Source organism: Oncorhynchus gorbuscha, linkage group LG15, assembly GCF_021184085.1.
Source record: "Oncorhynchus gorbuscha isolate QuinsamMale2020 ecotype Even-year linkage group LG15, OgorEven_v1.0, whole genome shotgun sequence".
In the NCBI taxonomy this organism is placed as follows: domain Eukaryota; kingdom Metazoa; phylum Chordata; class Actinopteri; order Salmoniformes; family Salmonidae; genus Oncorhynchus; species Oncorhynchus gorbuscha.
The window spans coordinates 43,602,578-43,846,370 of NC_060187.1; the positions used below are offsets into that span (position 1 = coordinate 43,602,578).

At 43.1% G+C, this 243,793-nt stretch overlaps 5 protein-coding genes and 1 long non-coding RNA gene across 11 annotated transcripts in view; 4 read left to right on the forward strand and 2 right to left on the reverse strand.

Annotated features, from left to right (window-relative positions):
• The window catches only part of LOC123997420 (arrestin domain-containing protein 2-like), a 4,156-nt gene extending 16 nt beyond the window's left edge, over positions 1-4,140 (forward strand). Inside the window, exons 1-7 of the mRNA XM_046301616.1 lie at positions 1-481; positions 1,129-1,198; positions 1,352-1,602; positions 1,714-1,970; positions 2,147-2,309; positions 2,437-2,591; positions 2,697-4,140. The exon at positions 1-481 is cut by the window's left edge and continues 16 nt beyond it. Of these exons, the coding sequence (XP_046157572.1) occupies positions 208-481; positions 1,129-1,198; positions 1,352-1,602; positions 1,714-1,970; positions 2,147-2,309; positions 2,437-2,591; positions 2,697-2,750 (1,224 nt within the window). The 5' untranslated portion in view covers positions 1-207 and the 3' untranslated portion in view covers positions 2,751-4,140. The remainder of the gene's footprint in view (positions 482-1,128; positions 1,199-1,351; positions 1,603-1,713; positions 1,971-2,146; positions 2,310-2,436; positions 2,592-2,696) is intronic.
• A 76,747-nt stretch (positions 4,141-80,887) lies between these two features.
• Positions 80,888-81,494, reverse strand: LOC123996418. Its single transcript, XR_006831984.1, has 3 exons — positions 81,316-81,494; positions 81,150-81,236; positions 80,888-80,942 (listed from the first exon to the last, which is right to left on the reverse strand). It is a non-coding gene; the product is annotated as an uncharacterized LOC123996418 (long non-coding RNA).
• A 5,507-nt stretch (positions 81,495-87,001) lies between these two features.
• sid1 (secreted immunoglobulin domain 1) lies at positions 87,002-87,924 on the reverse strand. The gene is made up of 2 exons (XM_046299802.1): positions 87,746-87,924; positions 87,002-87,435 (listed from the first exon to the last, which is right to left on the reverse strand). The coding sequence occupies exons 1-2, from the start codon at positions 87,792-87,794 to the stop codon at positions 87,086-87,088; spliced, it is 399 nt and encodes a 132-aa protein (XP_046155758.1). The 5' UTR covers positions 87,795-87,924; the 3' UTR covers positions 87,002-87,085.
• A 25,632-nt stretch (positions 87,925-113,556) lies between these two features.
• Positions 113,557-118,904, forward strand: si:ch211-1a19.3. The gene is made up of 5 exons (XM_046301365.1): positions 113,557-114,034; positions 114,974-115,070; positions 117,446-117,599; positions 117,763-117,884; positions 118,091-118,904. Coding segments are annotated over exons 1-5 (699 nt in total). The 5' UTR covers positions 113,557-113,710; the 3' UTR covers positions 118,093-118,904.
• Positions 118,905-119,748: 844 nt separating this feature from the next.
• Positions 119,749-131,802, forward strand: LOC123997205 (PWWP domain-containing DNA repair factor 3B-like). 6 transcript variants are annotated; one of them, XM_046301359.1, is made up of 16 exons: positions 119,749-120,218; positions 121,021-121,100; positions 121,292-121,362; positions 121,464-121,534; positions 122,377-122,585; positions 123,134-123,215; positions 125,086-125,223; positions 125,349-125,419; positions 125,553-125,632; positions 125,944-126,004; positions 128,742-128,817; positions 128,987-129,037; positions 129,380-129,630; positions 129,727-129,927; positions 130,164-130,252; positions 130,352-131,802. In XM_046301359.1, exons 2-16 carry the CDS (start codon positions 121,044-121,046, stop codon positions 130,422-130,424), a joined length of 1,581 nt encoding a protein of 526 aa, XP_046157315.1. In that variant the 5' UTR covers positions 119,749-120,218; positions 121,021-121,043; the 3' UTR covers positions 130,425-131,802. The 6 variants fall into 6 exon arrangements, with proteins under 6 accessions (XP_046157315.1, XP_046157317.1, XP_046157316.1 ...); XM_046301361.1 differs by lacking the exon at positions 119,749-120,218 and adding an exon at positions 120,280-120,298; XM_046301360.1 differs by lacking the exon at positions 119,749-120,218 and adding an exon at positions 120,315-120,333.
• Positions 131,803-131,934: 132 nt separating this feature from the next.
• On the forward strand, positions 131,935-233,973 carry wdr18 (WD repeat domain 18). Its single transcript, XM_046301364.1, has 10 exons — positions 131,935-132,308; positions 133,482-133,592; positions 135,303-135,436; positions 153,721-153,862; positions 176,260-176,403; positions 182,121-182,185; positions 183,253-183,377; positions 215,713-215,879; positions 224,819-224,887; positions 231,666-233,973. The coding sequence occupies exons 1-10, from the start codon at positions 132,099-132,101 to the stop codon at positions 231,792-231,794; spliced, it is 1,296 nt and encodes a 431-aa protein (XP_046157320.1). The 5' UTR covers positions 131,935-132,098; the 3' UTR covers positions 231,795-233,973.
• The last annotated feature ends 9,820 nt before the right edge of the window (positions 233,974-243,793 follow it).

The following is a 243,793-nucleotide window of genomic DNA, read 5'->3' on the forward strand; positions in this document are numbered from 1 at the left end:
TATGCATGGCACCTTATGTAATATATTCGGAGATCCCGCCCCCTTTCACATCGTGCAAAAAGGAGCTGTGGCCGTCTCTGCTGCATCAGTTTTGTGTAGCGACAAGCAAGAGAGACAACTCAAACGCTCTACGCTTTTTGACAACTTGAACAAGAAAGCAAGAACTTTTTAGCAAAAGTAATCCCTTTGGAATTAACACGCCTCAAGATGATTTTCGGCAAATTGAAAAAGTTTGACATCGTCTTTGACTCTCCAGAAATCGACTCTCCTCCAGTTTTCAGCAGTGGGGACGTGGTGTCTGGAAAAGTTGTTTTGGACCTTGCAGGGGAATGTAAAGTGGAGTCGTTGAAGTTGCACGCCGAAGGTTTTGCTAAAGTGTATTGGACCGAGTCTCGTTCGGCTGGGTCTAGTACTGCTTATACTCAAAACTACAGCGACGAAGTGGAATATCTCAACCGAAGAGAAGTGCTTTTGCAAGCAGGTTAGTCATTCACTCTTTCTTGGTGAATGTAAGCAATCGTGCTCCATGTTATGCTACTCTCCGGACAAACCATCTCGAGCAAATTTCAATCAAGATAAAAGTATTTTATTGTACACAACTGCGTTTTGTGGGGGGTTTCTCTCATGATGTTGTATTTTGTTATTTATTAACATTAAATTATTCTGTCATTTAAAAAATAAACAAGTCCAAGTGTTGTCAATGCAAGTTAGATTCACTCTAAAACGAATAACTCTAAAAGGGGACTCAGTGCTTCCATAAATAATATAAAATAACAAAATAACCCACAAATCAAGGGCCTGCAAATACCCGTTCAAGAGCACCAGGTTTGACAAAAATCTGTTTTCATGACAGTGAGAAGGAACCACCCTTTGCAAGTAGTATAGAGAGAGACGTGATATGTACCACCTAACGTTTTTAATATCGGATAAATATGGCGCTCTTGTTTGATGAGAAAAGAGTAACTTCAGTTGCAGTTCATTGTAATGAGAAATTGAACTCCGTGACTTATCCAATATTTATTTTAGGTAGTACATGGCATTGGAAAGTAAAAGGCCCTCTTTCAGTAATCAATGAATGTATCAGAAGTTGTCACAACATTAATGCTTGTTTTATTAATTTATTTTCAGATAATGCCGAGCTCATCCTCCTCCCTGCTGGAAGACATGAATTTCCATTTAGTTTCCAGTTGCCTGACGAGTAAGTATCCCTTTCTGGAATGAATGGTTTCGGTTCAGTATTGGCATACTGTTGATTACATGTTGATTGCATTTGATTTGGGCCTATGATAAACATCACATCTTATTAAAGAACAACGAAGGTCTAATCAATTGATGTGTTTTAACCCAACAGGACACTGGTTACATCTTTCGAAGGCAAGCATGGCAGCGTCCGCTACTGGGTGAAGGTGAAGCTGCATAGGCCCTGGGCTACAGTGAGGAAGATCAAGAAGGAGTTCACAGTCATTGAGCCCATTGACATCAACACACCGGCCTTATTGGCCCCCCAAGCTGGCAGCAAAGACAAGATGGCACGGGTTTGGTACCACAACTTTGGACAGGTGTCAATAACTGCCAAGATTGACCGTAAAGGTTACACACCAGGTAAGAACCAACCATATCCTTTAACCCTAGTGACCTGAACTTAACAAATAGTTATAACTATTTTTAACTGAACCAAATATAATGTCACAGCCTCTATTCTCCAACTTCCAGGTGAGGTGATTCCGGTCTTTGCTGAGTTTGACAATGCCACCTCACGCTCTGTGGTGCCCAAGGCCTACATCACACAGACGCAGACGTTCCTCGCCCGGGGCACCATGAAGCAGAAACAGGCTGTGGTGGCCACGCTTAATGGCGACGTGGTGGGGGCCCAGCGCAGGGAGACCTGGCATGGCCGCGCCATCAAGATCCCACCAGTCGGGCCCTCCATCCTGCAGTGCCGCATCATCAAAGTGGAATACATGCTCAGGGTGAGTTCACTCCCTAGACAGTATGGAAAGCACTTCATTCACATTTATTAGGTGTTCCTTGTTGTGTGTATGTCTTATTGATAATGAAAAGCTAATTAGAGGTTAATGGTTTTACCCCTACTGAAGAGTCCATGTTACTGTAGTTCTAAAAGCTTTCTCCCCGCTCCACCACTTAGGTATGTGTGGATGTTCCTGGGACCTCTAAGTTGTGCCTAGAGCTGCCGCTGGTGATGGGCACCATCCCCCTGCATCCCTTCGGCAGCCGCACCTCTAGCGTCAGCAGCCAGTACAGTGTCAACCTGGAATGGCTCCGCATGGCCATCCCTGAGCAGCCTGAGCGTAAGTGTGTCTCATTGTAAACAAGACATAACATGTTCCCCAAAGCTAAATGCCAAACCCCCTGAAAATCTCCAACCTTAGGCAAAATGGTTTACTCATCTGTCCCCTCTTTCCCTCCCCCATACAGCTCCTCCTGACTACAGCTCTGTGGTGACTGATGAGGAGGCTGAGCAGAACACTGTGGCCCACTGTCCTGAGGAGGACCTCAGTGGGATCATGGAGCACCCACTTAGGGCCTTTGTCCAGGAGTTCCGCTTCCGACCCCCTCCGGTGTACTGCGAGGTGAGCTAGCACCACTTGGAATACTCGTGATTTAACTGAACTCTCTACACGTCATGACCCAATGTGCCTTATTGAAACGTATACCCTTGTGTTTTGCGCCTGCAGGTCGACCCAAACCCTCAACCCCTCAACATGAGACGTCGCTGCATGACGTGTTGAACCAACCACTTGAGCGTCACGCGATGACCTGACTTAATTACGCGAAGTGATTTGTCTTCTCCTGGATTACTATCCGAAACTGGCTACCCAGTCCCAAGATGTGGCTTCTGTTGTTGGTAGGGACTAAGAGTACCGCTGAGAAGGTGGTAGAGGAGATGGAGACGACAGGACCTGGTTGTGGAGGAAGCCCTTTTAAAAAAGAAGGTTATGTTGAGCAAGGAAAGGAAATAACTTGTCCCATGGTTCCTGTCCTCCAAAGTGATTTTGGCTCTGGATGAGGAAACAGAGCACCTCCTGCCAATCAATGATTCCCACACAATAAATGTTTTGTGTTTTTTACTGAATTTGGGGAAATATTGGGGGAGAATCACTTGATTTTTGTTAGGGGGAGAGTTGGAGTTGCAGATGATATCTATGCCTTAAAGAATGCTATGTGATATGAAGAAGTAATCAGCTGGTTTAATGTTGAGGCATCTGTAATACCCAACTCCCCTTTGCCTTGTAACATATAGCCTAGATGTCGACCTGCGTTATGTATTATGACTCAATCGTGATGTTCCCATGACTATTTCTACTAGTCAAGTAAATGAGATTCAAGTAAGCACTTTTCTGAGAAGTCATGGTTTGGTGAAGAGGAGTTGAGTCAGCAGGTTTAGATATTAAGCCGATGTACACAGGTAATGCTATGCAAAAGGGAAAGCCTGCAGTATCTGCAAATGAACTGAAATGATTGCCTGAGCGATTCTGATGCAGCAGCTATCCTCTATATGGCGCTGTTCAACATATTCTGAATGTTAATATAACAGTACTGGATGAAGAAACTAAGTGAATTTCTTTGTATGTGGATGAATTCAAGAGGAATTGGGGTTGCGTACAAGCCAGTTCTTTAGCACAAACCTATGCATAGTTTCTTCTCAAATACAGACGAGTACTGATTTATGACCGTTCACAAGAATGATAAGAGGAAGAAACGTGTGAGTCTGTTTCGAAGCTGCTTCAGGCTCAAACGATTATTTTTAGAAGCAGCTAAAGAGGAAATGTCTGAGCTGTGTGGTTTGTGCGTTTGTCTCAACCCAGATGCCTGTGCCTTGATGTTTCTGAACAGTTTATACATGTCTGCAGGACATTTGTTCAGTGTTACATTAAGCCTTACGTTGAGGATGTCACTTTGAAGTGTACTAAAGAACATTCCAAGAAATTACTGAGGACTTTTACCTCATTTCCAAATAATGGAGAGAATGGTGGCTTCAGGTCAGCAATGCAGCTTTGGTGTCATGCTCAGTGCAGCACACACCTTAAACGGAATGTATTTTATACAAATGCCATTGTTGATTCACAGAACTTGCCAAAGTTTTTGTAATTCTCGTTTCTAATAAAAACACTGACAGATTTTTGTGTTTTCTGTCAATTAATTCATTTCTTAATTTACCTCATTCTATTTCCCAGAAAGTTTAGTTGGTGAGATTTGACTAGAGGTTCAATACAACTTGTTCTCCTTGAATAGATGATTGAGTGCCATCTCAAAGAAGAGAATATTAAAGCTTCCTTTTCAACAGCTACTCGTTGACATGCTAAGAAACATGACTGGGCAGGGGAATTCTGGTGAAAAGTAATTCAGTCACGTTTAACTTTTTTTTAACATCCACACATTTGAACCATAATATGAATTAAATTTCTTTGACCAAACTTAGGTTAATGTAACCTGAAACCTCATTATTTTTTATATTTTTTCCCCCTGCTACATTCTGTCTTTTTTTGGAACATCATGTCCAGCAGTTTTAATGTGAGCTGAGGCAACACTGCGGTCATGGTTCATCTGAAGAACACTTCTCTTACTCAGAGGCAGCAGGCCATGAAAACAATAATTGTGAAGTGGTAGTGGGTGTATATTTTTACATTGTACAGTTACATAATTTTGCTATTCCGGCTATTCCTGCAGCGTTTGGCAGATGTTGGGGTCTTACAATTGTTTAATACATACAAGAACAGGATGAAAGGATAGCAGTGGCCTGCTAGAGTTTCTGACTTGATTTCTTGTCATTTTTTGTCTTATCAAAACTCCATCTGTGACTGGTTTATGTAACCAAACCCAAATATGTGACCCAGTAGGCCTGCAATCTGCAGTGAAAGAGGAAACAGAATACTAAGATGGTGTTAGTAATTACACAGGCCATCAAGGATAACAAATTCATTAAAAAAAGTTTCAAAACCTGACCAAAATAGATGTTTCCATCTCTCACCAAACCTATTGGGACAGGCCTTGGCTGGTGCTGGTGGTGAGTTGGTGGCTTGGCACGCAAGGCAAAACATTTGATATATGTTGTCTTGACAAAGTGCAATAGGCGGTTATGGCACAAACAGTTGAAGTCGGAAGTTTACATACACTTAGTTTGGAGTCATTAAAACTCGTTTCCAACCACTCCACACATTTCTTATCAACAAACTATAGTTGTGGCAAGTCGATTAGGACATCTACTTTGTACATGACACAAGTAATTTTTTCCAACAATTGTTTACAGACAGATTATTTCACTTATAATTCACTGTATCACAATTACAGTGGGTCAGAAGTTTACATACACTAAGTTGACTGTGCCTTTAAACAGCTTGGATAATTCCAGAAAATTATGTCATGGCTTTAAAAGCTTCTGATAGGCTAATTGACATCATTTGAGTCAATTGGAGGTGTACATGTGGATGTATTTCAAGGCCTACCTTCAAACTCAGTGCCTCTTTGCTTGACATCATGGGAAAATCAAAAGAAATCAGCCCAGACCTCAGATTTTTTTTTGTAGACCTCCAGTCTGGTTCATCCTTGGGAGCAATTTCCAAACGCCAGAAGGTACCACGTTCATCTGTACAAACAACAGTACGCAAGTATAAACATCATGAGACCGCGTAGCCGTCATACCGCTCAGGAAGGAGACGCTTTCTGTCTCCTAGAGATGAACGTACTCTGGTGCGAAAAGTGCAAATCAATCTTAGAACAACAGCCAAGGACCTTGTGAAGATGCTGGATGAAACGGGTACAAAAGTATCTATATCTACAGTAAAACGAGTCCTATATCGACATAACCTGAAAGGCCGCTCAGCATGGAAGAAGCCACTGCTTCAAAACCGCCATAAAAAAGCCAGACTATGGTTTACAACTGCACATGGGGACGAAGATTGTACTTTTTGGAGAAATGTCCTCTGGTGTGATGAAACAAAAGATAAATGTTTGGCCATAATGACCACTGTTATGTTTGGAAGAAAAAAGGGGATGCTTGCAAGCCGAAGAACACTATCCCAACCATGAAGCACGGGGGTGGCAGCATCATGTTGTGAGGGTGCTTTGCTGCAGGAGGGACAGGTGTACTTCAAAAGGACAATTATGTAGATATATTGAAGTATCTCATGACATCAATCAGGAAGTTAAAGCTTGGTCGCAAATGGGTCTTCCAAATGGGCAGTGACCCCAAGCATACTTCCAAAGTTGTGGCAAAATGGCTTAAGGACAACAAAGTCATCACAAAGCCCTGACCTCAATCTTATAGAAAATGTGTGGGTAGAATGGAAAAAGCGTGTGTGAGCACGGAGGCCTACAAAACCTGACTCAGTTACACCAGCTCTGTCTGTAGGAATGGACCAAAATTCACCAAACTTATTGTGGGAAGCTTGTGGAAGGCTACCTGAAAGGTTTGACCCAAGTTAAACAATTTAAATCCAATGCTACCAAATACTAATTGAGTGTATGTGAACTTCTGAACTACTGGGAATGTGATGAAAGAAATAAAAGCTGAAATAAATCATTCTCTCTACTATTATTCAGACATTTCACATTCTTAAACTGAAGTGGTGATCCTAACTGACCTACGCATCTCCGGCGCGGCCCATGCTTGGATTGCGTCCTACCTGACAGGTCGCTCCTACCAGGTGGCGTGGCGAGAATCTGTCTCCTCACCACGCGCTCTCACCACTGGTGTCCCCCAGGGCTCTGTTCTAGGCCCTCTCCTATTCTCGCTATACACCAAGTCACTTGGCTCTGTCATAACCTCACATGGTCTCTCCTATCATTGCTATGCAGACGACACACAATTAATCTTCTCCTTTCCCCCTTCTGATGACCAGGTGGCGAATCGCATCTCTGCATGTCTGGCAGACATATCAGTGTGGATGACGGATCACCACCTCAAGCTGAACTTCGGCAAGACGGAGCTGCTCTTCCTCCCGGGGAAGGACTGCCCGTTCCATGATCTCGCCATCACGGTTGACAACTCCATTGTGTCCTCCTCCCAGAGCGCTAAGAACCTTGGCGTGATCCTGGACAACACCCTGTCGTTCTCAACTAACATCAAGGCGGTGGCCCGTTCCTGTAGGTTCATGCTCTACAACATCCGCAGAGTACGACCCTTCCTCACACAGGAAGCGGCGCAGGTCCTAATCCAGGCACTTGTCATCTCCCGTCTGGATTACTGCAACTCGCTGTTGGCTGGGCTCCCTGCCTGTGCCATTAAACCCTACAACTCATCCAGAATGCCGCAGCCCGTCTAGTGTTCAACCTTCCCAAGTTCTCTCACGTCACCCCGCTCCTCCGCTCTCTCCACTGGCTTCCAGTTGAAGCTCGCATCCGCTACAAGACCATGGTGCTTGCCTACGGAGCTGTGAGGGGAACGGCACCTCAGTACCTCCAGGCTCTGATCAGGCCCTACACCCAAACAAGGGCACTGCGTTCATCCACCTCTGGCCTGCTCGCCTCCCTACCACTGAGGAAGTACAGTTCCCGCTCAGCCCAGTCAAAACTGTTCGCTGCTCTGGCTCCCCAATGGTGGAACAAACTCCCTCACGACGCCAGGACAGCGGAGTCAATCACCACCTTCCGGAGACACCTGAAACCCCACCTCTTTAAGGAATACCTAGGATAGGATAAAGTAATCCTTCTCACCCCCCCCCCCCCTTAAAATATTTAGATGCACTATTGTAAAGTGGTTGTTCCACTGGATGTCATAAGGTGAATGCACCAATTTGTAAGTCGCTCTGGATAAGAGCGTCTGCTAAATGACTTAAATGTAATGTAAATGTCTAAGACAGGGCATCTTTATGAGGATTAAATGTCAGGAATTGTGAAAAACTGAGTTTAAATGTACGTGGCTAAGGTGTATGTAAACGTCCGACTTCAACTGTATCATCAACACACAGGGCATTGACTCCTCTTACTTGGTGTCTGTCTGCCCAGTGTGTCAAGAGAAGAGAAGGGGGATTCTCCCATTGGAATGATGCTGTGGTCTGCTGTTTGACAAATTCCTCATGGAGCAATTAGGAATAGAGCCTGGGATTCGGGAACATCGGCAGCACACTGGACTGCCTTGTGTGTCTTCATGTCAGCTCATCCTCACATAATGGGATCTGCAATGAGTGTTTAGCAGAACGAAGAGGAAGAGGGGAATGTACAGCAGTAGTCTTTCATTTCCCATTAAAGGAACATGGGGCATGGGGCTTACTGTAAAGACAGACTTTTCTTCTCGTCACTGTCCTGGGGTTTTCTATTGTGTCTGTCCGAGTGTGTTTCCCTCAACTGTTGCTAGTCATGTGTGGCAGCCTGACAGCATTCTGTGTGAGTGTGTGTGTATTGCTTTAATTATCATGTGGATTTCATGTATTAACTGCCAGGGATATTGTAAACAACCAGCCAACAAGCCCAATGTCTTGGCTGATTATGCACAGCAGACACAGACAGACAAACAAACTCAACCTCATGATCATGGTTTTGGTCCAAATAAACACCTTTCAGGCATCCAATGTAGCATTGTGTTGGTACACTGTAGCGTCAAAATGAAGTAACAAAGTGTTATTACTTTCCCTTCCCTCTGTCTTTATCTGCTCTACACGAGAGACAGGAAGCCAACAGGGCCAATCAGGAAACGTAGCAGAGTGGCACGTACACATGAGAGGAGATGTCACTAGGCCAGGTTGTCAAGGTTGCTGGGAGGAAGTTGCTTTCCCTGCTTTGTATATTTAACCTATCATATTCCACGTTGGCTGGTATCCAGGCGATTACAACAACATCTCAGAATTGTAGACTGCCAGGTTGCAAAACATTTGTCTCTGGAAGTTCGACAGTGGCATTGGAAGACATAGCATCGCCATTGTTGTTTTCGTTGTACCTCGTTGGGAATGTCAGGCAATTTGGGTGCAGATAGAAATGTCCACGGTCGCGAAATGTTTTGTCTCGAGCAAGAGAGCTTTACATTCCTTTCCAATGCAGAGTATCTGTATCTGCTTTGTGTGTCTGTGTGTTTGTGTGCATCTCAACATTTGCGTTGTATGCAAGAGAGCAATATGTAGCCTACTGAATACAAAGAAGTATGAATGAATGACTTTCATATTTAAAGGGCACTGGGGCAGTTCAGCAGACATGCAAATCCTGTATTTTGTAGCAAATTATGTTCTCAATTGTAAACACACACAGGATGACATACAGTGCATTTGGAAAATATTCAGACCATTTCACTTTTTCCATATTTTGTCATGTTACAGCCTTATTCTAAAATGGATAAAATATTTTATTTTAGACATTTTTGCAAATGTACTAAAAATTTAAAAGATATCTTATTTACATGAGTATTCAGACCCTTTGATATGAGCCTCGAAATTGAGCTGAGGTGCATCCTTTTTTCATTGATCATCCTCAAGATTTTTCTACAACTTGATTGGAATCCACCTGTGGTAAATTCAATTGATTGGACATGATTTGGAAAAACACACACCTGTCTATATAAGGTCTCACAGTTGACAGTGCATGTCAGAGCAAAAACCAAGCCTCAAGGTTGAAGGAATTGTACATAGAGCTCAAAGACAGAAGGTTCATACTCAAGGAGCCTCAAGGCTGGCAAATGTGCTTCAACAAAGTACTGAGCAAAGGGTCTGAATACTTGTGTAAATGTGATATTTCAGTTGACATTTTTTTAATACATTTGCTAAAAAACTAAAAATGTAATACATTTTAGAATAAGGCTGTAACATAACAAAATGTGGAAAAAGTCAAGGGGTCTGAATACTTTCCGAATGCACCGTACATAGCAGACTAGCTGTCTTCATTAGACTTACATAAGGCAGTGATGGAGACTTATTCAGTATTGTAACAAAGAGAAAAGACTGTTGAAAGACTTTTAATTGGACTATAGACTCAAAATAGGGAACTGACAATATCAAAATATCAAGCTTTTCATTTTCTGAATGTCCTTAATATACAGTGCATTCAGAAAGTATTCAGACCCCTTGACATTTTCCAGATTTTGTTATGTTACAGCCGTATTCTAAAATGTATAAAATATTTTTTCCCCCCTCATTAATCTACACACAATACCACATAATGACAAAGTGGCAACAGGTTTTCAATTGTTTTTGTACATTTATTATTAATAAACAACTGAAATACCTTATTTACATTAGTATTCAGACCCTTTACTATGAGACACAAAATTGAGCTCAGGTGTATCCTTTTTTCATTGATCATCCTCGAGATTTTTCTACAACAAGATTTGGAAAGGCACACAAATCAAATCAATCACATTTTATTGCTCACATACACTTGTTCAGCAGATGATATTGTGGGTGGAGCAACTTGCTTGTGGTTCTAGCTCCAACAGTGCAGTAATATCTTACAAGAAATATCTTGTAACAGTTTCACAACAATACACACAAATCTAAGTAAAGGAATGGTATTAAGAATATATAAATATTTGGACGAGCAATGTCAGAGCGGCATAGACTAAGATACAGAGAATAGAATAGAATACAATGTATACATATGAGATGAGGAATACAACATATTTAAATATTATTAAAGTGATTTGTTTTCCATTAATAAAGTGGGCAATGACTTCAAGTATATAGGCCAGTGGCCTCTAATGTTCTAGTGATGGCTATTTAAGTCTAATGACCTTGAGATAAAAGCTGTTTTCAGTTTCTCTGTCCCAGCTTTGATGCACCTGTACTGACCCCGCCTTCTGGATGATAGCGTGGTGAACAGGCAGTGGCTCTGGTGATTGTTGTCCTTGATGATCTTTTTGGCCTTCCTGTGATATTGGGTGCTGTAGGTGTCCTGGAGGGCAGGTAGTTTGCCCCCAGTGATGCGTTGGGCAGACCACCCTCTGGAGAGCCCTGCGGTTGCGGGGGGTGCAGTTGCAGTACCAGGTGGCGATACAGCCCGACAGGATGCTCTCAATTGTGCATCTGTAAACATTTCTGAGGGTTTTAGGTGCCAAGCCAACTTTCTTCAGCGCCCTGAGGTTGATGAAGCGCCGTTGCACCTTGTTTGCCACACTGTCTGCGTGGCTGGACCATTTCAGTTTGTCATTGATCTGTACGCCGAGGAACTTGAAGCTTTCCATCTTCTCCACTGCGGTCCCGTAAATTTGGATACGGGGGTGCTCCCTCTGCTGTTTCCTGAAGTCCAGGATCAGCTCCTTTGTTTTGTTGTGTAATGGCGTTCGTCTGTTGAATGAAGAGAGTCGGACCGAAGCGCAGCGTGTAGGTTACTCATGACTTTAATGAAAGATATGACGGTACATGAAATAACTGAAATACGAAAACAACAAACGAAACGTGAAACTAATTACAGCCTATCTGGTGAATACTACACAAAGACAGGAACAAACACCCACAAAATACAAAGCGAACTCAGGCTACCTAAATACGGTTCCCAATCCGAGACAATGAGAAACACCTGACTCCAATTGAGAACCGCCTCAGGCAGCCAAGCCTAACTAGACACACCCCTAATCATACACAATCCCAATGCTAATAAAACCCCAAAACGAAACACAACATATAAACCCATGTCACACCCTGGCCTACCCAAACATATAACAAAAACACAAAATACAATGAACAAGGCGTGACAGAATCCCCCCCCCCCCCAAGGTGCGGACTCCTGGACGCACCTCAAGAGCATCGGGAGGGTCCGGGTGGGCGTCTGTCCATGGTGGCGGTTCTGGCTCGGGACGTGGACCCCACTCCATAAATGTCCTATTTCCTCCCCTTCGCGTCCTGGGATAATCCACCTTCTCCGCCGAACATGGCCTAATAGTCCTCACCCAGATCCCCACATAACTGAGGAGTAGCTCGTGACAGAGGGGCATCTCAGGACAGAGGCGCATCTCAGGACAGAGGGGCATCTCAGGACAGAAGCAGCCCGGGACTGAGGGGAAGCCCGGTACTGAGGGGAAGCCCAGTACTGAGAGGAAGCCCAGTACTGAGAGGAAGCCCAGTACTGAGAGGAAGCCCAGTACTGAGAGGAAGCCCAGTACTGAGATGAAGCCCAGTACTGAGAGGAAGCCCAGTACTGAGAGGAAGCTCAGGCAGGTAGTAGGCTCCGGTAAATCCTGGCTGGCTGGCGGAACTGAAAGAGTCAGGTTGTCTGGCCGACCTAGAAGATCTTGGCAGACTGGGAGCACTGGGCAGACTGGGAGCACTGGCGGCGCTGGGCTGACTGGCGGCACTAGCGGCGCTGGGCAGACTGGGAGCACTGGCGGCGCTGGGCAGACTGGGAGCACTGGCGGAGCTGGGCAGACTGGGAGCACTGGCGGAGCTGGGCAGACTGGGAGCACTGGCGACGCTGGGCAGACTGGGAGCACTGGCGACGCTGGGCAGACTGGGAGCACTGGCGGCGCTGGGCAGACTGGCGGCACTGGCGGCGCTGGGCAGACGGGAGACTCCGGCAGCGCAGGAGAGGAGAAAGGCTCTGGCTGCGCTGAACAGGCGAGGCGCACTGGAGGCCTGGTGTGTGGTGCTGGAACTGGTGGTACTGGATCGAGGACACGCACAGGAAGCCTGGTGCGGGGAGCTGCTACCAGAGGACTGGTGTGTAGAGGTGGTTCTGGATAGACCGGACCGTGCAGGTGCACTGGAGCTCTTGAGCACCGAGCCTGCCCAAGCTTACCTGGCTCGATGCCCACTCTAGCCCGGCCAATAGGAAGGGCTGGTATGTGCCGCACCTGGCTCTGCACCCGCACTGGAAACACCGTGCGCTCCATAGCATAACACGGTGCCTGCCCGGTCTCTCTAGCCCAATGGTGAGCACAGGGAGTTTGCGCAGGTCTCCTACCTGGCATAACTATTCTCCCTTCTCGCGCCCCCCAATAATTTTTTTGGGCTGCTTTTCCGGCTTCCAACCGCGTCGCCGTGCTGCCTCCTCATACCTGCGCCTCTCCGCTTTATACGCATCTATTTCTTCCTTGGGACGGCGATGTTCTCCCGGCTGCACCCAGGGTCCTTTACCGTCTAATTCCTCCTCCCATGTCCAATTCTCCAAGTGGTGCAGCCTCTCCCACTGCAACTGCTCTTCACAATTAACAGGGAGAGTTGGCTAAATAAATAAATATTTGGGGGTTACTTTCGGTTTTCGCTCTGCGTCGCCGTGTTTTCCTTTTCGACTCCATTCGTCTATAGCCCTCTTCGCATTGCTGCAGGGAATCCCAGGCGGGCTCCTGCACTCGCTCTGGGTCGGCCGCCCACCTGTCGAAACGTGAAACTAATTACAGCCTATCTGGTGAATACTACACAAAGACAGGAACAAACACCCACAAAATACAAAGCGAACTCAGGCTACCTAAATACGGTTCCCAATCCGAGACAACGAGAAACACCTGACTTCAATTGAGAACCGCCTCAGGCAGCCAAGCCTAACTAGACACACCCCTAATCATACACAATCCCAATGCTAATAAAACCCCAAAACGAAACACAACATATAAACCCATGTCACACCCTGGCCTACCCAAACATATAACAAAAACACAAAATACAATGACCAAGGTGTGACATGTTGACATTGAGTGAGAGGCTATTTTTATGGCACCACACTCCCATGGCCCTCATTTCCCCCCTTGTAGGCTGTCTCGTCATTGTTGGTAATTACGCCAACTGCCGTTGTGTCGTCTGCAAACTTGATGATTGAGTTGGAGGCGTGTGTGGCCATGCAATCATGGGTGAACAGGGAGTACAGAATGGGGCTGTGCACACACCCTTGTGGGGCCCCAGTGTTGAGGATGGAGGTGTTTTGTCCTACCTTCACCACCTGGGGCAACCCGTCAGGAAGTCCAGGACCCAGTTGCACAAGGCAGGGTTCAGACGCAGGGCCTCAAGATTAATGATGAGCTTGGAAGGTGCTATGGTGTTGAACGCTGAGCTATAGTCAATGTACAGCATTCTTACATAGGTATTCCTCTTGCCCAGATGGGCAGTGTGCGGTGCAATGGCAATTACATCGTCTGTGGATCTATTGGGGCGGCAAGCAAATTGAAGTGGGTCTAGGGTGTCAGGTAAGGTAGAGGTGATATGACCCTTGACTAATCTCTCAAAGCACTTCATGATGACAGAAGTGAATGCTGTGCGGAGATAGTTATTTAGTTCAGTTACCTTTTATTTTTTTGGGTACAGGAACAATGGTGGCCATCTTGAAGCATGTGGGGACAGCTGACTGGGATAGGGAAAGATTGAATATGTCCGAAAACACTGGTCTGTGCATGCTCTGAGGACGCGGCTAGGGATGCAGTCTGGGCCGGCAGCCTTGTGAGGGTTGACCCACCTATCTATTTAAGGTCTCACAGTTGTCAAAGCAAAAACCAAGACTTGAGGTCAAAAGAATTGAGCTCCGTAAGAGCTCCAAGACAGAATTGTGTCGAGGCACATTTCTGCTACATTGAAGGTCCCCAATAACACAGTGGCCTCCATCATTCTGAAATGGAAGACGTTTGGAACCACCAAGAACAGCCCGGACAAACTGAGCAATCGGGGGAGAAGGGCCATGGTCAGGGAGGTAACCAAGAACCCGATGGCCACTCTGACAGAGCTTCAGCGTTCCTCTGTGGAGATGGGATAACCTTTCAGAAGGACAACCATCTCTGCAACACTCCACCAATCAGGCCTTTATGGTAGAGTGGACAGACGGAAGCCACTCAGTAAAAGTTACATGACAGCTTTCTTGGAGCATCATGCTGTGGGGATGTTTATCAGCAGCAGGGACTGTGAGACTAGTCAGAATTTAGGGAAAGATGAACGGAGCAGAAAACAGAGAGATCCTTAATGAAAACCTGACCCAGAGCGCTCAGGACCTCAGACTGGGGCGAAGTTTCACCTTTTAACAGGACAGCGACCCAAAGCACACAGCCAAGACAATGCAAGAGTGGCTTCGGAATGTCCTTGTGTGGCCAGGCCAGAGCCCGAACTTGATCTCGATTGAACATCTCTGGAGAGACCTGAAAATAGCTGTACAGGGACACTCCCCATCCTATCTGACAGCGCTTGAGAGGATCTGCAGAGAAGAATGGGAGAAAGTCCCCAAATGCAGGTGTGCCAAGCTTGTAGCATCATACCCAAGAAGACTTGAGGCTGTAATCACTGTAAAGGGTCTGAATACTAACGTAAATGTGATCTTTCAGTAAATGTTTTATTGTCATTATTGTCATCAGCAAAAAATATTTGTCATCATTTCATACATTTTTGGCGCGGGCCCCCCACCAGCGGCGCTTCTTCCCAGTCTACCCCAGTGTCCTGAGAACCTCGCTTAACTACTCCGGAGCATTCCACTGGAGATTCTGGAAACAGCCGGGCGTTTCTCTCCCAGTGCTCCCTCATCTTCGAGCCACAGCCTTTTTTGTTCCCCTCGGACCACTCGTAGATAGCGTATTTGATAGGAGGGCACTTGCCTGGGCTACGCCGTTTTCCTCAGTCTGGAGGAGTTTGTGGCAGAGGTACGTGAAATGTTCGATTCTCCGTTATCCGGGAGAGAGGCTGCTCGTAAGCTGTTCAAACTACGTCAAGACTCCCATAGTGTGGCAGACTATGCAATGTATTTTATTTTAGTTGGCGACTGAGAGTGCCTGGAACCCGTCAGCCCTGTCTGACACGTTCTGTCACGGATAATCGGAGGTGATTAAAGGCGAGCTCGCAGCCCGGGAGTTGCCCATGGACCTCAACTCCCTCACAGCCTTGACCATTCGGATCAATGTAGGAGGGACAGGGACAGGGAAGTCACTTGTCCTTGATTTCCACCTTGCCTCTGAGGAATCCCGGAAGTCCCATGATTCTACATTTCTGAGTGAATCCGATGTCACACGAGTTCTCTCGGAAATCACAGAGGGCTGTCAACTCGTCTCCTCCGGAGCCCATGCAACTGGGTAGGGCTAGATTGTCTCCTGCTGAGTGCAGACTAAAGACCAAGAGCTGTCTGTTTTGTGGAGCTATGGGACATTTCTTATCTACCTGCACATTAAAAAACCAGGCTCAACAGTAAGTATGAGTACACTGGTGAGCCGTACAAAGAGTTTCAATTGTAACCCCCTCTACGCTACCCTGTTGTGGGGAGTCCAAATCCAGCAGTGACTCTGGGGCCGACGAGAGCTTTATGGACAGTACCCTGGTGTCGGAACTGGGTGTCTCCACTCAACTGCTTTCCATCCCGATGGACGTCAGAGCGCTGGATGGGCGCTCTTTTGGTAGAGTCACCCACAATGCGGTTCCTATACATCTGTGAGTGTCAGGCATCAGTCTATGGAGTTTCTGCTCCTGGAGTCTCCTTATGTACCCATGGTTTTGGGGGTTTCATGGCTCCAGAGGCACAATCCCCTAATCGACTTGGCTACGGGTTCCATCCTTGGTTGGAGTCAGTTTTTCCATGCACATTGTCTGAAGTAAGCACAGCCTGCCCTGTGACGTCTGCTGGCTTGGGTAAAGCCTTGGATCTATTCGCAGAGTACCAGGACTTACGGGAGGTTTTCAACTCTGCCCACGCCACGTCTCTTCCTCTGCATCAGCCCTATGACTGTGCTATCGACCTTCTCCAGGGCATCGCACCACTTCGGGGGCGACTTTATTCCCTGTCGGATCTGGAGACCAAAGCGATGGAAGGGTATTTTGAGGACTTTCTCGCTGCATGGATTATGCATCCATCTTCCTCCCCTGCCGGCGCAGAGTTCTTCCCTGCCTCCGTGTATCTACTACCGGGGTCTTATTGACATTATGTTTATAAACCGTTACCCGCTACCACTCATCTCCTCAGCTTTTGAGCCTCTCCAGGGAGCGGTCATCTTCTCCAAGTTGGACCTTCGGAACGCTTACCATCTGGTTCGGATACGGGAAGGTGACAGGTGGAAGTCAGCCTTTAACACTGCTAGCGGGTGCTATGAGTACCTGGTGATGCCGTTCGGACTGACCATGCTCCTACAGTGTTCCAGGCCCTGGTCAATGATGTGCTACGTGACATGTTGAACCGATTTGTGTTTGACTACCTGGACGACATCCTCATCTATTCCCGGTCAGCTCAAGAGCACGTCCTCCATGTCCGACAGGTCTTCCAGTGTCTCCTGGAGAACCAGCTTTTTGTGAAGGTGGAGAAACGGTGGAGATACGTCATTGCTACTGGGATCTTCAGATGAACCCTGACAAGGTGAGAGCAATGGTGGGTTGGCTTCAACCCACATCCAGACTGCAGCTACAACGCTTCCTGGGGTTGCTCATTTCTACCATTGTTTTGACTACAGGAACCTTGCTTCCCCACTCTCTGCACTCACCTCTCCCAAGGTTCCATTCATATGGTCTCCAGCAGCTGACTGGGCATTCTCAGACCTCAAGCAGCAAATCACTACATTCATATCTTAATCCATCCGTCCGTTCCCGTCAGTTCATGGTGGAGGTCGATGCCTCAGACGTCAGAGTGGGGGCTGTCCTGTCCCAGCATTCCGCCCAGGACCAGAAGTTGCATCCCTGCGCCTTCCTTTCCCATCATCTTAACCTCCATTGAGAGGAACTATGATGTGGGAAATCAATAATTACTCACTGTTAAGATGGTGTTGGAGGAGTGGTGGCATTGGTTAGAAGGGACGGAACATTCATTCTTGGTGTGGATGGACCATAAGAACCTGAAATATCTCAGCATTGCAAAGCACCGCAACTCCAGGCCGGCGAGATGAGCCCTGTAATTCACTCATCTCATTCATTCATCTCCTACGCACGCTCATGTCTGTACAGCCCCACTACTACACCATCGGACCCCAAGACCAACCGGATGTTAGTCCTGGACTCTGCCCGTGCTCCGGTTCTGGAATGGGCACATTCCTTGAGGCTCACCTGTCCTCCTGACCTCTGCTTTTGTCCGACAACATTTTTGGCAACCCACCATGGTTCCTGATGTCTCTGCGTTTGTTGCCGCCTGCACTGTGTGTGCACAGAACAAGACTCCGCGGCAAGCTCCGCCTGTTCTCCTTCAACCACTCCCTGTTTCTCATCGCCCCTGGTCCCATATATCCTTGGACTTCGTCACGGGTATCCACACCACTACCCTTACGGAAAAGCCACCCATTTTACCCCCCTTCCTAAGTTGCCCTCAGCTAAGGAGACGGTCCAGCTCATGGTGCAGCACATCTTCCAGATCCATGGACTTCTGGTTGACATGGTCTCAGATCGCGGTCCTCAGTTCTTATCCCGGTTCTGGAAGGCGATCTGCACCCTCCTTGAGTCGTGGCCCAGCCATTCTCTGGTTTTCATCCCTAGTTTAACGGCCAGTCGGAGGGAGCCAATCAGGACCTGGAGATGACTCTTCGTTGCCTCGTCTCCACCAATCCCACCACCTGGAGCCAGCAACTAGTGTGGATGGAATATGCCCGCAACACCTTTTCCTGTTCTGCTACGAGTCTCTCGCCTTTTTAGTGTTTCCTGTGATATCAGCCCCCGCTATTCTCGGAGCAAGAGGAAGAGGTCAGCATTCATTCTGCCCATATGTTTGTCTGTCGCTGCCACCATACCTGGAAGAGAGCCCGGGTCGCTCTTCTCAAGATTACTTCCAGGTATAGACGACAGGAGGACCACCACCGGACCCCTGCTCCCCGCTACCGTCTTGGGCAGAGGGTATGGCATTCCACTCGGGATCTGGCCCTACAGGTGGAGCCCTGCAAACTTTCCCCCCCGTTTTCTTGGCCCCATTCCCCATCTCTAAGGTTCTTAGCCCCTCTGCTGTCCGCCTTCTGTTGCCGCGCACCCTCCACATACATCCCACTTTCCATGTATCTAGAACTAAACCCCTGTCTCACGGCCCTTTGTCTCCCATTTCCTGACTCTGATTTGGATTACGACTCTTTGCCTGCTTTGACTTAACTTTTGCCTGCCCCTTGTACTATAATAAACTCTGAGACTTGTACTATCCGCCTCCTGTGTCTGCATCTGGGTATTAGCCTGAGACGTGATACTTCCATTCTATATTAGGTGTAGTCTATACAAATATAAACAGACTATGCAACATTGAACATGTTTGTCACGTTCTGACCTTAGTTCTTTTGTTATGACTTTGTTTTAGTATGGTCAGGGCGTGAGTTGGGTGGGTTGTCTATGTTCGTTTTTCTATGTTGTGTTTTGAGTTTGGCCTGGTATGGTTCTCAATCAGAGGCAGGTGTCATTAGTTGTCTCTGATTGAGAATCATACTTAGGTAGCCTTTTTCCACCTGTGTTTCGTTGGTGTTTATTTTCTGTTATGTGTTTTATTTCACCATTCAGGACTGTTCGTTTGTCGTTTTATTGTTTTTGTTTCAGTGTTCACAATTTGTATTAAAAATCAAGATGAACACTTACCACGCTGCGCTTTGGTCCTCTCATTCATACGATGACCGTTACAATGTTGTTATAAAGATGCATATGAAATATTGTTGAAACAATTGTTTTTCGGGACAAACTCTTAAAATTGATGATCAAGGAAAACAAAACCTGTATGCAAATATTCTAAGTTGTTAATCACTTCAGTTTTGTTCAATATGGTGGAAATGCTACATTTCCCAGAATGCATTAGTTTAAGCCTAAAGTTGAGGCTTTCAAAAAGAAGCCAAACAAATGAAATGATTGGAGGAAATATAATTGGCTATTCTAAGCACTAAGGTTAAAAGAGTACATGAACATAGTTTCCAGAGAAAAGTGATACATTCTTTAGTATCTGGTATCTGGATTCAATGAAACTCTAATTTTCTATGAATGAGTGGAATAGGAGTCAATTCCAAAATTCTGAATTGTGCCCAACCCTGCCAGACACATGTTTTAAGTAGCTCCCTGATAGCACACCGTATGACCCCCCGGTGTCACTCGGGTTTTGTTCAGCAAAGGCGGCGTGATGTCCAGGGACGAGATGCGTGGAATGTGTGTGTTTTGTTGACTCCGCCGGGTGCCCCCAAAGGGCTTCATGGATATCAATGTAACTTCAGAGGAGGGCGAGTCCAAAGCAGTTCATTATAGCGGCAGTGCTGTGGTGTTCTGTGCACAACTCTTTGAACTGAATATTCTCTGGGGGTACAGAAAAACATTCAGGACCACCTTTAGGACCATTGCCAATATTTGCTCTCTTCCCTTGGCGTATATTGAGAGGGTCATCTCTCCCCCAACAGAGCGTTTGCTCATATTAGGCTTGTTGTTTATTGCCCTTGCTGTCTGTCTTCCATTGTTTTCTGTGACTACAGTTCTCTTTGTTCACAGCTCTACATGACACTGAAAGGTCCACAAACAGCCTCCAAACAGAATGATGATGTCAGATGATGAATTCTAATTTGTAACAGAAGCTGAAGAATATAGGTGCAGGTCATCTGCACCAAATTTCACCATTTTAGCCTACTATATAATATTACATACTACATAATGTATCAGCTATTGTAAGATGATTTTGCAATGCTTCTTTCAATAATGAAATATATCAGTCAATATAAATGTGTCAATGCTTCAAAGTATTTTAGCCATATACTGTATTTCAAAGGCAGATTCAATTGTGTTTTCCTCCAAGTTTATTTTCCGCCGCACACGAGGTCTAGAGGGGAACTGCAAAGCTCAATACATAATGTGACGAACACATGAAAGGAGTGCAGAGAGGAATGTATTTTCTTCGGATGAAAGTAAGATTAGCACATAGTTTTCTCACGCTGGAAAATGAAAACAATGGCGGGTAAGCTGATGAGACAAGTTCGTTTTGACTTAAATGTATTGCTCAATGGACATGCTTCCAGGGAAAAGGAACACCATGTTCCATGAAAACAAGCCAGATGAAACCCAGTCCACAACGTCAACACACACTCGTGATTCTTATCCTATTGTGTGCTGTACAATAGCATATGCTGTAATGTTATGCCGTTGAAATGTAAGTGAAGGGAATAATAATGAGATTCACAGGCAATTCAAAAGTAGCCCTGCGGCTTTCAATACATCCTTTGACATTTGTTCTCAGTTGCTGCATGTTCACATTGGTCCACCATGAATAGAATAATACCTCATGACATCCAATCAAGCAAATGCACATCATTGATATCTGTGGCGTCAAAGCAAGCTGGCTTCCACCCAAGCAAATATAGGCCTGACGAATGATCAGTGGAGAATATCCATTCAAGCAAATATATTGAATGATCAGAGCTACTATAATACACAGTTTTGTGTCAGTGAATAAACATACTAATGACATGAACAGCTTAATTGTTCTCTTACTATTGTGTCGGACTGGAACCATATATAATCTGATCCCTCTGGCTGGCTGTGACTGCTCTCCTGTGCAACAGGAGCCTTGTTTAATGCCCGGCCTCTGAATAAGCGATTCCACCATCTCTGGGCATTGGGAGGTGTAGCTTTCACCAGGGAAGCGTCTCAGGATTCCAACAGATGTTAGACCTGCACACTCAACCAGTTATATCAGTGGAGGCTACTTTAGGCCATTTATGTAAACTGATGTTAATTTACTATTTAATCATCAAAACATCAAAAGCTTCTTGGCATTCAAATTGGTTTAATTTGACTATGAACCCAGGTTTTAAGGCTTATCTAGACTATGTCTTGCTTTTTTGTGGGGTGTGGTGTTATATCTCTCTGAGTTCTATTACTATGTGGTATTATTAGGCCACAGTGGAGATTTTAGCTTGTAAATCTTGTTGGGGCAAACCCTCCCAATCTTTTTAATGCATGCCAGCAAAGCCACTACGCAACACTAAACAATACATAAATTGCATTATAACGGTGACAAACTGTGCACGCAAACAGTTGGGGTCTACAATAAGCTGTCCTAACAGCAGAGCTTTCTTTTCAGCACCATGGAGTGAATCCTGACCACCGCTACACCTGGCTATCAGCGGAGCCTTGTCTGGCAGCGAAACAATCAGCCTCATTTACTGCCTTATTAAAAAACAAAGCTGATATGGCTGACTTGCTTAAACAAATGTGTTTTTTACTGACAATTGAGACGAACAAACTTGTCACACCCTGATCTGTTTCACCTGTCTTTGTGATTGTTTCCACCCACCTCCAGGTGTCACCTGTTTTCCTCATTAGTCCCTGAGTACTTATTCCTGTGTTCCCTACTTGACAAAACAAGCCGAACTGGCAACAGACAAGTCAACTAGCGTGTTATTCCGTGCGCCTGTTTTTTAATTTTCTTCCTCCCCCTTTTCTCTGTTTTTGCCAGTCCTCCCAGTTTTGACCCTTGCCTGCCATGACTCTGAACCCGCCTGCCTGACCATACTGCCTGCCCTGACATCGAGCCTGCCTGACCATACTGCCTGCCCTGACATCGAGCCTGCCTGACCATACTGCCTGCCCTGACATCGAGCCTTCCTGACCATACTGCCTGCCCTGACATTGAGCCTGCCTGCCACTCTGTATATCCTGGACTTTGACCTTGTTATGATCTTTTGCCTGTCCATGACCATTCTCTTGCTTGCCCCTTGGATTATAATAAATATCAGAGACTCAAACTATCTGCCTCCCGTGTCTGCATCTGGGTCTCGCCCTGTGCTCTTATAGTACGAATTGGCCATGACAGACCCAGCAGACTTAGACCAGCTTCGCCACGCTGTCTCCCTGCAGGGAGCCAACATTAGGAGGCATGAGGAGCTACTACTGGACCTTTTGGAAGGACTTCGTTCCCTGACAGAACGTCACGACCAAAGGCTATTATGGAGCAAATCAGTGAGTTAGCTCATAGGCAGCCTGCCGCCCCAACCACCCAGTAACCTTTTTACTATTAGTGGTGGGTTTGTCCAGCCTACCCTGGCTCCCCGAGAACCCCGCTTACCACCTCCGGAGCAATATTCTAGGGATCCTGGAACCTGCCGGTGTTTTCTTTCTCAGTGCTCCCTCATTTTTGAGCTACAGCCATCTTCGTTCCCTTCAGACCGGTTGAAGATAGTGTATATTATTACACTATTGTTGGTAAGGGCGCTCTCCTGGTCTATGGCAGTTTGGGAGCAACAATCCGCCATTTGTCGTCATTTGGAAGATTTCATGGCAGAAGTGAGGATGGTGTTCGATTCTCTGGTATCCGGGAGAGGTGGCCAAAAATGACTTGTTTTCAAATCAAATCAAATCAAAGTTTATTTGTCACGTGCGCCAAATACAACAGGTGTAGACCTTACAGTGAATGCTTACTTACAGGCTTCGTTCCGTCAGGGAACGAAGCCCTTCCACGTCAAGACTCCTGTAGTATGGCAGACTACGCAGTAGATTTTCACACGTTGGCCACCGAGAGTGCCTGGAATCCAGAGTCCCTAATCGATACCTTCCTTCACAGACTTTCAGAGGAAATTAAAGACGAGCTAGCAGCTCAGGAGTTACCACAGGACCTCGATTCCCTTATCGCTCTTACTATTAGGATTGATGGGCATCTGCGGGAACGCAGGAGTGAGAGGAGGTTTGGTCTTGGGCACGCTCGTTCATCTGCTGCTGCTCGTTCATCTCCAAAGGAATCCGGAAAGTCGCCGAAGGCTGTATTTCCGAGAAGACCTGAAGCCACCCAAGTTCCCTCGAATCATCGATGATGGGTGAGTCAGATACACCGGAACCAATGCAACTGGGCGGAGCTAGATTATCGCCTAGGGAACGTTCACTTAGGCTAAGCTCCAACTGGTGTTTGTATTGTGGTGTTGCAGGGCTTTTCATAGCCAACTGCCATAGTGAAGAGACCTCAATCATTAGAAGGTACAAGTACACTGGTGAGCCAGACTGGGAATCCTCTAATTCCCACTACCCATACTCCTTTTGGCTCCAGAAGCACAACCCTGATATTGACTGGACGACGGGTTCAATCCTGGGTTGGAGCCCTTTCTGCCATTCACACTGCCTAAAGGCGGCTCAGTCTTCCCCGGAACGTCTGCCTCGGATCTCTCTGCCGTTCCTGCAGAGTATCATGACCTTCTGAAGGTTTTCAGCAAGGCTCGTGCTGCCTCCCTTCCTCCACATCATCCTTACAATTGTGCTATTGACCTCCTCCCGGGCACCACACCGCCTCGAAGCCGGCTATATTCTCTGTCTGGCCCTGAGACCAAGGTCATGGAGGAGTACATTTAGGACTCTCTGGCTACTGGAAGCATTCGCCCTTCTGCCTCACCTGCTGGGCCAGGGTTGTCCTTTGTGGGGAAGAAGGACAAGACCCTGCGTCCATGTATTGATTACCGGGGCCTCAATGACATCACGATCAAGAACCGGTACTCGCTACCACTCCTCTCCTTGGCTTTCGAACCTCTCCAGGGGGCTACCATCTTTTCAAAATGGGACCCCCGGAATGCCTACCACCTTGTTCGGATACGCGAAGGAGACACAGCCAGTGGACACTATGAGTACCTGGTCATGCCATTTGGACTCACCATTGCTCCCGCTTTCTTCCAGGCCCTGGTCATCGATGTGATCCGGGACATGTTGAATCGTTTTGTTTTTGTCTACCTCGACGACATCGTTCTCCATGTTTGACAAGTCCTTCAGCACCTCCTGGAGAATCAGTTATTCAGTACAGAGAACTTATCAAAAAACATATCCATGTACCCACACATATAATACTGCTCACACACATACATGCATGTCCCTCACCATATAAAGAGGCTTGTCCTGATGCACACATCATTTCAAACCTGGACAAAAGGAACACCTACAGTATGTGAGACTGCTATTCATTAACTACAGCTCAGCGTTCAACACCATAGTGCCCTAAAAGCTCATCACTTAGCTAAGGACACCGGGACTAAACACCTCCCTCTGCAACTGGACCCTGGACGTCCTGATGGGCCGCCCCCAGGTGGTAAGGGTAGGTAACAACACATCCACCACGCTGATCCTCAACACTGGAGCCCCTCAGGAGTGCACGCTCAGTCCCCTCCCATACTCCCTGTTCACTCATGACTACATGGCCAGGCATGACTCCAACATCATCAAGCTTGCCGATGACACAACAGTGGTAGGCCTGATCACCGACAATGATGAGACAGCCTATAGGGAGAAGGTCAGAGTGCTGACCGTGTGGTTCAAGGACAACAACATCTCCCTCAATGTGATCAAGACCAATTAGTTGATTGTGGACTACAGGAGAAGGAGGACTGAGCACACCCCTATTCTCATCGACAGGGCTGTAGTGGAGCAGGTTGAGAGCTTCAAGTTCTTTGGCGTCCACATCACCAACAAACTAACATGGTCCAAACACACCAAGACAGTTGTGACTTTGATAAGGTCCCACATTTGACAGTGCATGTCAGAGTAAAACCAAGCCTTTAGGTTGAAGGAATTGTCCGTAGAGCTCCAAGACAGGATTGTGTCGAGGCACATATCTGGGGAAGGGTACCAAAAAATGCCTGCAGCAGTGAAGGTCCCCAAGAACACAGTGGTCTCTATCATTCTTAAATGGAAGTAGTTTGTAACCATGAAGACTCATCCTAGAGCTGGCAGCCCGGCCAAATTGAGCAATCAGAGGAGAATGGCCTTGGTCACTCTAACAGAGCTCTAGAGCTCCTCTGTTGAGATGGGAGAAACTTCCAGAAGGACAACCATCTCTGCAGTACTACACCAATCAGGCATTTATGGTAGAGTGGCCAGACGGAAGCCACTCCTCAGTAAAAGGTACATGACAGCCCACTTAGAGTTTGCCAAAAGGTACCTAAAGACTCCCAGACCATGAGAAACAAGATTCTCTGGTCTGATGAAACCAAGATTGAACTCTTTTGCCTGAATGCCAAGCGTCATGTCTGGAGGAAACCTGGCACCATCCCTACGGTGAAGCATGGTGATGGCAGCATAATGCTGTGGGGATGTTATTCATTGGCAGGGACTGGGAGACTAGTCAGGATTGAGGCAAAGAAGAACGAACGTGATCAAACATCTCTGGAGAGACCTGAAAATAGCTGTGCAGGGACGCTCCCCATCCAATCTGACAGAGCTTGAGAGGATCTGCAGAGAAGAATGGGAGAAACTCCCCAAATACATGTGTGCCAAGCTTGAAGCGTCATAACTAATAAGTCTCAATGCTGTAATTGCTGCCAAAGGTGCTTCAACAAAGTACTGAGTAAAGGTTCTGAATACTTATTTATGTAAATGTGATGTTTATATTTTTGTGATATTTCTAAAAAAACAGTTTTTGCTTTGTCATTATGGGTACTGTGAGGAAAAAAATATGAGGAAAACATCTATTTAATTCATTTTGTAATAAGGCTGTAATGTAACAAAATGTAGAAAAAGTAAAGGGGTCTGAATACTTTCCGAAGGCACTGTATGTAAAGACAAGATAAATCACGAATAGTCTGATGGGTGACAATTATAGCCTATAACTTGTGAATTATATAATACCACTTGTGAATGATGCCCAGCATAAGAAACAGCCTTTTTTTAAAAATCAGAGTCGCGCACCTCATGTAGCCTAGCCCATAGGCCTATATATTTTGATAAGGTTTGTATCACAACTAAAGTGGCCAAATAACTTCTTAAAATTAAGCACATTAATCCGCTTTCCAATGGGTTTAGAGCCTAACTGGCATACATAAGCATTGCCTGAGTTTCAAGTTTGGGGAAGATAATTCCCCCTATAAAAATGCACCTTTGTAATAAAAGCATTACATGCATAATCGCATTTGCGGTCACTTTTGATAATGGTGTTCTCCCGTTAATGGAACATTAGCGCTTATGGCCTACTGCCATGTGCACATTGCTACGCTTATAATGTGAAGAAATAGCCTAATAGTTTATCAACAATTTAAGCTAAATGTTCTGATCTGTTGCGTCAGCCACGTTGCGTAAAAAAGTTTTATCGATGCCGGTGGTTGTATTAATTTGGGATTGCATCCCACAGCTGTCCCAGACTATGTATGGAGTATTTATTTCTCGCACAGAATAGAATAGGTCGACTTTTGTGCTATATGGGATAGTAGACTGACATAGGCTAGTGCTTTTGCTAATTCTTTAGGCCTCACCTTGTTGGCTGACGAAAAGTAAATGTAGACAGTTCCTCCAATATCTTCAATATGCACCTCAGAATTGGATAAGGATGAGCGCAGTTGCTTCCCTTAATACGTCTGTCTTCACTTGTAGCCTGTGAGAAAGACCCAGAGAAGGTGATGGGGAGCCATGTGAGTGAGAGTTGCTTAGGAGCGCACAGCATTCAGGGAGAAAGACACAACGCAGCACTCAGGGCCAAGGGCACTATGACCACTGGCCACAAAAAGCATGGATTTTTTTAGGGCGCATTACGGCCACAAAGGGGATGTCGCTGTGAAATTCAAGGAATTATTAAGTGCTTTTCAAATTGTGAATGAGAGACTAATGAAGCATGTACAGCCTGCGCAAAAAAACAAAACAAAGCAGAGCTCATGCCTTTCTAGCAACTTTTTTCAAATCATCATTGGAATAGTTTCAAGCATCCTTACAGTGTATTAAAAATCTAAACATATAGCCCAACATTTGTAGAACATCTAAAGTTACATTAATAACTCTAAATTAAGCATATAGGAGTACTAAACTGCTCAACACAGAATGGCCGCATGTTTTCACTCCCTCAGAAAATATTTATATTTTATTCAGCTTTGTTCAATTGTATTCTTCATACTATAAAATAATAATGCCATGGAATTCTAAGCAAATCTGCTAAATGAACTAGTGTTGTTTAAAAGTATATTAGAAAGTTCTTGGTAGCTACCTAGCTTCTTATGTTGGATCCCACGACACAGTTGGCATCAGTTGCTGGGACTGCTTGCATCTTTCCAGTAATCTTGCCAACCAAGGACGGGTCTGATGAGCTATTTGGCGTCGGAGCTAGCCTAGCTGCTAGCTAGCTGGATATCAAGCTAGCGAGGGTTCTTGAACACAGCCCGCGACGCAGTTAGCCATTGTGGCTGGGACCACTGATTGGCCCGGGTTTGTGGCTGTCCAGATCCCTGCTGTTTTTTGTTTTCAATTTTCCTTGTGACGTGACCTGCCCTATCTGAAACTGCAAGGAGTAACAGCCTAACATACGTTGCTAGCTACCATGACAAAGACCAAAGCCGGCAGGAGTACCATTGAGGACAGTGCCAGTGGTGTCTCTATCACAAATGAAGGATATTTTAAACGAGCAAAAACAGACTTATAAGCAGCTGTTACAACAACAAGAAAATAGTTTAAGTGTTTTGTCCAAATACTTGTGGATTCTACTAATAAAATAATGGACGACCTGACCCGAGAGGTTCAGGACCTGAAGAACAATTTGCAGTTCCCCCACGAGTTGATGACAGCAATCTGTAAGTCATTGAGAGAGGACATCAGTTTTCTGTGTGAATCAATGATAATAATGACAGATAAATCTTGAGGGACAATCCAAATTGAAACAACATGGTTGTGGACGGAATTGTAGAATCTCCACATGACACCTGGATGGAGTCTGAGGGCAAAGTGAGGGAAAAGTTATTTGAGAAATTGAAGATGGACCACAGGAAGATTGAGGTGGATCGCGCCCACAGGACTGGAAAACCCACCACCGGCCCAGGAGACAGGTCCAGGCCGATAGAGGTTCAAGGACAAGGTAGCTGTTCTGGAAAGAACCAAGAACTTGAGAGGAACGTATATCTTCCTCAACGAGGACTATCCTGAAGCTGTGCGTCAGAAGAGGAAAGAACTGATCCCAGCCATGAAAGCTGCCAGAGTTCGTGGGGACATTACGTACATCCGCTACGACAGGCTCATTGTCCACCCTCCCTCTCAGAAGCCTGGAAGGGATGAGAGAGCCAAGGCTATGGGTTTGTTGCCTCAACCCCGCAGCACACACACACACACCAATTGATTAATAGACTGCTGAATGTATTTTTTTTTCACTTGCTTTGTCTGCTCTTTTCAATACTATGTCTATCTCTGATAAGCTATCCAGGAAAGGGCTGAAAATAGCCCATATTAATATATGTAGCCTTAGAAATAAGGTTAATGAAATCATTAACTTGCTCATATATAAGCCATATCTGAGAGTCACTTAGATAATTTGTTTGATGATACACCAGTAGCAATACAAGGATATAACATTTATAGAAGAGACAGAAATGCTTATGGGGGAGGAGTTGTTGTACACTGCTCAAAAAAATAAAGGGAACACTAAAATAACATCCTAGATCTGAATGAATGAAATATTCTTATTAAATACTTTTTTATTTACATAGTTGAATGTGTTGACAACAAATCACACAAAAATGATCAATGGAAATAAAATTGATCAACCCATGGAGGTCTGGATTTGGAGTCACACTCAAAATTAAAGTGGAAAACCACACTACAGGCTGATCCAACTTTGATGTAATGTCCTTAAAACAAGTCAAAATGAGGCTCAGTAGTGTGTGTGGCCTCCACGTGCCTGTATGACCTCCCTACAACATCTGGGCATGCTCCTGATGAGGTGGCGGATGATCTCCTGAGGAATCTCCTCCCAGACCTGGACTAAAGCATCCGCCAACTCCTGGACAGTCTGTGGTGCAACATGGCGTTGGTGGATGGAGCGAGACATGATGTCCCAGATGTGCTCAATTGGATTCAGGTCTGGGGAACGGGTGGGCCAGTCCATAGCATCAATGCCTTCCTCTTGCAGGAACTGCCGACACACTCCAGCCACATGAGGTCTAGCATGGTCTTGCATTAGGAGGAACCCAGGGCCAACTGCACCAGCATATGGTCTTACAAGGGTCTGAGGATCTCATCTCGGTACCTAATGGCAGTCAGGCTACCTCTGGCGAGCACATGGAGGGCTGTGTCCCCCAAAGAAATGCCACCCCACACCATGACTGACCCACCGCCAAACCGGTCATGCTGGAGGATGTTGCAGGCAGCAGAACGTTCTCTACGGCGTCTCCAGACTGTCACGTCTGTCACATGTGCTCAGTGTGAACCTGCTTTCATCTGTGAAGAGCACAGGGCGCCAGTGGCGAATTTGCCAATCTTGGTGTTCTCTGGCAAATGCCAAACATCCTGCACGGTGTTGGGCTGTAAGCACAACCCCCACCTTTGGACGTCGGGCCCTCATACCACCCTCATGGAGTCTGTTTCTGACCGTTTGAGCAGACACATGCACATTTGTGGCCTGCTGGAGGTCATTTTGCAGGGCTCTGGCAGTGCTCCTCCTGCTCCTCTTTGTACAAAGGCGGAGGTAGCAGTCCTGCTGCTGGGTTGTTGCCCTCCTACGGCCTCCTCCATGTCTCCTGATGTACTGGCCTGTCTCCTGGTAGCGCCTCCATGCTCTGGACACTACACTGACAGACACAGCAAACCTTCTTGCCACAGCTTGCATTGATGTGCCATCCTGGATGAGCTGCACTACCTGAGCCACTTGAGTGGGTTGTAGACTCCGTCTCATGCTACCACTAGAGTGAAAGCACCGCCAGCATTCAAAAGTGACCAAAACATCAGCCAGGAAGCATAGGAACTGAGAAGTGGTCTGCGGTTATCACCTGCAGAACCACTCCTTTATTGGGGGTGTCTGGCTAATTGCCTATAATTTCCACCTGTTGTCTATTCAATTTGCACAACAGCATGTGAAATTTATTGTCAATCAGTGTTGCTTCCTAAGTGGACAGTTTGATTTCACAGAAGTGTGATTGACTTGGAGTTACATTGTGTTGTTTAAGTGTTCCCTTTATTTTTTTGAGCAGTGTATATATTCAGAGCCATATCCCTTTAATGCTTTGAGAAGATCTTATGTCAAGTGTTATTGAAGTGCTGTGGTTGCAGGTTCACTTGGTACATGTAAAGCCTTTTCTTTTGGGGTGTTGCTATAGGCCACCAAGTGCTAACAGTCAGTATCTAAATAATGTGTGAAATGCTTGATAGTGTATGTGACGTAAACAGAGAGGTCTACTTTTTTGGGAACCTGAATATTGACTGGTTTCATCAAGCTGTCCGCTCAAGAGGAGGTTTCTTACTGTAACCAGTGCCTGAAATCTGGTTCAGGTTATTAATCAACCTACCAGGGTGTTTACAAACACTACAGGAACAAGATCATCCACATGTATCGATCACATTTTTACTAATACTGTAGAACTTTGTTCTAAAGCTGTATCCGTACCCATTGGATGCAGTGATCACAATATAGTGGCTATATCCAGCTGGGCCTAAAATAGTGTATAAGACATCATAAAAAATATTTTGCTGTGACTCTTATGTGGATGATGTTACAAATATTTGTTGGTCTGATGTGATTAATGAGGAGCATCCAGACGCTGCACTTGATGAATTTACGAAATTGCTTCTTCCAATTATTGATAAACATGCACCTGTTAAGAAACTGACTGTTAGAAATGTTAAGGCTCCATGGATAGATGAGGAATTGAAATACTATATATCTGAAAGACATGGGGCAAACGGAGTGGCTAATAAGTCTGGCTGTACATCTAACTGGCTGACTTACTGCAAATTGAGAAATGATGTGACTAAACTCAACAAAAAGAAGAATAAACTTTATTATGAAGGCAAGATCAATGATATAAAGAATGATGGAAAAAAATTTGAGGACTTCAAATGAAATTATAGGCAGAAAGACATTCAACTCCATCTTTCAGCGAATCATATGCGTTATTCATCACAAAACCATTTGATGTTGCCAATGCTTTTCATTGGCAAAGTGGTCAAACTTAGGCAGGAAATGCCTACAACAAATAGTGAGCAATTATATTCATGCATAAAAAAACAAATAATGAAAGAAAAGCAGTGCAAGTTTTGTAAAGTTAGTGTGGGAGAGGTGGAAAAATGATTGTCAACGATCAATAATGACAAACCTCCTGGCATTGACATCTTAGATGGAAAGCTACTCCTATTTGTCATATTTTTAATCTGAGCCTAGAGGAAAATCTTTGTCCTCAGGACTTTTAGAATGCTTGTGGAGAAGGACACTCAACATGTACTGCATTGACACAAATTACTGATGATTGGTTGAAAGAAATTGATAATAAAAAGATTGTGGGAGCTAAACTGTTAGATTTTAGTTCAGCCTTTGATGCTATTGACCATAACCTGTTGTTGAAAAAACTTAAGTGCTATGACTTTTCAACCTCTTCCATATCGTGGATTCAGAGCTATCTATCTAATATAACTCAAAGGGTTTTCTTTAATGGAAGCGTCTCTAATGTCAAACATGTACATTTGGGATTAACAAGAAGTGTATCTTTAAAATGGTGTGATTTTTTTTTTAATTCGGCGCCCTGCACTTTGGCTGTTGTCATATCGATCCCGTTAACGGGATCTCAGCCTAAAAAGGTTTACAAAGATGGGGAGAGGTCGAGCCATAATAAAGAGATGCTCGGGACCTCCAGGGTGGCGCAGTGGCTAAGGGTGCTGTACTGCAGCGCCAGTGTGCCACCAGAGACTCTGGGTTTGCGCCCAGGCTCTGTCGTAACCGGCCACGACCGGGAGGTCCATGGGGCGATGCACAATTGGCCTAGCGTCGTCCGGGTAAGGGAGGGCTTGGCAGGTAGGGATATCCTTGTCTCATCGCGCACCAGCGACTCCTGTGGCGGGCGCTAACCAAGGTTGCCAGGTGCACGGTGTTTCCTCCGACACATTGGTGTGGCTGGCTTTCGGGTTGGATGCACGCTGTGTTAAGAAGCAGTGTGGCTTGGTTGGGTTTTTAATCGGAGGACGCATGACCTTCGTCTCTCCTGAGCCCGTACGGGAGTTGTAGCGTTGAGACAAGATAATAGCTACTAACAATTGGATACCACGAAATTGGGAAGAAAAAGGTGAAAAATTCAAAAAATAAATAATATCAAAAAATAAAGAGATGCTCTGATTTTTTGACACCATCCTCCAAAAAGCAAGTTCTGCATGCTCCAGTTTTGTCGAATCTTGATTATTGTCCAGTCATGTGGTCCAGTGCTGCAAGGAAAGACCTAGTTAAGCTGCAGCTGGCCCAGAACAGAGCAGCACGTTTTGCTCTTAATTGTAATCAGAGGGCTGAAACAGATACTATACATGCCAGTCTCTCTTGGCTAAGAGTTGAGGAGAGACTGACTGCATCACTTCTTTTTATAAGAAACATTAATGTGTTGAAAATCCCAAATGGTTTGCATAGTCAACTTACACACAGCTCTGACACGCACACTTATTCCCACCAGACATGCCACCAGGGGTCTTTTCATAGTCCCCAAATCCAGAACAAATTCAAGAAAACGTACAGTATAATATATAGAGCCCTTATTGCATGGAACTTCCTTCCATCTTATTTTGCTCAAATAAACAGCAAACCTGGTTTCAAAAAACAGATTAAGCAACACCTCGAGGCACAACGCCTCTCCCCTATTTGATTTAGATAGTTTGTGTGTATGCATTGATATGTAGGCTACGTGTGCATTTTAAAAAATGTATGTAGTTCTGTTCTTGTCTAATGATGTTCTGTATTATGCCATTCTGTATTATGTTTCATGTTTTGTGTGGACCACAGGAAGAGGAGCTGCTGCTTTTGCAACAGCTAATGAGGATCCTAATAAAATGCAAAATACCCACAGCCATTTTGCTTAGCCTGATCAGGACCTAACCTAAGAACAACTCAGAGTATGCTATTCTGTTCTTCTGAAATAGACTACATTTTCTTCATAGCATGCTTCTTTAAACCTGTCAAAAATAAATCATTAATTTATTTTAAAGGTGTAGGCTATATTACATGGATTTATTATACTTTTGAAAATATAGATGTTCCAAGGGTCTGCATCAGTGGCTTGAAGATATATGTGGAAGCCTGGAGATTAAAGGTCAATTACCTTGAGACCGACAGTTATTTGCTTGACAATCACCGGCTGACAAAATGTAGTGACCGCCACAACCCTTAGTAGTACAAAGAGATTTGATTTGTCTACAATGATCAAACCCATTTTTGGCAATAAGACTGTTGCAAGTGTTTTCTGCAATTTACTGTGAAATGTTATGTCTAATTCCTATTTCAAGAAATAGATTGCAAATGCTATTTAAAATACAACAAGAAATATCATGTGAGTATTACTTTGAATAGTCCACATGAATCAAATCATGTTCTTCATTATTTGCTCAACGAACAAGCTTTGTGTACTTCACTTTAAAAAAAATCTTTGCTTAATTCTCTCCGGTGGAACGACCAATGTTTTCACAGAAATGTTCATACCATGCCAAATAACAATAAATGCACTCTAAAAATTAGTGGTTCAACAACGGTTCTTCTAAGAGGGTTCTAGGCACTGAAAATTGCCCCCAAAAGGTTCTTCCAAGAATCCCGTAGTAGGTGGGTTTCATCGTGGAACCTCCTTAATTAGTGGGGGTTCTTGTAGCCTAACTGAAATATTTTTATTGGAATTTGAAAGGACAGCAAGGAGCCGGCACTTAACTGAAAAATGTAAAGATCTCCTCAATTTAAGGTAAGGTTGTGTGATCTAAATTGATATTGATTTATGATGATACCATCGATCTTTTCATATTTGTGGTAATCTTTCTAAATCAGGAAATGGACACAGTTCAATGGATATTAATCGACAAAGAGGTAAGAATATGTATTGTATGCTACGAGAACATGTTGAATCCACAGACTTCACCCCGTACACCTCTGATGAATAGAATATAACAGGAAACCTGTCTGATCACCATGCACTGCAAAATCATTCTGTCTATGGATACGGAGAACATCAACACATTAACATCAACACGCCAGAGGATATACCCATTGGACTAGGGGCTCTGCTGGGAGTTCCCCTCATTTTTTAAATTGTTTTATTCTGATTTGCAATTTAAATAACAATAAACACTGACAACTAAAATATTGTGTTATTGTTGTTACTGTTATGCATATTATTAATAATAATAATATGGGGGGGGTGTAGATAAAAAATGAACCGTATTAAAAAGGTTATTTGAGTATCCATTAAAAGGGGTTCTTCAAAGACGTTACATGTATAGGGGTTCCCCCACAGTTTCAATTTGAAGAACCCCTAAAGGATACTCCAGGAACCTTTTCTTTTTGGAGTGTGTTCCAAAAATGTACAAATATCAAAAGGAGTGCTTAAATCAATCAATGTGAAAGAGCAGTGCCTATATCAAGCAACCATTTGTTTCCTTTGAAGTTGGTCTTCTCTCCTATAGGAATGCAAACAGCTCTTTAAATCCATAAGAGCAGTCTCATCATTTACAGGATGTTGATTGATATTATGGTTTTTGTACATTGTCTAATTAGGGTGAGCAATTATCAACTACTTCATTTAACTCTTCAGATAACTTTGCAGCTGTTCTATTTATGCAACATTGCAGACTTGTTTTTCCCCCATCCATCCTGTAACTGAAAGGCAGAGAAGGTGGGAAAGGTCTACTTTTGTTCATCATAGTTCAACTGTCACATGAGTGCAATGCTAAAGGACACAGGAAAACACTGTGTGTGTGTGTGTGTGTGTGTGTGTGTGTGTGTGTGTGTGTGTGTGTGTGTGTGTGTGTGTGTGTGTGTGTGTGTGTGTGTGTGTGTGTGTGTGTGTGTGTGTGTGTGTGTGTGTGTGTGCTCACACACATATGTTGGGGTTGGGGTCAAGAGGAAGTTGTCAGTCCTCCCTTTCCTGACTGATTGCCAGTGTGGACAATTGTTAAGTTCTTCATAACTGTTGCTGAGGGTGAACAAGCAGGCTAAGTGACAGGGAAAATGTCCTTAACTCCAGGAACTCCACCCTGTTAATATCCCTTGGACTCTGGCGAACACTGAACTTTCACCCAGTGACAGAGTATTCCCTCAGTGGGCCATAAAGTTCATCATAATGTCAAGAGTTTGCCATTTACCATTGACCTGAATACCTCTAGGCCAGGATTCAATTCATAGCGCAGTGTGCTAGACAGGCATTTAAAGGCATTTTGCCCGACATTCGTAGAAATTGCATAACTCGGATCTAACACAGATCTGATTTAATCCCACCCCTAACCACTAATATAATCAATATGCCAAATCGGGATTTTTCATCTACAACTATCAAAATATCACCTACATAACATATAATATTCACAATAGAGCACACAAATATATGGTAGTTTATGATGGGAGTTATGGAGGAATGTGAAAATGTCTGTTATTTTAAAGCAACAGCAAACCTAGCTCCAATGTAAATAGACTTTTTCACAACTTTAAATTCTGTCATTCATTTTCAGGTTTTCACTTCTCCTCTGTGGAATGAAGTGTGCTTCACTTTTAATGTGTGATGTGGTTCAATTATCAGCAAAGGGCACTGGGTTTATCAGATGTGTGCTGGTGTTAGCTCCGCTATTTGAAGACTTTGTTAGCAGTCTATGCCATGGATTGAGGAGTGGTTGTATTCAGATTGCAGTCTGAGTGGAGTGATGTTATGATGTTCCTTACCCAAAAGCTTCCCATCCCGAAAAAAAGCGCTTCAAAGCCATGTTGTTCAGTCGCCAGTGTCCTCGTAAACACCCATCTAATAAGATGAAAGTTTTCAATGTTCAGGGTCCTCATAGTCTAACTAGTTGAACATTTACAATATTCTCAATAAACCTTTGACATCTTCAGAAACAGAGAGTTATTTCAGTACATTCCAATTGAAGGAACAATCAATCAGGGATGGGATGCATTATTGTAAATGGGCATGGATCCATATCAATTAATCATCACTGATTGTATCTGGTGCATTCAAGGTGAAAGGTCACCTGAGAAAGTGAACCACTCCCCAGTTTGCCTCCCCCAAAACCTTTTGGTGAATTTTTGTGAACAGCAGCTGTGTGAAGTGAGATGTGAGGAAAAGTGAGGTCCACGTAAACAGTAATTTCCAGTCATCAAAGTAATAAAATACTTAAAATTTCCACTTAAAGGGATAAGGCTAGCAAAGTTAATGGATAGTAGAATGTAGGTCTCCTGGGAAACACTGCAAATGCATTTTTGTTGTCTATTTCTGAAAGGCCCCAAACTAGGTCAGATATGATCACCTTCTTTACCCGCTTTGAGGATAATACAGTGCCACCGTCATGGCTTGCTAACAAAGACTGCACCCCCCACCCCTTCTCCGGTGGCTGATGTGAGTAAAACATTCAAACTTGTTAACCCTCGCAAGGCTGCTGGCCCAGGTGGCATCCCTAGCTGCGACCTCAGGGCATTCGCAGACGAGCTGGCTGGTGTGTTTACGGACATATTCAATCGCTCCCTATCCCAGTCTGTTGTCTCCACATGCTTCAAGATGGCCACCAATTTTCCCGTACCCAAGAAGGCAAAGATAACGGAACTAAGTGACTACTGCCATGATGCATTCACTTCTGTAATCATGAAGTGCTTTGAGAGGCTAGTCAAGGATCATATCACCTCCACCTTACCGGCCACCCTTGACCTACTTCAGTTTGCATAACGCCCCAACAGGTCCACAAATGATGCAATCGCCATCACACTGCATACTGCCCTATCCATTCTGGACAAAAATAATACCCACAGTTGAAGTTGGAAGTTTACATACACCTTAGCCAATTACATTTAAACTCAGTTTTTCACATTTCCTGACATTTAATCCTAGTAAACATCCCCTGTTTTACGTCAGTTAGGATCACCACTTTATTTCAAGAATGTGAAATGTCAGAATAATAGTAGAGATAATTATTTATTTCAGCTTTTACTTCTTTCATCACATTTCCAGTGAGTCAGAAGTTTACATACACTCAATAAGTATTTGGTAGCATCGCCTTCAAATTGTTTAACTTGGGTCAAACGCTTCGAGTAGCCTTCCACAAGCTTCCCACAATAATTTGTGTGAATTTTGGCCTATTCCTCCTGATAGAGCTGTGTAACTGAGTCAGGTTTGTAGGCCTCCTTGCTCGCACACGCTTGTTCTGTTCTGCCCACAAATATTCTATAGGACTGAGGTCAGGGCTTTGTGATGGCCACTCCAATATCATGACTTTGTTGTCCTTAAGCCATTTTGCCACAACTTTGGAAGTATGCTTGGGGTCACTGCCCATTTGGAAGACCCATTTGTGACCAAGCTTTAACTTCCTGACTGATGTCTTGAGATGTTGCTTCAATATATCCACGTAATTTTCCTCTTCATGATGCCATCTATTTTGTGAAGTGCACCAGTCCCTCCTGCAGCAAATCACCAACACAACATGATGCTGCCATCCCCGTGCTTCATGGTTGGGATGGTGTTCTTTGGCTTGCATGCGTGCCTCTTTTTCATCCAAACATAACGATGGTCATTATGGCCAAACATTTCTATTTTTGTTTCATCAGACCAGAGGACATTTCTCCAAAAGGTACAATCTTTGTCCCCATGTGCAGTTGCAAAACTTCCTGAGAGCAGACTTTCAGGTTATGTCGATATAGGACTTGTTTTATTGTGGATATAGATACCTTTGTACCTGTTTCCTCCAGCATCTTCACAAGGTCCTTTGCTGTTGTTCTTGGACTGATTTGCACTTTTCACAGCAAAGTATGTTCATCTGTAGGAGACAGAATGCGTCTCCTTCCTGAGCGGTATGAAGGCTGCGTGGTCCCATGGTGTTTATACTTGCGTACTATTGTTTGTACAGATGAACGTGGTACCTTCAGACGTTTGGAAATTGCTCGCAAGGATGAACCAGACTTGTCGAGGTCTAAAAAAATATGGCTGGTTTATTTTGATTTTCTCATGATGTCAAGCAAAGAGGCACTGAGTTTGAAGGTAGGCCTTGAAATGCATCCACAGGTACACCCCCAATTGACTTAAATGATGTCAATTAGCCTATCAGAATATTCTAAAGCCATGACATAATTTTCTGGAATTTTCCAAGCTGTTGAAAGGCACAGTATTGTAACTTAGTGTATGTAAACTTCTGAACCACTGGAATTGTGATACAGTGAATTATAAGTGAAATAATCTGTCTGTAAACAATTGTTGGAAAAAAGTGCTTGTGTCACGCACAAAGTAGATGTCCTAACCGACTTGCAAAAACTATAGTTTGTTAACAAGAAATGTGTGGAGTGGTTTAAAAATTAGTTTTAATGACTCTAACCTAAGTTTATGTAGACTTCCGACTTCAACTGTATGTCAGAATGCTGTTCATTGACTACAGCTCAGCATTCAACACCATAGTCCCCTCCAAGCTCATCATCAAGCTGGAGGCTCTGGGTCACAAACCACCCCTGTGCAACTGGGTCCTGGACTTTCTGACGGGCCACCCCCAGGTGGTGAAGGTAGGAAACAACATCTCCACTTCGCTGACCCTCAACACTGGGGCCCCACAAGGGTTTGTGCTTGGCCCCCTCCTGTACTCCCTGTTCACCCATAACTGCGTGGCCATGCACAACTCAATCATCAAGTTTGCAGACGACACAACAGTAGTGGGCTTGATCACCAACAACGATGAGGCGGCCTACAGGGAGGAGGTGAGGGCACTAGGAGAGTGGTGTCAGGAAAACAACCTGTCACTCAACGTCAACAAAACAAAGATAATGATCGTGGACTTCAGGAAACAGCAGAGGGAGCACTCCCCTATCCACATCGAAGGGACAGCAGTGGAGAAGGTGGGCAGTTTTATGTTCCTGGGTGTACACATCACAGACAAATTGAAATGGTTCTCCCACACAGACAGTGTGGTGAAGAAGGCGCAACAGAGCATCCTGTCGGGCTGTATCACAGCCTGGTACGACAACTGCACCGCCTTCCATGACACCTACAGCACCCAATGTCACAGGATGGCCAAAAATATTAATCAAGGTCAACAACCACCCGTGCCACTGCCTGTTCACCCTGCTATCATCCTGATGGCGAGGTCAGTACAGGTGCATCAAAGCTGGGACAGAGAGATTGAAAAACAGCTTAGATCTCAAGGCCTGCTAAACAGCAATAACTAACTGAGAGAGGCTGCTGCCTACACTGAGACCCAATCACTGGACACTTTAATAAATGGATCACTAGTCACTTTAAACAATGGCACTTTAAATAAGGCCACTTTAATAATGTTTACATATCTTACATTACTCATATCACATATATATACTGTATTTTATACCATCTATTGCATCTTGCCTATGCCGCTCGGCCATCGCTCATCAATATACTTATATGTCCATATTCTCATTCACCACTTTAGATTTGTCTGTATTATGTAGTTGTTGGGGAATTGTTAGATTACTTGTTAGATATTACTGCACTGTCTGAACAAGAAACACAAGCATTTCGCTACACTCAAATTAACATCTGCTAACCATGTGAATGTGACCAATAAAATTTGATTTGATTTGATGTCAGTCAAGCAGTGAACCGTTTCACACCATGAAGCAGCAACAGTGTGTCTCATCATCCACTGTGCCTTTTAAATTCTTGTGGTTTTCAGTTTTAAAGGCCCATGATGTGACAACAACATGCTGTACTTCAGCCTGAGATAAGGTGTTGGTAAAGCAGCAACATTCTTACTCTGCTCTGATTGGCTGGTGCAGGCTTTGTTCTCTCCTGAGCTGCGCCTGACAACAGCTGAGCCAATGGGAGCGGGCCTCGGGCGGGGCTTCTCTGGTGTTCTGACACAGAGCGCTGTTTCCTGTAAAACCACAGACCCAAGGCATGTTGCTCCCAGTCACGTTGAGTGTTCTCAGCACATGTAGCTGCCCGCTCTCACGCTCCGTGAGAGCCAGAGAAAGGTTTTGGTTTTGTTTCCCATTTGTTGTTGTCAGTAAACCTAAAACCAATTGATAGCGGCTAATAATGTGTTTGGCCTCTTTCTTTGTCAGGCCTTGCACTCTCTCTCCACCTATTCTTCTAAGCCCAAAGTTGGTTCAGGGTAAATGTCTGGCTATTGTTCCTAGCTGAACCTTGCTCCGACAGTTGTTGTCCTGCACGAGAGGAGTCAAGACGATATGTAAACAAACAGTCAAATATACATGTGCCTAAACACATCAACAGAGACCTATGATGAACACACACACAAGCATCTTTTCGTTATGTTCATTGTAAGTCTGGAGTCCTGGGACAGTTAGGGATCAGTGAACTGTGTGTGTTTGTGAGTGAGTGCATGTGTTGTTCCCGTTGGACCTAGTTATGAATATGTGAGCTTTTATTTTGATATGCCAGACAGAGGTATGACACTTTGACTGAGTGGACTGGGTCAATCAGGTCACGAGGGGTACTATTTCTGAATACATACTCTAGTGTGTATAGTATTGTATAATTTTTTTACCATGATTAATTTGGTATATTAATTTCAAGATCAATGCAAATTTGTAACAGAGCTGATATGAGACAATTGGTTAATAAAGAGCTGTACAACCACAAGGCTACATTTTCTTGGGTTCCTTGTAGAGAAGGTATGTTTTGCTGCTCTGCGGATTTTAGAAATGGGTAAATATGGCTGTTTTTCAATTATAAGTGGTAAAATATGTTATTGTAAATAAAAATATACATTGAGTCTGAATTCATAAAAAAAATATTAAAATCTGTTCACAAACTCAATGGAATGCTCACTGTAATCTTGAGCACCAGCTGTACGCTTTCAGTGTTGTTTTTATCATTTGCTAGCTTTCCTTAGCATGTTAACTAGCATTTTAGCTATGCTGTTATTTCCTTTGTAAAACATGTATTCATTGTGTTCTTACTGGTCAGGTACTGAGGGTTATTTTGCCTTACTTTCCAACAGGCGCAGATGAGACATTGAACTGAAATTGAAATGCTGAACTATTTCTAATGTATTTATTATATATTTTTTCATATTGTATTAGCTAACTATGGTGTTTGGTCATTTGTGGTACAACATGCTTTCTATGTGAGTGTACACAGGTATTTAACGCCCTTTCCTTCTGCTCCCATTAGAGACGGCCTGTTGTTTTCTATTTTTGAAGCCTAAACTGAGTAAACCAAACTTTAAGAACACCTTCCTAATATTGAGTAGCACCCCCTTTTGCCCTCAGAATATACTCGATTCGTTGGGGTATGGACTGACTCTACAAGTTGTCGAAGCCGTTCCACAGGGATGCTGGCCCATGTTGACTCTGGTTTCCACAGTTGTGTCAAGTTGGCTGGATGTCCTTTGGGTGGTGGACCATTTTTGATAGGAAAACTGTTGTGAGTGGTAAAAACCTAGCAGCGTTGCAGTTCTTGACATAAACCTGTCATCTACTACCATACCCTGTTCAAAGGCACTTAAATATTTTGTCTTGTCCTCTGAATGGCACACATACACAACCCATGTCTCAATTGTCTAAAGCAGTGGTTCCCAAACTTTTATAGTCCCGTACCCCTTCAAACATTCAACCTCCAGCTGCGTACCCCCTCTAACACCAGGCTCAGTGCACTCTCAAATGTTGTTTTTTGCCATCATTGTAAGCCTGCCACACACACACACTATACAATACATTTATTAAACATAGCGTTTTTGTTACTTCGTGGGAAGTAAGAGAGTAACGGTTAATGTGATTGGATGTTAATTATTTGACTAGGCTGCCTGTATTTGACATTGTGTTGTTATTTCACTGAACACTAGGTGATTTTATTTTATTTTTGGCAGTGATATGAGGCTACTCAGGCGAGAAAAAAACCTTACCCAAATGTGTAGCCCCGTTGTAAAATATAAATGTAGTGTTTGAAAATGTGAAGAAAAAAATATATATATTTTTTACATTTTTATTTGGCGTAGCCCCAACGGCAATAAGGGATCATATCTTTCACCTTGATTTACCTGGTCAGTCTCTGTCATGGAAAGACCAGATTTTCTTAACGTTTTGTATACTCATTGTATATGCAGGCATCTGAGCGAGTGAAACCCATCTATCTGATGCTGTCTGGTCAAAAAGAGTATGATATTGTTGCCGCCCATATCTTTGAATGCAAGGGAAACCAGCGAGCATTTGCCCTCATTAGATAAAAGATTAATAGCCAATCAGCGTTGAGCTAAACTGAGTGATCTCAACTGTGAATGGTTCTGCTGCACCAACAAAAAAAGTGTCAAAGGAAGCCTGTTTGGATTTGGCTTCTCACCAATCACATCATCTAAAAGCCTAATGTCATTGACAGAAAAAAACTTGAATTGTTGCATCTCATTGTGTTGTTGTCCTCTGGTTGCTAGCTATTTAAAATGGTCCCTTTCCTAAATTAGTCTTGGGTGGAGATAGATATTTGGACTTGTGGAATTCCTTAATTCTCCATACTGGCAAATGATTTTAACGCCGATTCCGATCCAACCATAAATTCATACATTGTGCCTCTGAACTGAGAGGATGGAAGTTCAATATGTAGCTAGATGTAGTAGACCAGGGCTGCCCAAACCACTTCCTGTAGATCTACTGTCCTGTAAGTTTTCAGTCCAACCCTAATTTAGCATATCAGATTCAGATAGTTAAGGTCTTGTTGAGCAGCTAATAAGTAGAATCAGGTGTGTTAAATTAGGGTTGGACTGAAAACCCACAGGACGGTAGATCTCCAGGAAGAGGGTTGGGCAGCCCTGTAGTAGGCTAATGTTAACTAGCTGGCTAATCGTTGCCTATGAAAGGGGCAACGATTAGCCAGCTAGCAAGTATTTTAGCCAGGTAGCCTAGGACAATAAAACCTGAAGTGTGTACTGTATGACAGTAATAGACTGCTCAGACAGAAGGATGGCATTGTTTTTTCTCTACAAGTAGATTGAGTCAACATGTTTTTCTACTTATGCACACACACACACACAAAAATCAGTGTTTTAGTTGTCACTGTATTGGAGTAATCATAGATGATTTGATGATTGCATTTTGGAAATGGAGACGAAAAAGATGGTCGCCTTGCTTCGAGTCCTCAGTATTTCATTTTTTTATGTATTATTTCTTGCATTGTTAATCCAGACAATCGTAAGTGTTATACATACAGACGGGAAGACATATTGAATATAAGAGTAACGTCAACTTACCATCATTACGACCAGGAATACGACTTTCCCGAAGCGGATCCTTTGTTCAGACAACCACCCAGGACATTGGATCTAATCCCAGAAGCTGACCCAAAACAACGTCGCCGCAGAAGAGGCAGACGGAGCGGCATCCTGGTCAGGCTCCGTAGGCTTGCACACCGCCCACCGCTTCCAAGTATACTTCTCGCCAATGTCCAGTCTCTTGACACAAGGTAGACAACATTAGAGCAAGGGTTGCCTTCCAGAGAGACATCAGAGATTGTAACATTCTCTGTTTCACGGAAACATGGCTCTCTTGGGATACGTTGTCGGATTTGGTTCAGCCCCCGGGGTTCTTCACGTGTCACACCAAAAGAGATAAACACTTCTCTGGGAAGAAGTATGCTTCATGATTACTGACTCATGGTGTAACAATAACAACATACTGGAATTCAAGTCCTTCTGCTCACCCTAGAATTCCTTAGAATCAAATGCCGTACCTATTATCTCCCAAGAGTTTCTCATAAGTTGTCTTCACAGCTGTGCATATACCCCCTCAAGCAGACATCACAACGGCCCTCAAGGATCTTCACTTCATATATTGTAGCTGGGGATTTTAACGAAGCAAATTTGAGAACAAGGCTACCTACATTCTATCAGCATATTGATTGCAGCACTCACTGGGGAAACAACTAGATCGCTGCTACTCTAACTATTGAGATCCATACAAGGCCCTCCCTTGCCCTCCCTTTGGCAAATCTGACCACGACTCCATCTTGCGTCTACCGTCTTATAGGCAGAAACTCAAACAGGATGTACCCGTGACTAGAACCATTCAACGCTGGTCTGACCAATCGGAATCAACGTTTCAAGATCGTTTTGATCTTTGAAATGTTCCAGGCAGCCTCAGAGAATAACATTGATCTATACGCTGACTCGGTGAGTGAATTTATATGGAAGTGCATTGGAGATGTTGTACCAACTGTGACTATTAAAATGTACCCTAACCAGAAACCGTGGATGGATGGCGGCATTCGCGCAAAACTTAAAGCGCAAACCACTGCATTTAACCATGGAAAGAGGACTGGGAATATGGTTGAATATAAACAGTGTAGTTATTCCCTCAACAATCAAACAAGCAAAATATCATTATAGGGACAAAGTGGAGTCGCAATTCAAAGGCTCAGACACGTGACGTTTGTGGCAGGGTCTACAGGAAATCACGGACTACAAAAACAAAATCAGCCACGTTACGGACACCGACGTCTCGCTTCCACACAAACTAAACACCTTATTTGCCCACTTTGAGGATAATACAGAGCCACCGTTGCGGCCCGCTAACAAGGATTGTGCCCCCCCTCATTCTCCATGACCGACGTGAGCAAGATATTTAAACGTGTCAACCCTCGCAAGGCTGCTTGCCCAGACGGCATCCCCAGCCGCGTCCTCAGAGCATGCGCAAACCAGCTGGCTGGTGTGTTTAACGACATATTCAATCGCTCCCTATTCCAGTCTGATTTCCCCACATGCTTCAAGATTGCCACCATTGTTCCTGTACCCCAAAAGGCAAAGATAACTGAACTGAATGACTACCACCCCGTAGCACTCACTTCTGTCAGCTCAGCATTCAACACCATAGTACCCTCCAAGCTCATCATTAAGCTCTAGTCTCTGGGTCTCAACCCTGCCCTGTGCAACTGGTTCCTGGAACCTGGACTTTCTGACGGGCTGACCCCAGCTGGTAAAGGTAGGAAACAACATCTTCACCCCGCTGACCCTCAACACTGGGGCCCCACAAGGGCTCATGCTCAGCCCCCTCCTGTACTCCCTGTTCACCCATGACTGCATGGCCATGCACGCCTCGAACTCAATCATCAAGTTTGCAGACAACACAACAGTAGTGGGCTTGATCACCAACAACAACGAGACAGCCTACAGGGAGGAGGTGGAGGCACTCTGAGTGTGGTGTCAGGAAAACAACCTCTCACTCAACATCAACAAAACAAAGGAGATGATCATGGATTTCAGGAAACAGCAGAGGGAGCACCCTTCCACATCGAAGGGACGGTAGTGGAAAAGGTGTAAAGTTCATCGGTGTACACATCACAGACAAACTGAAATTGTCCACCCACACAGACAGTGTGGTGAACAAGACCTCTTCAACCTCGGGAGGCTGAAGAATTTTGCTTGTCACCTGACTAAACCCTGACAAACTTTTACAGATGCACAATCTAGAGCATCCTGTCGGGCTGTGTCACCACCTGGTACGGCAACTGCACCGCCCTCAACCGCAAGGCTCTCCAGATGTAGGTGCAGTCTGCACAACGCATCACCGGGGGTAAACTACCTGCCCTCCAAGACACCTACAGCACATGATGTCACAGGAAGGCCAAAAAGATCATCAAGGACAACAACCACCTAAGCCACTGCCTGTTCACTTCACTACCATCCAGAAGGTGGGGTCAGTACAGGTACATCAAAGCTGGGACCGGGAGACTGAAATATAGCGATGGAATTTGATTTGATGTTGAAATGTTGAAGTTGTAATGGTAGTGGAATAGTGGAAGCAGCTTTTTGCGACTTCTAAATCAATAGTTATTTAGTAGTCCGAAATGACGGAAACATTAACTTGATTGACCATGCTGTAGGTCATGTAACTGTTTGTTATATGCAATGTGCTTTGTGGACTTCACCAGACAGATGTTGCTCTCCGGTTTTATGATGAAACAAAGGTGTGGTTGAATTTATTCTGCCACGGTGTCTTCTTATTGTCTCGACCTTAGGCTTATATATATCACAGTGGCAAGGCATATGAATTAACAAGTTATAAAGAAAACAACACAATTATCACAATACATAGCTTGTAATATGGCTTTTTTTCCTGGCTTGGTTTCCCAAGTGATTTTAGCTATGGACCACTACTGTACACATGCATGTGTGAGGGTGCATGCACATGTGCATGAATGAGAGCACATATCAGTGTGATTCGAAACAGATGTCATTGGAATGGCAATCCTTCGTTCCTACAGAAGTTGTCAAGTTGTGCACTGGGACAGCAAGGCCATCTGTCCGCCAATCCATCCAGCAGTCCTTCCGTCAATCAGCCCCCCGGTCCCAGATAAGCTCTAATATTGCCTTCAGCGGTGCTGATGGCAGCCAGATAAGCCAGACAATGAGGCCTTTGTGAGTAAGGCGTTCCAGAGCCCTGTGGATCTGGGCACACCCTGCCCTCTCCCTTCATAACCCCAGTCTTTCCTTTACCTTACCTCTCTCTCAACCAACCTTCCCTGATTATCTGATCGCAGGCTCTATTGCCTATCTCCCTGTGACCTCTTCTGTGATCTGGACAGCGATAGGCACTGGGATAAACAACTCAATCTCTCTTTCTCCTCTGTGTCTCTGTGCTTGCCGCAATTAGTTGGGTAAGATAGGGAGTATGCAGCGTTGCACCACTGTTTTGATCAGAGAACATCATAATGATAAAGTGTTGCGTGACTGATGGCTATGGTTCATTATGCAACTGCATGAAAGTGGGACTTTCTTTTCAGCGGGCTGTTGATGTTATGCTGTATTTTGGACATGTAATGGAGTGTGTCATAAAGCAATACCATTTGTGTCAGTGTTGCATTACTGTTGAACAACCCACTAGCTTTGACAAACGTCGAAGGATAACCCACCTATCATTTCTTTTCCACACTCCCTCATTGAGCAAAGGGATTGCTACCTCATAGACACAAGTCAACATTATACCATTCAAGTCATTGAAAAAACACAAGATTAGGCTACTGTACAAAATAAGATGAGCTTTCCCATCCTTTGTGTTTTGGACACTCCAGCTCCATCCAGGCCTCAAGTAGCCCTCCAGCCGAGTCTGTGGTTGGAAGGGAGAGAGAAGGGGAGAGGGGATGTGGCAGTGGGGTGGTGTGGGGTGACCGTGTTTTGACCTCTCTGTCGTTCTCAGAGGGAGGTGGTGGCCCAGGGGTGGACCGCAGGCGAAGCGCGCATTGGAGCTTGACGAACGTCAGAGTCTTGGTCACCGCTGGGGTGACCCACACTGAGACTGGGCCTTTGCTGCCCTGGCCTTCTTTCTAATCCCTGATAAGACTGGAACCAGAGTTGAACCAAACTGGAACTGAAATAAAAAAATAACAGTGATGTATACAGACTTCTATAGAGACAGTTTTGATGAAATCTTAATCTGGCTCTCGTTCATACATGTTTGTGTTATACTGCTGTAGGCTCCAGTTATCTCAATGAGAAAGTGATAGAAGCAGTCAAAGATTTGCCGTAGAATTTAAGGAAACCGGAAACCCCACAGCAAAACTGATAGCAAATACTACTATACTTTCATTTTAAATTGGAAATACCATAGGCTATGCCATGTCATTTGTTGGGTGTATAGGGTACTAAGGGAATAGAAGGGAAACGCTGCTGTGTTTAACCTTATATTGCAATAGTAATATCATCTATTCATTCACCTAGCAATCCAGTTCCTGGATTACGGACAAACCCATGCCTGATTTAATTGGCTGGTGATAGTCAATAGACATAAAAGCATGTCAGCATCCAGACAGACAGACAGTTGACTGGACTGTTGTCTGTTAGGTTTGTTTAAATGACACAAGGATAAATGAACTGCCAAGCTGGTTTTGATTTTAATAAATCTTAATCGTCCATATCTTGAAATATAGGTTGTCAAAATACAGTACACTCTAACCTTCAGCAGGGTTCCTCAAGCTAGTATTTCTGTTCTTCTGATAGATTACCTCCTTTTTCACGAGCACTTGGGCAGAGTGAGAATCATACCGTGACATTCAGGGTCTATATTCTTTTCATGGGACTTCTCACAAAGGAAATTTTGTCGCCCCCCCAAAAAATTGTATGGGCCTAATAGTAAAGACATGTATTACTGAACAAAGTTTTGAATGCAACATGTAATGTCTTGCTCCCATGTTTCATGAGCTGAAATAAAAGATCCCAGAAATTTGCCAGACGCACAAAAAGCTTATTTCTCTCATATTTTGTGCACAAATTGGTTTACATCCCTGTTAGTGAACATTAGTCGTTTGCCAAGATAATCCATTCACCTGACAGGTGTGGCATATCAAGAAGCTGATTAAACAGCATGATCATGATCACAGGTGCACCTTGTGCTGGGGACAATAAAAGGCCACTCTGAAATGTGCAATGTTGTCACACAACACAATGCCACAGATGTCTCAAGCTTTGAGGGAGTGTGCAATTGGCAGTCTGACTGCAGGGATGTCCACCAGAGTGGTTGCCAGAGAATTGAATGTTAATTTCCCTACCATAAGCTGCCTCCAAGATTGTTTTAGAGAATTTGGCAGTACGTCCAACCAGCCTCACAAACGCAGACCATGTGTAACCATACCAGCCACTGCAGGACCTTCACATCCGGCTTCTTCACCTCTGGCTTCTTCACCTCTGGAATCGTCTGAGAACAGCCACCTGGACAGCTGATGAAACTAAGGAGTTATTATGGATGGAATAAAACCCTTTTGTGTGAAAAACTCATTTTGATTGGCTGGGCCTGGCTCCCAAGTGGGTGGGGCTATGGCTGCGCCCCTGCCCAGTCATGTGAAATCCATAGAGTAGAACCTAATTTATTTATTTCAATTGACTGATTTCCTAATCTGTTATTCAGTAAAATCTTTGAAATTGTTGCATGTTGTATTTATACACTGCTCAAAAAAATAAAGGCAACACTAAAATAACACATCCTAGATCTGAATGAATGAAATATTCTTATTAAATACTTTTTTCCTTACATAGTTGAATGTGCTGACAACAAAATTACACAAAAATTTAAAAATCTAAATCATATTTATCAACCCATGGAGGTCTGGATTTGGAGTCACACTCAAAATTAAAGTGGAAAACCACACTACAGGCTGATCCAACTTTGATGTAATGTCCTTAAAACAAGTCAAAATGAGGCTCAGTAGTGTGTGTGGCATCCACTGCCTGTATGACCTCCCTACAACGCCTGGGCATGCTCCTGATTAGGTGGCGGATGGTCTCCTGAGGGATCTCCTCCCAGACCTGGACTAAAGCATCCGCCAACTCCTGGACAGTCTGTGGTGCAATGTGGCGTTGGTGGATGGAGCGAGACATGATGTCCCAGATGTGCTCAATTGGATTCAGGTCTGGGGAATGAGCGGGCCAGTCCATAGCATCAATGCCTTCCTCTTGGAGGAACTGCTGACACACTCCAGCCACATGAGGTCTAGCATTGTCTTGCATTAGGAGGAACCCAGGGCCAACCGCACCAGTATATGGTCTCACAAGGGGTCTGAGGATCTCATCTCGGTACCTAATGGCAGTCAGGCTACCTCTGGCGAGCACATGGAGGGCTGTGTGGCCCCCCAAAGAAATGCCACCCCACACCATGACTGACCCACCGCCAAACCGGTCATGCTGGAGGATGTTGCAGGCAGAAGAACGTTCTCCACGGCGTCTCCAGACTCTGTCACGTCTGTGACATGTGCTCAGTGTGAACCTGCTTTCATCTGTGAAAAGCACAGGGCGCCAGTGGCGAATTTGCCAATCTTGGTGTTCTCTGGCAAATGCCAAACGTCCTGCACGGTGTTGGGCTGTAAGCACAACCCCCACCTGTGGACGTCGGGCCCTCATACCACCCTCATGGAGTCTGTTTCTGACCGTTTGAGCAGACACATGCACATTTGTGGCCTGCTGGAGGTCATTTTGCAGGGTTCTGGCCTTGCTTCTCCTTGCACAAAGGCGGAGGTAGCGGTCCTGCTGCTGGGTTGTTGCCCTCCTACGGCCTCCTCCACGTTTCCTGATGTACTGGCCTGTCTCCTGGTAGCGCCTCCATGCTCTGGACACTACGCTGACAGACACAGCAAACCTTCTTGCCACAGCTCGCATTGATGTTCCATCCTGGATGAGCTGCACTACCTGAGCCACTTGTGTGGGTTGTAGACTCCATCTCATGCTACCATTAGAGTGAAAGCACCGCCAGCATTCAAAAGTGACCAAAACATCAGCCAGGAAGCATAGGAACTGAGAAGTGGTCTGTGGTCACCACCTGTAGAACCACTCCTTTATTGGGGGTGTCTTGCTAATTGCCTATAATTTCCACCTGTTGTCTATTCCATTTGCACAACAGCATGTGAAATGTATTGTCAATCAGTGTTGCTTCCTAAGTGGACAGTTTGATTTCACAGAAGTGTGATTGACTTGGAGTTACATTGTGTTGTTTAAGTTATCCCTTTATTTTTTTGAGCAGTGTATTTTTGTTCAGTATATTTTAACGGTAAACATGTATTTAATGTCTGATGAACACAACCAGTCATGATTGTCAAACAAATGACTTCAACAAGTAAGTTACATGTGCTGTTGTTCCACCCCCCAAAAAATCCAAACAGTGTATTGTGCACTAGCCATTCGATAAATGGAGAGACATCTGTTACCAAAAAAATGAAAAAGTGTAATGACATTCACTGATTGTTATTAGGACATACAGTAGACTCTTTTTTTGTAAAATGAAAAATCAGGACACCTGAAAAGGGGCTGATATGTGGGATGCAAATACAGCTGTAGAGTAGAGAGATGAATGTGCTTGAAAGAACCTGATCCACTGTCATGGGGTTAAACCATGACAGAGAGGGGGGTTTTAGTTTAAATGGGAATAAGCTTTTATGTACGTATTTACATTTGAGTTATTTAGCAGATGCTCTGGGTAGCGACTTACAGGAGCAATTAGGGTTAAGTGCCATGGTCAAAGGTACATCGACAGATTTTTCACTTAGTCGGCTCAGGGATTCAAACCAGCGACCTTTCGGTTCCTGGACCAACACTCTTAACCGCTAGGCTACCATCAGTACAAAATTGCATTTTAAACAAATAGGAAAATGGTCAAATTAAAGCCCCCCCCCAAGAAAGTTTGACTTTTGTTTAATTTACCTGTCAGGTGAATGGATTACACTGCACTTGGGCTTTAACAACATAGGACTGAGATTTGGCCATCATCCTGTCTCAACTCCTCTTCTGGCCGGTAACTGATTCTCCTAAATCACATCTTCCCTCCAAAATTCTGTTTAACGAGGGGGGGTTCTTTTCCACCTACATGTAAAAATCGATACCAAGTTCAGATTTCTGTTCCTTTCCCCTCTCTCTGTTGTTTTGCTTTCTCATAAAATGTTGCTGTGTCTTTCAAGGTCAATTTTCTTTTAGCTCAGAGATCACTGACTGCTACAATAATTGCGGCTTAAAACAACCCCATGCGCCTTTTACAATTGAAGGTTGTTGTTCCAAGAACCCCAAAACAGCCTGCGCCTGAAATAAACATCTGACGTGGTATCTCTCCCTTGAGAAACCATGTCAAAACAGGTCGGAATTTGTCACGGGATTCTTCTGTTGAAGGAGAGGCGGACCAAAACGCAGCGTGGTTATTGTGATACATCTTTAATGAAGATGATAAATGAACAATATACAAAACAAGAAATGTGAAAAACCGAAAACAGACCTATCTGGTGTAACAAACACAAAGACAGGAACAATCACCCATAAAACCCAACACAAAACAGGCTACCTAAATATGGCTCTCAATCAGAGACAATGACTAACACCTGCCTCTGATTGAGAACCATATCAGGCCCAAACACAGAAACAGACAAACAAGACATCCAACATAGAATGTCCACTCAGATCACACCCTGACCAAACAAAACATAGAACATACAAAGCAAACTATGGTCAGGGTGTGACAGAAATCCTTTAAACGTGACAACGCGGTCATTGCTTCTCCTACAACATTACATTGTGAATCCTAGTGGTTGCCATATGCCCTGCTAAGACTGATGAGGGAGCAGACAGGGAGTAGAGATGTCACTGATAGCCTTTGTTTAGGATCAACTGCCTTTGAAGTCTTCTGTTGTAAATTGAGCTCCCTGGCCCAGTCTTTTCCCAGTCAGTACGGTGGGGTGGAGAGTGGGGGATAGGTTTTCACAGGTTTCATGTGATTTGGACCTAAAGAGTGAGAGGCTCCTAAGGGTCTTTCAAAAGCCTAATTTATACGGGATGGGCTGTGGAAAGCTGGCCATTTACTGCAGAGCCCCTGGCAGAGAGAGTGGGCAGGAGCGTCTAAAGTATGACTCACAGAGAACCTTCCCTTAATGTGAAACAGAACTTAGCTCTAACGTGGTTACATCGTTCTCAGAATATACAACCTTAATGTACTACATGCATTTTTTAGGACTTTGCAAGAGCATTCATGTGTCCATTTTTCTGAGGGTTAGGAGAATATTCCATCAATATCCTACCAAAACATACACAGAACATGGTTGCCCTGTTCTCAGAATGTAAGATGTGGATGTTCAAGACACGTTTCGAGGGAACGTTGCACGAACATTTGTTATGGTCATAGTCATGGTCAGATTTGCCACGTGGAGGGCGGGGAGAGCTTTGTATTTGTTTCTGTGTGTGGAGTAAAGGAGATCTAGAGTTTCTTCGCGTCTAGTTGCACACGTGACATGCTGATAGAAATTAGGCAGGACTGATTTCAATGTTCCTGCATTCAAATCACCAGCCACTAGGTGCGTCGCCTCTGGATGAGCATTTTTCTTGTTTGTTTATGGCCCCATACAGCTCATTGAGTGTGATCTTTGTGCCAGCATCGGTTTGTGAGAGTAAATAGACAGCTACCAAAAAAAATAGATGAAAACTCTCTTGGTTAATAGTATGGTCTACAGCTTATCATGAGTTATTCTAACTCAGGTGAGCAGAACCTCAAGACTTCTTTAATATTAGAGATCCCGCACCCTTGTTGTTAACAGAGACGCACGCCTCCTCCCTTGAGCTTACCCAATGCTGCCGTTCTGCCCTGCTTTATTATCCATGTCCTTGTTCAGCCACGACTCCGTGAAACACAGGATATTACAGTCCTTCAGGTCCCGTTGAAAGGATAGTCTAGAACGGAGCTCGTACAGTTTGTTCTCCAGTGATTGTCCTGCGTCTCCGACTCGTTGAAGTAGAAATCTTCATCCAAATCAAGGTTAGTGATCGCTGTTCTGATGTCTAGAAGCTCTATTCGGTCATAGTAAAACAAAGGGCGGAAACTTAATATCCAAAAAAGTTCACTGCAAAATGATCACTGTAAAAAAAAAACACACAAAACAGCAGAATTGATCCGGAGCCCATCAAACGGCTGTTATGCAATGCAGTGACATTCTTAGTTCTGTGTATGTTTGGTGGAAGGCTGATGGAATATTTTCATAACCTACCGAAAACCTTACGCGTGAACATTCTTGCAACGTTCTCATTTAAAGTGTCTAGAACATTCATATCTCATAGTCTGAGAAGATGGCAACCATGCTCTGTGCATGTTTGGTGGGACGTTGATGGAATATTCTCCTAACCCACAGGCAATTGGACACATGAATGTTCTGGCAACGTTTCCATGAAACGTGTCTAGAACATTTACATCATACGTTCTGAGAACATGGTAACAACTTTCTGGGTAAGTTCTATTTGGAAACATTCCTTGCACATCACCGGAAGATTCCAATGAAAACATGAGTTTATGAGACTCTTAAGGCCATGTCCTCTAAAGCTGTGGGAACGTTTGTTGTTATCACTCACTCCCACAGGAGGCCCTCAGCGGTGTGGTAATGGAGTGAAAATACCAACGAAAACGTTAATACTAACTAGCCTCTTAGAAGATTATTCTATATTTGGGGGCTAAAATGTGAGATGTGGAACGTGAGATGTTTTGAATGTTTTATTTCAGCGAATCTCTACTCGAATGAGACACAAGTTCTCCAAGTGTGTTCACTATCTAGAGCGACAGAGATTAGTCGAATGTTGTACGTTGAATTTACAGAACTGTACTTCTGCTGTCGGCTGGTGTTGACTTTACACCCACCTTTTTTCTGAACTTCTAAACTTCCTCCCACACTTCTGCCTGTGGACTGACTTCTCCCTTATTCGTCATTCCTCATGGATGAGATCAGCAAACACCAATTGTTATAATGCTGGATTCATCGTTCTAGCTGTGATTGCATCCAGGTTTGAGGAAAACAGCCTGTCTGCTAAGCTGCAAACAGAACCTTTACATTTAACACACTTTTTGGGAATGAAGTTGTTTTGGTTCATTTTCAAATTCTTTCAGGACTGGATCATTTCTGCCCACCCCTCTATTTTCCTTGATTCATTTTCTTTTCGTTCCATGCTAAAACCAGGCCAACATAGCATATCACGTTTGTTAGGGGCAGACTTAAAAGACAGTGTGTTGGGATATGTATCATCTGGGTTACATTTTGTGCATAGATTCTGTGTGAGGAACATACGAGCTCTTGAGACTCTACACTGGTTTGACAGCCATAAAATGGTGTGTTCTTTTGAGTATTTCTGTATTCACTCTATCCGCATCTGTCCACCATTTTTGTTATGCTGGTGAATGAGGACCCAAAAGCGACTTAACAGAAACAGAGTCTTTATTCCAGTCTTTAACAAAAACGATAATCCTGGAAATTATCTCAGGAAAATACAAACAGGAAAACTGAAATCCACTCGTCAGTAGAGAGGAACGACTGGAGACGCGACCACAGACTGCAGGTCGCTTCGGGAAGGCACCGGCCGTAGCTGACATTGACACCTGCTCACACGCAGCATCTGAAGAAGGTAAAAACACGACAGGGCGGAACAAGGACACAGAACAGCGAACATCAAACAATGATCCGACAAGGACAGAAGCGGAAAACAGAGGGAGAAATAGGGACTCTAATCAGAGGGCAAAATAGGGGACAGGTGTGAAAGAGTAAATGAGGTAGTTAGGAGAATGAGGAACAGCTGGGAGCAGGAACGGAATGATAGAGAGAGAGAGAGAGAGAGGGAGAGAGGGAGGGGGAGAGAGAGGGATAGAAAGAGGGAAAGAACCTAATAAGACCAGCAGGGGGAAACAAACAGAAGGGGAAGCACAAGGACAAGACATGACAATACATGACAAAACATGACAATTTTGAACACTATTCTTTCTTCCTCCCCACTTTTAACAATATGTCAACCAACCAATCCATTCCTTGGTTGCACATCTGGACAAAGGTACTCAATTTTGTCGTCTGCCAAACAGAAGCTTGCTATTCTGCCCAGAAGAGCATTTAGCAGGTCCTGTCATGTTTTGTCATATATTGTCTTGTCATTATGCTTTCCCTTCTGTTCGTTTCCCCCTGCTGGTCTTATTAGGTTCGTTCCCCTTTTTCTCTCTCCCTTCCTCTCTCTCTTCTCTCTATCGTTCCGTTCCTGCTCCCAGCTGTTCCTATTCCCCTAATCAATCATTTAGTCTTCCCACACCTGTTCCTTATCTTTTCCCCTGATTAGAGTCCCTATTTCTTCCCTTGTTTTCCGTTCCTGTCCTGTCGGATCCTTGTCTATTGTTCACCGTGCTGTGTCTGTATATCGCCCTGTCGTGTCGTGTTTCCCTCAGATGCTGCGTGGTGAGCAGGTGTCTGAGTCTGCTACGTTCAAGTGCCTTCCCGAGGCAACCTGCAGTTCTTGATCGAGTCTCCAGTCTGTTCTCGTCATTACGAGTGGAATTATGTCTTATGATTGTAGATTTGCTTTACTGGATTAAAGACTCTGTTTTCGCCAAGTCGCTTTTGGGTCCTCATTCACCTGCATGACAGAAGGATCCGACCAAAGAATGGACCCAGCGACTACAGACGCTCGTAACACTGCCGTCGAGATCCAAGGAGCCATGCTCGGCAGACACGAGCAGGAATTGTCTGCTGCTCGCCATGCCGTGGAGAACCTGGCCGCTCAGGTTGCCGACCTCTCTGGACAGTTCCAGAGTCTTCGTCTCGTGCCACCTGTTACTTCCTGGCCTGCCGAGCCTCCGGAACCTAGGGTTAATAACCCACCTTGCTACTCCGGGCAGCCCACTGAGTGCCGCTCCTTTCTCACCCAGTGTGATATAGTGTTCTCTCTCCAACCCAACACATACTCAAGAGAGAGAGCTCGGATTGCCTACGTCATATCACTCCTTACTGGTCGGGCTCGGCAGTGGGGCACAGCTATCTGGGAGGCAAGCGCTGAGTGTACTAACAATTATCTGAACTTTAAAGAGGAGATGATAAGAGTTTTTGATCGTTCAGTTTTTGGTAAAGAAGCTTCTTGGTCCCTGTCTTCCCTATGTCAAGGTAATCGATCCATAACGGATTACTCTATAGAGTTTCGCACTCTTGCTGCCTCCAGTAACTGGAACGAGCAGGCGTTGCTCGCTCGTTTTCTGGAGGGACTCCACGCTAAGGTTAAGGATGAGATTCTCTCTCGGGAGGTTCCATCCAGCGTGGATTCTTTGACTGAACTCGCTATTCGCATTGAACGACGGGTAGATCTTCGTCACCGAGCTCATAGAAGAGAGCTCGCGTTAACTGTGTCTCCCCTCTCTCGGACACTACCATCTTTCCCCACTGACTCAGGTGTTGAGCCCATGCAGCTGGGGGGTATTCGCATCTCGACTAAGGAGAGGGAACGGAGAATCACCAACCACCTCTGTCTCTATTGCGGTTCCGCTGGTCATTTTGTCATTTCATGTCCAGTTAAAGGCCAGAGCTCATCAGTAAGCGGAGGGCGACTGATAAGCGCTACTAGACGGTCCTCTCCGTCAAGTACCTGTACTACTTTACCGGTCCATCTACGCTGGACCGGATCGGCAGCTTCCTGCAGTGCATTAATAGACTCTGGGGCGGAGGGCTGTTTTATGGACGAAGCCTGGGCGCGGGAACATGACATTCCTCTCAGACAGTTAGGGGAGCCCACGGTCATGTTTGCCTTGGATGGTAGTCCTCTCCCCAGTATATTATATGAAACACTACCTTTAACCCTCACTGTATCTGGTAACCATAGTGAGACCATTTCTTTTTTGATTTTTTGTTCACCTTTTACACCTGTTGTTTTGGGTCATCCCTGGCTAGTGTGTCATAATCCTTCTTTTGATTGGTCTAGTAATTCTATCCTTTCCTGGAACGTTTCTTGTCATGTGAAGTGTTTAATGTCTGCTATTTCTCCTGTTTGTTCTGTCCCCTCTTCTCAGGAGGAACCTGGTGATTTGACAGGAGTGCCGGAGGAGTATCATGGTCTGCGCACGGTCTTCAGTCGGTCCAGAACCAACTCCCTTCCTCCTCACCGGTCGTATGATTGTTGTCCTGATCTCTTTAAGAAGCGTTTTGCATCCGCTCCTATCCTTGTTGCACCTGACGTCACTAAACAGTTTATTGTTGAGGTTGACGCGTCGGGGGTGGGCGTGGGAGCCATTCTGTCCCAGCGCTCCGATACTGACGATGGGGTCCACCCTTGTGCGTATTTTTCTCATCGCCTGTCACCGTCGGAACGTAACTATGATGTGGCTAACCGCGAACTGCTCGCCATCCGTTTAGCCCTAGGCAAATGGCGACAGTGGTTGGAGGGGGCGACCGTTCCTTTTGTCGTTTGGACTGACCAAAGGAACCTTGAGTACATCCGTTCTGACAAACGACTGAATGCGCGTCATGCTCGTTGGGCGTTGTTTTTCGCTCGTTTCGAGTTCGTTATTTCTTATTGCCCGGGTACTAAGAACACCAAGCCTCATGCTTTATCCCGTCTCTTTAGTTCTGCTGTGGCTTCTACCGATCCCGAGGGATCCTTCCTGTTGGGCGTGTTGTCGGGTTGACTGTCTGGGGAATTGAGAGACAGGTTAAGCAAGCACTCACGCACACTGCGTCGCCGCGCGCTGCCCTAGTAACCTTCTTTTGTTCCTGTTTCTACTCGTCTGGCTGTTCTTCAGTGGGCTCACTCTGCCAAGTTAGCTGTCCATCCCGGCGTTCGGGGTACGCTTGCTTCTATTCGCCAGCGGTTTTGGTGGCCTACTCAGGAGCGTGACACGCGCCGTTTCGTGGCTGCGTGTTCAGACTGCGCGCAGAAGAAGTCTGGTAATTTTTTTTCTGCTTCTGCTCCTGGTCTTGCTGGGTCTCAGTCTGTTCCCTGCCATCGCATCTCTCCTGTTCTTGTTCCTGCCCTTGCTGTGTCTCAGTCTGTCCCTAGTTGTTACTCTCCTGGCCTGTTTGGTTCTGTTTGCTCTTAAGCTTTCAGTTCTCTACCCGTGTCTCATTTTTTTTTTAGAGTAGTACCCTAGTTTCCCTTTTTATCGTTTTCCGTTACGGTCCTGAGGAGAGGAGTTGGGTTCTTTCTCGGGACGTGCTGGACCGTTTGTGATCTATGATTTCCTCCGTTGCCGCCAGTGTTCCTCCTCGAGAGCGCCAGGAGGCGCTCGGTGAGTGGGGGGGTACTGTCATGTTTTGTCATATATTGTCTTGTCATTATGCTTTCCCTTCTGTTCGTTTCCCCCTGCTGGTCTTATTAGGTTCGTTCCCCTTTTTCTCTCTCCCTTCCTCTCTCTCTTCTCTCTATCGTTCCGTTCCTGCTCCCAGCTGTTCCTATTCCCCTAATCAATCATTTAGTCTTCCCACACCTGTTCCTTATCTTTTCCCCTGATTAGAGTCCCTATTTCTTCCCTTGTTTTCCGTTCCTGTCCTGTCGGATCCTTGTCTATTGTTCACCGTGCTGTGTCTGTGTATCGCCCTGTCGTGTCGTGTTTCCCTCAGATGCTGCGTGGTGAGCAGGTGTCTGAGTCTGCTACGTTCAAGTGCCTTCCCGAGGCAACCTGCAGTTCTTGATCGAGTCTCCAGTCTGTTCTCGTCATTACGAGTGGAATTATGTCTTATGATTGTAGATTTGCTTTACTGGATTAAAGACTCTGTTTTCGCCAAGTCGCTTTTGGGTCCTCATTCACCTGCATGACAGGTCCGAAGTCAGTCAAGCATGATTACGTTTGGAGTTAGTGTAACTGACTTTGAACATGACCTGATATCACAATGACATAGTCATAGAGTATCCTAGAGTATCCTACAATGTTATCCATGTCATGCACTTGGCGTATAATCAAAACATGCCAGTAGGTCCTTTAAAAAGAGGGAGGATGGAGACCATACAATGTGTGTTGTTATGTGTGATGTACACACATTTCCTTAATGTCCAATAGGTGAAGAGATATTACAGGGGAGAACAGGGTTGATTGTCACACTTTTTACTCTCGGATGTATTTCTCAGATATTTTCAACATGAATAGAAAGACCGAGGTCTTGGGTTGAAAAAGGCACCCTTTTTATCCTCATATCTTATTCCACCATGAAGAATGACTGCCCCCCTCTCATTGAAGCCACGGAAGTTCAAAGCTCACCGCGGCACTGCAGGTATTGTTTACCGAAAACAGGATCCCCCATTTATAGTAAATGGAAAAATGGCAATCTTTGTGGTCAATTTTTGTGTTCATAAAAAAATGTTTTGAAGACAATCACGGTACCAGTAATTGCTTTTAATAAACCAGATGTATGACTTTGAATCGGTTATATAAAAATCGCACACAGAAGAAGTTACAAGGATAATTGACTTGCTAATGTAAGTCCCAGGTTGGACTTCAACTTGAATTACCCAACCTGGAAGCACTGAGCTAGTCTGCAATGTCACTTTTTGGAGTAGCTCGAACTGTGTTTGTTTTGTCTCCATGAGACACCATCTTAACCGACTTAATTTGGCTTCAAAATGCTATTGAGTCTTCACATAGGTGTGAATGGTGTCACGTGATCGATGGCTTTATCCATTCATATATACAGTCATTGAGTAATAAGCCATCAAACACACCCTGTCCACTTCTGACAACCAGCACCATCACGGGGGTTGGTTGTCACACAACATGGGGTTAGTTGACACAATGTTTGCTAGTAGCTTATTCCTTTTGTATCGGGAAAGGAAGCAATATAGCACACAGTCTTAAAAACAGCCTTTCAAAAATTCTGCATTTTATGCTGTGAGAACAACATATGCCATTTTGAGTAAATGTTTAATGTATACTCCCATAATTCAAATGTTTAAAAGAGAAATGCACGTTGTTTTTTTTAAAACTTTCACCTATGACATAAATTCACCTCAATGTTTTGTCATGTTTGACATGACTTGACCAGATGGATAAGTTCTTTCAAAGAAGTCACAAATTTGAATCTTACAATTATTACACAGTGCCCTCTAGTTTGGGAGTAATAAGCACTGTCTGTGACAACCAACCCTCGGATTAACCAACCCCGGTCTCCCCTATTCAACTGAATCGGAAATTGCTTTATCTGTTCATTATCCTTGTTATGGTAGTTATTCTCCCAAAGCGATCATTACTTTCCACGGGACTACGACACCATTTAGGATGATTCTATATGGCAGCCAAATACAGCTTTACAACATTTACAACACACCACTTTACAACTTGCTCTCTGAGTCAGATATCAGATCATGGTGAGGATGACACTTCCTGTTTAGGTTTGGAACTGTTTGTGATAGGGCAAAGACATAGCACGTGTACACTTCCTCTATCTCTCCCTCTCAGAATTACGAGGCTGTGTGAAAGTCAGCCATGCAGAACCAGTGGTTAAACCTGATCCTCCATCTGACTGGAACATAATGTACAGAAACAGGGCTTTGTCCCGTCTGCTCACATGACAGGACAGCCAATGAGAGTGAAGAGACACAGTCAGGTTTTGTGTTCATCTGGGGGAAGAAACAGCAGCTGTGGGACCACATTTGACTGCAGGGTGTGTAAAACTGATTTCGGATCTGTCGGGGGCGATGCTCAGTTATTTTTATATCACAGTCAACTTTGTTCTTCCACGCTGCCTTGTTTACGATTTGCTGACAGTGATGCACTCAAGGAGTGAGGAGTAACCGAGGTCAAGTTCATGCATAACTTGAGGCTAAGGTCACAAAATACTTCAGTTGTATAATGTACTACACAGCGTTTTGAGATATAATGAACGGTGCAACATGAAGGCCATCATTAGCTTTATATATCTGATATCTAATCTATCTGTATCTCATGATGATATGTTAATATGTAAGTAAAAATTTATTTTTACACATTAAAGATGCAAACAAGCCGTGATGATGGATCCAGACAACCCAGGCTACCTGTTGTAGCAGCCATCCACAACCATTCCCTACTATTACCATACTGAACCATAGCAGCTCTCCAAAGGCGTTGTACCTCATAACTAGCTACCAATAAGCCATTTCAGGCTATCACTAAGTTAGAGTAACTAGCTTGTTTAACTATCTTAGATGGCACGCCTGCTGGCGAGGACTTCAGAGAAGCAAGCAATAACTAAATGTACTGAATAAGACTCACATTCCTTTGAAATGTTTTACCTAGATTTTAGATTTATGTAGTTTCTTTAACAAAAAATAGAACCACAGTCAGGAGGATACAGACAGCTCAAGATGTATGCTTAGATATGCAGAAAAATACACATATTTATTTTTTAGACAGAATTAAACATGATGACTATAGCTCTATGATTGCAGGAAAAAGCTGTTTCATGTGTTTGAAAAATACAAAATTCTCCAAAGTTCTCACGTACTTTGTGGCCCGACCACGTCCACAGGCACACTGTGAGAGAGCCTGAGTTTAGCTGAAGTCAGGCTTGTGTCATCACAAACCTGCAGTCATAGAGGCCCATAAGAGCCCCTGAGGCCGTAGGAGCAGCACACATGCATCTCTCCAAGGCTCAAGTGTGCCAAACTGACCCAGTAGGATTCGATGGCCTTGTTTTCATGTAATGTACTTTGACATATTTACATCTGGTTTCATGGACAGACAGAAAATGGACGAGGCGATAGGCAATCATTCTGGCTGTATATGTATTCAAGACGAAAATCATTTTAGGGGATGAAGATTGATTCATTGTTCGAGTATGACTTGTTTTACCTTTTTCAATGGAGATTGCTGGAGAAATCATGTTCACAGAAACCAAACATACGTATTTTTTATTACGAGTGAAATTCGATCCATCTGGGTCGGTGAATCCAGCTCAGAGCAGATCTGTCTAAGTCTGGTCATTGTTTGATCAAAATAGTAAAAATGGTAAGCACTTTTCCTATGGTCCAATGAGAGTGAGCAGAGATTAGAAAGTGTGAGTGAGAGGATCTGTCGCAGCTTCAGTCAGAGAGCGTTTAGGTGGTGCAGCAGAGGCTCCAGTGCAGTGGATATCACTTATCAGCCCTGCACAGATAACACGGCTTCGGCTTGGTGCATTTTCAACCTCTCCACCGTCTAGTTTGTTGGAGGACAGTCCGTCTTATCATGTCAGCCAACGAGTTCCCTTCTCAATAACTGTTGTCCAGACCGTATTTCTAAAGAGAAGTGAAATGGTATACAGTATGATAAGGAAAAAACAACTATGTTTAGCTTCTGTAAGAGACTATAGGAGAGAAGGTGTGAGGGGTGGTGGGAGTCTCTTGGGCCGCAACGTAATTGCCAGCTGATGATAGAAAGGTCAGCGGCGAGTTGAACGATCGCAGCATGTAGAGAACACACTGACCCAGATAGACCCCTACCCTTCCCCTCTAGTCTGTCACTGAGTGGAATGGACTTGAGGCCTTCCACCCCGCCCTGTCCACACCCCTATTCCCCCATTTGTCTCCCAAATGGAGATTGTGCTCCCTCTCATCTAGCCTGAGGCTGTGTTATCCCCTGCATTTCTCTACCAAGCTGTTGATTTAGTTCATTGTGATTCAGCTCTGACACAGATGCTTGTGTTGTTGTTGCAGAATTATTTCCCACTTTCCGACTTTACTTCTGCATGAAAAGAAATCCGTCCGTTCGTTTAGCAGAGGGTGAACGAGAGTCATCTATATCTATATCTACACCACGTTGATAGCCTGAAACATCAGTCCCATGACTACTGTATGCTATACTTCCGCTCTGCCCTTTTCCCTTCATTCAGCCTGCTTGACCTTTCCCCCATTCTAGTCAATCCTCCAAATCTTTTTGACATTGAAAACAGCGTTGTTTACATCGGGCTCTTCCCTCGGCATGTCTTTGTTTACTTACCGATACAGACTGACGTCAGAGAGCGGGATAGCACTTCCTCCCTGGGGACGACTTTAAAAGGATGAAGTTTCAGAGGCAAAAAGGACAAAATCCACAGAGATGGTTTTGTTCCCTTTCTCAGACCTGCAATATAAAATTGCAGCCCCTTGTGACGAAACAACTGCAAAAGAGAGTTGACCCCATACTGACCCTCGTTGGATACCGTAGTGACTCTGATTGTCAGATATAGTATGCCAGAGATGATGTGACAGACCGGGGCCGTCCCATAAGCTCTAACATTTGTTTAGTCTTAGACCTTCTAGATTATTCAAATGCAATTGACTCCGATGTGGTTGTCTTATTTTTGGAGTTCTGTAACGCCTTTGACACAATTGAACATGAATTTCTCTTTGGCTTCGGGGAAAATGTTATCAAAGTCATTTGCATGTTAAGATATAGATAGTTCTGTGTTACTAAACCTTAATACATCCAAAAGAGTCAGCATCGACAGAAGTGTGCAACATGGATGCCCAAATTCACCATTTTTATTCATTTTGGTTGTGGAACTCTAGTTATTCTGAATAATGCAAACCTGTATGGCTTAACCATTTTTAACAAAGAACTCAACATTTCCCAACTGGCTGATACTACTCTTTTTTTTAAGAGACAAAGACCCGCTCGCCCTTAATGCTATCACTGCCTTCTCTATTGCATCAGGATTCAAACGGAATGTTTCTAAATGACGAAATCTTATGTTTATATGACTGATGATAAAGAAATAGAAAATATTCCTGTAAAGGACTGCGTTAAATACGTAGGAATACATCTGTCAAAAAAACCACTTAGTCAGACAACATAGGAGTTTCTCTTTAAAAATTAAGAAAACAAAAAATATATGTAATAATTGGCTACAAAGGGATCTTTCTATACTTGGGAGAGTACTTCTGTCCAAGGCAGAGGGACTGTCTCGCTCAGTGTACCCCTCATTATCTTCATTTGTAAATCCCTCTACGTATAAAGAGATCAACAAGACCTTTCTTGACTTCATCTGGGAAAACAAGTCTCACAAACGGAAAAAAAGTCAGTTCTCTCTAATAAAAGAGCTGAAGGCAGGCTGGAAGTGTTGGATTTTGTTGACATAAATAACACTTTCAAGATCAACTGGTTGAAAAGATGTTTGAGCAATACTGATTCAGCATGGTATTTCATTCCAGATAACGTGTTTAAAAAGTTGGGAGGTCTTACATTTTTAATGAAATGTAACTATACTCCTGAAAGATGAACCGCTATATTGGCTAGGTTTCACCAAAAAGCTTAATTGGCCTTGAAAATATGTTTCCTGCACAATTTTTCCACACATAAAGCTCTTTTGTGGAATAATTCAGACATAACTGTAAGGAATAAGCCATTGTTCTACCCCAGCTGGCATGAGAGGAATATTGACTTTGTTCTTGATGTTTTCAACAACAAGGGTAATATTCTCACATATGACAATTTATAACATTGAAAGAGTTTCTAATACCTTTCAGATAGTTTATTTCTGTGATCAAAGCCGTTCCCAGTGGTCTAACTACACGAATGAAAACTAATCTTAGCTTTGGTAATGATCGTAAAGTTTATCCAGAACTCAGTTTGGAAGGCGTGGGCTTACTTGAGAAATCTTGTTCTAATAAATATATAAGACAAATCTTCCATTCACAGAACAAACTTCCGCCTAGAGGAAACATTTTCGGGAACATGCTTATTCCTGACATTGTCTGGAAAAAAAGCTTGGTTAAGGCCTTACAAATATTGTATACCAAACAAATTTAAGGAAGTGCACTTTAAAATTCTACATAAGATATATCCATGTAATTCTATGTTGTCCAAATATGTGACTGTTGATGATGTCTGTGTTTTCTGTAAAAAAGAAGGTGAGTCTGACTCAGAATTTTGGGAAAAGCTTGCAGAATACTTATTTACCATTATGAACACTACCCATGTTTTTGACATGAAGGATATAATATGTTACTATTGCAATGATAACAAGACCATTGAAATTATTGTGATTTTTTTGTATTCTTGTTGCCAAATACTTTATACACAAACAAAAAATCCAGAATTCTATACCAAAATTACACATTTGTTTGATTGAATTGAATTATCTTGTTAAAACATTATCCCTACCGATCTTCCTGAATCATTATAATGGGATTTTTTCAGAGAGAATACAATTGTAATATTTCTCAAGCAAAAAAATGCTTACGTTTTAGTTGGAGTTGCTGGGCAGGTCTGTCTCACAGTCTATGCTATTGGACAGAGTAGACACACCACTCTCTCTCTGTGGCAAATGGACATCATCAAATCAAAACCCAATCTCCATTTACCCGTTGTGACGCACGGATGTTCCAAACTCACTTTTAGGCCAGGCTGACTTCATGACAAAAATGATTCTCTTTACACTTTGTAGAAAATTTTGTCAAACAACACAATGCCACAGATGTCTCAGGTTTTGAGGGAGCATCCAATTGGCATGCTGACTGTAGGAATATTGACCAGAGCTGTTTCCAGATAATCTAACGTACATTTTTCTACCGTAAGCCACCTCCAACATAATTTTAGAGAATTTGGCAGTGTAACTACGCCAGCCCAGGACCTCCACATCCAGCTTCTTCACCTGCGGGATCGTCTGAGACCAGCCACCCGGACAGCTGATAAAACTGTGTAATTTCTGCACAAACTGTCAGAAACCGTTTCAGGGAAGCTCATCTGCGTGCTCGTCGTCCACACTGACTGTAGTCCGGCGTCGTAACAGACTTCAGTGGGCAAATGCTCACCTTCATTGGCCACTGACACACTGGAAAAGTCTGCTCTTCAAGGATGAATCCCAGTTTCAACTCTACCGGACAGATGGCAGACAGCATGTATGGCGTTGTGTGGGTGAGCGGTTTGTTGATGTCAACGTTGTGAACACAGTGCCCAATGGTGGCGTGGGGTTATGGTATGTGCAGGCATAAGCTATGGACAACAAACACAATTGCATTTTATCAATGGCCATTTGAATGCACAGAGATATTGCATTGACAGATCCTGAGGCCCATTGTCATGCCATTCATCCGCCATCAACTCATGTTTCAGCATGATAATGCACGGTCCCATGTCGCAAGGATCTGTACACGATTCCTGGAAGCTGAAAATGTCCCAGTTCTTCCATGCCTGGCATACTCCCGAGACATGTCACCTATTGAGCACGTTTGAGATGCTCTGGGTCGACGTGTACGACAGAGGTGGCAACCCAGCAACGAGGCACACTTGCTCATTGAACATGAGATATAGTTCAGCCTTTACAGGAAGCAGACCTTCAAGTGGGTGGTTAGAAATACTATGTGGTATGCTGGGTATTTTGTGGCAACGATCTAGGGAGAATCTGCCTCTCAGCCCCCTAGTAGTGACACGAAAAAACATGCTGCCAATCAGTTGACTTTCAAGGAGTACTTGGAGGCCCCACCCCACCAGCAAACACCCAGTCCACATCTCTACCCGCATCAGTCCTACACTCCTGTACGGGCTACTACAATTACAAAGTATTGAATACGCAACCTCGACCGATTAATTATATCCTTGGGGCATCCATGTGCTCATGAGAAGTGGAAAACTTGGAAGTGGGAAGTCGTAAATCCAACATGATTGTTGGATTTACAGTGATGATTTTGGCATGGAATTTAAATTATGCTAAACTAGGGGAACTTTAACTAACATCGCTTTTTGGTTTGAAGTTGTGTGTTTTTCCAAGTGCATGCGCATACGCCCAGATGTGTGTGTGTGTGTGTGTGTGTGTGTGTGTGTGTGTGTGTGTGTGTGTGTGTGTGTGTGTGTGTGTGTGTGTGTGTGTGTGTGTGTGTGTGTGTGTGTGTGTGTGTGTGTGTGTGTGTGTGTGTGTGTGTGTGTGTGTGTGTGTGTGTGTGTGTGTGTGCGTGCGTGCGTGCGATCAACACTATATGTGTATATGCTTGGGTGTGTGTTTTGATGTGTTCTGTGTACACTCCTTAGTGTTCTGGGAAACGATTGCGAAGGTCAATTTCCAATCACTCCAACTGTGGAACTGATTGAAAGCAGGTGTTGGTCTGAGCCCCAATACCACTGAGACCTGCTGGAGCGGAAAACAGAGTGAGGCAATGCCTGAAAAGCAGAAACAGAAAAACAACATTAGCAAGTGTTTTTCATCAATGTTTCTCCAAGCTGGGACATAAACACATACTGTACAAACACACTTATCAAGAGCGGAGAAAGGGAGATGTGGACAAAGAATGTGTGAGCCTGTACCCATCGGTGTGGTAAGAGAGCCAAAAGCACAAACAGAGCACATGGCGCTGAGGGAGGAGAGAGAAGGAAGGGGAGGCATGTGTGTGTGCATCGGGTTGTTGAGAGAAGGGGAGGGCATTGGTGGTGGCGGTGGAGTGTGCGGCGTCACACTGCTCTGGCTCACTCCGGTTTAGACTGCTTTTCGCTGGCCCTGTGCCACGGCGACGTTGCGAGGTTAGTGCAGGGGTGGCGATGGGGTTACTTAGCGCCTCGTCTGCCCTTTGCATGTCAGACAAAATGCAGGGGCCCGGCTCTAGCGTTGACAGACGCAGCAGGTGTGTGTCTGTGTGTCTGTCTGTTTCACAGTACGCTGTGTCCATAGTGTAAGGAACCCCTCTGGGTGATGAGTCACAGCATGCCAGGGAGGAAACTGTCCCACACACATTTGAAACATTTATTTGAATACACCAATCAAATTTACATTAAAAAGGATCCAAACATTTCAAAGGTCCTTGTATGCATGACACTCAATTGTACAGGTCACTCCTTCTCTAAACAACTAGGCTGCCCACGACAGCTGAAACAGAGCAGTACCTAGCCAGCCGCTTTGCCCTAGTTTCTGTGTACATAGCCCGAGACTGCCAAATATCAGAGCAACCAGCTTGCACCTAGACCCGAGGCTGTCCAAGCTGGGGCTGGTATTTAAGAAGCTTGTCGGCTAAGGCCTGCTCCATGTATTCGTCAAGTGAGCAGCCCACTTCCAAAATGAGCCCTCCTCCCACAAAAACAACATCTGGCATAAATGGGCCACAGGAAAACACATCAAAACCATCTTCCTCTTACACAACAACGTTTACGGATGTGTGCTGTTGGTGAGACTCTCTGTCTCACCTCGCTGGCTATGAGGTTGACAACCCGGTTATGTCTAGCAATGTACGAATCCAATCCATTACATTTTACTCACGAAGATCACAAAATGGAGCATGGTTTGCAGGGTACCAGAGTGCTAGATTAGATTTTGTTTGTGGAACTTGCAGCCTTAACAGTAAAGGTGAGAATGTCCTCCGCGACGGCAGTATTCTGGTACATGGAATGGGAGTGGTCAGCACAGTCTAGAGCAGCAGTTTCCCCTGCAGCCTCAGGACAGTCCAGTGTGGCAGTAGCTACATCCATCTGATAGCAAGGAGCGTTGTCCTGGATGAGATGTTCCATCATGGGTGACAGAAGCCTCCACAACAACACAGGGATCTGCCACAACTGCATCAGATCCAGGGACTGACTCAGTTTGCATATCAGTCCGTATCCATCTGAGCGCCACTCCGGTCCAGTTGTGCAGGTTGTTGAGGTCTGGCCAGTCTGAGCCGACTCCAAAGGCCGCAGCACGAGTGTCCAATTTTCCATTGGCCTTTCTCCATTGCCCTCAGTGTCCCACACGCACGCACGCACACACGCACGCACACACACACACACACACACACACACACACACACACACACACACACACACACACACACACACACACACACACACACACACACACACACACACACACACACACACACACACACACACACACACACACACACACACACACACACACACAGTGCTTTAGTCGTAGTTCCTCATTCCGTATTTGAGATCCCCCAAAGCCAGTTTTTCTGCTTTTGCAAAACAACAAGATGTTCTAGGAGACTAAGAATAGGACAACCACAATGTTACACAGTACAACTAAATTAAATGTTGCATGCAAACCATTGTTCGCATGACACTTGACATAGTCCTATATTCGTTTTGAGCCTCCCCCCAATGTTCAACAATGAGATGGAGGAGCGTTTCTGATTTAAACTGCCCCAAGAGGCTTTTTAGATCAGATACGGTGTCCAAATCAATTAAGTTACATCCCATTTGGAAGATACCGTCTGAGCTGTGTCAAATCCCAGAGTATGCGACAACTCTCTACACACATAGTTTTCGGGAAAACACATCTCTATCATCTCTACCCAATGCCAGAGGCAGCATATACAATAGAACCAGTGCTCTGTATACTCTGGAGACACACCGGCCAGACACATGGCACTGAACAGGAGCCATTTCTACCGCTGTGCCTGGGTTACACAGTGTAGAGGAACTTTGGATGGTTTGGCGGACAGTCAAACCCCCCCACGGGATTGTCTTGAGGTCTGTGAATGGGGGGCTTGTGAGAGAAGGGTCCCCTGAGGAGGGGGGTGGGGGATCACTCACACAGCTGTTCAACTCAAATAGCGCCTGCTGGAACAATATTGAGTGTCGTTTGGGGAATCCTGTTGGGAGTTAGTGTGTTTTGCTTGGACTGAACAGTGTAAGGAGCAGCGAGGAGGGATGCTCAACTGTTTTTTTGTTGTTTTTGGTTTGCTACGAAGGACTTTTGAGGTAGAGGAAGACTACACTCAGTTTTGTTTCAATTTCAGTTTATCAACTTCAAACCGGTTCAGAAGAAACGACATAAAATAATTCCCCAAAAAGTATCAAAATGGACGATCTTGTTCAATGCTATTATATGTATGATAAGTCAAGCTTACGAGATAATGACAGTTTGTTTCGGGAAGCTGTGCTACATTTGGAATGTCCCTATTTTTTTATTTTTTATTTCACCGGGTAGGCCAGTTGAGAACAAATTATCAGTTACAACTGCGACCTGACCAAGATAAAGCAAAGCAGTGCGACGAAAAACAACAACACAGAGTTACACATAGGATACACAAAAGTACAGTCAATAACACAATAGAAAAATCTATATACAGCGTGTGCAAATGGAGTAAGGAGGTAAGGCAATAAATAGGCCAATAGTGGCGAAGTAATTACAATTTAGCAAATTAACACTGGAGTGATAGATGTGCAGAAGATGATGTGCAAGTAGAAATACTGGTGTGCAAAAGAGCAAAAAAAGTAAATAAAAACAATATGGGGATGAGGTAGGTAGTTGTATGGGCTATTTACAGATGGGCTATGTACAGCTGCAGTGATCGGTAAGCTGCTCAGATAGCTGATGCTTAAAGTTAGTGAGGGAGATACAAGTCTCCAACTTCAGCGATGTTTGCAATTCGTTCCAGTCATTGGCAGCAGAGAACTGGAAGGAAAGGCAGCCAAAGGAGGTGTTGGCTTTGGGGATGACCAGTGAGATATACCTACGGGTGGGTGTTGTAATGGTGACCAGTGGGCTGAGATAAGGAGGAGCTTTACCTAGCAAAGACTTATAGATGACCTGGAGCCAGTGAGTCTGGCGACAAATATGTAGCGAGGGCCAGCCAACGAGAGCATACAGGTCGCAGTGGTGGGTAGTATATGGGGCTTTGGTGACAAAACGGATGGCACTGTGATAGACTGCATCCAGTTTGCTGAGTATACCGGGTTTGGCTGGGGTAGACCGTCATTGTAAATAAGAATTTGTTCTTAACTGACTTGCCTAGTTAAATAAAGATTAAATGTAAAAATATATATATATATATATATCTTCTGTCTCAAACCAAACGTGAACATTGGTTATTGTGCCAAAATAGAAAACAAGTAGCCATCATTTACTTTCTGAACACCATGTCAGATCAGGCCATATCTAGCTACACCCATTACATCTGAGAGGGGAGGGTGAGGGGAATGTACTGTCTTAGAGTTGTTCCCTTTTTTGGATGGTGTGTGTGTGTGTGTGTGTGTGTGTGTGTGTGTGTGTGTGTGTGTGTGTGTGTGTGTGTGTGTGTGTGTGTGTGTGTGTGTGTGTGTGTGTGTGTGTGTGTGTGTGTGTGTGTGTGTGTGTGTGTGTGTGTGTGTGTGTGCGTGTGCGTGTGTGCGTGCGTGCGCGTGCGCGTGTGCGTGTGCGTGTGCGTGTGTGTGTGGGGGGGTGGGGAGTAAATAAAATCCTGCTTCAGTTATGCAATGGAAAAACTAAAGACTTTTTGCTCTGGCTGCTTCTTAAGGTGGTACTGAATTTCTGGAGTAGATATACTCGGCAGGGTAGCCTAGGGTAGCCTAGTGGTTAGAGCGTTGGACTAGTAACCGGAAGTTCAATCCCTCGAGCTGACAAGGTATAAATCTGTCGTTCTGCCCTTGAACAGGCAGTTAACCCAGTTCCTAGGCCATCATTGAAAATAAGAATTTGTTCTTAACTGACTTGCCTAGTTAAATAAAGGTCAAATTAAATATAGACCATTTACACTGGTCTGGAAGGGCATTTACACTGGTCTGGTGGGGCATTTACACTGGTCTGGAAGGGCATTTACACTGGTCTGGAAGGGCATTTCACTGGTCTGGAAGGCCATTTACACTGGTCTGGAAGGGCATTTCACTGGTCTGGAAGGGCATTTACACTGGTCTGGAGGGGCATTTCACTGGTCTGGAAGGGCATTTACACTGGTCTGGTGGGGCATTTACACTGGTCTGGAAGGGCATTTACACTGGTCTGGAAGGGCATTTCACTGGTCTGGAAGGGCATTTACACTGGTCTGGAAGGACATTTCACTGGTCTGGAAGGGCATTTACACTGGTCTGGAAGGGCATTTCACTGGTCTGGAAGGGCATTTACACTGGTCTGGAAGGACATTTACACTGGTCTGGAAGGGTATTTCACTGGTCTAGAAGGGCATTTACACTGGTCTGGAAGGGCATTTCACTGGTCTGGAAAGGCGTTTACACTGGTCTGGAAGGGCATTTCCCTGGTCTGGAAGGGCATTTACACTGGTCTGGAAGGGCATTTACACTGGTCTGGTGGAGCATTTACACTGGTCTGGAAGGGCATTTCACTGGTCTGGAGGGGCATTTACACTGGTCTGGAAGGGCATTTACACTGGTCTGGAAGGGCATTTCACTGGTCTGGAAGGGCATTTACACTGGTCTGGAAGGACATTTACACTGGTCTGGAAGGGCATTTCACTGGTCTAGGAGGGCATTTACACTGGTCTGGAGGGGCATTTACACTGGTCTGGAGGGGCATTTACACTGGTCTGGAAGGGCATTTACACTGGTCTGGTGGGGCATTTACACTGGTCTGGAAGGGCATTTCACTGGTCTGGAGGGGCATTTCACTGGTCTGGAAGGGCATTTACACTGGTCTGGAAGGACATTTCACTGGTCTGGAAGGGCATTTACACTGGTCTGGAAGGGCATTTCACTGGTCTGGAAGGGCATTTACACTGGTCTGGAAGGACATTTACACTGGTCTGGAAGGGCATTTCACTGGTCTAGAAGGGCATTTATACACTGGTCTGGAAGGGCATTTCACTGGTCTGGAAGGGCATTTACACTGGTCTGGAAGGGCATTTCACTGGTCTGGAAGGGCATTTCACTGGTCTGGAGGGGCATTTACACTGGTCTGGAAGGGCATTTCACTGGTCTGGAGGGGCATTTACACTGGTCTGGAAGGGCATTTCACTGGTCTGGTGGGGCATTTACACTGGTCTGGAGGGGCATTTACATTGGTCTGGAGGGGCATTTACACTGGTCTGGAAGGGCATTTACACTGGTCTGGTGGGGCATTTACACTGGTCTGGAAGGGCATTTCACTGGTCTGGAGGGGCATTTACACTGGTCTGGAAGGGCATTTACACTGGTCTGGTGGGGCATTTACACTGGTCTGGAAGGGCATTTCACTGGTCTGGAGGGGCATTTACACTGGTCTGGAAGGGCATTTCACTGGTCTGGAGGGGCATTTACACTGGTCTGGAGGGGCATTTACACTGGTCTGCCTGGTAGCATGGCTCTTTGGTCACAGGTTATAAAACCTCTGAATCGGCATGAATGGAGTCTCTGGACTGGAATCCTCCTCAGTGCAGTGAAGCTCTTGGCTGAGTTATGAGGTGAGGCCAAAGGTCATGATCTCTCCCTTAACACAGCCTCCTCCAGTGGCCTGACTGAATCCAACAAATTTCCCCTGTATTCTTGAGCCATATAAACCAGAAACAGAAGTCGTCTACAATGTGTTCTACCCCCCTCTAGTTCGCTTCAAAAACAGTTTTTGGCATGAGTACCCCATGCCATCTCTGGGCCAACATTACCATGTAAAAAAGCTTTGCATTCTCTACCAAGAAGTGTGTATGTGAATTCCATGGAATAAATCTATATACATGCATGCGGCTTCCTCACCTGTGGGATCGTCTGAGACCCGGACAGCTGATGAAACGAAGGAGTATTTCTGTCTGTAATTAACCCCTTTTGTGGGGAAAAACTCATTGTGATTGGCTGGGCCTGCCTCCCTAGTGGGTGGGCCTGTCTCCCAAGTGGGTGGGCCTATCCCTGACCCACCCATGGCTGCGCCCCTGCCCAGTCATTGTGAAATCCATAGATTAGCGTCTAATGAATTTATTTTAAATTGACTGACGTCCTTATACGACCTGTAACTCAGTAAAATGGTTGAAATTGTTGCGCTTATATTTTTGTTCAGTGTACATGCATATGTTGACACAAGCGTGTGTACTCCGATTTATATACTGGCACCTTGTTGTTGAAATGACCTGACGGAGATCCTAGTGGGATTGAAAATGTTGTCATTTGTGCGTCTTAATAAGTCACTGGGAAACGTTACAGAGATAACGAACATGACTTCTTTCATGATATTTATTGTTAACCCCTCGTGTTTGGTTGCCGCGTCAACGAGTCCAGAGATAAATCACATATCAACTCTTGTGAATTCAAGAATCGATGAATGAACATCATGGAACGGAAATCAAACTGGACGTCTGATAATGGCCCGGAAAAACGAATTAGATCTCTATCGCCACTTGATAGCCTGAGGTGACTGAAATTGAAATAAATCGGAGTCCGTCTCCGGTGATGACAGCGGACTGAGTTGGCGAGTCCTGTTTGGACACTGTCCTCCCCAGGGTCCACAAATAGTGACACTCGTCTGACTCTCAGTGTGTTGACTTGTTCTGTGGCCTGTTCCATCCTGTGACTCAGGGCAAGCATAAGCACAGGGTAAGCATATGATCCAATAAGCATCATAAGCGTCCGCTTGAGAATTAGAAGAGTAGAATACAGGAGTTAAAATGTGGTTGGCATTAGCAGTTTTCCTCTTGTTCAATAAGCCTATGTCAGCTAACCTTTATTGAATTGCTAGGTGAATTATTAGCAAGCTATCTAAACCTTGTAGTAATCCTGGCTAAATTTGCGACCAGGCACGCAGAGCACGTGTCCAGGGGCCCTGACCTCCAGGGGCCCTGACCTCCAGGGGCCCTGACCTCCAGGGGGCCCCCATTCATTTTGTTTTTCACTCTCACCCATATATTGTATGAACATGGCATAAGTCATGGCAAAATGTATAGAATTGCAGGGAATTTGCTTTAAAACGGAAAAATGTTGTCCGACTCATGACTCATTCCCTAAAGGATCGGCCCGGAACTGCTGTGACTGTCTGAGGTGGGTGTCTGTAGCATAACTGTCTGTAGTGGGAAGCAACTACTCAATCCCTCCACTCAATCTATGGATTTCATAACGTCAGCTGTCATCATGTGTTAGTCGGTACTGGGCTGTAAAAATGTGATTTATGTCTCATTTATTCTGATGTTATGCCAAATGCCTTTTCTATTGATGACTTTGTTCGGAAATAAATATCATTTAATTGTAATTTTTATTCCATTTTTATTGACTAATTATTGCCCTCAAAACATAACAGCAAGAAACAGTTGTGTCATATCCTTGCTTGCCAAAGACGTAGTCTCTCGACACCTGCGTATATGGTCAGCATGAGAAATTCATTTCCTGGACTGGACAAACTTGATCTCCGTGCTGATGTTCATGTTGCCCTGATTCAGATCTTGAGCGTAAATTGGCCGTAAATAGCCACCTGATGACTCCCAAACCAAATGAAGGCACATCATGGGCAAGCAAGAGGGGCTACTTCAAACCACCTCATCTCCTCCCCACCATAACCATGATCCACATACGGTGTACCCACTACCGGTACATATTGCTTTTCTCAGATTAGGTATGCGCAGATATGTACTCATGTCATCAAGTATGCGCGCACGCCTGATAATAATTTACAGGTATGACATATTCATGACACCTCCTGACTACTTCGTGTAGGATAGGCGTAAACACCTATCCTGCTGCGCCCCGATCCCCACGCATCACTCCATCAACATTGTTGTACTGCGGTTGGGAGATAGATCCTCTTTCACTTTCCAGGAATGTGTACCCGGGTGCTGTTCCAGAAGACAGAATGTGACTGGGTGCTTGAGGAAAAGTTCAGCCAGTCCTCTCTTGAGTCAGAGAGTCAGAGAGAAAAGAGAGAGGGGGGAGATAAGGAGAGTGAGAGGGAGAGAGGGAGAAGCGGGAGGGAACTGGAATAGCCCTAGAGTCGGCGCGCGCTGGTTCAGACCGGTTCCTGTTTCCCCCCTTCCCTGCACAGACATGTAAATACAGATCTGGCCTGCCGCCAGCATTAGTCACCTTTTTGTCTTGAGAAAGAGGGGTGGAGGGAGGGAGGGAGATACTGACTGAGAAAGAGAGAGAAGTGGAGAGATGCAAAGGAGACTCAAATGAAAAGAGAGAGAGAGAGCAACAGAGGGGGGGCAGGGAGGGGGACTGAGAGAGAGAGAGAGAGAGGGACAGAGAGAGAGAGAGGGACAGAGAGAGAGAGAGAGAGAGAGAGAGAGAGAGAGAGAGAGGGGGGGAGGGAGGGAGGGAGAGGGAGAGAGGGACACAGAGAGGGAGAGAGAGAGATATGTTGTCAACATTGTCTACAATGAAAACTGCACATCCTCCCTTGTCTGGGAGGGATTAAGGGCTGTTCAGACCGACGCCTCATATTTTAAAAAGTACAATTATGAAACTACTTTAGAGCAATTATAGCCAGTTTGACTAGTATTTCTTATTAAACAAAACATTAGTAAGTCTGGTTATGTCTAGATTAGAGTATAACCATTTCAGTTCATTTAGTTTCATACTGTAATGTCGAAAACAAAGAAATGACTTTGTCCAGCTGTGAAATGAACATGAGATGACCAATGAAAAGAATTTGCTCTCCTAGAGTAGAACTCTCCTAGAATGCAAAAGTGCATATCGCCCCCTCTCCATGTTTCATGCATCGTTTGGTGTACACGATTCTCAGAATGTAGATTTCAAAAAGGTGTTTGCTGGACTTATAGGTAGGGCCTTCTCGTGATTGGACAAATTCCACAGTACCTCCGATGACTTGTATGATGCACGGGACACCACAATTGGCTTCCAATAAAGAATTGCCAACTGTGCAAATGTTTACACTTCCCATGTGGTTATCATCTGACACTTTAGTTATGTCGGATGTGCCCGAGGGCTGAACTGAAACCATCAATCTTTCACTCTGACTATATACAATTATAATGAATTATAATATTTATTTCGTAAACACGTCATAAACACGTTTATACCCCCTAAAATGGCTTAGAATCATTTCACAATGATCCTGTTTAAATCACATTTACTTTCAGGATTTTGTGAATTTTGGGGTTATTGATATTTTGGCAAACCTATCTAGATTGCAGTATATTGATGACACCTTTTCCTACTTTCTGTGAAATGGATCATGTTATACTCATGTTTACTAGTGTATTGATCCATAATCCTTTAAAGGGGGCAATCGACAGTTGAAACAATAACAAAGCCCCCCCCCACTGTTTTGGTAAAAAGATGAGGAACGGGACTGGATGAAATAACCTCTCTCAAATAGTGGGGGTAGGAGGTGGGTGGTAGTGAGGGTAGGGTGGGGGTAGGAGGTGGGTGGTAGTGAGGGTAGGTTGGGGGTAGGAGGTGGGTGGTAGTGAGGGTAGGTTGGGGGGTAGGAGGTGGGTGGTAGTGAGGGTAGGTTGGGGGGTAGGAGGTGGGTGGTAGTGAGGGTAGGGGGTGGGTGGTAGTGGGGGTAGAGGGTAGTAGGAGGTGGGTGGTAGTGGGGGTAGGAGGTGGGTGGTAGTGGGGGTAGGGAGTGGGTGGTAGTGGGGGTAGAGGGTGGTAGGAGGTGGGTGGTAGTGGGGGTAGGAGGTGGGTGGTAGTGGGCGTAGGAGGTGGGTGGTAGTGGGGGTAGGAGGTGGGTGGTAGTGGGGGTAGGAGGTGGGTGGTAGTGGGGGTAGGAGGTGGGTGGTAGTGGGGGTAGGAGGTGGGTGGTAGTGGGGGCAGGGAGTGTGTGATGTTGTAGGTGTTGCATTGTACTACATCAACTCACTGCCCTTGCAAATCTTTGGTCAAGACTAAAATAGTGCACCCCAGTTCCTCTGAGCTGGTCAAAGGAGTTTATCCCTGCTCAGGCGCTTTCATAAGTAGGATTTGTTGGATCGAGGCCAAGAGGTTATAGAGCATAAACTAGCTTCAAAATGGGGTTTATGCAGAGCTAACTAACATCTCCCCTCTCTCATTTGCTAACACACTTAATACCAAACCGGTTCCAATCATACTGACTTTCAGGCTTAAAACAGGACTGGTAATCTTGTTTACTACATTCCTCTACTCTGGGAGGACTACTTCTGCAGCTGAACAACATGGCTGCAGCTTCACAGGCACGCAGACAGGGTTCAGCTGTCGAACGCCAAGAACCCAAACGGTAGAGCAGGCCTGCAGGCAGCCAGGCCAGCGGAGTCCAACAACTGTTGTTATTGAGGGCCACTAATAATAACCACACTTGACGTCAGCTGTCGCATGTCGACACACTTAGCTGCGGCATGTCTCACTGCTCATTCATTCTACTCACTATTCGGGTACACACGTCTGAGATTGCACTGCATAATCTAAACCTATGAAAGGGAATACTACTTTGGTCTGTAACTTTCCTTAGTACAAATGAAAAACGTTGTTTGTTTGTTTTGCTGGACACCTCAGCAGATTGATGTAATGAACTGCAGACAAAGGCCCACATCTTGTCGAAAACATCGAACTTCGTCTCTTTTACAGTTTAAATCAGCCCTTTAATGAAGCCAGAAAGACCAGGCCTTTGTTTCTATTTTCTCCCTGATCCGACCACTGACTGGCATCATACAGATCCTGCCGTCTCCTTTCCATCCTCTCAGCACTTTAGGTTATCGAGGCCACGGGCAAACCTTCTCCCTCCGTAGTGAAAACGTCACTGCCTCCAATAGGGCTGGCAAGCCTTGGGATACGGAGTGAGCGTGCGCGTGTTTGTGTGTGTGACTTCTCAGCATGTGTGTGTGTGAGTAGGGTGAGAAAACAGTCGTAAAAGACTGCAGTGTCACACGGCTAAATAGTCGACATAGCTCCCTGTTTAGCTGTCTATAACCCCCTCCCTCCCTTTCACTCTCCGTCTACAACTCCCATAGCTATGCAGTACATAGCTCTCATCACCACAGCCAATCAGGGAGGGCTGAGCAGAAAAGGTACTTCTTGCTGAGTCAGACAAACCAGAAGAACTATATGTGCTTACTTACCTCTTCCCTAGAACAACCCAGCTGCAGTGACACTGATGTGGCGCGCAACTGTTTGTTCCCTGGTGCCTGTAGCAGACGTGCAGATCTAGGATCGGATAACCCCACTCCTATCCTGACCATGGCCTTTCGGAGGTAAAAGGCGAAGCTGACCACAGATCAGTGCATAGGGGCATTAACATGCTTCACCAGTAGTTCGTTACGCTATATCTTGGGATGCGTGTCATCGATTTGCCATTAGAATCTACTGATTTAGTGTCAGAAGACGCACCCAAATCCCTGGGCACGTTAGAGTCATTGTGAAACCAGCGGGCTGCACTTGACAGTCAGATAAATTGGACGGGGGTTACTGCCAAAAAACGTTCCCCTAAAGTAAACTGACCGATCCAGCCCATCCACTGCCCCTTCCTGTTCGGGAACATACAGTATGGTGAGGTTGTCTTTGTCGCCCTACAAATTGGACACAGGCCACGGACAGACAACACACACGACGTGCACGTTTCCCCATCCTATCTCCCACTCAGCACATCCTCATATCTCCAGGGTTTTTCAACAAGTGGCCCAAATCTGCTGACTTTCCTAATACAGCAAGCAGTAAGCTGAGCTCCAACAGCAAGGTCATTGGCTGATACTGGCAATTGGGGTGTTATGGTTAATTATTCATAGGAATCAGACAAGCAGGACAAAGGGCAAAATAAAGAAGTGGACGTCAGACTTCTTGTATTTTATAGATGATGATATCACAACCTTATAAATTATATATATTTCTTACTTTCTGTATTTTATAGATGATGATATCACAACCGTATAAATGATATATTTGTTATTATTGTATTGAGAGGAGGAAACAATAATTGGAATATCAATTAAAGAGTATTTGAACAAATCAGCATGTGCTTGATTAAGAAGTGCATGATTTTTAAAACCATTTATATAACAGCTTGAGAGAGAAACGTTGTGTCAGTTGAAATCAGTGAGTGTGTAAAAGAGATGCCCCACATAAGAACTTTACCGTCACTCAACACGACCACATCTCCTCCACCTGTAGTCTGGGAGCGCCCTCTTGTGTCAACATATAGTAACAGCAGCCAGGGAAATAACCTTTCACTAAAATACTAAAAAAAAACATAATTGCATTCATATTTTAATACGTTTAAAGACTGTACATTAAATGCAAAGGAGGCTGTCAAGTACAGATCATTTTTGATAAATCAACAAACATTAGTAATTAAGTCAAATCCCTGCAAAGTGAGGACTGTGTTACATTTATATAAAGCTTTCCTTCATGTCTGGTTCCACACTGGTAGTAATTCTGTGGCTTCCAGTCCTTTCCAGACACAGTCCATAGTCCAGTAGCCGTGTACGTGCCATTGCTTCCCCTGGAACTCCAAACAACATTGTTCTCTGGGGTAACCACGGTGTTGTTGATCCACCATATGATGTCCACCAGGCGTGTGTGTAAACCACTGAGGACACACACCAGCATAGGTGTGTGTGACGCACCAGGGTCACTCCCGAATGAGGAGAGAAGGAGTACAGATGGATCAGAAGGGTTCAAACCTGACAGGAGATAGAAAGTCAACATGCATGAAGACTTTGGGATGAAAAGGTGTTTCCGATCCAAACACTTGGAGAAATCTTAGAACTCGCTTGAGCAAAATGTTATTGAAGCACAGACAATTGTGAGCTCCTTTGTGTGAGAAGGTGTCAATAACAATTAGCCTTCAAATACACATTGCAGCAAAAGTTATTACAATTCCAGCTTACCTTCTACAAAGAGCTGGATGCCCCTACTAAACACCACATCCTTTTGAGAGGGCTTCCCCCCATGTACACACCTGAGGAAAAACATGACTATCATTATCATCAGAACACTGCAAGAATGCTGATAGAATGAAGTGCAATCTGCATTGAAAGTTGAGCTGAAAGTTACCCCAGTAGCAGTAAAGTGAAACATAGTCCTGCTCTGTTCATTCTGGCTGAGTGGTTTGTTTCAGTTGGTGCTCTGGAGAGGAGAAAAGCCAACTGCCTGAGTCCCTTGAGGGGCTTGGTGTCTTGTCCTCCAGTATCATGCAGCTCTCTCCTCTCACACCAACGTGGTCTCAGAGCATTTCGTATGATTCCTTATGTAAAACCGAGACACTCCACTTAGCATGACATGTTACGTTTCGTATTGGAATGTATTACATCCATCATCTATTTCGTGTCATATGTTATGAATTATAATTCGTATGATATTTTACAAATTGTAATTTGTTCAAAATGTTACCAATTGCAATTAGTACAATATGTTACGAACTTGCAAAACATATGATATGTTACAAACCCCCCCCACACAATTTATTTTTTACAAGAATAGACTACCAATGTCCATCGTGCTGAAATTGTGAAATATCTATGTACCTGCATGCCTACCTGCATGCCTCGATGATAGGCTGTCTGTGGTGCCAGGGCTTAATTTAGCTTTAGCTAATGGATAAGCGGTTATTGATAGGCCTATTTGGTCATCATTTTATCATGTTAAGACTAACTTTTGTCGATGCTATACACGCTGTGGCAATGCTGCCATTTTTAGACTGCTGGCATTAAACTTACTTCACAAAGGAATAACTCAGGGGAAATTCTAGAGTTGCCACAGACTGACAGGACAAACATCAAAGTATGAAACACCTGCACATTGTAGGAAATACAAATCACGGCAAAAACACGACAGGACAGGGCGAAACGGAGAAAAATCTATTTCAATCAGTAAAAATCACAAACTCATTAACAGAACTAGCATGGTGAATACAATGCAAGGAACCGACGGCACAGGAACGGAACACAAAGGAATAAATAGGGACTCTAATCAGGGGAAAGGATACTAGGAACAGGTGTGGGAAGACTAATGATGATTAGGGGAATAGGAACAGCTGGGAGCAGGAACGGAACGATAGAGAGAAAGAAGCGAGAGAGTGAGAGAGGGAGGGGGAGAGAGGATAGGAGGGAAAGAACCAAATAAGACCAGCAGAGGGAAACGAATAGCATGGGGAGCACAGGGACAAGACATGATAATAAATGACAAACATGACAGTACCCCCCATGAGGAGGAACATGGCAGCAACGGAGGAAATCATAGATCACGGTGTGTAACGAAAAACGATAAAAAGGGAAATGGGTACTATACCTCCTGAAGGGCCAACTGAGACACAGCAAGGGCAGGGACAAGAACCGATGGCAGGGAAATTGCAGAAAGAAAATGAAGTAAGGCGCATACAATTCCCCAATATGAATCTCGAGTGACGGAGAAAAATAGATAGCGTCAAGATAGACACTAAACAGACGGGATAAGGCATGGCTTGGTGTTCATTAACTAATGGTCTGGCGAGACCGAACGGCAGAACCCGGTACTCAAAATGCCCTAAAAGGAATGTTATGTCAAGGTTCTTAAAGCATGGCTCCCGAACTGATGACCATAACCCCTCAACCGTTATGTCTTCAGTCCATGAAACAACCCTCAGCAGATGGCCCTCAAGGCACTGCCATGAGGCGTGGTCCCTGGAAGGAGATCAATACTACAATCATACGAACCGGGACGTAACCGTGCGTTCAGATCGCTCCCTCCGGATGGACCTGGAGGGAGGGACAGTACATGACAAGAAACAGGATAGATCTAGATGAAGGGACCTGAGTAGATTATCCATCTAGCGCACTTGCATGTCAAGGGTTCTTATGGTCTGTCCAAACGACAAAAGGAACGGTCGCCCCTCCAACCACTGTCGCCATTCGCCTAGGGCTAAGCGGATGGCGAGCAGTTCACGGTTACCACATCATAGTTGCGCTCAGATGGCGACAGGTAAGCGCAAGGAGCCCTACGCCTACCTCTGAAGCGTCAACCTCGACAATAAATTGCGAGGATTAAACATGAAATAACAAAAGTGTTGTCCAGCAACTCCGTAGAGGCACAGTATAATGGTCCCTGGAAGGAGATCAATTAGCTGCATGGGCTCAGTCTCAAAGCCTGAGAAGTAGGGAGAGGAGGGAGATATAGACCAATTAATAGAAGGATTATGAGCAGGGAAACACGGTGAACGGAAAATCAAAAAGAAATAGTCTCACTGTGGTTACCAGATACTGTGAGAGTTAAAGGTAGTGTCTCAAATTTGTCTACCAATCTCCACAGGCTTGTCCGGAATAGAAGATGCGGATGGCTAGATGAGGGCAATCAAAGATAGCTGACGAAGATCTGCATTGTTTTGGAATAATCCGTTATGGACCGTTCACCTTGGCATAAGGAAGCCAGGGTAGAAGCCTCCTCACCAAAAACTGAACGGTCAAGCTGTGCCCCTATTCTCGAGCCCGGCCAGTAAGGAGTGAAATGACGTAAGCAACCCGAGCTCTCTCTCTATAGTATGTGTGGGGTTGGAGAGAGAACACAATCTCACACTGCGTGAGAAAGGAGCGGCACTCAGTGGGCTGCCCGGAGTAGCAAGGTGGGTTATTAACCCTGGGTTCTGGAGGCTCGGCAGGCCAGGGAGTAACAGGTGGCACTAGACTCTGGAACTGTCCAGAGAGGTCGGAAACCTGAGCGGCCAGGTTCTCCACGGCATGGCGAGCAGCAGACAATTCCTGCTCGTGTCTGCCGAGCATGGCTCCTTGGATCTTGACGGCAGTGTAAACAGCGTCTGAAGTCGCTGGGTCCATTCCTCGGTCGGTTCCTTCTGTCATGCTGGTGAAAGAGGACCCAAACGCGACTTAACAGAAACAGAGTTTATTAATGCTCAAAACGGAATAACTGAAATCCTCTAGATTTGTAGAGGGGAAAACAACTGGAGAAGCGGCCACAGACTGCAGGTCGCCGGGTAGGCGCAGGCCGTAGTCGACTGAAACACCTGCTCACACGCAGCGTCTGATGAAGGCACAAAACACGACAGGACAGGGTGATACACAATCACGGCAAAAACACGACAGGACAGGGCGAAACGCAATCACCATGGTGAATACAATGCAAGGAACCGACGGCACAGGAACGGAACACAAAGGAATAAATAGGGACTCTAATCAGGGGAAAGGATCGGGAACAGGTGTGGGAAGACTAAATGATGATTAGGGGAATAGGAACAGCTGCGAGAGAGTGAGAGAGGGAGGGGGAGAGAGAGGGATAGGAGGGAAAGAACCAAATAAGACCAGCAGAGGGAAACGAATAGCATGGGGAGCACAGGGACAAGACATGATAATAAATGACAAACATGACAGTTGAAATTCAAATATTGCACATTGTAAAATAAATGTTCAATGCAACAGCATACTAATCAGCGACCAATATAAATGTTTTGAATATACAGCTGTCCTGTATAGCCTACCTGAACCTGCATGACATGAGCCGTCCTCTCGCTCTCTCCCAACATGGATAGAAAGTTATGAGTAAAACCAGTATATTAATGGCAAATAATATAGCCAGTCCACCCTCAAAACACTAGCTTAATAGGGATTGTTTTATATGCAGTGTACTATTTATAACTACATACTGCTATTAGCTGCTATTTATAAACTTTGTTTTTCTCTCTCTCCCCTTTTTCTCCACAACTTCATAATATCCAATTAGGATCCTGTCTTATCGCTGCAACTCCCCAACGATCTTGGTAGAGGCGAAGGTCGAGTCATGCATCCTCTGGAACATGACCTGCCAAACCGCGCTTCTTAACACCCACCTGCATAGCCGGAAGCCACACCGTTCAACTGACAACCGAAGTGAGCCTGCAAGCACCCGGCCCGCCACAAGGAGTCACTAGAGCGTGATAAGCCAAGTAAAGCTCCCCCCCGGCCAAACCCTACCCTAACACGGACAACGCTTGGCCAATTGTGCACCGCCCTATGGGACTCCCGGTCACGCCCGGATGTGACAGTCTGGGATCGAACCCAGGCCTGTAGTGACACCTCAAGCACTGCGATGCCATGCCTTTGACCGCTGCGCCACTCTGGAGGTTTTATAAACTTTCGAAAATAATCAAATAGCCTAACAATGAGGGAAAAAAATAGTCCGCTTGAGGACAACCATTTATTGCTGAACTCTGGATAATAGCCTACACAAATGGCAATATTCAAGGTCAATTAAATCAAATCCAATCCAACTTGAGACTCCTCTAGTGTCCTGAAGTCCTCCTTTTCTGTGTGCAAATGTTTTCACTATGGTCTGTAGGTCCAAGTTGTGGGCCCAAGTTGTGGGCCCGACTGTTTTCTATACTGACTATTGACAACCCAGACAGTCTTTCCTAAGACATTGTGCATTATATATCCATTGAGCAGCACACAACTTAAACGTAGTCGTGAATGATGCATGCCAAGATATATCAGAGATAAAGGGCTGTTGATATTGCAATCGCACAACTAAGATGCCGGTTAACAGGTATGAACGAAATCGCAGATTTTTTGTTGTTTAACTGTTGTCTGCCAATTTATTTCGCTGTCCGGTATGCAGACGACCTGTCCCCAGAGCTTCCTATACAGTTAATTCATCTCTTTCTGTAATATGTTGAAGCCAGCACTTATTACAGGAAAACTCCACCCAAAAACAATATTTTGGCATGTTTCATTCGTCAATCGTTGACATAATTTGATTATTGACAAGCAAAACATGGACTTTCAAGATATGTAACTTTCAAAAAACAGAAATCATTCCCCATATGATGCATTTAGCTGGGGCTTAAGGTTAGGAGTTAGGTTAAAGTGTTTAAGGTTAGGGGAAGGGTTATCTAAAAAGGTTAAGGTTAGGATTAGGGTTAGGTTTACGCTTAGGGGAAGGGTTAGCTAAAAGGGTTAAGGTTGGGATTAGGGTTAGGGGAAAGGTTAGGTAAAAGGGTTAAGGTTAGAGTTGGGGTTAGGTTTAGCTAATATGCTAAGTAGTTGCAAAGTAGCTAAAAAGTAGTTAGTAGTTGCAAAGTAGCTCAAAAGTAGTTTGTAGTTGCAAAGTTGCTATAATGCTAAAGTCGTCTGTGATGAGATTCGAACCACAATCTTTCGGTTGCTAGACATTCAACAAAAAGCAATTCTTCACCTCATATCTTTTATACAACATTTGAGCATTTAGCCTAGTCCTTCTAAGAACAGTCAGTTCATCACTAATTAGGAGAATGTCAATAAATGATAGATTCCCATTTCCATCTTCTCTAAAGGTAACGTTAATAGCTAGACTCTCAGAACTAAGATATTTTAAAGGAAGGACACTGGTGCAGAGAGGAAATGTTGTGAAAAACTATCTGGGTGGAACATGAGTGTTTTCCCAAGGCACATGTTGCCCCCTTCTATATCAGGCTCAAAACAAGTAGATCAGTTATTCAGTTTGTAGGAGGATAGAAAAACAGGAAAGAACAGTTAGCACAAGTGGTTGTGTCTGAAACAGATGTATGACTTCTCCAGTTCTGCCCACACTGGAGAATGGGGTGATTCTGACAGTGTCAATTATCTGTGGCAAACCACAATTAACTTTACATGATATGTTTCTGCCCTTCTCCCTTTTCTGCCTACAATTTAAATGGTAGTTAACCCAATATAAATATTCCATGAAACCCCCCAAAAAAGACACTCTGGCGATACAGCACTCTTAGTACATGACAACAACAAAACAACATCAACTTGAGTTTATTAGGAGTTGCTTTGGAAGACCAATACAGAGTAGCCTGTAGATACAGTACAGTGTGATTACATAGTACACCTCACATTCGTCTCTACAAATCAGTTGTTCTTTCAAATCCTTCTGTTAGTCCACAGAAATAAACAGCCATGTCATTCTCTTTAGATCCATGGATCAGTAACTGATGCTGGTGAAGTGGCCTGCTATCATTGGTCTGGACAGTGATCTTGTTGGGATGGAAGCCATGGCCGTAGAGCACATGGGAGGTGTTGGTCAGGTGGTAGCTGAGTACCAGTTCGGGCCTCTCTCCTTGACTCTGCTTGTACCAGCTCACAGTGGCCATGCTACAGTTAGTGGACAGAGTGCAGTCCAGTGTGGCATCCTCGCCCACTTTCACTGATAAGCTCTTCAGTGATACACCCAGGGACTCTCCCAAACGTACACCTGTAGAAAGTCACAGGTGACAAATCATATAGGTCTACAGAGAGAGGCCCCATCCAGACACAACCCCTAATAACTAGTTCCTCAAGTCAATTCTAATTCGAAAATGCATTCCATTTCATAATGTCTTGATATGCCTACTGAACTGTCACCGCAACAAAGTGTCACGGTTACTGAAGGATTGTACCAGTACAATTGTAACTGACAGTAAAAGCATTTAAATGCATTGAGGAACACAACCAACAAAACACTCAATGAGGTTATATCAAAATGTTTAATATCTTTAACCATTGTTATTGGAAAATGTACTTACCATTCAGTATGATTGACAAGCACAACATGATTCTCAATGTCACTTTCATTGCCGGATGCAGTACTCTATTCTGTGAGATGATGAAAAGGAAGCTTTTGATCCGACTCCCTCGTAGACTCTGCTTGAGGTTTCTCTGGAGAGAAGTAGGCTGTGTTTGTTGGTCCAACTGAGTCTCACAGAGGAACTGCCTTCCAACACGTTGTGCACAAACTCATCAGGTCATTTCAACCTCAGTTGTGTCACAGTCTGTAAAGGCAGCATTACCTTTTAACAGGCTGACCACTCCACATTGCATCGCGTGTGCGAGCGTTGCAAAATTAATTTAGGAATCTATGTTATTAAATTATTGCACCCACACTGCTCGCGCACGTCAACGAGCGTATGCGTTGCCAAGGGCTAAAATAGAAGTCATTCCTATTTCTGACACAGATCACGCTGCAAGTTCTGCTTCTCCCATCTCCTCATTGGTTTATAGAAGCAGGTACCCACGTGCCATCTCCTCATTGGTTATACCCACGTGGGTGATTGAAAGACGAACTGTGTTGCTGGTCGGTGTAGTAATACTATGAAAGTTCAGATGCCAATAACCATATACGTTCAAAGGTGAGAAAGCCTTGAAGGAGGAGAGATGAATAGAAACGATTTGGAGTAGAGGACCTTGTTCATTTCAGGTAAGATAACAAATCAAAGTTTATATCCCAGGACAAATTAGCTAGCAACGGCAAGCTAGCTAAATAGGACAAATTAGCTAGCACGTGCAAGCTAGCTAGTTAAATTGCCACAAATGTTTAATGCTTTTTGACCTGTCCCCAAATGAACGTCATTGGTTCAGAGTTTGTTTTAATATTTTAACCTGCGTGTCGTGATCGCGTTTGGTGTAGGCCGGACAAAATAAATGTATGCATGATGGCGCACGCGCGCAGCCGGTTTGGGTTCCGTGTTAGGCTCCCAAATGTACTGCATTGTCTATTGGGATTTGTGAGAAATGGCCACACAGAGGACTGTGAGTGACCTACAATGTGAGTAGACCTATAATTGTATGTCCGGCGAAAGACTTGGAACATGCAACATAATTGCCCCAAACTTGCAAAAGGCACAAACAGTAACATCCCTTGTTTCTCAAGCCAAGGTCTTAAGGGAGTATTTGAGCACAGATGTTCACCTCACCTAGCCAAGTTCTACTAGGAGCAAACTGAACCGATGAATGAGGACTCCTTAAGGCACAGTGCAGATATCGGGAGTTGACATTTACATAGATCAGGGTTGAGAAACAGGGGCCACAGTGTGTGTCGGCTTTTGTACCAGGCTACCTGTAACACACCGGACTCACCTAGTCACGGTCTACAATTAAAACCACTAATATGAATCAGATGGGTTGGAACATAATAATGCAGGCAGCCTCACAGGACAGCACAGGAGTTGCTCACCCCTAATATAAATTCCTCTGCTTAGTAGAGGATATTCCAATACTCTCTCAGCTAATGTTCTCATTCCCATTCATCCTCCACAGTTCAGTCCCGAGAAGCCTGTGAGATAAGAGACTGAAGAAGCCGTCCCTTAAAGACAAGGTCCACGGTGTCGCCCTTGTAGTGGATGCTTCTAAAAAGGTGTCCAGCTACACCAAAGGCTTAGGCACCACCTGCCAACAGCCCAGAGAACACATCAGTGACCTGGGTGAGCAAAAGCAGAAGCGTTTCAGCAATGGCAGTAATGGTTGTCGTGTAAGAACTGTCGATACTCTGAGGTCAATTGACAGCGTGAGAAACAAATGTGTTTCCCAGGTGTGCATCAAGTGACATTGCTGACATGTGGCTCAGGTGTGTCAGGAAAACGCCTATGACGAAAACATTCAGCAGACAGTACTCTCTATAATACCCATTATTGATGAGTTTGTCCTCTCCACCCTCTCCGAGTTGGGCATCTCCGGCGCGGCCCACGCTTGGATTGCGTCCTACCTGACAGGTCGCTCCTACCAGGTGGCGTGGCGAGAATCTGTCTCCTCACCACGCGCTCTCACCACTGGTGTCCCCCAGGGCTCTGTTCTAGGCCCTCTCCTATTCTCGCTATACACCAAGTCACTTGGCTCTGTCATAACCTCACATGGTCTCTCCTATCATTGCTATGCAGACGACACACAATTAATCTTCTCCTTTCCCCCTTCTGATGACCAGGTGGCGAATCGCATCTCTGCATGTCTGGCAGACATATCAGTGTGGATGACGGATCAACACCTCAAGCTGAACCTCGGCAAGACGGAGCTGCTCTTCCTCCCGGGGAAGGACTGCCCGTTCCATGATCTCGCCATCACGGTTGACAACTCCATTGTGTCCTCCTCCCAGAGCGCTAAGAACCTTGGCGTGATCCTGGACAACACCCTGTCGTTCTCAACTAACATCAAGACGGTGGCCCGTTCCTGTAGGTTCATGCTCTATAACATCCGCAGAGTACGACCCTGCCTCACACAGGAAGCGGCGCAGGTCCTAATCCAGGCACTTGTCATCTCCCATCTGGATTACTGCAACTCGCTGTTGGCTGGGCTCCCTGCCTGTGCCATTAAACCCCTACAACTCATCCAGAACGCCGCAGCCCGTCTGGTGTTCAACCTTCCCAAGTTCTCTCACGTCACCCCGCTCCTCCGCTCTCTCCACTGGCTTCCAGTTGAAGCTCGCATCCGCTACAAGACCATGGTGCTTGCCTACGGAGCTGTGAGGGGAACGGCACCTCAGTACCTCCAGGCTCTGATCAGGCCCTACACCCAAACAAGGGCACTGCGTTCATCCACCTCTGGCCTGCTCGCCTCCCTACCACTGAGGAAGTACAGTTCCCGCTCAGCCCAGTCAAAACTGTTCGCTGCTCTGGCCCCCCAATGGAGGAACAAACTCCCTCACGACGCCAGGACAGCGGAGTCAATCACCACCTTCCGGAGACACCTGAAACCCCACCTCTTTAAGGAATACCTAGGATAGGATAAGTAATCCTTCTCACCCCCCCCTTTAAGATTTAGATGCACTATTGTAAAGTGACTGTTCCACTGGATGTCATAAGGTGAATGCACCAATTTGTAAGTCGCTCTGGATAAGAGCGTCTGCTAAATGACTTAAATGTAAATGTGATGTTAGTCATTAGCTATTTGAATATCTGGAATGTACACACACTGTATGTAGTTCTACTGTGAACATCCTCAGCTGACTTCTCTGTCTGTCTGTCTGTCTGTCTGTCTGTCTGTCTGTCTGTCTGTCTGTCTGTCTGTCTGTCTGTCTGTCTGTCTGTCTGTCTGTCTGTCTGTCTGTCTGTCTGTCTGTCTGTCTGTCTGTCTGTCTGTCTGTCTGTCTGTCTGTCTGTCTGTCTGTCTGTCTGTCTGTGTCTGTCTGTCTGTCTGTCTGTCTGTCTGTCTGTCTGTCTGTCTGTCTGTCTGTCTGTCTGTCTGTCTGTCTGTCTGTCTGTCTGTCTGTCTGTCTGTCTGTCTGTCTGTCTGTCTGTCTGTCTGTCTGTCTGTCTGTCTGTCTGTCTGTCTGTCTGTCTGTCTGTCTGTCTGTGTGTGTGTGTGTGTGTGTGTGTACGACCAAGGCTGGGGCTCTGTTTGGCATGTCCAGCTCCTACATTGTCCCAGTGAAGGGCTACTCGTATGAGCTGGAAGTTGATGAGAACACTGACATCCTTCTGCTCAGTGCAGTGGCCCACATCCTGCAATGTGTAGACCTACACTTCTGGGACAAAAATGCATTACATTAGCTTATAGAGTTTCATTATTTGTTCCTGCTATTGTTAACCTGTTGCGACGAGCAATCCCGTATCCGGGATCGTAATTATAGCCTCAAGCTCATTACCATAACGCAACGTTAACTATTCATGAAAATCACAAATGAAATGAAATAAATATATTGGCTCTCAAGCTTAGCCTTTTGTTAACAACACTGTCATCTCAGATTTTCAAAATATGCTTTTCAACCATAGCAAAACAAGCATTTGTGTAAGAGTATTGATAGCTAGCATAGCATTAAGCCTAGCATTCAGCAGGCAACATTTTCACAAAAACAAGAAAAGCATTCAAATAAAATAATTTACCTTTGAAGAACTTCGGATGTTTTCAATCAGGAGACTCTCAGTTAGATAGCAAATGTTCAGTTTTTCCAAAAAGATTATTTGTGTAGGAGAAATCGCTCCGTTTTGTTCATCACGTTTGGCTGAGAAAATCCCCCGAAAATTCAGTCATCAAAACGCAGAACTTTTTTCCAAATTAACTCCATAATATCGACAGAAACATGGCAAACGTTGTTTAGAATCAATCCTCAAGGTGTTTTCACATATCTATTCGATGATAAGTCATTCGTGGCAGTTTGGTTTCTCCTCTGAATCACATGGAACAATACATGCAGCTGGAGATTACGCACCAATTTCGATGGAGGACACCAGGCGGACACCAGGTAAATGTAGTCTCTTATGGTCAATCTTCCAATGATATGCCTACAAATACGTCACAATGCTGCAGACACCTTGGGGAAACGACAGAAAGTGTAGGCTCGTTCCTGGCGCATTCACAGCCATTTAAGGAGACATTGGAACACAGCGCCTCAAAAATCTGTCTCACTTCCTGTTTGAAGTTTCATCTTGGTTTCGCCTGTAGCATTAGTTCTGTGGCACTCACAGACAATATCTTTGCAGTTTTGGAAACGTCAGAGTGTTTTCTTTCCAAAGCTGTCAATTATATGCATAGTCGAGCATCTTTTCGTGACAAAATATCTTGTTTAAAACAGGAACGTTTTTAATCCAAAAATGAAATACTGCCCCCAGAAGTTCAAGATTAACTTGTTAATTAGTCATTCACAGAAGTCTTGCTTTGAGGAAACCAAATGTGTAGGAGACATTCTGACCTGTGTATACGTTGTCTTTCTAGATGTTTTAGCCTGTTTTGTCCACTAGGGGCACTCTCACATGGGGTTATCGGTCACTGGTGACGTGTATATCGGTTTAAAGGTGACCAAGGAAGTGTTAGTACAGGTGAGGGATGGAGGCATTCGACGGGTGCAGGGCCAATCGGTCTCGGATGAACAGGGGGTGGGGTTTGAGTCTTCTTCATCAGACAAAAACAAGACCAACTCCATCCTCTTCCTCGGCAGGTTTTCCTCTCCTCGGCAGAATAATAAGCGTAGAGAAATTAGAGTTCACTAAGCCAAATAAAAAAAGATTGTCTAAGGGCTATATTCAATCAGCTACATTCAACCGCCCTAACCCGCAATAACCGACAGTTTCAATGGGCGAGTTCGTTTTGCACCACCCCGTGCCCCGGTCGGGCGAGGTTTGCACATTTTAGACCATTTCATTGGTTGTAAAATTAAATCTACATCCACCCGGGGCACTAGCAAAATGAACTTGCTCATTGTTTTTATTTAGGCGATGTCAGAAGTGGAACATGATGACCAAACTGGACGTTGATTGTGTACCCCCACACCAGACACGACTAGTACATGTAGGTTGAAATATTACTCTGAACTAATTATATTAATTTGGGGACAAATTAGTCAAAAAGCATTAAACATTTATGGAAATTTAGCTAGCTAGCTAATTTGTCCTGGGATATAAACATTGGGTTGTTATTTTGCCTGCAACGGAAACATGCGGTCTCTCCTTCACTGCAGCCGAGGTGAGTAAGACATTTAAACGTGTTAACCCTCGCAAGGCTGCAGGCCCAGACGGCATCCCCAGCCGCGCCCTCAGAGCATGCGCAGACCAGCTGGCCGGTGTGTTTACGGACATATTCAATCAATCCCTATACCAGTCTGCTGTTCCCACATGCTTCAAGAGGGCCACCATTGTTCCTGTTCCCAAGAAAGCTAAGGTAACTGAGCTAAACGACTACCGCCCCGTAGCACTCACTTCCGTCATCATGAAGTGCTTTGAGAGACTAGTCAAGGACCATATCACCTCCACCCTACCTGACACCCTAGACCCACTCCAATTTGCTTACCGCCCAAATAGGTCCACAGACGATGCAATCTCAACCACACTGCACACTGCCCTAACCCACCTGGACAAGAGGAATACCTATGTGAGAATGCTGTTCATCGACTACAGCTCGGCATTCAACACCATAGTACCCTCCAAGCTCGTCATCAAGCTCGAGACCCTGGGCCTCGACCCCACCCTGTGCAACTGGGTACTGGACTTCCTGACGGGCCGCCCCCAGGTGGTGAGGGTAGGCAACAACATCTCCTCCCCGCTGATCCTCAACACGGGGGCCCCACAAGGGTGCGTTCTGAGCCCTCTCCTGTACTCCCTGTTCACCCACGACTGCGTGGCCACGCACGCCTCCAACTCAATCATCAAGTTTGCGGACGACACAACAGTGGTAGGCTTGATTACCAACAACGACGAGACAACCTACAGGGAGGAGGGGAGGGCCCTCGGAGTGTGGTGTCAGGAAAATAACCTCACACTCAACGTCAACAAAACTAAGGAGATGATTGTGGACTTCAGGAAACAGCAGAGGGAACACCCCCCTATCCACATCGATGGAACAGTAGTGGAGAGGGTAGCTAGTTAAGTTCCTCGGCATACACATCACAGACAAACTGAATTGGTCCACTCACACTGACAGCGTCGTGAAGAAGGCGCAGCAGCGCCTATTCAACCTCAGGAGGCTGAAGAAATTCGGCTTGTCACCAAAAGCACTCACAAACTTCTACAGATGCACAATCGAGAGCATCCTGGCGGGCTGTGTCACCGCCTGGTACGGCAACTGCTCCGCCCTCAACCGTAAGGCTCTCCAGAGGGTAGTGAGGACTGCACAACGCATCACCGGGGGCAAACTACCTGCCCTCCAGGACACCTACACCACCCGTTGTTACAGGAAGGCCATAAAGATCATCAAGGACATCAACCACCCGAACCACTGCCTGTTCACCCCGCTATCATCCAGAAGGCGAGGTCAGTACAGGTGCATCAAAGCTGGGACCGAGAGACTGAAAAACAGCTTCTATCTCAAGGCCATCAGACTGTTAAACAGCCACCACTAACACTGAGTGGCTGCTGCCAACACACATCGACTGCATCCTTATGTAACACATGTATCACTAGCCACTTTACTATGCCACTTTGTTTACTTTGTCTACACACTCATCTCATATGTATATACTGTACTCGATACCATCTACTGTATGCTGCTCTGTACCATCACTCATTCATATATCCTTATGTACATGTTCCTTATCCCCTTACACTGTGTATAAGACAGTAGTTTGGGATTTGTTAGTTAGATTACTTGTTGGTTATCACTGCATTGTCGGAACTAGAAGCACAAGCATTTCGCTACACTCGCATTAACATCTGCTAACCATGTGTATGTGACAAATAAAATTTGATTTGATTTGATTTACCTGAAATGCACAAGGTCCTCTACGGGCTCCACGTCATCTACAAGTCTCTGCTAGGTAAAGTCCCACCTTATATCAGCTCACTGGTCACCATAGCAGCACCAACCCGTAGCATGCGCTCCAGCAGGTATAACTCACTGGTCACCCCCAAAGCCAAATTCTTCCTTCGGCCACCTCTCCTTCCAGTTCTCTGCTGCCAATGACTGGAATGAACTATAAAAATCACTAAAGCTGGAGACTCTTACCACCCTCACTAGCTTTAAGCACCGGCTCACTGCACCTGTACATAGCCCATCTGTAAATAGCCCATCCAATCTACCTCATCCCCATACTGTATTTAGTTATTTATCTTGCTCCTTTGCAATCTATTATCTCTACTTGCACATTCATCTTCTGCACATTATACCATTCCAGTGTTTAATTGCTATATTGTAATTACTTCGCCACTATGGCCTATTTGTTGACTTACCTCCCTTATCCTACCTCATTTGCACATGCTGTATATAGACTTTTCTACTGTATTATTGATTGTATGTTTGTTCATTCCATGTGTAAATCTGTGTTGTTGTATGTGTCAAACTGCTTTGCTTTATCTTGGCCAGGTCGCAGTTGCAAATGAGAACTTGTTCTCAACTCGCCTACCTGGTTAAATAAAGGTGAAAAAAAACAAGAAAAAAAACAAGGTCCTCTACTCTGACAATTAATCCACAGATAAAACGGTAAACTGAATTCCTTTCTCGTCATCTCTCCTCAGGCTTCATTTTTACTTCTTTGGGCTTTATATGGCGGTTGGCAACCGACTTTACAGTGCATTACTACAACTGACTGGAGTGTGGATGACAGTTCATCTTTCAATCACCCACGTGGGTATATGCTCCTAAACATCAATGAGGAAATGGCACGTGGGTATATGCTCCTAAAAACCAATGAGGACATAGGAAAGGCCAGACTTGCAGTGCGTTGAGCGTCACAAATAAAACCTATTTCCATTTTAGGGCCTGGCCATGCAGACGCTCGCTGAGGCACGTGAGCAGTGTGGGTGCAATGATTGAGTACATTGTGTACATTTATTTTGCTGTGGTCAGCATGTGACTGCACTGGAACTGTTACATCAGCAAGCAGCTCCCGGCGTTAAACCTATTGTGGACATTGCCATTGGATGCGCTGAGTCATATTAGTAATAATCCCATGCAGTCTTGTTACAAGTTCAAACAATGTGTGTTCTAATCTACACCCTAGACTGATATTAATCCATATGATTTTGCTTAATGTTGTGTTAGAGTACAACTTCAGCTGTCTAACCAGTACTAGAATGGCATTTCTATGGTCTATTTGCACAGCTCTCTGGGTAAGGTTCTGTCTTCAAGTCTCCAGTGGGTGGTTAAATCCCTTCCTTCGATGTAATCAAACGGAGGGGGGATGCAATTTCAGAATTTAAGTAGATATTCTAAACAAAGTATTTTGATAACTTTCAAGTGTAATAGTTCCATGTAGAATAAACCATCATTCACATAGTACTGTAGCACTGTAGAAAGTACTGTAGTGTTCTGCTAATATAAACATTTGCAAATATTACACTTGTCTGGTGATGTAAAGTGCTTACAGTTGAAGAAGTCGGAGGTTTTACATACACTTAGGTTGGAGTCATTGCACCACCCCGTGCCCCGGTCGGGCGAGGTTTGCACATTTTAGACCATTTCATTGGTTGTAAAATTAAATCTACATCCACCCGGGGCACTAGCCATGCAAAATGAACTTGCTCATTGTTTTTATTTAGGCGATGTCAGAAGTGGAACATTTCTATGGTCTATTTGCACAGCTCTCTGGGTAAGGTTCTGTCTTCAAGTCTCCAGTGGGTGGTTAAATCCCTTCCTTCGATGTAATCAAACGGATGGGGGATGCAATTTCAGAATTTAAGTAGATATTCTAAACAAAGTATTTTGATAACTTTCAAGTGTAATAGTTCCATGTAGAATAAACCATCATTCACATAGTACTGTAGCAACTGTAGCACTGTAGAAAGTACTGTAGTGTTCTGCTAATATAAACATTTGCAAATATTACACTTGTCTGGTGATGTAAAGTGCTTACAGTTGAAGAAGTCGGAGGTTTTACATACACTTAGGTTGGAGTCATTGCACCTAAAACTTGTTTTTCAACCACTCCACACATTTCTTCTTAACAAACTATAGTTTTGGCAAGTCGGTTAGGACATCTACTTTGTGCATGACACAAGTCATTTTTCCAACAATTGTTTACAGACAGATTATTTCACTGTATCACAATTGCAGTGGGTCAGACGTTTACATACACTAAGTTGACTGTACCTTTGAAACAGCTTGGAAAATTATGTCATGGCTTCTGATAGGAAGGTGTACCTGTGGATGTATTTCAAGGTATACCTTCAAACTCGATGCCTCTTTGCTTGACATCTTGGGAAAATCAAAAGAAATCAGCCAAGACCTCAAAAAAATAATGGTAGACCTCCACAAGTCTGGTTCATCACTGGGAGCAATTTCCAAACGCCTGAAGGTACCACGTTCATATGTACAAACAATAGTACGCAAGTATAAACACCATGGGACCATGCAGCCTTCATACTGCTCAGGAAGGAAATGAGTTCTGTCTCCTAGAGATGACTGTACTTTGGTGTGAAAAGTGCAAATCAATCCCAGAACAGCAAAGGACCTTCTGAAGACGCTGGAGGAAACAGGTACAAAAGTATCTATATCCACAGTAAAAACGAGTCCTATATCGACATAACCTGAAAGGCCGCTCAGCAAGGAAGAAGCCACTGCTCCAAAACAGCCATAAAAAAGCCAGACTACGGTTTGCAACTGCACATGGGGACAAAGATTGTACTTTTCGGAGAAATATCTTCTGGTCTTATGAAACAAAAATATAACTGTTTCGCTTTAATGACCATCTTATGTTTGGAGGAAAAAGGAGGATGCTTGCAAGCTGAAGAATACCATCCCAACTGTGAAGCACGGGGGTGGTAGCATCATGATTTGGGGGTGCTTTGCTGCAGGAGGGACAGGTGCACTTCACAAAATAGATGGCATCACGAGAAAGAACAATTATGTGGATATATTGAAGCAACATCTCAAGACATCAGTCAGGAAGTTAAAGCTTGGTCGCAAATGGATCTTCCAAATGGACATTGACCCCAAGCATCCTTCCAAAGTTGTGGCAAAATGGCTTAAGGACAACAAAGTCAAGGTATTGGAGTAGCCATCACAAAGCCCTGACCTCAATCCTATAGAAAATGTGTGGGCAGAACTGAAAATTTGTGTGCAAGCAAGGAGGCCTACAAACCTAACTCAGTTACACCAGCTCTGTCAGGAGGAATGGGCCAAAATTCCCCCAACATATTGTGGGAAGCTTTTGGAAGGCTACCTGGAACGTTTGACCCAAGTTAAACAATTTAAAGGCAATGCTACCAAATACTAATTGAGTGTATGTAAACTTCTGACCCACTGGGAATGTGATGAAAGAAATAAAAGCTGAAATAAATCATTCTCTCTACTATTATTCTGACATTTCACATTCTTAAAACAAAGTGGTGATCCTAACTGACCTAAGACAGGGAATGTTTACTAGGATTAAATGTCAGGAATTGTGAAAAACTGAGTTTTAATGTACTTGACTTCAACTGTAAGTACTACTGTCAAGTATTTTTCTTGAGTAATTTTTGTAGGTATCTATACTTTACTATTTATATTTTTGACAACTTTATATTTTTCCTTCACTACATTTCTAATGAAAAGTATGTACATTTTACTCCATACATTTTCCCTGACACCCAAAAGTACTCGTTATATTTAGAATGGTCTAATTCACTTATCAGGAGAATATCCCTGGTCATCCCTACTGCCTCTGATCCGGCAGACTCACTAAACACATGCTTATAGTTTGTAAATTATGTCTGAGGGTGAGAGCATGCCCCTGGCTATCCCTAAATAAAAATAACAAGAAAATGGTACTGTCTGGTTTGTAAGGAATTTGAAATGATTTACAATTTTACTTTTTACTTTTGATACTTAAGTATATTTTAGCGTTTACGTTTACTTTTGATACTTAAATATATTTCAAACCAAGTAATTTTAGACTTTTACTGAAGTAGAATGTTACTGGGTGACTTTCACTTTTGTCATTTTCTATTAAGAGAGCTTAACTTTTACTCAAGTATGTCAATCGGGTACATTTTCCACCACTGCACTTGTCTTTCATCTTTTATTGTCATTCACAGCAGATACAGATACTGTACCTATCAACATGTTCTCTGGTGGTGCTGGGGCTACCTTGCCAAACATATCAGTCGTCATACCTTCCTGTATGGTGTCCCATATACCCCCACCCCCCTATTGATAGTACCGTATATTCAGTTTATTGTCTGTCTGTAAATTATGTTTATTGTGGCAGCATTCTTTCACAGAGTCAAATTCCTGTGCATGCTAATGTATTTGCCGAATAATTGTGATTATGATTTGGATACTAAACACTTTTTAAAAACCAAAACTGAGGCAGGGTGTCCGGTTTTGTTATCGTTTCAATTTTAGCTAGTTTTTCCCTCAAAGAACATGTGTCCTTCTGTACAAAAAAAAGTTGAATGATAGGAAGAGATGGAAAAATATATATTTTTCTCTATTTAAATGAATTACAACTTTTAAGCCCTTATAAACCCTTTTTAATGCACAATAGATGCTTCAAAAATCCTTCAGAAGCAAAGGGTTTATGCCACATTTGGCAAAGCACCAGATATATAAGAACCTTATATCACACTATGTACAGTGTACAAAACATTAAAAACACCTGCTCTTTCCATGACATAGCTTTCACCTAAATTCACCTGGTCAGTCTATGGTCCCTTTTTGATGGCACTTGTTAAATCCACTTCATCAGTGTAGATGATGGGAAGGATTTTTAAGCCTTGAGACAATTGAGCCATGGATTGTCTGTGTGCCATTCAGAGTGTGAATGAGCAAGACAAAATATTTAAGTGCCTTTAAACATGGTATGGTTGTAGGTGCCAGGTGCACAGGTTTGAGTGTGTCAAGAACTGCAACGCTGCTGGGTTTTTCATGCTCAACAGTTTCCTGTGTGTATCAAGAATGGTCCACCACCCAAAGGTTATCCAGCCAACTTGACATAGCTGTGGAAAGCATTGGAGTCAACATGGGTCAGAATCCCTGTGGAACACTTTTGACACCTTTGTAGAGTCCATGCCCCTGAGGGCAAAAGGGGGCGCAACTCAAAATTAGGAAGGTGCTCCAAATGTTTTGTACACTCACGTGTAGAATTACATTATTTTGTTTTGTCAAGCATTTATGTAGTACTTATGAACTTTAGAATGGCTCACATGAATCCTTTATACATTGGAGTTCATCATATCCACCAGATGGAATGTAAGGAAAGTCATCCTTGAATACTATAATATGGGACTAAATGTTTTTTCTGTAGTGAAGAAGAACAACACCAGAAAGCATATTGGAAGTGTAACCTTAGTATGGCAGTGTGGTGCAAGGATAAAACCAGATAATAACCTCTCCTTCCTTTGTCTTGATCACGTTGAGGGAGAGGTTGGTATCTTGGCACCACACTTCTGACCTCCTCCCTATAGGCTGTCTCATCGTTGTTGGTGATCAGGCATTCCACTGTTGTGTCATCTGCAAACTTAATGATGTTGCTGGAGTCGTGCTTGGCCATGCAGTCATGGGTGAACAGGAAGTACATGAGGGGACTGAGCACGCACCCCTGAGGGGCCCCCATGTTGAGGATCAGGGTGTCAGATGTGTTGTTACCTACCCTTACCACCTGGGGGCAGCCCGTCAAGAAGTCCAGGATCCAGTTGCAGAGGGAGGTATTTAGTCCCAGGGTCCTTAGCTTAGAGTGATGAGCTTTGAGGGCACCATGGTGTTGAACGCAGAGCTGTAGTCAATTAATAGAATTCTCACATAGGTGGTCCTTTGGTCTAGGTGGGAAAGGTCAGTGTGGAATGCAATAGATTGCATCATCTGTGCATCTGCTGGGGCGGTATGCAAATTGTAGTCTAGGAGTCTAGGGTTTCTGGGATAATGGTGGTGATGTGAGTCATGACCAGACATTCAAAGCACTTCATGTCTACAGACATGAGTGCTACGGGTCGATAGTAGGCCGGTTACCTTGGTGTTCTTGGGCACAGGGATTATGGTGGTCTGCTTGAAACATGTTGATATTACAGACTATGTCAGGGACAGGTTGAATATGTCAGTGAAGACACTTCTAGTTGATCAACGCATGCTTGGAGTACATGTCCTGGTAATCTGTCTGGCCCTGTGGCCATGTAAATGTTGACATGTTTGAAGGTCTTACTCACGTCGGCTACGGAGAGCGAGATCAAATAGTCATCCGGAACAACTAATGCGCTTATGCATGCTTCAGTGTTGCTTGCCTCGAAGCAAGTATAGAAGTAATTTAGCTCGTCTGGTAGGCTCGTGTCACTGGGCAGCTCATGGCTGTGCTTCCCTTTGTGGCCCGTAATAGTTTGCAAGCCCTGACACATCTGACAAACGTCAGAGCCGGTGTAGTACGACTCAATCTTATGATGGTTCGTCGGAAGGCATAGCGGGATTTCAAATAAGCGTCCAGGTTAGAGTCCCGATCCTTGAAAGTGGCAGCTCTGCCCTTTAGCTCAGTGCGGATGTTGCCTGTAATCCATGGCCTCTGGTTGGGGTATGTACGTACGGTCACTGTGGGGACGACGTCATCGATACACTTATTGATGAAGTCAGTGACTGATGTGGTCAGAAGAATCCCAGAACATATTCCAGTTTATGATAGCAAACCAGTCATGTACTTAGCATCTGCATCATCTGACCACTTCCGTACTGAGTGAGTCACTGGTACTTCCTGCTTTAGTTTTTGCTTGTAAGCAGGACTCGGGAGTATAGCTTATAGTCAAATTTGCCAAATGGAGGGTGAGGGACAGCTTTGTACGTGTCTCTGTGTGTGGAGTAAAGGCAGTCTAGAGTTTTTTCCCCCTCTGGTTGTACATGTAACATGCTGGTAGAAATTAGGTAAAACGGATTTAAGTTTGCCTGCATTAAAGTCCCGGCCACTAGGAGCATCGCTTCTGGATGAGCATTTTCTTGTTTGCTTATGGCCTTATACAGCTCGTTGAATGCAGTCTTAGTGCCAGCATCGGTTTGTGGTGATAGACGGCTACAAAAAATATAGATGAAGACCCTTGGTAAATAGTGTGGTCTACATCTTATCATGACATACTCTACCTCAGGCAATCAAAACCTTGAGACTTCCTTAATATTAGTTATTTACAAATAGACACAGACCACTACCCCGTCTTACTGGAGGCAGCTCTTATATCTTGCCGATGCAGTGTAAACCCCACCAGCTGTATGTTATCCATGTCATCGTTCAGCCATGATTTGGTGAAACATAAGATATTACAGTTTTTAATGTCCCGTTGGTAGGATAATCTTGATCAGAGCTTATCCATTTTATTATCCAATGATTGTGCGTTGGCTAATAGGACTAATGGTAGAGGCGGATTACTCACTCGCCATCGGATCCTTACAAGGCACCCCAACCTACGTTCCCAATGTCTCTTCTCTTCTTCATGCGAATGACAGGGATTTGGGCCTTGTCTGATGATGGTCAAAGATAAAAGTATAAAAAAATAAAAAAATAAAGTCAAAATATAACATAATAAAAAGTAAGTTTGAATGACACTGAGGGGCAGTGTTTTTACAGCTAAAGCCAGTTTGCCTGAGGTTGATGCCGTGCACGTGTTTGTACACATGCATATACACACACGCTCTCATTCAAATACACACATACACGAACACATGTGTAAATAGTGCAAGACATGCACTCAAAACATATGCAGTTGGCCTTGTTGTTATGACTTTAGTTGTTCTTGATGCCCCTTTGTTTTTTTGAATTGTTGTTTTCTGTATTCCTTTGTCTTCTTTTTTCTCTTTAGTTAATTTTCTTGGTTGTTAGTGCATTGGGAATGGGGGGTTTCAAATCAAATCAAATTTTATTTGTCACATACACATGGTTAGCAGATGTTAATGCGAGTGTAGCGAAATGCTTGTGCTTCTAGTTCCGACAATGCAGTGATAACCAACAAGTAATCTAACTAACAATTCCAAAACTACTGTCTTATACACAGTGTAAGGGGATAAGGAATATGTACATAAGGATATATGAATGAGTGATGGTACAGAGCAGCATACAGTAGATGGTATCGAGTACAGTATATACATATGAGATGAGTGTGTAGACAAAGTAAACAAAGTGGCATAGTTAAAGTGGCTAGTGATACATGTATTACATAAGGATGCAGTCGATGATGTAGAGTACAGTATATACATATGCATATGAGATGAATAATGTAGGGTAAGTAACATTATATAAGGTAGCATTGTTTAAAGTGGCTAGTGATATATTTACATCATTTCCCATCAATTCCCATTATTAAAATGGCTGGAGTTGGGTCAGTGTCAATGACAGTGTGTTGGCAGCAGCCACTCAATGTTAGTGGTGGCTGTTTAACAGTCTGATGGCCTTGAGATAGAAGCTGTTTTTCAGTCTCTCGGTCTCACCTTTGATGCACCTGTACTGACCTCGCCTTCTGGATGATAGCGGGGTGAACATGTAGTGGTTCCGGTGTTGATGTCCTTGATGATCTTTATGGCCTTCCTGTAACAACGGGTGGTGTAGGAGTCCTGGAGGGCCGGTAGTTTGCCCCCGGTGATGAGTTGTGCAGTCCTCACTACCCTCTGGAGAGCCTTACGGTTGAGGGCGGAGCAGTTGCCGTACCAGGCGGTGATACAGCCCGCCAGGATGCTCTCGATTGTGCATCTGTAGAAGTTTGTGAGTGCTTTTGGTGACAAGCCAAATTTCTTCAGCCTCCTGAGGTTGAATAGGCGCTGCTGCGCCTTCTTCACGACGCTGTCAGTGTGAGTGGACCAATTCAGTTTGTCTGTGATGTGTATGCCGAGGAACTTAAAACTAGCTACCCTCTCCACTACTGGTCCATCGATGTGGATAGGGGGGAGTTCCCTCTGCTGTTTCCTGAAGTCCACAATCATCTCCTTAGTTTTGTTGACGTTGAGTGTGAGGTTATTTTCCTGACACCACACTCCGAGGGCCCTCACCTCCTCCCTGTAGGCAGTCTCGTCGTTGTTGGTAATCAAGCCTACCACTGTTGTGTCGTCCGCAAACTTGATGATTGAGTTGGAGGCGTGCGTGGCCACGCAGTCGTGGGTGAACAGGGAGTACAGGAGAGGGCTCAGAACGCACCCTTGTGGGGCCCCCGTGTTGAGGATCAGCGGGGAGATGTTGTTGCCTACCCTCACCACCTGGGGGCGGCCCGTCAGGAAGTCCAGTACCCAGTTGCACAGGGCGGGGTCGAGGCCCAGGGTCTCGAGCTTGATGACGAGCTTGGAGGGTACTATGGTGTTGAATGCCGAGCTGTAGTCGATGAACAGCATTCTCACATAGGTATTCCTTTTGTCCAGGTGGGTTAGGGCAGTGTGCAGTGTGGTTGAGATTGCATCGTCTGTGGACCTATTTGGGCGGTTTAGCAAATTGGAGTGGGTCTAGGGTGTCAGGTAGGGTGGAGGTGATATGGTCCTTGACTAGTCTCTCAAAGCACTTCATGATGACGGAAGTGAGTGCTACTGGGCGGTAGTCGTTTAGCTCAGTTACCTTAGCTTTCTTGGGAACAGGAACAATGGTGGCCCTCTTGAAGCATGTGGGAACAGCAGACTGGTATAGGGATTGATTGAATATGTCCGTAAACACACCGGCCAGCTGGTCTGCGCATGCTCTGAGGGCGCGGCTGGGGATGCCGTCTGGGCCTGCAGCCTTGCGAGGGTTAACACGTTTAAATGTCTTACTCACCTCGGCTGCAGTGAAGGAGAGACCGCATGTTTTCGTTGCAGGCCGTGTCAGGGGCACTGTATTGTCCTCAAAGCGGGCAAAAAAGTTATTTAGTCTGCCTGGGAGCAAGACATCCTGGTCCGTGACTGGGCTGGGTTCCTTCTTGTAGTCCGTGATTGACTGTAGACCCTGCCACATGCCTCGTGTCTGAGCCATTTAATTGAGATTCCACTTTGTCTCTGTACTGACGCCTAGCTTGTTTAATAGCCTTGCGGAGGGAATAGCTGCATTGTTTATATTCGGACATGTTACCACACACCTTGCCCTGATTAAAAGCAGTGGTTCGCGCTTTCAGTTTCATGCGAATGCTGCCATCAATCCACGGTTTCTGGTTTGGGAATGTTTTTATCGTTGCTATGGGAACGACATCTTCGACACACGTTCTAATGAACTCGCACACCGAATCAGCGTATTGGTCAATATTTCCATCTGACGCAATACGAAACATGTCCCAGTCCATGTGATGGAAGCAGGCTTGGAGTGTAGAGTCAGCTTGTTCTGACCAGCGTTGGACAGACCTCAGCGTGGGAGCCTCTTGTTTTAATTTCTGCCTGCAGGCAGGGATCAGCAAAATAGAGTCGTGGACAGCTTTTCCGAAAGGGGGGCGGGGCAGGGCCTTATATGCGTCGCGGAAGTTAGAGTAACAATGATCCAAGGTTTTACCACCCCTGGTTGCGCAATCGATATGCTGATAAAATTTAGGGAGTCTTGTTTTCAGATTAGCTTTGTTAAAATCCCCAGCTACAATGAATGCAGCCTCCGGATAAATGGTTTCCAGTTTGCAAAGAGTTAAATAAAGTTTGTTCAGAGCCATCGATGTGTCTGCTTGGGGGGGGGATATATACGGCTGTGATTATAATCGAAGAGAATTCTCTTGGAAGATAATGCGGTCTACATTTGATTGTGAGGAATTCTAAATCAGGTGAACAGAAGGATTTGAGTTCCTGTATGTTTCCTTCATCACACCATGTCCCGTTAGTCATGAGGCATATGCCCCCGCCACTCTTCTTACCAGAGAGATGTATGTTTCTGTCGGCGCGATGCGTGGAGAAACCCGTTGGCTGCACCGCCCTGGATAGCGTCTTCCCAGTAAGCCATGTTTCCGTAAAGCAGAGAACGTTGCAGTCTCTGATGTCCCTCTGGAATGCCACCCTTGCTCGGATTTCATCAACCTTGTTGTCAAGAGACTGGACATTGGCAAGAAGAATGCTGGGAAGTGGTGCGCGATGTGCCCGTCTCCGGAGTCTGACCAGAACACCGCCGCATTTCCCTCTTTTTCTGAGTCGTTTCCTTGGGTCGCTGCATGCGATCCATTCCGTTGTCCTGTTTGTAAGGTGAGTTGACGCTGATCTTATATTCAGTAGTTCTTCTCGACTGTATGTAATGAAACCTAAGATGACCTGGGGTACTAATGTAAGAAATAACACGTAAAAAAAACAAAAAACTGCATAGTTTCCTAGGAACGCGAAGCGAGGCGGCCATCTCAGTCGGCGCCGGAAGTCGGTTCTTGGTGGGTGGGGAGTGGAATTAATTATATATCGAGATTTTTTTTCTTCTTGGGGGCGTACTGTGGGAGGGGTCTCAGATGGTTGAGGGGAAGCTATTGGGGAACTGTTGGGGGGGAAGGGGGATCTTGGAGGGTTCAGGTCCCTGTATTTGGCCTTGTGGGAGATCTGTTGAGATATGCCCTTGAGCAGGGCATTGACCCTGGATACTTCTGTGTGTCACTCTGAATGGGAGTCTGTTGGATGACTTCCTGGTTTGGTGTAGTTGTTGAGGGGCTTCACCCCGAGTATATTGTATGTCTTGGATTCAATAATAAAAAATAAAAAACATGAGTACGGGGAAAACGCTGGTAGGCTTGACGAGACAAGACGAACTGGCAACAGATCAACAGAGAATACAGGTATAAATGCACCGGGGATAATGGGGAAGCTGGGAGACACCTGGAGGGGGTTGGAGACAAGCACAAAGACAGGTGAAACAGATCAGGGTGTGACACACATCATTGTGATTGTTCTGATTACATGGGGATAGTTTCATTCATATGTTAAATGGTTGCTTTGCATCAAACTAAAGACTCCACCACTCTATACCTGCTGATCCTACAGATGTAGGATCTTCATTTGATCACTGTTTTGTTGCTGAGAATTTATTTTCCTGCACAGCAAGAAGTGCAAACTTGTAGTGTGAGGTTTAAAAAGGCTTCTAAAAGTATGTAATCTCCACTTTGAAATGTCAGACTCAATTTGCCTTCACGAAAAATGTATCAACCCCTACGAAAATGCCTATTCATTAGAGTCCACATAATAATTTACATTTTGTGTTGATGCAAGATTATTTCCCTGCTGTAGCAAAAAATAGCTCAAAATAAGATCCTACATCTGTATAGTGTTTTCAGTTTTTGGCCAGTCTCATATAGCACTCTTTCCCCAGATTATACCCCAGCAAAAAAGAAAATAGAGCTAAAACTTAGTACAAGTGTCCTATTGGATTCAATTTGGCTTGCAAACGCTTCCTTGAAGTTTAAATCGCTAGATGGCAGTATATCACCATAACACTGATAAGAAGTGACTGGTCAAGAGGAGAGTACGCGCTGCTGCTGCTGTATGAGCTGCCCATTCAAGTTACATTTGTTGAAGATTATAGTATTGTGTCTTCATGCTACTTCTCCACTCTACAACACAATACATCTCAGTATCATTTTTCAAATATGAACTGTAAACTGCTTTCTGTTGCCATGTATTGCCTGTGTTTAATGGCCTATACTACAGCATGACAAGCAGTAATGGTAACATTTCATATTACAACTTAGCTTGGACTTCTCTTAGACACCATTACTATGTCCCTTCAAGGACAGATGACACATAACAGAGATCTACTGTGTATGGCGGTGTGGTTCCCTGTCCTTGAAGGGAAAAACACAAAAAGTACTCTGCCCCAAAACAGTGTGGGACTATATTATTTTGGGGCCTCTTTCAAATGACGTCGCTGGAAGGCAAGAGCTCCATGGGTGAAATGCAAACAACACCACCCTACCAACGCATAACTCATATCTCCAATATGAAAATAGGAATTCAATATAATGAAATCAAAAATGTATGACAAAGCCATAGGGTCTAGTTTAGATTGTGACTCAGAGGAAAATAATACATACAGCTTAGTAGTGACTTCATTGAATTGATTCTTTAATCAATAGACTTCAAAAATGTCCTTTTTTAACTTTTACATTCTGTATTGCTCTTTTTGAAAATTCTCCTGTACATTTGACTAATCAATAGGATAGAATGCTTCCGACCTCCCCCTTCTCTCCCGCTAGCTACACCACATGACCAAAAGTGTATCGTGACCTGCTTGTTAAACATCTAATTCCAAAATCAGGGCATTAATATAGACTTGGTCCCCTCTTTGCTGCTAGAACAGCCTCCACTCTTCTGGAAAAGCTTTCCACTAGATTTTGGAACATTGCTTCCACTTGCTTCCATTCAGCCACAAGAGCATTAGTGAGGTCGGACACTGATGTTGGGCGATTAGGCCTGGCTTGCGGTCAGCATTCTAATTCATCCCAAAGATGTTCGATGGGGTTGGGTTCAAGGCCTCTGTGGAGGCCAGTGAAATTCTTCCACACCGACCTTAACAAACCATTTCTGTATGGACCTCACATTGTCCACAGGGGCATTGTCATGCTGAAACAGTAAAGAGCCTTCCCCAAACGGTTGCCACAAAGTTGGAAGCACAGAATCGTCTAGAATGTCATTGTATGCTGTAGCATTAAGATTTCCCTTCACTGGAACTAAGGGGTGAAGCCCGAACCATGAAAAACAGCCCCAGACCATTATTATTCCTCCTCCACCAAACTTGAAAGTTGGAATTATGCATTCGGGAAGGTAGCGTGTGGCTGAAACAGTCAAATCCACTAATTTGAAGGGATGTCCACATACTTTTGTATAAGTAGTGTACTTTGAGACATCTGAAAAAGGGAGAAGTGTTATACAATACACTTTCACAAAGATGTCCGTTTCCTATCTCAAGAAGACAGTGCAGCGTTGGTCGCTTCATATCAATCCAGTGCTTTGAAAGCAGATTACCTGTGTCTGCCTGATCCTGAAGTGGTGTTACAAAGCCCTTAACCGATCCATTTCTAATAGTGCTCAATAGTGTGGACATTCATCTCTCTTGCTGCCAGATGCACTTTGGTGACTGACAGCACTGGCTTAGCAGCTCCTCTCTTTGTGTTTGGGCCAACCTCTGTTCTCCTCATACACTCCGGTCAAATACCTGGCCAAAAATAGAGACAGATATATCCCATAATTATTTTGTTAAGCCAAACAGTTTCAAGAACATGACAAAGTACTTGGTCACTAAAGGGGACATTCAAGCAGTGTGTATTTTATAATGCAAAAATGCTTTAGGAGTTAATTTTAGTGCTGTATGAACCAGATACCCATGAAGCCTACCAGTCTGTTGGTCCTCCATTAATTGTCATATACTGTATATTGTTGTGACACACCATCAACTATCTTTCCAGCTACAGTACCATTCAAAAGTTGAGACACACCTACTCATTCAAGGGTTTTTCTTAATTTTCACTATTTTCTACATTGTAGAATAATAGTAAAGACATCAACTATGAATTAAAATTTGGAATAATGCAGTACATTTAAAAAAAAAGTGTTAAACAAATCAAAATACATTTTATATTTTACATTCTTCAAAGTAGTCACCCTTTGCCTTCATTATAAATTTGCACAATCTTGGCATTCTCTCAACCAGCTTCAAGAGGAAAGATTTTCCAACCGTCTTGAAGGAGTTCCCACATATGCTGAGCACTTGTTGGCTGCTTTTCCTTCACTCTGCGGTCCAACTCATCCCAAACCATCTCAATTGGGTTGAGGTCGGGTGATTGTGGAGGCCAGGTCATCTGATGCAGCACGCCATCAATCTCTTTCTTGGTCAAATAGCCTTTACACATCCTGGAGGTGTGTTTTGGGTCATTGTCCTGTTGAAAAAACAAATGATAGTCCCACTGAGCGCAAACCAGGTGGGAAGGCGTATCGCTGCAGAATGCTGTAGTAGCCATGCTGGTTAAGTGTGCCTTGAATTCTAAATAAATCACAGACATGGTCACCAGCAAAGCACCCCCACAACATCACACCTCCTCCATGCTTGACGGTGGGAACCCCACCCCGAAGATCATCTGTTCACCTACTCTGCTTCTCACGGCGGTTGGAACCAAAAATCTCACATTTGGACTCATCAGACCAAAGTACAGATTTCCACTGGTCTAATGTCCATTGCTCGTGGTTTTGGGCTCAATCAAGTCTCTTCTTCTTATTGGTGTCCTTTAGTAGTGGTTTCAGCAATTCGACCATGAAGGTCTGATTCTCCTCTGAACATTTGATGTTGAGACCTGTCTGTTACTTGAACTCTGAAGCATTTATTTGGGCTGCAATCTGAGGTGCAGTTAACTCGAATGTATCCTCTGCAGCAGGGGTAACTCTGGGTCTTCAATTCCTGTGGCGGTCCTCATGAGAGTATCACATTTCAGGTAAGACCCAGATGCAGACAATGCGGAAGAAACAAAAGTTTATTACTTGTACAGGCAAAACGACAGGCCAAGGGCAGGCAGAGGTCAGTAATCCAGATAGGGTCCAAAAGGTCCAGAACAGTAGGCAGTCTCAGAGTCAGAGCAGGCAGGGTTCAATAATCCAGTGTGGTGTTGCAAGGTACAGAACGGCAGGCAGGCTCAGGGCAGGCAGAATGGGCAAATCAGGGGAAAACTAGAAAACCGGAACTAGAACAGCCAGGAGCAAGGGGCAAAACGATGGTAGATTTCACAAAACAAAACAAACCTGCAACAGACAAACAGAGAACACAGGTATAAATACACTGGGGAATAACGGGGAAGATTGAAGACACCTGGAGGGGGGTGGAGACAAGCACAAAGACAGATGAAACAGATCAGGGTGTGACAGAGAGCCAGTTTCATCCTAGTGATTGATGTTTTTTGCGACTGCACTTGAAGAAACTTTCAAAGATTTTCCGCATTGACTGACTGAATGACATGTATTAAAGTAATGATGGACTGTCATTTTTCTTTCCTTATTGGAGCTGTTCTTGCAATAATATGGACTTGGTCTTTTACCAAATAGGGCTATCACCCCTAACTTGTCACAACACAAATGATTGGCTCAAACGCATTAAGAAGGAAAGAAATTCCACAAATGAACTTAACAAGGCACACCTGTTAATTTAAATTAATTCCAGGTGCAACCATTTGAAGCTGGTTAGAGAATGTCAAGAGTGTGCAAAGCTGTCATCAAAGCAAAGGGTGGCTACTTTGAAGAATCTCAAATATATTTTGATTTGTTTAACACTTTGTTGGTTACTACATGATTCCACGTGTTATTTCATAGTTTTGATGTCTTCACTAGTATTCTACAATGTAGAAAATAGTAAAAACAAAGAAAAACCCTTGAATGAATTGGTGGATCCAAACTTTTGAATAGTAATGCATATGCCAACTTACAAGGCACATTCTTATAATAATATAATAATAATATATGCCATTTAGCAGACGCTTTTATCCAAAGCGACTTACAGTCATGTGTGCATACATTCTACGTATGGGTGGTCCCGGGGATCGAACCCACTACCCTGGCGTTACAAGTGCCATGCTCTACCAACTGAGTGTTTGAGAAATTGAAAATATGCCCCTGAATTCTAGAACATTTCTAAAAACTTGCTTGAAACCTGTTTCCTTAATTTGTACCAATACCTAAATACTTCCAATTTTTGAAGGTATTTTGCATTTCACTCAACTTACTACGGGCCAGTTCCTGAAGTGTTGTAATATACTATATACCTGAGGTGTAGAAAACATTAGGAACACCTCTTTCCATGAAATAGACTGACCGGGAGAAAGCTATGCTCCCATTCAATTAGTGTAGATGAAGGGGAGGTTACAGGTTAAAGAAGGATTATTAAACATTGAGACAATTGAGACATGTATTGTCTGTGTGCCATTCAGAGGGTGAATGGGCAAGACAAAAGATTTGTGCCTTTGAACTGCAAGGCTGCTTGGTTTTCCACTCTCCGTGTGTATCAAGAATGGTCCACCACCCAAAGGACATCCAGCCAACTTGACACAACTGTGGGAAGCATTGGAGTCAACATGGCCAGCATCTCTGTGGAATGCTTTCGACACCTTGTCGAGTCCCTGCCCTTACGAATTAAGGCTGTTCTGAGGGCAAACGGGAAAGGGGGTGCAAATAAATATTAGGAAGGTGATCCTAATGTTTTGTTCACTCAGTATCCAACCAAGAGCCATCTCATTTCCACATCCTCTTAATTTTCCTTACCATTTTTGGATGTTTTGGCAAAGAGGTTCATGAGGACAAAGAGTGAGGAAGTTGTGCTTTCCAGGCCCTTTTTATTTTTTATTGTCACATAGGAGGGTAGCTGAAAAAGCAAAGTGAGTCATTCCTTTCTCAGACTACTGTGGAATGTTTTATCTGGAACTTGGATGGGTATTTGATCAGAGGAATTCAATATAATGAAATCAAACATGCATGACAAAGGCATAACATTGGTGTCAGTTTAGATTGTGACGGAGGAAAATAATACATACAACCAAAATACATCCAACTACATCCTTATCTATTACGGGTATACAGATTACATTCTCAAACAGGAGCAGAGTTCAGTTTTGTCGTAATTTGTTGATGAAGGGGGCAGACAGCACCTTTTCCCCCCCCTAGTCTATCTAGAACCTAAAATGTTTTTTTCGGGTGTCCCCATAGAACCGTTTGAGGAACCATTTTTGACTCTAGATAGAACTCTAAGGTTCCATGTAGGAGGGTTCTTTGTGGAAACAAAAAGGGTTCTCTCTGGAATCAAAAAGGGTTATCCTAAATCCTTTTTTCTAAGAGCATAGCAACTGGGTTGCCTGAGTTGTTTGGGGTGTGTCTGTGTGCCATGGATTCTCTTAGGGCCCTGCTGGAATGAGCTCAGGAAACACTGAGTCGCTGCCTCAGCCACTGCACTCATGCTCTTGTGAAAGTGTTATAATAAGACATAGCTGAAGAACCAAAACAGGCTGTGTGACTGAACTCTCCACGCGAAGCTGCGTTCAAGGCCAGCTCTATGTGGAGTTGGGAGTCCTGCCAGGTTTCTCTCTGCGACTGAGAAATGGAAACAGAAACACACACACACCCTTTCAGGGAAATACACAGCTTTACACCAGGCACTTTTGAGTTTTGCTTTCATTTCCCCTCATAGTGTTCCTTGCAGCTGACACAGTGTGTGTGTGGGAACAGCTCATATCTCCTCTCTCTGTCTCTCGTGTCGAATGTTGTGATTTCCTTTATAATTACTGCCCCCCCTATCAGGGCATGAAGGGAACAGAGTGGGAGGTAAGTAGGGGGCAGAGGGGGGAGAGCCAGGGCCACACCCCTTTCCTGTCCAGCAGAGGCAGAGTTTTAGGGGAGGTTCATCCTTTAGACAGACTCAGTCAGTTACTCACTCTGAGAGGAACCTCCTGCCTCTTTACACAGAAACCTCCCGCAGGACAGGGAACACTCCGGATCAACTTTTTCCAATCATCATCATCATCAGCACCACCACCACAACCTTCTTGTTCACCATGGCCAGCTCCAAGTCATCGCAGACCACCCGCAACATTGTGATCGCCTGCCTGGCCTTGTGGTCGGTAATCTCCCTCATCATCATTGTGGTGTGGGCCACCTCTCCAGACATGAAGAGTGCCAGCCAGTGCCGAGCTGAACTACAGACCCTGACGGAGAAGCACGAGGGGGCCAGGGTGGTGTACGCCAAGAACAAGGCAGCCCTGGAGGAGATGGTGGAGGAGGGCCATGCCAACCAGACCCGGCAGCTGAGGGAGACAGAGAGGCTCCTGGAGCACCTGGGACAGACCAACGTGTCCCTGGATGACTGTCGGCAGGAAAACGTGAGTGTTTGCATTGCCTCGCTTTGCTTTCCCTCCCCTCCTACTCCCCTCTCTGGTTCCCGCAGGCCTGAGGTTACAACTGACTTGCTCAATCCCTCAAGCTGCCAGTTATCCTCTGCCTCTCTCCTTCTACCCTCTCTGTTGTACCCGATGTGTCATTTTAGATTGATTGGACATCCAAAACTAATCTAAAACAGGCATGGCTATGATTTCATGTTTTTTAAAATACCATTTCCATTTGACTGTTTGTAACAGTTTCAAAACATGTTACTGTATCATCATGCCAAATAATTACTTGTGAAAATAAATGGCAGACCGAAAATCCACATTAGGCCTTTACATAACAACCAGAGGCACAATGGACAGACAGTATCCATTTAATGTGGACAGTTATGCAAATACTCTGCAAATGCAGCAATCAAAATATTAAAAGCAGCTAGTCCTTCCCAGGGAGTGGGTGGGAGGTCAAGATCAACCCTTCCTGGAAGAAGAGGGAATGCAGAAATAGGGCACACCACGTCTGTGTCTGAAATGGCACCCTACTCCCTATATAGTGCTCTACTTTTGACCAGAAGTATGTAGGGAAAATATTGCCATTTCGGCAGCAGTCCATGTTCTTTAAGCACAAAGGTCTTAATCTTTCACCGTTGTCTTTGATGAGATCATTATTTCCACCTATTTTCTTCATAGATACTGTATTAGAGTACATGTGTTCATTGGTGTTGTTTCACATAAAAACGCTGGATGAAAGGAATGTTTTCAGAGGCTGTTCTCATAGCCAAACCTGGTTCTGTCACAAGCCTGCTTTCACTCAGCATTTCAAATATGTGATAGGAGGGACTCCTCGGGATGACTGTGCCAATGTTCACAGAAGTTGTATTAACTAGTTCTGGGAATTCCTGAGGAGTTACTCAATGACCACCACTGTCTTTGTTGCAGGTTATTTTGGGTGGAAACATTACAGTCCTGGAAAAAGAAATCGAGACGCATAAAGAAATCGAGGCAAACCTCACTTCAGAAATCATGCTAAACCAAGGTAGGAAAATTGATGTCACGGTGGGAGGGTATGGGATTTTTGCCTCTGGTATTGGCTACCATGAAAGGAGCACTTTCTCAGCCACGATATTCTTAGCAGCATTTTCCCCTGTAACCATAGAAACCACCCTAGCTACAGTAAATAAATACACATTGGTTGGATATTGCGCCTTCAAAAATGAGTTTACATCATCTAAGGCTGTGATTACAAACGTTGGAAACGGATGACAAATTAGGATTTAAGTGCAAGTTCTAGCAGAGGGAATGTCTTCAATAGCCCTCCCATCTGTTTACCATTCTTTAAAAGCAGTCACACAGGCTACTTCTGCGGTGCCATTAAAAGTATTCATACTCCTTGACTTATTCCACATTTTGTTGTGTTACAGCCTGAATTTAAAATTGATTAAATATATTATGTCTCCACCCAGCTACACACAATACCCCATAATGACAAAGTGAAAACATGAATTTAAAAATGTCTGCAAATGTATTATAAATGAAATACAGAAATATCTCACTTACATGATCCCTGAATCAGTACATGTTAGAATCACATTTGGCAGCAATTACATCTGCGAGTCTTTCTGAGTAAGTTTCTAAGAGCTTTGCACACCTGGATTGTACAATATTTGCACATTATTATTTTTTAATTCTTCAAGCGCTGTCAAGTTGGTTGTTGATTATTGCTAGACAGCCATTTTCAAATCTTGCCATAGATTTTCAAGACGATTTAAGTCAAAACTGTAACTAGGCCACTCAGGAACAACAGCCGATGACAAGCATACCCATAACAGGATGCAGCCACCACTATGCTTGAAAATACAGAGAGTGGTACTCAGTAATGTGTTGTATTGGATTTGCCACAAACATAGCACTCTTTAGCAGGACAAAAAGTTAATTGCTTTGCCACATGTTTTGCAGTATTACTTTAGTGCCTTGTTGCAAACAGGATGCATGTTTTGGAATATTTTTTTTCCGTACAGGCTTCCTTCTTTTCACTCTGTCAATTAGGTTAGTATTGTAGAATAATTACAATGCTGCTGAGCCATCCTCAGTTTCTTGTATCACAGCCATTAAACTCTAAATGTTTCACAGTCCCCCTTGCCCTCATGGTGAAATCCCTGAGTGGTTTGTTTCCGCTCCAGCAACTGAGTTAGGAAGGACGCCTGTATCTTTGTAGTGACTGGGTGTATTGATACACCATCCAAAGTGTAATTAATAACTTCACAATGCTCAAAGGGATATTCAATGTCTGCTTTAAAAAAATGTTTTTAACTCATCTACCAATAGGTTCCTTTCTTTTACGAGGCATTGGAAAACCTCCCTGGTCTTTGTGGTTGAATATGTTTGAAATGCACTGCTCGACTGAGGGACATGACAAATCATTGTATGTGTGGGGTACAGAGACAAGGTAGTCATTCATAAATCATGTCAAACACTATTATTGCACACAGAGTGACATGACTTGTTAAGCACATTTTTACTCCTGAACTTATTCAGGCTTGCCATAACAAAGGGGTTAAATAATTATTGACTCAAAACATTTCAGCTTTGAATTTTTAATTAGTCCAAATTTCAGAAAACATAAATCCACTTTGACATTATAGGTTAATGCGTGTAGGCCAGTGACAGAAACATCTACATTTAATCCATTTTAAATTCAAGCTATAACAACAAAACTCAAGGGGTGTGAGCTAACCGCTAAATGCTGAAAACCCTACAGATAAGAAGTGTATTCCAGAGCTAAGTAAGCAGTAACCAAGGGGCTAGCAAATAAATACAGTAGCTGTGACTTTTTTTTACAGTAGATTTCCTGACTTTGAACAACAGAAGGAAATTATAAGTTCCTGAGTAAAGGCCATATGGAAATTACACATTGTGTGAAAGGGGAGATGCCTGTTCTGATAAATATCAGGCACCCCGCCTTCAACAGGGTCTTAATAAGAAATACGTTTACAACATTTTAGCTGTCTAGGAGAGCCCTGTCAAACAGCATAGCTAGCATCTAATTGCTGCAGTCTTGCCTACATTGGAAAATTAGAAAAACACAGCTAATGTGAGTGAAACCCCTTTGCTGCCAGACAATTCCCAAAATAGTTAAGAGACGTCATGGAGCCATGTACAGTACACCACTCATACTGATAAGCAATCCTAGGGCCAGACATGACCTTATAAGTTAATAAGGCATTATATGAACTAGGGATGTCCTATTTTTGTCTATCAAAGAAGACATCGAAAACTGCCTTAACTACACAAAGTATGCCTTAGCATTAAATGTCACTGTCACTGAATTTCAAAACTTATTGTTGTAAACACAGATTACATGTTTTATTTCTGTCACTCAATGTTCTGATTTAGGCCTTATTATGATTTCAGAGCACATTGAATTACTTCACGAGAACCTGACACAGGCCTCTCACAAGTGGGCGTCCTGTGTGGCTTTGCATTCAGCTGCTGAGAGCCAGCGGATAGCAGCCGAGAGCCAGACCAAGGCCTGCGAGTCCAGCAAGCTGTATTTACAGAAGCAGCTGTAAGTATCAATCCAGTGACACTGAGCTGGTACAGATTTACACCGAGCTGGTATGAATTTACACCTTCAGATTGACTACTGTTATGAATCAGCTAAATAAGCCTGGCTGGTTTACCTTTTATGAGTGTCGATATTGTTTCTTGAACCATGGTTATATTTACAGGCAGAAGTGCAAAAAGGACGGTGGCCATGCCTCCGAGCTACTGGATGACGGCGTTGCCGCACCCCAGACTAGCATTCTTGCCTTGGCCGTGGTCCTCTGCATCAGTCTGCAATTGATAACATGTGAGTGTAATAGCACGGGGTGCTAACTAAGCATCATTATTCAATGCCATGGAAGCTTCTAAGCAGTGTGGAAGATAAATCAAAGATCATAACAAGCATATAATAAATCGTAGTTTGTTTGAGTCGATATTCATAGACACTGTCTGCAACTGTCTATAATCCATATCTCAATGTGATAAAATATTTTAATTACACGTGGTTTCCAGGAACATAATGCATAGCCAGTGGGGTCAGCGAAGACGATTCAAGGGGAACACTGTTCTCCAGGACAATAGGAGGGACCTGGACTTGATATTATATGGATATCACTGCTGTACATCTTTCACTGTTAGGAAACTAATTGGGGAATCGGTCAATGATTATAGTTTCTTTTGTTTCTTTTTCAATTATATTTTAAGAATTGTTAAACAAAAATGGTAAAACTTTGTCCTGGACAAAAGGGTTATACTTATTTGTTGCTTTTGAATGGTTTTCAGCTGCATTTACCACTCTCACATTTATATATGTTGGCTTATTTTATTGTTGAACCGTACCCTTACCTAGGCTACAATTGAATTGAATACATAGGGTTTTAATGCCCATTTTCTGGGATATTTCAAGAAAGCACACTTTCGTTTAGGTTAAAGGTCTCTGTATTTATTTGTGTGTAAATGTTTGAATGTACTTTATAAGTACTGTCTGGTCGTCTCTTGTTTGTCCTGTCTTGACTTCTCCCCCCCCCCCCCACACATTTTTTAAAATTCTTACGCCGCTAGTTCTTTCCTACTTTTTGGTTGTAGATTACCTTCTTCCCTATAATAAACAGCTTTATGTACATGGGATGGTGAGATGGGGAGGGTTAAGAGGTGGAGGAGATGCGCGACGGGATTGGGTATCAAGAAGACACTAGCTAGATAATATTTTGTGCCTGGTGTACTGGTTTTTTATATATTTCATATATGATTAATTTGCACCATGTATTAAATTACAAACAAAAGTTGTCCTGGAGGGGGAATTCATAAAATAAAGTCTGTCCAATTATTTTGGAGCTGGCCATTCATTTGTCACTTTAATTTCTAAACTCTTCTACCAATATTTTAAATGAGAAAAATAAGAACATACCAGTAGTTGTTGTTGTATTATGAATGTTCTTCTCAACAACGACCTGTTGAATGTAGTGGAAAGGAGAGGGGTTCACAGTGAGCTGGGAATGATAATGTGAGCAGCCAAGCCTAGGTTGGGAATTTGGTCATGACACCAGAATGAACCTACACTGGCTACAAGTACTAGAGATGATCTGTGATGACTGTTCACCATGGCCAGAATAATGCATTTGGGCCACCTACCCCCAAGGGACCTCCAGCCCCCCAAAAAACAACAACAAAAACATTGTCAGAAAATAAATGCAGTTTTATAATGCCATTCTACACTTTTTGTCATGAGGCTGAGAGCAAATGTTGCCGTTTTAAAGCAAATTTCCTGCAATTCTACACATTTTGGGTTGGGCCAGAGCCAGAAAACATGTGGGCAAAGCGACGTTTAGAAAATTTGTCATTGAACATAGAGCAGCAGAAGAATTCAGTTTGAGTTGTCAGGCAAATTAAATTTACACCTTCGATTGACTACTGTTATGAATCAGCTAAACACACATTTCCTGCTGTTTTAAAGCAAATTTCCTGCAATTTGCCATTGCTTATGACGTGTTCATATGCTATCACGGGGGCCCCCTGGAGGTGGGCCCCCAACCAAAGGGTGTTGGCACCCTTTGCAGGACACTGTCCCCCCAACCAAAGGGTGTTGGCACCCTTTGCAGGACACTGTCCCCATCATAACTGCCCTGGCCTGCGACCATATAAATTACTAGTCTAGGGCTTTGGAATGTCCTGTATCAGAGCAAGGAGTGCCCCCTACAGGCCCTCACACAAGGGGGTCTGGTAGCAGCCAGAGGCCTACTGTACTGTCTGGAAAGATGCATCGACAAATGTATGCTAATGCAGGCTTGCCCTGACAGCGCACACTTTGTTGAAATATACCCCTCTCGCTAAACATGCAGCCTGGAAATATTATATTAGCCCCACAGTCGGTGATTGTAGTGGCAATAGTAAAACTAGGTTGTGACTAGATTGACTACAGCTACGGACGGAAGTGATGCATAAATAGCCGAAATGTAAAAAATGTTTCGTTGTTTCTGGGTGATTTTTTTGCATTTTAACTAACCCTAACCCCTTTCCTAACCGTGACCTAATTGTCACAACCTGCTATGCTATTTATGCTAACCTGCTGTGTAGGGTGACACGAAGCCTAGCGGTTTAGAGCGTTGGGCCAGTATCCGAAAGGTCGCCTGAATGGACTAAGGTGAAAAATGTTCCCACGAGCAAGGCACTTCGCCCTAATTGCTCCAGTAAATCACTCTGGATAAGAGTGTCTGCTAAAAGGTGCACGTGTAAATTCTCCGAACCTGCTACGAAAAGTAAATTCTGGATACGCCATGTAATTCTTATCGTATTATGGTTTGATTAACACACTGTACCTACCGGTAGCCTGCTTCTTCCCCAAAGCAAGTCTGCTTGCGTGTGCGCAGCGCCTGACGCAGCGTATGACGCGGCTGGCCAGGAGACGAGAGTTGAATATGGGGGGAACTTTATGTTATGCATGTGGTAAAGTTTCATTCGGGACTATCCCTGATAGTAGCTAGCTAACGTTAGTACTGTAGCAACTAGCTACAGTACTCTTCTAATTTCTACAAAATTGTAGCCTAGCTGATCTGGTCATTGGATAAACTCATTCTTGTCACACCTCAATCATCTGAGTGAGTAAATATACTGCAAAATCGTTTTGCGTGGGTTGGCAGGGGATATTCATTGTTTTTTGTTGCTCATAATGACGACGACAGTAGCTGGCTGGCCCACTGCAAATTCGAAAGTGGTTAGGATTTGTTTTGATACGAAGGAACAGTAAACCCATCAACTACAGTTACTTAAGGAACATTTAGGAAATAGTAGCAGGACTTTTGTTTTTTTGGTTCAAGCTATCAAATATCAGCCAGTAATATTTTTGAAACGTCATAGCTAGACGATAGCCTCCAAGCCATACCAATAACAACGATAATATTCATTCTTAATTCTATGCTCACTACATTGAGATTGTCGCCCTGCAGATTCTGGCTAGCTAGCTAGTTACATGGAAGCATCTGAATATCTCCTATGCAAGTGGAAAGGCCACCACTGGCCAGCTAAGGTAAGGCAAAGACATTACCAGGCTAACATCATTTGGATACGTGCACATACACAAATGACCACACATCCCTGTCAGTATCAGATGGAATCTGTACACATGTTCTCAAAAGCTCTCTAGTACAGTATTTTGGAGGGAAGGGGTGCAGTATTTAGCATCCGTTTCACATACAGCTATTGTTTCACTTGTACAAGGTTTTGAGAAGAGTGTGCAATTCCAAGAGGAAGAATGATATGGAAGTGGAAATGTTGGGAGAAGGTCACAGGTAGGCACCTCTTGTTATTGACAAACTCAGTACACTTCTCTTGCTCTGACCTGGATACATTCATCAATAACCATTAGATGAGTGTGTATTTTGTTTTGCAGAGTGTGGGTGCAGCAGAAGGAAACGCAAGCCCTGACCCAAGAATGCATCGAGAGCATCTCTGGACATCTGAGTAAGTCCCACAACACTTCTCTGTCAACATACAGTACCTTCATTTATTAACCAGTGCCAGTCAATTCTTCCTCCTAACCACAAGTTATCTTATGTCACATGACTAGAGACAATGGAAGTGGCTCTGTTCGTGTACAATGAGCCTCATTTCCTTTTGAGATATGCAGAGTTTTACACCTTTATACTGTCCAACTTCATCTCCCATATCACCGATGAGCCATCTGAAGCAGGGATTATTTCCTTGTAGCTGCCTAGGCCTTTGTGTGTTGGTGTTTCTCTAGTCAACATTCGGTTCCATTTCAGTTTGTCCCGTAGAGATCATAAACATTTTGTAATTATAAACCTGGCTCACTTTCAGCAGTTGTCAAGACATTTACATAATTTAATTCCGATACCATTTCAGATTAGGGAGTGACTTCCCGTAAGTAGGCCTTTGAGTTAGTGAGTACTTGTAGGACAAAGTGTTGTACAGTTGAGTCGAATCCACATTTGCATACTTGATATGTTACTCAACTTACTGCCATACTTGGTGATACTGAAACAATGAAGACCTGACCAGTAATAATGAAATTATTTAATTTGTCACGCAGACTAGTTATTTGGCATGATTGATCATCTAGTGTAAAGGGCAGATATTTTGGACATCATGGGATCAGATAAGAGTAAAGATGCTAACATATGAGATTATACATGTCAACTACAATGCCTTGTTTGCTATTATATGATTGTTGGTTACAATATGATCATGTGTGCTTGCATACAATGTCACTTAAATCTCCCACATCACTCTTATCCCAAACTCGTGAAGACGGAACAACAATAGTATCTTTCATCCTCGCGCAGGTGAACATGCTTCCAAAAGGAGGGACCCAATAAGAGAATTGAAATACCGGAGAGCACTGCGCTTGGCATTGGATATGTTCCCCTCAGGAGAGACGAGCAGCACTCTGGTGTTAGGAGACCCCAGAACATCCGAAAAGGGAAGAGACCAACAGTTGCCATCGGCGCCTGAAGAGCAAGAAACGAGAGCAAGACGCGTCATCCGAGCAAATGTGAGCAAAAGTGATACAGAAGCAGACCAGGAAAGAACAAAACTTAGAGACATTAGTAGTAGTAGATACTGAAGAGCGCTCAAATGAGGTCCTCACAAGCCCTTAAGATTAGAAGGAAGTGTTGCAATAGTCAGAGATGGCGGACCCAGCAAGCCCAGTGGTCCAGCTTGTGGAATTCTAGGAATTTGAGTGAGAATGAGGATACCAGTCCACCAAAGCAGGCCAGACAGAGGCCAATTCTCAATACATCACCAGAGAACACTTCATGACATTCCAGTCACAAGTTATGGGATGCCTATGAGACACCTAAGCAAAGGGCAGCCAAGTTCAGACTTATGTATAGGCACGCTGAGACACAGGTACTTCTGTGCTGCAAACTTGACACTAGACACAAATGTCACACAGACAATTTTAATTCACGAGAACTAGGTCAGTCACCACTGCAACTGTTTCAATGCTTTAATATGGCTCTCCACTACTTTTGACGCCAGTTGAGTTAATAATGCCATCATAACAATCATGCCATGATGTTGCTAATGTCCCCACAGGAGCCTCAGTCTGAGGAAAACAACGATTGTGCCTCTCATAAAACAAGTCCGGGTGCAGCTCAAGAGAATGTCACTGTTCACAGTAAGCCAAATAGGTTCAAATTGCATACAGTGCATTCGGAAAGTATTCAGACCCCTTGACTTTTAGCGCGCCGGAGGGGATAACTGCCGTTTTACGGGCTCCTAACCACCTGTGGTATTTTGTGTTTTTTCACATTGTTTGTAACTTATTTTGTTCATAATGTTGGTGCTACCGTCTCTTACGCGGTACCGGTACCCCCTGTATATAGCCTCGTTAGTTATTTTATTATTAATTTAGTAAATATTTTCTTATTAATTTAGTAAATATTTTCTTAACTCTTTTTCTTGAAGTTCATTGTTGGTTAAGGGCTTGTATAAGTAAGCATTTCACGTTAAGGTCTACACCTGTTGTATTCGGCGCACGGGACAAATAAAATGTGTTCCACGTTTTGTTACGTTACAGCCTTATTCTAAAATGTTTAAATTTGTTTTCCCCCCTCATCAAGCTACACACAATACCCCATAATGTCAAAGCAAAAACAAATTTTTACAAATTAAACAAATATAAAAAATAGATCACATTTACATAATTATTCAGACCCTTTACTCAGTACTTTGTATGACGCCAGAAGCATGGCACACCTGTATTTGGGGACTTTCATTATTCGCTGCAGATCCTCTCAAGCTCTGTCGGGTTGGATGGGGAGCATTGGTTTGAGGCTATTTTAAGGTCTCTCCAGAGATGTTTGATCAGGTTTAAGTCTGGGCTCTGGCTGGGCCACTCAAGGACTTGTCCCGAAGCCACTCCTGCATTGTCTTGGCTGTGTGCTTAGGGTCGTTGTTTTGTTGGAAGGTGAACCTTTGCCCAGTCTCAAGTCCTGAGCGTTCTGGAGCAGGTCACTGCCACTGAAAATACATCCCCACAGCATGATGCTTCCACCACTATGCTTCACCGTAGGGATGGTGCCAGTTTTCCTCCAGACGTGATGCTTGGCAATCAGGCCAAAGAGTTCAATCTTGGTTTCATCAGACCAGATAATCTTCTTTCTCATAGTCTGAGAGTCCTTTAGGTGCCCTTTAACAAACTGTGATTCCAAACTTCCTCCATTTAAGAATGATGAGGCCACTGCGTTCTTGGGGACCTTCAATGCTGCAATTATGTTTTTGATACCCTTTCACAGATCTGTGCCTCGACACAATCCAGTCTCAGAGCTCTACGGACAATTCCTTCGACCTCATGGCTTGGTTTTTGCTCTGACATGCACTGTCAACTGTGGGACCTTATATATAGACCGGTGTGTGCCAAATCCTGTTCAATCAATAGGATTTACCACAGGGGGACTCTAATCACGTTGTAGAAACATCTCAAGGATGATCAATGGAAACAGGATGCACCTGAGATCAATTTCGAGTCTCATAGCAAAGGTTCTGAATACCTATGTAAATACGTAAAACACATTTGCTACACTTTCCGAAAAACCTGTTTTCACTTTGTCATTATGGGGTATTGTGTGTAAATTAATGAGGGAAAAATGTATTTGATCCATTTTAGAATAAGGCTGTAACGTAACAAAATGTGGAAAAAGTCAAGGGGTCTGAATAATTTCCGAATGCACTGTATGCCATTCAATGTAAGCAGGAACACTTTAATATTCCATTTGAAGAAAAAAAAACATTTGCTACACTTTTCGAAAAACCTGTTTTCACTTTGTCATTATGGGGTATTGTGTGTAAATTAATGAGGGAAAAATGTATTTGATCCATTTTAGAATAAGGCTGTAACGTAACAAAATGTGGAAAAAGTCAAGGGGTCTGAATAATTTCCGAATGCACTGTATGCCATTCAATGTAAGCAGGAACACTTTAATATTCCATTTGAAGATTGTAGATTGTAATAAGTTGGTACGTGTGAAATTTGTGTCACTGCATAGGTGTGGCCGATGTGTCAAGTGATTTGAGCCTTACTCCACCTTCTTCATCCCCACTGCAACCGCTCCAAGTGTCCTTCGACGAACAGGAGGACAGTAGTCTGGAGGATGATGACCTACCCAGTTTCACTTCACCAAAGAGTAAGCTAGTTTTACACTGCTCTCTAAACTGCATGTCTCACATGAAGTCTATATGACATTGTTTCATTGGTTTACTTTGTTATGAAAGATTGGATGATTTTCTTTTTGTGCCACCCCCCCCCCAGAAACCCTATCCATCACAAAGGGAGCTTGTGTCTGGTGTAAATATCGACGTTGCCCCTTCTGGCCTGCTATGGTAATTTTCATTAGTCCAATTGATTTTCACTCCTACTCATTCCTAGTATGCTTTCTTCTATCATTAGTGATTTGGAATGGGACTGGACTTACACTTGCATGTATGACATGTTTGCTTCTCATGTCATCGTCAGATCATGTATGTTTCCCGCAAAGAGAAGAAAGCCAGCGTCGTGTTCATCGACACATTTCTTTTCACACAGAAGAGGAAGAGGTGAGCATCTTCAATAATACTGATAATGATTGTAGATATCAAAGTGTAGATGTTTTCAAACATAATTTATGCTGGGAAGCTGTTTTCATGTGCTGTTATTAGCTGTAACAAGTGATCTCTATGTAAACAAGACGAATATGTATGTTTATGGCTGTAACCTGACGGAATTTGGTCTTTACGAAAGAAGGTAGGAAGGAAACATGAATCATTCGCATAGTTCTGCCCTACTGTGGCTCCAAGGTTAGTCACATATTTATTTAGTGACACTACTTTGAAGGATGAATAAAACATTTTATTTTACCCTTCTTTAGCGTCAAGGTCTCCTTAAAGAATATCAAGCCCTTTGACTGTGAGGAGTCAAATGAGTTGGTGGTGAGATTTTTCTTTACTTGCACTTAAAGTATATGATAAATATTATGTCATTAATGTGCCATGGTTGACTTCCAAATATTGACATGTAGATCCTGTTTTCCATTCAACCTTTTTATGCAAGTGAAGTACATGTTAGGTAATAATGGCACGACAGTCCTGATAGAAGCATCTAGCTATCCAAATGTCGACAAAATCAAACATGCTAGACAAGGTGATCTTTTCATGCCTGTAAATTGTATTATGCGAGAAATATTGAGATAATAACCATCATAAATGTAAATGTAAATGTAAACGTGGAGTCACGCGATGACGGGTCTTCCTCCCACTATGAGTCGGGAAAGCATGTAGTTTATTAGGCTACAGATGGCATCCCCAGCCGCGCCCTCAGAGCATGCGTAGACCAGCTGGCTGGTGTGTTTACGGACATATTCAATCAATCCCTATCCCAGTCTGCTGTTCCCACATGCTTCAAGAGGGCCACCATTGTTCCTGTTCCCAAGAAAGCTAAGGTAACTGAGCTAAACGACTACCACCCCGTAGCACTCACTTCCGTCATCATGAAGTGCTTTGAGAGACTAGTCAAGGACCATATCACCTCCACCCTACCTGACACCCTAGACCCACTCCAATTTGCTTACCGCCCAAATAGGTCCACAGACGATGCAATCTCAACCACACTGCACACTCCTCTAACCCATCTGGACAAGAGGAATACCTATGTGAGAATGCTGTTCATCGACTACAGCTCGGCATTTAACACCATAGTGCCCTCCAAGCTCGTCATCAAGCTCGAGACCCTGGGTCTCGACCCCGCCCTGTGCAACTGGGTACTGGACTTCCTGACGGGCCACCCCCAGGTGGTGAGGGTAGGTAACAACATCTCCACCCCGCTGATCCTCAACACTGGGACCCCACAAGGGTGCGTTCTGAGCCCTCTCCTGTACTCCCTGTTCATCCACGACTGCGTGGCCACGCACGCCTCCAACTCAATCATCAAGTTTGCGGACGACACAACAGTGGTAGGCTTGATTACCAACAACGACGAGACGGCCTACAGGGAGGAGGTGAGGGCCCTCGGAGTGTGGTGTCAGGAAAATAACCTCATACTCAACGTCAACAAAACTAAGGAGGTGATTGTGGACTTCAGGAAACAGCAGAGGGAACACCCCCCTATCCACATCGATGTAACAGTAGTGGAGAGGGTAGTAAGTTTTAAATTCCTCGGCGTACACATCACAGACAAACTGAATTGGTCCACCCACACAGACAGCATCGTGAAGAAGGCGCAGCAGCGCCTCTTCAACCTCAGGAGGCTGAAGAAATTTGGCTTGTCACCAAAAGCACTCACAAACTTCTACAGATGCACAATTGAGAGCATCCTGTCGGGCTGTATCACCGCCTGGTACGGCAACTGCTCTGCCCACAACCGTAAGGCTCTCCAGAGGGTAGTGAGGTCTGCACAACGCATCACCGGAGGCAAACTACCTGCCCTCCAGAACACCTACACCACCCGATGTCACAGGATGGCCATAAAGATCATCAAGGACAACAACCACCCGAGCCACTGCCTGTTCACCCCGCTATCATCCAGAAGGCGAGGTCAGTACAGGTGCATCAAAGCTGGGACCGAGAGACTGAAAAACAGCTTCTATCTCAAGGCCATCAGACTGTTAAACAGCCACCACTAACATTGAGTGGCTGCTGCCAACACACTGACTCAACTCCAGCCACTTTAATAATGGGAATTGATGGGAAATGATGTAAAATATATCACTAGCCATTTTAAACAATGCTACCTAATATAATGTTTACATACCCTACATTATTCATCGTATATGTATATACTGTACTCTATATCATCTACTGCATCTTTATGTAATACATGTATCACTAGCCACTTTAAACTATGCCACTTTGTTTACATACTCATCTCATATGTGTATATACTGAACTCGATACCATCTACTGCATCTTGCCTATGCCGCTCTGTACCATCACTCATTCATATCTTTATGTACATATTCTTTATCCCTTTACACTTGTGTGTATAAGGTAGTAGTTTTGGAATTGTTACCTAGATTACTCGTTGGTTATTACTGCATTGTCGGAACTAGAAGCACAAGTATTTCGCTACACTCGCATAAACATCTGCTAACCATGTGTATGTGACAAATAAAATTTGATTTGAAATAAATCACAGGGTGATGACCGTGCACCTTGATGAGCTTGATGCTCCTTTCCAATAAATGTTTAGTATCTTATTCTGATGACATGATAATCGATGCATGTCTGTCGTTTGACAAATACAAATAATATCGCTGTATTGTCCAAAATAATCCTGTTATGTAGGCTATGCCTGCACTGTATCTGCGAGCTGTTGGCTAGGGAGCATGTGCCAAGACCAGAGTGGGTACATTCGCTATATAACGCAAAAAAAATTGTGACAACCATCAGTAGAGTTGAAAATGTGATGGAAACCCAAAGTTATTTTTATGTGCGCTATGTCATCACTCACTGCCTTTTTATCTGCAACAAGTCATTTTGAGGGAAACACATCTCTGGTGGGAAAATGCCCATATTGGTTTTCTGCAGATTTGAGATTATTTACATGAAAATCAGTCACTAATTGGATGGAAACCTAGCTATTGAAATTGCTTTGTATTTACTTACTGTCTATATGTTACTTCAGTTTTGTATGTATGGAGAATGTGAGGTGAAATGTGGGTATCTCTCACAGGACAAAGCCAAGGAGATATATGGTACTGCCATCCACTATTGCCTGAAGCTTATTGGGGACTATAGAATTCGCCTTGGTAAGAGAACCTTCAAACATAGGAGGTTAGGATTTGACTCTGTCCAATGTCTTCAGTTGGATATGCAGTACACAATGTTCTGTAGCTAGTGTTTCAATCAATTAAGGTTCTAAGCCTGCATATAATTGAATGACCAGTGAATCAAATGTTTATGCATTTGTTCCCCCAGGTTGTGGTTCATTTTCCGGTTCCCTCGTTGAGTATGTTGCTGATGACATCAGTAAGTTTTGAAATGGCCTGTGTTCAAAGTCATTTTTTGTACCTATTTCATTGCTATTTAATGCAAATTCCTAGGTACAAGCAAGCAAGTCAGGTGCTTCCACAGACTGGCAGGAACAACTATCAAAACAAACCATGTGCCAAGGAGGCGATAGTAGAATGAGAATATCGAGCAACATTTCTTGACAGGAACCTCCATACTCTGGTTGATAACAATGAGGCATTCTTCTCTATGAACCATTATGAAAGTTTAACACTTTTGTTTAACATTGTCAGATTGTCAGCGTATAATAATTATTGCCAATTCCATTGTATTACTCCTATTTGTGCTCCTGCCCGCCAGGCATCCCTATGAGAAAGCTGTACCTTCTCGGCCCATCTGACAGTTATCTGGCCTCGCCAAGTCAAGACGTGGAGGACCAGAGAAATTACCAGGGGACTCCGGAAGACCATGCGACCACCAAGGGCAGTGAACAGGAGCCACAGGTCTCCAAGAGACTGCTACCTGACCGCGCCAAGGCTGCACGGGACCGGGCCAATGACAAACTACTGCAGTTCATCGTCGATAAAAGAGGCGTGGAAAGGCACTTGCAGGTCAGAGAGTTAGTAAGCTGAGGGAAGAAGAGAGTAAAACAGCTTATCCCTGGGCAATGGTTAGGCATCTTTTCTTCTCTTTTCTCCATATCATAGGCTATTATCAGCGGTCAGGTGGTGTCCAAGTGGCTGAAAGCCTTCCGCAAGGCCAGTGGTCAAGCAGTGGACCCCTACTTTGAGACGGACCAGCAGGTGGAGCAGGTTTTCACTTATCTCAGGAGCGTCATGGAGGAAGCCTTGCCAAGTCTGCCAGAGATAGATCAGATCCGCTTCATCCTTGAAGTGCTCTTACCAGAGGTGACTCAATGTCTTGAGTGTTTTTGCGGATTGGTCCTAGATTTGTAAATGCTCAAATGGCATGACAACAATTGTGAGAGTTAGCTATTACAGTGAAGCGCATTCAAATGCGACCAGGCTAGTGTTCTTGCAGTAGTATGCAAATACAGAACTATATGTTATTCAATTGTGTTTTTGTGTCCTATGCTCTCCAACTGTCCTTTCTTTTATTCCATCTCAAAGTTTGACATTTTCAGGCTGTCATTCATGGAATCTCGGAGGTCGATGACATATCCCTGGTTAAGGCTGAAGAGAAATACTCACAAGGGCCTGGCATCAGTAATAGGTGAGAGGTTGACACTGTATTTGTCTGTTATTTTTTGTGATTTCATGGACTGTAGCTTGTTTTTATTTTGCTGATAGTATTTCCTTTTAATCATTTCAGAGAGCGAGAGGAGTTTGACCTTATGATTGTGCAGCAGATGAAGAGAAAGCACTGCAGAAACGATAAAGAATAAGAAGGGTTGTGTGTTCTGTTTCGGGTTTTCATTGGCTAATGCCACTAGTGTTTATATTGTTCATAGGTTATGTGTTTATAGGTTACATACTCTTTATTTTTCAATACAATCATTTGTATACTGAACAAAAATATAAACACAATATGCCACAATTTCAAAGATTTTACTGAGTTACAGTTCCTATAAGGAAATCGGTCAATTGAGATAAATTAATTAGGCCCTAATCTATCGATTTCACATGACTGGGAATATAGATATGTATTTGTTGGCCACAGATACCTTTATAAAAATGGTAGGGGCGTGGATCAGTATCTAGTGTGACCACCATTTGCCTCAAGCAGCGTGACACATCTTCACATAAAGTTGATCAGGCTGTTGATTGTGGTCTGTGGAACTCTTTTTCAATGGCTGTGTGAAGTTGCTGAATATTGTCGGAAGCTGGAACACGCTTATCCCAAACATACTCAATTTCTGGTGAGTATGCAGGCCATGGAAGAACTGGGACATTTTCCAGGAATGGTGTACAGATCCTTGCGACATGAGGCCTGTACATTATTATGCTGAAACATGAGGTGATGGCGGCAGATGAATGGCATGACAATGGGCCTCAGGATTTTGTCACAGTGTCACAGTGTATCTGTGCATTCAAATTGCCATTGATGAAATGCAATTATGTTCGTTGTCCATAGCTTATGCCTGCTCATACCATAACCCCACCACTACCATGGAACACTAAATTCACACGTTGGCATCCAAACCACTCACCTACATGACGCCATACACGTGTGCTGCGGTTGTGATGCAGTTAATGGTAGAGAGATTAACATTCAATTCTCTAATTTCAGCTCATGAAACATGGGACCAACACTTTACATGTTGCATTTATATGTTTTTGCAGTGTACATTGCTGTAGCTATAACGGTACTGGTTTGTTTATTTTCCATGGCTTCCCCCCCCAACAATTATTTTCTGGAGCTACAGTTGAATGGAATCCACAATTGCATACTCGGTATGTTACTCAACTTCCTTCCATAATTGGTGATACAGATTCAAGTGAGGAGCTCTTGAAAAAGCAAAATTCCAGTTAAAGTGAAATTAGGTCATTTGTCACGCGGTCTAGTTATTTGGCATGATTGATCATCTTGTGTGATGGGCAGAGATACATGTAAGTCGCTCTGGATAAGAGCGTCTGCTAAATGACTTAAATGTAAATGTAATGTACAAATTGAAATAGCTACAACGGTGGTGGTTTGTTTGTTTTCGATGTATTTTCCTTTACAGTTATTTTATTGAACTTGTTGCTATTATTCTGGGTGAGGTATGTTTGTATCGACAAAGCGGATCTCAGGATGAAAGCAATAAAATTACGTTGTTTTTACACATGTTTGCTGCATATATTCTCTGTTGCCAAGACGACCGTGATTGGGAGTCCCATATAGCGGCGCACAATTGGTGCGAGTTAGGTTTTGGCCGGTGTTTGGTTACAGAATTCGTGAGGGTTTGGCCGGTGTAGGCCGTCATTGTAAATAACAATTTGTTCTTAACTAACATGCCTAGTTTAAGGTAAAAGATATAAACCTACATAACCCAGAGTCCATACCGTCAATCAGGAAATGACGTGTATGCGCATGCGTTGAGTTCCTTTACTTCCAAAACAACGCGTGCTGTTCAAAGATGTCCGCGCCTATGGAAATAGTTCTGAGTGCCGATTCGGCTGGACAGCTATGGAACTGTGCCGTTTTGGAACTCCATTCGGGCACAAATCTCTTGGCCTATCGAGGTGGCAATACTTCTTCGAGGTCACTCACAGTTTTGAATGGAGAGTACATCCTCGGAGCCCAACTCGGGAAAAACTTCATCAACGTGTGGGAAATCCAGAGAAAGGTAAAGGTAGCTAGGTAACGTTGGCTAGCTTGCTAGGGGCGCGAGCGCTGTTCATAGTTCTCTGGAGATAATGCTCTGAAAGGTCTCTGGACATAGCTAGCTAACGTTACATATGGCTAGCTTGTTTGTATGTCTGTCCGGTTAGTTTAGCAAGGTGGCTAAGGTTATTCATTGTGAAACGTGTTTTCTGTCGTTGGCTAGATACGGATAGAAGATGGGCCTAACTATTACACATGGGATGAATGCACGATTTTTTTAAACGAAGGACACATGGAGTTTCACTTAATCAGTGATAGAGATGACCAGTTGTGATGTTCAATTCTAGTCCTGAATCACAAGGTATACAGGCCTTTGGCTTTGTTCTAGTCCAGCACTAACACACCTCATTCATCTAATCAACAGTTTATCAGGTGCATTAGGACTGGACTAGAACATTATTCTGCACACCATGGGGGTCTCCGGGCTTGAATAATATTGGGGCAGTGATGGTACACACCATAGTACTATAATGACAATACAGTTGACTGTCAAAATAAAGGAAACACTTGAGTAAATGATTGCTACAAAGTACATTGAAAACTGGTGCTTCAACACAGGTCTTGCTCCTGGGTTAATTAAGCAATTAACATCTCATCATTAGGGTGATGTATAAAACATGCATAGCTGCCCATTATTTTGTCTACCATGGCTAGAATAAGATATGTGACTTTGAAAGAGGGGTCTCAAAGAAGCATAGGGGGTTTAAAGGCTGTATGTGTCAATCACCAGGTCTCAACCCAACTGAACACCTATGGGAGATTCTGTAGTAGCACCTGAGACAGCTTGTGAAACTGTTGTGGTGAATATAAGACCCAATTTAAGTTGTTTCCTTTATTTTGACAGACACCTGTACATTCATGGTGTGGAATGATGTGTACATTACTTTTTATGTGAACTATATTGTTCCAGTGGGTGAACAAGATGTGGGGGTCATATTAAAATGCTGACATTAGTTTTATCTGTAGAATGAAGCAAACATGTTTTTGTGGCAGTAGTCTCAAAGGTTGCCTGAATTAATGAATATCTATAGAATTAGATGCAAATACTGGCATTGGCTACAAAGGTAATAGAACTAAATATCCCATTCCGATGTAGGCTGACACGCATCAAACATGTACATATTTTTTATTTCAGGATCAGCTGCAGCAGAAAATTGTGTGCCCTGGGATTGTGACATGCTTGACTGCATCCCCCAATGGCCTGTACTTGGTGGCAGGCATTGCTGATGCCATCTACTTATGGGAGGTGAGACAGATATGTGACCGGCCGCCTCGATCCGGTCTTATGTAGCAGCATTTGAAATTGTGTTTTTTACATTGGATAAAAGTAGAGACTAAGCTAGAAAGTGGTATATCATACACTGCAGTTGAATAACAATTTAAGTAATTCTGCTTTAAAGTTGATAAACTTGTAACTCCACTTTTGAGAAAATGGCCCATGAATGTTTTGGTACACTTACTGGAGAGCTCTTTGTTGTCTACACCCATTCAGCATCATTCACACCCTCTTAAGCCTTAGCCCCACCCATCTCTTTATGGATTCACATGAGGTAATTTGCTAAACAGAGTGATTACTAAACAGCCAAAGACTTCAAGACTAAAAGTGGTGACAGTAGTAGCCTACAATAAGGAAAAACACCAACTAAAAATACACTTGATCTAGTCCTTGGTCTATATCCTAATCTGATTTTTGTGCAGGTCATATTCTTCACGTTACCGTCTCTGGTAAACACACACTATATAAAATAAAAAGTTGAGTTGTCACATTCACAGGATACAGAAGGTGTACACAGTACAGTGAAATGGTAACTTTCATAGTAGCAATATCAAAAACGGATAGTGTCCAGATAGAAATATTTTATAATTATTAGATGGCGCTTACCTGACACGCTTGTCTAAATTGATGGATCATGTAAAGGAAATGCTATAACCCCAAGCCACATTTCGTTAATGGATGGGTCACTATTGTCTAGACATGTGCACATGTTCATGAAATACTATAGATGTCCATAATCATCCCAAGACACACTTGGCTAACTTGATGGGTCATGTAATCATCTGTTGAAGTGTTTTTAGACATGCAGTCTTTTTCAATTTTGTTTAGACATGCACTAGTAGCTAGCTAGCTAAACAATGAACCAGCATAATCCCAACTCCTTCTACTACTACCAACCAATACAAACATTGTCATAGCTGTAGTGTGAGTCTGCAGGTAGCTAAAGCTAACCAACCAGGTTCAATGTTTGCTAACATTAGGCTATAACAAAATCTGATTTGAATAATATTACTACACAGATCATACACGTAACGTTAGCTAGCTAGCGAGTCAGCAAGCTAATGTTCGCTAGCTAGCGAACAGTCCGCTTTAACCTGCAATGAAAACGACTTTCTGAAAAAAACGTATATATCTGAAAATGTAGCTAGACTCCTACCCGTATAAATGGATGAATGCTTCACAGCAGACTGAACTGTTTAATTCCGTTTTGATTGTAGCTACATCTTGTTTGGCCAGTGTTTTGTCAAGTCACTCTGGTTCACACTGACAGTGGTGTGTGCAGAAAGTAGAAAATCACTTTTTCCAACTGATCTCTCAATAGTGCTACTATTGAACTACTTTATATCCTCACCATAGACTGTTTTTTTAATGAGATATGAGGAGATTACTCCCATGAATTGTAATTTTATTCACATATTTAGTGACTGTAAATCCTTAATTTGCTGTTTGATTTCCTCAACATCTGTGTTTGACGGATCAATAAACACAAGTTATAGCTTAGGTTTTTTTCAGCTTTCCAAATTGAAAGTGGGGTTTCTCATTATCTATCATTTGATTGTAACAGCATGACTCTCATAAGGCGATACTCCATTGGTCAGTGAAATAGATGTTCATACAGTGATAAAATTAACTTCTCTCTCGGCTAAGTGGCATTTGATATTAATGAAATTGTCATTCTAGGTTTCCTCTGGGAATTTGCTGGCCATCTTGAACCGCCATTACCAAGACCTGACCTGCCTACGCTTCAGTGACGACAGCAGCCATTTCATCTCAGGAGGCAAAGACAACCTGGCACTGGTCTGGAGTCTAGCCAGGTACAAACAGCTCTTACACTGGAGTGTGTTAATTACGCCGACCCTGTTTAAACCATTTTCTCCAAACGCTGTTGAGTAGGCTTGGACGGTATCCAGATTGTCATACCTTCATACTGAACTTGTGCCATACCTGGATATTCATTAATACCCGCTCTGAACACAAGGGGTGCTGTTTGAAACCCCACTGATACTCTGATTAATCCTAAGGTTAGCAATGCTAACAAGCATAAAATCTCATAGACAATGCTAACTAAATGCTAACACATTTTGTCATTCCTGACCTAAACTACAGTGGGGCAAAACATAATTTGGTCAGCCACCAATTGTGCAAGTTCTCCCACTTAAAAAGATGAGAGGCCTGTAATTTTCATCATAGGTACACTTCAACTATGACAGACAAAATTAGAAGACAAAAAATCCAGAAAATCACATTGTAGGATTTTTAATTAATTTATTTGCAATTTATGGTGGAAAATAAGTATTTGGTCAATAACAAAAGTTTATCTCAATACTTTGTTATATACCCTTTGTTGGCAATGACAGAGGTCAAACGTTTTCTCTAAGTCTTCACAAGGTTTTCACACACTGTTACTGGTATTTTGGCCCATTCCTCCATGCAGATCTCCTCTAGAGCAGTGATGTTTTGGGGCTGTTGCTGGGCAACACTGACTTTCAACTCCCTCCAAAGATTTTCTATTGGGTTGAGATCTGGAGACTGGCTAGGCCACTCCAGGACCTTGAAATGCTTCTTACGAAGCCACTCCTTCGTTGCCCGGGCGGTGTGTTTGGGATCATTGTCATGCTGAAAGACCCAGCCACGTTTCATCTTCAATGCCCTTGCTGATGGAAGGAGGTTTTCACTCAAAATCTCACGATACACAGCCCCATTCACTCTTTCCTTTACACGGATCAGTCCCTTTGCAGAAAAACAGCCCCAAAGCATGATGTTTCCACCACCATGCTTCACACTAGGTATGGTGTTCTTTGGATGCAACTCAGCATTCTTTGTCCTCCAAACACGACGAGTTGAGTTTTTACCAAAAAGTTAGATTTTGGTTTCATCTGACCATTTGACATTCTCCCAATCTTCTTCTGGATCATCCAAATGCTCTCTAGCAAACTTCAGATGGGCCTGGACATGTACTGGCTTAAGCATGGGGACACGTCTGGCACTGCAGGATTTGAGTCCCTGGCGGCGTAGTGTGTTACTGATGGTAGGCTTTGTTACTTTGGTCCCAGCTCTCTGCAGGTCATTCACTAGGTCCCCCCGTGTGGTTCTGGGATTTTTGCTCACCATTCTTGTGATCATTTTGGCCCCACAGGGTGAGATCTTGAGTGGAGCCCCAGATCGAGGGAGATTATCAGTGGTCTTGTATGTCTTCCATTTCCTAATAATTGCTCCCACAGTTGATTTCATCAAACCAAGTTGCTTACCTATTGCAGATTCAGTCGTCCAATTTCGTACAATTTTTCAGTCGTACAATTTTGTTTCTGGTGTCCTTTGACAGCTCTTTGTTCTTGGCCATAGTGGAGTTTGGAGTGTGACTGTTTGAGGTTGTGGACAGGTGTCTTTTATACTGATAACCAGTTCAAACAGGTGCCATTAATACAGGTAACGAGTGGAGGACAGAGGAACCTCTTAAAGAAGAAGTTACAGGTCTGTGAGAGCCAGTAATCTTGCTTGTTTGTAGGTGACCAAATACTTATTTTCCACCATAATTTGCAAATAAATTCATTAAAGATCCTACAATGTGATTTTCTGGATTTTTTTTCTCATTTTGTCTGTCATAGTTGAAGTGTACCAATGATGAAAATTACAGGCCTCATCTTTTTAAGTGGGAGAACTTGCACAATTGGTTACTCTAGGTCAGCTGTTACTGTATACAAGTAACTAAAAAAAATGCTCCACAGTTTGCTGCACCCGCAAAACAAATATCAACCAGTGAGGCTCTTGATCCAGGAGGGGATTCTCTGCTGTTCGCAAGCAAATGCTTGATTTGGAAGCAGCAAACCACTTAGCCAGAGAGCTAACTAGCTACTAAATTAGCAAACCGGATGCACAACTGTAGATCATTTAGCACATTTTAGACAGTTAACTTCGTAGTTAGTTATAAGATATCTAGCTGGCAAACATTCATTTGTGAATTCCGTACGGTAATTAGATCACCTGGCGCATGCTGCACAACAATGAGTGACTCGCATGGTTCCTGTCTCTCATCGTTGTGTGCCTGTAAACAAACACCACATGACGTGGCTGGGGACTACCATAATATTCCTAATGTGACCAGTGAAATGAAGAACGCAATGAATGAAAAGTACGAAAATGTATGCACTCACTACTTACTTTAAGTCGCTGGATAAGAGTGTCTGCTAAATGTAAAATGTTAATCTCCTAACGTATTGTACAAGTTGACTGCAGGTATTTACAAATATTCACATTTATTAAAAAAACTTTAAAGAAATCGATTCAATGGTATTGAATCCCGCTGCTGGGGGGGAACCATGGTTACTTGATGACAGTGGCAGAGGTAAGAGAGGATTTCTGGCAGCTGATGAATAAAAAACGTTTTTTTAATTCTGCCGGGAAGTGCTTTTATGATCCGAGAGATAACAAGTTACACAATTTCCTCAGATTCTCATCAGATTGTCCAAGGTAACTAATTAGCTAGCTTTGAAATCCTCTAAGTGTAGACAACCCTAATAATAGATGTGCAGTAGTATGTCATATTTCTTAACTAAGATATGCTAGCTAAATCATTTTAGGGGTTAATATAGAATTGGGCTAATATGTCAATGAGACCAAGAAATAAAATTCAACTGTCTTTGATTTTCAGATGAGTTTTAAAGGAAGAGAACATAATAAAATTAATGCATTTTGGAGTAGAATGTCCTTTAAAAAAGTCACCAGAAGTTACCTTCTCACAGTTGTTCAACAACAACAAAAAACATCTCCCCAGGAAGACTCCATCCGTCTTGAAGTGTTTCGCAGCTCATGCACATCTACAGTGGCAAAGTTTGCGAACCCTTTTGGAATTACCCAGATTTCTGTAATTGGTCATAATTTGAGCTGTTCTTCATCTAAGTCTCGACAATAGACACTTAAAACACTTAACTTATAATTGTGTTATTAGTTTTTGATATATTTATTGAACACACCGTGTAAACATTCACAGTACACGGTGGAAAAAGTATGCGAGCCCTTGGATTTAATAACTGGTTGACCCTCCTTTGGCAGCAATAAACTCAATGTTTTCTGTAGTTGCGGATTAGACCTTCACAACGGTCAGGAGGAATTTTTGACCATTCCTCCTTGCAAAAATGTTTAAGTTCAGCAATATTCTTGGGATGGTGTGAACCCCTCTCTTGAGGTCATGCCACAGCATCTTAATCGGGTTGAGGTCAGGAAGGCGTATTTTCCTCTGAAGCCATTTGTCGTTGTCCTGCACCTGAACTTCAATCCTGCAAAATGTATTGATAAACTTGAAATAATTTTTCCGTCGTTGATAGCAAGCGTTCCAGGCCCTGAGGCAGCAAAACAGCCCAAGCCATTTAAATATTTTATATTTATTTCACCTTTATTTAACCAGGTAGGCTAGTTGAGAACAAGTTCTCATTTACAACTGCGACTTGGCCAAGATAAAGCATAACAGTGTGAACAGACAACAACACAGTTACACATGGAGTAAACAATAAACAAGTCAATAACACAGTAGAAAAAGAGTCTATATACATTGTGTGCAAAAGGCATGAGGTGGTAGGCGAATAATAAAACAAGATTAACACTGGAGTGATAAATGATCAGATGGTCATGTGCAGGTAGAGATACTGGTGTGCAAAAGAACAGAAAAGTAAATAAATAGAAACAGTATGGGGATTAAGTAGGTAAATTGGGTCGACTATTTAACGATGGACTATGTACAGCTGCAGCGACCGGTTAGCTGCTCAGATAGCAGATGTTTAAAGTTGGTGGGGGAGATAAAAGCCTCCAACAATTCGTTCCGGTCACAGGCAGCTGTGGAAGGAAAGGCGGCCGAATGAGGTGTTGGCTTTAAAGATTTATTTTTATTTTACCTTTATTTTACTAGGCAAGTCAGTTAAGAACAAATTCTTATTTTCAATGACGGCCTAGGAACAGTTAACTGCCTGTTTAGGGGCAGAACGACAGATTTGTACCTTGTCAGCTCGGGGATTTGAACTTGCAACCTTCCGGTTACTAGTCCAATGCCCTAACCACTAGGCTACCCTGCCGCCGATCAGTGAGATACACCTGCTGGAGCGTGTGCTGTGGGTGGGTGTTGCCATCGTTACCAGTGAACTGAGATAAGGAGGAACTTTCCCTAGCATGGACTTGTAGATGACCTGGAGCCAGTGGGTCTGGCGACAAATATGTAGCGAGGGCCAGCCGACTAAAGCATGCAGGTCGCAGTGGTGGGTGGTATAAGGTGCTTTAGTAACAAAACGGATGGCACTGTGATAAACTGCATCCAGTTTTCTGAGTAGAGTATTTGAAGCTATTTTGTAGATGACATCGCCGAAGTCGAGGATCGGTAGGATAGTCAGTTTTAATATAATAATAATATAATATATGCCATTTAGCAGACGCTTTTATCCAAATCGACTTACAGTCATGTGTGCATACATTCTACGTATGGGTGGTCCCGGGAATCGAACCCACTACCCTGGCGTTACAAGCGCCATGCTCTACCAACTGAGCTACAGAAGGACCAGTTTTACTAGGGTAAGTTTGGCGGCGTGAGTGAAGGAGGCTTTGTTGTGGAATAGAAAGCCGACTCTAGATTTGATTTTAGATTGGAGATGTTTGATATGAGTCTGGAAGGAGAGTTTACAGTCTAGCCAGACACTTAGGTACTTATAGATGTCCACATATTCTAGGTCTGAACCATCTAGCCCAAACCATGATGCTCCCTCTACCATAATTTACAGTTGGGATGAGGTTTTGATGTTGGTGTGCTGTGCCTTTTTCTCCACACATAGTGTTTGTTCCTTCCAAAACAACTTAACTTTAGTTTCATCAGTTTCAACTGTCCACAGAATATTTTTCCAGTAGTGCTGTGGAACATCCAGGTGCTCTTTTGCGATCTTCAGACGTGCAGCAATATTTTCTTTGGACAGCAATGTCTTCTTCCGTGGCGTCCTCTCATGAATACCATTCTTGTTTAGTGTGTTACGTATTGTAGACTCGTTAACAAAGATGTTAGCATGTTCCAGAGATGTCTTTAGCTGACACTCTAGGATTCTTCTTAACCTCATTGGACATTCTTTGCTGTGCTATTGCAGTCACCTTTGCAGGATGGTGACTCCTAGGGAGAGTAGCAACAGTGCTGAATTTTCTCCATTTTATAGACTATTTTTCTTACCCTGGACTGATGAACATCAAGGCTTTTAGAGATTCTTTTGTAACCCTTTCTAGCTTTATGCAAGTCAACAATTCTTAAGTCTTCTGAGATCTCATTTGTTCGAAGCATTGTTCATATCAGGCAATGCTTCTTGTGAATAGCAAACTCAAATTGAGTTTTTTTTTATAGGGCAGGGCAGCTCTAACCAACATCTCCAATCTTGTCTCATTGATTGGACTCCAATTAGCTTTTGGAGAAGTCATTAGCCTAGGCCTAGGGGTTCACATACTTTTTCCAACCTACACTGTGAATGTTTAAATTATGTATTCAATATAGACAAGAAAAATACAATAATTGGTGTGTGATTAGTTTAAGCACACTGTTTTTCTATTGTTGTGACTTAAAATTGGATCTGATCTTCATATATGACCAATTTCCGCTAGTGGGACAACTTCTGGTGAAATTGGAGGGCGCGCAATTCAAATAAATGATGGATATTAAACATTTAGGTACGTACAAGTGTCTTATCGGTTGAAAGCTTAAATTCTTGTTAATGTAACTGCACTTTCCGATTTACATTAGCTATAACAGCGAAAGCATGCAATGTGATTGTTTGAGGATTGAGGACGGCGCCCCACATGAAAATATTTTTCCACCAGCAACTGTTTCATAAATTCACAAATAGCTCGTGCAAACATGAATTTCCAAGACTGTGTCCCTGCAATAAAACTGATATTTCTTATTCATTTTGGAAGTTACAAGCCTGAAACCTTAACATAGATTGCTGACACTCTGTGGAAGCCATGGGAATTGTATCCTGGGAGCTAGAATTCAGTATGCCCTTATACTTGCCATTGTAAGAGCATGGTCTCTTTCTCAAAAAAAAGGGTGGTTGGTTTTTCTTTGGATTGTCTCCTACCCTATCTATTATGTTATTCTCCTACATTATTTGAAAATTTCTACAAACTTCAAAGATTTTCTTTCCAATGCTACCAATTCTATGCATATTCTGGCTTCAGGGCCTGAGCAACAGGCAGTTTACTTTGGACACGTCATTCAGGTGGAAATTGAGAAAAGGGGGGCCTAGCCCTAAGAAGTTTCAATTAAACCTCATCTGAAAATTGATGACAGTTGAATTTTATTTCTTGGTCTCAATGACATATTAGGTCAATTCTATATTAACCCCTAAAATGATTTAGCTAGCGTATCTTAGTTAAGAAATATTACATACTACTGCACTTCTATTATTAGGCTTGTCTACACAATTACAAAGCTAGCTAATTAGTTACCTTCGACATTCTGAGTAAAATGTGTAACTTGTCACTCTTAAAAGCGACTTCTCGGCAGAATACATTTTTTTTGTATTTATTTTTGTTAAATCAGCTGCCAGAAATCCTTTCTTACCTCTGTCGCTTGTCATCAAGTAACTGGGGGCAAATGGAATTGTTCTCTCAATGTAGTTTTTACATTTCTACATTACTGATTCACGGTTGGACGCACCTGGCTTTGAAGTGACGGGTGACGCTTGGTTAGGCTTATACTATTGACACTTACGCTGCTGTATTTCAAGCTATGTTATCCAGTGCGACATAATCACATTTTGTGCTTTAAAAAAAAATATATAAAAAAAATATATATATATATATTTTTTTACCTTTATTTAACCAGGCAAGTCAGTTAAGAACATATTCTTATTTTCAATGACGGCCTGGGAACAGTGGGTTAACTGCCTGTTCAGGGGCAGAATGACAGATTGTACCTTGTCAGCTCGGGGGTTTGAACTCGCAACCTTCCGGTTACTAGTCCAACACTAACTAACCACTAGGCTACGCTGCCGCCCCAAATCGAGAGAACATTAAATAGGTTCCACTGCTTTCTCTGAACTTTCAACAAAAAGGGGACAAAAACCCAATTGTAATTTTATCACCAGCCCATCCTTAGGATCTGAATATTTAAGGAGCTTCTGATCTCTTAATCTTAGTGAAAAATTGGATTATTGCTTTGGTAATTGGCAGGCAGAGCAATAAACTGGTTTACTGAGTTTGAGTATTTAATCAAGAAGATGTGTAAGCTATGAAACACTGACAGCTACTCCTCTTATTTACATTTTTGGAATGGACTGTTATCGGAGGAATAAAAGGCTTAACTATTTTGAGAACAAATTGTACAGACTGGATGTGAGTTGAATTGTGCTAAAACCTTGTAATGCTCTACCTCTTTCAATTGCTTATGATCTTATTTTAATTAGTTGGTGAATAAAGATGGCATTGAATGATGTTCATCAAACCAAAGAAATGTGTTTACAGGGAATGGATAGGCCTCTTCCATTCAATTCAAGCACTGGACCAATGTCCAACCTATGTTTTGGCAGAGTTGGAGAACATCTATACTGATCATACTGACAGCACAGACAGACTGATCTACAAATCACCTTGCAAATCACCTGAGTTCAGTCAGGGAACTCAGTGATTCACTATTGTTATTCAGTTTCTGGGGTTGAATGGTACTGAAGTAGGCCTAACTCTTCTCCAGTAGGTGGCAATGTGATACTTCCATTACCAGTGCCTGTCAGCACTAAAGGGGAATGGAAATGTACAGGTTGTGGTAAACAAGATAGCAAATGTAAACCTGTTATTTTCCCTTTCCCTCAGACATTAGGTTTGCGAATTTAAATGGAATTGGTCACATTTAGACGTAGGAAGGCTGTCGAACTACCTTGCAGTGAAATAAGGGATTGCTTTGGATTTACAATGAATGTATGACAGTCTGCTTTCCAAAGTAATACAGTCTCTTTTTCTAGTAGAGCATGTTATTATATTGCCAATGCATATCAAGGGAAGCAGCCAATTTTTTTTGTAAATCCTACTAAAGAAATAGTGTCAACCGTATGGCCCAGTATACAACCGTATGGCCCAGTATTTCAAATGAGACTTGCCGTTGTCTAATTACCTATATCAACAGTCCACATCAGGCGGAGCTTTTGACATCTCAATTCCAAATAGCTTTTGCTGTATCAAAGTTCTTGATTGGTCCTCCTCTTACAACGCACTACCTATGTTGCAACCATTTCCCCGTCAAAGCAGAGGCTTTGTGGTGTATAATCAAGAGTCCTGAAGCTGTACTTTCAGTTGAAAATAAATAATTGCTTTATAAGTCTAAACTGTTATTTCGCCCTTGCAGGTCTGCTCCTGTAATGCCAAACAAATGATGTAGCCCCACACAAGTGTGTTTTAATCCGCTCATTAAAACCTCTTAAATGTGAAGGGCCTATATATAGGGACCCTATATGATAAAAAAAAAAAAAATATATATATATATATATATATATATATATATATATACATTCAGTCTGTTATGAGAACAGTAGCCCCTATCTGGGAAAGCTGAGTATCTTGGCTATTGATCAGTGCCTTCAAATCTTTGACTTACTGCCATATATATGTGGATACAAATTTATAAGGGCAGGCTGAGCCAATTACCTAATTTCAAGATGGCTGCTACCTACATTCCGGTTAGCATTGTGAAGTATAAACGGAAAAAACACAATGTATTGATGCACACCAAAATTTGGGGCTCCACAGATAATTAGGATATCTTATTTGTCTACCATTATTGATCACCAACCCCCCCAAGAGTATCTTTTAAAATGTATTTGAAGTTTTCAACAAACGGCGAACAACTTACAAGGTAAGCTTCAATTTGGTCTGTGTTTGAGGTAAAGCTGCATGGGGAGAATCAAATGAATCCTTAGATTGGCAATTGGCTAGATTTGTTCCTGCCAATGTTATCTGATGTATGACTTAATGGCAACATCCAATGTCCACCGAGTGACTTATCCTTGCGTATCAAAAATATCTTGCCTGCTAATGCGCTGTAGGCATGCATGTCCCCGGACACCACCATAATGTTTGAAAGAGGTTGGTGTTGTAGAAATACATTTCTTATAGTGAACAATAACATTTAAGCACATCCAGTGTGCAAAAACAGTGCAATTACCACATTCGGACACTTTGGAGAGGTTGAAAGGACACCTGGATACCCCCATAACACCACTACAATGTTTGGGTGTGGGTGATCTGGTTGAAATTGTGTTTTTATGCTGAACAAATAGCATTTAGGCATTGCAAATATGTAGATACATTTTGCAAATATGTATATAAATATATACATATTTGCAATCCCTAAATGCTATTTGTTCAGCATAAAAACACATTTGTACCTTGTTAGCTCGGTATTCGATCTGGCAACCTTTCGATTACTGGCCCAACACTCTAACCAATAGGCTGCCTCCCGCTCCAATTTACCGACATATGCCACTTTGGAAAGGTTTAGGGAAAACTGGAAACGTCACCTGACACAACTTACCAAAACATCTGCCATTTCTAGTTAACTCTGTCAATTATATATTTTTTGTCTGATATTGTTCATGTTGTGGAAGCCAACTGTTCCCAGTTCTAGTCATCAATAATTCAGTAATAGCTTGCAAATTTAAAGATGACTTTCAAAATATAATAAATGTTATTTTGTGTGTGCTTGATCTTGTGTATTCTGATGTATGTATTTGTAAATATTATGGATCCCCATTAGCTGCTGCCAAAGCAACTTTCTCATCTCCTAATGTCGTCTTTTCAAATATACCAAGTTTTTGCATGTCAGAATCATGTAGTTACACATGACTAGCAGTTACTTTTGGGTACGTCTACAGTGCCTTCGGAAAGTATTCAGACCCCTTGACTTGATCCACATTTTGTAACGTTACAGCCTTAAAACAATGTAAGAATTTTTTCGCAACTCAATCCTGAGAGGATCTGCAGAGAAGAATGGGAGATGGTCCCAAATACAGGTGTGCCATGAAGACTCGATGCTGGAATCACTGCTAAAAGTGTTTCTAAAAACCTGTTTTAGATTTGTCATTATGGGATAGTGTTTCAGGTTGGATGGGGAGTGTTGCTGCACAGCTTTTTTCCACTCTCTCCAGAGATGTTAGATCGGGTTCAAGTCCGGGCTCTGGCTGGGCCACTCAAGGATATTCAGAAACTTGTCCCGAAGCCTCTCCTGAGTTGTCTTGGCTGTGCGCATAGTGTTGTTGTCCTGTTGGAAGGTGAACCTTTGCCCCAGTCTGAGAGCTTTGGAGCAGGTTTTCCTCAAGGATCTCTCTGTACTTTGCTCTGTTCATCTTTGCCTCGATCCTGACTGGTCTCCCAGTCCCTGCTGCTGAAAATCTCCCGAGTGGTGCCGTGGTCTAAGGCAGTGCATTCCAGCACTAGTTGTGTCACTACACAACTAACATTACAAATCCTGGTTCAATTCCAGGCTCAATTCCAGGCTATGTTGCAGCCGGCCACAACCCGGTGACCCATGAGGTGGCACACAATTGGCCGAGCGTCGTCCGAGTTAGGGGAGTGTTTGGCCTGCCGGGATGCCCTTGTCCCATCGCGCTCTAGCGACTCCTGTGGCGGGCCGGTCGCATGCCTGCTGACACGGTCATCAGGCGTACGGTGTTTCTTCTGACACATTGGTGCGGCTGGCTTCCGGATTAAGCGGCATTGTGTCAAGAAGCAGTGCGGCTTGGTGGGGTCGTGTTTTGGAGGACGCATGGCTCTCGACCTTTGCCTTTCCTGAGTCCGTGTGGGAGTTGCAGCGACGGGACAAGACTGTATCTACCAATTTGATACCACGAAATTCGGGAGATGAAGGGAGTAAAAAAAACACAAAACAACCCCACAGTATGATGCTGCCACCCATGTTTTACCGTAAGGATGGTGCCAGGTTTCCTAGAGTAAAATCTTAGCCAAAAGGCACCTCTTGCCTGTTGAGACTATCTCCAAGCAGGCTGTCATGTGGCTTCCGTCTGCTCACCTCCTCGACCAAGGCCCTTCTCCCCCGATTGCTCAGTTTGGCCAGGCTGCCAACTCTAAGAGTCTTCGTGGTTCCAAGCATCTTCCATTTAAGAATGATTGAGGCCACTGTGTTTTTGGGGACCTTCAATGCTGCAGACATTTTTTGGTACCGTTCGACACAGTCCTGGCTCTGAGCTCTACAGACAATTCCTTCAACCTCATGGCTTGGTTTTTGCACTGACATGCACTGTCAACTGTGGGACCTTTGTTATATAGGCAGGTGTGTGCGCTTTTCCAAATCATGTCCAATCAATTGAATCTACCATAGGTGGACTCCAATCACGTTGTAGAAACATCTCAGGGATGATCAGTGGAAACAGGATGCATCTGAGTTTAATTTGTAGTCTCAGCAAAGGGGCTGAATAAATCGAATCAAATTTTATTTGTCACATGCGCCAAATACAACAGGTGTACAGTGAAATGCTTACTTACAAGCCCTTAACCAACAATGCATTAAGAAGTTAACACCTTGTTCTTCTTAAGTAAAACATTAAGAATAAAAGTAACATACTTAAAACAGCAGCAGTAAAATAGCAGTAGCGAGTCTATATACAGGGGGTACCAGTACAGAGTCAATGTGCGGGGGCACCAGTTAGTTGAGGTCATTGAGGTAACATGTACATGTAGGTAGAGGTAAAGTGACTATGCATAGATTGTTAACAGAGTAGCAGAAGGGTAAAAAGAGGGGAACGGGTAGCCCTTTTGATTAGCTGTTTAGGAGTCATATAGCTTGGGGGTAGAAGCTGTTAAGAAGTCTTTTGGACCTAGACTTGGCGCTCTGGTCCCGCTTGCTGTGTGGTATAGAGAACAGTCTGACTTGGTTGGCTGGAGTCTTTGGCAATTTTTAGGGCCTTCCTCTGACACCGCATCATGGTATCGAGGTCCTGCATGGCGGGAAGCTTGGACCCAGTGATGTACTTGGCCATACCCACTACCCTCTGTCGTGCCTTGCGGTCGGAACCCGAGCTCTTGATGGTGCAGCTGTAGAACCTTTTGAGGATCTGAGGACGCGTGCCAAATCCTTTCAGTCTCCTAAGTCTTTGTCGTGCCCAGTTTATGACTGTCTTGGGTGTGTTTGGACCATGACCATAATGATGACTGGCTCTAACCAGAATAGAATGAGTGGGAGGCCCCGGTGCACAACTGAGCAAGAGGACAAGTACATTAGTGTTTAGTTTGAGAAACAGGTGCCTCACAAGTCCTCAACTTGGCAGCTTCATTTTAATAGTACCAGCAAAACACCAGTCTCAACGTCAACAGTGGCGAGGCGACTCTGGGATGCTGGCCTTCTAAACAGAGTTACAAGGAAAAAGCCATATCTCAGGCTTGCCAATAAAATGAAAATATTAAGATGGGCAAAAGAACAGACACTGGACAGAGGAACTCTGCTTAGAAGGCCAGCGTCCCAGAATCATCTCTTCACTGTTGATGTTGAGAATGGTGTTTTGCAGGTACTATTTATTGAAACTGCCAGTTGAGGACTTGTGAGGCGTCTGTTTCTCAAACTAAACACTAATGTACTTGTCCTCTTGCTCAGTTGTGCACCGGGGCCTCCCACTCATTCTATTCTGCTTAGAGCCAGTTTGACATGTTCTGTGAAGGGAGCAGTACAAAGCGTTGTACGAGATCTTCAGTTTCTTGGAATAGCCTTAATTTCTCAGAACAAGAATAGACTGTGTTTCAGAAGAAAGGTCTTGGTTTCTGGCCATTTTGAGCCTGTAATTGAACCCACAAATGCTGATGCTCCAGATAGTCAACTGGTCTAAAGAAGGCCAGTTTTATTGCTTCTTTAATCAGTACAAGTTCAGTTGTGCGCCTATGTAGATATTCCATAATAAATCAGCCGTTTCCAGCTACAATAGTAATTTACAACATTAACAATGTTGACACTGTAATGGACAACAATTAGCTTTTTTTTTTTTTAAACAAGGGCATTTCTAAGTGACCCCAAACTTTTGAACGGTTGTGTACAGTGTCAAGAAAAAGTATGTGAACCCTTTGGAAATACCTGGATTTTTGCAGAAATTGGTCATCTGATCTTCATCTAGATCACAACAATAGGCAAACACAGTCTGCTTAAACTAATAAAACACAAACAATTATATGTTTTCATGTCTTTATTGAACACACTGTGTTAACATTCACAGTGCAGAGTGGAAAAAGAATGAACTCTTGGATTTAATAACTGGTTGACCCTCCTTTGGCAGCATAACCTCGACCAAACGTTTTCTGTAGTTGCGGATCAGACCTGCACAACGGTCAGGAGGAATTTTGGACCATTCCTATTTACAATACTGTTTCAGTTCAGCAATATTCTTGGGATGTCTGGTGTGAACTGCTCTTGAGGTCACGCCACAGGCATCTCAATCGGGTTGAGGTCTGGACTCTGACTGGGCCACTCCAGCAGATGTATTTTCTACTGTTGAAGCCATTCTGTTGATTTACTGCTGTGTTTTGGGTCGTTGTCCTGTTGCATCACCCAACTTCTGTTGCGCTTCAATTGGCGGACAGATTGCCTTATATTCTCCTGCAAAATGTCTTGATAAACTTCATTTTTCTGTCTGATAGCTAGCTGTCTAGGCCCTGAGGCAGCAAAGTTGCCCCAAACCGTGTTGCTCCCTCCACCATAATTTACAGTTGGGATAAGGTTTTGATGTTGGTGTGCTGTGCCTTTTTTTTCCACACATAGGGTTGTGTGTTCCTTCCAAACAACTCAACTGTAGTTTCATCTGTCCACAGATTATTTTTCCAGTAGCGCTGTGGAACATCCAGGTGCACTTTTGTAAACTTCAGACATGCAACAATGTATTTTTGGGGGCAGCAGTGGCTTCTTCCGTGGTGTCCTCCCATGAACACCTATCTTGTTCAGTGTTTTACGTATCCTCGAGTCGCCAACAGAGATGTTAGCATGTTCCAGAGATTTCTGTAAGTCTTTAGCTGACACTCTAGGATTCTTCTTAACCTCATTGAGCATTCTGCGTTGTGCTCTTGCAGTCATCTTTGCAGGACGGCCACTCCTAGAGTAGCAACAGTGCTGAACTTTCTCCATTTCTAATCACCTGACTCTCAATTTGTCTTACCGTGGACTGATGAACATCAAGGCTTTTAGAGATACTTTTGTAACCCTTTCCAGCTTTATGCAAGTCAACAATTCTTTCTTAGGTCTTCTGAGATCTTGTTTGTTCGAAGCATGGTTCACATCAGGCAATGCTTCTTGTGAATAGCAAACTCAAATTGTGAGGGTTTTTAATAGGGCAGGGCAGCTCTTACCAACATCTCCAATCTTGTAATTGATTGGACTCCAATTAGCTTTTGGAGAAGTCATTAGCCTAGGGGTTCACACACTTTTTACAACATATGCAGTGAATGTTTAAATGTATTCAATATAAGCAAGAAAAATACAATAATTGGTCTTTTATTAATTTAAGCACACTGTGTTTGTCTATTGTTGTGACTTAGATGAAGATCAGATCAAATTTTATGACCAATTTATGCAGAAATCCAGGTATTTCCAAAGGGTTCACATACTTTTTCTTGCCACTGTATATACATACGTACTCAAAGCTAGCAGTTAACTAAAATGGCAAACAACAGGCAGGCGGGCGGAGACCAGGGAGACAGAGCACACACTGAAACTAAAGTAAGAAAATAGGCCTATAAATATCTAATAAACTAGAGATTTCACACCATTGACCCCAGTACGTACGTGTGTGTATAGAAATTTACCACAGGGGGACTCAGTTGTAGAAACATCTCAAGGATTATCAATCAAAACAGGATGCACCGGAGCTTATGTAAATAAGGTATTTCTGTTTTTTATTTTTATACGTTTGCATGCATTTCTAAAAAGCAGTTTTCACTTTGTCATTATGGGGGGTGTAGATTGAGGCAAAAATGTTGAATCCATTTTAGAATAAAGCTGTAACGTAACAAAATGTGATTCTTTCCCAATGCACTGTAAGTCCGATTTTAGATATTTGGCTTTATTTTTGCATATTTTTTATTTTTGCTTAATAATATTTACAAGTTGTCCCTTCTCAGGTTTATAAGAAGTGAGTGCTAAATGCTAACTCCTGTTCATGTACGCTGGTTAGCATAGCTAGCATTCAGAAATCATTGGTGACAATAGATGCTTCAATTCCATTGTTTTGGTCGAGTTTGTTTGACCTCTACCGCATATTGCCACTGTTAGGTTGAAAGCCCAATCTATACACTCTATTTTTATGAGTCCTGCTTCTGCATTTTGCGGTGTGTTGCCCAGGCAACCCAAGACTCTATGCTTTTTTCAGCAAGGTGCAACAAAGTTTATCACGTTAAGAGTCCATGTGAAGGCTAACGCTGACTCAACCACACAAATGCCCAGCGTCCCATCTTCAGTCAGCTGTTCGTTCCACAATTATTTTAATGTATTTAAACGGTTATGGCGGTTATTTTATGTTCATGACGGTCTTGGTTATACGATAATTGTGCCTGCCCTATTCCCGCGTCAATTCTTTCCATTTCATCATTGTCAGCATGTTCATTAAGTATTGGTGTATATGGCCAAAAATCATTAATCTCCAACAGTTTATTTACATGACTGCAGCTTCGACTATATACCACAAACACATCCGCTCTCTTCGCCAGACTGACTTTAATTTCCAATTACAGTTTGAAGAACACGAGTCCAGTGTTAGCTACTTTCTCTGACCTTCGCCTTTTTGAAGGGACAATGTGAAACTCAATGTAGCATAAAGAACAGAGTGCTACGGGTCTGAGAGGATTTTTAAATGGCCACCGACCTGCATCGGGTAATGCACCTTTCACATGTGAAGAATGGCCTGGGTTGGGCCCATACACCGACATTAAGTGGTTTGCTTTGACCCCATCCCAGAGGGATGTAATGAGCGGACGTGGCTCAAGTCCCCACTAATATCTCTGTGATACACCCTGAGCATCGTTGGAATAGGTCTGAAATTGCCTCAAAGGGAGTATTGGAACTGGAATTCTGTTAGTGGTTTGATATTCCTCAAAATGCCCCAGGCTTGCTTCTCCCTTTTTGTGTGCAGACGCAGTAGCCTATGCTGTGGTGTGTGCCTGTACGGGTTATGTTTGTCACAGATGTTGCTGCAGACAGGTTGTCCCTGAGATCCTGCCAAGGAGCGCCTCTTGCTGCCGAGCTGACAGAATGAGTCCTGGGTCCCGCTCAGATAATCAGGCTTTCTATCCTCCCCCTCTTTCCCACTCGCTCTCTCGCTCTGTTTATTCACCTATTGGCCGCCTCCTCTCCTGTTCTGCTCTGGCAAGTTGTCTCGACTGAGCAAGAACCAGCGATGCTCAGAGCTACAATATATACTCAGAAAATTGCATTTTTGGTCCAAATCTCTGGCTACAAGAATACAGCAAAATATATTTGGTTTTCCCACTAATAATCTCACAAAAAAATAATTGAGATTTGAAGTTTTTAAATCGTCAAAATGTGAAGGGAGTACATATGTTTTTGGTTTACTTTCAAATGGTTGAGTTAGAAAGATTTGAACATTTTTGTCATGGTTCTGTATTGGTGTTTTGAGGTTAGTTTGAGATCAATGCTAGTCACATTCATTGCTTAACATGAAATTCCACCATTTGTTTATGTGGATGTGAACTCGGCAAAAAAAATAAGCGTCCCTTTTTCAGGACCCAGTCTTTCAAAGACAATTCGTAAAAATCCAAGTAACTTCACAGATCTTAATTGTTTAAACAAACACTGTTTCCCATGCTTGTTCAATGAACCATAAACCATTAATGAACATGCACCTGTGGAACGGTCGTTAAGATACTAACAGCTTACAGATGGTAGGCAATTAAGGCCACAGTTATGAAAACTTAGGACACTAAAGAGGCCTTTCTATTGACTCTGGAAAAATACCAAAAGAAAGATGCCCAGGGTCCCTGCTCATCTGTTTGAATGTGCCTTAGGCATGCTGCAAGGAGGCATGAGGACTGCAGATGTGGCCAGGGCAATAAATTGCAATGTCCGTACTGTGTGACGCCTAAGACAGCCCTACAGAGAGACAGAACGGACAACTGATCGTCCTCGCAGTGGCAAGACTACGTGTAACAACACCTGCACAGGATCGGTACATCCGAACATCACACCAGCGGAACAGGTACAGGATGGCAACAACAACTGCCCGAGTTACAGCAGGAACGCACAATCCCTCCATCAGTGCTCAGACTGTCCGCAACAGGCATCACCGGCAACAACGTCGCCTATGGGCACAAACCCACCGTCACTGGACCAGATAGGACTTGGAAGAAGTGCTCTTCACTGATGAGTCGTGGTTTTGTCTCACCAGGGGTGATGGTCGGATTTGCGTTTATTTTCGAAGGAATGCGCGCGTCACCGAGGCCTGTACTCTGGGGTGGGGTGGAGGGTCCGTCATGGTCTGGGGCGGTGTGTCACAGCACCATCGAACTGAGCTTGTTGTCATTGCAGGCAATCTCAACGCTGTGCGTTACTGGGAAGACATCCTCCCTCGTGTTGTACCCTTCCTGCAGGCTCATCCTGACATGACCCTCCAGCATGATAATGCCACCATCCATACTGCTCATTCTGTGTGTGATTTCCTGCAAGACCGGAATGTCAGTGTTCTGCCATGGCTAGCGAAGAGCCCAGATCTCAATCCAATTGAGCACGCCTGGGACCTGTTGAATCGGAGGGTGAGGGCTAGGGCCATTCCTCCCCAGAAATGTTTGGGAACTTGCAGGTGTCTTGGTGGAAGAGTGGGGTAACATCTCACAGCAAGAACTGGCAAATCTGGTGCAGTCCATGAGGAGAAGATACTGTCTGTTACTTTTTATTTTGATACCCCCCCCCCTTGTTCAGGGACACATGAGTTAGTGACGTGTCTGTGGAACTTGTTCAGTTTGTCTCAGTTGTCGAATCTTACGTTCATACAAATATTTACACATGTTTCAGTTTGAAAATAAAAACAGTTGACAGTGAGAGGATGTTTATTTTATGCTGAGTTTATATAAATGACAAAACACTCCTATGTTGCAGTGTGGTGCAGCTGGATCCGTCACACACCCCAGAGCCTCGTCATGTCCTGTCCCGTCACTCTCTCCCCATCACCGACATCCACTGTGGCCTGATGGGACCCCAGGCTCGAGTAGCTACCGCATCCCTGGACCAGACAGTCAAGGTGAGCTTTTTCCTTGCATCTTTACTATGCTTGTCCAAAGGGGAATTATTGTGAACTGCCTCTGAGGCTGTCTGTATGAAATCTGGGCTTGTGTATGTAGCACAAAGCTTTTGACTTGTTTAATGGTACATTTCTTTCCAATGAGAATATAATTAATAAAAAATACTCTTTCCATGCCTCAAGCTGTTGAGGTGGAATAGCACAATGCAATCTGAAGTTTGCGAATGACTGTGGGCTTATAAATGCATATTTTATGTCTTCCACTTGTCGTTTTATTATTCACAACATTCTTATTGATAGACATCTGACCTAACGAAGTTCTGACGTGCACTCTAGCGTTGTGATTTATCGGTATTCTAAATGGATACCTATGTGCTTTACCAATGTTGTTGTGTTTTTTGGGGGGGGGGGCATTTTTATACCAGTGCAATCTTAATTAAAAAACTCTTAAGTTTTGATACTCTGTTTCGATTAAAATAACATTAGGCCTTTTGTCTCAGAGCGTCATTTTAACGCTCTTGCAATAGTGTTTTATGTGCTACGTTACCCTTAGCATTGGGATTTGGGTTTACTGGAACTGAAGTGGGAAGTGGTAGCCTAGTTTACAGGTCATTTGCATGGAGACATATCGACCAGTCGGAATATCGAAGCTAAATTGTTAGTCCACGCAAGCAGTGTTAGGGGAAAAAAACATGAATATTGATGAAAGGGTACCTCGCAGACGTGAATCCCCATTGGGTCTTAAGTATAATTTTATTTGTTACTCATTTAACTTGCTAACAATCCTTAATGTTTTGTGGCTCAAGTCACAAAATAGGAAAGCAATTCTCTCTAATCGCATGAAGATACATAAAACAAGATATGCAGTTTTCGACATGCAGAAGATTTGCCAATCACTCTATCCCATTGTATTAGTTAAAGGCCCAATGCAGCCATTTTTTAAAACCTCACTATCAAATAATATCTGGGTTCCTAACTGTTATAGTTTTACATTTAAAATGGTGAAAAATAGTGATTTTTAGTAAAAAACTATTTGTCACGCAATAATTTAGTTAGGACAGTCTGGGAGTGGTCTGAGTTAGGGACCTATTTGGAATGGCCTAATAGGAGAGACATGTAACGTGAGAACTAGCTGTTATTAGCAAAACCTGCTGAATTTAGAAGTTACATTTACATTTACATTTAGGTCATTTAGCAGACGCTCTTATCCAGAGCGACTTACAAATTGGTGCATTCACCTTATGACATCCAGTGGGACAGTCACTTAACAATAGTGCATCTAAAACTTAGGGGGGGTGGGGTGAGAGGGATTACTTAACCTATCCTAGGTATTCCTTAAAGAGGTGGGGTTTCAGGTGTCTCCGGAAGGTGGTGATTGACTCCGCTGTCCTGGCGTCGTGAGGGAGTTTGTTCCACCATTGGGGGGCCAGGGCAGCGAACAGTTTTGACTGGGCTGAGCGGGAGCTGTACTTCCTCAGTGGTAGGGAGGCGAGCAGGCCAGAGGTGGATGAACGCAGTGCCCTTGTTTGGGTGTAGGGCCTGATCAGAGCCTGGAGGTACTGAGGTGCCGTTCCCCTCACAGCTCCGTAGGCAAGCACCATGGTCTTGTAGCGGATGCGAGCTTCAACTGGAAGCCAGTGGAGAGAACGGAGGAGCGGGGTGACGTGAGAGAACTTGGGAAGGTTGAACACCAGACGGGCTGCGGCGTTCTGGATGAGTTGAAGGGGTTTAATGGCACAGGCAGGGAGCCCAGCCAACAGCGAGTTGCAGTAATCCAGACGGGAGATGACAAGTGCCTGGATTAGGACCTGCGCCGCTTCCTGTGTGAGGCAGGGTCGTACTCTGCGGATGTTGTAGAGCATGAACCTACAGGAACGGGCCACCGCCTTGATGTTAGTTGAGAACGACAGGGTGTTGTCCAGGATCACGCCAAGGTTCTTGGCGCTCTGGGAGGAGGACACAATGGAGTTGTCAACCGTGATGGCGAGATCATGGAACGGGCAGTCCTTCCCCGGGAGGAAGAGCAGCTCCGTCTTGCCGAGGTTCAGCTTGAGGTGGTGATCCGTCATCCACACTGATATGTCTGCCAGACATGCAGAGATGCGATTCGCCACCTGGTCATCAGAAGGGGGAAAGGAGAAGATTAATTGTGTGTCGTCTGCATAGCAATGATAAGAGAGACCATGTGAGGTTATGACAGAGCCAAGTGACTTGGTGTATAGCGAGAATAGGAGAGGGCCAAGAACAGAGCCCTGGGGGACACCAGTGGTGAGAGCGCGTGGTGAGGAGACAGATTCTCGCCACGCCACCTGGTAGGAGCGACCTGTCAGGTAGGACGCAATCCAAGCGTGGGCCGCGCCGGAGATGCCCAACTCGGAGAGGGTGGAGAGGAGGATCTGATGGTTCACAGTATCGAAGGCAGCCGATAGATCTAGAAGGATGAGAGCAGAGGAGAGAGAGTTAGCTTTAGCAGTGCGGAGCGCCTCCGTGATACAGAGGAGAGCAGTCTCAGTTGAATGACTAGTCTTGAAACCTGACTGATTTGGATCAAGAAGGTCATTCAGAGAGAGATAGCGGGAGAGCTGGCCAAGGACGGCACGTTCAAGAGTTTTGGAGAGAAAAGAAAGAAGGGATACTGGTCTGTAATTGTTGACATCGGAGGGATCGAGTGTAGGTTTTTTCAGAAGGGGTGCAACTCTCGCTCTCTTGAAGACGGAAGGGACGTAGCCAACGGTCAGGGATGAGTTGATGAGCGAGGTGAGGTAAGGGAGAAGGTCTCCGGAAATGGTCTGGGGAAGAGAGGAGGGGATAGGGTCAAGCGGGCAGGTTGTTGGGCGGCCGGCCGTCACAAGACGCGAGATTTCATCTGGAGAGAGAGGGGAGAAAGAGGTCAGAGCACAGGGTAGGGCAGTGTGAGCAGAACCAGCGGTGTCGTTTGACTTAGCAAACGAGGATCGGATGTCGTCGACCTTCTTTTCAAAATGGTTGACGAAGTCATCTGCAGAGAGGGAGGAGGGGGAGGGGCGGAGGATTCAGGAGGGAGGAGAAGGTGGCAAAGAGCTTCCTAGGGTTAGAGGCAGATGCTTGGAATTTAGCGTGGTAGAAAGTGGCTTTAGCAGCAGAGACAGAGGAGGAAAATGTAGAGAGGAGGGAGTGAAAGGATGCCAGGTCCGCAGGGAGGCGAGTTTTCCTCCATTTCCGCTCGGCTGCCCGGAGCCCTGTTCTGTGAGCTCGCAATGAGTCATCGAGCCACGGAGCGGGAGGGGAGGACCGAGCCGGCCTGGAGGATAGGGGACATAGAGAGTCAAGGGATGCAGAGAGGGAGGAGAGGAGGGTTGAGGAGGCAGAATCAGGAGATAGGTGGGAGAAGGTTTGAGCGGAGGGAAGAGATGATAGGATGGAAGAGGAGAGAGTAGCGGGGGAGAGAGAGCGAAGGTTGGGACGGCGCGATACCATCCGAGTAGGGGCAGTGTGGGAGGTGTTGGATGAGAGCGAGAGGGAAAAGGATACAAGGCAGTGGTCGGAGACTTGGAGGGGAGTTGCAATGAGGTTAGTGGAAGAACAGCATCTAGTAAAGATGAGGTCGAGCGTATTGCCTGCCTTGTGAGTAGGGGGAAGGTGAGAGGGTGAGGTCAAAAGAGGAGAGGAGTGGAAAGAAGGAGGCAGAGAGGAAAGAGTCAAAGGTAGACGTGGGGAGGTTAAAGTCGCCCAGAACTGTGAGAGGTGAGCCGTCCTCAGGAAAGGAGCTTATCAAGGCATCAAGCTCATTGATGAACTCTCCGAGGGAACCTGGAGGGCGATTAATGATAAGGATGTTAAGCTTGAAAGGGCTAGTAACTGTGACAGCATGGAATTCAAAGGAGGCGATAGACAGATGGGTAAGGGGAGAAAGAGAGAATGACCACTTGGGAGAGATGAGGATCCCGGTGCCACCACCCCGCTGACCAGACGCTCTCGGGGTGTGCGAGAACACGTGGGCGGACGAAGAGAGAGCAGTAGGAGTAGCAGTGTTGTCTGTGGTGATCCATGTTTCCGTCAGTGCCAAGAAGTCGAGGGACTGGAGGGAGGCATAGGCTGAGATGAACTCTGCCTTGTTGACCGCAGATGGGCAGTTCCAGAGGCTACCGGAGACCTGGAACTCCACGTGGGTCGTGCGCGCTGGGACCACCAGAGTAGGGTGGCCGCGGCCACGCGGTGAGGAGCGTTTGTATGGTCTGTGCAGAGAGGAGAGAACAGGGATAAACAGACACATAGTTGACAGGCTACAGAAGAGGCTACGCTAATGCAAAGGAGATTGGAATGACAAGTGGACTACACGTCTCGAATGTTCAGAAAGTTAAGCTACGTAGCAAGAATCTTATTGACTAAAATGATTAAAATGATACAGTACTGCTGAAGTAGGCCAGCTGGCAGTGGGTGCGTTGTTGACACTACACTAATCAAGTCGTTCCGTTGAGTGTAATAGTTTCTGCAGTGTTGCTATTCGGGGCTAGCAGGCTAGCTAGCAGTGTTGTTTACGTTACGTTGCGTTAAAATAACGACAATAGATGGCTAGCGAACCTAGAAAATCGCTCTAGACTACACAATTATCTTTGATACAAAGACGGCTATGTAGCTAGCTAAGTAGCTAGCTACGATCAAACAAATCAAACCGTTGTACTGTAATGAAAATGAAGTGAAAATGTGATACAACCTGTGAATGCGACCGGGTAGTTGAGTTCTATACAGAAGACGTTGGCTAGCGTTGGCTAGCTGTTGGCTAGCTAGCAGAGTCACCTACGTTAAGGACGACAAATAGCTGGCTAGCTAACCTCGGTAAATTAAGATAATCACTCTAAGACTACACACTCTAAACCTAAACAACACAATTATCTTGGATACGATGATACGATGATACGAAGACAGCAAAGACAGCTATGTAGCTAGCTAACACTAAACTAATCAAGTCGTTCAGTTGAGTGTAACAGTTTCTCCAGTGCAGCTAATCAGTGGACGTTAGCTAGCTGGCTAGTGAAGACTACGTTAGGACGGCGAAAAACGATAATTACGCAATTATCTTTGATACAAAGACGGCTATGTAGCTAGCTGAGAAGAAATTGCTAAGATAAGACAAATCAAACCGTTGTGATATAATGAAATATAATGAAAAAGTTATACTACCCGTTGGAGCGACGTGCAGATGCGACCACTCGCTCCAACCGGAACCGGAAGACAAGTTCCAATGTTGATGGTATTCTTAACCAATAACAATAAGGAAATCATACTGATCGAATTGTTTCACACTGTGCTAGTTTCATCAGCTGTAGTACAAATATGAAACAGGAAATTGGAATTTTGACCACACTGGGCCTTTAAAGATAATTGCTTAAACCTTTCTTATTTACTGTTGCATTATCACATGAATTGATCAAATGTTTTTGTCCAATTTAAAACAAAGAATAATAATCTTGTATTGGGCCTCTAAAGTGAATGATATTTCCTCCTTTTACCTCATTTATATAACTGGATTTGTTATCCCTTTGGAAAATATAAATATACGGTTTGAAATTGAAGAAAATATCTATTTTTATAAATGTGAATTTTTATTTGGCGTACCCTCCACGGCATTGCGTGTACCCCTGGTAGTACCTGAACTAGAGAAACAAAATCAATACCACACTGACGGTTGTGAAAATTGTTAGGCCATGTTTGAAGACCACAGCAGTGTTGCGCAAAGAGGGGCAAAGTCGGAAGGAAAAACTACAAGGGGGATTATCCAAGGAACTGAATAACACCCGATTTGTCTGGATTCAACATCAATGAACCCCCATATCAGTCATTGATGCTCGTGAGTCCTGCCATTGCTTAATTACCTTCACAGTTCTGCCTGTCATTCTTACCCACTGAACATGTAACTTTTTGTACAACACCATTCTGACATCATATATTTTTTGAGTAAACATGCGGAAAGACTGGAGCAACACTTCAATGACGCAGTGTACCAAAATTTTTTTTTTTCTGCTCCTTTTGAATTTGCACTGACAGGATTTGAAGTAATCAGGCTTGTAAAATGCGAATGGAGACATGGCAGATCCAAGGGCTGGTGGCGTTTGATGGCTACTGTAGCTCTGTGAGGACGCTATTGGATGAGCTGACGGTTGACAAGCCATTCGATCAAAGGAGCCTGAGTTGTGACGGGTTGGAGGCCTGTGACGTACCAGATCGTGTGTGCTAATAAGGTTTCCATTACACGGAACCCAAACAGGCTGCGCACGTGCGCCATCGTGCGTAAATGTATTTTGTCCCCCCAAACCAAACGTGATGACAATACGCTTGTTAAAATATCAAAACAAACTCTGAACCAATTATATTAATTTGGGGACAGGTCGAAAAGCATTAAACATTTATTGCAATTTAGCTAGTTAGCTTGCACTTGATAGCTAATTTGTCCTATTTAGCTAGCTTGCTGTTGTTAGCTAATTTGTCCTGGTATATAAACATTGAGTTGTTATTTTACCTGAAATGCACAAGGTCCTCTACTCCGCCAATTATTCCACACATAAAACGGTCAACCAAATCGTTTCTAGTCATCTCGTTTCCTTACATGTTTTTTCTTCTCTTGACTTTATATTGTGATTGGCTTTCATAAATTAGGTGCATTACCACCACTGACCTTGTTCATCTTTCAGTCACCCACATGGGTATAACCAATGAGGAGATGGCACATGGGTACCTGCTTCAATAAACCAATGAGGAGATGGGAGAGGCAGGATTTGCAGCCTATCTGCGTCACAAATAGAACTGACTTCTATTTTAGCCCTTGGCAACGCAGATGCTCATTGGCGCAATAATTGAATAATATAGATTTCTAAAATTATTTTGTGATGCTCGTGCACGCGACGTGAACGGTGAAGTCAGCCGGATATTTGATCGGCAACTCTTTAATTTACCAGGCATTTGAGAAATGTATCTGACCCATATGCATTGGGTGCATAACCTGACTAGGGCATCCACCCATGGTGTTCAGAATGACAGAAATCACATTTAGAATATGGTAATTAACCTCATAGTCCACCCCATCCCGCATGCGGTATCGTTACTACAGCCTCAAGCTCATTACCATAACGCAACGTTAGTGATTTCTAAAAATCGCAAATGAAATGAAATAAATATGCCTGCTCTCAAGCTTATCCTTTTCTTAACAATCCTGTCGTCTCAGATTTTCAAAATATGCTTTAGAACCAGAGAAAATCAATAATTTGTGTAAGAGTGGTGATAGCTAGCTTAGCATTTAGCGTTAGCATTTAGCACGCAACATATTCACAAAAACCAGCAAAGGAATCAAATAAAATAATTTACCTTTGAAGAATTCAGATGTTTCAATGAGGAGACTCTCAGTTACATAGCAGATGTCCAGTTTTTCCTGAAAGATTGTGTAGGACACATCGTTCCGTTTTGTTACTATGCATTTGGCTACCGAAACTAACCGAAAATTCAGTCACCTACACGTCAAACTTTTTTCCGAATTAACTCCATAATATCGACTGAAACATGGAAAACGTTGTTTGAATCAATCCTCAAGGTGTTTTGTCATATATCTCGTCATTGAAATGCCGTTCCTGGAAGCCTGCATTCTTCTCTGATTCGGATGGAAAAATACTGGTAGCTGACTTTTGCGCACCAATTTCCACGCAGACACCGTGCGGGACACTTGGCAATTGTAGTCTCTTATGGTCAATCTTCCAATGATATGCCTACAAATACGTCACAATGCTGCAGACACCTTGGGGAAACGATAGAAAGTGTCCGTTCATTCCTGTCGCATTCACAGCCATATAAGGCAATCATGGAAAACGTAGCTTCAGAAATCCTGTTCATTTCCTGGTCGCTCAAACATCTTGGTTTTGCCTGAAGCTTTTGTTATAAGGCACTCACAGTGAAAATCTTTGCAGTTCTGGAAACGTCAGTGTCTTCTTTCCAAAACTATCAATTCCAAGCATAGTCGAGCATCTTTTAGTGACAAAATATCGCGCTTAAAACAGGCACGTCTTTTTATCCAAAAATGAAATAATGCCCCTAGAGGACTAACAGGTTAACAAAACATGCAAGTCAAGTATGCAACAATGTGCTGTCCTTACCAAATTCTGATGTGCACTTTGAACAGTTTAGAATAACTGTCCTCATTTACTTTTCCTCAGCCATCAAGACAAGTAACCAACAGCATGATCACTGGCCTATGTCAACCTACTACAGTAGAAACGTTTAGGCTACCTATTCTATTGGTCAGTTTGTCGAGAAAGAAATGGCATATTCTGGGACAGTTGTGGGACGCTCAATCCCAAATTCATACAACCAGTAGGCGCCGGCTACATAAAAAAAAGCAATGAGTCTGATGCAACCAATCATAACGTTTAGCTTAAAATATTGATGAACTATTATTTCTTCACATTACAAGCACAGCAATGCCCACATGGCAGCAGGCTACACATGAATAGTCGTTCTATAATCCAATTAGGATGAAAACACCATTGTCAAACGGGCACAGCACACCATTGTCAAACGGGCACAGCACATGCGAGTGGTTTAGAAAGAGGAGATTTAATATGCTACTTTGAAGCAAGGTAAGACATGCCTCATATGTATTAAAAAGTACAGATTTCAAACTATCACCAACTCATTGCATAGTGGTATCTGACGCACTGATGAAGCCTGCCTTCCGTTGCCATTTGATGCCCCGTTCAAAACAACTGGGAACTCGGAAATATCCAACGTCAGTGCTTTCAAGACCACTGGGAACAAGGATTTTTTTTCTCAACATGATTTCACAATGGGATATGCAATGGATCCCAATTTTATTTAAATGTAAATAGTACCCTCAAAATACCAGTCTCAACAGGGAAGAGGCGACTCCAGGATGCAGTGTTAATGTTGTAAATGACTATTGTAGCTGGAAACAGCTGATGGAAAAAAAAATATATATATTTACTTATTTTATGGAATATCTACATAGGCGTACAGAGGCCCATTTATCAGCAACCACCACTCCTGTGTTCCACAGTGTTGAGGGTCAGCGAAGTGGATATATTGTTTCCTACCTTCACCACCTGGGGGCGGCCCGTCAGGAAGTCCAGGGCGCAGTTGAGACCCAGGGCCTCAAGCAAATGATGAGCTTGGAGGGGACTCTTGTTACTGAGCTGTAGTCAATGAACAGCATTCTTACGTAGGTATTCCTCTTGTCCAGATGGAAAAGGGTAGTGTTTAGTGTGATGGCGATTGCATCGTCTGTGGACCTATTGGAGCGGTTCACAAATTTTAAGTGGGTCTAGGGTGTCAGGTATATGATGGTGGAGGAGATACAATCCTTGACTAGTCTCTCAAAGCACTTGATGACAGAAGTGAGTGCTATGGGGTGATAGTAATTTAGTTCAGTTACCATTGCCGCCTTGGGTACAGGAACAATGGTGACCAAATTGAAGTATGTCGGGGACAGCAGACTGGGATAGGGAGAGAGTGAATGTCCATGAACACAGCAGCCAGCTGGTCTGTGCATGGTCTGAGGACGCGGCTAGAGATGCCGTTAGCCTTGAGGGTTAACACGTTTAAATGTCTTTCCTTCTCCGTGGTCCACCTGAGTGAGCCCACAGTCCTTGGTGTTACTGTTTAGTCTGTAGACTCTGCCACATACGTCTCTGGTGTGATCCTTTGAATTGCGACTCCACTTTGTCTCTACTGACATTTTGCTTGTTTGATTACCTTGTGGAGGGAATAACTACACTGTTTGTATTCGGCCATATTCCCTGTCACCTTTCTATGGTTAAATGCTGTGGTTCGCAGTTTCAGTTTCTATCCACAGTTTCTGGTTTGGGTAGGTTTTAATGTTTAGTGTGTATAACGACTCCGACACACTTCCTTATAAACTCACTCACCGAATCAGCGTATAAATCGATATTATTCTCCGAGGCTACCCGGAACATATCCCAGTCCGCTTGATCAAAATAATTTTGAAGTGTGGATTCCGATTGGTCAGACCAGCGTTGTCACGGGTACATCCTGTTTGAGTTTCTGCCTATAGCAAGGGAGGAGCAAAATAGAGCCGTGGTCAGATTTCCTGAAAGGAGGGCGGGGGAGGGCCTTGTATGCATTGCGGAAGTTTAGAGTAGCAGTGATAGTGTTTTGCCAGCGCGAGTGCTATAGTCAATATGCTGATAGAATTTAGGTAGCCTTGTTCTCAAATTTGCTTTGTTAAAATCCACAGCTATAATAAATGCAGCCTCAGGATATATAGTTTCCAGTTTGCCTAATGTCCAGTGAAGTTCCTTGAAGGCTGTCATGGTATCGGCTTGAGGGGAGAATACACGGCTGTGATAATAACCGAAGAGAATTCTCTTGGGAGATTATACGTCGGCATTTGATTGTGAGGAATTCTAGGTCAGGTGAACAAAGGATGTGAGTTCCTGTATGTTCTTACATTTACACCATGAGTTTTTAATCATGAAACATACACACAACCTGCCTGATTGGGCATCCATTTTGATCAGTAATGTGTTTTTTCTCTGCAGTACAGCCTGCAAGGTCCATGCACTTTAACAGGCCAGTAATATGGTGTATTTATTTCAGGTTGTATCTGCTAACAGAAACATGCTAATGCGTTGATTTCTAGGGGCACGCATATGAATTATGAGAATGCGGGAGCGCGGAGGAAGATATACAGTGGGGGGGGGAAGTATTTAGTCAGCCACCATTGGACAAGTTCTCCCACGTAAAAAGATGAGAGGCCTGTAATTTTCATCATAGACATCATACACTTCAACTATGACAGACAAAATTAGGAAAATATTTCTGGCTCTCATAGACCTGTAACTTCTTCTATAGCCTCTTGCTCCTACCTGGCACGCAGGCGTCCCATCTAGAGCTCTGGAAATGCAAATGCACTACACTAAATGCTAATAGTATTAGTTAAAACTCAACCGTTCATTAAAATACACACGCAGGGTATTGAATTAAAGCTACACTCGTTGTGAATCCAGGCAACAAGTCAGATTTTTAAAATGCTTTTCGGCGAAAGCATGAGAAGCTATTATCTGATAGCATGTAACACCCCAAAAGACCCGCAGGGGACGTAAACAAAATAATTAGCATAGTCGGCGCTACACAAACCGCACAAATAAAATATAAAACATTCATTACCTTTGACCATCTTCTTTGTTGGCACTCCTAGATGTCCCATAATCACTATTGGGTCTTTTTTCCCGATTAAATCAGTCCATATATAGCCTAGATATCGATCTATGAAGACTGTGTGATAAACAGAAAAAAACAGCGTTTCATAACGTAACGTCATTTTTTAAAATTCAAAAAGTCGACGATAAACTTTCACAAAACACTTCGAAATACTTTTGTAATGCAACTTTAGGTATTAGTAAACGCTAATAAGCGATCAAATTAATCACGAGACGAAGTGTTTTCTATAGGGGTCCGTCTTGAAATGCTGTCCGTGTATTTCTCAACCAAAATATCCGGTCGGAGACCTGAAGAAAAAGCCTGTCTCTTGTTCGTTTGACCAAGAAACAAAGAATTGGCAAATGACAAGACTGTTGACATCGTGTGGAAGCTGTAGGTACTGCAACCTCAGCCCTATTTAATGTCTTTCGCCCATAACAATGGGTTGAAGCAGCGGATGGATATATTTTTCCACTTTCAGTGATCAGATTTTCCTGCACTTTTCAATGAAACGCACGTTCTGTTAAAGTCACAGCTGTGATTTAACCAGTTTTATAAACGTCTGAGTGTTTTCTATCCACACATACTAGTCATATGCATATACTATATTCCTGGCATGAGTAGCAGGGGGCTGAAATGTTGCGCGATTTTTAACAGAATGTTCGAAAAAGTAGAGGGTCGACTGAAGAGGTTAAGAGGCTCCTCTATCCTCCACTCATTACCTGTATTAATGGCACCTGTTTGAACTTGTTATCAGTATAAAATACACCTGTCCACAACCTCAAACAGTCACACTCCAAACTCCACTATGGCCAAGACCAAAGAGCTGTCAAAGGACACCAGAAACAAAATTGTAGATCTGCACCAGGCTGGGAAGACAGAATCTGCAATAGGTAAGTAGCTTGGTTTGATGAAATCAACTGTGGGAGCAATTATTAGGAAATGGAAGACATACAAGACCACTGATAATCTCCCTCGATCTGGGGCTCCACGCAAGATCTCATCCCGTGGGGTCAAAATGATCACAAGAACAGTGAGCAAAAATCCCAGAACCACACGGGGGGACCTAGTGAATGACCTGCAGAGAGCTGGGACCAAAGTAACAAAGCCTACCACCAGTAACACACTATACCACCAGGGACTCAAATCCTGCAGTGCCAGATGTGTCCCCCTGCTTAAGCCAGTACATGTCCAGGCCCATCTGAAGTTTGCTAGAGAGCATTTGGATGATCCAGAAGAAGATTGGGAGAATGTCATATGGTCAGATGAAACCAAAATATAACTTTTTGGTAAAAAACTAAACTCGTCGTGTTTGGAGGACAAAAAATGCGGAGTTGCATCCAAAGAACACCATACCTACTGTGAAGCATGGGGGTGGAAACATCATGCTTCGGGGCTGTTTTTCTGCAAGGGACTGATCCGTGTAAAGGAAAGAGTGAATGGGGCCATGTATTGTGAGATTTTGAGTGAAAACCTCCTTCCATCAGCAAGGGCATTGAAGGTGAAACGTGGCTGGGTCTTTTAGCATGACAATGATCCCAAACACACCGCCCGGGCAAAGGAGTGGCTTCGTAAGAAGCATTATTTCAAGGTCCTGGAGTGGCCTAGCCAGTCTCCAGATCTCAACCCCATAGAAATTCTTTGGTGGGAGTTGAAAGTCTGTGTTGCCCAGCAACAGCCCCAAAACATCACTGCTCTAGAGGAGATCTGCATGGAGGAATGGGCCAAAATACCAGCAACCGTGTGTGAAAACCTTGTGAAGACTTACAGAAAACGTTTGACCTCTGTCATTGCCAACAAAGGGTATATAACAAAGTATTGAGATAAACTTTTGTTATTGACCAAATACTTATTTTCCACCATAATTTGCAAATAAATACATTAAAAACCCTACATTGTGATTTTTTTTGGATTTCTTTCCCCCTCTTTTTGTCTGTCATAGTTGAAGTGTACCTATGATGAAAATTACAGGCCTCATCTTTTTAAGTGGGAGAACATGCACAATTGGTGGCTGACTAAATAATGTGAAAATGTGGAAATAATGCCTGCTCTAGAATGCCCTTTGTACCAATCAGAATCAAGTATTCAACAATGCTATGTTATAAACACAAACAATTGTCTTCTCTACAAAACAATTATTCATCTCGTTTCTCTCCATCATAGAAATGTGGTTTGTTACTTGTCATCTTTTGTCTGAAGTGTATTGAAAAAAACCTAAAAACCTTCTGCCACCTGCAGTTTGCTCCGGTCGTAAAGGCATATTGGAATGCAAATATTAAGTGATGAACTGAAGCTATGTATAGGGAGCGAGGCAACACAGGCCCTGGTGCTCTGTGTTTTTTGATGTCGGTCTCTCTCTCCCCTCTCCCTTCATCCCCCAGTGTGTGGATGAGCTACTGGAGCGTGTGCGTGTGTGTCCCTAACGCAGGGCATCAACTACTCTGATTAGCTTTTGACTCCTGTGCCGTGTGACTGACTGACATCCAGCGGCTCATTGAGAAATCACTCCCAGGCTTTTATTTAGCCAGCCAGACAGTGTTCCTATTGATTTGTAATGGCAGGGCCATCTTTGCAAATATAGAAAAAAATATATATTTGAGGTCATAGAATTACTCTAGACAATATATTGCATTGGCGCGTACTGTAAATAGGTCCACAATTCTTGAGGCTCCTGGTTTTGAAATGGGCACTAATACAATGGAAGACAATATAGCCACAATGGAAATCAACCTGTTAAAATGATCAGTCCTTTACATAGGCATCAATAATGAATGCCACTGGATTATGAATTTAATTAAGAAGATGTCATATCTAAACCCTGATCAATATGATTAATCAGTCATGCTCCCGCAGGGTATTTCTCCCATGTGTTTGTGGTACTTACTTGAACTCTCAGAAATGGTAGATAATCTGCTAAAGCCTCATACCTAGCCTCCACATCACGTCAGGTAACTCATACCCTACTGTCTACTGCATTAATCTAATCTACTGAAGGCTAGATTATATTTCCATACAATATATAGGACCACGGTCACAGCTATGCCTTATCTTTATGTAATCAAAAGAATAACTGATAAGTGCCTTTAATAATTTTTAATGCACCTCTCTAGTTACTTGGTTTTGGAGTCTATTTTTAAGGCCAAAAGTAGGAGGCAGTTGAGTTGGCATTTTGAGTAAGCATTCTCAATGTTTTAATAAATCAAAAACAAAAAATCTCAAAGTTATGTTGAATAATAAAACATCTCAGCATTCTCACCCTGCAGCCAGGAAGTAAGCCGAGAGCTAGTGCTTTGGTTGACCAAAACATCGATTGGCTTTTGCACCGACTTCACACGCTATAGGTGTAATTGGGATTGCTGATATGTTGGTGCTGCACTTATTCTGTTGCACAGCCTTGCACGAACACGTGATCTTTTGCTAAGGTATGAAGCTATGGTTGCAGTTTTGATGGCATGCAGACTTGGATGTGAATCATGTATTCTCATCTCTGGAATGCATTAATTAAACATAAACATAAATTAGGTCAACCACTCCTCAAAATCCAATTAAGTTAATTTACATTCAATGCATTGGGAAATGTATACAAACAACATACATTTTTTTAATGCCACACAGCACTGTGTTAAACTCAATATGCATTCTGTAGTGACTTAATTACTATTAGTATCAGACACATTGTGTCAACAATCAGTACAGTGAAAATGTCCACAATATTTACCTGCCTGTAAGCTATTTCTTCTGACTTGAGCCCCCCACCATTCATTCAAAAAGTAGCAGTATCCAGTTATACCTAATGAGATTTGATCCTAATATAGTGAGATAGGGGTACAGAGTTCACATAGTTCGTTCTGTTCTACGGTGCATTTGGAAAGTATTCAGTCCCCTTTTTCCATGTTTTGTTACATTACAGCCTTATTCTAAAATGGATTAAATAACAATCAATCTACCCACAACACAGCATGACAAAATGAAAACAGGTTTTTACACATTTTTGCTAACTTTATAAAAAATGTAAAAACAGAATTAATTTATTGAAATAAGTATTCAGACCCTTTGTTTTGAGACTCGAAACTGAGCTCAGGTGCATCCTGTTTCCATGGATCACCCTTGAGGTGTTTCTACAACTTGATTGGAGTCCACCTGCGGTGAATTCAATTTATTGGACATGATTTGGAAAGGCACACACCAGTTTATATAAGGTCCCGCAGTTGACATTGCATGTCGGAGCAAAAACCAAGCCACGAGGTCGAAGGAATTGTCTGTAGAGCTCCGAGACAGGATTGTGACGAGGCACAGATTTGGGAAAGGGTACAAAAGAAATTGGGCAGCATTTGAAGATTCCCAAGAACACTGTGGCCTCCATCATTCTTAAATGCATACGTTTGGAACCACCAACACTCTTCCTAGAGCTGGCTGCCCAGCCAAACTAAGCAATTGATGGAGAAGGGCCTTGGTCAGGGAGGTGACCAAGAACCTGATAGTCACTCTGACAGAGCTCCAGAGTTCCTCTGTGGAGATGGGAGAACCTTCCAGAAGGACACATCTCTGCAACACTCCACCAATCAGGCCTTTATGGTAGAGTTGCTAGACGGAAGCCACTCCTCAGTAAAAGACGCATGACAGTCCGCTTAGTTTGCCAAAAGGCACCTAAGGGCTCTCCTAACATGAGAAAACAAGATTCTCTTATCTGGTGAACAATTTGGCCTGAATGCCAAGTCTGGAGGAAACCTCGCATCATCCCTACAGTGAAGCATGGTGGTGGCAGTATCATGCTGTGGGGATGTTTTTCAGTGGCAGGGACTGGGAGACTAGTCAGGATCGAGGGAAAGGTGAACAGAAGAAAGTAATAATAATAATAATATATGCCATTTAGCAGATGATTTTATCCAAAGCGACTTACAGTCATGTGTGCATACATTCTACGTATGGGTGGTCCCGGGGATCGAACCCACTACCCTGGCGTTACAAGCGCCATGCTCTACCAAAAAAGTAGAGATCCTTAATGAAGGTTCAACTTCTGACAGAACAACGACCCTAAGCACACAGACAAGACAACGCAGGAGTGGCTTTGGGACATGTCTCAGTGTCCTTGAGTGGCCCAGCAAGATCCCGAACTTGAACCCGATCTAAAATCTCTGGAGAGACCTGAAAATAGCTGTGCAGCGACACACCCCAGCCAGCCTGGCAGAGCTTGAGAGAAACTCTCCAATTACAGGTGTGCCATGCTTGTAGTGTCAGATCCAAGAAGACTCGAGGCTGTAATCCCTGCCAAAGGTGCTTCAACAAAGTGCTGAGTAAAGGGTCTGAATACTTATGTAAATGTGATATTTAAGGTTAAACATTGTTTAAAAAAAAAAAACATTTTCTAAACACGCTTTTGCGTTTTCATTATGGGTTATTGTGTGAGGGGAAAAAACTATTTTAAACATTTTAGTATAAGGCTGTAATGTAACAAAATGTGGAAAAAGTCAAGGGTGTTCGGAATATTTTCCAAAGACGCTGTATCTCCAAGACGAAGAGTTGTTACAAATGATCTGTTAACGTCATCAGGCACCTGCTCTGAGCTGGAAATCATTTTGAACAATGTCCCTGCCCATGACTTGTTCAAAAGTATTTTTTTTACAGGATGTACAGTATTTTATTCAGCAGTTGGGTCACATGCAATCTAAATGCTTGTAGCTCATGTCCAATAGCAAAACAAATGTCCAGCAAAACAAAATGGAAATACTACCTCCTTCAAATGTTTTCAAGTGATGCAATTGCAGCTCTTTTAACAGTCATCGTAGTTGTTTTAACATGCAACTTGTCGGTCAATCCATTATATTCCATAGTTTGAAAGGAATTAGTGTGAAGTGATTTAGCCCATATTGTATAGATATAACCATAGTTTGATAAATTACAGAGTGGGGCTCTGATAATTCTGACTCACCTTTCCTCCCCAGTGGTTTATATTTAATTGACAGGCGTGGGTTGTCTCCTTCCATCTCTCATCTTCTTTCATCTTGAAAGTCTCATGTCCCCTGTGGCAGTTGGAACAGCCCACCAGCTTCATAATTTTTTTTTTTATTAGGCTAATCTTTTTGACTTCATATTTAGGTTCACCAAACATTTTCATACTTAAGATTTTCTGCATGGCTCAATGTAACACAGAGTCCTACTTACCACTTTCCATCTATAATTCTAAAGTTAGATTTATTGTAGCATGTTTTGGCTAAGTCAATAGCTTCCCTTCATGACGAATAGCTGGCAAACAATTCCCATTAGAATAAATGCATAAGTAAATTGTAAATCCAGAACATTCACTTTTGTCTTACTCGTGCTTAACTTTAATGCTATTCCTACACCATCCATTGGGTTATATAATTCAAATGGACTGCTTTTCATCACCTCTGCCATTTGCAGTAAATCAACTTAGCACAAGAAACAACTTTTAAAATACTCAACTTTCAAGCCTCAACAGATGAGAATATCCTTCATACACGTGTTTCATTCAAATATGTAACTTGAAATCAGTAGACAATATGCACGCACATAATGCTACTCAAAGTCTACCTCACTTATATTGAGTCTCATTGTGCAGGATGCCATGTCTTGCTCTCTTTTGCTCAATTCTATTACGTCGTCACTGCATACCAAATTTGTCAGCGGCTCGGAGTGTCATGTTTAATATCATCATCAGCTGCTCTATAGATTCCCGGCTGTCAGTCTCCACAGACAAATAATTCCCCCTGTCCGATGACTGGGAGTGATCGTGTTGGCTGAAGGAGAAGCAGACTGCATGCCAGATAACAGGGCTTGTTAGGACAAGGCAGGTTGGGCTACAGACTACTTTCACTAGCCCCCCTCCCACCCCTATGACAGACTCTAAATGGATGAGCCCCACCATTCCCTCTAGTATACTCAGACTCAGCAGAGTAGTGTCTTGGAGAGATGGGAGGAGGTGTTTTTGAATTATTTCATATCTTATTTTGTTTTTTAATGTTTGGTGTACGCTTGTTTTTGTAATTCCATGACTGGGTTGCCTAGAAGTTGGCTTTTTTTCAGGCCTGGCTATCAACGTTTTTCTCTCCCAAAAGCAATCAGGGTTTTCCTTCAAGCCGTTAGCAAAGTTTGCTTTTGATAAATGGTGCGATCAAAATCAATTTGATTATGGTTCTACCAAAGGGAGCGCATATACTTTTCATGTCATCACTAATCTGTCTTTTCCATCACTTTATTTTTACCAGGCTTGGAGTCTGCTAGATTTATTTAAAAAACAAAAAACAAGAACAAATATGGGCTATATGATCACACCTGTTGTAATCATGTCCCTCCATCCATATCAGAACTAAATTACAGTGCGTTCGGAAGGTATTCAGACCCATTTTTCCACATTTGGTTAAAATACAGCCTTCTAAAATTGATTGTTATTATTGTTATCAATCCACACACATTAACTCATGACAAAGCTCTGGGGAAGGGTACCAAATAATGTGTGCAGCATTAAGTAAGTTCCACAAGAACACAGTGGCCTTAAATGAAAGAAATTTGGAACCACCAAGACTCTTCCTAGAGCTGGCTGCCAACCGGGGGAGAAGGGTCTTGGTCAGGGAGGTGACCAAGAATCCGATGGTCACTCTGACAGAGCTCCAGAGTTCCTATGTGGCGATGGGAGAGTCTTCCAGAAGGACAACCATCTCTGTAGCACTCCACCAATCAGGCCTTTATGGTAGTGTGGCCAGACTTCTCAGTAAAAGGCACATGTCAGCCCACTTAGAGTTTGCCAAAAGGCACCTGAAGACTCTGACCATGAGAAACAAGATTCTCTGGTCTGATGAATCCAAGATCGAACTCTTTGGCCTGAATGCCAAACTTCACATCTGGAGGAAACCTGGCACCATCCCTACAGTGAAGCATGGTGGTGGCAGCATCATGCTGTGGGGGATGTTTTTTGGTGGCAGGGACTGGGAGACCAGTCAGGTTTGAGGGAAAGATGAACAGTGCAAAGTACAGAGAGATCCTTGATGAAGCGCTCAAGACCTCTGACTCTGGCAACGGTTCACCTTCCAACCGTACAATGACCCTAAGCACACAGCCAAGACAGCGCAGGGGTGGCTTTGGGACAAGCCTCTGAATGTCCTTGAGTGGCCCAGCTAGAGCCCGTACTAACATCAACCCGATCTAACATCTCTGGAGAGACTGAGCTTGAGAGGAACTGCGGAGACGAATGGAAGAAACTCCCCAAATAAATGTTTGCCAAGCTTGTAGTGTCAGACCCAAGAAGATGTGAGGCTGTAATTGCTGCCAAAGGTGCTTCAACAAAGTACTCAGGAAAGGGTGTGAATAATTATGTAAATGTGATATTTCCAAAAATATATATACATTAGCAAAAATGTCTAAACCTGTTTTTTGCTTCGTCATTATGGTGTATTGTTATTGTGTGTTGATTGAGGGAGTAAAACAATTGTATTCAATTTAATAATAAGGCTGTAACGTAACAAATAACAAGGAGCTCTCCAAACAAGTCAGGGACAAAGTTGTGGAGAAGTACAGATCAGGGTTGGGTCATTAAAAAAATATCTGAAACTTTGAGCATCCCACGGAGTACCATATAAATATGTTATTAAGAAGTTGAAAGAATATGGCACCACAACAAACCTGCCAAGAGACGGCTGCCCACCAAAACTCACAGACCAGGCAAGGAGGGCATTAATCAGAGGCAACAAAGAGACCAAAAATAACCCTGAAGGAGCCGCAAAGCTCCACAGAGGAGATTGGAGTATCTGTCCATAGGACCACTTTAAGCCGTACACTCTATAGAGCTGGGCTTTACCGGAAGAGTGGCCAGAAAAAAAGCAATTGCTTAAAGAAAAAATAAGCAAACACATTTGGTGTTCGCCAAAATTCTCCAAACATATGGAAGATAGTATTCTGGTCAGATCAGACTAAAATGTGGCTTTTTCGCCATTAAGGAAAACGCTATGTCTGGCACAAACCCCAACACCCAACATCACCCAGAGAACACCATCCTCGCAGTGAAGCATGGTGGTGGCAACATCATGCTGTGGGTATGTTTTTCATCAGCAGGGACTGGGAAACTGGTCAGAATTGAAGGAACGATGGATGGCGCTAAACACAGGGACATTCTTGAAGGAAACCTGTTTGTCTTCCAGAGATTTGAGACTGGGACAGAGGTTCACCTTCCAGCAGGACTATGGCCCTAAGCCTCCTGCTAAAGCAACACTCAAGTGGTTTAACCTCTCTGGGATATTCGGGACGGTAGCGTCCCACCTCAACAACAGCCAGTGAAAGTGCAGGGTGCCAAATTCCAAACAGATCTCAATTAAAATTCCTCAAACATACAAGTATTTTACCCCATTTTAAAGATGAACTTCTCGTTAATCCAGCCACATTGTCCGATTTCAAAAAGGCTTTACGGCGAAAGCACCACAAACGATTATGTTAGGTCAGAGCCAAGTCATAGAAAAACTAAGTCCCAAAAAGCAGAAATACAGATCAAATTAATCACTTATATAAAACAGAGTATACATTGGCGCGTTATGTTCAGTAGTTCCAAAAATATCCAGTGATTTTGCAGAGCCACATCAATTTACAGAAATACTCATCATAAATGTTGATGAAAATACAAGTGTTATGCATGGAAGTTTAGATAAACTTCTCCTTAATGCAACCGCTGTGTCAGATTTGAAAAAACTTTACAGAAAAAGCACACCATGCAATAATCTGAGTACAGCGCTCAGACAACAAAACAGCCAAACAGATATCCGCAATGTTGTGCAGTCAACAGAAGTCAGAAATAGCATTATAAATATTCACTTACCTTTGATCTTCATCAGAATGCACTCCCAGGAATCCCAGTTCCACAATGTTTGATTTGTTCGATAAAGTTCCTCTTATGTCCAAATACCTCCTTGTTGTTCGCGTGTTTAGTACACATCCCAAAATCACGACACGCCGGCAAATCCATGCGAAATTTCAGACGAAAAGTTGTATTACAGTTCGTAGAAACATGTCAAACGAAGTATAGAATCCATCTTTAGGATGTTTTTATCATAAATCTTCAATAATGTTCCAACCGGAGAATTCCTTTTGTCTGTACAATTTTTTTTCTCAGGTTTTTACCTGCCATTTGAGTTCTGTTATACTCGCAGACATCATTCAAACAGTTTTAGAAACTTCAGTGTTTTCTATCCAAATCTACTAATAATATGAATATATTAGCAACTGGGCCTGAGTAGCAGGTAGTTTTACTCTGGGCACCGTATTAATTCAAGCTACTCAATACTGCCCCCCAGTCCCAAAGAAGTTAAGGGGAAACATTTAAATGTCTTGGAGTGGCCTAGACAAAGCCCAGACCTCAATCCAATTGAGAATCTGTGGTATGACTCAGATTTCTGTTCACCAGTGGAACCCATCCAACATGATGGAGCTGGAGCAGTTTTGCCTTGAGGAATGGGCAAAAATCCCAGTGGCTAGATGTGCCAAGCTAATAGAGACATACCCCAAGAGAATTGCAGCCGTAATTGCTGCAAAAGGTAGCTCTACAAAGTATTAACTTGGGGGGGGGGGGGGGGTGAATAGTTATGCACGCTCAAGTTTGATCTTTTTTGTATTATTTCTTGTTTCACAATAAAAAATATTTTGTATCTTCAAAGTGGTAGGCATGTTGTGTAAATCAAATATACAATCCACTCCCAAAAAATCAATTTAAATTTCAGGTTGTAAGGCAACAAAATAGGAAAAATGCCAGGGGGGGGGTGAATACTTTCGCAAGTCACTGTACTTTCCAGTTCCAAAATCTGTTCCTCAGCAGTTTTTTAATATTTTTTTTTATATACATTTCTCTTCTAGCTGTAATAATGGATTAGCTCAATGAATGGCCATCAAGATCTTGGCACAATGTAAGTGTCATAGGCACTAAATGATTTGATCTGTCCAAGTCATTAAGTTGAGGTTGGAACAGAAATTTGCAGGCGTTCTGCAGACTAAGATGTATTTTAGTGTCTTGCACTCTTAAACGGCCCACTCCTCTAAGACAGACAGGGTCAGACTAACAGCCCTGCAGTGTGAGCTCATACTGATAATGTGACGTTATACAGTATCCTTTAAAGCTGAAGTTAAACAATGTCCACAACTCGGATCAAATTAACCATAAAACTCTTCTTTTTTTGTCGTTTGCTCCCTCTCTCAAACTCTAGCTTTGGGAGCTATCCTCTGGCGAGATGCTCCTGTCTGTTCTTTTTGACGTAGGCATCATGTCAGTGACCCTTGACCCCTGCGAGTACTACCTCTTCTGCGGTGGCAGTGACGGCGGTATATTTCAGGTGTCCCTCTGTAGCCAGGTAAGCTATATGGTTTTTGTCTTCGCCACCCTCACTGTTTAACCCTGAACTTTCATCGATTAACTTCACAATGTGTTTGAATTGCAAACTCTCTTAATGGTGGATCCGTCAAGCACAACCATGCTCACACAGACATGGTTTCTTTGTTTCATAACATCAAGGGTTCATCAATGGCCTTTCTGTACATTATAAACAGGTTGCCCTACTATAAATAACCAACCCGTTGTGGACAGTACTCACGGAGAGAAGTGTCCGGACAGAGGTGAGCTCAGCCGGTTGACGGCAAATTGGAAAGCAGATATACAGCAGGCACAATGGGCCACAGTCTGGCGACGCCGCAAGGGCAAGTGACTTAACTAAGAGAGACTTTGAACTGACAGTCACTTGTAAAACCATAGCCAGTTCATATAACTTTGAAGACTGCAGATGAGCAGCCTGTGGCAAATAAGCACATTAATGTCAAGCCCTTGAAAATAACCTTAGAATTGCATATACTGTCATCAAACCCGTTACCTGATTATTAATTATTTAAAAGTGAGACAATTTAATTTCCACAAGTGAAGGCGGAAACACGTCACCAAGTACACACAACTGACAATTTAATAAATTGAGAACATTACAAATAAAATAATCCCTCCACCTGTCAATTGCCGCATAATACACCTTTGACTGAATTCCCTTTTGAGTTAGTCCTGTACGTTTCCCAGTGAAGCACCAAAATACAGTACACTTCGTAAGAAGGGCCCCTCTGATCAGCTGACAGTGCCTTGATGTGTCTCCACACTGCTGGCCTGGAACCAGGCTTGCTAAAGTTTGTTAATGAAGAGGGGAATGTGAGTGATGTTTGGACCAGCCCACATCTCTCTGGTGCACAGGGAAGGTCAAGGCAGGTTGCACTTACACAAAGCTTTGTCTAGTGGGAGATTTGGGTGGCATTTCCGGAACACTGCTCTAAAGCATCCTACAGAATCTTTGCTTGGGCTTACCCCAGTTTTTCCAGCTTAAGCCACTGAGAAAGACTTCTTCAGTTCAAAAGGAAAATATTAATAAATCCCGAAGTCTACCATCTGCCACAATTTGTAATTCTGCACATGTATCGGGGAATTCTCTAAAGGTACTCCTCTGCTTTTCCATGAACTTTCTAACGTTGCACCATCCTTGTACGGGTGCATCCCCAAGCTGTTGGCCTGAAAGATGGAGAGGTGATAGAATGCGGGAGGGGGGGGTTGTAGACCGGCAAGGCCTGTGTTCGGGATTTAAATCGCCTGGGGTTTTTCATTGCTATTAATGCCTGATACCATGCCTCATGAAGGACTTCTTTGCCCCCCCTACGGTGCTCTTGGTTGCCCCCATATATCACAGTTTCTATACATTCCCATCAGTCTTGTCTAGTGGGATTCTTTCTGACTGCTCTCTTTCAAGGAGAAAAGGTGACACGTCAGGTTCAGAGCTATGTCTGCCAGCCCTTCTGGCTAACTGAATCTAGTCTTATTGCAACGTGCTAATCAAGAGCTTCCCGTGTCTTCCTCGGCTTAAACACAAGATGGACTTCTGTATTTGCCATGATTGATGGTTTGTTTGCAGAATAGGCTCATTTTTTGCCCCTTTAAAGTCACATTTCAATGCAGAAAAATGTATTTGTTGAGCTGCAGAGAATTAATCCAAATATTTTCTGCAACTGTCATAACCAACTAGATCAGAGAAGACATTAATGGATATGGTTCAATTTGAGTTTCAAGCTTTGTCCTCTCCTCCTTTCTACTTGTCATGAGTTTCATGTCAGGTACCACAAAGAAACTTGTATAAAAGACTCAATTAAACATGACAGAAATGAATGTGCACATTTTAGCACAAGAAAGGATCCCCCTCCCCTTGTTAGACTACCCCACTTCTATTTAAAACCTAATTTCCCTTATCCTGGCTCTTGCAGTCGCACAAAACTGGGTGCGAGTCACTCGCTGTGCATTGCCCTTAGCAATCACCCCCCATGATAGACAAATCCTGCCTTTCTCTTGCTCTCTCTCCTGAAGTAAGTTCAGATGGAGTGCTTCACAATGCTTACTTCCATGGCATGAGAATCACTGTCTGAGTAAAGGCAGATTGCTCACTGCTCCATTTATGTATCCATAATTAAACTCACATTTCGGTTTTTCAACCTCCTTACTCGATGTCTCTTTTGGTTTTAATTGTGAAAGCCTCTCCCAAAATCCATCAGCCCCCCTGGATATGTTGTGGGTGGCTCTTGCATGTATGGCCAAATAAGTGATATCCCAGAGGCATCAGGTTTGAGTGGAGAAAAGTCTGCATCTGTGAAAGAGTGCTGCAGATGGATGGCTGCAGATGGATAACAGATACACTATATATACACAAGTATGTGGACACCCCTTCAAATTAGTGCAAGCCTAAGATCACCATGTGCAATGCCAAGCGACGGCTGGATTGGTGTAAAGCTCTCCGCCATTGGACTCTGGAACAGTGGAAACGCGCTCTCTGGAGTGGTGAATTATGCTTCATCTAGCAGTTCAACGGACTAATCTGGGTTTGGCGGATTCCAGGAGAACGCCACCTGCCCCAATGCATAGTGCCAACTGTAAAGTTTGTTGGAGGTATGCGGCTGTTTTTCATGGTTCAGGCAAGGCCCCTTAGATCCAGTGAAGGGAAATCTTAATGCTACAGCATACAATGCCATTCTAGCCGATTCTGTGCTTCAAACTTTGTGGCAACAGTTTGGGGAAGGCCCTTTCTTGTTTCTGCATGAAAATGCTCCCGTCCACAAAGCGAGGTCCACACAGAAATGGTTTGTCAAGATCGGTGTGGAAGAACTTGCCCTGACCTCAACCCCATCGAACAGCTTTGGGGTGAATTGGAATGCTTACTGCGAGCCAGGCCTAATTGCCCAACATCTGTCCCCGACCTCATTAATGCTCTTGTGGCTGAATGGAAGTCCCTGCAGCAATGTTCTAACATCTAATGGAAACGTGAATGTTAAGTCAGTAAGGGACAGAGGGATCTATTGGTGGCACAATGATTACATGAGATTATTAACAGAAACGGTCATATAGACTGGTCCTTTTAGTTGTTATAATTGTTTTTAGAGATGTTTGTCTGCGGTACAGATTACTGTGTCTATCATTCTACTATTGGTCAGGGGATTCTGCAACCCTTTTATGTTCGCTTTTTGACATGAGAGTATCGCAATAATTGCTTTGAATGTTGTAGTGAAGTGACTTGACCTCAGGAAGAATGACTGTTATAAAATAGTAATTGATTTGAAAGATAAAACATTTCTGAGGGAGCTTATCATTTCATTTATTCATATTGAAGTGTGTTTCATGTGTACTGACAATACCTGGGGAATTTTCTCAATAATTGCAACAAGTCAAGACCCGGTTTGGATAACCAAGTTTCTCAGCGTATTATTAATGCCTACCGACCCCTTTCACCTTGGTCCTGAATCTGGACTCATAGGTTATTAATGTGCTAACTTTCCTCATGTATTTTATTTGATTTTTGATCTTTAATGCTTGCCTTACAAAGATTTTCAAAGCCAAGCTGCCACTGCCCCATTGACTCGTACGCCTTTTTGACTTCCATCCACAGTCTTTAGACGCTCAATTATTTAGGCATATCATTTTAAAGATCAATTGGTTAATTAAGATAATTGGAGAGAAAAAAGCTTTTATAGCCCTGGATTTGAGTACAACTAATAATGATTATATTCTGTTTTAAAGAGAGGAACAGGTTTTTGATTAAACAATATTTTGCCAAGCCTTGCATTGTTGCATTGTTCCTCCATAGATGCTAGAACTTGCTGCTGAGTGAAGTCACAGCTTTTTAATCCTGCATCATTTCCTCTTCCCTCTGGCTTCCCCCTAGCTATCAAAGTATAATGATCAGTCTCATTATGCTGCATTCTCTGTCATTCATACTAAAGGGATTGCAGATAATCTGTTACTCATTTGTCCTCGTTGTGATTGAGACTATGGATATTGTGTTGCTTTGGGCCAACTGGCTTCCATTACAAATGTTTTATATTTTTGAAATGTATGTATTCATTTTTACATTTGTTAGAATTCAATAGGGTTGCTGCATATCTGAACATATTGTGGTTTATTTTTAACACAGAGTGAGATCCCTTTGTATTGAAGCTACCTGTATACTGTATTTGGACCTTGTATCAAACCCATAAGTTAACCATAATTTCCCTATAGCAACAACCACATTTTAATTTCAATCTCATGATTCATCTTTTAAAAATTCTGAGTATAATATCGGAACTCTGCCATCTCTACAGTCAGCATCTAAATGGCATTAACTCTCTGCTAGCATGTGTCTTTCTGCTCCTCTAATTGTGCTGTTTACCCGATTTGGGGAGAGTTATTCATTTCCTAAACAGCTTAACTCTGAATGTGCCTGTGGATCATTGTTTGTTTAATAAAGGGGATTTCGTACCGTAGCTGGGCAGAAGTTTCTATGCGATGAGTGTTTCAATGCATGGCGGGCATTAACTCTGCCAGTGGGGATATGAGCGTTGCGTTCCGAGAGCGCTGCGTTTGTTGTGCTGTTTCGTTTCCCTTGTTTAAATTGTTCAGCAGGAGAGGAGACCGTGAGCCCAGAATTTTCACATTTGGATAAAGAGCCAGACAGAAAATCAGACAGTTCCCTTCCTCACGCGAGGCAGCAGCTAGCCGTTTCCTTTTTCTTCAGTGTGAAGGTTTAGAAATGTAATCCTGCCAAGAGGTTTTTGCCATAGTAAATACAATTTTCTTGCTATGGTTCCGAACATCCCTCACTGATTTAAGCACTTGATTTGAACAGTTTAACAGGCTAATGTTAGACGAAAAAGAATCTGTCTTTCATCGTGGTGAATTAGTTTTCACTCCACCTCCAACATTTTAGTTAATGTAGTGGTGTGAAATGAGACATGATGCTTCCCTCAAACCTTCCCTTAATGATTTGCATTTCAGTCATCTGGCCATTTGTACAGCTGAGTCTCCAGCCAAAGCCAGGCTTGTGCACACATCGATAGAATTAATAGCCACGGCTTCAACTAAATCCCTTTTCGAGTCCACTTTTCATGTTTAATTGAGTACTCTCAAGACCGGCCGTATAGACGTGATCTAATGATTAGTCTGTCATAGTAGAATCCAGTGGCGTCCTCCCTCCCTTGCATGTCTGACGCAACCACATCCCTAATTAATGCAATTAAGTAAATCAATCAAACCATTTAGAGGTTGACGAGTGCCAGAAATATCCAGCCAACCTAACAGATGGGAGACATATTACTCTTTTATTGTATTTGTCACATGGTTTATAAACAACCGATGTGGACTAACAGTGAAATTCTTACTTACTTGCCAACAATGCAGAGAAAGAAAATTGAGAAATAATAGAAAAGTAAAACACGTAATAATAGATACACAATGTGTAATTATATATACAATTAAAACATATTATTTATCAATGTTACCTAACTAATTCTGATTCAGCTACCACAAGTTGCAGAGGGAGGTGTTTAGTCCCAGGGTCCTTAGCTTAATGATTGGAGGGCACTATGGTATTGAACGCCGTGCTGTAGTCAATGAACAGCATTCTCACATACCGATGTAAGTGTACCAGAGACACAAGCTCATTATCTCTGGGTATTTAAAAAAAAAAACTCTTGAGGATTGCTTACTCTGATCAACTTTTAACGTTTTTCTTCTTCTGATCTGCAGAGCTTAAGTCGGGATAAGACGTTCCAGTCGGACAACGAGGGCAACCAGGTTTTTAAAGGACACAGGTGGGCTGCCTTCAAGGTCTGGTCTATGTAATATACACTGAGTGTAGAAAACATTAGGAACACCTGCTCTTTACATGACCGACTGACCAGGTGAAACCAGCTGAACGCTATGATCCCTTATTGATGTCACTCCAATCAGTGTAGATGAAGGGGAGGAGACAGGTTAAAGAATGATTTTTAAGCCTTGACATGGATTGTGTATGTGTGCCATTCAGCGGGAATGGGCAAGACAGAAAAATGTAAGTTCCTTTTGAACGGGGTGTGGTGGGGGGGTGGAGAGAGGGATGGTTCAGGATGAGGGGCTTTGATGCTGTTACAGCTGTGTGGTGACTGACGGGTTGCTTCATGTGGCTTTAATACCCCACGATATCCTTGTGGAATCTCTTTGTGCCGAACCAGGTCCCAGTAGAAGTTCAGGCGTCCTAATCTCTCTCACCGTATGGTATCCGAGACTGCCAAGGTGCATGCCACCACCATACTGATTGGACAGGCACACAGTGGGTGTGCAGAACCAGACTAGAAGACTCGAGTGGCTTTTTGTAGCTGCAGAGCAGGGGGCGGAAGGAGCGTACACTATCTGAATTTTTTCCCCCTTGACTCGTTTGGTACTGAAAATGTTGCTGTTACCATTCCTGGAAGGCACATATATGGTAATTAGGTTGCCTGTAACGTGTGCACAGAAACAAGCACGATAACAATGTTGAAACTCTGCTGTAAGTAAACGGGCTTAGTAAGGAAAGTGGTTTATTTTTAACAATGACTTTTGGCCTCCCTTGTGATGTGACTGGAGAAGCATGAATATGTACTCTTGTGATTTTGTAAGGAAACTGATGATGGCATTGAAGAAATTAGGAGAACAATTTAGTTTAGAACTTGAGAAAGAAAAAATGGAATCTGATATAATTTAATTTCTGAAATTGAGATGTGTGACGCGATTGCTTCCGTTATTTACTTAGGTAATAAAGGAAAGGCTGAGATATCAATGTTGATCCCCAAACATTTGATGTTCTGAGAACCCTATTTTATCAGCCAGGTGGTGATCTCCCTTTGCACTCATCCCTCCACAGGAACCTAGTGACATGTCTGTCTGTCTCTATGGATGGCACTCTCCTCCTCTCGGGCTCCCACGATGAGACCATACGACTGTGGGACATCCAGAGCAAGCAGAGCGTCCGCAGCATCAACCACAAAGGTGAGCTTGAATGACCGCCTCACCTAACCAAAGTCTCACCTCAGTGGCCCAAACCCATCTCTTCAGTTCAGCCACTGGCATAGCAAATGCGTCGCTGAGACATTGATTTCTCCCAGGACGCCCCGAGTCATACATCATCCTGCCTCCGGACCGAACGTGTTAGAAAACCCTTCCACGCTTGTCCTTCCTTTTGAGGTCATGGAGTGTATGGTTTGACATGCATGCCTTTACGTCTGTAGTGTACTCCAGGTGCAATTGTGTTTGTTCTCTTGTTACTGTTGTTTCCTGTGAAGTCATCAGTTGACTGGGAGTTAACAGCAGATGGCAAACGTAATGCCCGTCTTGCGCTGGGCGTTCGGTTCAACTTAGGTTGGTCTGTAAAGGCAAGCTTATGCGTTTATCTACCTTTGCTCTATATGTTAGTTTGTGTGTCAGATATACACTGAGTGTACACAACAATAAGACCTCTTTCCATGATGTAGACTGACCAGGTGAATCCAGGTGAAAGTTGTGATCCCTTATTGATGTCACTTGTTAATTCCACTTAAATACGTGTAAATGAAGGGGTGGGAGACAGGTTGAAGAAGGATTTTTAAGCCCTGAGACAGCTGAGACGTGGATTGTTTATGTGCTATTCAGAGGGTGAATGGGCCAGAATATTTACTGGAAGTGCCTTTGAACGGGGTATGGTCGTAGGTGCCAGAGCACCGGTTTGAGTGTGTCAAGAACTGCGCCCCCCGCAACTCAATATCAGGAAGGTGTTCCTAATGTTTGGTATACTCAGTGTACATATCCAAGGCAGCTCATAGTTAGAAGTGTGAAGAGAATATGTTATATAAAGAATAATAACTAACATATTGAAAATATAATTGCTGCGTTAGAAAGTGCCAATGCAAGTAGTATCATTGATCATCTTCTGAAAATATAATTATCGGTTCATGATATGTAAGATGGAGTTAATAACTCATGAGAGAGCTGAGCTCTCAAAATAGAGTTGTTCCTATCACATTGAGGCATCTGTCACCTTTTCTATGGGCCACAGCACCCACTCACTCAGTGCAACGGTAGAGTCCCTTTCGTTAAGTGCTTTTCGAGAACTGGGATTTGATTTGCGTCACTGGGCAGGTTGCGAACTCATTTTGTTTTTAATAGGATGTTTCTGTTGTTTATTCAGCCACTGTGACTGGTTAGCTGTCTATCAGTTTTGGCTGGATGGAGGATGTAATGATGTTCAACGGCACTTGTATTGAAATGTCTTCTGGCTGTGGGAGAAGTAAGCATCACACCGTGGCCTTGCCAGACCTTTTGGGTCACTGCAATCTTGTTTTCAGTGTTCGAGCTTGGTGTTGTTTACCCCTGTCGAGTTTGTATGGGGTCATTATAAGGCCTCAGAAGTAGGCTTGGGCAGTATCCAGATTGGCATACCTTCATACTAACCTTGTGCCATATTGGGATATTCGGTAACATAGCTAACTAGCTACTAAATTAGCAAGCCAACTGCAGAGCGTTTAGCACATTTTAGACTTAATAGTTATTAGATATCGAGCTGGCAAACATTTAGTTGTGAATTCCATATTGTAACTAGATCACCTGGCGTGTGCGGCACCTAATGAGTGACTCAAGGCTCCTGTCTAGTAGTTGTGTGTAAATAAACACCATGTGACTGGGGACTACTGGTAAGCTTCATTTTAAAAAAATGATGTGACTGATAAAATGAAGAACTGTATCTTTATCTCCTAACGTATTTACATAAAGTAGCTACAAAATTTCACATTTATTAAATAACTTAAAAGAAACAGTTTCAATGGTATTAATGTTATTGAAAAACCATCCCGTGGCTATTTCCAAATACCCCAGTATACGGTATACTGCCCGCGCTTACTCTGCAGTCATCTGACTTTCTGGGGAGAAGGCTGAGAGGGTCATACTGTGTCTTGACCAACGGTTTACTTCACAGGGTTTATTTATTACACACACCACAACTCACATTTTGCACGCACAGCCGGAAATGCACACACCCCACTGCTGACCGCCATCTGCAAAGCCTCCGAGCTGATCAACACTGCTCTGCCGCTGACATTATTGGGCCTTCTGAAAACCCCTCTCTCAGTGGCCTATTTTCAGGTAGTCCATTCTTCACTGAAAAGCTCTTCAAGCAATATGTCAAGTCAAGAAGCAGCAGGCATGTATTGGAATGTGAGAATCAGGGTGATGAATTGGGCTTTAGCCCGCCGTTGTTGTGAGGGTGTTCAATTTGTTAAGCAATAATGCAGTGCTTATGTGCTTCACACTGTCCCCCCAGTTGAATTAATATGAAGACAAAACAATGACTTCTAAGTAGTAGTAAGCTTACATTGTTATCAATATATGTAGCTTCAAAGATTTACCACTAAGATTATAATGGACAGATATTTTTGTTGTTGTGGTCTGTCTTTGGCAGTGTCGGTCCAACACTGATCAATGGCGAAGCCATAATTTAGATGACAAAGTTAAACAACCCTTTTTTATTTTCTGTCATTTGTTATGCGGTTCTTCAGTCATTTCACTCCGTGATGAAATATTACAATTAGATATTGAAAATGATCTTTAATGACAATCTGATTGTGACAATAATTTGACCATTCAACAACCCAGTAGCAAAACAAGAAAGAAAACCACACACTTTAGATTACGGTCTATCTGCGTGCAGTAAATAAACAGACCGTAATATACACTTGCACCAGTCAACTGTGAACACAACTGCCTAGCCCAAATGTATTGATGGATGTCAACGCTGTGTCTCCCCTGACTGTGTCTATGCTCCAAGGGCTGTATTATATCTGAGGCTCTCAACCTGTCTCCAGTCATTTTCCTACCCCCCATCTAGTCTTCCACAAGGGCCAGCGTAGAGGGTGAGTTCAGCCTGTAATTGAGTTGTCAGAAGGTCCCGGCCTCCACATCCACTGTAAATCTCTCGAGCTCTAGCCCGGTTTCACCAACTCTGTTCCGGGAGAGCAAAGGCGGTTATTGGCCCTCTCTGAAGGCATGCGTGATCCTGAAGGCAATTAGAAAAACCTTTCACAGGCCCGTCGCTCTCCCTCATACTATCCATCTTCACTAAGCTCCGCAGCTCGACCGGCACAAATCAGACGAGTAGTGGCGGAAAATCTGAGCTGCTCACAAGCGACCGAAAGTTTATGGAATGGTGGCTTTGGAAATTAGGTGTATGGTCAATGTCCATAAAACTAACTTCCGTTGAAGTTATTTAGCATTTGGCTTATTCGAGAGATCATACCAGTCCCCGATAAAAGTTTTAGTCTGGTGGTGGCACCATTGGGTGGAAAAGATAGACTCTGTATGAGTGGTCAGAGGACAGGATGTAGGCTACCATTGCGTGCTCTTTATAATCTCCTGGCTGAGACAGAGCGCTGTATGGTATCTTTAAAGTGATTTACATCATACCTAGCAGGGGAAATAAGGAAAAGGCCAAATGTTTAGACCTATTTGTAAGCAAGGCGATAAAAATCATTAATCTACTTGAGAGATAATTACTTACTTACTTCCTAGGTTCTTAACCCTGTACATAAATGTTCAATCAGAACGTAATCTTGAGGCGAAGGGTCTCTCCATGTTGGACTTGGCCTAGAAATCTGACTCATGAATATTTTTTGTTCACATCTCATGAATAATAAGGGAACTTACGTAGCACGCGCACATGCACACACCCCACTACCATCGTCGCCCTCACCACCACAGACAGACAGGTGATCGTGACTGGCATTCTCTGCATCGTAATTAACTTAATCCAAAGTCTGTTGCTATGCGTCTGAGGCGAACCGCTGATTGAGACAGTATTTAGACTTCAAACGACCACCCCCCCCCCACTGCTGTCTGCACTGCTCCTCCTGTGTGGATTAAACTGCCAACTTCACTAATCCTTAGTGTCTCTGTGAGCTCAGTATTACTGGCCTGCTGTTGTCTCGACTAATATCTATTATTCCTTCTGCAACCACCATTGATCAAGGAAGGAGTGGGCTGGAAGAGTGGTGAACCGGGCAGACTTGAAGACCTCAAGGGAATGGACAAGAATAGCCCACCAATGTTACGATTTGCATTGTATCAACAAAATATTTTTATCTTGTTCTTGGTCCATTATGGTAGCCAACTGAGTTTTGGGTCTGTTTGGAAGCTCTTTGACAATATTTTGTCATCAACACTGAGTAATTGTATGAGTCACACGTTCCTCACAATGTTTGAACCTTTTTGGGGAGGGACAGACTACAAATTGTTGGCACCGCTGCAGCAAATGTCACTTTGCAGTTATAAAGAACGACTGCTGCTGAAAGGTGAAGAGCACAGCAACGACGGCTGCTGAAAGGTGAAGAGCACAGCAACAACGTGCCTATCACGAGACATCGGTGTTAACAACGCCAAGAGAGTGATATCCTTTACTCATGGCAGTCCAAACAAATTGCCTCAAGTTATGTGCTGTTTACTTGAAAACTTATAGAAAGCATTCTGGAGCTCCAGATCAGATGCCAAAGAGATTAGGATCTACCTCAACTGCTCAACAACAGCTCTAGTATAGAAAACTAGTGACTGCTAGTGTGCATTAACAAGGTCTTTCGGGCCAAGGACCTGTAGAAGAAATCGGAGCTGTACTCTTCTCACATCCTCCTGCCACTTTCCCACAGACGGCTTTGGCATAATCTTCTGCACTTTCCTTCTCAGCTCTTGTTACATGCCGCTTAAAGAGTGATTGAGAGTGGCACCTCAAGTTTGTGCCAGAGTGGGAGATCCCGCATGGAAGTGGACAAGAGCCTTGTGTCGAAGTAATTGTCTGGCAGTGTAGACTGCCCTGAACCACTAACTCAGCAAGCATATGATACTGACCTGGCATTACAATGAGGACACCCCAAAGTTAATTGGCACAAGTTTAGATGGTTATGAAAGGAATTATTATCTTACTGCATGGTTTGTATCAGGAAACTCAGTGTCTCTTTTAACCAAAGAGTTAAAATCATGTTACTGAACATGTTTCCTGGGCGGTGAAATGGACAAACCTCCCTTAACACCCGCTCGCTTAACCCAGAAGCCAGCTGCACCAATGTCAGAGGAAACACTGTTCAACTGACGGCTGAAGTCAGCCTGCAGGCACCCGGCACGCCACAAGGAATCGCTAGAGTTAAGATGAGCCAAGTAATTCGCCCCCAGGTCAAACCCTCCCCCATCCCGGACGACGCTGAGCAAATTGTGCACCGACCTATGGGACTCCCGGTCACGGCCTCTATTGACATAGCCTGGAATTGAACCCCAGGCTGTAGTGACAGCGTAATCAATCCATCAAATGTATTTATAAAGGCCCTTTTACATCAGCCGATGTCACAAAGTGCAACACTGCGATGCAGTGCCTTAGACCGCTGCGCCACTCGGGAGGCCAGATTTAGCCACTCTTGAGTACAATGGACAAACAAAACAGGGTTTTGAAGAAGGCAACACGCCAAAATGCATTGGTTTTAATAATAAAGGAGCATTTTCTTCAATCACCTTCCATTGTTCCCAAGAGTGGCTGAATATCCTCTCTGTGAACCTTAAATGGCAGGATAAATTGGTCTATGAAATTCTGATATCATCCCATCAGGATTTTCTTTGTTTAGTTTGGTGGCTGCAGACTTGCTTGGCTAGTGTATGGAGCTAGTGCATGGCCCAAATGTTGTATATTTCAATGTGCTTGACATTCATATCATTGGATGCAATCATTCAGAGATATTTCCTCTGCTCACACGTGCCAAAAAAATGCACACAATCCAAACACTGTTCTCGGGTGCCTAATCTTTTAACCCGCGTCACATTTCATAGTACTCTAAACTTGAGCAAATGGTTTCAAGTGAATGCGCTACCACAGGGATTTGACCTAAAGCAAGTGCAACACACAATCCAATCTCCATATTGCTTTCATGATAATTGGTAAGATTATCTCCATAATCGCCCGGACCCTAATTGTATGGTTTCCGCCTAGGGCATCGATTGGATATTATGCACGTCAGAGTATCTGCAGTGTTTTGGCAGGGCTCGAGCTGCGCACTCCCCTCCCCGTGTCGCTGCGCCCCTGCTTCCGTGACCCTGCTTGGCAACAGGCATAATTTATGAGCGTGTGTAGGAGGGGCCAGGACCATTAGTGTAATTCCAAGTGGGAGCCAAGTCCCGGGGATCGATATCTGTAATTGAGTGGGAGATAATTAGCCAGCCCTTATTACCACAACAAGGAATAAATATACTCTCCTCAGTTACCCCATACACAAACTACATTTTAAATGGTCCCCAATGCTTAGATGTTGTGAAATACAGGTAAGTCTCATGTAGCTCACTTGCTTCCTTTTCCCCGTTCTTCCTCCATGGGTTGTCGCTTGAAAAGGAAAAATTGCCCAATCTCCCTGGAACCACATTAAAAACCTGTTGATTGGGATTGCACTGATATACTCTGGTTACCACGAGTGCTGATGTGCATAATATATGCGTCAACATAATGTTGATGGGAGGGACTAAGGCAGGAGGAGAGCAAATCTACTTCGTATTTACGCAGGTTTATCGCAGTCCTTATTAGCACAATGTTGCCCTTGTCTTCCCCTCCCCCCACCGACCTTTATTATTCATAATATATCTGGTTTGTTAGACTTTGTGGATTGTATTTTTGTGCTGATAAATGAACAGCAACCTGTTGTTTTTATTGGCCCAATCCCCGCATTAATGTACAGGTGGGTCTGTTCCCTCCCTCCTGCTCTCGCTCCCTCACACTCAATTCAATAGACTTTATTGACATGGCAAGTTTAATGACTTACGTTGTCAAAGTATACATAAAACATAAATGGTGGGACTAACAGTAAAACAATATTAATGACAACACATTAACGCAATAGTAGTAAACTAACCTCAACATGACAGAAGCCACATGACAAAACTAAATGGGAAATATTATTGACATTACATTGTACTTTTCAATGGCTGTCCCTCAGGTTGTGGCAGGAGGATACATATTTGGCTGCCAAAACTGCACATTACTTAGTCTTTTATATTTTAAAATTCTATCCTGAATGATAATTTTGGGAAATAAATATTCTCTTAGGTCTGAGTATTTGTCACAGTGTAATAGGAAATGCAGCTCTGTGTCTACCTCTCCCCCGGAGCAGAGTGAGCACAGCCTGTACTCTCTGGGCAGACCGGTTTGCCTGTGACGACCGGTCTCTATAGCCAGACTGCTCACTGAGTCTGTACCTAGTCAGTGTTTTCTTCAGTTTTCTATCAGTCACGGTGGTGGCAGACTGTTTAGAGCCAAATAGCATTGACGTTTACTTAGATTTTTTGGTGGTGTTTTTCCAATAGTTGATATATTTTTATTTTTGCTTAGTGATGATTTGGTTGGGCCAGATTTTCTGAGTGATGTCTTGAGGCTCTATGGGGTTGGTTTGGGTTAGTGAACTGAGCCTCACAACCATCTGGCTGAGGGGACTCTTCTGTTATTTCATCTCTTGATATTGCAGAGCTATGTGATGGAATATTTTGGGTTCACTTGTTTTTAGATGGTTGTAAAAGTTGATTTCAATAAGGAGGGGGTACTGGCCCAATTCTGCTCTACATGTGTTATTTGGAGTGTGTTGCAAAGAACAAGTATTGCAAAACGCTGCATGCAGTATTTCGATTGGATGTTTGTCCCATTTGCTAAATTCATTATTAGAGAGTGGACCCCATACTTAGCTGCCATATAGAGCAATTGGTTCTATAACTGATTGGAACATTTTGAGCCAGATTCTAATTAGATTTTAAAATATGTTCCTTTTAATGTCAGAATGCTCTCCTTGCTTTGTTTCTCAGCTCATTCACAGCCCTGTGGAAGCTACCTGTGTTGCTGATATTTAGTCCTAGATACAGTTGAAGTCAGAAGTTTACATACACATAGGTTGGAGTCATTAAAACTCGTTTTTCAACCACTCCATAAATTTCTTGTTTACAAACTATAGTTTTGGCAAGTCGGTTGGGACATCTACTTGATGCATGATGCAAGTAATTTTTCCAACAGTTGTTTACAAACGGATTATTTCACTTATAATTCATTGTATCACAATTCCAGTGGGTCAGAAGTTTACATACACTAAGTTACACTACTGTGCCTTTAAACAGCTTGGAAAATTCCAGAAAATTATGTCATGGCTTTAAAAGCTTCTGGCTAATTTACATCAGTCCTATATAGACATAACCTGAAAGGCCGCTCAGCAAGGAAGAAGCCACTGCTCCAAAATCGCCATCAAGCCAGACTGCGGTTTGCAACTGCACATGGGGACAAAGATCGTACTTTTTGGAAAAATGTCCTCTGGTCTGACAAAACCAAAATGGAACTGTTTGGCCTTAATGACCATCTTATGTTTGGAGGAAAAGGGGGATGCTTGCAAGCCGAAGAATACCATCCCAGCCTTGTTGTTACGGAGCCCCGTTTCCACATATTTTTGCACAGGCTTGATAAAAATGTAATATTCACCTTTTGAAAATCTACCTCTGATTTGCAATCCAAAGGGTCCCAGCTACAACATGTAGTGTCATTTTGTTAGATAAAATCCTTCTCTTTGTCCCAAAAGGTCTGTTTAGTTGGCGCCCTCGATTTGAGTAATCCGCTCGTTCTACATGCAGAGAAAGGAATGCAAAAAGCTACGGCTAAACTTCGTTAAAACAAGTCAAAACACGTTTCTATTTAATTCTTAGGTACCCTAAAATGTCATTGAACTAATATTTCATCCGGAAAGCAGTATGTTCAGTAGGAAAACAATATTAGCAGGTGTGCGTCCTTTTCGTCGCGCACAGACTGATTTCCAACTCTTGAGTCCCAGTACTAAAACTCATACTACTTCCTCGTTTTGGAAGAAACAAGCCTGAAACCTTGAACAAAGACTATTGACATCTATTGGAAGACATAGGAATATGCCCCTATACTTTCCATTGTAAAAGCATGGGCTCTCAATTTTTTTTATTGGCGGTTGGTTTTTCTTTGGAATTTCTCCAACCATATCTATTGTGTTATAGTATCATACAATATTTTAACATTTCTACAAACTCCAAATTGTTTTCTATCCAATGGTACCAATTATATGCCTATCCTGGCTTCTAGGCCTGAGTAACAGGCAGTTTAGTCAAGCGGAAATTGAGAAAAAAGGACCCTACCCTGAAGTTAACCAACAATACTTTAAAATAAGTGTTAAGTAAAAAAAACAATAACAAACAATTAAACAGCAGCAGTAAAATAACAAGCGAAGCTATATACAAGGGGTACCGGTATAGAGTCGATGTGCGGGGGCACCGGTTAGTCGAGGTAATATGTACATGTACAGTGCCTTGCGAAAGTATTCGGCCCCCTTGAACTTTGCGACCTTTTGCCACATTTCAGGCTTCAAACATAAAGATCTAAAACTGTATTTTTTGTGAAGAATCAACAACAAGTGGGACACAATCATGAAGTGGAACGACATTTATTGGATATTTCAAACTTTTTTAACAAATCAAAAACTGAAAAATTGGGCGTGCAAAATTATTCAGCCCATTTACTTTCAGTGCAGCAAACTCTCTCCAGAAGTTCAGTGAGGATCTCTGAATGATCCAATGTTGACCTAAATGACTAATGATGATAAATACAATCCACCTGTGTGTAATCAAGTCTCCGTATAAATGCACCTGCACTGTGATAGTCTCAGAGGTCCGTTAAATGCTCAGAGAGCATCATGAAGAACAAGGAACACACCAGGCAGGTCCGAGATACTGTTGTGAATAAGTTTAAAGCCGGATTTGGATACAAAAACATTTCCCAAGCTTTAAACATCTCAAGAAGCACTGTGCAAGCGATAATATTGAAATGGAAGGAGTATCAGACCACTGCAAATCTACCAAGACCTGGCCGTCCCTCTAAACTTTCAGCTCATACAAGGAGAAGACTGATCAGAGATGCAGCCAAGAGGCCCATGATCACTCTGGATGAACTGCAGAGATCTACAGCTGAGGTGGGAGACTCTGTCCATAGGACAACAATCAGTCGTATATTGCACAAATCTGGCCTTTATGGAAGAGTGGCAAGAAGAAAGACATTTCTTAAAGATATCCATAAAAAAAGTGTTGTTTAAAGTTTGCCACAAGCCACCTGGGAGACGCACCAAACATGTGGTAGAAGGTGCTCTGGTCAGATGAAACCAAAATTGAACTTTTTGGCAACAATGCAAAACGTTATGTTTGGCGTAAAAGCAACACAGCTCATCACCCTGAACACACCATCCCCACTGTCAAACATGGTGGTGGCAGCATCATGGTTTGGGCCTGCTTTTCTTCAGCAGGGACAGGGAAGATGGTTAAAATTGGTGGGAAGATGGATGGAGCCAAATACAGGACCATTCTGGAAGAAAACCTGATGGAGTTTGCAAAAGACCTGAGACTGGGACGGAGATTTGTCTTCCAACAAGACAATGATCCAAAGCATAAAGCAAAATCTACAATGGAATGGTTCAAAAATAAACATATCCAGGTGTTAGAATGGCCAAGTCAAAGTAGCAAAGAGAACAGTCTATGACTAGGGTGATTGGAGTCTTTGACAAGTTTTAGGGCCTTCCTCTGACACTGCCTGGTATGGAGGTCCTGGATGACAGGAAGCTTGGCCCCAGTGATGTACTGGGCCATACTCACTACCCTCTGTAGTTACTTGCGGTCAGAGGCCGAGCAGTTGCCATACCAGGCAGTGACGCAACCAGTTCTCGATGGTGCAGCTGTGGAAGTCTTTTGAAGTCTCCTGAAAAGGACTTCAAGCATTGTAAATTCCAACATGCAACGTAAAAAGATTTCATAACTGATTTTTTTACCTTCAAAATGAGAAACACTCACATTCCAACAAGAACTATTAAAATAGGACTTTTCAATTAACCTAAACTCTTATTATGCAAATATGATTCTCTCTCGTTCTCCTCTCTCTGGCTGACCCACTCAATCGCTTGATTGCTTGCATGGTTTCTGTCTCTTTTTCTTCCTCCCCCCTTTTCTTTTTTTGACATTCCTCTCTCGCCGTCTCTCTCTCTCGCCGTCTCTCTCTCTCGCCGTCTCTCTCTCTCGCCGTCTCTCTCTCTCGCCGTCTCTCTCTCTCTCTCTCTCTCTCTCGCCGTCTCTCTCTCTCTCGCCGTCTCTCTCTCTCTCGTCTCTCTCTCGCCGTCTCTCTCTCTCTCGCCGTCTCTCTCTCTCTCTCGCCGTCTCTCTCTCTCTCTCGCCGTCTCTCTCTCTCTCGCCGTCTCTCTCTCTCTCGCCGTCTCTCTCTCTCTCGCTCTCTCTCTCTCTCTCTTCGCTCGTCTCTCTCTCTCTCTCGCCGTCTCTCTCTCTCTCTCGTCTCTCTCTCTCTCTCGCCGTCTCTCTCTCTCTCTTCGCCGTCTCTCTCTCTCTCTCGCCGTCTCTCTCTCTCTCTCGCCGTCTCTTTCTTCGCTGTCTCGTTCTTTCTTTCGCTGTTTTCTTTCTCTCTCGCTGTTTTCTTTTCTCTCGCTGTCTCTTTTCTTCGCTGTTTTTTCTCTCTCGCCGTCTCTGTTTCTCTCTCGCTGTTTTCTCTCTTCGCTCTCTCTTTTCTTCGTCTCTCTTCTTCGCTGTTCTTCTTTTCTCTCTCTCTCGCTTTTCTCTCTCTCGCCGTCTTCTTCGCTGTTTTCTTTCTCTCGCTGTCTCTTCTTCTTCGCTGTTCTCTTTCTTCGCTGTTCTTCTTTCGTCTGTTTTCTCTCGCTGTTCTCTTTCGCTGTTTTCTTCGCTGTTTTTCGCCGTCTCTTCGCTCTTTTCTCTCTCTCTCTCTCGCGTTTTCTCTCTCTCTCGCCTCTCTTTCTTTCGCTGTTTTCTCTTTTCGCTGTTTTCTCTCGCTCTTTTCTCTCGCTTTTCTCTCTCTTCGCTGTTTCTCTTCGCTGTTTTCTTCGCTGTTTTTTTTTTCTGTTTTTCTTTCTTCGCTGTTTTCTTTTTTTTTTCGCTGTTTTCTTTTCGCTGCTTTTCTTTTTCTTTTCTTCGCTGTTTTCTTTCGCTGTTTTTTTCTTTCGCTTCTTTCTTTTCTTCGCTGTTTTCTTCGCTGTTTTTTTTCTTCTTCGCTGTTTTCTTCTTCGCTGTTTCTTTCTTTCTTCGCTGTTTTTTCTTTCGCTGTTTCTTTTTCGCTGTTTCTTTTCTTCGTCTTTCTTCGCTGTTTTTTTCGCTGTTTTTCTTTCTTCGCTGTTTTCTTCGCTGTTTTTTCTTCGCCGTTTCTTCTTCGCTGTTTTTTCTTCGCTGTTTTCTTCTTCGCTGTTTTCTTTTTCGCTGTTTTTTTTCTTCGCTGTTTTTCTTTCTTTTTTCGCTGTTTTCTTTCGCTGTTTTCTTTCGCTGTTTTCTTTCTTTCTTTCGCTGTTTTCTTCGCTGTTTTCTTTCGCTGTTTTTTCGCTGTTTTCTTTCGCTGTTTTCTTTTTCGCTGTTTTCTTCGCTGTTTTTTTTCTTCGCTGTTTTCTTTTTTTTTGCCGTTTTCTTTCGCTGTTTTTTTTCTTTTGTTTTGTTTTTCGCTGTTTTCTTTCGCTTTCGCTGCCGTTTTCTTCTTCGCTGTTTTCTTCGCTGTTTTCTTTCGCGTTTTTTTCGCTGTTTTCTTCGCTGTTTTTTTCTTTCGCTGTTTTCGCTGTTTTCTTCGCTGTTTTTTTCTTCGCTGTTTTCTTTTCGCTGTTTTTTCGCTGTTTTTCTTTTCGCTGTTTTCTTCGCCGTTTTCTTCGCTGCTTCGCTGTTTTTTTCTTCGCTGCTTTCTTTCTTTTTTCTTCGCTGTTTTCTTTCGCTGTTTTCTTCGCTGTTTTCTTCGCTTTTTTCTTCTTCGTTTTTTCTTCGTTTTCTTCGCTGTTTTTTCTTTCTTCGCTGTTTTCTTTCGCTGTTTTTTTCGCTGTTTTTTTCGCTGTTTTCTTTCTTCGCTGTTTTTTTTCGCTTTTTTTCGCTGTTTTTTTCTTTCTTTCGCTGTTTTCTTTTCGCTGTTTTTCGCTGTTTTCTTTTCGCCGTTTTCTTTTCGCTGTTTTCTTTCGCTGTTTTTTCTTTTCTTCGCTGTTTTCTTTTCGCTGTTTTTTCTTCGCTGTTTTTTTCGCTGTTTTCTTTCGCTGTTTTCTTTCTTCGCTGTTTTTTTTTTTTCGCTGTTTTTTCGCTGTTTTCTTTCGCTGCTTTTCTTCGCTGTTTTTTCGCTGTCTTCACTTGCTTTTTTTCGCTGTTTTCTTTCGCTGTTTTTTTTCGCTGCTTTTTTCTGTTTTTCGCTGTTTTTTCGCTGTTTTCTTTCGCTGTTTTCTTTTCGCTGTTTTTTTCTTCATTTGTTTTCTTTCGCTGTTTTTCGCTGTTTTCTTTCGCTGTTTTTTCGCTGTTTTTTCGCTGTTTTCTTTCGCTGTTTTTCGCTGTCTTTCTGTTTTCTTCGCTGTTTTCTTTCGCTGCTTTTCGCTGTTTTTTTCTTTCTTCGCTGTTTTCTTTTCGCTGTTTTCTTCTGTTTTCGCTGTTTTGCTTTTCGCTGTTTTCTTTCTTCGCTGTTTTCGCTTCGCTGTTTTTTTCTTTCGCTGTTTTCTTCGCGTTTTTTTCGCTCGCTGTTTTCTTTCGCTGTTTTCTTTTTCGCTGTTTTTTTCGCTGTTTTCTTCTTCGCTGTTTTTTTCTGTTTTTTCGCTTTTTTTTCTTCGTTTGCTTTTCGCTGTTTTCTTTCTTTTTCGCTGTTTTCTTTTTCGCTGTTTTCTTTTTCGTTTTCTTTCGCTGTTTTTCTTTCTTCGCTGTTTTCTTTTCTTCGCTGTTTTCTTTCGCTGTTTTCTTCGCTGTTTTCTTTCTTCGCTGTTTTCTTTCTTTCTTTTTCGCTGTTTTCTTCGTTGTTTTCTTTTTCGCTGTTTTCTTTCGCTGTTTTTTCGCTGTTTTTTCTTTCGCTGTTTTCTTTTTTTTCGCCGTTTTTTTCGCTGTTCTTTCTGTTTTTTCGCTGTTTTCTTTCTTCGCTGTTTTCTTCGCTGTTTTCGTTTTTTTCGCTGTTTTCGCTGTTTTCTTTCGCTGTTTTGCTGTTTTTTCGCTGTTTTTCTTTCTTCGTTTTCTTTTCGCTTTTTTTCGCTGTTTTCTTTCGCTGTTTTTTCTTCGCTGTTTTTTTTCTTCGCTGTTTTTTTTTCGCTGTTTTCGTTTTTCGCTGTTTTTTTCGCTGTTTTCTTTTTTTCGCTGTTTTCTTTTCTGTTTTCGCTGTTTTTTCTTTCTTTCGCTGTTTTCTTTCGCTGTTTTCTTCGCTGTTTTTTCTTTCGCTGTTTTCTTTGTTTTCGCTGTTTTTTCGCTGTTTTCTTTCGCTGTTTTCTTCGCTGTTTTCTTTTCGTTTTCGTTTTCTTTTTCGCTGTTTTCTTCGCTTTCTTTCGCTGTTTTCTTCGCTGTTTTCTTTCGCTGTTTTTTCGCTGTTTTCTTTCTTCGCTGTTTTCTTCGCTGTTTTTTCGTTTTCTTTTCTTTCTTCGCTGTTTTTTTCTTCGCTGTTTTCTTCGCTCTCTGTTTTCGCTGTTTTCTTTCTTCTCTGTTTTCTTTCTTCTCGCTGTTTTCTCTCGTTTCTTTTCTTCGCTGTTTTTCGCTGTTTTCTTTTCGCTGTTTTCTTTCTTCGCTGTTTCTTTCGCTTTCTCATTCTTTCGCTGTTTTCTCTTTCTTCGCTGTTTTTTTCGCTGTTTTCTTTCGCTGTTCTTCTGTTTTCTTTTTCGCTCTTTCTTTCTTCGCTGTTTTCTTTCGCTGTTTTCTTCTTTCTCATTTTTTCTCTTTGCTCTTTTTCGCTGTTTTCTTTCGCTCTTTCTTCTTCGCTGTTTTTCTTCGCTGTCTTTTCTTTCTTTCTTTCTCTTTCGCTGTTTTATTTCGCTGTTTTCTTCGCTGTTTTTTGCTCTTTCGCTGTTTTCGCTTTGTTTTTTCTCGTTTTTTTTCTTCTTTTCTTGCTTCGCTGGTTTTTTCATCTTTTCTTCGCTGTTTTCTTTCTTCTTTTTCTTTTCGCTGTTTCTTCGTTGTTTTTCGCTGTTTTTCTTTCTCTGTCTTTCTTCTTCGCTGTTTTCTTCTTTCGCTGTTTTTCGCTGTTTCATTGCTTTTCGCTGTTTTCTTCTCTCTTTTTCGCTGTTTTCTCTCTCTTTTCTGTTCGCTGTTTTCTTTTCGCTGTTTCGCTGTCTTTTTTTTTCGCTGTTTTCTTTTTCGTTTTCTCTTCGCTTTTCTCTTCGCTGTTTTCTTCGCTCTCTCTTTTTCTTTTCTGTTTTCTTTTTCGCTTTTTTTTCGCTGTTTCTCTTCGCTGTTTTTTCGCTGTTTTCTTTCGCTGTTCTCTTTTCGCTGTTTTCTCTGTTTTTTTCGCTGTTTTTTCTCTGCTTTTCGCTGTTTTTCGCTTTTTCTTTTTCTCTTTCTTCTTTCGCTCTCTTTTTCGCTGTTTTCTTTCTTCGCTGTTTTCTCGCTCTCTCTTCGCTGTTTTCTTCTCTCTTTTCGCTGTTTTCTCTCTTTCGCCCTGTTTTTTCTTTCTTTCTTCTTTCGCTGTTTTCTTTTCGCTGTTTTCTTTTCTTCTTCTCTTTCGCTGTTTTCTTCGCTCCTTTTCTTTCGCTGTTTTCTTCGCTGTTTTCTCGCTTTCTCTGTTTTCTTTCTTGCTTTTCGCTGTTTTCTTTCGTTTTCGCTGTTTTTCTTTGTTTTTTTCGCCTCTGTTTTCTCTGCTGTTTTCTTTTTTTCGCTTTTTCTTCTTTCTTCGTTTTCTTTCTTCGCTGTTTTCTTCGCTGTTTTCGCTGTTTTCTTCGCTGTTTTCTTCGCTGTTTTTTTCGCTTTTCTTCTTCTTTCGCTCTCTTTCTTCGCTGTTTTCTTTCGCTGTTTTCTTTCGCCTGCTTTTCGCTGTTTTTCGCTTTTCGCTTTTCTTCTGTTTTTCGCTGTTTTCTTTTCGCTGTTTTTTTTTCGCTTTTTTCTGCTTTTCGCTTTTCTTCGCTCTCGCTTTTCTCTCTCTTCGCTTTTTTCGCTTTTCTTTCTTCGCTGTTTTCTTTCGCTGTCTTTCTTCTCTTCGCTCTTCTTCGCTGTTTTCTTTCTCTCTTCTTCGCTCATTTTTCTCTGCTCTCTTCTTCGCTTTTTCGCTCTCTTTCTTTCTCTGTCTTCTCTCTTCTTCGCCTTTCTCTTTTCTTTCGTTTTTTTCGCTGTTTTCTTTCTTTCTCTGTTCTCTTCTCTCTCGCTGTTTTCTTTCTTCGCTTTTTCGCTGTTTTCTTCTTCGCTTTTTCGCTGTTTTCGCTGTTTTCGCTGCTTTTCGTTTTTTTCGCTGTTTTCTTCATTTCGCTGTTTCTTCGCTTTTTTCTTCGCTGTTTTCTTTTCGCTTTTTTCTTCGCTGTTTTCTTTTCTCGCTTTTTCGCTTTTTCTTCTGTTTTCTTTTCTGTTTTCTTTCGCTCCTTCTTTCGCTGCTTTTCGCTTTCTCTCTTCGCTTTTCGCTTTCGCTTTCGCTCCCTTCTCGCTCTTCTCGCTTTCGCTTTCTCTCTCGCCTCTCTTTCTTCTCGCTCTTTCCTCTCTTCTCTTCTCGTTTCTCTCTCGCCCCTTTTCGCTTTTCTCTCTCGCCTTTTTCGCCTCTCTTCTCTTCTCTCGCCCTCTCTCTCTTCTCGCTCTCTCTTTCGCGTCTCTCTCTCTCTTTTCTCTTTTCGCTCTTTTCTTTTTCGCGCTCCTCTCTTTTTCTCTCTCGCCTCTTTTCGCCCCCTCGCTTCTCGCTCTCTTCTCTCTCGCTCTCTTTCGCTTCTCTCTTCTCTCTCTCTCTCGCTCTCTCTCTCTCGCTCTTCGCTCTTTTCGCTTTCTCTCTCTCTTCTTCCTTCTCTCGCCCTTCGCTTTTCGCTCTCTTTTCGCGCTTTTTCGCTTCTTCTTCTTTCGCCTCTTTCGCGCTCTTTTCGCTTTTCGCTTCTTTCGCTTTCTCTTTTCGCTTTCTTCGCTTTTCTTTCGCCCTTTTTCGCTTTCTTCGCTTTTCTTCGCTTTCTTCTCGCTTTTCGCTTCTTTCTCTCTTCTTCGCTCTTTTTTCGCTTTTTCGCTCTCTCTCTCCCTCTCTCTTTTTCGCTCTCGCTCTTCGCTCGCCTCTCTTCTCGCCCTCTCGCTTCGCCCCTCGCTCTCTTCGCCCCCTTTCTCTTCGCTTTTCTTTTCGCTTTTTCGCTTTCTCTTTTTCTTCGCCCTCTTTCTTCGCTTCGCTTTCTCGCTTTTTCGCTTTTCTTTTCGCTTTTCGCTTTTCGCTTTCGCTTTTCGCCCTCGCTTTTTCGCTTCGCCCTTTCTTCGCTCTCGCTCTCTCTCTCTCTCGCCCTCTCGCTCTTTTCGCCCTCTCTCTTCGCCCTCGCTTCTTTTTCGCCTCTCTCTCGCCTCTTCGCTTTCTCGCCTCTCTTCTCGCTCTCTTTTCGCCCCTCTCGCCTCTTTCGCTTTTCTCGCGCTTTTCGCGCCTCTTCGCGCCCTCTCTTCGCCTCTCTCTCTTCGCCGCCCTCTCTCTCTCTCGCGCCCTCTCTCTCGCGCCTCTCTCTCTCGCGCCCTCTCTCTCTTCTCTCTCGCCCCTCTCTCTCGCGCCTCTCTCTCGCGCCCTCTCTCTCTCGCGCCCTCTCTCTCTCGCGCCCTCTCTCTCTCGCGCCCTCTCTCTCTAAGGCTCCCTCTCTCTCGCGCCCTCTCTCTCTCTCTTCGCGCCTCTCTCCCTCTCTCTCGCCCTCTCTCTCTCTCTCGCGCTTTCCTCTCTCTCTCGCCCTCTCTCTCGCCCTCTCTCGCTTCTTCTCTTCGCCTCTCTTCTCGCCCTCTCTTCTCTCTCGCCTCTCTCGCTCTCTCTTCGCTCTTTCGCCCTCTCTCGCCCTCTCTCGCCTCGCTTCTTCTCGCCCCCTCTCTTCGCCTCTCTCGCCCTCTCTCTCTCTCGCCCTCTTCTCTCTTCTCTCTCTCTCTCTCGCCCTCTCTCTCTCTCTCGCCCTCTCTCTCTCTCTCGCCCTCTCTCGCCGTCTCGCTCTCCCTTGTCGCTCTCGCTGTCCCTCGTCATCCCACCCCTCTCTCGCAGTCTCGCTCGCCATTTCGCTCTTGCGTCTAGCTCTCGCCGCTTCACTGTCCCTCGTCATCTCGCCCCCTCCCCTCGCTCCACCCCTCTCTCGCCGTTCGCCAACTCTCTTTTTTCTCTTTCTGTCTTTGTCGGTCTTCCCCACTTGAATTTTCCCATGATGCAAATGCATTATTCAATTACCTTGTTGGCTGAAAGACTAACAAAAATTGGGACATAAAGCTGTGCTCCTTCCAAACATGAAAGTAGAGCCGCAGTTTTAATTTAGTTTTTTTTATCTGGGCTTTCCTGCTCAATGAGTATGGCAATTTAGCACACCACATCAAATGTTAAAGCTTGTATAGCAGAAGGCTGAGCCTGTCCAAGTGACTTCTGGTAATACAATATTCATTCTCTCATAGATTAATCTTCTTTTCTGCTGAACATCATGACAAGGTAAATAATGATCCAGCAGAAATGTTGATGCTGAATCTCAGATAAGACAGAACAACCTACCCACTGGCAATTTAGTTGAGAAAGCAGTTTGGTTTCCTGTCTCATGCAGGTGTGTAACATTTTTACTTTAAAGAGGAGCTAAACTCAAGCACCAACTCGAGTTGAAAATGGCCTGTGTAGCATCGATTATAAGTCAATCATTTAATTCTAATGTCAAAATGCACTACAATTGTAAATAGCATAATTTTGGTCATCTTCCAAATCTGATTTTTGTGAGATTTTGAGAAACTGGGATGTTCCTAGATGTTTGACTGTTGGCTTTTGATTTCAATCATGCCCATGAACACAGAATGGGAACGGGGCTAGGGAGAATTGTCATGCACAGAAAAACAGCTGGGCTGATCGCACTCTATCCAATCGTAGCAGCAGAATCAACCTAGACAGTGACACAGACCTGACCTGCCCATTGTGTAGCACCTCTAACTTGTTTACATAAGACAACACATCGCCAATGTTATGTTTAAAGAACACATGGCCCCTCAGCCCTTTTGTCAAGTGGACACTTGATGATATGTTTGACAGTGATCACTTGAGTCTGCCGTTGTTTTAGGCAAAATGAGAATTCAATTGAGATGATGCACACTTGCCACTTGAAAATATTCAAAAATTAAAAAACCCATTCAGAAGCCTCTTGTGTCCCGTCGCAACTTATTTTGTAACGTGATTCGCTATGAAACACTGCCAGACAGATGCACACTCTGGTAATAGATGGTGAGCAAGTTGGAAAAACAAAACAGTATCTCTGTACTCCAGAACAAAAAAAGCACTCATGCATGTAGCCACTTGCCGGTGACTTGATAAGCTGATTTATCCGACGTAGCTTCCCTGCTAGCTAGCTCTACTAGCTAGCTTAATTGACAAACAGATGGAACTTAGCTAGCGAGTGATTTTGGGCACTGATTGGCGCTTGTCCATTATTTACGATAGTTTGACAGTTTGCTGATGAAGTTCTAGACATGTTCTCAGAAATCAGTCCATACTAACAGCATGTTTTTAAGCAATGTTGGGTCAGCTAACATCAGCAGCAAACTCGATACTGTATCCACTGAGTGGTTTTCATGCACATTTTCTAAATTGAGAAATACTGCTCTTTCAATCACATAATGCCATAGCTAGATGTAAAATTGTGCGACCAATGCCGCCTCTGCAAAAATGTCAGATCAAGGGAGGTGTAATTATCTTTTTTTTAGGGCAAAGTAGCAGTGGCTATGTTGTGGCTAAAGAGGGACAAGCAAAAGCTGCCAGGGTACGATATAGCGAATATAACACACCCACATCGAACCACACCCCCAAGATGCAAATGTAGTTGTTCTTAGTTTTTTTATCGCTTCGGTACTATTTTCACAAGTATGTGGTGAATTTTCAAAACTCTTAGTACAAAACTCCAAACTTGGTAACACTTGTAATGCAGCAACGTCTTACATTCAAAACCTTTCATTTTGCATTCATTTTGTTTGTAGATATCTTTCACCATACAACCATTGATCCGAAATATAAGTTTACTGTGAAATATGCACTACCGTTCAAAAGTTTGGGGTCACTTAGAAATGTCCTTGTTTTTGAAAGAAAAGCAAAAAAATTGTTTGCTTTCAGAAATACAGTGTAGACATTGTTAATGTTGTAAATGACTATTGTAGCTGGAAATGGCAGATTTTTAATGGAATATCTACATAGGCGTACAGAGGCCAATTTATCAGCAATCATCACTCCTGTGTTCCAATGGAACGTTGTTAGCTAATCCAAGTTTATAATTTTAATAGGCTAATTGATCATTAGATAACACTTTTGCAATTGTTAGCACAACTGAAAACCTGTGCTTATTAAAGAAGCAATAAAACGTGCCTTCTTTAAAACTTGTTGGGGCTCATGCGAATTTTCGCAGCTTTTTGTTAAATCGCGCAACATTTCAGCGCCCTGCTACTCATGCCAGGAATATAGTATATGCATATGATTAGTATGTGTGGATAGAAAACACTCAGACGTTTATAAAACTGGTTAAATCACGGCTGTGACTATAACAGAACGTGCGTTTCATCGAAAAGTGCAGGAAAATCTGATCACTGAAAATGGGAAAATATATCCATGCGCCACTTCAACCAATTGTTAAACGTGAACCACATTAAATGGGGCCGAGGTTGCAATACCTACAGCTTCCACACGATGTCAACAGTCTTGTCATTTGTCTCGGATTTGTTTCTTGGTCAAACCGAAACAAGGCAGCGCATTTTTTCCAGTCTCTGACCGGATGTTTTGGTTGAGGAATATTTGGACACGATATCAGGACGTGGAGCTATTGAATATACATCGCACCGTGATCATTTTGATAGATTTTTAACGTTTACTAATACCTAAAGTTGCATTACAAAAGTATTTCGAATTATTTTGTGAAAGTATATCGTCGACTTTTTAAATTAAGTCTTCATAGATCGATATCTAGGCTATATATGGACCGATTTAATCGAAAAAAAGACCCAATAGTGATGTTTATGGGACATCTAGGAGTGCCAAGAAAGAAGCTCGTCAAAGGTAATTAATGTTTTATATTTTATTTCTGCGTTTTGGGTAGCGCCGGCTACCTCAATCTGTCGTTTTAGATGAAGTTCCAGTACTTTGGGGTGCATGCTATCAGATAATAGCTTCTCATGGTTTCGCCGAAAAGCATTTTACAAATCCGACTCGGTAGCTAGATTCACAACGAGTGTAGCTTTAATTCAGTACCTTCTATGTGTATTTTAATGAAAGTTTGAGTTTTATCAAAAACTATACGTGGCGCACTTGAAATTTCCGCTGATTTGATCCCCACAGCGGGAGCTAGTTCCTAACAAGTTAAACTGGAGCATAAGCATTTGTGTGTTCTGAGAAATGAAGGCTATTCCCTGCAAGAAATTGACAAGAAACTGACAATCTCATACAATGCTGTGTACTACTCCCTTTACAGAACAGTGCAAACTTGCTCTAACCAGAATAGTTAGAGGAGTGTGAGGCCCCGGTGCACAACTGAGCAAGACGTACATTAGTATCTAGTTTGAGAAACCGATGCCTCACAAGTCCTCAACTGGCAGCTTCATTTAAATAGTACCAGCCCCCCTCCCCCTTCGTTTCTTTCTTTAACAAAAGAGGAGAATCATATCAAAAGCAATGTAAAAAAAAGCATGTATTTCTAGATGAAACGCTGATTTTAAGTTTGGTTATAAAGTGACTTTTCTTTTATGTACTTATCAATTGAAAATGTTCTTAGTGTTTTGAAACAACTGCCTTTTTGATTAAATTATTTTGAGTACAGATTTTTTTTAATGTTCCACATAATTGTAAAATTTTCACCAGAGCGATAAAAAAAACAGCAGAAAAGCCCAGGCAAAATCTGTCACAAAAAGGTGGTTCTCGACCAAGAGAATTGAGTCAACCATGTCAGAATTTCTTAAAATGGATTTAGACTGGCCGGTTTACCTCATGCACCTCTCGCTCAATCTTATGTTGATTTAAACAGAAATTATTCAACAAATGTAACCGGCTACCAAGATTTTTGTAGGCCTAGTTGCAATTTGTTAACCAATCGGTGCCCTGTCTCAGGCCTTTGACTTTACATTTCACTCCCAGTACCTTATTAATTCTGCTCAGTAATGTTTGTTTTGGCTACACTATGCAAATGAGGACACTGCTTTTAATTACATTGACGTTTTGTCAGTTTCACCCTCAATATCAGTGATGCGATGCCTCTTCGATCTTAAATAGAAGCAAATTCGTATGTATCCCAAGTGGTTTGTCAATCAGCGAATCGGTAATGAAGCCTCTGAGATTGACCTCCTGAGGTTAGCCAATGGAATTTAATCTCAGGAGCCCAGAGAGAAGTGTCTGAATGCAACTCCTCAAAGTGACAGGCCAAAGACGAGGGGAGCAGGCCGAGTCAAACAAACGCGCTCAACTGAATAGTTTTGGGTCTCCACTTTCAGAGTGAAATGCCAGGCAGAGTTGCCGAGTCTATATGGCTGTGCGCTTCCTAAGCAAAACTCTCCCTTGAGAGGGGATTTGGTATGCCAAGCGATTTAACAGTTAAAGGTTGCCTGCTCTGTGCATACGTCGGGGAGCGATAAATCAACACCCACCATGTTCTTTTCCTTTTTAACCTCCCTCCCCTGGCGTGAAATGACTCTGGCAGCAATCTGGGTGCGCTGATGAGGAATTACAGCTTCCCTCCCTCCCTTTGTCAATTTAGCTGCTGATGTAAAGATTTAAAGTGGGAGCGAAGATTAATGCTTTGACAAATTGGTGACTTTCCACCTTTTTGTCTTCCTGTGTCCACCCTGATAAGCTGAGACGACAGATGTTGCCAAGGCCTGCTTCCACTATTGTAAGCACGCTATAGTTTTTGGTGTAGGAAAATGTACGTTTTATAATAACTAAACACTGCTATAAATGACACAGCTTTCAGTGGTACGTCAATGCGGTGTGTAGTAGGCTATTTGTGAACTGCATAGGTCTAATATCAAAACTGAGAGTTACTGTTTGTGGTATTATGTTTACCGGGGTTGTACTGGTGAGTACAGGGCAATATTGCAAGCCGTTTTGTCAAAGGCAGGAATCCAAAATATTTACTGTACCCAAATTCCTTTGGGGACTTTCCTCAATGTATTTTCAATAATGTAGTTGGAACAAAAGGGGGTCTCTGTCTCAATGTCACATGTTTGTCCTACAAGCCTGGCTGAACTGGCAAACACACTCTCGATCCCCCACCCCCTCTCCTTCTCTGCCCATTCACTCTATTTCCCTACCTTCTTTTCCAACACTTTCTCATTCGTTCAGGTTATTTGTTTAGTTGACCCTTCATCCTGAACCAAATATGATTGTATCACTTTTCCTCTACAGGAACATCGTAACACAACAAATTTCAGGAAAAACTTTTTTTTTTTTTTTTGCTTGTTACAGGTAGCCATCTGTGCTAGATCAAACAATGATGGGATGAAGTTTGTCATGTTAAATTTGGATTTTTAAGTCCATACAGAAAAGACGACAATTCATTTTTCAGCGACAGTTCTGACCTGTAGCTCCACCAAAGACTTTCCTCAGATGACATAGACCATCTGACAAAACTGCGGGAGACCCCACTCAACCAGGAAAACGGTCACTATCTAAGCCAGAGATATTTTAAATCTAGGTAAAAACATTTTTTTTAAACCTTTATTTAACTTGGCATGTCAGTTAAACGTCTTATGGCTGCAGGGGCAGTATTGAGTAGCTTGGATGAAAGGTGCCCAGAGTAAACAGCCTGCTCCTCAGTCACAGTTGCTAATATATGCATAGTATTGGATAGAAAACACTCTGAAGTTTCTAAAACTGTTTGAATGATGTCTATGAGTATAACAGAACTCATATGGCAGGCAAATAAATTCATTAAATTCATTAATTAAAAATCCCGCAATGTGATTTTTCTGGATTTTTTCTCTCTCATTTTGTCTGTCATAGTTGAAGTGTACCTATGATGAAAATTACAGGCCTCATCTTTTTAAGTGGGAGAACTTGCACAATTGGTGGCAGACTATATACGTTTTTGCCCCACTGTATATAGTGGAGGGAGAAAATGGGTGTGTTTCATAGTTTACAACATTTACATTTAAGTCATTTAGCAGACGCTCTTATCCAGAGCGACTTACAAATTGGTGCATTCACCTTATGACATCCAGTGGAACAGTCACTTTACAATAGTGCATCTAAAACTTAAGGGGGGTGGGTGAGAGGGATTACTTATCCTATCCTAGGTATTCCTTAAAGTCTCCTTATGTCTCTTCACGTGGGCGGGCCACTGAGTCGGGCCTAATTCACTCGTGAAAACCCAATATTCACATTTTAGAAGCTAAAATCACATTTCATCCCATCAGAGAATTTATTATTCAAATATTTAAATTTAACAATTCCATGTGAATCCGATAACTCTGTGTAGACTTCACACTGTAGTGTTTGTCGTCTTATCATTGATGAGAATGTCTCAGATGACATCATATTCATTAAGTACCACTGCATATGCTCAATTGATTGGATTACCAGATTACCATTTCCCCCCACCTTCTGATATGTTCCCAGAATCTCTATGTTAACCAAGGGGTTTTCAAATGTAACATCAGTAGGGTAGAGAGAGGAAAGGGGGGGGGGGGTATTTATGACTGTCATAAACCTAACCCCAGACCAAAGTCATGACAGAATCATGTAGTAAGCAAAAATGTGTTAAACAAATCTAAATATATTTGAGATTTTTGAAAGTAGCCACCCTTTATGACAGCTTTGCACACTCTTGGCATTCTCTCAACCAGCTTCATGAGGTAGTCACCTGGAATGCATTTCAATTAACAGGTTTGCCTTGTTAATTTGTGTAATTTCTTTCCTTGATGCGTTTGTGCCAATCAGTTGTGTTGTGACAAGTTAGGTGTGGTATACAGAAGATGGCCCTATTTGGTAAAAGACCAAGTCCATATTGTGGCAAGAACAGCTCAAATAAGCAAAGAGAAATGACAGTCCGTCATTACTTTAAGTTTAAGACATGAAGGTCAGTCAATCTGGAAAATGTCAAGGACTTTGAAAGTTTCTTCAAGTGCAGTCGCAAAAAGTGCTATGATGAAACTGGCTCTCATGAGGACCGCCACAGGAAAGGAGGACTCACTCGTTGTGAATCCAGGCAACAAGTCAGATTTTTAAAATGCTTTTCGGCGAAAGCATGAGAAGCTATTATCTGATAGCATGTAACACCCCAAAAGACCCGCAGGGGACGTAAACAAAATAATTAGCATAGTCGGCGCTACACAAACCGCACAAATAAAATATAAAACATTCATTACCTTTGACCATCTTCTTTGTTGGCACTCCTAGATGTCCCATAATCACTATTGGGTCTTTTTTTCGATTAGATCGGTCCATATATAGCCTAGATATCGATCTATGAAGACTGTGTGATAAACGGAAAAAAATAGCGTTTCATAACGTAACGTCATTTTTTTTTTATTCAAAAAGTCGATGATAAACTTTCACAAAACACTTCGAAATACTTTTGTAATGCAACTTTAGGTATTAGTAAACGTTAATAAGCGATCAAATTAATCACGAGACGAAGTGTTTTCTATAGGGGTCCGTCTTGAAATACTGTCCGTGTATTTCTCAATCAAAATATCCGGTCAGAGACCGGAAGAAAAAGTCTGTCTTTTGTTAGTTTGACCAAGAAACAAATAATTGGCAAATGACAAGACTGTTGACATCGTGTGGAAGCTGTAGGTACTGCAACCTCAGCCCTATTTAATGTCTTTTGCCCATAACAATGGGTTGAAGCGGCGGATGGATATATTTATCCACTTTCAGTGATCAGATTTTCCTGCACTTTTCAATGAAACGCACGTTCTGTTAAAGTCACAGCTGTGATTTAACCAGTTTTATAAACGTCTGAGTGTTTTCTATCCACACATACTAATCATATGCATATACTATATTCCTGGCATGAGTAGCAGGGCGCTGAAATGTTGCGCGATTTTTAACAGAATGTTCGAAAAAGTAGAGGGTCGACTGAAGAGGTTAACCAGCATGGCTACCATAGCATTCTGCAGCAATACACCATCCCATCTGGTTTGCGCTTAGTCCCACTATCATTTGTTTTTCAACTGGCCAATTACCCAAAGGGATTTTTTTACCAAGAAGGAGAGTGATGGCGTACTGCGTCAGATGACCTGGCCTCCACAAACACCCGACCTCAACCCAATTGAGATGGTTTGGGATGAGTTGGACCGCAGACTGAAGGAAAAGCAACCAACAACTTCTCAGCATATGTGTGAACTCCTTCATGACTGTTGGAAAATCATTCCAGGTGAAGCTGGTCTAGAGAATGCCAAGAGTTTGCAAAGCTCTCAAGGCTACTTTGAAAAACCTCAAATTAATTTTGGTTTAACACTTTTTGGTTACTACATGGTTCCATATGTGTTATTTCATAGTGTTGATGTCTTCACTATTATTCTACAAATATGATTATTAGGCACTATCGCCTAGCCCTATTTAGGCCTATTGGAACGTGAATGCCAGCCAAAGGTAGCTTTTCCCTTTTTTAACTTCTTTATTGAAATTATCGTAGCATTTCTGTTGTCAATACTGTGACCACAGTACAGTAATTAGTCTAGTCTACAGTAACACTAGTTACTGGAAGTTTTCTGTGGTATTGAAATGTAGAGACGAGGGCACTCACGTCTCATAAGTGGCGCCCGGTCCATCAGTCAGGAGAATGGTGCATTTGATTTCCATGTCCCCCAGCTTTACACATTTTTTGTTATTGACATATCAGCATCTGGCTATTCATTACACTAGTTAGCTAGCTGGACTGGCGATTGCTTTGTTAACTTTATTAGAAGTAGCCTACGTTTTGAGAGGTGGAAAATGTGCGCAGCTATATCCCCCCTGCCCAGTGATCCCGTGGGATACTAACCCCTCTCGCTCTCGCTCGCTCGCTCGCTCTCTCTCTGCCTTGTTTGTGTGCTGTGCTAATCCCTCCAATAATAGCTTGAATAATAGGCTAGCTGGTCCGAGGAGTTTTCTAGGAAGAGACCATGTTGTTTTTTAAGATGAGGCTGTGGGCAGCTAGCATTCATAGCTTATGACTGTACACTCCCAGTCAGTAATCTTTTGGACGTATGAGAAGGCTTAGGGCTGTTACTATGACCATATTACCATCACGTCAATGCAAATCAAACAATTCATGAGAGCCCTGGCATTGAGTTTGAGCGGGATATGATCACCTGTTGTAAAACAAGAGACAAATCCTCATGGCTGGTTGTTGCATGGAATGAAATGTGTTCCTATAAGCCCATGTTGCACAACATTTCTATAGGCTATGCAATTTCGTGAGAAAGGAGTTTTGATGGCCTTTATTTAAAAAGAGGAGGATCCCATCAGCTTACTATATTTATTTCTCAACTTTCCTAATATTAAGCACATTGCTTCCCTTTACAACTGGTGCAGCCTACCTGCCTGGCATGAATCACTGGACATTTCAAGTGCATATGGATGACACACGTTTTTTTTTACCCTGTCCCTATTCCCAATGGTACATGATAATGGACCATTCTAAATCACACATTATTTAGTATATGTAAAAACAAGATTAATTTCAGAATAGTCTGATGGGTGAAAATATTATCACTTGTGAATGTTTCCCAGTGTGTGCAGACCAAGGCATGAAACATCGCATGCATTTTTAAAAATTGTATCGTATTCGCATGCATCATGTCGCCTAGCCCATATGTTTTGTGGCCAAACAACTCATAACGTAGCCTATAAGCCCAAGACCCCTGGAACACTGTTGGAGAGCCCATAGTCTACAGAGAGCCTGGTGAAACTTGTTCTTAGAAGCCCAGTCATTGCACAATCACATGTAAAAATATATATATATGAGTTTTGAATGTTATTAACACAGAACACAGAATGTGCGCATTCCCTCTGAAATCGTTTGATAAAAATATCCTTTCTATTTTATTCAGCTATATTCAATTGTCTTACTATAAAATAATACCACATGAATTATAAGCAAATCTTGCCTGCTAAATTAACTAGTGTAGCCCACAGCCATATGGCATAGCCAGATCAGGGCATAACATAAGGACTCCGAATATGCTATTCTGTTCTTCTGAAATAGGCTACATATTCTTCACATAATGTTTCTTTAGACCTGCCTAAAATAAATGTATAGATTTTTTTTGTGATGGCATAGGCTATATTAAATAGATTTATTTGACTTTTCAAAATGTAGATGTTCCAAAGTTCTGCATCAGTAGGCTATGCGTGGATGCCGGAGATGCTGAACATATTTATTTGAAATAACGGTCAATCACCATTTAGACTGTCAGTTATTTGCATGACAATCACCGGCCGACAATATTTCATGACCGCCACAGCCCTAGGTAGGCTAGTCCCCTGGATAGGCATTGAGTTCGGCAGTTAACGGGTTGTATGTTGTAATGAACAAGCACTGATCAATCCATCCCTGCCGCTCATGTTTTACATTACAAACTGCTGATTATTATTATGATATTACAGCTGTGATGAATAGGCCAATACCTTGAAAATCACCGTGTCTTATTTATCACGCTATCGAAAACTTGACGTGTAATTTGATTGTCAGAACATTTTGTTGCAAAATAATGTCATAGGATAGCTACACTGTCTAAAATGCTGAGCATGTGTGCAATTTTTTTGCAGTGCCAGTGCCATAGAGATGACACCGATATGTTCTATGGCAAGTGCACTAGGTGGTTCCCCTAGAGATATGTCACAGAGCAATTGTTTCAGAATGCCTCTAAAAATGCACATAAAAAGGTGTTTTTAAAATGAGGCGAAATGAGATTGCGATTGGTTGTGAATAGGCTACTGGGTGGTTGTTGAGTTTTGTAACAGTTTGCCCTGTTAAAATGTGTCATACACCCCTTTAAGGAGTAGCATTAATCCTGGAGCGCTTTCCATTGGGTGTTTTATCTGCCCTTGATAGATTAGAACTACAGTGTCAGCTTGTGTACAGTACATGCTCCCTCAAGATGTCCATATTCTACTCATGAATACTTTCTCTTTTCCACTGGTGTTTATTTTTCAGTCTATGATGCTAACTAAGCGGGGCCAGTTAATTAGATTGCATGGGCGCACTGAGGGAACCTTTTTTGTTTTTATTGAGGTATTTGTCTTCTTGACTGCAGCAAATTTACAGTGAAGCTCAGCCAACTACGCCAACGCACGACTGGCAATTTGTTCCAGTCGGCACTTTTTGGGTCTGTGTTTAGCGTCTCAAGAGACGGAGTTAATTTGCGTTTGCATATGCAATGACGTTTGATGCTATATCCTACGTTCATTTGAATGATTCCATTTTTCTTTTCGATCTCTGACACACTTTCTTTCACTGCCCCTCTCTCTAACCTCCGGGAATTACATGAGAATGTAAGGTAGGATGGATAGCTGCAGACGGATTTAATGCTGCCAAAAAGTCAAGTCTTCTCATGATGTTAGAATGGCTAACAATGTTTTGACCATTTTCACTCAAGTCAAGTATGATTGCTCCTGGGCTACAACACCCAAAGACTTATTCACGTAACTTGACAGATTACCCTGATTACCTTCTCTTACGATGCACCGGAGACGAACGGAATGTGCGTAGAGTGTACTCCGCTGTGCGATACAGAGCTGATTAATGTAAACCTAAGAGTGAGATGAGGGATGTTCCAAATGGATGTTGATGACCTAATAAAAAAACAAATGTTGTGAAATGACTCATCTCGACTAATGAATGCTGGCCTCCAGCCAGCTAGGACGGACGAGATATAAGAAAGATATCTATGCTTTCGAGGACCAGTCAAGTAGATTGCACATCTGGTAGCCTAGTGGTTAGAGCGTTGGGCCAGTAACCAAAAGGTTGCTGGTTCGAATCCCCGACCCTACAAGGTGAAACATTTTTGTAAGTCGCTCTGAATATTATAGTGTTATTGAGTAACACAGACTTCTACTGTATATACGAAACTCAGATCTATTGATTTATCAGTTTGGTCTGCGTTGTGTTTTCCTTTTAAAGTTTGGCTTAATATCAAATATCAAATTCACATGTTCATTGCGCTATTATATGTATTATACATATATGTATTATATTATGTATTAAGGTTACAAGACAGCAAGTATGTCTGCCATATCATACCTGATGTATCATACCATTGTAGTGGGCATGGCCAATGGTGCGGTCTCCGATCTAAAATATTAAGTGCCCTCCTCTGAGATAAAATTTCCTGCAATTATTCACATTTTAACATGAATTATGCTGTGTTCTGATGCCATCTGAGTGACTCAAGCAACAAAAGTATTTTATCTTGTTAGTTCTCAAAGTATCTTATTTAGAGAAGATATAGCTCCATTATCTTTTCTACGTACTTTCTATCTGGCTTTAGTCGTTTAAGTTTACCATCCCAATTATTTTATTTTATTTTAAATCCTCGCCGGCCCACCGCTTCTAAATAAATATAGGGAAAACACTGATGATGAACCAAAAATTATTGACACCGACCTTACCGATCACTTATCGCAAGCATTTTGCTGAAGTTTTTCATTACGATAAGTAGCCTATACTAAAGCAATGTGAAATTTCTAATTAAATAATTTCGCTAATATGGGTGATTGTTAATGGGACCATGAATGGCTGCAACCATCAAACTAGTAGGACTAGTTTAAAGTATAATAAAAAACATTAAACAAACTGTTGTGCACAATGTTATAAACGTATCGTTCTATTTATCGTTATCGCATCAATTTAGGCAATTTATCAAGATTTGGATTTTTATCCATATTGCCCAGCTCTATATTGTATGTGGTATAAATCACATTGTTGTGGGAGCACCTCCTCTAAGAATATTAATTAGGTTTGAAAATGTTTGAATCCTAAGCAACCTGCCTACACAAGTTTGAAGTACAGTACACCAACATAGCTTCTGTAGTAGGTCAAAGTTGTGTGCTGGAAAACCTTGCTAGAGCATGGATGAAGTAGGCCTTGTGGGGCTCATGTTAATGTCCTTTTTCGGCTTCAGACCTGCCTATTTCTAAGTTAACACTTAGCTTTTGTGTTTGATAATAGATAAACCCAGCCTAGGGTTATCATACATTTAGATCCCTTCTGACTTGGTGTATTGCAACTCTATTTTAGCCTGGGCCTTTTTTTCTATTTTGGTTATGTGAAAAAGGAGTCACCATAGGAGCTCAGTGGCGCAATGATTTGTGATTATGGTCCTCTCTGTGCTGAGATGGTTCTCACCTAAGGCCATCAGTTGGAATTAGTCTGTGTCAGAGCCCCCATCGAATTTATATTCTCCATTAGTTTCTTGTGAACTAGCGCTCGATTCAGGGCATGCAGAAGATACCTGGATGCCCCTGCTGAAATCCCCCCTCCCCGTCTAGCCGCCAATACCCTGGGGAAGATGTTTCTATCCTGGAGGACAGATGGGCAATTCGGATGATTTGATGGCCGCTTGTGGAAGACTGACAGTAATAGGCATATAAAAGATTGTCTGTTTGAGTTTAAGAGCACTAAAGCTCATGTAAGGCATCGTAAAAAAAAATATTGACAGGACGTGGGCTTTGTGGGAAAGTTATTCTTTCCGTTTTAGAAAGCAAATCTCTGCCTTAAGTAAGGAAGGCCAGTCGAAGGGTTGTGGGCCAAGTAGAGATTTCTAATTCAAGTCCTCGATTTCCCCCCTCTCCAGTTTCATCTTTCCTCATTCCCTTCAGGCAGGTGAGGTTTGCAGGTTGGCGGCGTGCCGCTTCGATTCTTTAGAAGCACTTCAACTATCATGAACAACTTCATGATGTAGATTGCTTGCTGTTTGTATGGACGTAGTAGAAAACGACAGCTCATGCTTGCTTTCCAAAGCGCTTGACAGCACAAACTCATCAAAAGGACAAACAGAAGCTTGGATCTATTTTGCCCCATCGCTTTAAGAAGCCTGGGTGCTCCTCGACCTTGGTGCGTTTAAAAAAATAATCAACTCCTTAAAGCGAAGAGTGGGAGAGTGTTCTCTTAAGCTTTTTAATGGGAAACGAGAGCCGGGTTTTCCGGGTATCTCGTTACGCTCAGCATCAATGACACTGTTCAAAGTCTCTTGTAAAACTCTGACCATGCCCCAGTTATGGCGGATGTGAACACTGTGGGGGGAGGGAGGGAATGATGGAGCACATAAAGAAAACGTCTCCCCCACTTAGATAATTACAAGCGGGGGGGCTGAGGGTGTTAATGTTCATCTCTTTTTCTTTCCTTCTCTCCCTCGCCAGTTCTGCCTGTGCCCTTCTCTCTCCTTACTCTTACTCCTCTCTCCCTCACAGGTCCAGTCACAAATGCCCTCATCATCCCTGCCCCTGCCAACATGTTCCTGCCTGACAGCCGCCCGGGCATACCCCTGCCCCGCTTCAGCCGCCACCTCAACCCCTCAGAACAGGGCGAGGGCGTGGAGACCGGAGGAGTGTGCCTGCGCCTGGCCCCCCACACCCAGGTCATAATGTTTGGTTTATCATCAGTGTTTCCCCTATATTTATTCAGTAGCGGTGGGCCGCCGTAGCTAAATCGTTGCCACTGTGATTTTAAAAGGGAATGAGAAGGTAAGGTATTTAATCTGAATTTGTTCGATGTTTGTCAGTTATAAGCAGCTGTCCCATCACTGATATCACAGGACAATCATGAGCACGACCTGGCAGTTTATTGGCATACCTGGTGTCAATAACTCTTGCAACGAATCCATGCCTTGAGGGGATTAGAATTTAAGTATATGTATAGTAAGCATCTGTTTTTGCTTACTGTAGGTAACTTTACTTCTCCCCGTAACCACCCACTCTAAATGAATTGCTGCAATGTGGTGACGAGACAGCTGTTAGTGGCACACGTAATCCTGGCAGTGTCAAAATCCATTACACAAGGCTATATGAAATGGTAATGGAGGGGTCTTTGAATTACCTACCACCTGCCCACTCAGGGTTTCTACCCTTCGCTTACCACTGTGCTGGCCCAGTTTTTTCCCTCCTATCGCTCTCCCTCCCCTCGCTTTCTCATAGGTCGCTTATTTCCATAATGGCTAATCTCAGAGCTGCTGGGTTTATAACTGTCGCTGTCGAGAAATGAGCTTTTCACCCGTGCTCCGAAAGCCAAAGAAACACAGAGAATTATTAGAAAAAATATATTAATACTAATAGGATTTCCAAAAAATGATATTGCCGTCGTGCCCCCGGGGCATGCCCGTCATCACAACACACTCTCTGATCGTGCGCCGTGCTGCGTGCAAATTACACCGCAAACAATTCCAAATGATTACTTTTTAGTTTTACTTGTTATTTGCTTTCTTCTGGCGTGTGTACATGGGTCCGTGGGTGTGTTTGTATGTGTGCATACGAGTGCCTACACATTCATTTGTGTGCGAATGTGCTGCTACACTGCAGAAAGTGGAGAAGTCATTCCACTGTCACAAGTGCTGAGAGATTAACTGAAATTTCTGTTATTTTTCCGTTGTTAAACAACTAATTGACCAACGTAGGTTCAATGATTTAAATTCCATTTTGTTTTTTTACTGTGCGCACATTGTGCAGTTACTATAGAGATCAGATCAGATCAAGCCTGAACTGTGCAATGTAATATGGAGTTGTAGTTTCCAACAGGCCAATATTCTACATAGTTCAACGCAGAACACGTGGTCATTAACTACAATGACCATAATCCATTGCGTGCCTACTTGTCCCATCTGTGTGTTTCTTCTATGTGAGGTTAGTGTGGGGCACACTAACCTCCCGGGTGGCGCAGTGGTCTAAGACACTGCAATATCTGGTTCGAATTCGAGGCTGCATCACATCCGGCCGTGATTGGGAGTCCCATAGGGCGGTGCACAATTTGGCCCAGCATCGTCCGGGTTTGGCCGTCATTGTAAGTAATCATTTGTTCTGACTTGCCTAGTTAAATAAAGGTTCAATAAAAAACACAGAGAAGAATGCGGGATAGAGAGCAGTTGCTTCGCAAGGTATCTCTACTTAGATTAAGTGATTGATAGTTGTTATTCAGCAGTCATAAAAGTATGCCATATTTACTTTGAAGAACTACTACTTGTGATTTTATCAGACACCATAGCCAGCAGCTCTATAGAGATGAGATGATGACTTGGAATGAAATAATAAAATAAATGTAATATACACAATTGAAAAACTTTATTGAGGGAGAGTAATGTGAATAAATCATGGTTACCCACATAATGCAGAGTGTCTTTATTGTTTAAAAAATATATAATAACTATTAGACATTGAAAACCATGAGATTTATTTTCATAAGCAAACCGACCTCAAACACTAAACGCTCAGCACCAACCGTCACAAACTGTGTGGGTGCCAGTGGCTTGCCCTCAGATGAACCAGAGGCCAGTCTGGCCTGGGTCCAGAGAAGAGAGGGAACGAGAGAACCCATTAGCGAGCTGGCTGCCTGGGGTGAAGGGTCAGGGAGAGGGAGGGGAGATAAAGCCATGCCGGGGGACTGTCACTCTCCAGGGGGGTTCTTCTGGACAGAGGCTGGGGTGGTTCCCTGTGGCTTCTCTGGTGGGGGGCAGGGTTGGGGTATCTCCATGTAAAGCTAATTGGACAGTTCCTCTGGGGTGGGGTCAGAGTACTGCGTTCAAGGGAAGATTAAGGAAACGGGTAGATAACACAAATGGCGATAGGAAGGGTTTTATCTCTCATTGAGGAATAGCTGATGGGTGTGGGAAAGAGCTGAGACAGAGTGTGTGTGTGGGGTGCCGTTGTGTCGGGAGCAGGGTATTGACCTACACTACATGACCAAAAGTATGTGGAAACTGCTCTTCGAACATCTCATTCAAAAATGATGGGCATTAATATGGAGTTGGTCCTCCTCCCTTTGCTGCTATAACAGCCTCCACTGTTCTGGGAAGACTTTCCACTAGATGTTGGAACATTTCTGCGGGGACTTGCTTTCCATTTAGCCACAATCATTTGTGAGGACGGGCAGTCAAGTTCTTCTACACCGATCTCAACAAACCATTTCTGTATGGACCTCGCTTTGTGCACGGGGGCGTTGTTATGCTGAAACAGGAAAGGGCCTTCCACAAACTTAAATATTTTGTTTCCCCTGTACACACTTTAATTTCCGGTGCATTCACAGTTAATTACTAATCTTTGAAATAAACCCTGCTTGCTGCATGTTTATGCAGTGACCTAGACAGCTGCGGGTCAGCGTAATAAAAATAAAATACCTGTACACTTACCTGTGAACTCCCAGCTGCTCACATGTACCGTCGGGTCTGAATTTATTGACACCTTTTGATAAAGCAAAACTGACTATAAAATAAATAAGAAAAATACAGAGCTATATTGTATGCTCAAAAATATAGGGAACTTATTTCAAAAAGTGTGTCCCCTGCTTCACAGTGGGATTCGATAAACTATTTAACTTCCATTGCTATATCAACGGTGTGGAGATCATTACAGCCTAAATTACCTTCTTTTCATCTCCGCTATGCAAACGAGGCTGATTTCCGCAGCAATTAAGCTGTTTAAACAAGTTTTGTTTAGCTAATAGAATGGAAAACATTACTTCAAACGACTTTTGGGTCCCTTGTTAAGATTACAACAGCATGAAATCAATGTCTTAAACGTTGCTACTTTTCTGGGAAATAGCAAAGAAAACGTGTAATCTGCTTGGCACGTTGTTACCTTACAGGTTACAAAGTCTGTTAATTTCCACTCTTCCATTCATATGCAAATCCTTTAGATTCTCACGCTGTTATGTCTGGCTGGCATGTTTTGCCCTTCCCTACACTGAAATGCTATTATTTCAGTAGCCCTCTATTATGATTCAGTGGACCATTGTGGTTGAATATATATGTATCTGTTGTGGTTCCTAGGAATTTATAAATGGCTTACAACTTAAAATAATGAACACCTTGTGAAACAGCTGTGAAAACCAACCTGGAAATATTGAAGATTATAATATATAAAATTGTATTTTTGGGGGGGGAGGTTCTGTCAGTCTCGGAAAGGGGGACTTGAAGAGGGAGACTGCAATGTTCAGGCACTGCTGCTCTCTTTGTTCTGAGTGTTTGCAGTGCTATAGTGTTTTTAGTTAATCTGTGTATCTCTCATATTATGTGCCCAGTATGATAGAGCAAGAAAAGGTTCTCAGCAGATAATGACAACATGACAACAGTAGCCGTAGATGATGTAATGAAAAGTTGCAGGGGGGTTAGTAATGGAGGACGTCAGGTGGATCCACGTCTGGGTGTTAGGCAGAACACCTTGGTCCTGGAGAACAGGAGCAGAGTTAAAGGCAACAGGGTAGGAAACAGTGTTGTAAACAAGCAAACACACAGGTGAAACTTTACTGTGAGGCAATTGGATGTAGAATTGTGCTTTTCAACAGTTTTGGAAGGTATAGCCTACAAGCTGGTCCCCTTCTGACTCGGAGCAAATCAGATTGATCCGAGCTTTCTCGCTATGGTGGATGGGATACCGCTTGGGGGGAGGTTTAAGTGATACACACATAGCAATAGGCAAACAATAACACTAAGTCAATCACATTTAAAAGACTACAGTATATGCAATAATTGAATATATAATTGCATTGTTTACCACAGTCAACAGCTGCGGCTCCCGTCCAATCTCGGAGGCCTGGACTCTGCTGTTAAGTGCAAAGACAATTTCCTTCAGGTTGCCCATGGCAGTCTTGAGTGTCTGGTTGGTCCATTTATCCAAACCTGGAGGAAGAGGTAGGAAAGGGATAACTATTGACAATGTAAGATATTGAAATATATCTGATTATGTAACATGAAAAAAACAAAAAATAAATAAAACAAACCATTGGTGACAGAATATAACCTGTAACACCCGTACCTTGTTCCAGCGTTCATGACTTCGTTCACTCAACATGGACCTCAGGAGAACCGTTGGTGTTGAAGATGTCCAACATCACCTTGGAGGTGGCCTCACCAGTGTCATCTTTTAAAAAATATTTTACAGGCTCTTAACCAATTGTGTATTTTTTCGAGTTATTTATAACTTATTTTTTTCAGTCTTTCTGCCACTGTCTCCTATGACCGAAAATAGCTTCTTGATATTAGGACAGAGATTACTCACCTCGTACTGGACAAAGACTTTTTCGTTGAATGAGTCGGACGCGAAGGATTTACTTCAGATACCCGGCAAGGCCCGGGGTGCTTTGTATGGATCTGACGGCAAGTGAGTAATCCCCTTCTACCATCAGTCTTATTAGCCTACGTGCAAACATTGGATAACAAAATGGATGAGCTCCGATCATGACTATCCTACCAACGGGACATAAAAACTGCAATATCTCGTGTTTCACCGAGTCGTGGCTGGTCGACAACATGGATAACATACAGCTGGCTGGGCTTAAGTCGAGGGGTGGCGGTCTGTGTTTTTGTAAATAACAGCTGGTGCACAAAATCTAATGTTAAGGAAGTCTCAAGGTTTTGCTCGCCTGAGGTAGAGAATTTCATGATAAGCTATAGACCACACTATCAAGAGTTTTCATCTACATTATTCGTAGTTGTCTATTTACAACCACAAATCGATGTTGGCACTAAGACGGCACTCAATGACCCTTATAAGGCCATAAGCAAACAAGAAACTGCTCATCTACCCCTAGTGGCCGTGGACTTTAACTCTTGAGTGTAGGAGGCCGGATTTTCGTTTTTGGCTAAAAAAACGTACCCATTTGAAACTGCTTATTTCTCAGGCCCAGAAACTAGAATATGCAGATTAGGATAGAAAACACTCTAAAGTTTCCAAAACTGTCAAAATATTGTCTGTGAGTATAACAGAACTGATATTGCAGGCGAAAACCTGAGGAAAATCAAACCAGGAGGTGCTGTTTTTCCTGAAAGCTCTCTGTTCCATTGGATGCCTTGCCTCCATTTAAAGGGATATCAACCAGATTCCTTTTCCTATGGCTTTCCAAGGTGTCAACAGTCTTTAGACATAGTTTCAGGCTTTTATTTTGAAAAAATGAGCGAGAAAGATAACATTGCGTCAGTGGATAGCTGGGTGTTCGCAGTGGGGCAGCCATTGTCTCCCTCTCCTATTGAAAAAGAGATTATATATTTTATCGATTATATATTTGAAAAACAACCCGAGGATTGATTATAAAAAAAACGTTTGACATGTTTCTGTGGACATTACGGATACTATTTGGAATTTTCATCTGTGATGTCGTGACCGCGCGAGCCTGTGGATTTCTGAACATAACGCCCCAAACAAATGGAGGTATTTGGGATATAAAATAATCTTTATGGCACAAAAGGAACGTTTATTGTGTAACTTGGAGTCTCGTGAGTGCAAACATCCGAAGATCATCAAAGGTAAGCGATTTCATCTATTGCTTTTCTCACTTTCGTGACCAATCTACTTGGCTGCTAGTGTTTGTAATATTTTGTCTACTGAGAGAGATGTTCTTACATAAACACTTGTTATGCTTTCGCCGAAAAGCTGTATTGAAATCTGACATGCCAGTAGGATTAACAACAAGCTACGCTGTGTTTTGCTATATTGCACTTGTGATTTCATGAAAATTAAATATTTTTAGTAATTTAATTTGAATTTGGCGCACTGCAATTCAGCGGGTGTTGATGAAAATGATCCCGCTAAAGGGATGGGTGCGTCAAGAAGTCAAATTAGGTGCAATTAAATGACTCTAAATGGATATTTTATTCCTTCCATAATTAGAACTCTGTTGAAAGTCTGTCCTTGAAATAAACAATTTATTGCGCTCAACTTTCTGTACCCAGCAGCAGAAAGGAAACCAAAAGTGGTGAATCCAGGATAGAACAAATCTTAATTTGCCTCAGCTGTTATAATACCTGTTCCGCTCTAAACGAGGACAGAGCTGTCATTGTTAACTGGTTGAAATACTTGTAGATTAACAGATTTATCAAAACTATTCAGGCAAAATAACAACAAAGGCTTTCTTGTAGGACAATATTAAATGAAAAGGTAAATCTTTTTGCTATACCCTATTGATTATACCCTACTGTACCCTACTGATTTTGCACTAGCAATCAGGCCTAGCGGTAGGCCTAAAATAATATAAAATGCCATGTTAATTCATAGTTATTACAATTACTTTCTTGTTGGGCACCGATTTACTTTTGATATTATAAGGGCCATCAAATAAATGTTCAGTTTAATTCATTTTCAGGTAATACAATCTCTATCATGGACCTTACCATCATATTGTTAAATGGGGAAAAACACTCCCTGAGTGTGCATACAGGGAATGTTGTGCACTAATTTGCCCCAGTCAAATTAGGTGCAATTAAATGACTCTAAATGGTTATTTTATTCCTTCCATGATTAGAACTCTGGTCAAAGTCTGTCCTTGAAATAAACTATTTATTGCCACCACAGTGGCGGATCTCAGAAGTTTCATCAACCAACATTTTGAAGTGCCAATTGCCATGCAGAAGCTAAAAAGTCATGGGCAGGATATCCGTGACGATTCAAAAACTTTGAGCCACTATGGTCTGCAGTCCAGGATCCAATGTGTGTGTGCGGATTACAAAGCCTGCTACGATTCAGATTTCCCTGAATAATGTGAAACCCTACGATGTGATGCCGGCTGAGACCGTGCCCCAGTTCAAGATCAAGGTCTATCATGTGGAGCAGGTCCCTGTGGACCGACAGATATTGCTCTTTGGGGGGAATGCAGCTTGAAGATGACAAGACACTGAAAACACTCTGACATCAAAAAGGACAGCAACATTTTCCTAACTCTCCGTCTTAGGGGAGGCTGAAGACAACTGAGTATCATTGACCTGAGATGCAGTATGAAGCCCTTAATTTATAATGCATGAAACACAATCTATATAGGGAGAACTTTATCACAGTATCACTACATTTTTAAAGCTTTAAAAAGCATGACCTATATGAATATTTCAATTAGATTGTAATCAATTAAATAAAAATGTATTGAACACCTATAATTTACTGTTTCTTTTTTCATGGCCCCAATTTAAAAGGCACGAAAATTAAACAAAGTTGTGATTTTCATTTATGAAATGGTTCAATCTAGAACAGCCTGGAATTATGAATGTCAAATAATTTGGTAAGTAAGATACGGAGCTGCTTCTTTGACCTTTTTATATAGATCATTTTTATTCAGGTTGAGACTAACTAAAACAGAGTAGTGCACATGAAGAAACTAAAGGCACTGTAGTTTGATGAAAATCTTGCATTGTTTATCCCGATTCTGTATAAATTAGTTCCATTCAAGGTTGAGACAGTTAATGTTATTAATGTGCTTTGGCTCATCTGTTTTGCTTCACTTAAATTATACAAATATACATTTTATTGATCGAGAATGTATAGCGTTCCATGCATTTTCCATTGTTTAATAAAGGACTGATGAAGAACTGGGTATGTCTGGTCTAAATTCATGTCACAATTTGGGTTATTTGAGTTCAATAGGATGCTGCATTTTAATTTTTACGATTATTTGACCAGGTAAGTTGACTCAGAACTCATTTTACAGCATTTACCTGGGGAATAGTTAGAGGGGGAATGAATAAGCCAAATGCATGCTGGGGATAATTAAGTGGGCATGATGGTTTGAGGGCCAGATTGAGAATTTAGCCAGGACACCTGGGTCAACACCTCTACTCTTACGATTAGTGCCATGGGATCTTTAGTGACCATAGAGCGTCAGGACACCCGTTTAACAGCCCAAATCACTGCCCAGGGGCATTGGATTGTTTGTTCTTTAGATCTTTACCTCCTACTGGCCCTCCAACACCACATCCCAGCAGTGGGATGCGAGTTGGTATGCCGCTTGACCTGTGTAACGCCCCCCAGCACTTTTCAAAGACTGGTGCAGTAAATATTTGGTCACTATAGCTTTCCATAAGTGTTACTCTTTTTAGGTGAGGTGATTTATTTCCAATGAGACTTAATGATTGTTGTATTCTGTCCTGTTTATTCCCATGATCCCTCAATTTTACTCACCTGTGTTTTTTTATGGTAGTTAGCTACCTCTGAAGACCTCCCCACAAGATAACTCTCCCGAGACCAGAGTCGGAAACCACTTCTCTACACCTCCATGCATAACTCCTACTCGTGGGCGTGTAGTCTTCACACCTGAACCCTTCCCACCTCTGTTTTAACATATTGTCCATCCGCGTCAGCTTTATTGACCCGTGCCGTAAAATAAAGTCAGAACTCAAACACAGTTGGGTGTCAGCGGACGGGGCGGTACAATGCAATTGTGATCCGCTCTGTAAAACTGGGGAGCGGGATCACTCCCCTTGTTGTTATTGTCTGGTATTGTCATTGTTGGCCCTTTGTTGGCATTGTCACACTCACGCCACTATCCACTTCTGTATTTGACTTTGGACATGGCCAGTGCACCTTGTTTGACTGTATGTTCTCTCTCTTTTAGGCCCAAAAGGAGACCTATTTGGAGAAAGCAGACAAACTCTACTCCATCATGAGTGCCGTAACAGACAAGGTAAGTGGGCAGGTCAATGCAAAATGCACGTCATTACACAATACAATTCCCCACAGATGTTATTTCGAATATCTGTGTGTTTGTCGACATAAGGATAGTGAGCAAGTCAACATCATCTCAGGGGGCCATGTGACTCAGCATTCTACACCGCATCATGTTCTAAGGGTGTTAGATGTATGTAAATGCTATGTACAGTGCTTTCAGAAAGTGTTCCCACTGTTGACTTTCTCCACATTTTGTTGTTAGAGCCTACATTTAAAATGTATACTATTTAGTTTTTTTTGTCACTGGCCAACACACAATACCCCATATCAAAGTGGAATTGTGTTTTTAGATAATTCTTTTCTTCAAATTAATTTTCGAAATAAAAGGACCAATATCTTTGGTCAATAAGTACTCAACCCCTTTGTTATGGCAAGCCTAAACTCGTTAAGGAGTAAAAATGTGCTAGAGGTTGTATAATAAGCTGCATGGACTCAGTGTGTGAAGTAGTGTTTGATGTGATTTTTGAATGACTACCTCATCTCTGTACCCCACACATACAATTATCTGTAAAGTCCCTCAGTTGAGCAGTGAATTTCAAACACATATTCAACCACAACGACCAGGGAGGTTTTCCAATGCCTCTCAAAGAAGGGCACTTATTGGTAGATGGGAAAAAAACAAAAAAAGCAGACATTGAATATCTCTTTGAGCACGGTGAAGTTATAATTACACTTTGGATGGTGTATCCATACACCCAGTCACAACAAAGATACAGGCATCCTTCATAACTTGGTTGTTTAAGAGGAAGGAAACCACAGGGATTTCACCATGAGGCCAATGTTGACTTTAAAACAGTTAGAGTTTAATGGATATGATAGGAAAACTGATGGAAAAACACCATTGTAGTTACCCCACAATATGAACCTAATTGACAGAGTGAAAAGAAGGAATCCTGTACAAAATATAAATATTCCAAAACATGCGTCCTGTTTGCTACAAGCCCCATCAGTGAATGTTTCTGAATGGCTCTGCGGAAGACTCTTCATTATTACCCTTTAACTCCTCACAGCGTTACTTGCACTTTACTCTGACATCGACAAAGGCCACGATAAGAAAATACAGCTGTAGCTACTACTTGCCAGCTCATACATACTTACACCACACTGTGTCAACATACTGACTGTAAGAGAGGAGAGACTCTACCGGCTATGGCGTCAGGAAAGGTCAATATTACAATATTGTGTCTTATCTGGAGACTTGGTGTATCCATCCGTCTCATATCCTTTCTTAGTCAGGGACAGTGGATTTCATGTCTGGAGATCATGACTGAAATGAACAGGCTTGTCAATATGATGCACCTCAAGAGATTGGTTTTCATTATAAAGACCACACAGTCAGTTAAAGGCACAATCTGTAACTTTCATTTCCACTGACTCATTTGAAAGTTGTGTTAACCTCTCAAACCAAAGACAATGGGGCGGTCAGGGTTTCTCACTGGCCAAAGATCTCCTGGCCCGAACATCATTTCTACCTGTAGTTTCAAATTAAAATGCATCAGGGTCATGTGGGACCCATAGATTAGCATGTGATCTCTATATTAAACAGGTAGTATGCTACATTTGGTCATGTAGTGTACCATACTATGTGGACACCTGCTCATCGAACATCTCATTATTAAACCCCCTCCCGCACACACACACACACACACACAAGTTTTTTTTTTGTCACATGCACCTAATGCAACAGGTGCATGTAGACCTTACAGTGAAATGCTTACTTACAAGCCCTTAACCAACAATGCAGTTAAGAAAATACCTACCATTTAAAAGTAAGACAAAATAAATACAAATCATTTAAAGAGCAGTGGTAAATAATAGTGTGGCTAAATACAGGGGATACCGGTACAATGTGCGGGTGCACCGGTGTCGAGGTAACTGAGGTATGTATGTAGGTGGAGTTATTAAGGTGACTATGCATAGATAATAGAGTAGCAGCAGCGTGGAGGGGCAGGCAATGTAAAAAGTCTGGGTAGCCATTTGATTAGCTGTTCAGGAGTCTTATGGCTTGGGGGTAGAAGCTTTTTAGAATATTTTTGGACATAGACTTGGCGCTCCGGTACCGCTTGCTGTGCGGTAGCAGAGAGAACAGTCTATGATTAGGGTGGCTGGAGTCTTCGACAATTTTTAGGGCCATCACCTGTCACCGCCTGGTATAGACATCCTGAATGGCAGGAAGCTTGGCCCCAGTGATGTACACACTACACTCTGTCGTGCCTTGCAGTCAGAGGCCGAGCAGTTGCCATACCAGGCAGTGATGCAACCCATCAGGATGCTCTCGATGGTGCCGCTGTAAAACCTTTTGAGGACCCATGCCAAATCTTCTTTGCCCTCTTCACGGCTGTATTGGTGTGCTTGGACCTTATTAGTTTGTTGGTGCGGAAGCCAAGGAACTTAAAGCTCTCAACCTGCTCCTCTGCAGCCCCGTTGATGAGAATGGGGGAGTGCTTGGTCCTCCTTTTCCTGTAGTCCACAATCTCCTTTGTCTTGATCATGTTGAGGGAGAGGTTGTTGTCCTTGCACCACATGGACAGGTCTCTGACCTCCTCCCTATATGCGACCTCCTCCCTATATGCTGTCATAGTTGTCGGTAATCAGGCCTACCACTGTTGTGTCCATCAGCAAACTTAATGATGGTGTTGGAGTCATGCCTGGCCGTACAGTCATGAGTGAACAGGGAGTACAAGAGGGGACTGAGCATGCACCCCTGAGGGGCCCCTGTGTTGCGGATCAGCGTGGGCGATGTTTTCTAACCTACCTTTACCACCTGGGGGCGGCCCGTCAGGAAGTCCAGGATCCAGGTTGCATGGGAGGTGTTTAGTCCCATGGTCATTCACTTAGTGATGAGCTTTGAGGGCTCTATGGTGTTGAACGCTGAGCTGTAGTCAATGAATAACATTCTCACTTACAGTTGTGGCCAAAAGTTTTAAGAATGACACAAATATTAATTTTCAGTCTGCTGCCTCAGTGTCTTAAGATATTTTTGTCAGATGTTACTATGGAAAACTGAAGTATAATTACAAGCATTTCATAAGTGTCAAATTTTATTGACAATTACATGAAGTTGATGCAAAGAGTCAATATTTGCCATGTTGACCCTTCTTTTTCAAGACCTCTGCAATCCGCCCTGGCATGCTGTCAATTAACTTCTGGGCCACATCCTAACTGATGGCAGCCCATTCTTTCATAATCAATGCTTTGAGTTTGTCAGAATTTGTGGGGTTTTGTTTCTCCACCGGCCACTTGAGGATTGACCACAATGGGATTAAGGTCTGGGGAGTTTCCTGGCCACGGACCCAAAATATCGATGTTTTGTACCCCGAGCCACTTATTTATCACTTTTGCCTTATGGCAAGGTGCTCCATCATGCTGGAAAAGGCATTCAGTCTGTCCCTGATGTTTTCCCTGGAGAGAAGTGGCTTCTTTGCTGCCCTTCTTGACACCAGGCCATCTTCCAATAGTCTTTGCCTCACTGTGCGTACAGATGCACTCACACCTGCCTGCTGCCATTCCTGAGCAAGCTCTGTACTGTTGGTGCCCCGATCCCGCAGCTGAATGAACTTTAGTCTCCATCTCAGTGCTAGAGGCGTCGCTACAGACACCCTGGTTCAAATCCAGGCTGTATCCCAACCGGCCATGATTGGGAGTCCCACAGGGTGGCTCACAATTGGCCCAGCATCGTCCGGGTTTGACTGGTGTAGGCCATCATTCTAAATAAGAATTTGTTCTTACCTGAATTGTCTAGTTAAATAAATAAAATACACAAAATAGCCCTATTTGGTAAAAGACCGAGTCCATATAATGGAAAGAACAGCGCCAATGAGCAAATGGAAACGACAGTCCATTACTTTAAGACATAAAGGTCGGTCAAAATGGAACATTTTAAGAACTTTGAAAGTTTCTTCAAGTGCAGTCACAAAAACCATCAAGCGCTATGATGGAACTGGCTCTCATGAGGACCGCCACATGAATGGAAGTGCCAGAGTTACCTCTGCTGCAGAGGATAAGTTCATTAGTTACCAACCTCAGAAATTGCAGTTCAAGTAACACACATCTCAACATAAACTGTTCAGAGGAGACTGTGAAGCAGGCCTTCATGGTTCAATTGCTGCAAAGAAACCACTACTAAAGGACACCAATAAGAAGAAGAAGAATTGCTTGGGCCAAGAAACAGAAATGGACATTAGACTGGTGGAAGTTTGTCCTTTGGTCTGGAGTCCAAATTTGAGATTTTTGGTTACAGCTGCTGTGTCTTTGTGAGATGTGTTGTGGGTGAACGGATGATCTCCGCATGTGTATTTCCCACCATAAACCATGGAGGAGGAGGTGTTACGGTGTGGGGGCACTTTGCTGGTGACGCTGTCTGTGATTGATTTATTTAGAATTTAAGGCACACTTAACCAGCATGGCTACCACAGCATTCTGCAGCTATTTGCCAGCCCATCTGGTTTGGGCTTAGTGGGACTATCATTTGTTTTTCAACATGACAATGACCCAACACATCTCCAGGCTGTGTTAGGGCTATTTGACCAAGAAGGAGAGTGATGGAGTGCTGCATCAGATGACCTGGCCTGTTCAAATAACTTTGACAACTGTTACTTTTGCCAAGACCCACCCCCACCGTGTGCAACTTTTGAGTGGAAATTCAAATAATAGATTGTGCCTTTTAAAGCCAGGGTCTGCTCTTCTGGGACAGTATGTTGGTTATGATTAGATCTCAGTATATCCCTGTCCTGGTGGCAGCAGCAACAGCTTTTCCTGTCCAATCATGGGCACTATCCAACCGCTCCCTTCTGGGCCCCCTGCTCCACCTTGGGCTCTCCAGCATTCCTCTCTTATCCTTGCCTACAAGGCCCATCATTTAATGGGCCTCCGGCTGGTGACGGTGGATTGCTTGCCTGATTCTCCTCTGGGATTGATTCTACCTCTATACTAGATCCAGCACTGGGAGGGTCAACCCAGTTCTAAAGCTAATAAAAAAACATGGATGGCCCCTAATGTATAGGATTCAAAACCTCCCCCTCACTATTATGGCCATGTAATTTTAGCCTGTTTGGAGAGCATTCTGGCACAAAATGGCTGCCATGCATCACGCCGGTGGGTGTTACACAGTGGACAGGGCGAGTTACCCCTAAACAATGTAATTCACTTTGGAACCTATTGAAAGGCGCTATATTACTTCAATCTATCATTATTACTCTTAAGTCTAATGAATCAGCACAGAACCTCTACACCTCGGTGTCACTGCATCCATTCGACCAGCGTGTGGATGCAGTGTGGGGTCTTGCATGTGTTTTAATTGTGTGTGCCAGGAAGGAGCAGGTTGGTGTTTTTTTCGCAGAGGGATTTGTCTGCTAACCAGACGAGGCCGTCACCAGAGGCACCTTATCCCTGGGCTCAGTGACCAAATTAGTGACCCTAACTCATTTTAAACAGTGTATTTAAGCTATAGACCTCTGGGTTGTACCATTTGGATACATTTCTTCTACATCCGTTGGTACCAAACATTAGTCTGTGTGATTAACTTGGGCTGAACTAGAGCTGTGTGTGTTAGACAAGGTGAGGATCCCGAAGGGGCCCTGGGACAAGTCTTTCTACAAAATGGTCTTTAGAGTCCGTATGGTTTGAGCTTCAAACTATTAAAAGCCATCTATGAAAAGCTGAGAGACTCATGGTGTCTGTAATACTGTAATAAGCTCACATAGTCGCTATCACAAACTCCACACAGTTGTCACTGACTAGTTTGATAATAATTTCCAACTGAGCAAACAATGTCTGTACTTGCAGCATTCATATAAATATTTTTTTATCTGTTATTTGCTTTGGTGGACCTTATTTTTTTGTGGACATTTGTCAATGAAACTCATTAATGCAACTGTTTGTCATATTGTTTCATGTTTTACTTGTCCTGAAATGAAAATGGTAAAACACTTAATTCTGAGGCTAAATATAAGGGCTGGACATGCAGATAAATGGAAGTCAGATAAATGAAAAGCTGATTTTTGTTGGGGTCTCGGTACTGATATGGTTAAGTGGATTAGTCTCACTCCATCCAAAAAGGGAGAACAGCCCTCGCTTGCTCCCACAGGCAAGACCAAAGCACCCAGCCCGGTACATCTATACCCAAGAAGGCAGGCAAACGAATAAATAAACTGAGTACGGGCAATAGTTCTCCTCTCCCCTCCACTCTTTAATCTTGGGAGGAAATATGACAAATATGGACTGCTGTCATCCAATGGCTGCCTGTGCTGCAAATTTGGCCACATTGGGAAATGTCAATATGTGAGACTGCGAAATTCGGGGGGTTTTCCAAACGAGATTTGATGTTCCTCACCCCAAGTGTTCGACCCACCGCCCCGGCACCCAACTCCTGAAACGGGCAGTGGGCTTTCCTTGGGGAGCTAGGTTTATTCTTTGGCAGATTGTACCACCACTGAAAATGAATTCCACCTCTCATTTTCACACAATGGAGCCTTTCACTCCAAATACATTACATTACCATAAATATTGGAGAGGTTTCATCCTTTTGTCGATTTTGATGAGTGGGTCTATGAGAGAAAAGCAAATATGTCCCCCGTTTTAGAATCCGCTGGGACCTGATACCTGAGGTAGTAGATTGAAATGTTCTGTGTCTTCCAATGTGTTTGCTTAACCCCAATGTATCTATAATTTTACACTCTCACTTTCCTTTTCTCTTGCTCTCCCTCTCTTCTTTCTCTGTTTACTGTTAACTACAGTGTGTGTTTGGTGATGGCGAGAACACCAAGGTGCGTGTGTCGGAGCTGGAGGAGGAAGTGAGAACGCTGAAGAAGGTTAACAAGGACCTGTACGACTTCTCCACACAGCTCCTCACCAAGCCCAGCTAGAGAAGAGCCACCACCCCTGGCCACGGCTCCCCCATCCCACCAGCAGGGAACCTACTAGGGGGAGGGAAGACACTGCAAGCCCCCACCTCACTACAGACCGGTAGGCTAGGGAAATATAAGTTAGTGTGTGTCATTCATAGTGTTTGTTTTGTAAGGGAGAGTGTATGTTCAGCAGGACTTCAGGTGTTAAAGTTATACCATGGACTGCATTGCTTGTATCATGATCCCTCGCCATATTTAGGATAAAGGAGTTAATTTAACATGAAAGAAATGTGCTCACCTTGCTTGTGCGACATGTTCAATGTTAGCCACAGGCTACTTGCAGTAGTCAAGTGCAGCCAGATAGAGCGACCTAATTGATCTTAGCGCTATATTGACGTCCCTTGACCTCCTCAACTCACAGCCCTGTTCCTTCACACTCATCACCACTGCCTATAAGGCCAAAAATCCCATCAGCCAAAAATCGGTGTAACAGTATCCAGTTACTACCCTCTGACCTTTCATCCTTTTTGTTATCTTGCTAAACCTCAGATTCCTGCATTATCCTCTCCTTTTTATTTGTATTTTTGTTTACCTTGGCATGGCCACGTTCTACAGCATTCAACCAGTTAATAGATTATAAGAATTTGTGTGACAAGGACATGATGTACCCAGGTGTGTTTGGCTTAGCATCGATGAGGCTGGTGTTAATTTCAGTCGCACAATAGGTATGACCACCATTGTTCATAGGTCCCCTTCTGTCAAGCGAAACTGTTTTCCCATTAGCAATATGCACATACTCTTTGTTAACCTGTTTGGTTAAAAACAGCTCAAGGCAGGAATATCTCAAAGAAAATGGTGGTGTTAAAAAAACAATACGGAAGAGTAGATGAATATGTTTGATTAACCCTGAGGAACTAGCCTGAAGACTGTGTACAGTTTTTCCGTGCCTGTAGCAATCATGGATTTGGTTGTGCAGTGCCCAGCAACGCTATACAACTGCAGAATCAGTTTTCAGAATCCTCCAGAAATCGCTCTTCCGCTCATCACTGCTAATTCTCCACCCGGGGCACTAAATTAGAGGCAGCGACATAGAAATAGTGGTTGATTTTGGACTTTTTCTCATTCGCCCGCTTTGATGAGATCAGGACAATGTGTGTGCCTTCGGTAGAGGGAACTGATAAGGACAGCAGCCCTCCTGTCCAGAGAGAGCCATGGCTTTAGAACAGGGATTGGCAACCCTCCTTTTGTAGGCCCGTAGTTGTAAAAAATAATCTCAATTGGGGTCTCAATTTACTGTTAAGAGTCAGAATAGTAGAATACATAAAGTGCCATTTCAAAATGTGGTTTTGCATCAGCAGTTTTCCTCTTATGTCAGTCACTGACAGTCACACAATTAGCCTATGTCAGCTAACATTTTTCAGATTGGTAAATTAGTCCAGCCAGCCATATAAACGTGTTCTAATCATAGTTGATTTAACAACCGGAGGGCCCCCCTTTGATTTTGTTAGTCATTCTAACTCAGATATCATATTATAAACTGCAAACATTTGTATAGCAACTATGGCAACGTGTAGAATTGCAGGAAATTGGCTGTAACTGCCAATGTTTCTTCGCTCCATGGCAAAATTAATAGAAATGCATTACATTGGGAAGTAATTGCTGCGCCCCACGGCAAAATGTGTAGAATTGCAGGAAATTAACTCTAAAACTTCAATGTTTTGTCTCTGGTGTCAAGGGGGGGCCTGCAAAAATATTTTGATTGCAAGGTAGGCAGGGACCCTTAACACAATTCCACTTAGGGCTCCCAAAAGGCTACGGCCAGCTCTTGACTGCATGTGTGGGTATGGATGTGGGTACACAGACCCACGAGCCACTGCGGCCTCTCATGGTGAGTTCAGATTTTTTTGGGACCCCCCATCAGTTGCCCATCTCTGCTTTAGAACTTCTAGAGCGACTTACACAAAACCCAACATTGAACCCAATTAACTGACCGTTTTGGGGGGGGGGGTCAGGCCAGGCCAGTGAGATGGCTCTTCTGATGGTTGGAAGAGTGAAGTGTTCAGTGTGGGGGATTAATTGTTTTGTTCCTCTAATAAAGACAAACAAACCAACTGGATTTGTACTTTTTGTGTGTTTTTGTATGCTTGTGTTTTTGTACCTTTCTGAGATCATGGGAAATAAAAACAAAATATGCACATGTGTTGTTTCTTGGCCATTTTTTGCGATTGACCCACTGTGAAAGATTGGGAAACTATTACTCCTGTATGCTTAATACAAGGACACAACTATGGAAATAGCCTTGTGCTAAAATTAAATCATTGAATATAATGTATATTCATCAAAATGGAAGAATATACATTTTTGTCAAGTGCATAGAAAAATCGAATGGAAAATTGTCTCGCTGAAGAAAGAACCCCATTTCAAAAAAGGTATTTTATCCTTCCACTTGCAAATTACTTTTTTTTTACCTTAACATTCTGAAGGATGCTTATAGAATTGAGTACCTGACACTCCCAGTGGAGAATGGAGACTTAAAACACAGCAGTAAAGAAGGCCAGTAAACAAATTACCTCAAGATTAGAGATGAGACTTACATTCACTCCTAGTTCCTTACCTACAGTGCCTTCAGAAAGTACTCACACCCCTTTTTCCAGATTTTGTGTCACTGGCCTACACACAATACCCCATAATGGCAGTTTAATTATATATATTTGACAAATTAATACATTTAAAGCTGAAATGTCTTGAGTCAATAAGTATTCAACCCCTTTGTAATGGCAAGCCTAATAAGTTCAGAAGTAAACATTTGCTTAACAAGTCACATAACTTGCATGAATCTGTGTGCCATAATAGTGTTTAACATGCTTTTTTAATGACTACCTCAGCTCTGTACTCTGTACACACTTATAAGGTCCATCAATCGCACATGGAATTTCAAACACAAAGACCAGGGAGCAAAGAAGGGCACCTATTGGTAGAAATAAAAATGTAAAAAGCAGACATTAAATATCTCTGAGGGTGGTGAAGTTATTAATTACACTTTGGATGGTGTATCAATACACCCAGTCACTACAAAGATACAGGCGTCCTTTCTAACTCAGTAGCCGGAGAGGAAGGAAACCGCTCAGGGATTTCACCATGAGGCCAATGGTGACTTTAAAACAGTTAGAGTTTAATGGATGTGATAGGAAAAAACTGATGGATCAACACCAATTGTAGTTACCCCACAATATGAACCTAATTGACAGTGAAAAGAAGGAATCCTGTACATAATAAAAACATGCATCCTGTTTGCAATAAGGCACTAAAGTAAAACTGCAAAAAATGTAGTGAAGAAATTACATATATGTACTGAATACAAAGTGTTATGTTTGGGGCAAAGAACACATCACTGAGTAGCACTCTTCCTATTTTCAAACGTGGTGGTTGCATCATGTTATGGGTAAGCTTGTCATCAGCAAGGACTTAGTTTTTTACGATAAAAATAAATAGATCTAAGCACGGAGAAAACCTGGTTGTCTGCTTTCCACCAGACACTGGCAGATAAATTCTCCTTTCAGCAGAACAATAACTTGACACGAGGCCATATATACAGAAGTTGCCTTCTAAGATGACATTGAATGTTCCTGAGTGGCCCAGTTACAGCTTTTACTTAAACCAGCTTGAAAATCTATGGCAAGACTTGTGTATGTCTAGCAATGATCAACAACCAACTTGAATAAAAAAATAATAATCATAAAAATGGGCAAATATTGTACAATTCAGGTGTGCAAAGCTCTTAGACATATAATGACATGTTTTCACTTTGTCATTATGGTGGAGAAGTGTGAGAGAAAAAAAATTTGAATTCACAAAATATGGAATAAGTCACGTGATATGAATACCTTCTGAAGGCACTGTTGACCCATTGACCTCGTGGCACTCTTCCATAATAGTCCATTGCCTGAATTGACAGAGACCAAACCACTTGAGTCAAGCTTGGCCAATCATTGTAAATGTGCCACATGTTGGGTGACTTCACTCACTGAGAATGGAGATGAGCATTTGGCCACTGTGAGCTGCCCTTTCTGCGTGATTATATGTGACACTCCCATTTGAGTCAATGAGTGGTTTTGGGGATGTGAAATTAGGCTGATTTGCTGTGACCTCCCAGCTTGTTGCTGCTAGCGCTGGTGATAATCACAGCGGTGCTGCACTGGAATTTGATGAGCCAGATTCCTCTGCTTGGTGCTGTTTGTTGCTGGAATGTCCCTCTCTTCCACAACTATCTTCAATTTCTTGGATTTTTCCTGTCATTTATCATTCTGGAAGATTCCAATTCTGCAGATACACAACAATAAATGAGCCAGGCATAAATACCAAACCTTTTGATTAGTGGTGTATGGAACCTGCTTCCTTCATGTAAGCACATGGGACAAGAATTTCTATCTAGCCGGTGTAACTCGATCCCCACCTGCTAATGTTTCATTTCGCACTATTATCCCTCTTGACTGTCTGCTCTGCTGCCTCCATATTGATTCGTTTTGTAGGACTTTCTCCAGGTAATTCAGTTTTTTTTTTACTTTTCTAGTAAACTGTGAGTAAATATGATGAGGAAATGTAGACTTGTACATTCAGCTCTTTTTCTTTGAAAAAAAGATTTACAGTGCCTTCGAAGTATTCACTCCCCTTCACCTTTTCCACATTTTGTTGTGTTGCAGCCTGAAATTAAAATGGATTAAATTGAGATGTTGTGTCACTGGCCTGCACACACTACCCCACAATGGTAGTGGAAATATGTTTATAGACATTTTTTTTAATGAATTAAAAATGAAAATCTGAAATGTTTTCAGTCAAGTATTCAACCCATTTGTTATGGCAAGCCTAAATAAGTGTTTAACAAGTTGCATGGACTCCCTCTGTGCAATAGTAGTGTTTAACATGATTTTTTAAGTGACTACCTCATATCTGTACCCCATCACATACTTTTGTATATATTGTGTTTGTGGACACCTCTTCAAATTGGTGGATTCGGCTATTTCAGCCACACACTTGTTGACAAGTGTATAAAATCAAGCACACAGCCATTCAATCTCCATAGACAAACATTTGCAGTAGAATGGCCTTACTGAAGAGCTCAGTGGCCTTCAACGTGGACTGTCATAGGATGCCACTTTTTCAACAAGTCAGTTTGTCACATTTCTGCTCTGATAGAGCTGTCCCGGTCAGCTGGAAGTGTTATTATTCTGAAGTGGAAACGTCTAGGAGCAACAACGGCTCAGCCACGAAGTGGTAGGCCACACAAGCTCACAAAACGGGACCGCCGAGTGCAGAAGCGCATAGCGAGTAAAAATTGTCTGTCCTCGGTTGCAACACTCAGTTCCAGAGTTCCAAACTGCCTCTGGAAGCAACGTCAGCACAATAACTGTTCATCGGGAGCTTCATGAAATGGGTTTCCATGGCCGAGCAGCCGCACACAAGACTAAGATCACCATGTGCAATGCCAAGTGTCGGCTGGAGTGGTGTAATGCCCATTGCCGTTGGACTCTGGAGCAGTTGAAACGTGTTCTATGGAGTGATGAATCACGCTTCACCATCTGGCAGTACGACGGACTAATCTGAGTTTGGTGGTAGCCAGGAGAACACTACCTGCCCCAATACATAGTGCCAACTGTAAGGTTTGGTGGAGGAGGAATAATCTGGGGCTGTTATTGATGGGTTGGGGCCAGGCCTCTTAGTTCCAGTGAAGGGAAATCTTAATGCTACAGCATACAATGACATTCTAGAATATTCTGCGCTTCCAATTTTGTGGCAACAGTTTGGGGAAGGTGCTTTCCTGTTTCAGCATGATAATGCCCCCATGCACAAAGCAAGGTCCACACAGAAATGGTTTGTTGAGATCGGTGTGAACAAACTTGACTGGCCTGCACAGAGCCCTGACCTCAACCCCATCGAACACCTTTGGAATTAATTGGAACAGCGACTGTGAGCCAGGCCTAATCGCCCAACCTCAGTGCCCAACCTCAGTAATGCTCTCGTGGCTGAATGGAAGCAAGTCCCTACAGAAATATTCCAACTCTATATTAATGCCCATGATTTTGGAATGAGATGTTTGACGAGCAGGTGTCCACACACTTTTGGTCATGTAGTGCATTTAATTTTCAATAAATTTGCAAAAAAATCAAATCCGTTTTGAAATTAGGATGTAACACAACAAAATGTTGAATAAGTCAAGAGGTATGAATATTTTCTGAAGGCACTGTAGAGCCTGCTTGAGGCAGCTGTTATTTGCTATTGTTTTCTGCAATCAGTCCTCCCTCCCACTCTCTTTCATGCTTGGCTGAGTCTAGCTAGCACCTCAGCCACAAGCGACCCTTATCCTTGTCTTGGTCAGGCTGGTAAAACATGATGGAAAGTGCCTTCTTGATTGAGTTGTTCATATCCATCACAATAAAATGGGGTATTTGAGAAGAATACCTAATGTGGGTTTTCTCTAATCGATTCTCACATTGGAGTAGGGACGATAAAACAATGTTTCATTACGATTCCATTCTGTGCAAATGACCATTTGTGGGAAAATCAATAAGGAATGATTATTTTTAATCCTCTGGAGAGGTGAGAGGTGGGCGAGAAGGAGGATGAGGGGGCTGAATGTGAAGCTCATTCGGGTCGATGGTCGTTAGCTGTAATAGAAGCATTCCATATCACCTGAACTAACAGAGGAGTGAACTTCATTATCTTGTTTTATGGGGGTGTGTATGTTCACACCAGCTTAACACATCAAGCCATCGTGGTACAAAACGAAATTGATTGTGGTGTGCAAAGCCAATTCAGCCTTTATGTAATGCAATCAAACCCATGTTTGCCATGTGAATGCATAATGGATGTCTTTGCATGTAAAGGACAGAAGTCCCTGTATTATGAAGCTTCTGTCCAATACAAATGCAGAATATATCAAAGTTACCATTCTTGCCACCTGACTAAAGCAGTAGACAAAATCATTTAAAAAATAAGTCAATACATTGAATATGAAACCACCTAATGAGGCAAAGAGAGCGAGAGAGGCCTTGCTTCGGGCTCCAATAAAGGGATCTGCTCCTCTTCTTCAACATTGTTTAATCTCCATATTCCTGCAGAAGAGAGGATGTAATGAGATGAAACTCATTACCTTTTATCTGTGCCAGTGGAGTATCCCAGTGAGATGCCGCCATTGAAGAAGAGAAAAAAAGGGGGGCAAGAAATTGAACACAACAGAGCGAGGTGCCGTGAGGACGCTGCCCTTGGAAGCAGTGCCCGGATACTCAATAGTGGATCTTCAGTTCCCTCCCCTTACTTTTTTTAAGGATGGTCCTCCAGTGGATTTGTGAAGCAAGCAGCAAAAACACAGGAACGTCAACATGATAAGTATATATTGGGATATTGCAATGATATTTTGTCCCATTTCGGGGCGAATCACACCGGATCAAATAAAAACACCTGAATGAAACTCCCATCTTTGCGACTGTTTATCCTTCAAAGACGTGAGCAATTAAAGCCCTCCTGTGTTGCGAAGGCTGCACTCACCAAAACCCCAGCTGCTAGCACTTAGCGCGCTTTAGAGATATACAAACAAATGAGGGAAAATAGAATCTGTTCCCAGAGAAGAAATCAAGATTCATTAGCCAGATGCTATGGAGTCGATTTTTCAGTACTGAGGGGAAAAAAAGTGCCATTTTAAGTGTGACATCCTTCTGCACTTCTCACTGTTCTAAACAAGCCTTTCTTCTGGGACTGTTGTGCACTTGGTCACCTCACCACAAGATTCCTCTTGCTTTACACTTGGTTAAACAAACGGTTTATAGCGAAGCCGTCTGTGCTGTTTCACTTAATTGAGGGGTAATTGTTCCCAAGTGAAAGGCCTCGTTAAAACATCTCAGGGAAAGGAAACACCTGTTGTGTTTCCCAGCTTTGTATACTGACTCCCTACTGTAGTAGGTTTGAAAGAACTCTATCTTAGTCTGTGATAAACTGCTCTCCTAGAGAAACCTGAGCCTTTGCCCTGAAAGACGGAACCAAAGAACGAATGTATTTATGGGAGACAGTGGTCGCCAACCTTTCCTGAGTCAAGATCACTTTCACAGTCAAACAGTAAGCTGAGATCTACCGCTCAGATTTTTTTAAACATGACTTAAATTGTTTTACAATAACTTAATAAAAACTGTTCTGTACGAATGAGGTTTGTGCATTAGGCCTAATACATTATCACAGCATATTGGTTATATGCCTGGTGTGCCAATATTGTTAATCTCAGAACATATTGCAAAACTCAAGCTTTAATTACAAAATAAATTGGTGTAGCACTTGTGAGGCACAGCTAACCATGTATTGAAATACTTTGCAAATAATTAGCTTTTTTATATTACTGGACTGATGGTACCTGCATCTGATGGTCATGTTGCTTTCAAGACAACTGGGAACCCAAAATGACCTTTTAATGGCGTCAGACTGAGGCTCTGCATCTGTCCTCGTGCTCCTAGACCTTACTGCTGCTTTTGATACCATCGATCACCACATTCTTTTGGAGAGATTGGAAACCCAAATTGGTCTACACGGACAAGTTCTGGTCTGTTTTAGATCTTATCTGTCGGAAAGATATGTTTGTCTCTGTGGATGGTTTGTCCTCTGACAAATCAACTGTAAATGTCCTCAAGGTTCTGTTTTAGGACCACTATTGTTTTCACGATATATTTTACCTCTTGGGGATGTCATTTGAAAACACAATGTTAACTTTCACTGCCATGCGGATGACACACAGCTGTGCATTTCGATGAAACATGGTGAAGCCCCTAAATTTCCCTCGCTGGAAGCCTGTGTTTCGGACATAAGGAAGTGGATGGCTGCGAACCTTTTTACTTTTAAACTCGGACAAAACAGAGATGCTTGTTGTAGGTCCCAAGAAACAAAAACATCTTCTGTTGAATCTGACAGTTATTTTTATTTATTTATTTTTTATTTCACCTTTATTTAACCAGGTAGGCAAGTTGAGAACAAGTTCTCATTTACAATTGCAACCTGGCCAAGATAAAGCAAAGCAGTTCGACAGATACAACAACACAGAGTTACACATGGAGTAAAACAAACATACAGTCAATAATACAGTATAAACAAGTCTATATACAATGTGAGCAAATCAGGTGAGAAGGGAGGTAAAGGCAAAAAAGGCCATGGTGGCAAAGTAAATACAATATGGCAAGTAAAACACTGGAATGGTAGTTTTGCAATGGAAGAATGTGCAAAGTAGAAATAAAAATAATGGGGTACAGTCGTCTCAAATAAAACTGTGAAAGACTTCGGCGTTACTCTGGACACTGATCTCTTTTTTGATGAACATATCAAGACTGTTTCAAGGACAGCTTTTTTCCATCTACGTAACATTTCAAAAATCAGACTTTTCTGTCCAAAAATTATGCAGAAACATGAATCCATGCTTTTGTCACTTCTATGTTAGACTACTGCAATGCTCTACTTTCCGGCTACCCGGATAAAGCACAAAATAAACTTCAGTTAGTGCTAAATACGGCTGCTAGAATCCTGACTAGAACCAAAATATTTGATCATATTACTCCAGTGCTAGCCTCCCTACACTGGCTTCCTGTTAAGGCAAGGACTGATTTTAAGGTTTACTGCTAACCTACAAAGCATTACATGGGCTTGCTCCTACCTATCTTTCCGATTTGGTCCTGCCGTACATACCTACACGTACAGTACGGTCGCAAGACGCAGGCCTCCTAATTGTCCCTAAAATTTCTAAGCAAACAGCTGGAGGCAGGGCTTTCTCCTATAGAGCTCCATTTTTATGAAATGGTCTGCCTACCCATGTGAGAGACGCAGACTCGGTCTCAACCTTTAAGTCTTGAAGACTCATCTCTTCAGTAGGTCCTATGATTGAGTGTAGTCTGGCCCAGAAGGTGAAGGTGAACGGAAAGACACTGGAGCAACGAACCACCCTTGCTGTCTCTGACTGACTAGTTTCCATCTCTCCACTGGGATTCTCTGCCTCTAACCCTAACAGGGGCTGAATCACTGGCCTACTGGTGCTCTTCCATGTCGTCCCTAGGAGGGGTGCGTCACTTGAGTGGGTTGAGTCACTGACGTGATCTTCCTGTCTGGGTTGGCGTCTGTATAGCACTTTGAGATATCAGCTGATGTAAGGGCTATATAAATCAATTTTATTTTATTTTGAACACGGCATTAAACGCTCTACATGGTCAATCTGACATCTGAGGTGGCTGTACAGCATTTACTGTGATGCAGCCTCCACAAACTTCAGGGCTTTCATACTTCTTGTACCTAGCAGAGCAGAGCTATTGTGAAGGATGTTGTGAGTTTGTGTTTATACAGGACCTACCGCCCGACCTACCGTCAACCAATCATGTCAATGCGAAGCTATCCGGAGCCCTCCACATTGTTACAAAATATGAGAGGCGCACTGTGATGTGGTACGGAGCTTGATTTGGCATCTGCATGTCTCCAGAGGCTTCACAATTGCGTCACGACCACATTTTTGGATCAAGCATAAATTGGCTTAGCGGAGGGAGGGCGCAGCAAAGGGTCGACCTCTCACGGTCCCTACTCTCTCCTTCTTTTCCTCTGGTGAGACTGACCAGAGAGAAGGGACACCGTCTTCCACCTAATGACGAAACTCGAGTCGCACCGCATCTGCCTCGGGCACAAATTCATGTTGTTCCTATGAACAGAGAAAGTGAAATATTCCCCCATATTAAAATAGACACAACAAGCTGTTAGTATAATGAAAACGCAGGGCTATCGATACACTGGGCTCCTCATTCATTGCAGCTGCAGCGCGAGTGAAAGTAGAGATGCTCGTTTTATGTTTTGTAATAGTGTTGAATAAAAAGTGTTGTGACAGTTCCGAATATAATTTTTTTAAACATGAACTCACTCATAAAATCACAGCTTTTTGCTCTATTCTTTGACAGTCTCTCTGTGGTCATGGTTTTAAAAGTGATTACATCTTACATAGGCTAGTATCACACTTTGCTGTGGCCTGGGTTGTGGAATCTCTGTAGGCACGGTGATTTGAGATATGGCAATTGGCCAGCACAGTAGGCACACTGGCTTTAGCCACAGATCTCCTGGTCTGCCGGCCCGTCATTGGACACTGTGCTATCTAACCTCCAATCGAGCTTCAATGCCATACAACACTCCTTCCGTGGCCTCCAACTGCTCTTAAACGCTAGTAAAACCAAATGCATGCTTTTCAACCGATCGCTGCCTGCACCCGCATGCCCGACTAGCATCACCACACTGGATGGTTCCGACCTTGAATATGTGGACACCTATAAGTACCTAGGTGTCTGGCTAGACTGCAAACTCTCCTTCCAGACCCATATCAAACATCTCCAATCGAAAATCAAATCAAGAATCGGCTTTCTATTCCGCAACAAAGCCTCCTTCACTCACGCTGCCAAGCTTACCCTAGTAAAACTGACTATCCTACCGATCCTCGACTTCGGCGACGTCATCTACAAAATTGCTTCCAACACTCTACTCAGCAAACTGGATGCAGTTTATCACAGTGCCATCCGTTTTGTCACTAAAGCACCTTATACTACCCACCACTGCGACTTGTATGCTCTAGTCGGCTGGCCCTCGCTACATATTCGTCGCCAGACCCACTGGCTTCAGGTCATCTACAAGGCCATGCTAGGCAAAGCTCTGCCTTATCTCAGCTCACTGGTCACGATGGCAACACCCATCCGTAGCACGCGCTCCAGCAGGTGTATCTCATTGATCATCCCTAAAGCCAACACCTCATTCGGCCGCCTTTCGTTCCAGTACTCTGCTGCCTGTGACTGGAACGAATTGCAAAAATTGCTGAAGTTGGAGACTTTTATCTCCCTCACCAACTTCAAACATCAGCTAACTGAGCAGCTAACCGATCGCTGCAGCTGTACATAATCTATTGGTAAATAGCACACCCATTTTCAACTACCTCATCCCCACAGTTTTTATTTATTTACTTTTCTGCTCTTTTG

Excerpts from the sequence above, each read along its gene's own strand:
- sid1 (XM_046299802.1), bottom strand. The coding sequence starts at position 87,794 with ATGAAAGTGACATTGAGAATCATGTTGTGCTTGTCAATCATACTGAAT. Across the intron at positions 87,436-87,745 it reads CTTGTCAATCATACTGAATG|GTGTACGTTTGGGAGAGTCC; the intron begins GTAAGTACATTT and ends GACTTTCTACAG.
- si:ch211-1a19.3 (XM_046301365.1), top strand. The coding sequence starts at position 113,711 with ATGGCCAGCTCCAAGTCATCGCAGACCACCCGCAACATTGTGATCGCC. Across the intron at positions 114,035-114,973 it reads ATGACTGTCGGCAGGAAAAC|GTTATTTTGGGTGGAAACAT; the intron begins GTGAGTGTTTGC and ends TCTTTGTTGCAG. Across the intron at positions 115,071-117,445 it reads AGAAATCATGCTAAACCAAG|AGCACATTGAATTACTTCAC; the intron begins GTAGGAAAATTG and ends TTATGATTTCAG.
- LOC123997205 (XM_046301359.1), top strand. The coding sequence starts at position 121,044 with ATGGAAGCATCTGAATATCTCCTATGCAAGTGGAAAGGCCACCACTGG. Across the intron at positions 122,586-123,133 it reads GACGCGTCATCCGAGCAAAT|GAGCCTCAGTCTGAGGAAAA; the intron begins GTGAGCAAAAGT and ends ATGTCCCCACAG. Across the intron at positions 129,928-130,163 it reads TTGAAGTGCTCTTACCAGAG|GCTGTCATTCATGGAATCTC; the intron begins GTGACTCAATGT and ends TGACATTTTCAG.
- wdr18 (XM_046301364.1), top strand. The coding sequence starts at position 132,099 with ATGTCCGCGCCTATGGAAATAGTTCTGAGTGCCGATTCGGCTGGACAG. Across the intron at positions 215,880-224,818 it reads GCCTGGCCCCCCACACCCAG|GCCCAAAAGGAGACCTATTT; the intron begins GTCATAATGTTT and ends TCTCTCTTTTAG. Across the intron at positions 224,888-231,665 it reads TGAGTGCCGTAACAGACAAG|TGTGTGTTTGGTGATGGCGA; the intron begins GTAAGTGGGCAG and ends TGTTAACTACAG.